The sequence below is a fragment of the Thalassophryne amazonica genome, chromosome 8, assembly GCF_902500255.1.
Source record: "Thalassophryne amazonica chromosome 8, fThaAma1.1, whole genome shotgun sequence".
NCBI classification, from domain to species: domain Eukaryota; kingdom Metazoa; phylum Chordata; class Actinopteri; order Batrachoidiformes; family Batrachoididae; genus Thalassophryne; species Thalassophryne amazonica.
In genome coordinates, this window is record NC_047110.1 from 86,673,211 (window position 1) to 86,961,568 (window position 288,358).

A 288,358-nucleotide genomic window follows, 5' to 3' on the forward strand; every position below is an offset into this window, starting at 1 on the left:
ATCAGCTGATGAGCCAAGCAAAAATGTCAAGATAGGTGCCATTTTTCAAAATGGCTGCCTTCCTCAACAATGAAAATCTAAATTTGACATTATCTCTTGAATGAAATATTGGTATATTTTAGTTATTACAGTTAGTATTTATATGTTTTAGAATTCTGAAACAAATGAACTCCATTAAAATCTTAGGTACAGTAAATGTGTAACTGATCAGTGATTCAGCAGCAAAACTCTAATACTCAGGGATGAAAAATGTCTGCTTTTTGGCAGATTTCCACTTTTTTGCCAGTTGCCTGGGTTATTTTTTAGATCAGTATTGTTCAGTAGGAAGTGTTAAGTGCTGTGCTTTTCAAACAGGCAGGTTTTGGATAGCTTTAGGGGCCTTGAAGCAAAGCTGTTGTTTTAGTTCCCTTTATCTTAATTTTCCCCCGCTAAACCCTAAGGAGCATATGTCTGTGAGTAATATTTACCTTTTTATGTTAAATTGACCTGTTATGGTCTTCTGAAACAGCTGATAGATGCACTTTATAACTTAAAAAACGGGAGCGACGCTAACGCATTAGCATGTCTATGGCATTTTTAATGTTAAAGTTAGCATTAAGCTGTTCGCATCTCAGCACATTTGTTTTCTGTATAATAATTAATGGCTCAGCATTTGTTGCTGTAAAAGAGTCAAATGCATTACAAATTGTATTTTTTTTTAAATGTATTTTTATTTATTTATTAATAATAGCAACAACAACAATAATAGTAATAATAACTAATAATGCAATTTTAGAGAAAGCGACAAAAAGAACCTGATAAAACAAAACACAACAGAAAAGATAAACAACTAAGAATGAACATAAAGAAATGTATAACGGTTTCCTGTGAACACCTAGTGACTCACACCCCCACTTCATCCCTGTATCGTGTGAAAACACTTTCTTTATATTTTGTTTTAAAGTGTAGAATGTTTGGACACTGCTTTAACTCCCCACTCACACCTTTCCACAGTCTCACCCCACAAAATTAAATGCAGAATCCTTTTTCTACAGATTTTATTAATTTAGAATTTTCCCTCTCAATTGATATCCCTCCTCTCCATCCTTGAACAATTTCTGCATGTATTTGGTAAAAAGGTTTTTTTTTTTTTTTGCTTTGTACAAGATCTATGTCTTTTAATTTTAATAATTTTGACTTTGAGAAGAGTGAGTGCATATGGTCTTGATAGCCGACATTATGAATGACCCATATTGCCCTTTGTTGAAGAATAGTTAGTGATTTTATTGAACTCATGTAGTTATTGCTCCCCAGATCTCTACACAGTAATTGAAATCCGGTAAGACAGTGGAACAGTGTAGGATGTCGAGTGATTTGTGATCCAGAACATGTTTTGCTTCTTTTTTTTTTCTTTTTTTTTAACACTGAAATACTTCTTGATAATTTGGTTTGTATATATTTGAGTGGAAAGAATTTTTTTTTCAATTTACACATAAAATTAAATGTTAATTTATGCTGAAAAAGTGCTATGTCATATGAATTTTTACACATTACTTTTAATAATTTTAGAGACACAAAAAAGTCTCTGAGGGAATCATTCCTGGCAAAATTAGGTATATGATTTAATAAATATATAACAAACCCAGTATTCACTCAGATCCATCAATAATCTTCAGAGATATGAAATTTATGCTCCAAATTTGGTGACCATCTTGATATTCATCTTGGATTTTCACTTGGTTGAACAAAAACATTTGAAGAGTACCCCATGTAAATGTTTATGACAAGTGTCATGCTTGTATCATCATTTGAAATATTTTTCCATCGTTTCCTCCACCACAGGTTTTTGTTTGTCCATGGCACATTCATTTTCTGCTGCCATGGTAATGTACAGGTGATGCACCTGACCATACCTCATTTTAAAGCCATGATTGCAGAAATGAGCACAATTATATATGCTGTACTTACAGTACACACAGTGGGCACTGGGCTGAAAATGACAGCTTATATCAGTCACACACTTGCAATGACACCTGCACTGTGCACCACTTTGCACCATGTGTAGTGCACCACTTTGCACCATGTGTAGTGCACCACTTTGCACCATGTGTAAGAAACTTTGCAGATGCAAATAAAAATCGCATCTGTTGCAAATACAAATATTATATGTTGTACATTTATTTGCACAATTTACAACATATGCACTTAAACAAAAGCCTAAATCTATCCATTTCTTCCCACCTACACTGTGATTATCAGTCTGACAAACCAAGCTCTGATTTATAGAAGAGGCAGTTTGAAGTATTTGTGGCTGACTTCACTCCGCTGGCGCAGATGCTCTTCTGCAGTGTATTTCCTGTGTGTAGATGCATGCAGCCTTTCCGAGTCCGTGTGAAATGATAAGAGATAATCGTGCCCGCAGATGTAGCTGCCCTGCAAGGAATGCCCTGTCCCTCTCAGGTTACCCCGACCCCCCCACCCGTGCTGCTTCTCACCCAGCATGACTCCTACCTTCTCCCGTCCCTCCAGTCGACATTCAACTCCTCAGGTTCTCTGATCCATCTCAGGTCAGAACGGACACAGCACTGATCTCAGACAGTGATTTGCTCAAGCTGTTTCAACTAACCAGTGAGGGATTTTAAGTTTGGATGTAATTGGTGAACAAATTATGACGCGTATTGAAGCAGAAGCCAGGCTGAGACTTCAATCTGCTCCTCCCTAAACTCAATGAGCTGACAGTTTTCAATACCAGTGTTTATAATCAGATTAATAGTTTCAGAGATCAGTGTTCAAGTACCACTTAAAGCCCTGTGAAGAGCCTTCAACCTCAGAGTGATTCTCATGTGTTTGCAATGGATAATGTCAAAGAGATACTGGTAACACCTCAGCTGCCTCACAAGGTATTAGGTCACCACCCGACTGCTGCTTATAAAATCACAAATGGCATTTAAGCGTAGATTTTTTGCAGTGCATCAATCTGATGCATTTAAATGATAAGGTTGAAAATGGATCAGATGTATTCACACTGAAGCAAAGAAACATTATGCAAACGGAGTATCCTATAGTTACCGTCACTGCACAGGCTTATTCAACTCAAATCAAAATCAAATCAATTTTATTTATATAGCGCCAAATCACAACAAACAGTTGCCCCAAGGCGCTTTATATTGTAAGGCAAAGCCATACAATAATTACGTAAAAACCCCAACAGTCAAAACGACCCCCTGTGAGCAAGAACTTGGCGACAGTGGGAAGGAAAAACTCCCTTTTAACAGGAAGAAACCTCCAGCAGAACCAGGCTCAGGGAGGGGCAGTCTTCTGCTGGGACTGGTTGGGGCTGAGGGAGAGAACCAGGAAAAAGACATGCTGTGGAGGGGAGCAGAGATCAATCACTAATGATTAAATGCAGAGTGGTGCATACAGAGCAAAAAGAGAAAGAAACACTCAGTGCATCATGGGAACCCCCCAGCAGTCTAAGTCTATAGCAGCATAACTAAGGGATGCTTCAGGGTCACCTGATCCAGCCCTAACTATAAGCTTTAGCAAAAAGGAAAGTTTTAAGCCTATTCTTAAAAGTAGAGAGGGTGTCTGTCTCCCTGATCCGAATTGGGAGCTGGTTCCAGAGGAGAGGAGCCTGAAAGCTGAAGGCTCTGCCTCCCATTCTACTCTTACAAACCCTAGGAACTACAAGTAAGCCTGCAGTCTGAGAGTGAAGCGCTCTATTGGGGTGATATGGTACTATGAGGTCCCTAAGATAAGATGGGACCTGATTATTCAAAACCTTATAAGTAAGAAGAAGAATTTTAAATTCTATTCTAGAATTAACAGGAAGCCAATGAAGAGAAGCCAATATGGGTGAAATATGCTCTCTCCTTCTAGTCCCCGTCAGTACTCTAGCTGCAGCATTTTGAATTAACTGAAGGCTTTTCAGGGAACTTTTAGGACAACCTGATAATAATTAGTTACAATAGTCCAGCCTACAGGAAATAAATGCATGAATTAGTTTTTCAGCATCACTCTGAGACAAGACCTTTCTAATTTTAGAGATATTGCGCAAATGCAAAAAAGCAGTCCTACATATTTGTTTAATATGCACATTGAATGACATATCCTGATCAAAAATGACTCCAAGATTTCTCACAGTATTACTAGAGGTCAGGGTAATGCCATCCAGAGTAAGGTGTTGTGTGGGCCGCCAGAAGAGGAGGTACTGCTGGCCCACCACCAGAGGGCGCCCTGCCTGAAGTGCGGGCTTCAGGCACGAGAGGGCGCTGCCGCCACGGACACAGCCGGGAGTGACAGCTGTTACTCATTATTTCCTGACAGCTGTCACTCATTCTTCATCATCTCACTCAATAAAACCCAGACGTCATCTCCACCTCATCGTCGAGATATCGTACTTCATTGGAGGTAATATCCTCAGCCTGTGTGGTAAATTACTAATCTATCTATTGTGAGTGTTTGCAGGAGTACCGGTCCTTAGTTTGTGGAGGCTGAGTGAGTGCAGACGGCACTCTTTTCCTCTGAAGGATCACTGCTTAACACGTATTGAGTGAGAGGTGGAGGTGGCATTCCCACCATAATTGGTGGTTCCTCCCGGTTTACAGGCTAAGGAGGAGGTCAAAGTCCCGCCCAATCTGACGGCAGTGCCGGTTGAGTACCACGATCTTGCTGACGTCTTCAGCAAGGATCTGGCACTCACCCTTCCCCCGCACAGTCCGTACGATTGTGCCATTGATTTGGTTCCAGGCGTTGAGTTCCCGTCCAGCAGGCTGTACAACCTCTCACGACCTGAGCGCGAATCAATGGAGACCTACATCCGGGACTCATTAGCTGCCGGGCTGATCCGGAACTCCACCTCCCCGATGGGGGCAGGTTTCTTTTTTGTGGGCAAGAAAGATGGCGGACTCCATCCATGCATTGATTACAGGGGGCTGAATGAGATTACGGTTCGCAACCGATACCCGTTGCCATTGTTGGATTCCGTGTTCACCCCCCTGCATGGAGCCAAAATCTTTACTAAGCTGGATCTTAGAAATGCGTATCACCTGGTTCGGATCCGGAAGGGAGACGAATGGAAGACGGCATTTAACACCCCGTTAGGTCACTTTGAGTACCTGGTCATGCCGTTCGGCCTCACCAACGCCCCCGCGACGTTCCAAGCCTTGGTTAACGACGTCTTGCGGGATTTCCTGCACCGATTCGTCTTCGTATATCTGGACGATATTCTCATCTTTTCTCCGGATCCTGAGACCCATGTCCAGCATGTACGTCAGGTCCTGCAGCGGTTGTTAGAGAACCGACTGTTTGTGAAGGGCGAGAAGTGTGAGTTTCACCGCACGTCTTTGTCCTTCCTGGGGTTTATCATCTCCTCTAACTCCGTCGCCCCTGATCCGGCCAAGGTTGCGGCGGTGAGAGATTGGCCCCAACCAACAAGCCGTAGGAAGCTGCAACAGTTCCTCGGCTTCGCTAATTTCTATAGGAGGTTCATTAAGGGCTACAGTCAGGTAGTTAGCCCCCTGACAGCCCTGACCTCTCCAAAAGTCCCCTTCACCTGGTCGGATCGGTGCGAAGCCGCGTTCAACGAGTTGAAATGACGGTTCTCTACTGTGCCAGTTTTGGTGCAGCCTGACCCTAGCCGCCAGTTCGTGGTTGAAGTGGACGCCTCTGACTCAGGGATAGGAGCCGTGCTCCCAGAGCGGAGAGACCGATAAGGTTCTTCACGCGTGTGCCTACTTTTCACGCAGGTTGACCCCGGCTGAACGGAACTATGACGTCGGCAATCGAGAACTCCTTGCGGTGAAAGAGGCTCTTGAGGAGTGGAGACACCTGTTGGAGGGAGCGTCTGTGCCGTTCACGGTTTTCACTGACCACCGGAACCTGGGGTATATCAGGACCGCCAAGCGGCTGAACCCCAGGCAAGCCTGCTGGTCACTGTTCTTCGGGCGTTTTGACTTCCGGATCACCTATCACCCCGGGACCAAGAACCAGAGGTCGGATGCCTTGTCCCGGGTACACGAAGAGGAGGTCAAAACTGCACTGTCGGATCCACCGGAGCCCATCCTGCCTGAGTCCACTATCGTGGCCACCCTCACCTGGGACGTGGAGAAGATCGTCCGGGAGGCCCTGGCACGGAGCCCGGACCCAGGAACAGGTCCGAAGAACCGTTTGTATGTCCCACCAGAGGCCAGAGCTGCAGTCTCGGACTTCTGTCACGGTTCCAAGCTCTCCTGTCATCCAGGGGTGCGAAGGACCGTGGCAGTTGTCCGGCAGCGCTTCTGGTGGGCGTCTATGGAGGCCGACGTCCGGGAGTACATCCAGGCCTGCACCACCTGTGCCAGGGGCAAGGCAGACCATAAAAGGTCCCAAGGACTTCTCCAGCCGTTACCTGTGCCTCATCACCCCTGGTCCCACATCGGCCTGGATTTCGTCACGGGCCTCCCGCCGTCCCAGGGCAACACCACCATCTTCACAATAGTGGACCGATTCTCCAAGGCAGCCCACTTCGTGGCCCTCCCGAAGCTCCCAACAGCCCAGGAGACAGCAGACCTCCTGGTCCACCACGTCGTCCGTCTGCATGGGATACTGGGGGCCACCGTGAGCCTCTCGTCCGGGTACCATCCACAGATGAACGGACAGGCAGAGCGGGCCAACCAGGAGCTGGAACAGACCCTCCACTGTGTAACATCCGCGCACCCGACGGCCTGGAGTAACCATCTGGCCTGGATCGAGTATGCACATAACAGCCAGGTGTCTTCTGCCACCGGCCTCTCCCCATTTGAGGTGTGTTTGGGGTACCAGTCCCCATTATTTCCCGTGGTGGAGGGAGAGGTCGGTGTGCCCTCGGTCCGGGCCCACCTTCGGAGGTGCCGTCGGGTGTGGCGCACCGCCCGTTCTGCCTTGTTGAAAGCCCGGATGAAGCCCAAGACCCATGCAGACCGCCGGCGGCCCCCGGACCCTGCATACCAGCCCGGGTAGGAGGTGTGGTTGTCGACGAAGGACATCCCCCTCCAAGTACAGTCACCTAAACTGATGGACAGGTTCATTGGCCCATTTCGCATCCTCAAGGTCCTCAGCCCTGCCGCAGTGAAGCTCCAGCTCCCAGCTTCACTGCGGATCCACCCGGTGTTCCACTTCTCCAAACTCAAATCGTACCACACCTCACCCCTCTGTGCTCCCGGTCCGGCGCCGCCTCCTGCCTGGATCACTGACGGGGAGCCGGCTTGGACAGTGCGCCGGCTCCTGGACATCCGTCGAATGGGCCGGGGGTTCCAATATCTGGTGGACTGGGAGGGGTATGGACCCGAAGAACGCTCCTGGGTGAAGAGGAGCTTCATCCTGGATCCGGCCCTCCTGGCCGATTTCTACCGCCGACACCCCGATAAACCTGGTTGAGGGGGGGTCCTGTTGTGTGGGCCGCCAGAAGAGGAGGTACTGCTGGCCCACCACCAGAGGGCACCCTGCCTGAAGTGCGGGCTTCAGGCACGAGAGGGCGCTGCCGCCATGGACACAGCCGGGAGTGACAGCTGTTACTCATTATTTCCTGACAGCTGTCACTCATTCTTCATCATCTCACTCCATAAAACCCAGACGTCATCTCCACCTCATCGCCGAGATATCGTACTTCATTGGAGGTAATATCCTCAGCCTGTGTGGTAAATTACTAATCTATCTATTGTGAGTGTTTGCAGGAGTACCGGTCCTTAGTTTGTGGAGGCTGAGTGAGTGCAGACGGCACTCTTTTCCTCTGAAGGATCACTGCTTAACATGTATTGAGTGAGAGGTGGAGGTGGCATTCCCACCATAATTGTTACTGGGTGTACACACACCCACACTTGACTGTCTTTGTTCTCGCCAGCAGTACCAGATCCGACAGTCGGGGACGGTGATCATCTGGGAATTCGGGACTTGGCGGCTCCAGTATTCACCAGGTTCGGTGGCGGCGGAAATTCGTGTGGTTCCGGCTCTTCTCAGGACAGACGTCTTCTATCCTCGAGCCTGCCCACACGTCACCTTTGTGGATTGACTGTAATCATATTCAGAGATTGCCTGTATGTTCGTTGTGCTCCTTCACAACATTAAATTGTTAATTTTTGGCTCATCTATTGACCGTTCATTTGCGCCCCCTGTTGTGGGTCCGTGTCACTACACTTTCACAACATAAGGATCTGGTTAGACACCATGTTTCTAAGATTTGTGGGGCCAAGTACAATAACTTCAGTTTTATCTGAGTTTAAAAGCAGGAAATTAGAGGTCATCCATGTCTTTATGTCTGTAAGACAATCCTGCAGTTTAGCTAATTGGTGTGTGTCCTCTGGCTTCATGGATAGATAAAGCTGGGTATCATCTGCGTAACAATGAAAATTTAAGCAATGCTGTCTAATAATACTGCCTAAGGGAAGCATGTATAAAGTGAATAAAATTGGTCCTAGCACAGAACCTTGTGGAACTCCATAATTAACCTTAGTCTGTGAAGAAGATTCCCCATTTACATGAACAAATTGTAATCTATTAGATAAATATGATTCAAACCACCGCAGTGCAGTGGCTTTAATACCTACGGCATGCTCTAATCTCTGTAATAAAATTTTATGGTCAACAGTATCAAAAGCAGCACTGAGGTCTAACAGAACAAGCACACAGATGAGTCCACTGTCTGGGGCCATAAGAAGATCATTTGTAACCTTCACTAATGCTGTTTCTGTACTATGATGAATTCTAAACCCTGACTGAAACTCTTCAAATAGACCATTCCTCTGCAGATGATCAGTTAGCTGTTTTACAACTACCTTTTCAAGAATTTTTGAGAGAAAAGGAAGGTTGGAGATTGTCCTATAATTAGCTAAGATAGCTGGGTCAAGTGATGGCTTTTTAAGTAATGGTTTAATTACTGCCACCTTAAAAGCCTGTGGTACATAGCCAACTAATAAAGATAGATTGATCATATTTAAGATCGAAGCATTAATTATGGTAGGGCTTCCTTGAGCAGCCTGGTAGGAATGGGGTCTAATAGACATGTTGATGGTTTGGAGGAAGTAACTAATGAAAATAACTCAGACAGAACAATCGGAGAGAAAGAGTCTAACCAAATACCGGCATCACTGAAAGCAGCCAAAGAGAACGATATGTCTTTGGGATGGTTATGAGTAATTTTTTCTCTAATAGTTAAAATTTTATTAGCAAAGAAAGTAATGAAATCATTACTAGTTAAAGTTAAAGGAATACTCAGCTCAATAGAGCTCTGACTCTTTGTCAGCCTGGCTACAGTGCTGAAAAGAAACCTGGGGTTGTTCTTATTTTCTTCAATTAGTGATGAGTAGAAAGATGTCCTAGCTTTACGGAGGGCTTTTTTATAGAGCAACAGACTCTTTTTCCAGGCTAAGTGAAGATCTTCTAAATTAGTGAGACGGCATTTCCTCTCCAACTTATGGGTTATCTGCTTTAAGCTACGAGTTTGTGAGTTATACCACGGAGTCAGGCACTTCTGATTTAAGGCTCTCTTTTTCAAAGGAGCTACAGCATCCAAAGTTGTCCTCAATGAGGATATAAAACTATTATGTAGCTACTCTGCCCTGTGTTGGTATATGGCATTGGAGAACATAAAGAAGGAATCATATCCTTAAACCTAGTTACAGCGCTTTCTGAAAGACCTCTACTGTAATGAAACTTATTCCCCACTGCTGGGTAGTCCATCAGAGTAAATGTAAATGTTATTAAGAAATGATCAGACAGAAGGGGGTTTTCAGGGAATACTGTTAAGTCTTCAATTTCCATACCATAAGTCAGAACAAGATCTAAGGTATGATTAAAGTGGTGGGTGGACTCATTTACATTTTGAGCAAAGTCAATCGAGTCTAACAATAGATTAAATGCAGTGTTGAGGCTGTCATTCTCAGCATCTGTGTGGATGTTAAAATCGCCCACTATAATTATCTGAGCTAAGCACTAAGTCAGACAAAAGGTCAGAAAATTCACAGAGAAACTCACAGTAACGACCAGGTGGACGATAGATAACAACAAATAAAAGTGTTTTTTGGGACTTCCAATTTGGATGGACAAGACAAGAGTCAAGCTTTCAAATGAATTAAAGCTCTGTCTGGGTTTTTGTTTAATTAATAAGCTGGAGTGGAAGATTGCTGCTAATCCTCCTCCTCGGCCCGTGCTACGAGCGTTCTGGCAGTTAGTGTGACTCGGGGGTGTTGACTCATTTAAACTAACATATTCATCCTGCTGTAACCAGGTTTCTGTAAGGCAGAATAAATCAATATGTTGATCAATTATTATATCATTTACTAACAGGGACTTAGAAGAGAGAGATCTAATGTTTAATAGACCACATTTAACTGTTTTAGTCTGTGGTGCAGTTGAAGGTGATATATAATTTTTTCTTTTTGAATTTTTATGCTTAAATAGATTTTTGCTGGTTATTGGTGGTCTGGGAGCAGGCACCGTCTCTACGGGGATGGAGTAATGAGGGGATGGCAGGGGGAGAGAAGCTGCAGAGAGGTGTGTAAGACTACAACTCTGCTTCCTGGTCCCAACCCTGGATAGTCACGGTTTGGAGGATTTAAGAAAATTGGCCAGATTTCTAGAAATGAGAGCTGCTCCATCCAAAGTGGGATGGATGCTGTCTCTCCTAACAAGACCAGGTTTTCCCCAGAAGCTTTGCCAATTATCTATGAAGCCCACCTCATTTTTTGGATACCACTCAGACAGCCAGCAATTCAAGGAGAACATGCGGCTAAACATGTCACTCCCGGTCCGATTGGGGAGGGGCCCAGAGAAAACTACAGAGTCCGACATTGTTTTTGCAAAGTTACACACCGATTCAATGTTAATTTTAGTGACCTCCGATTGGCGTAACCGGGTGTCATTGCTGCCGACGTGAATTACAATCTTACCAAATTTACGCTTAGCCTTAGCCAGTAGTTTCAAATTTCCTTCAATGTCTCCTGCTCTGGCCCCTGGAAGACAATTGACTATGGTTGCTGGTGTCGCTAACTTCACATTTCTCAAAATAGAGTCGCCAATAACCAGAGTTTGTTCCTCGGCGGGTGTGTCGCCGAGTGGGGAAAAACGGTTAGAAATGTGAACGGGTTGGCAGTGTACAGAGGGCTTCTGTTTAGGACTACGCTTCCTCCTCACAGTCACCCAGTCGGCCTGCTTTCCCGGCTGCTCGGGATCCTGCTGGAGGGGAACTAATGGCGGCTAAGCTACCTTGGTCCGCACCGACTACAGGGGCTTGGCTAGCTGTAGGATTTTCCAAGGTGCGGAGCCGAGTCTCCAATTCGCCCAGCCTGGCCTCCAAAGCTACGAATAAGCTACACTTATTACAAGTACCGTTACTGCTAAAGGAGGCCGAGGAATAACTAAACATTTCACACCCAGAGCAGAAAAGTGGAAGCCGCCATGCTAAACCGGCTAAGAGCTAGTAGCTGTGCTAAGATAGCGGATTCCTAAAAACACACAAAGTGAATAATGTGTAAATAATTTAGAGGTGATTCAGCAGAGGGAGTGCTTTAGTTAAGGCACGTTAAGATTACACTGTGAAACAAATCGTTATCTAGTTAACTAGATCAATCTAACTGCACAGATTAAACAGCTAACAGATACAGCAAAACACCGCTGTGCTCCGGAACAGGAAGTGATACAATGCCGCAGTGAGAGCCAACCACCAGTAGAGGCAGTAGAGGTGCACTCACACACAACTCACACAAGTTAAATTCAGTTTATTCAATTTACAGAGCTGTAGGGGCAGATAGAGGCCACATCACTTCCAAAACTAGAGCACCGCACACATAGAGCGCAAACCTCCACCAACACTCGTTTCCAATTCCACAAATTTTTACCTTTTTCAAAGTAAACGTTTTCAAGGTCAAAGTCCTGTTAGAAGTGTCTTTTCATAAGCTAAATTAGATGTGATCAAATGTCAGGAGTATGTATTTAGTTCATGCACTTGAATTTAAGCTTTTTGTGGTGTTGTCAGTTTTTTCAACTTCTACGGTTTTTGAATTCTTTTTCAGATAATTTTCACAGAACATTGGTTATCTGTGCTATGCACAATTGTTGTGAACTGGAAGATAAAGAAACAAAATAAAATTGAAACCTCCGTCCAATTTTGGTGGTGTAGATAAATCCACAACAGAAAAATGAGAGTGACTAAGACACTTTTGATTGAGATATAATGCAAAATGTACACCAAATTGGCTTTTCAATATTAAATTCAAATGTCCACAAAATCCGCAATCCAGTTCAGATCTCAATCAAACTTTGTCAGGCGATAGTGCGTGCCAGTCTGCACGTCATTTTCAAATATGAGAGTGATTGGGGCATATTTGACAAAGATATTATGTCAAACATACATTAAATGGGGTTTTCAATGTTAAATTTAATTCGCCACAAACTCTGTAATCTGGGTCAAACCCGGATCAAACTTTGCCAGTTCATAATGGAGACCATCCTACATAATACTCTCAAATATGAATGAAATTTGATCTTTTTTGACAGTTATGAATTTTTGAAGATTCATTCAATGTTAAAGACAGGGATTTTTCTAATTTTCTAAGATTTTTCCTGACTTTGGCCTTTGACCTTTGAACTTTTAAAATTGAATCATTTCTTGCCTATCAGGATATGAATCTTCAGTGAATATTTCATAACGATATATGACAAATTGTGGGGTCCAGACTGTTCACAAACAAACAGGGGCGAAAGCATAACCTCCTCCAACTTCATTGGTGGAGTAAGAGAACGCAGATGCAGAAAAATACAAATGCTAAAAACACCTGTATTAGTTCAACAACATGCATCTTGTTGCGAAAACACTTGCAGACACAGATAACACAAAAATAGAACCTGCAGCACATGCAACAGTTTAATTTGAGAACACGCCTGTTGCAAATTCACACAATGCACACAAAAACACTGATGTGTTGCAAAGCTCCACAACACAAAAGACGTATGAACAACACTGAAAGTGGTTTCTCCTTGGAGGAGTTTAATGAACAGACCGTGCAGTGCATCATGGCACTCTATCTTTAATTCTATCTGAGCGCCAGGATTATTTATTTACTGTATTCATTATCTTACCCTTAATAAATCTGTGCTGTTACATGAAAGACAGTGCAACAGCTATATTTTTTACATTTTATTATTTTATTTGCAATCCATTGATTAACGGAACTCAGTAAAAGTCATCCATGCAGAACTTGCTTTGTGTTGTTAGTGCTTTGCAATGTGTGATTTGCATACATTGTGTAAATTTGCAGCAGACGTTCTCAAATTAAATCATTTCATGTGCTGTAGGCTATATTTGTTTGTATTCTTTTTTTTTTTGGTGCCACTACCTGTTGTTGAATTGATGCAGGTGTTTTTTATTCATTATTCATTATTATTTATTTTTTTTATATTTGTAATTGGTTTCTGAATATGCTGGTGTTTTCGTAATTTCAGTGTTGTGGATTCTCTTAGCCAACATACAAAAATTTAAACGTGACACAGAAAATGTCATGTACATACTTTGCAGTACGCATCAGATTGATTATAAAATAAAGAGACTGCCACAGAATGTAAAAAGGAAATAAATAATGATCATTGAGATGATTCCTGACTTACTACCGGCAATGCAAACCAAGCTCCTGCTGCGGTTGTACAGGGACCGGATAGCCCTTAGCAAAGGACCCCGGACCCCGTACTCCCGGAGCACTCCCCACAGGGTGCGCCGAGGGACACGGTCGAACGCCTTCTCCAGATCCACAGAACACATGTGGACTGGTTGGGCAAACTCCCATGAACCCTCGAGCACCCAATGGGGCGTGTAGAGCTGGTCCAGTGTGCCGTGACCAGGACGAAAACCACACTGCTCCTCCTGAATCCGAGGTTCGACCATCGGTCGAATTCTCCTCTCCAGTACTCTGGAATAGACCTTACCGGGGAGGCTGAGGAGTGTGATCCCCCTATAGTTGGAACACACCCTCCGGTCCCCCTTCTTAAACAGAGGGACCACCACCCCAGTCTGCCAATCCAGAGGCACTGTCCCCGATCGCCACGCGATGTTGCAGAGGCGTGTCAGCCAAGTCGTCAAATCAGGACCTTCAGCGTGCACTGGGGCGGTTTGCAGCCGAGTGTGAAGCGTCCGGGATGAAAATCAGCACCTCCAAATCCGAGGCCATGGTTCTCGACCGGAAAAAGGTGCTTTGCCCTCTTCAGGTCGGTGGAGTGTCCTTGCCTCAAGTGGAGGAGTTTAAGTATCTCGGGGTCTTGTTCACGAGTGAGGGATGGATGGAGCGTGAGATCGATAGACAGATCGGTGCAGCATGTGCAGTGATGCGGTCGCTGTATCGGACCGTCGTGGTGAAGAGAGAGCTGAGTAGGGGGGCAAAGCTCTCGATTTACCGATCGATCAACGTTCCGATCCTCACCTATGGTCATGAGATTTGGCTCATGACCGAAAGAACGAGATCGCGAGTACAAGCAGCCGAGATGAGTTTCCTCTGCAGGGTGGCTGGGCTCTCCCTTAGAGATAGGGTGAGGAGCTCGGTCACTCGGGAGGAGCTCGGAGTCGAGCCGCTGCTCCTCCATGTCGAAAGGAGTCAGTTGAGGTGGCTCGGGCATCTTTTCCGGATGCCCCCTGGACGCCTCGCTGGAGAGGTGTTCCGGGCACGTCCCATTGGGAGGAGGCCCCGGGGAAGACCCAGGACACGCTGGAGGGATTACATCTCTCGGCTGGCTTGGGAACGCCTTGGGGTTCCCCCGGAGGAGCTGGAGGAGGTGTGTGTGGATCGGGAGGTCTGGGCTGCTTTGCTTGAGCTGCTGCCCCCGCGACCCGACTCCGGATAAAGCGGAAGAAAATGGATGGATGGATGGATGGAGATGATTCCAGGAAGAACAAATGCAAAATAAACCTTTGTGCATCATTTCAGTTCAACCTGTCATGAATACGCAGTCCAAAGAAACAGATGTATCAGTGAAAGCAATAAAGGAAGTTTAAAATAATAATAATAATAATAATAAAACTAAAATGCTAAAACTTTTGATTAGTGTTAAATCAATGCATGAACATAATATAGTAATAGAATGATTTAAGTACTTTGCAAATTTACAGTTTTCATTCAAATATTTGCAATGTTAATTAATTTATATTAACTCACACACTTTGTATGAGCTTAATCATGACGCCTCTACCTGTTTTACATCATCATTAGTATGGATGATTTTATGGAACTGAAAAGAAAACAGTACAATTAAGTTATCATTATTTAATTCTAGTTATCTTTAATATTTAATAATTCAGATCAGGGAGACAGACACCCTCTCTACTTTTAAGATTAGGCTTAAAACTTTCCTTTTTGCTAAAGCTTATAGTTAGGGCTGGATCAGGTGACCCTGAACCATCCCTTAGTTATGCTGCTATAGACTTAGACTGCTGGGGGGTTCCCATGATGCACTGAGTGTTTCTTTCTCTTTTTGCTCTGTATGCACCACTCTGCATTTAATCATTAGTGATTGATCTCTGCTCCCCTCCACAGCATGTCTTTTTCCTGGTTCTCTCCCTCAGCCCCAACCAGTCCCAGCAGAAGACTTCCCCTCCCTGAGCCTGGTTCTGCTGGAGGTTTCTTCCTGTTAAAAGGGAGTTTTTCCTTCCCACTGTCGCCAAGTTCTTGCTCACAGGGGGTCGTTGAGGTGCTGAGGTGGGGCAACTGATTGTTGTGATTTGGCGCTATATAACTAAAATTGATTGCTTGATTGATATTTCAGATTAGCTGAAGGACTCTCATAAATAAAGATTTTAAAAATGATGATGCTAAAAGGCATAGAATGGATTTATTAATGTAACACGAATCAATCGAGATCATTTTAAAATAATTTTTGATGCTGGAATTATTTGAGTTGCCTTAAATTGCATTTTGAGATAATACATCAAGACTTTGAGTTCATTAAAACCATGGCTGTGGAGAAAATGTTTAAGAAGGACAGAAGTGGATTTGAGAGTTGCACCAAAGTGCACACAATGTGGAAAATAGACTTTTCAAGTTTTTTTGAGTCATATTTCATTTTTGTGGGATTTGCTGCTGTGGGTCCTCAAGGGAAAAAAACCCCAATGAGATCAGAAGTGACTGTTTCGTGACAGCACATGAATATGAATATTTAATATAAATCCTGTCTTTTATGTTTATAGAGTTTCACTCTCGTCATGCTGTTTGTGTGCATGTTAGTGTGGATGAGGAATTGCACATCGAAACCCCAGTGACAGCATATAATCATGTGTGACGCAAAAATACATCAGGCAAAGCATCAGCACAGAAATTGAGGTGGACATGAGCTTTAACTCCCTCCTGACACTTAACACACACACACACACACACACACACACACACACACACACACACACACACACACACACACACACACACACACACACACACACACACACACACACACACACACACACACACACTGAAGGCACAAATATGTCTTTTTTATACGATGAACCACATAAATTAATTGCTTCAGAGAATGATTCAGTGTTTCGATATGCTGCTGATTGCTTAGAAATTGATTCATTGTTTTCAGTAGCTTAAAACACCAAATAAAACAATTACTTTTGAAACGGACTCTGTGTTTTCAAACAATGAAAGCATTAAATGACCCAATTGCTTCTGAAAATGATGCACTGATTTGGAAGGTACAAAAATATAATTGAAATAGTTGGTTCAGTCGGTGTGTTGAAATATACTTGAGAACTAAACGAACCACAAAACTGCTTCAGAAAATTATTGTCTTTGTATGCTCAAAATACAGAATTAAACAAGTATTTTTTTTAAATGCTTAAAATACTACAACCCCAATTCCAATGAAGTTGGAGCGTTGTGTAAAATGTAAATAAAAACAGAATACAATGATTTGAAAATCCTCTTCAACCTATATTCAATTGAATACATCACAAAGACAAGATATTTAATGTTCAAACTGATAAACTTTTTTACTTTTTGTAAATATTTGCTCATTTTGAAATGAATGCCTGCAACACATTTCAAAAAAATTGGAACAAGGCAACAAAAGATTGGGAAAGTTGATGAATGCTCAAAGAACACCTAATTGGAAACAGGTGAGTTTCATGATTGGGTATAAAAGGAGCATCCCCAAAAGGCTCAGTGGCTTACAAGCAAAGATGGGGTGATGATCACCATTTTGTGAACAACTACATGAAAAAATAGTCCAACAGTTTAAGAACAATGTTTCTCAATGTTCAATTGCAAGGAATTTAGGGATTCCATCATCTACAGTCCATAATATAATAAGAAGATTCAGAGTATCTGGAGAACTTTCTACACGTAAGCGGCAAGGCCGAAAACCAACATTGAATGCCCGTGACCTTCAATCCCTCAGGCGGCACTACATTAAAAACCGACATCATTGTGTAAAGGATCTTACCGCGTGGGCTCAGGAACTCTTCAAAAAACCATTGTCAGTTAACACAGTTCGTCGCTACATCTACAAGTGCAAGTTAAAACTCTACCATGCAAAGCAAAAGCCATACATCAACAACATCCAGAAACGCTGCTGCCTTCTCTGGGCCCGAGCTCATTTGAAATGGACAGACGCAAAGTGGAGAAGTGTGCTGTGGTCTGATGAGTCCACATTTCAGATTGTTTCTGGAAATCATAGACGTCGTGTGCTCAGGACAAAAGAGGAAAAAGACCATCCAGAATGTTACCAGCACAAAGTTCAAAAGCCAGCATCTGTGATGGTATGGGGTGTGTTAGTGCCCATGGCATGGGTAACTTACACATCTGTGATGGCACCATCAATGCTGAAAGGTACATCCAGGTTTTGGAGCAACACATGCTGCCATCCAAGCAACGTCTTTTTCAGGGACATCCCTGCTTATTTCAGCAAGACAATGCCAAGCCACATTCTGCACGTGTTACAACAGCATGCCTTCGTAGTAAAAGAGTGCGGGTACTAGACTGGCCTGCCTGCAGTCCAGACCTGTCGCCCATTGAAAATGTGTGGCACATTATGAAGCGCAAAATATGACGAGAGATGAGATGAGACCCCAGACTGTTGAACAACTGAAGTCGTACATCAAGCAAGAATGGGAAAGAATTCCACCTACAAAGCTTCAACACTTAGTGTCCTCAGTTCCTAAATGCTTATTGAGTGTTGTTAGAAGGAAAGGTGATGTAACACAGTGGAAAACATACCACTGTCCCAGCTTTTTTGAAACATGTTGCAGGCATCCATTTCAAAATGTGCAAATATTTGCACAAAAACAATAAAGTTTATCAGTTTGAACATTAAATATCTTGTCTTTGTGGTGTGGTTTTTGGTCTTTGATATTAATTCCTTTGACCCTGATCCTGACTTTGACCTTTGATCCCAATTCCCCAGGCCCTTCAATCAAGATTGTGATTAGTTTGGCAATCAAGATCAAATGCCAAGATTCTACTCTCGATCAAGATTTCTTTGATCCTGGTTACAGACCCAAAGAAAGATACAGGAAAATTGCATCAAAATGATTAAGATCAACCTTCAGGATCAAAGTTCAGCAATTAGGATATGAATTCAACATTTAAGTGGAGTGACTGAGATCAAAGGTAAGCAACCAGGATCAAAGCTCAATATCAAAGATTCAGCAATCAGAAACAAAGGTCAGTAATCAGGATCAAAGGTCAGGATCAAAGCACAGTGATCAAAGATAAGCCTCACAGGTTTGCAATCAGAAATAAAAGTCATGTTTCAGGATCAAAGGTCAGTATCAAAGAACAGAGATCAAACATAGGTAATCAGATGCCAGAAATTAGGATCAAAGGTCAAGACTGATGCACACTGATCAAAGAAAAGTGATCAGGGATAAAGATCATGAACAAAGGTCAGAAATCAGGATCTAAGATCAAGATTGAAGAACAGCAATCAAAGATAAGAATCACAGATTAGCAATCAGAAACAAAGGCCAGTAATCAGAAGCAAAAGTCAGGATCAAACAACAGTGATCAAACATAAGGATCACAGATTAGCAATCAGAAACATGGGTCAGCAATTAGGATCAAATTGGTTAAAGATAAGTGATCAGGAACAAAGATCAGATCACAGGTTAGCAATCATTAAAAGATCAGCAATCAGGATCACAAGTCAAGATCGAAAAACATCGCTCAGACAAGTGCTCAGGAACAAAGATCAGGATCATGGGTCAGCAATCAGAAACAATGTCAGCAATCACAGTCAGTGTTTAGGATATAAGAATGTTCGAGAACCGATCAAAAGAAAAATCCTCTCACAATGAAAAAAGATTTTTTAAATGTCAGCAGAGATATAAACAGAGGACTGTTGTTGTATGTGCTTTGTAAGTGCTCTTCCAGTTTAAAGAAAGTGAGAGATTTCAGCCCTGGAGTTTCAACCAAAGTGGGGTGTCTTAGAGTTAAAGGGGAGCAAGATGCAACCCTATTTTTAGAACAATTTCTTAAACACGCCAGGCTTTGCTGAAATACTTTCCACTCGCTCTCCAAAAAAAAAAAACACTGAAGCCTTGACTGAGCGCTCACCTTCAAAGCAGCAGATATTTAAAATAAAAATGAAGTATATATGAGGTAGATTTGGAAGATTTGACGCACATGCTGGGTTTTATAGCTGTTGCACAAATCAAACAAACCTCGATGGACTTGTCACAGACGTGCTCACGTGCACACATGCATTCTGACACACTGTGTCTTTAATGGGGAACAGTGGGCTTCCAAGAAAAACAGCGCTGTGCTTATAGAACCGTAAAGGTTGCCTAATTTCTCTCGGCTTGACAGTTCGGCAGTGACCCTGTGCACCTTCCTGAGGGGTCAGGAAGGTTTTGGAACGTGTCGAGGCTGTGGAACCCACAACCACGGGCTGCAATCTTTTCTACCTGTCACATTTACCGCTACACACTTATTTGTGACGCCTGAGTGCGCATGTGGCGCTGACTGCGGTTATAAAAATGTGCAGTCAAATACTGTGTGCACGAGCACGGCAGTGCAGGCGTGCGTGCGTTAGGCATGTACTTCCTTAACAATGGAAACTTGGTTTCTGTGCCCAACCTCAAGGAATTGACGGCCACAAAGCTGGGATCCTGCCATAGCAGTAAATTTCCAATCCCACTTTTTAAAAAATAATGAAATACTAAAGAGGCTGTCAGTTTCACTCTGTCAAGTCCCACTGTTGTATGCGGAACATCTTGGCAAAAGCAACCTCCTGACTATCAACAGGTTGGACATGAAAATCTCATAATCAAAAAGGCTGGAATAACATTTATTTAGCTTTGCTTCATTTTCTTTTACGAACCTCTTAACTATACCACTAATAGACTCAGCTCAGGTCAAGATGCATGAAGAATTGTTCCTGAAACACTACAATAATGTCAAATGGTTTCTTGTGTTGAAAAAGGAGGCTGAGTTTTATTTTATTTTATACTCACAGTACAGACTGGCAGCAGTCTGGTATTTACATTATATTGATCATAAAATCCAAATTGACAGATTTTTTTTGCTTGTCGTACTGAGACTGACACACATACACACACACACACTGCTGTGAAAAACTTTGTTTTTTAATGTCTTTTTAATTTTTTTATCTTCATTGAACAGAATAAATATAAATCCATGTTTACTCCATAACTTAACTGACTTTTGTGTTTGGCCTGTGCCCACAAACGAGGGTGAGCAGGATAAACTGTCACGCACAGACTGAATCTTAGATACAAATGAAGAAAAAGCAGGCAAAGCTTTGTTAAATGTGAAAGCTGAAGACCAGCGACATAAAGGGATCACAACATAATGTGTATTAATGTACAACAGGCCATTAATTAAAGGTAGAAACACAATAAATGAATAGGAAATTATAACTGCACAATGTCACATGGTTAATGTAGAAATTCAAATCAGAAAAAACTTTAGTTTGATCAAATCATACTTTTAATGAGGATGTAGCAAGAAATTTGGTAGGGCAGGTTGTCGGGTGGGGGCAGTGGTGGGCACAGATAACCAAAAAATTAACTTTGATAACAGATAATTGAAAAGTTATCCTTGATAAAGATAAAACGATAAACCACCCAAAAATGTATCGGAAGTTACAGATTGTCTCTGGTACATTTGTAACTACTAATAAATTGAATTTGAGTTTTAACACCATGATCGCTTCTGGTAGCATCAAAAGCTACAACAGACCCAAACAATGAGCCCACACTTCTGTCTTTGAACATCTTGCCCACTGCTGGAAACTCTTGTTTACTACACAGCTTCCAACACAGAAACACCAGAGCAGCCACAAAACACAGCTCTCTACCAATCATAATGCTCCGGTCAGGCGGAGGTCTTGGAAAATAAAGCCATGCTGACGTATGGTTTTGATTTGAATAATGCACTAATTCTGAGTTTTGTAACAAACACAGACAGATCGCAAAGGATTCTGGGTAAAATGTGCCTCTGCTAAACACTGATTGGTTCAGTCATTCATTATGTTAACCAACACGTTAATGTGTCATGTGTCGTGTGTTTACAGATAAATGTGCTTTTGTAAAATATTCCATTTTTTTATTTGTAAAAACAGGCATTTTTACGGAGCCCTGGAAGTGCCATCGCAAAATGTTTTGCATGTGGAGAGAATTTTATGATGTTTTATTTTATCATCTTTATGACCTATTTCTCACACAATATTGTCATGTGCTCTCATGAATTTGATGATGTTTTATGATGTTGTGCGCACATTTTATTATATTGTGCAATGTGCACACGTTTTATTATATTGTAAAAAACGTGCACTCAATATTGTCTTGACTCATAAATGTTGGCTATTCGCCATATTTATGTTTCAAATCCCACAAAACCTCGGAGAGGTCACTGCACTGCGAGATCTCAGTAACACTGAGAACTGCATTGAGACGCTCTGATCACGCTGCACTTTAACTGCACACAGACAATTAACCATTAACATCGCAACATGAAACTATTTTTATATTGTGCCTAAAACTCTCGTGAATATATTCTCTGGGTTTATAGACATTGTTATTGTGTTTATTTTATGTAAACATGCGAGAATCACAGGCTGTCTCTCCGTTCTTTTCAATGGGAGCTGCTGTGAGCTACAATCGCTTCCTGATCATGTCATTCTGGAGGAAAGTGAAGTTTGCTCTTTAATGTGTTATTGTTCTTTAAACACTGTTTGTCCTCTTTGTTCGAGACTAATATATATAATATGTCTGAAATTCGGTTTGCGTTTATTAAATTCCACGCAGATTAAATGTAACAGACACGGACTATTTGTTATAATTGTTTTAGCAAGTTTTCAGGGTATCATGCATGCAGTCTCTTATTAACGTGACGAAAAGCATAAAAAAATACATTTTTGTAGTAAAATATTAATTTACAACTGTCATCGTGTTGATTCTCTATATGTTGTTGACTGCAGTGACTCTCTGGCACGCAAGGGATTATGGGATACGTCAGTAGGGTGAATGAACACTACTCACCAGTAGATGGCAGTAGAGACCTTGAAAACTTGCCAAAACAAAATTCCAGATAATCCGTGTCTGCTACATTTAAGATACGTGGAATTTAATAAACATAGACACAATAACAATGTCTCTAAACCCAGAGAATATACGTGGTCTGTCCAAAAAGTAACGGACCTTTTTATTTTTTCAAAAACTATATGGATTTGAATCACGTATGATTGCATCAGCCAAGCTTGAACCTTCGTGCGCATGCGTGAGTTTTTTCACGCCTGTTGGTTGCGTCATTCGCCTGTGGGCAGGCTTTGAGTGAGCACTGGTCCAGCCCCCTCGTCGGATTTTTATTGTCAGGGAAATGGCTGAGAGACTGCCGCTTTGCTCCATGAATTTTTTTTCAGAAACTGTTAGAGACAGCCAGTTGGAAACCATTCGAAAGATTCAGATGGATTTCGGTGAAGATTCTGTCGGCATCACACAGATTAAGGAGTGTTAAAACCTTTTTAAAAACGGCCCACAGTGGCGGAGGGCGCGCCGCGCACCGAGCGGCCATCGACAGGCTGAAACGACCAGATCATTTCTAAATTAAACGCTGTGTTGATCCGGGACATCGTGTGACTACCACAGAAATGGCAAGAGAGCTGGACATAGCACTTTTGCGGCACATTCCACTGTTACAGGAGATTTTGTAATGAAAGATGTGCAGAGGATTTCGCGCGTCGGCACGGAACCGCTCATGGCGCGCAACAAAAAAAACACCTCCGTGTTGGAAGTCTCACAGGACATGTTGTGGCATGTCCAGCTGTTACACAATTTCTCGGATACTCACTCGACTGAAAAGCCATCGAAAGCCATCTGAATCTTCTGAATGAGTAAGTGGACACCTCTGACTCAGGGATAGGAGCCGTGCTATCCCAGAGCGGGGAGTCCGACAAGGTTCTCCATCCTTGTGCCTACTTTTCCCGCAGGTTGACCCCAGCTGATCGGAACTATGACGTCGGCAATCGGGAACTTCTTGCGGTGAAGGAGGCTCTTGAGGAGTGGAGACACCTGTTGGAGGGAGCATCGGTACCATTTGCGGTTTTCACGGACCATCGGAACCTGGAGTACATCCGGACCGCGAAGCATCTGAACCCCAGGCAAGCCCGCTGGTCGCTGTTCTTCGGGCGTTTTGACTTCCGGATCACCTACTGCCCCGGGACAAAGAACCAACGATCTGACGCCCTGTCCCGGGTGCATGAAGAGGAGGTCAGGACCGAGCTGTCAGACCCCCCTGAAACCATCATCCCCGAGTCCACTGTCGTGGCCACCCTTACCTGGGACGTGGAGAAGACCGTCCGGGAGGCCCTGACACAGAGCCCGGACCCGGGGACAGGTCAGAAGGACAAACTGTACGTCCCACCAGAGGCCAGGGCTGCGGTCCTTGACTTCTGTCATGATTCCAAGCTCTCCTGTCACCCAGGGGTGCGAAGGACCGTGGCAGTGGTCCGGCAGCACTTCTGGTGGGCGCCTATGGAAGCCGACGTCCGGGAGTATGTCCAGGCCTGCACCACCTGTGCCAGGGGCAAAGCTGACCACCACAAGGCCCAAGGCCTCCTCCAGCCTCTGCCTGTGCCTCGTCGCCCCTGGTCTCATATCGGCCTGGACTTTGTCACGGGCCTCCCGCCGTCCCAGGGCAACACCACCATCTTAATGATAGTGGACCGGTTCTCCAAGGCGGCCCACTTCATGGCCCTCCCGAAGCTCCCGACGGCCCAGGAGACTGCAGACCTCCTGGTCCACCACATCGTGCATCTGCATGGGATTCCAGCAGACATTGTCTCAGATCGTGGTCCTCAGTTCTCCTCCCAGGTCTGGAGGAGTTTCTGCAGGGAACTGGGGGCCACCGTCAGTCTCTCGTCTGGGTACCACCCCCAGACGAACGGGCAGGCAGAGCGGACTAACCAGGAACTGGAGCAGGCCCTCCGCTGCGTGACCTCCGTGCACCCGACGGCCTGGAGTAACCATCTGGCCTGGATCGAGTACGCTCATAACAGCCAAGTCTCGTCTGCCACCGGCCTCTCCCCATTTGAAGTGTGTTTGGGGTACTAGCCCCCATTGTTCCCGCTAGTGGAGGGAGAGGTCGGGGTGCCCTTGGTCCAGGCCCATCTAAGAAGGTGCCGTCGGGTGTGGCATACCGCCCGCTCTGCCCTGCTCAAAGCCCGGACGAGGGCCAAGAACCATGCAGACTGCCGGCATGCCCCGGCCCCTGCGTATCAGCCTGGGCAGGAGGTTTGGCTTTCCACAAAGGACATTCCCCTGCAGGTGGAATCCCAGAAGTTGAAGGACAGATACATTGGACCTTTCCCCATACTCAAGATCCTCAGTCCAGCCGCAGTGAAGCTGAAGCTGCCAGCTTCACTGCAGATCCACCCAGTTTTCCATGTGTCACGCATCAAACCTCACCACGTTTCACCCCTCTGTACCCCCGGACCGGCGCCGCCTCCTGACCGGATCATCGACGGGGAGCCGGCTTGGACCGTGCGCTGGCTCCTGGACGTCCGTCGGAAGGGCCGGGGGTTCCAGTATTTGGTGGACTGGGAGGGGTATGGACCCGAAGAACGCTCCTGGGTGAAGAGGAGCTTCATCCTGGACCCGGCCCTCCTGGCCGACTTCTACCGGCGGCACCCGGACAAGCCTGGTCGGGCGCCAGGAGGCGCCCGTTGAGGGGGGGGGGTCCTGTTGTGTGGGCCGCTGAAGAGGAGGTACTGCTGGCCCACCACCACCAGATGGCGCCCTGCTTGAAGTGCGGGCGTCATAGCAACCGAGAGTGACAGCTGTTACTCGTCATCAGCATCAGTTGTCACTCATCCACATCATCACCACCACCTTAAAGGCCGGACTGCAACTCCACCTCCTCGCCGAGAAATCAACTACCAATCAGGTAATTTTCTCTGCTGAACAAAACCTTGTGTAATAGTCTGAACTTCTTTTGCAGCCGTTTTCCTGTGGTGATTGCCTTATCTGTGGGATTGGCGTTTGGTGTGATCAGCGACGGCTTCGCTACACACCCCAACCAGAGTGCACGAGTGTGTGATTGGAGGTGGAGGTGCTCCCTCCTTACTGAATACAGACTGTGGGATTACTGAGTGTGCGACCTCACACTCATCAGGACTGTCTCTGTTCTCTGCCAGCAGTACCGGGTCTGACTGCTGAAGACAGCGGCCACCTGGGGCGCAGGGCTTGGCGGCGCCGGTGTTCTTTTCAACTCCGTTGGCAGTGGAAGCTGTGTGGGATCTGACCTCTTCTCTCGCCAGGCGTCTTCTATCGTCGAGCCTGCCCACACGTCACCTGGTGTATAATTGACAGTCCACCATATTGTTATTGTCTGTACGTCGTTGTGCGATTCACAACATTAAATTGTTACTTTTGGCTTATCCATTGTCCGTTCATTTATGCCCCCTGTTGTGGGTCCGTGTCACGACACTTTCACAACATAAATTTTTCAAAACAGTGACGCTTTTCTGAAGCAAGGAACCCTCAGTGATCACTTGATATCATGAAAAGAGTTTTTCAAACATTTTGAAGACAGTAAATCATTTTCTGAAATAATTGATCATTTGTTTGCTTGTTTTTTAAGCTTAAGTAGTCACTTTCGAAAATAGTTCAGTCCTAAAAGACTGACTCAGTTGCTTCATTTAGCATTTGGAGCATTTTGAAACAGTGAGATGTTTTATAATATACAATTATAGACTTTTGATTTCGGCGTACCTGTGATTATGCAGACCTGGTCAGGATGGGGTTCACCGAGGCCAAGGCATTATCCTGACCAGGTCTGCATAATCACGGGTACACCGAAATCAAAAGTCTATAACTGCTTTATTATATGGTAAACAAGAAAATTGTGAGTTTGTCAAACATCCTAAAACTGAAAAATCAATCTCAAGTTTCAACTCTTTATTATTGCTGTCATACTGCATCAACTGACATCCCATCAATCGACTGGAGATGCCTGTTAAGTCCGTGACAAAGAGTCATCAGGCTTGTTTTCTTCTAAAGTTCGCCATTCGCCTGTCTAGCTTCCGCATAAAATCGACTGAGTACTCCGTCAAGCATCCGTCTGTCATAAGTTTCAAAGTTGGGCGCATGTCCCTTTTCAGTGATGAACGTACTTGCGAAACAGGCTGGCTGCTGACTGTATTTCTGTGGGTGCCCTTCACCATCTTTTTCGTGTAAAATTTGTTTTAATTCAGCGGCGCTAACAGACGCAAACCTGTCTTCTGTCATCTTGTCAACAAAGTGACAGCCAAAGTAGGCATTGTATCGCATTATCTGATTGGTCGTTATCGATAGAAGGTGTCGCTCGATTAGCTAGCGCTACTTTTCACGCGAGGTGTACTCGTTTCACACGAGCGGTCTACTCGGCTCCACCAGCGGTCAAGTCGGCATGTGGTACAGCTCAGAAAGTGGCGAATGGGTCAATCAGAAGTTGGTAAAATCCCATACCATATAATAAAGCAAATAATTCCTGTGAAACGGTTCCAGAAGTAATTGTTTAATTTTTTTGTTTGGAATATTTTGCACAGAATCATTTTTAATGCAATTGTTTGGTTTCTATTTTCAGTTTTTGAAGCAGTTTATTTTCTGAATCATGTGTTTAGTTTGAGTATTTCAAAACAGGAAATCATTAAGCAAATAATAAATGAAACTCAACATTCTGCCCTTTCAAAATAATCATTTTATGAAGGACTTGTTTCATGTATTATTTTCATTGTTTTGAAACTGGAAATCATTCACCGACACAATTGTTTAATTTACTTTTATGGCATATTCAAAACAGTGAATCATTTTATTAAGCAAATGGTTCATTCTATGTTCTGACTTTTCAGTATAGTGAACCATTTTCTGAAGTAATTGTTTCATTTAATATTTTCAGTGTTTGAAAACTGTAAATTTTCTGAAATGACTGTTTCCCTTAATTGTCTGTAGAATTTCAAAACAGTGAGTAATTTTCTGAAAGAATTTATACACACACACACACACACACACACACACACACACACACACACACACACACACACACACACACACACACACACACACACACACACACACACACACACACACACACATATATATATATACACAAGAAGAAAAAAGTCTGGTTTCTGTCTTTGCTGCATGTAGAATATTTAAAGAGGGGTTAAAACCAAAATCCACTTCCCCAATGATGTCTATGTCCTTTTGCTTTGGTGAAACCATTTTATATTATTATTTATGTACTATTATATACTTTTTATATAATACTTTTTATATGTCTGTTTATTTTGGATGTGATTTAATTGAGAGATCAAATTAAAAGCACAATATGTTCAAGCTCAGTCATTATATCTCAAAGCTTCTGAACATGTAAGGATTCTGGAATTGTTCACCATCATCAACCAGATCAGTGTTCAGTGCTGTTTGGAAAGTTGTTGTTCATTCTTCAAATCAAGTCCTACAGGCTTGTACAATTTATCAAAGAGCACAGAACATGTTCTGGGGAGGACTGTTCCACTAGTTTGTTAGCTGCGTACATTATGTGTGTACTTGTATGTGCATGTACGAGGTGGTCTTGTGTCACTGTCAACTCCGTTGCTTCCTGCTGAACCAATGTCTGATTTAATCTTAGACGCTCGCTGAAGGCTCACACAGCTGAACACATACTGAATAAATAACATTTACGTGCAAGAGAGCAGGATAACATCAACGTTAGCATAAGAATAATTTCATTTATTATGGCAACCTGCTAAGAAAACAAATAAGGACAGTGATGATATGGCGCAAACTCTACAACACATAATGCAAGTGCTTTTGGGGTGTGTTCAACTCCACTTTCTATTTACACAGGTGGTATTTAGTCAAGTCTGAGAGAATGCATTGGTGCTGCACATCACCACATCCACCATACCATGGAACTGCTCCAGGCCGACAACTAATCCAGTCCCACCAGTTATAAGTAACCATCTGTCTGTCATAGCAAGGTGAAACATGGGTGCCTGGGCCTTCTCCAGCCACTGAGGTCCTCAACACTGAGGCACCTGCATGCTGCATCATGCACGGAGAAAAGTGCCAAATGGCCAAAATGACGTAGGTGATATTCCCTATGCAACAGATATTCCTCATCTGAGTCTCCCTAAGTAACCATTCATTTGACACAAAGTAATTTCAGAAGTACCCCAGGATCCACCGCAGAGACCTAGAGGTAATGGTCTTAGGCATCTCCCAGCTGCGGGGCCAATAGGTGCCACTGAGCCTCTGGGGGGAGCCAGGTTTGAGTGGGAATTGCTGAGGTCTGAACATAGAAATAAACAATTACCTCTCAGAATTCAATAATATTTTATGCTGAGAGAAGGAATGTATAATTTAAGGGGTACGTTTTATTTTAAAATTGCGGGCGCTAGGACGACTAGGAGGTGCTTCTGTGTCTCCATTTGTGGCCCCAAAAATGGAATAATTTACTGGAGGAACTTAAGCAATGTCCAGATATTAACCAGTTCAAACTTTTATCAATCAATCAATCAATCAATTTTTTTATATAGCGCCAAATCACAACAAACAGTTGCCCCAAGGCACTTTATATTGTAAGGTAAGGCCATACAATAATTATGAAAAACCCCAACGGTCAAAACGACCCCCTGTGAGCAAGCACTTGGCTACAGTGGGAAGGAAAAACTCCCTTTTAACAGGAAGAAACCTCCAGCAGAACCAGGCTCAGGGAGGGGCAGTCTTCTGCTGGGACTGGTTGGGGCTGAGGGAGAGAACCAGGAAAAAGACATGCTGTGGAGGGGAGCAGAGATCGATCACTAATGATTAAATGCAGAGTGGTGCATACAGAGAAAAAAGAGAAAGAAACAATGCATCATGGGAACCCCCCAGCAGTCTACGTCTATAGCAGCATAACTAAGGGATGGTTCAGGGTCACCTGATCCAGCCCTAACTATAAGCTTTAGCAAAAAGGAAAGTTTTAAGCCTAATCTTAAAAGTAGAGAGGGTGTCTGTCTCCCTGATCTGAATTGGGAGCTGGTTCCACAGGAGAGGAGCCTGAAAGCTGAAGGCTCTGCCTCCCATTCTACTCTTACAAACCCTAGGAACTACAAGTAAGCCTGCAGTCTGAGAGCGAAGCGCTCTATTGGGGTGATATGGTACTACGAGGTCCCTAAGATAAGATGGGACCTGATTATTCAAAACCTTATAAGTAAGAAGAAGAATTTTAAATTCTATTCTAGAATTAACAGGAAGCCAATGAAGAGAGGCCAATATGGGTGAGATATGCTCTCTCCTTCTAGTCCCCGTCAGTACTCTAGCTGCAGCATTTTGAATTAACTGAAGGCTTTTTAGGGAACTTTTAGGACAACCTGATAATAATGAATTACAATAGTCCAGCCTAGAGGAAATAAATGCATGAATTAGTTTTTCAGCATCACTCTGAGACAAGACCTTTCTGATTTTAGAGATATTGCGTAAATGCAAAAAAGCAGTCCTACATATTTGTTTAATATGCGCTTTGAATGACATATCCTGATCAAAAATGACTCCAAGATTTCTCACAGTATTACTAGAGCTCAGGGTAATGCCATCCAGAGTAAGGATCTGGTTAGACACCATGTTTCTAAGATTTGTGGGGCCAAGTACAATAACTTCAGTTTTATCTGAGTTTAAAAGCAGGAAATTAGAGGTCATCCATGTCTTTATGTCTGTAAGACAATCCTGCAGTTTAGCTAATTGGTGTGTGTCCTCTGGCTTCATGGATAGATAAAGCTGGGTATCATCTGCGTAACAATGAAAATTTAAGCAATACCGTCTAATAATACTGCCTAAGGGAAGCATGTATAAAGTGAATAAAATTGGTCCTAGCACAGAACCTTGTGGAACTCCATAATTAACTTTAGTCTGTGAAGAAGATTCCCCATTTACATGAACAAATTGTAATCTATTAGACAAATATGATTCAAACCACCGCAACGCAGTGCCTTTAATACCTATGGCATGCTCTAATCTCTGTAATAAAACTTTATGGTCAACAGTATCAAAAGCAGCACTGAGGTCTAACAGAACAAGCACAGAGATGAGTCCACTGTCCGAGGCCATAAGAAGATCATTTGTAACCTTCACTAATGCTGTTTCTGTACTATGATGAATTCTAAAACCTGACTGAAACTCTTCAAATAGACCATTCCTCTGCAGATGATCAGTTAGCTGTTTTACAACTACCCTTTCAAGAATTTTTGAGAGAAAAGGAAGGTTGGAGATTGGCCTATAATTAGCTAAGATAGCTGGGTCAAGTGATGGCTTTTTAAGTAATGGTTTAATTACTGCCACCTTAAAAGCCTGTGGTACATAGCCAACTAATAAAGATAGATTGATCATATTTAAGATCAAAGCATTAATTAATGGTAGGGCTTCCTTGAGCAGCCTGGTAGGAATCGGGTCTAATAGACATTTTGATGGTTTGGAGGAAGTAACTAATGAAAATAACTCAGACAGAACAATCGGAGAGAAAGAGTCTAATCAAATACCGGCATCACTGAAAGCAGCCAAAGAGAACGATATGTCTGGGATGGTTATGAGTAATTTTTTCTCTAATAGTTAAAATTTTATTAGCAAAGAAAGTCATGAAGTCATTACTAGTTAAAGTTAATGGAATACTCAGCTCAATAGAGCTCTGACTCTTTGTCAGCCTGGCTACAGTGCTGAAAAGAAACTTGGGGTTGTTCTTATTTTCTTCAATTAGTGATGAGTAGAAAGATGTCCTAGCTTTACGGAGGGCTTTTTTATAGAGCAACAGACTCTTTTTCCAGGCTAAGTGAAGATCTTCTAAATTAGTGAGACGCCATTTCCTCTCCAACTTACGGGTTATCTGCTTTAAGCTACGAGTTTGTGAGTTATACCACGGAGTCAGGCACTTCTGATTTAAAGCTCTCTTTTTCAGAGGAGTTACAGCATCCAAAGTTGTCTTCAATGAGGATGTAAAACTATTGACGAGATACTCTATCTCACTTACAGAGTTTAGGTAGCTACTCTGCACTGTGTTGGTATATGGCATTAGAGAACATAAAGAAGGAATCATATCCTTAAACCTAGTTACAGTGCTTTCTGAAAGACTTCTAGTGTAATGAAACTTATTCCCCACTGCTGGGTAGTCCATCAGAGTAAATGTAAATGTTATTAAGAAATGATCAGACAGAAGGGAGTTTTCAGGGAATACTGTTAAGTCTTCTATTTCCATACCATAAGTCAGAACAAGATCTAAGATATGATTAAAGTGGTGGGTGGACTCATTTACTTTTTGAGCAAAGCCAATAGAGTCTAATAATAGATTAAATGCAGTGTTGAGGCTGTCATTCTCAGCATCTGTGTGGATGTTAAAATCGCCCACTATAATTATCTTATCTGAGCTAAGCACTAAGTCAGACAAAAGGTCTGAAAATTCACAGAGAAACTCACAGTAACAACCAGGTGGACGATAGATAATAACAAATAAAACTGGTTTTTGGGACTTCCAATTTGGATGGACAAGACTAAGAGTCAAGCTTTCAAATGAATTAAAGCTCTGTCTGGGTTTTTGATTAATTAATAAGCTGGAATGGAAGATTGCTGCTAATCCTCCGCCCCGGCCCGTGCTATGAGCATTCTGACAGTTAGTGTGACTCGGGGGTGTTGACTCATTTAAACTAACATATTCATCCTGCTGTAACCAGGTTTCTGTAAGGCAGAATAAATCAATATGTTGATCAATTATTATATCATTTACCAACAGGGACTTAGAAGAGAGAGACCTAATGTTTAACAGACCACATTTAACTGTTTTAGTCTGTGGTGCAGTTGAAGGTGCTATATTATTTTTTCTTTTTGAATTTTTATGCTTAAATAGATTTTTGCTGGTTATTGGTAGTCTGGGAGCAGGCACCGTCTCTACGGGGATGGGGTAATGAGGGGATGGCAGGGGGAGAGAAGCTGCAGAGAGGTGTGTAACACTACAACTCTGCTTCCTGGTCCCAACCCTGGATAGTCACGGTTTGGAGGATTTAAGAAAATTGGCCAGATTTCTAGAAATGAGAGCTGCTCCATCCAAAGTGGGATGGATGCCGTCTCTCCTAACAAGACCAGGTTTTCCCCAGAAGCTTTGCCAATTATCTATGAAGCCCACCTCATTTTTTGGACACCACTCAGACAGCCAGCAATTCAAGGAGAACATGCGGCTAAACATGTCACTCCCGGTCTGATTGGGGAGGGGCCCAGAGAAAACTACAGAGTCCGACACTGTTTTTGCAAAGTTACACACCGATTTAATGTTAATTTTAGTGACCTCCGATTGGCGTAACCGGGTGTCATTACTGCCGACGTGAATTACAATCTTACCAAATTTACGCTTAGCCTTAGCCAGCAGTTTCAAATTTCCTTCAATGTCGCCTGCTCTGGCCCCCGGAAGACAATTGACTATGGTTGCTGGTGTCGCTAACTTCACATTTCTCAAAACAGAGTCGCCAATAACCAGAGTTTGATCCTCGGCGGGTGTGTCGTCGAGTGGGGAAAAACGGTTAGAGATGTGAACGGGTTGGCGGTGTACACGGGGCTTCTGTTTAGAACTACGCTTCCTCCTCACAGTCACCCAGTCGGCCTGCTTTCCCGGCTGCTCGGGATCTGCCAGGGGGTAACTAACGGCGGCTAAGCTACCTTGGTCCGCACCGACTACAGGGGCCTGGCTAGCTGTAGTATTTTCCACGGTGCGGAGCCGAGTCTCCAATTCGCCCAGCCTGGCCTCCAAAGCTACGAATAAGCTACACTTATTACAAGTACCGTTACTGCTAAAGGAGGCCGAGGAATAACTAAACATTTCACACCCAGAGCAGAAAAGTGCAGGAGAGACAGGAGAAGCCGCCATGCTAAATCGGCTAAGAGCTAGTAGCTATGCTAAGCTAGCGGATTCCTAAAAACACGCAAAGTGAATAATGTGTAAATAATTTAGAGGTGATTCAGCAGAAGGAGTGCTTTAGTTAAGGCACGTAAAGATTACACTGGGAAACAAATCGTAATCTAGATAACTAGATCAATCTAACTGCGCAGATTAAACAGCTAACAGATACAGCAAAACACCGCTGTGCTCCGGAACAGGAAGTGATACAATACCGCAGTGAGAGCCAACCACCAGTAGAGGCAAGCAACCATTTGTTTTATACAAACAAATGGTATTTTTTAGATATGTATTAGATTAATTTGGTTGAGTTGTGTTATATGTAGATGCTGTTGAACTGGAACCTTCGTTTTTTTGTTTTTTTTGTGAGTTGTCTGGAGAAATATTTGACTTCTTTTATCTGTAACTATGTGCTGCTGTGTTCAAATTGTGTTGGATATAAATGTCTATCAACAGGCATATATGCCTGTTTGATTGATTTTATACAGGAGGGTAGGCGTGGATAAGCATTGCTTCTACCTACACCTTTAGGCACCATGTATTTGGTTTATTTTCTTATGTTTCTTTTCGTTTTTGACTTTTCTGTTACGAGTTTGGTTATTTTTATATGAGTGAATTTCTGTTATACATGGGTGGCTAATAAATGATTATTATTATTATTATTATTATTATTATTATTATTATTATTATTATTATTATTATTATTATTATTATTATTATTATCATATGTGACTAGAATCTGGCTAGCTCAGGTCTCATTACATCATGCTACCACACTACATTCATGTAATGACAGCACCCTCTCCACTGCAGCAGTGTTCGGCACAGCTGCAATGGCAAGGACAGTAAACAACCTTCTTTCTCTGCGGCTCCGTCTCGCCAAGAGAATCTGCCGTGCTTTTTCTTCAGTCTGACCTTTGCTAAATGAACAGTCGTACTGCATGTTGCTGCTTCTGCATCTGTCCTCACTCCCCTGGTGCTGAATTCACACCTCGTGCCAGAGCTTTGGCCAATCAGAAGCCCAGTCTGAAGCATCAGACAACCACAGGATATAAATGCATGAGTATTGTAGAAGTAACAAACAAGTACAGGACAAAATGGTAAACAAATGTGCAAGCACCGGGCAAGCTCTAAGTCTGTTGTCTGCTCAAAGTTTTGAGCATGTACAAAACTATCCAATGGACTTGCTGGACATCAACTGGCAAGGAGCACATTTAACGAATGACAAAAGGACTGGTACAGAACAAGAACGAACACAAATGGATATCCAAAGTTTCATATACTATAAGTTACTTATACGTTTCCTCAATGCATCATAGTGTAACACACTTTAGGGATCAAGGTCCTTGCACAAAGAACAGTAGTGATTTTCCAGTTTAACGGGGAACCAAGCCCACCACCTTAACCGTTACTAGTGAATAAAGTGTTGGGCTTGATTCTAGTGACTAGACCATCACACCTTTAAAATACTGTACTTTCTGTGGAAGCTGTGCATCACCACAGTGACAGCAGGCTGCCACTCAGTGGTGCCTATTGGCCCTGCAGCTGGGAGATACCTAAATCCATGATCTCCAATCCATTTAGCTGCCATACTTAGTTGCAAGTGGATGTCCTTCTAAGTCCTATGCATGATCCAAGGCTTTAAAATGTAAACTGTTCCTTCAAGACTTTGGCTCGTGTAAATGTAGCGATACACCACTGAGGCTCCATGGCTGAGAATCCATCTTATTTTTTTAACACAGGATGTGATATCTAATCCAGTCTTAGTTTGTATGGATAAAGACAGGTGGGGATATGATGAGTTCTTCCAGATGGCAATGCTCTCAAATGTCACTCTTCTGTGCAGCCGGCTACTTATCTGTGTGGTGTTTAACCGCTTTACTATTTCGTCCATTTTGATTCTGTTTAACAGGATTTCTGACGTTGACACTGTATAACGTCTGTTTCACTGTTTTCAGTCTCTCTCTGTTAACAGTCCCCAGGAGTCCTCTTAGCATCGATATATCAGTCACAATATTCCACACCACATTTATAATGGGCTCCTTGGACTAACTGGAGTCAGTGACGACAACCCTCATGAGCGCACACACACGTGCACACGCACACACGCCCATTCCACATATCACAGAAATATGTCTGTTTAGGGTTTTGTTTACAAAGGATTTACATTATTGTGCATCTTTGGGCTACACTTCTGTTAAAGTCCTGTCAAGTGTGTCACACAGAAACCAGCATTTTCACAGCTGGAGCAGAACAGCGTGCGCACACACACACACACACACACACACACACACACACACACACACACACACACACACACACACACACACACACACACACACACACACACACACACACACACACCTCACTGTGGAGGTTTAGGGTTTAGTGGAGGAATGTTAATCATAATGTACAGTTTGGTAATGGAGTGGAAAATCCACAGTGGGTTCTATTTCATATGAAAGTACAATATCCCACACAATAACCACTTTTACAGTTATGAGAAAGACTGGAGCACAATAAAAATGGACCGTTGGTCTGCATGCTGTCTTTGCTCATTATTTGTGCTACATTCAAATAGATCTGTGAGTTTCAAACATGCAACATATTATCAATGCAGACAAAGTAAGTAAGTACAAGTCACAATAGTTTGGTGGGAGGGGGTGGTGGCCAAGTGGATAATGCGCTTGGTTTCAGTGCAGAAGGTTCCAGGTTCAAATCCCACCCCTGCCACATTTCTCCATGTAATTGCGTCAGGAAGGGCATCCGGCGTAAAAAACCTGTGCCAATTCAACATGCAGATCCACCTTGGATTTGCTGTAGCGATCCCGAGTGCAAACAAGGGAGCAGCCGAAGGGACTTACTTTTTACAATAGTTTTGTTGTGTGTTGGGGGGGTTTGGCTGGATGTTTTTGTGTTGTTTTCTTTTCTTTGCTCTCCAGGTGGTATGCAAACTGGTTTTTGTCTGTGGAGACGGTGCTGGCAGAAGAGTCCTTCACCCTCATCAGCATTATTACCTGCACCTGTGGAGGATGTTCACGTGCAGGCCTACTGACTCGCAGCACACCTGTGGATGATGCTCACGTGTAAACTTAAAGACTTTCAGCTGAAGCAGGTAATGAGATGGCGTTCTGCATTTAAGCCATGAGTGGTTCAAGCAAAATTGCCGGGAACTCGACCTTGTGAGATGCTGAGGACCGCGCCAGGGTTTGACACACCGTGCCTGTGAAGGAGGACGGGTGAGGGACACATGCTGTCAGCACACATCAGAGGTGATTACTGTCTGAATGATCGTAAATAGTAATTTGGTATTTTGTTACGCAGTATATTTGAACATTGATGAGAATTGTGCAGTTTGCTTCTCACTGCCATGGCGTACGGATTGATGATCCTCCACCTGTTGTGAGAAGCTGCTCATTTACATAAAGCTTAAATTCAGACCTGAATGTGTTGCTGATAGTGTGTGCCTCTGAAAGATATTTGCTGTAGCTCTGTTGACTTACCTCACCTTTTCCATCCTTCACAGAGTCAGTTTGTCGTGTCCACCTGGGGGGTGTTTGGCGGTGAATCTGACTCCAGAAGCGCCGAGGCTTTGAACCTTTTGGGCGCTGGAGAGCGCGCCGTCCTTCACTCCACCAGACAAACCACATATTTATGTTGTGCACTAATTATTGCACTAGAGGGGGAAATAAAATTGTTTTGTTTGTGGAACCGCTTTCTGGTTATTTAGCGCTGGGTTCGGTCAGACGTTGGTCCGCTCCTCAACCTGCGTCTGCACATAAGTTTAGTGGTGTTTTTTTTTTTTTTCGGTGGGTGGGGGGGGGGGGGATATTGTAATTGCTATATCTGATTAATTCACTACTATTACATAATAGTTATAACTTTATAACAGTTACAAAGATTTCATGCTGCTACAACTACACATATGTGTGTGTGTATATAACCTGGCAGAGTAACCATGTTGTAAATAATCAAATAGGCTGTAGCCAGCGTGCCATATATATATATATGACACAGCTAATAACAACGTTATACGCACATCGCGTTTTTTCTGAAGATGAAGATGCACATAATAATAATATTAATAATAATAATATATACTATTATTGTTGTTATATAACCATCCACCACAGGTAAGTAAGTTATTGCAGTAAATATACTTTTAATGCTTCTGTAGATGTCTTTGTCATTGCTGGGCATCAGTGTGCTGTTTATGGGGTCGTGTGCAGTTTGTGCCTGAGATGTCTTGGCAGCGTTCAGACTGTTAATCTCAATATGATCTGACCCCCGCCTTCAAAGCAAAACAGGAACACACTGGATTTTCCCTTTGTTTTCCTGCACACAAAATCATTGAAAGAGTTCTCATTTGTGTTTCTCTCCATTTGTGGATTCACATTTTCAAAGTTAATATTAGGAGCTCGATCAGGAGTATGGAAATGTTAGCAAGGCAAATTGCAATTCAGTAAACTTTGTACACTGTTTTTGTTTGAATACTAAAGGAAAGAACAAAGGAACTCAGAGTAAAGGGAATGGCGCCAAACCGCAACTTTTCCACCAAATTAGCATACATGCACTGTTGCATAGTGATAGCTTGCACAGAACTGAATGACTCTGCTTGTTTGATAATGCTGTCATCCTTTGCTTTGCTCAACAGCATCAATTTTATGTGTGAAACTTGCAAAAATCCCAAATTGAGTCAAAATTAACATTGTCTACAGAACAAACATTAAGTAAGAGCTCTGTAGTGATTTTTTTTTTTTAACCAGGTATTTTATATAAAATGCAGTGGGCCCATTCAAGGCACAGCCATCCTGCTTTGTGCACACTTGATCCCATCAGATTTCAGAAGTGAAGCAGGCTCTGTCTTAATTGGTACATGGCTGGGAGACAGTTTGGGAAGACCACACTATGTGTGTTTCTCCATATAGAACTAGAGTTGCATCAGGAAGGACACCGGGTGTAAAACTTGTGCCAAATCCTAATGTGGATCTGTACTCGATCTGCTGTGGTGACCGTGCACACTCAGGAGCAGCCGAAGGACACACAACAACAGCAGTAACAACAACAACAACAAGCAATGAGCACGTTCAAACACACAAATAGTAAAGTTATGACAAACATATTGACTGGAAATTGCTTTATAATATCAACACCACTTTCCCAGGGGATCTACTGGCCAGCGGCCGATTCCTAAAGCTCAACTCTACACAAAACCCAAGTGTTAAAGCTGCAGTGTGTGATTTAGGGATGTTTATTAGCAGAAATGTAATACAGCTTGGAAGGAGCCCTTCATATCTACATGGCGAGCGGCACCCCTCATGGGGGCCACTATATTCCACTGCCATGTTGATACAGTACCCCAATAGGGACATATTTACCTCAACCTTTGCATTTTTCAGTGTAGCTGGAACAGATTAATCAGTAGCCCCCCCCCCCCGTATGCTGTCTATTGGTTGCTAGTTGCAAAAACAAAGATCATGCATATTGCTTATCACAAGGGAGTGGGGCATGAATCTCCATTGCTAAACAAGTGAAAACATGAAGGGAAACAAAATCAACACAGGTGATGTGATAATGCAATCTGCAACCTCACCACTAGGTGATGCTAAACCCTACACATTGTAGCTTTAACTTCTAAAAATGACTCGTTACCTAATTTCTCTCCTCAAATATGAAGCAAGTCCCCAAAATATGAAGATATAAAAATATTGTTGCTACCATAACATAATAAACAGAGGGACACAGGCAGAAGGAGAATAAAAGCCTTCAACAGGCAGGTTGGTTTGGGAAGCAGCTAATTTAGTAAACGCCAGACAAAGTCATCTTGAGAGCCCAAAGTTCTCGAGGTTAAAGCAACACGCGCTTGGACTCACAAACACGTGTGTGCACAGGGAGTGCACACCAAGCGTTCCTCATCAGCCACATTAGCCATTCACATCCGCCCGTGGTCTCTGCCTCCTTTCTGCACCCCAGGATAAAATCTAACACCCCCAAAATAACCCGGTGAGTTATAAGAGTCAGCAGGGCTATCATCCAAGCTGCCCTTTTATTAGAAACAAAAGACAATTACCCCAGGTTTTTTTTTTTTTTGCCCCACAGTTAATTTAAGATGCCAAAATGTTGGTTTGCATCTCTTTGTAGTCTAATCTCTCAATTAATAAAGCGGGATGCCACAGACCGTGTTGTGTTACACTCTATTTGTGGGTCAGCTGTCAGATCCAACTCTGATGTTTTTGGAGATGATGGTTCTGACCATTTGTGTTTGCTCACTCACAAACAAACACATGGGGGTTGAGTGGGGGTGGGGGGTCACGGAAATACAACAGCAGCCGCTGCAGGGCTTCCCTCATGACCGGGGATTCGCACCACGCATCATATACCCGCTGGTGTGGGTTCAGATTTCCCATGCTGTTGTGCAAACCCTGCACCAGTGGCAACAGTGGAAAAATAAAAGATTCAAAAATGCCATTCTTGTGACACGGGGTGTCAGGAAGAGCTGTAACTCTCTGTGCTGACCTTTGATAAAAACCTGATCTCCACTGATCCTAACTTCTCCAAACCAAACAAACAAACAACAACAAAAAATCCAGCAAGGGCCGATGAGAGAGTGCAATGCCCTCACCTTGAATATTAATTCTTTATAGTTCAGTAATATCATGATACATACCAGTAGTTCTGCGTGGCCTTGACATTTGATCAATTCTGTCCAAAATTCATCCAGTTTCTCTGACTAACACATAACCTTTTTCACCATGTTTAATCCATATAGGCTCCAAACTGGTTTAAGTTCACCGGACATGACCTTGAATTAGACCTGTCAAAGTCACCCAAGGCCAAAAGTCATGTGACCAAAAGAAAGGTGTTTTGCAGCTTCATATAGCCCTATGGTCAGATTATCTGTAAATGAGGGTGACAAGAAACAGTTAGCATTTGTTGCTTGATGGGCGTTCCTGGGCATGGCCAACTTTAGCCATAGTTTGTAATAGACAGGGAAATCCAACACTGTCACTGTGACCTTCTCCTCTGGGCTTGACTGTTTAAGGGAACCAAAGGCTGATTGATTTGTTTTGGTAAAGGATCCCTTACACAGGACGGTGTCCTTTGACAGTCCCTTGTGCATCCAAAAAAATTCTCAGGACAAGCAAGGTATGTAAAACCACCTTTCTGTGTAAGTGCTCCAACATCCCTTGTGCATTGTTTACGTATGCACGTATGCGTTTACCAAGCATCCTCTGTACAACCACTGGCAACCGTGGAGTCTTGCACTTTAACTGAGCCTTTGTGCTTTCTCTGTGTGTTGTCTGTGCCACACTTCGGCAACCAATGGCGTTCTTTGAGCATGCATTTTTTTGGTGACACTGATATCTGCGTGTATATATATATATATATATATATATATATATATATATATATATATATATATATATATATATATATATATATATATATATATATATATATATGTATGTATGTATGTATGTATGGTGTGTGTGTGTGTGTGTAGGCATCATTTGCTTTTCCATCACTCTTTGCCTACCTATCGAAGAAGAAACATCCCCTGTCTGATTTGAATGCAGAATCGTGACCGTCATTTACCGGTAAGCATGAGCCTTGGGCTGCGCTGCTGTCCAAGCTACTGAAAGAGTTGAGCAAAAATGTCCATTGTGGGCCTGTGCTACATTATAGCACTGTTCCCTGGCACTCATCACCACGGAGATCACTCACATCTCACATGATTATTTTCTCTTTGAAAATAAAGATGAAAAAAAAAAACTTCCCGCGAAATGTTTATCCACTGTTTACTTTTTGCGGTAGCAAATGATAGGTGTATCTTTCACCAATTTCTTGGAATATCAATTCTGAATATCCCTAATAGGCTATTAGTATCAGTCTCCAAATTTGACCTTGACTTTTAATTGATTTGTCTACAAATCAAATCACTTTGTCCTTGGGTGACCCTTAATCATTCCACCAAACTTAGACTGAATCCGATGAAAACTAAGTTATTTTGTTGACACACAGGTAAACACATGGGACTGATAACAGTACACCCACGTGCATGGCATTGGCCATGAAAACAAAAAACATGTATTTTCTTACCCGAAGACCCCAGGAAGTAGCGCTCACCAGGACGTAGCCCAAAACCAGAGGGATTGTCCTTCAGATCACTGACAATGAAGGGTTGCATGGTGACGTTCTGATTATTGATTGGCCAGCTCTGACCCCGGACACTGGCACCGCCGTACCACGACACATTGGCCATGGAGAAACAGTCCTGACAGGGTGAGTATGAAAATTCACACATTAAGGAAAAAGGGCCGTGAACATATGAATGAGACACATGAAAAAAAAATGGAAAAATAAAAACAGAAAATAAAGTTTTTCTGTGGTGGACTGACTGTCCAGTAGAAGTCACTATCATCAATGTCTTGAACCAATGAATCACTTTCGGAAGCACTTGTTCATTTCGTGTTTCAAAACAGTTAATGTTAATGTTAATGTTAATGTTTCATTTAGTGTTTTGGATGTTTTGAAACAGTGTCTTCTTCTCTGAATCTCTGAAACTATTGCTTCATTAATTACTTTCATGACCCAAACCCCACACTCCTGCTTCAACTTCATTTAGTCAGGGAAATTGTGATGAGACCAAACTCTTTCCAGAGTTCACACATTTACAACTTCACATCTGGAAAATCTGTTGGACAATAAGTAGCCGCACTGGAGCACTGGGAATGCCTTGCTCAAGGGGACATCAGTGATGGCACAGAAGATGGGCCGAGTGGTTAACCACCCCGATCTCCAGTTGATGAAAGAACTGAACAATGTCAGGTCTTTAAACTCTGGGCCACCACTTCTTCCTGTTTCAGAACAGCTGAAACATTGAAATGTGGTTGCCTAAAAGGTCAGTGTAATAATGGTTTCAGTCAGAATCATTTTCTGAAGCAATTGGTTAATTTAATGTTTTGAGCATTTTGAAACATTGAAATATATCTGAAGATTTTGGTTACTTTAATATTTGCAATGTTTCAAAACAGTGAATCTTTCTATTAAGCAAGTCAGTCATTTAGCATTTTGAGCATTTGAAACAGTGAAATATTTCAGAAATAGTTGATTAATTTAAGGTTTACAGTGTTTCAAAATAGTGAATCCTTTTATGAAACAGGTAGTTCATTTTGTCCTTTGAGCATTTTGAAACAGTTAAATATTTCTGAGTTACTTAGGGTTTACAGTATTTCAAAAATAGTGAAGCCTTTTATGGAGCAAATGGTTCATTTGGTGTTTTGAACATTTTGAATCAATGAACCATTTCTGAAGTATTTGCTTCATTAAGTGTTTACATTTTTTCAAAATACTGAGTTATGCTTTAATAGCTCAGATTAAAGGTTACTTCAGGAAACTTTTCTGAAGCAGTTGGTTCATTTTTAGGCAGTTATTTAAAATGAAAAAAAGAGTTTTCTGCACACCAAGATCCATGCAAATATCTTTAATCAATAAAAGGACAAGTTTTAAGTTACAAGCCCTTCATCAGGGCAACATTCCCCATGTGCATGCATCTAAGTGTGCAGAAAACTATTTTTGATTTTACTGTTTTTGTTCTTCTGCCACCTTAGCACATGCTCTGGTCATGAGTACATTTATTTAAAAGAAAAAATATTTTCTGAAATTAATGAGGTTAAATTAGTGTTTAGATATTTTGAAACAGTGAATCCTACTAGCAAGGGGTCCATAAGTATTTCCAGCAGTTTGAAATTGTGACTCATTTATGAAATATGTTGGGGTGATTTTCCGGATTTTTCAAAAACTGATAGGAAACAAACGTCAATGACATTTATATGCGGTGACTCTACGCGTTGTATTATCTGAAACAGTACGAGGTCTGTCAATAAAGTAACGGTCCTTTTATTTTTTTCAAAAACTATATGGATTTCATTAATATGTTTTTACGTCAGACATGCTTGAACCCTCGTGTGCATGCGTGAGTTTTTCCACACCTGTCGGTTACGTCATTCGCTTGCGAGCACGCCTTGGGAAGGAGTGGTCCCGCCCCCTCGTCAGATTTTCATTGTCTGGAAATGGCGGAATGAAAAGGACTTTTTTCCCATCAGAATTTTTTTAGAAGCTGTTAGAGACTGGCAACCGGAAACCATTCGAAAAATTTATCTGGCTTTCGGTGAAAATTTTACGGGCTTCACAGAGAATAAGGACTGTTACTACAGCTTTAAGGACCCCTTTAATGATGCTCGGCGCGCCGCGCTCCGAGCAGCGATGACGTGGCACAAGCCACCGGACCATTTCTAAACGGATGGCTCTGTGGATACGAGACCATCGTGTGCTCTTTCTCTGGTTATCACAAGAGCTGGACATCAGCCATTTTCCGGCAGATTTCACTTTTAACAAGAGATTTTGTCATGGAAAGCTGCGCGGACGCTTCGCGCGTAAAGACCGATTCGCTTTGGAAGCGAGACAACGGAACACCTCCGTTTCGGTGTGTCAGAGGACAAGTTTGGACATGTCCAGCTCTCCACAATTTCTCTGATACTTACTGGAAGTATCAGAGAAAAGGGGTCCTTAAAGCTGTAGTAACAGTCCTTATTCTCTGTGAAGCCCGTAAAATTTTCACCAAAAGCCAGATAAATTTTTCGAATGGTTTCCAGGTGCCAGTTTGTAACAGCTTCTGAAAAAATTCTGATGGGAAAAAAGTCCTTTTCATTACGCCATTTCCAGACAATGAAAATCCGATGAGGGGGCGGGACCACTCCTTCCCAAGACGTGCTCACAGGCGAATGACGTAACCGACAGGCGTGGAAAAACTCACGCATGCGCACAAGGGTTCAAGCATGTCTGACGTAAAAACATATGAATGAAATCCATATAGTTTTTGAAAAAAAATAAAAAGGACCGTTACTTTATTGACAGACCTCGTATGTGTAAAAGTAAAACTGTGTTTTGTCTGTATAGTGTGGTAAGCAAAAGGACAGTATGCATCATGGCTTTCCAGAGGAGATATGAAGTTATTATTATTAATCGTATAAGGAAATATGAAGTTAGCAACATAGTAAATCTGCCATGAGACATACTGGCCCAACAACTATATAGTTAATTTAGTGTTAAATCACTTTAAAACAATGAACTATTTTCAAATTTCTCAAAACAATGATAAGTGGTTTTCTTCAAGACTTTTTGTTTGTTTGTTTGTTTGATTGATTTTCTTTTCAAAAAGCACTCAGAAAAAAAAAATCATTTTCTATAGCTCATTTTGTTAAATTAATGTTCCATGCATTTGAAAATTAATTATATCTGGACCTGTTGCTTGAATCTGGTGTTCACTGTGTTTCAAAGCTGAATCTTTTTGGAAAACAATTGGTTAATTAAGTGTTTTGAGTTGTTTGAAACAGTGATTAAATTATGAAGCATCTGGTTAAATTTTTATAGTTTCAAAAGTCATTTTCTGAAACAGTTGTTTCATATAGTATTTTCAACAATCAATTCTAATGTGAAACAATCGCTTAATTTATTGTTTCAAACATTTTGAAATTTAATTACATCAAGCATTTTACAATTCAATTCAATGTTTCAACTTTTCAAAAGCTCTAGTTTCTACCAGATGTACGTATGGCATATTTCAGGAAGGGTTTAAACCTGGAATCTATCTAGTGGCTACAAGTAAATAAATGCTGGGGATCACTGAGTGAAAGAGTGGAGATTAAAAAGAAAATTTACAGAAATTGAGAGAAGGAAGTTGATTTAGACATGAACTGCTTGACAGCGCAGAAGACAGAAAATGTTTTTAATGCTCCTGCAGGAATACACACACACACACACACACACACACGCACGCACGCACGCACACACACACACACACACACACACACACACACACACACACACACACACACACACACACACACACACACACACACACACACACACACACACACCAGGAGGTCGCTCAAAACAAGCCTGATTGACCACAAATTTTGCAGAGTAAAAATTTGGTCCCAGTCCAAGTAGAATTAAATATACTGCATCACAGTGCTAAATCAACTCTATCACAGTGTAAAATCAACTCGTAATGGAGTAGAAACACTTTGATTTGACAATAGAGTGTATTTTACTCTATTTAGACTAAGACCAAATGTTATCCCAGCAGGGTATATTTTACTCAGCAAAATTTACTGTGAATTAAAAAAAAAATTATTTGAAATCTCAGTATGTGCATTTGATCAGTTTGTTATATTTCACATTAAGTTATATGAAAGCTGACACGCACCTGGTGTCTCAGAAAGCATCATAAGGATTGAGTGACAAGTGGTTTGTCTTGCCTCCGTGCGTTTTTACGCACGGCGCGCGAAAAAAAAAGCCCGAAAACAGTTAACGGATCACAGAAGGGGCAGGGTTGTGGAAAACAACAAATAAATACGACATTAGTTTTTAAAAATGTTGTAGTACTCCGAGTGTATACAAAAAAAATAAGAAGCAAGATGCAGAAGCAGTGCGCACAGCCGTGCGCATTTAAAAAAAATCCAATGAAAAGCTGTGAAAATTAATAACACAAGATTCAGTAACATGAAGCCTTTCAAAATAACCTGAAATTTAAATATGAATTGCTCAACCATTTGCGTAAAAATGCCAGTTTTTTAAACTACAGATGCAGATAAATGCTGATTGCACAAACATCTTTAGGAATCACTTCCAAAAGTGGCAAATTTCCACACGTCGTCTTGTGCGTAAATATGTCATAGTAAATCTTAGATGAGAGAAATTGTACCTTTAGCTCCACATGGCAGTGCACCGGCGTCCATGTCATGCTGTAGCACTCCGTCTCCGTCTCCTCATCGACCTCCAGAGAGATCTTCACCTCGGCCACCGAGTCCCACGTATAGCAGAACTCCGTTTTGTTCAGCCAGCACAGGTTCCTCACAAAGGGAACCTCCGTGTCAGGATTCCCCACATTCCCGACGTCTATTTCCACGTAGGTCTTGTCATCAGTCAGGGTCTGTATGACCAGCGAGTGGGTTCTTCTCTCCCAGATCAGTCCGCTGAAAGCCCCCCTGAGGATCCAGTTCTTGTTGGGCTGGTCCACCACTTGCCAGTATATGATCCCGATGGTCATGACAAAGAACACGGCCACTCCGAGACAGGCTATTGCTCCTTTCCAGGTCTCGTTCATCTCCTTCAACCCCGTGTCCCATGTTACCTCTGGGATGGGGCTTGGGTTCCTATTTCGAGCGTGGGGCATGTTGTTTTTGAGATCAGCAAAGAATCAAAGAGGAAAAAATTGTTTCAGAAATCTCTGAGGGTTAAAAATCTCTGCAGCTGCATCATGTCATGGTTGTTTTATTTTTGTTGTTGTTGTTAGGGAAGGTAAAAACCAGCCCGCTCTGTATCTTTTACCACCACGTTTACACCGCTGGCGCTTTATGCGCAATTGTGCCACAGCCAGCAGAGACCGGTCACGTGAAGAAAGCGGCGAAACGTGGAAACCAAATTGTATGAGCTGAATAACAGACTTACCACGTCCCGCTGCCGCTTTAAAAAAAGTTGGTTTTGCAAATTGCATTGAGTGCCGTGCGCGCGTGCAGCAGCTCCGAGCCGGGCTTTGGCAGCACTGCCTGCGAATAGCTCCTAAGACGCTGAGTTGCTTGCCCTGCACTTTCTGACGTAACGCCGGGTTGTTTCTTCAGAGGAAAGGTAGAGAGAGGGAAATGGGGGATCACGAGGGTTTGGCGGAGTCTTGGAGCTGGCCGCCGGTGCGAGGAGGAGGCCACGGACAGCCTGGAAGGAAGTGACCCCGCGCATAGCTCCCGCAAAGTCCGTGCGCTCTCCGTGCGTAAAGGCAGCCTAAGTGGAGACCTGTCATCTGGTGAGTTTGGTTAAAGGTCACGGTCACCACTTGGGCATGGCACAGTGCGGACGTTTGCCACGCCTTACACTGTGAATGAGAGCTCAGTTGACATGAATGACTATTGTAACACGTGGAGTCGCGTTTTGCGCATATTTATTTAATATAATGCATCAGATTCACCAAAAACTTTCATGAGTCATCGGGGCCATTTGAGGAATGATTAAAAACTTTGGCACAAATCATGCTAGACTACACAACATGACATATCCACAGAGAAACAGAAATCTAATAATCCCCCAAATCTGAAGCTTAACATATCATTAAATATATAAAGAATTTTTTAATGTAAATATCTCAGAAAATATGTTGCTAAAGTTATTATATGTTATACTTTTAAAATAATAACTGTATCTTTAAAAAATCATACTGGCAGCCCTGCAGTGAAAACGCAAACATGAGCATTCATGAGTCATTAATTTTGTGCCACTTATCTGAGTTCCACTTGCAGTGACAACAGACTAAGCAGCTCTTCCCACACTTCCCCATCCTCGGCCAAGTCCTGTATCTTATCCCAGGCATGACCCGTTGCATCCTCTCCAGATGCCCAAACTACCTCACCTGGCTCTTTTTGATGGGAAAAAGCTGCAGCTCTAATCAGAGTCCCTCTTGGATAGTTGAGCTTCTCACAAGCCCTGATAACCAACGGGAGGAATTTCATTTCCACCACTTGTATCTGCAACCCTATTCTTTTGGCTATTAACCAAAGTTCATGACCACAGCTGAGGATAAAATTGACTGGTAAACTGAGAGCCTCGCCTTCTTCATCATGGCGGTCCAGTACAGCGCCCTTAAAAAATCAGATGCTGCCCCATGGCAGGATCTGAAGTTTAAGGCAAGCAAATTCATTCAAAGTAAGTCATGATAAACTCAGAAACAAACAATGAATTTAAGAACACCCAAAGCCATACCAGACACATTTTAGGTCAACCCAGGTTTTCTACTTCAGCTATTTTATTAATATTAAGTAGTAAAGGAATGCACATATTGTAATACTTCATGACTGCTGCCGTTAACATACCTGCAAATCATCCCAATTTTATTAGAGTAAAAACATCTGTAAAGTATAGAGCTGTTTTAAATAAAAGCATAATTATCTCTTAATTGGGCTCTTCCTTATTCTGTCTGCAACAAAACTGTGTCTTTAAAAATATTGAAACTGGTGAAATACCTCTGAAATGTACAGCATTGGGGGAAATAAAAACACGACACTACAACTGATAAATAAATATAATTCAAAATTAAAGCAACAGTATGTGGGATTTCATGTCATCTATTGGTGAAGTTGCAGGGTGCAGTATGCCATCACTGGTCGCATTTTTGTTTCCCGTCACATTGCTTCTTTGACGATAGAGATTCACAATCCTTCTCTTGGTCCATAAAAATCATAGAGGGATATGCTTTCCAAACTTAATACTCATTACTATATTGGATGATGTTGAAATTGAGGATGGCCCAGTGGTTGTTCCAGCAATAGCAAAGATTTCGTGTCTGCTACCTACAACGCGCGTGGAATGTCTCAAACCTAAACCTACTTCTAGGCATCTTATATATGCTAATCTGGAACCACCCCTAAACCCAAACAGTTCAACTGTCAACTCCACTGAGGTCCTTAGACTGGGTCTCATTAACATAAGATCACTGTCCTCAAAATCATTGTTGATCAGTGATCTAATTATTGATCATCACTTAGATATGATTGGGCTATGTGAAACCTGGCTTAAACCTACAGCTGTCCTCCCCTTAAATGAGGCCTACCCACCAGCATATACATTTAGTCATGTCCCTCGTGATGCGAAGCAAGGCGGGGGTGTTGCTCTTATTTATAAATCTAGGTTTAGCTTATTAGCTGTTGGGGGATACAAATATAACTCGTTTGAGCATCTGATTCTCAGCTCTGCTCAGGATATTACACATTGCCAAGGTCATAAGAATAAAAATCAGTCGTATTACTTTGTCACTGTATATAGGCCTCCTGGCCCATATTCTGAATTCTTGGATGAATTTGGTGCATTCATCTCTAACTTGTCAACTAGTGTAGATAACATTCTGATCATTGGTGACTTTAACATTCATATATCATTGGTGACTTTAACATTCATATAAATAAGCCTTCTGATCCCCTCTGCAAATCGTTTATGGAAACTGTGGATGCATTAGGATTTTGGCAATGCATTCGGGATTCGATGCACATTAGTGGAAATACCCTGGATCTGGTTCTCGCATGTGGCATTGCTGTCACAAATATTGACATCATGCCTCTTACATCAGTGGTGTCTGATCACTCACTTATTAAGTTTACAGTTTCGCTGCTGTGTTTAGTGGAACAACAACCTTATATATCATTACGGTGATGCATCAACTCCTCAACTAAGACTGAACTCGAAGCTAGACTGCCTGATGTCTTAGCTTCACATTTGACAAAAACCCAGTCAGTAGACAGACTTGTGGATAGTTTAAACTCAGTGCTCAAAACTACACTCGACATGATTGCACCACCTGTGTTAAAACCGTGCTCCCCCAAATCACAGTCACCTTGATTCAGTGATTATCTGCGTGACCTCAACAATAAAGCAAGAGGTCTAGAACGGAAATGGCATGTTCAAAATTAGAAGTATTTCACCTTGCGTGGCGTGATGCTATCTTAGACTATAAGCATGCATTATTGGCTACAAAGCGGACCTACTACTCTGATTTGATCAACAAAAACAATCATAACTCAAAGTTCTTGTTCGACACGGTGGCAACACTTATGCATGGACAACCACCTGTAGTTCGCTATCCTTTTACAGCACAAGATTTCCTGGATTACTTTGGGAAGAAAATAGAAGACATCAGGTTAAACATATCCCGGCATGCCTTAACCCAGCCACTACACCCTGCTATTGAGGTGAGTGCCACTACTGAGGTATTACCTAGATTTACAGAATTTGATAGTATCTCACTAGGCATGCTGACAAAACTTGTAATGTCAACAAAAAGCACAACCTGCTGATTTGATCCTATACCAACAAAACTGTTTAAGGACCTGTGGCCCACTCTTGGGCCGACTGTGCTGGAAATTATTAATCTTTCCTTAACTTCTGGATCTGTTCCTAAATGTTTCAAATCTGCAGTGATTAAACCATTACTTAAGAAACCTAATCTTGACCCTAGTGTATTGAAAAACTATCGGCCGATATCAAATCTATTATTTTTCTATAAAATTTTGGAAAAAGTGGTGTCACGGCAGCTCGTAGACTATCTTACTGAGAATAATCTCTTTGAGCCACTGCAGTCTGCTTTTAGAAAATATCATTCCACAGAGACGGCTCTCACTAAAGTGATGAATGATCTTCTGCTTACAATGGATTCGGACACCACTACAGTTCTGTTGCTGTTAGATCTCAGTGCTGCATTTGATACAGTGGATCATCATATTCTACTTGATAGGCTGGAAAATCATTTTGGGATAACTGGGAGTGCCCTTGCATGGCTGACGTCATACTTGACCAGTCGTTCTCACTGTGTTTTGTAGAGTAACACTACCTCTAACCTTAGTGACATGAAATTTGGGGTTCCACAGGGGTCTGTCTTAGGCCCCCTGCTTTTCTCCCTATATATAGCACCCTTTGGGCACATATTGCGGCGTTTTGGGATTACCGTTCACTGCTATGCAGATGATACTCAGTTATATATGCCAATAACTGCTGGTAATCTCCATCCATCCATCCATCCATTTTCTTCCGCTTTATCCGGAGTCGGGTCCCGGGGTAATCTCTGGTAATCTCGTTCACATAAAATCCTTAGAAGATTGCCTTGCAGCAGTGAGAAGTTGGATGTCTACAAACTTCCTACTTTTAAACTCTGATAACACTGAACTGATGGTTCTTGGTCCAGTGAGACATTGGCATCAATTTGACCAGTTAACACTCAGCCTCGGCTCGTGTGTCATACATGACACTGACAGTGAGGAACCTTGGGGTAATTTTTGACCCTTCATTGTCCTTTGGCCTCCACATTAGAAATATTACTAGGACTGCTTTCTTCCACCTGCGAAATATAGTGAAGATTCATCCCATCCTGTCTATGGTTGATGCTGAGACCCTGATCCATGCATTTATCTCTTCTAGATTGGACTACTGGCTTCCTGTCCCAGTGAGATCAAATTTTAAGGTTCTGCTACTAACCTATAAAATTATTCATGGACTGGCACCTCCCTACCTAGCTGACCTAATTAAACCTTACGTACCGGCCGGGGCTTTACGTTCTCAGGGTGCAGGACTACTTTGTGTCCCTAAGGTGAATAAGAAGTCTGTGGGTCACAGAGCTTTCTCTTATCGTGCCACTGTTCTGTGGAATGATCTCCCTGCGTCAATAAAACAGTCAGATTCTGTGGAGATTTTCAAGTCCAGACTTAAGACGCACTTATTTTCCCTTTCATATGGCTAGCATAATGGTACAGTTTTGTTTTACGGTTTTTACTCTTTTAATTCATTTATTAGTAATTGGAGTGGGCTGCGGCCTCAACTTTACCTAAATTCAGGGTCTTTTAGTGAAGTTTAGGGCTAGTAGCCGGCGATCACCTTAGTATTTCTTGTGTTTTTCTTGTTATTTAATGCTGGCAAATTATACAGTATTTTTTGTCTTTCTGATGCCTGATTCTGTTTTTTCTCTGTTTAAGGTGCAGCTCCATCCAGACATGGGAGTTGTATTTGTGTTGGCGATCCTCCTGTCCTGTACGCCAATAGCATTTCTTGTATATTCGTCTGTGAATTGTTCTGTAATTTATGTTTGTAGCATGGCCCAAGCAGAGGGTCAGCCCTTTGAGTCTGATCTGCTTGAGGTTTCTTCCTCAGAGGGAGCTTTTCCTTACCACTGTTGCTCTGGGGGTTGGTAAGGTTAGACTTTACCTGTGTGAAGCACTTTGAGGCAACTCTGTTGTGATTTGGCACTATATGATCCTCCATTTCACAAAAACAGTGGTTCACAAGCTTGTTAGCCTGTAGAGTGACCACTAAATATTCTACCTGCCCCCCCCTCAGTCTTCTGGCCATACTTCAAACTTCAAAAGGAGTATGTATGTCCCTTTTGGGTTACTGTATCAACATGGCTGTGCAATACAGTGGCCTTCATGAGGGGGCTACCACTATCTATGAATTCTATAAAGTTATGGGGTAAAAACAACAAGAATGGTGACAAAGTTCAGTTTCAGTTTGTACAGGGGTCCTTTTGCAACATTCTTAAGGTTTTTACCCATAAGTCCATAACATTTAGTCATAGATAATCCAAACTATACCTTTTTGGAATCTTTATGATCAGACTAATAATGTGGTATAGTTTTCAGTATAACTGGAGCATTTTTATATTTTAACCCCTGTGTAATTCTTCAATTGACCCCTATGTGGCCGCCTACTGAAAATTCAAGTGGCCCATTGTTTTTTTTCAAAAGAGCAATGTCTAAGGAGAATTTGTGCTGGATATGGTGCTTTTATCACCATCTGAAGTATTGTTTCAGTTATTTGCCGCACTCCTACAAACTGCCTGGTTTAATGTCACTGTGCAGCTTCTGCTGTGTTCATTTGAGGGCAGCAACACTGTTTAATGATCGTTTCAAGGCTAGCGTGTGAAGGTGCTGCTTAGGCTGTCAACACAGTGTACAGCTGAGTGTCAGTTTGACACACTGAGGTTCTGATGGTGCAACATGTATATTTAAATAGATGAAGAGTACCTGCAAAAAGTGTCCAACCACTGGGCTTTTATATTATGACCAAAAATAAATAAATCAAGCTTCACACAATGAAGCTTTCATCTTGAAGCTGTAACTAATATCTAACATAAGAAGTAATTTGAATTAAAATCTAACACACAAAATAGTGGGTGCCATAAATACTCATCTGGCTCCTTTCATAAAATGCAATCAAATCAGCATTTTTCTTTCAGTGCCACATGTTGGGAAACAACAGCGTTATGTGGCTGGGTTTCAATAATGTTATGTTTAGAGGTTAAAGTCTTGTGCGGTGAAGTGCGCCAAGAGCGTCGGCTGACATACTCCGCAGATCAGTTGCCCCTGTCCTGGTTTATGTGTGTCAGACCCCCTGATCCATCACATAACTCTGGCAGGAGCGGACACACTGGAAACAGCTGCAGGAACATTGATCACATTAATGCTGCAAGCACATTAATCACTAACTGAAAATGAAAGTTTGTGTGTGCAGGTATATGCACTATAAATGTTTTTCTTTGCATGCTTGCATTCTTTGAAAAATGAAACCCCCCACCCCTGTAAAAACAAAAAACAAAAACAAAATAAACAGAAAAAAAAAATTCAAGTTTACCACTGGGTTCGAGGCAGTCAGGCTCCAGGGTCAGAGGTCAGGAATATGACATCGACGGAACATCCAGGGGGAGGGGCTAAATTACACGCTATCCAGATTGCACCCAGTTACGTCCGTCTCAGTTATAAATAGGCGGAGGACTGCTGCATGGCATGCGTCCACTGCCTTTGAGAGCCAGTGTGAACATGGGACATAAAAAAAACACAGGAATCTGACCTGAACTGGTCAACACTTCTGACCACTCATTCAGCACTGATGGCAAAGGGTCAACACTTTGATTATCAGGAACCCATTGTTATTCATCTTTGTGGATTCAATTTCAAATAAATGTATTTATGCAGCAGTAAATCACAACATCTATACCATAATTCTCTACCACCCAAATCTGTGTGTCATACACGTATGTCAGTGAGTTGGTCTTTCTGAAAAACTCAAAAAACACACATAGATTTTTCAGGAAACATGCAAAATTACCTGAAGGCCTTGCATCTGTACATCTGTCTGTGCTCAGTCTTATTACTGTCAGGGTCTTCAAATTCACAGGGAACATTCTTGGGACACAGACCTTGGACAAGTTCAAAAGTGGCTAACCTTGACCTGTTTTAAGAGGTCAAAAGATCACATTTTGTTTCCGATTGTTATGCTCATACCACCGAGGGTATTTTAGTATTGCATTATATTTTGTTTTTCTTTCCAGCACATTATAAATCTGTTGCTCACAATGGAGGCACTCGGGTCATGCTAACTTTAGCAATGTGATGCAAATTAACATTGTGTTATGTGTTACTTTTAAGTTTGCATGCTGACATTAGCATCACATTGTATTACACTAGTGACCTTTCAGTACATGTGAACCATTAAATTAATTGTAAATTCCTGCATTAAGGCGATCCTTTCGCTCAGGTCCACTGCTGTGCATCAATGATGTTTAGCACACACAAGCACAATAAGTACCAGTTATGTGCACCCCTGGTTATGGTTTGTGATGTCATGCAAAATGGTCCATATTGCTACCAAAACTTATCATTCTTGTTATGACCTTGGTTTTTTAACAGAATCCCAATTCCAATGAAGTTGGGACGTTATGTAAAATGCAAATAAAAACATAAATACAATGATTTTCAAATCCTCTTCAACCGATATTCAACTGAATACACCACAAAGACAAGATATTTAATGTTCAAACTGATAAACTTTATTGTTTTTGTGAAAATATTTGCTCATTTTGAATTTTTTGTCTGGGAGCGCCGTGGCTGTGCAGATCATTTGGTTTTTCTCTGATATTTTTTTGGTCCTGCACACCTTTTTATGTGCTTTAGATGTGCGTGTCTTCATTGCATTATTAGTGGTTGTATGAAACCATTTATTGTCAAACAACTGTGTTTACTCATTTTAAATTTTAATGACAACAGAAACAAACCAAATGATCAAAAGTTTACATACCCTGGTGTTTTTGGCCTGATAACATGCGCACAAGTTGACACAAACAGGTTTGAATGGCTACAAAAGGTAACTATCCTCACCTGTGGTCTTTTTTCTTGTAATCAGTGTGTGTGTATAAAAGGGCCGTGAGTTTCTGGGCTCCTGACAGACCCTTGCATCTTTCATCCAGTGCTGCACTGGTTTCTGAGTCATAGGCAAAAGTAAAAGAATTGTCAAAGAATTGTCAAAGAAAGGGTCATTGAACTATATAAAACAGGAAAGGGATATAAAGGGAATGAGAATGCCAATCAGCAGTGTTCAAACTCTAATTAAGAAGTGGGAAATGAGGGGGGCTGTTGGAGCCAAACCACGGTCAGGTAGACCAACAAAAATTTCACCAACAACTGCCAAGAAAATTGTTTGGGATGCAAAGAAAAACCCAAAATAACTCCAAAGTGGTGTGGCTGTTCCAAGATGCACAATAAGGAGGCTCTTGAAGTAAAATGGGCTGCATGGTCAAGTCATTAGAACAAAGCCATTGCTTCTACTAATAAAATGGTCAGATTCTGTGGAGACTTTCAAGTCTCGACTTAAGATGCACCTGTTCTCCCTCTTGTATGGCTAGCATACTGGCATAGTATGATACTTTGCTTCATATCCTTTTAAAGTCATTTTATTAGCAATGGAACAGGTCTCTGCCTCAACTTTATTTAAATTTTGGGTCTGTGAGGTAAGCTTAGGGCTAGCGGCCAGCGATCACCTTAGTAATTTCTGTTTCTCTGTTGATTTACTGCTGATGAATTATAGTAGTTAGTAGTAGTATAGCAGTTTTTTCCGGCTGACTGATTCTGCTCTTTTTCTCGCTGTCTGAGGTATGAACAATGGATGAATCTGAACTGAAGGGCCTGGAGAGACTGTGAGGTGGAAGGCCTGAGGTGGGTGCTGCATGCTGCAGTCTGCATTTGAAAGTGACCCTGTCGCGGGGACAGGCCCACTGACGGCGTGGACAACCCCTTCTTGTAGTGCTGATGACTGTGTGGAGTTCTCAATTTCTTTATATTATTCTGTTGTTAGATTTTCTCTGTTCTGTTTCTTCTGCTTTGTAAAACTTTGCAAAACCTTGTAATTGTTAGAATGGCCTTAGCAGTGGGTCACCCCTTTGAGTCTGGTCTGCTTGAGGTTTCTTCCTCAATATAATAAGAGGGAGTTTTTCCTTACCACTGTCGCTTGTGTGCTTGCTTTAAGGGTTGGTAAGGTTAGACCTTACTTGTGTGAAGCACCTCAAGACAGCTTTGTTGTGATTTGGCACTGTATAAATGAAATAAATTGAACATTTTAAATTTGACCTTTGACCTTGACCTTCACTCCCAGACAAGGTAGAGACATTATCTGGTGCATGGTGAAAGTTGTTATATTCAGTCTTATGTAGCTTATACTTTACATCACTAGATGGCACTTCTAGAAAAACTGCTTATAAAATGTTCTGTTATTCAATGTTACAAAAGTCAAGGTTAAAGGTCAGTTAGTCCAAAAATTAGAGCATGGACAAGAGACAGTAAGCACAGCTAAATGAACAACTGCTGGTAGAAGGGATATTGTCTCCTTTGACACACTTCTGTCTCAACTGTATGACAAAGACATGTGGGTGGGGCTTACTCTGCATCAGTCAAATGTTAAAAAGGAGTTCCTTGTTTCTCTTTTCTGTACATGCTCATCTATGATTTATTTATACCATATGTTATGAACTGTATGTTGCAAAGGAGTCACTTCTGTCCAAAATGTGGTATGAATATGGAAAAAAACATATATAATTTGTATGTTATTTTTGAAACATGGTGCTACCACTTCAAGCAGAAAGCTAAATGAGTTTAATCAACACATTATTTATTTACACAAACACGGTGTTAGTGAGCAGAAGCTATGGGCTCATTGATTTTATTGTACGAGGGGAAAAGAACTCAAGAGTAAAGTGCTTTGTGTTATTACTGAACAGATGAAAATGTAAAAGTGAAGCTAAATGTTTACAGACACCTCACTAAATGTAAGTCAACTTTTAAGTTAATTATGCTTTTTTATAGTTTGCCTTACCTTACCGTAGACATCCTCTTAGTTGCAGTTCTGGATGTCCTACAAAGTGCAAACAAGTTGAGTGCCGGGTAGTATGAAGGCTATTCCCTGTCTTTATTGCCAAAAGCATGGTCTTTCAGTTTGAGAGCATGATTTATTAATATTGCTTTTTCTCTATGACCCTGTGTGTCCTCCTCATTCAGATATTATTGTTTTATGGTGGTTGGCATCCCGCTTAATTGTGATACACACTGCACAGCCAGTTTGTGCTCCAGAGTGTCAATCAGACAGTCTCCCATTGAAATTAGTATGTATACAGGAGCAGCTTGCCACACATGTAGACAGTGTCATCTTGTGTCCATAGATGACAATGCAATATATTTTTAAAATGGAAGTTGTTTAAAAAAATATAAGTTGCAGGACCACTTTAAAAAGTTTTAAAAAGTGTGACTCATAGTCCAGGAAATACAGTACATGTCAGCATGGAAGATGTCATATTGTGGAAACTCTCTGTTTATGTGTCCTATACAGTTAAAATACATATGGTCGACTTTCATGTTAAACATTCAAAAGTCCTACAGTTCAATGACCATGAGTCTCAAGTCAAGATTCACCTGCTTTAAATTTCAAACTTTATGCCTTAATGGGCTTACTTTAGACTTCTGTGACACAGGCCAAATGGAAAAAAAGGGTCATATTTCCACATTTGCTTGATCTATTTGACACACGCAAAGATGTGGCCTGTGTACTCTGCAAAATACCGTTGTAATATCTGGGCGAGCCCTCGCTAGCCCCGAGAGGGGTGGCAAGAAACAACTTTTTTCTTGTAGAGCAACAGAGAATTGGGTTATTTCTTACAGCCCATTTTCCTCCAGCATTGCCAATCTGTGTAGTAGCCACGAAGGCTTTTTAGTACAGAAATTTCAAATTGCAGCACACAGTTAGCCCACAGTTAGGTAAGTGCTTTCTTTTATAACGTTTAATTATAATATATTATCCTCCCTGTCAGGCCGGGCGGCTGTCAAGCAACCGTAGCGACTGGACCCGCAAAGCAGACTCCCAGACTTGGCGTAGGAGTAGGAAAAAACATGGTCTTTATTTCAGGCTTTGGTTCGGTACACAGGTGGTCAAGCAGCGGAGCAGAGGTACAATTGGGGTCAGACAAAAATGCAGTCATGATCAAGCAGGGGTCAAGGCACGAGCAAACACAGTAATCAAAGATGAGGCAAAAGGTGTGGTCAGGGAGAACAGAGCAATAATCGATACACAGCTTGGCAAAAAGTGGACTGAGAACAAAAGGCTGGGATGTGTGCAAGAAGTGACAACAAACTGGCAAATGTGTGGTGGCTGGGAGGAAATTAAATAGGCAGGTGTTAACAAGGTGCACCTTAGGAGAAGGATCTAGAAAGGGGGCGTCACTGATGAACAAAGAGTATGGATGGGGCAAGATGGTGAGGAAGGGAGTGCGCAAAGCGGAGTGATGTAATAGACAAAGATATGTGAACAGGTGCCAAGAGTGTGAGTAAATGAAAACACAAAGCAGACTGGGTCAAAGTGTGAGAGGAGGGCAAAGAGCTAGTGGAGTGACACGATAACACAGACAGAGATGCGAGAGGTATGAAAACATAGAGCAGGTGCAGGGTGTGGAGTGAAACAGAACTATGAACAGAGCTACAACTGAACATAATATTACTATGAACAAGAGTAAACTAAAAACTGAGGGTAGAAAAACATAACCAAGAACCGGGCATGAACATGAGAACTGGAAACGAAACCTAATTACTTAAGCAAAACTAAACTATGAAAACAAGGTGGTAAACAAGCTAAGAGATAAACAAACTACATGAAAACAGAAAGCAAAACCCGACATAAAGCATAACTGATAACTAAGAAAAGCAAAACAAACAAGAGATAAACAATGATCAATAACACAAATGCAATCTGGCAGAACAAAACTACTTGTAGAACGGAACTGGACGATGGCTAAAGTATGAAAAGAAACAAAGTGACAAAGCAAAATGGAACAGAATAAACACATGATAAGTAATAAAACAAGGCTGGGGCAGATGGTGATGAAAAGAAAGGAGGAAAAACGGAATTAAAGCCTCGATCAGGGCCAGGCACGACACTCCCATGACAGATAACAACATGCTAACAGCAGAGTACACCTTTCAAGCTTATGAAAGGTCAAAGGTCATGTGGTCATTTATTAGCATGATATGTAGTGTTCTTTCAGCTTCTCCCTTTTTGCTTGGGGCCACCACAGCTGATCCAAACTGAATATTGATTTGGCACATGTTTAAAGCCAGATGCCTGGACCTGCTTCACCTCCACATTACAAGGAGAATGGACACGGTGGTCTTAACCAGGTCCAGGAGGCTTATGTTTTGAAAGCATCACTTGGCCACCATGCTACCCGCTGTTAGCACGTGTTTATATTGGTGTTTCATATTAACAGGAACTGTACATTTAATCAATTCCTGAAGACAGTCATTTTAAATAAGTCTGGCCTTTCAAGCTCATGCAAGATCAAATGTAACCAAATCTTAGGGTGTTCTATCACTTCATATTAGTGTTTAATAGCAGGTATATGTGTATCTTTAACCAATTTCTCCATATAACCATTGTAAATGTGTTTGACCTTTCAAGGTCACCCAAAGTGAAAGGACATGTGACCAATAAAAGCTGGTGTAGGACTTCATAATAGTGTCTCATAGTAATTACCTCCACCAATGAAGTTGGAGGAGGTAATATTATCGTCCCTGAACAGCCTGTAGCCCACAATTTTCCATATATCATTAAGAAATTTTTACTGAAGATTCATATCTTGATAGGCAAGAAGTAGTTAAACTTTAAAGGTCATTGGTCAAAGTGCAAAGTCAGGAAAAATCTTGGAAAAATCCCTGTCTTAAACATTGAATGAATTTTCAAGAATTTATAATTGTGTCAAAAAAGATCAAATTTCTTTCACATTTGAGAGCATTATGTAGAATGGTATACTTTACTGATTGACAAAGTTTGATCCAGATCTGATCCAGATTACAGAATTTGTGACCATTTAAATTTAACATTGAAAACCCCATTTAATGTACAGTATATGCCCCAATCTGTTGTGAAAGTGTAGTGACATGGACCCACAACAGGGGGCGTAAATGAATGGACAATGAATGAGCTGAAAATAGAACACTTTACTGTTGTGAATGTGCACAACGAAATACAGACGATTATAGAATTTGTATGTAGTCAATCTACAAAGGTGACGTGTGGGCAGGCTCGAGGATAGAAGACGTCCGTCCAGAGAGGAGCCGGAACCCACACGATTTCCACCGCCACCGAACCCGGAGAATACTGGAGCCGCCAAGTCCCGAGTCCCCAGGTGGTCACCGTCTCCGGCTGTCATATCTGGTACTGCTGGCAGGAAGCAGAAACAATCAAGAGTGGGTGTGTGCACACCCAGTAACACAGTCAGATCCGTTAGATTTCTCCTTTTAAAGTGGGAAAGAACACCTCCACCTTTATTGACAGTTCAACTCCGGTTGTCTCTGTAGTGCGGTGTGACAAGTGAACGCCCTTCACTTCGTCACCACTCCGTACTCCGACAGAACAACAACAGTGAGCAGACTCCTGAAACAATATCACAGAATAGAGAAAATAATGTGCGCACGGCACAATCATGGCTGAGGTATTACCTTCTTCACTTGAAGATATCTCGGCAGCGAGGTGGAGATGTCATCTGGTTTTATGGAGTGGTTGATAGAAGACAGCTGTTGGAGATGATGATTGACAGCTGTCCTGAAGAGGCGGCAGCACCCTCTCGTGCCTGAAGCCTGCACTTCAGGCAGGGCACCCTCTGGTGGAGGCCAGCAGTACCTCCTCTTCAGCGGCCCACACAACAGGACCCCCCCCTCAACGGGCGCCTCCTGGCGCCCGACCAGGCTTGTCGGGGTGTCGAGAGTAGAAGTCGGCCAGGAGGGCCGGGTCCAGGATGAAGCTCCTTTTCACCCAGGAGTGTTCCTCAGGTCCATACCCCTCCCAGTCCACCAAATACTGGAACCCCCGGCCCTTCCGACGGACGTCCAGGAGCCGGCGGACCGTCCAAGCCGGCTCTCCATCGATGATCCGGGCAGGAGGCGGCGCCGGTCCGGGAGCACAGAGGGGTGAGGTGTGGTGTGGCTTGATCCTGGAAACATGAAAAACCGGGTGGACCCGCAGTGAAGCTCCAGCTCCCCGGACTGAGGACTTTGAGGATCTTGAATGGACCGATGTATCTGTCCTGTAGTTTGGGTGAGTCCACTTGGAGGGGGATGTCCTTCGTAGAAAGCCACACCTCCTGCCCGGGCTGGTATGCAGGGGCCGGGGAGCGCCGGCGGTCTGCATGGGCCTTAGCCCTCGTCCGGGCTTTCAGCAAGGCAGAACGGGCGGCGCACCACAACCGACGGCATCTGCGCAGATGGGCCTGGACCGAGGGCACACCGACCTCTCCCTCCACCATGGGAAACAATGGGGGCTGGTACCCCAGACACACCTCAAACGGGGAGAGGCCGGTGGCAGAGGACACCTGGCTGTTATGCGCGTACTCGATCCAGGCCAGATGGGTAACCCAGGCCGTCGGGTGCGCGGATGTTACACAACGAAGGGCTTGTTCCAGTTCCTGGTTAGCCCGCTCTGCCTGTCCATTCGTCTGTGGGTGATACCCGGACAAGAGGCTCACGGTGGCCCCAAGTTCTCTGCAGAAACTCCTCCAGACTTGAGAGGAGAACTGGGGACCACGATCCAAGACAATGTCTGTTGGTATCTCATACAGACAGACGACATGGTGGACCAGGAGGTCTGCGGTCTCCTGGGCTGTTGGGAGCTTCGGGAGGGCCATGAAGTGGGCTGCCTTGGAGAATCGGTCCACTATTATGAGGATGGTCATCATGCCCTGGGACGGTGGGAGGACTGTGACAAAATCCAGGCCGATGTGGCACCAGGGGCGATGAGGCACCGGAAGTGGTTGAAGAAGGCCTTGACTCTTGGTATGGTCCACCTTGCCCCTGGCACAGGTGGTACAGGCCTGAATATATTCCCGGACGTCGGCTTCCATAGACCCCCACCAGAAGTGCTGCCAGACCACTGCCACGGTCCTTCGCACCCCTGGATGACAGGAGAGCTTGGAACCGTGACAGAAGTCCAGGACAGCAGCTCTGGCCTCTGGTGGGACGTACAGTCGGTTCTTCGGACCGGTTCCTGGGTCTGGGCTCCGTGCCAGGGCCTCCCGGACGGTCTTCTCCACGTCCCAGGTGAGGGTGGCCACAATAGTGGACTCAGGTATGATGTTTTGACTTCGTCTTCATGTACCCGGGACAAGGCATCCGATCTCTGGTTCTTGGTCCCGGGGCGATAGGTGATCCGGAAGTCAAAACGCCCGAAGAACAATGACCAGCGGGCTTGCCTGGGGTTCAGCCGCTTGGCGGTCCTGATATAATCCAGGTTCTGATGGTCTGTGAAAACCGTGAATGGCTACCAAGCTCCCTCCAACAGGTGTCTCCACTCCTCAAGAGCCTCTTTCACCGCAAGTAGTTCCCGATTGCCCACGTCATAGTTCCGTTCAGCTGGGGTCAACCTGCGAGAAAAGTAGGCACAAGGGTGAAGAACCTTGTCGGACTCCCCGCTCAGGGATAACACGGCTCCTATCCCTGTGTCAGAGGCGTCCACTTCAACCACAAACTGGCGGCAAGGACCGGGCTGCACCAGAAATGGTGCAATCGAAAACCGGCGTTTCAACTTCCTAAACGCGGCTTTGCACTGATCCGACCAGGTGAAGGGGACTTTTGGGGAGGTCAGGGCTGTCAGGGGGCTAACTACCTGACTGTAGCCCTTAATGAACCTCCTGTAGAAATTTGCAAAGCCGAGGAACTGTTGCAGCTTCCTACGGCTTGTGGGTTGGGGCCAATCTCTCACCGCAACAGGGGGCGTAAATGAATGGACAATGAATGAGCCGAAAATAGAACACTTTACTGTTGTGAATGTGCACAACGAAATACAGACGATTACAGAATTTGTATGTAGTCAATCTACAGAGGTGACATGTGGGCAGGCTTGAGGATAGAAGACGTCCGTCCAGAGAGGAGCTGGAACCCACACGATTTCCACCGCCATGTACACGGAGAATACTGGAGCCGCCAAGTCCCGAGTCCCCAGGTGGTCACCGTCTCCGGCTGTCGTATCTGGTACAGCTGGCAGGAAGCAGAAACAATCAAGAGTGGGTGTGTGCACACCCAGTAACACAGTCAGATCCGTTAGATTTCTCCTTTTAAAGTGGGAAAGAACACCTCCACCTTTATTGACAGTTCAACTCCGGTTGTCTCTGTAGTGCGGTGTGACAAGTGAACGCCCTTCACTTCATCACCACTCTGTACTCCGACAGAACAACAACAGTGAGCAGACTCCTGAAACAATATCACAGAATAGAGAAAATAATGTGCGCACGGCACAATCACGGCTGAGGTATTACCTTCTTCGCTTGAAGATATCTTGGCAGCGAGGTGGAGATGTCATCCGGCTTTATGGAGTGGTTGATAGATGACAGCTGTTGGAGATGATGATTGACAGCTGTCCTGAAGAGGCGGCAGCACCCTCTCGTGCCTGAAGCCCGCACTTCAGGCAGTTCGCCCTCTGGTGGAGGCCAGCAGTACCTCCTCTTCAGCGGCCCACACAACACAATCACTCTCATATCACTCTCACTATCACCTGACAAAGTTGGTTCCATATCTGATCCGTATTGTGAATTTTGTGGATGTTTGAATTTAACATTGAAAATTCTATTTGATGTACATTTTGCATTATATCTCAATCAGAAGTGCCTCAGTCATCTTTTAACTGATTTTAACTTATTTTTCCACCAAAAGGAGAAGGTCAAGGGGAATTCTATGTCTCACCTGACTGTGGCAGATAGATGTTTACCTTCAAGAGGTGGGGATGGACAGGGTTTGCCTGGCTGGTTGCCATCCAGGACTCGGGCAGTTCCATTTAGATTTGGTGCATTGGCAGATGCTCTCAGACATGACCTGACCTGACATGACCTGTTGAAAACAGCATGCACTCAGTGAGTTTTTGATACTGTCATGCAGTATTGTTTTGCACCTGAAACACAATTCCAGATTTCCCTGTCACATATTTTAGTGAAACAACCGTTTGAGGAACTGTTTCAAAGTGTCAAGCCTCAAAGTGTCATCATTGTTAAGGTGCAGTGGCTTCAGATGGAAATAAAAAAGTGCTGCACCCCTTTACATGCAAAACGACCCAGTTCCAGTGACAAACTTTTCCATCTTCACGTCTGGATCTTCAATTTACCATTTCCTTTGCACTTCTCTCCAGGACATTCAATACCGACAACTTCTCTTCAGCTGCTGGAGAGATGGAGGGGGAAAAGTTTCCATATGGCCTCAGCGTGGCTCTTGTCGACCAACCGCTTTCTATCCACCTCTGCTATTAGGGCTCCCTCTCTTCTTCCTCTTTCTCACTCGTCTCTCCTTTACATTCTGTGCAGCCACACAAACAGCCTCTTTCCACTGCCCCAGACCTGACCCTTCATTCCACTTCTCTTTCTCTCTCACACTCAGTCCATTTGGTTTCGGAAAAATCTCATTTTGTTGTTGAGGCTTTGGTGAATTTTGTAAATTTAAAAAAGTTAATTACTTGAAGGTCAAACTTGCTGTCATTTGTTATAATGGCTATTTTTTGCACCTGTGTTATTATTTGCCTTGCGAATGAGTTTGTACCAAGCTGTATGATGCCAGCTCATTAACTTGCTGTGTACAGTGCATCCAGTAGTATTCACAGCACACCACTTTTCCCCACGTTTTTATATGTTAGAACCTTATTCCAAAATGGATGAAATTAATTTTTTCCCTAAAGTTTCTACACACAATACCCCATAATGATAATGTAATGAGATTTTTGCAAATTCATTAAAAATAAAAAAGCTAAGAAATCACTTGTACGTAAGTATTCACAGCCTTTGCCTTGAAGCTCAAATTGAGCTCAGGTGCATCCTGTCTCTACTAATCATCCTTGTGATGTTTCTACAGCTTAATTGGGGTCCAACTGGGGTACATGCAGTTGATTGAACATGATTTGTAAAGACGCACACACAGGCCTACATATAAGGTCCCACAGTTGACAGTGCATGTCAGAGCACAAACCAAGCATGAAGTCAAAGGGATTGTCTGCAGACCTCTGAGACAGGATTGTCTCCAGGCACAAATCTGGGGAAGCGTACAGAAGCATTTCTGCTGCTTTGAAGGTCCCAATGAGCACAGTGGCCTCCATCATCATATCCACCAGGCCTCTTCCTAGAGCTGGCTGGAGGTCTAAACTGAGCGATCAGGGGAGAAGGGCCTTAGTCAGGGAGGTGACAAAGAACCTGATGGTCACTCTGTCAGAGTTCCAGTATTCCTCTGTGGAGAGAGGAGAATCTTCCAGAAGGACCACTATCTTTGCAGCAATCCACCAATCAGGCCTGTATGGTAGAATGGCCAGACGGAAGCCACTCCTTATTAAAAGGCACATGGTAGCCCAGCTGGAGTTTGCCAAAAGGCACCTGAAGGACTCTCAGACCATGAGAAACAAAATTCTCTGGTTTGATGAGACAAAGATTGAACTCTTTGGTGTGAATGCCAGGCGTCATGTTTGGAGGAAACCCGGCACCATCCGTACAGTGATGTTGGGAAAGTGTCGTGACATGGACCCACAACAGGGGGCGTAAATGAACGGACAATGATAGAGTCAATATGAACACTTTACTGTTGTGAATGAGCACAACCACAATACAACAGATTACAGAATGTAAGACAATAGTCAATCACAAAGGTGACGTGTGGGCAGGCTCGAGGATAGAAGACGTCTGTCCTGAGAAGAACCGGAACCACACGATTTCCTCCGCCACTGAACCTGGAGAATACTGGAGCCGCAAAGTCCCGAGTCCCCAGGTGGCCACCGTCTCCGAGCGTCGGATCTGGGTACTGCTGGCGAGGAGCAGAAACAATCAAAGGTGGGTGTGTGCACACCCAGTAATAACAAATGGTGGAATTCCACCTCCACCTCTCATCCACACGTGCAGCTCCTGTCACAAAGCACTTATCTGGCGGGGTGTGAAGCGAAGCTGTCGCCGGTCACGCCAATCTCCAGACAATGCACTCCACAGGAAAAACAGCTGCAAAAATAAGTTCAGACTAAACACAGTTAGTTACACGGCTGAGAATATTACCTCTACTGGTAGATGATATCTCGGCAACGAGGTGGAGATGAAGTCCAGTTTTTATGGAGGAGAATGATGAAGTGTAGATGGGTGACAGCTGTCATGAGATGATGAGTAACAGCTGTCACCCCCGGCTGTGTCCGTGTCGGCAGCGCCCTCTCGAGCCTGAAGCCCGCACTCCAGGCAGGGCACCATCTGGTGGTGGTGGGCCAGCAGTACCTCCTCTTCTGGTGGCCCACACAACAAGTGAAGCATGATGGTGGCAGCATCATGCTGTGGGGATGTTTTCAGCAGTAGGAACTGGGAGACTAGTCAGGATTCAGGGAAAGATGAATGCAGCAATGCACAGAGACATTCTGGGTGAAAACCTGCTCCAGAGCGTTCTTGACATCAGACTGGGGTGACTGTTCAGTGTTCAGTAGGACAATGACCCTAAGCACCACAGTCAAGATATCAAAGGAGTGGCTTCAGGACAACTCTTTGAATGTCCTTGAGTGGTCCAGCCAGAGCCCAGACCTGAATCCAACTGAACATCTCTGCAGAAATCTGAAAATGGCTGTACATCGACGCTCCCCATCCAACCCGATCAAGCTTGAGAGGTGCTGCAAAGAGGAATGGACAAAATTGCCAAAAGATAGGTTCACCAAACATGTGGCATCATATTAAACAAGACTTGCAGCTATAATTGCTGCCAAAGGTACATCAACAAAGTACTGAGCAAATGGTGTGAATGCTTATATACATGTGATTTATACTTTTAATAAATTTGCAAAAATCTAAAAAAAAATTTTTTTCATGTTGTCATTATGGGGTGTTGTGAATAGAATGTTGAGGGGAAAAATGTATTCACTCCATTTTTGAATAAGTCTGTAACATAACAAAATGTGGAAAAAGTGAAGCGCTGTGAATACTTTCTGGATGCATGGTAGATGAAGGTCAGGTCATCCACAATCAAATACCTCCAGAAGGTAAGACAGGCGCTGAGAAGCCAGCTCAATGATATGAATAAGATGTGAGCCATCAATACATACGCCCTACATGTCATCAGATACCGAGTTGGGATAGTAAGTAGGCCACAGGAGGAGATAGATACCATTGACGTCAAGACACAAAAACTCCTCACAACGCAGAGGTTTCCACCCCGAGGCTCTATGAATGGAAGGATGTAGGTTGAGGATTTGTGAGTGTCAGAGTCACAAACCTGGATGAGACAAGAAACGTCCATGAATACATCACAAAGATGTCTCCACCCCCAAGATCAGCTGCTACAAGAATGCCTCAGACAGCTGAAGATAGACGGTGATAAGGAACAGGAGGAGGACATATCATGGAAGACCAGGCCCCTGTATGGGATGTACCATTGACAAATAGAGGACATGGCTGACATCAAGAAGGCCTGCCAGTGGTGAGAAACGGCCGACTTGAAGGACAACAGAGAAGCTCTGATCATGGCAGCTCAAGAACAAGTGCTAAGTACCAGATTCATAGAGGCAGGAGTCTACCACAGCCGACAGGACCCATGATGCAGGCTGTGAAAATGTGCCCCAGAGACAGTCCAGCACATAGTAGCAGGATGCAAGATGAAAGCTGGGACAGCATACACTGAGAGGCACAAGCAGGTGTCGGGAATCGTGTATAGAAACATCTGTGCTGCATACGGACTAAACATTCCCAAGTCCCAATAGGAGATGCCACCAAAGGTGGTTTGGAACGACAGGGCTAAGTCAATCAATCAATCAATCAGCATTTATTTATAAAGCGCTTTACAGCACCGACTGGTGTCCAAAGTGCTTAACATTAAAAACACAAATTTACAAAAATAAAACACATATAAAATAAAATTTTAAAACAACACATAAAAAAAAAAAGAACATAAAAATAACAGAACATGTCACCTCCCCACTAAGTGTTAAAAGCCAGTTTAAATAAATAAGTCTTTAACTTAGATTTAAAAAGTGCTAGGTCAGGAATAGTACGTAACTCAAGAGGTAGCTCATTCCACCGTCTGGGGCCAGCTACCGCGAAAGCATGATCACCCCAGCGTTTATATCTTGACCTTGGAACATCTAAGTAAAGCTGGCCAGACGCCCTTAATGTCCTACTGTAGGTGCGCAAAGTTAAAATTTCAGACAAGTAGGGAGGTGCAAGGCCATAAACAGCTTTAAAAACAAACATTAAAATTTTTAAATCAATTCTAAAACGAACTGGAATCCAGTGGAGTGAGTACAGGACGGGCGTAATATGCTCACGTCTAAAAGTGTTTGTCAAAAGATGAGCAGCAGCATTCTGCACCAACTGGAGACGTGCAGGTCGTGTGGGACTTCAAATTCCAGACAGACAAGCAGCTGCTGGCCAACCAACCTGACATAGTGATGGTTGACAAAGGAAAGAAGACCACAGCTGTGATGTGGCAATCCCAGCTGACAGCAACATGAGAAAGAAAGAGCACAAGAAAATAGAGAAGTACCAAGGGCTGAAGAAGCAACTGGAGCAGATGTGGAAGGTAAAGCCCAAAGTGGTCCCAGTGGTGGTGCTCGATTTCTGACAGAGGCCAACCTCTCTGTAGCCCATCATTATTGATGGATCGGAGGTGGAGGTGGTTTCCACCTACAAGTACCTGGGACTGCAGCTGGACAACAGGCTGAGCTGGACAGCCAACATGGACGCTGTGTACAAGAAGGGGCAGAGCAGGATGTACTTTCTTAGAAGGCTGGCTTCTTTTAGTGTCCTCTCGAACCTTCTGTACATGTTTTATCAGTCCATTGTGTCCTGTGTCCTTTTTTATGGTGTTGTGTGTTGGGGGTGGGGGGCAGTTCTAAGAAAAAGACATTACTCGGCTGAAACAGCTCATTAAGAAGGCAAGCTCTGTGGTTGGACTGGGTCTGGACTCTGTGGAGAAGGTTGTGGAGCACAGGACGCTCTCCAAGATCAGGGTGATCCTATCCAATCAGAACCACCCACTGAACCCGGTCTTCTCTCATCAGAGAAGCACCGTGAGCAACAGATTCCTCTGTGACGTGCTCCACGGAGAGAGTGAAGAACTCGTTTGTCCCTCGCACTATCAGGCTGTAATATAGCCCCTTCAGCCAGGAGCAGGAGATGTGATCCGTAATTGCTGTAAATGTCCCATGTAGAGCTTTAAACTCCTACTTTTTTACTTGAATAAACTATCTATCTATCTATCTATCTATCTATCTATCTATCTATCTATCTATCTATCTATCTATCTATCTATCTATCTATCTATCTATCTATCTATCTATCTATCTATCTATCTATCTATCTATCTATCTATCTATCCAGGTAATGAGTTCAAACAGGTGCAATTAATACAGGTAAAGAGTGCAGAATAGGAGGGCTTTTTAAAGAACCACTAACAGGTCTGTGAGAGTCAGAATTCTTGCTGGTTGGCAGGTGATTAAATACTTCCATGCAATAAAATGCAAATTAACTATTTAAAAATCTTACAATGTGATTTTCTGATTTTTTTTTTAATTCTGTTTCTGACAGTTGAAGTGTACCTACGATAAAAATTACACACCTCTCCATTCTTTGTAGGTGGTAACACTTTAAAAATTGAGAATAAATTTGACACGTGTTATTGAGTCCCAGAACTGCTAAGGCAATGTCACATTTTCCAGAGGTTGGTCTTTGGGTCTAGGGTCAGCCTGTCAGACAGTCAGTCTGTTTGTTGACCTACTACTCCCAGGGGCTTTAGTTGATTTCACCCACAGTCGGAATGTGAATGAAGGTCAACCCCGGACTTGCCCTTTTAAAGGGGGTAGTTTCAGCAAAGCTCAAGGTCACTGGGGTCAAAAGACATTTATTTATTTTTTATTTTAACCTTTTAGATTGCACCAAATGTGGCATACATATCGGTGGGTCCCAGAATTTCCAAAGAAAGGACAAATTTTCCAAAGAACAGTCTTTGGGGTTTGTCTGTCTATCTGATGTCAAACATCATAAATCTCACCAGACTAATCAAACTTGCATTCAAATAATCCCTGTGGCATGCTGATCAGATTGATAAACATTTATTTACCATCAAAAGGCTCCACGGACAGACGGGTTACTGTCACAGCTATAAATGGTAGAGTTGGACAACAGTGTGAGAGTAGACCTTTGGCTGAAGGGTGCACCGGTTCATGTTACTTCCCCCCCTCACCTTCTCCTTGGACCTGGCCTGGTCAGTTCTAGTTGGAGTCTCACTGGAGCGCTGACGCTCTGCCTGAGGAAGTGAGCAGTGCCACTTGACCCTCAGAGGCTTGTCGTCTGGTAGGTCAAAGAAGAGACGGGTCACGAACACGCAGAATTAACCTTTAACACCTACATCTCTTTTTTCCATTGACATGCATTCAGACACTAATACACTGTTAACACATCAGCAACACATAATATGTTCCATTTAATTTGCTTTTTGAAAATTGAATTTCAAAACAGCACACTTCTTAAAGATGGCACAGGTGTGTCTTTGGACTGGCAATGATGTGACAAGTTGGTGGGGGGGGCAAGATAATGTGATGCAGGTAAGTTAAGGTCATCATGTTAGAGTATATAAGGATCATTCAAATAAATTAATAAACAAATAAAAGCCTGGACTTTCAGGTGAAAGGATGGCTTGAGGTGCAAAACTTTTCTGACAGGTGTGTCAGCAAAAAACAAACAAACAAAAAAACAAAAATCTTTGTGAACAATGTTCCTCGAACACATATTAGAAGGATCTTGGCTCATTCACCTTTTATAGTTATGGATGTCATTAAAAGACTTAACAAATCTGGCTAAATTGTTTTTTGGGTTTTTTTTGGGGGGGGGGGGGGGTGCTAAAACCCTGAAAAACACACATTCAAGTGTAAACACTGAGGTTTCCAAAAAAAAAAAAAGGTTAGCATGCCAAGATCAGATGATGATCATGATGTACTCATCATTAAATGAACAAATGAGAGTAAACCCTAGTTTTCACTCAACATAAAGGTTATTCACCATACAGAGTATCAAACAAATGAGAAATGTGAAGACAAGTCCCCACAGCAGATGGATCTGCACATTGTTTTTGGGGAGCTGATGGTCAAGTGGTTAAAGTGATGTGCTTATGACAAGAAGATCCTTTCTTCAAATCCCCATTGGGGTGTAAAATTATGAAGGGCCATTGGGCGAGGTTGTTAATCCCTCTAGTTGCTCCAGGTGTGCAGCATGGCAGCACCCTGACATTGGTGTGTGCATGGGTGAATGTGAGGCATCACTGTAAAATCCTTTGGGCATGATTGATTGATTTATTTATTTATTTAACTTAGCTTGATAAATGCTGTCCTTTTGATTTGGCACAAGTTTTACACCAGATGCCCTTCCTGACATGCACATTAGTATGTGCATGTATGTATGTGCAATCTAAAAACGAATTCTGAAAAATTCCTCTTGAACCAGGAACCTTCTGAAATATTAAGAAATAAAAATATATCTTGAAAATATTATAATGAATACATTTGTTCTGTCTTGACCACCTGCTCCAACATATCCTTGAAGTGATGCTTGTTGCCTTCACGTGATATGTGAATTTCAATTGTTGGATTAGTGTGTAAGCTCCAACAGAAAAAAATATGATTCTGGGTTTTACAAACATTTTTTGACTGTTAAACTTTATTTAAAAATAGTGGATTGTAATTGCTAATTTGTCTGCTAATGGTTTTCAAAATTATCTTTAAAAATGAATATATATATATATATATATATATATATATATATATATATATATATATATATATATATATATATACACTCAACAAAAATATAAACGCAACACTTTTGGTTTTGCTCCCATTTTGTATGCGATGAACTCAAAGATCTAAAACTTTTTCCACATATACAATATCACCATTTCTCTCAAATATTGTTCACAAACCAGTCTAAATCTGTGATAGTGAGCACTTCTCCTTTGCTGAGATAATCCATCCCACCTCACAGGTGTGCCATATCAACATGCTGATTAGACACCATGATTAGTGCACAAGTGTGCCTTAGACTGCCCACAATAAAAGGCCACTCTGAAAGATGCAGTTTTATCACACAGCACAATGCCACAGATGTCGCAAGATTTGAGGGAGCGTGCAATTGGCATGCTGACAGCAGGAATGTCAACCAGAGCTGTTGCTCGTGTATTGAATGTTCATTTCTCTACCATAAGCCGTCTCCAAAGGCGTTTCAGAGAATCTGGCAGTACATCCAACCAGCCTCACAGCCGCAGACCACGTGTAACCACACCAGCCCAGGACCTCCACATCCAGCATGTTCACCTCCAAGATCGTCTGAGACCAGCCACTCAGACAGCTGCTGAAACAATCGGTTTGCATAACCAAAGAATTTCTGCACAAACTGTCAGAAACCGTCTCAGGGAAGCTCATCTGCATGCTCGTCGTCCTCATCGGGGTCTCGACCTGACTCCAGTTCGTTGTCGTAACCGATTTGAGTGGGCAAATGCTCACATTCGCTGCCGTTTGGCACGTTGGAGAGGTGTTCTCTTCACGGATGATGCGAAGGAGATGTGTTGCACTGCATGAGGCAAATGGTGGTCACACCAGATACTGACTGGTATCCCCCCCCAATAAAACAAAACTGCACCTTTCAGAGTGGCCTTTTATTGTGGGCAGTCTAAGGCACACCTGTGCACTAATCATGGTGTCTAATCAGCATCTTGATATGGCACACCTGTGAGGTGGGATGGATTATCACAGCAAAGGAGAAGTGCTCACTATCACAGATTTCGACTGGTTTGTGAACAATATTTGAGGGAAATGGTGATATTGTGTATGTGGAAAAAGTTTTAGATCTTTGAGTTCATCTCATACAAAATGGGAGCAAAACCAAAAGTGTTGCGTTTATATTTTTGTTGAGTATATATATGACATTGCTAGTCAACCAGGACATCAACCTTTAACAACAACAGCAGAGTTTCAGAGGTGCAAAGAATACTTCCAGGAAGTCTGCCCACCTCCCATCAATCCACTAAACATGGGAACCAGGTCAACACAACAGATTAACACTAACAATAACACAAAAACAGAAGGCAACAATACTTTCAAGAGACTAAAACACAGAAAAGCAGTAGGGGTAGATCACATCCCACCAGATGCTATCAAAGGTGTGGAAACATCTCTTGCATTATGGGTGCAAATAATTCTGACCAGAACTGTAGGTGCACAGTTATAACCGACAGACACTTAACATTACAGTATGTGAAAAACACATTACAGTACTTACAACAAACAAGTAAACAACCAATGACATGACTGCAGCAAGAAAAGACTCAACCACACACCATCTCAGAATGACTTCGGAGATAGTGTGACAAATACCAGGAATAACTAGTGAGACTGCATAATGATATCACTCGCACACTCGCGCACACACACACACACACACACTGGATGGCATCTTAACGGATGGAAACTTCCCTCCCTGTCGTAGTGTGGGCTGTAACCTGTAGCCAGGTCTGAACCAGCTGAACCAGGGAGTCACATGCCACTCAGAGGGCCTTCAATCATTCTTTCCCCCTGCAGCAGGCACATGGTCGTGGATGTGAGGTCAGAGGCAATGCGTTAGGAGAAGAAAACAGCACAGGGTCTCCCTCTGCTGCTGTCTCATTAGACACTAACTCACCAGTAGGAAACAACACTGACACCTTCCAAAACAGAAAATATCTATCTATCTATCTATCTATCTATCTATCTATCTATCTATCTATCTATCTATCTATCTATCTATCTATCTATCTATCTATCTATCTATCTATCTATCTATCTATCTATCTATCTATCTATCTATCTATCTATCGATCTATCTATCTATCTATCTATCTATCTATCTATCTATCTATCTATCTATCTATCTATCTATATACAGTGAGGAAAATAAGTATTTGAACACCCTGCAATTTGCAAGTTCTCCCACTTAGAAATCATGGAGGGGTCTGAAATTTTCATCTTAGGTGCATGTCCACTGTGAGAGACATAATCTAAAAAAAATAATAAATAAAAAAAAAAATCCAGAAATCACAATGTATGATTTTTTTTTTTAAAGAATTTATTTGTATGTTACTGCTGCAAATAAGTATTTCAATACCTGTGAAAATCAATGTTAATATTTGGTACAGTAGCCTTTGTTTGCAATTACAGAGGTCAAACGTTTCCTGTAGTTTTTCACCAGGTTTGCACACACTGCAGCAGGGATTTTGGTCCACTCCTCCATACAGATCTTCTACAAATCTTTCAGGTTTGGACTTTCAGCTCCCTCCAAAGATTTTCTATTGAGTTCAGGTCTGGAGACTGGCCAGACCACTCCAGGACCTTGAAATGCTTTTTATGGAGCTCCTCCTTAGTTGCCCTGGCTGTGTGTTTGGGGTCATTGTCATGCTGGAAGACCCAGCCATGACCCATCTTCAATGCTCTTACTGAAGGAAGGAGGTTGTTTGCCAAAATCTCGCATTACATTACCCCATCCATCCTCCCTTCAATACGGTGCAGTTGTCCTGTCCCCTTTGCAGAAGAGCATCCCCAGAATATGATGTTTCCACATCCATGCTTCACGGTTGGGATGGTTTTCTTGGGGTTGTTCTCATCCTCTAAACATGGTAAGTGGAGTTGATTCCAAAAAGCTCTATTCTGGTCTCATCTGACCACATGACCTTCTCCCATGCCTCCTCTGGATCATCCAGATGGTCACTGGTGAACTTCAAAGGGGCCTAGACATGTGCTGGCTTGAGCAGGGGGACCTTGCTGCCCTGCAGGATTTTAAACCATGACAGCATCATGTGTTACTAATGTAATCTTTGTGACTGTGGTCCCAGCTCTCTTCAGGTCATTGACCAGGTCCTCCTGTGTAGTTCTGAGCTTTCTCAGAATCATCCTTACCCCAAAAAGTGAGATGGAATCCCAGACCGAGGGTAGATTGACAGTCATCTTGTGTTTCTTCCACTTTCTAATAAATAATCATAACAGTTGTTGTCTTCTACCAAGCTGCTTGCCTGTTGTCCTGTAGTCCATCCCAGCCTTGTGCAGGTCTACAGTTTTGTCTCTGGTGTCCTTAGACAGCTCTTTGGTCTTGGCTATGGTGGACAGGTTGGAGTGTGATTGATTGAGTATGTGAACAGGTGTCTTTTATACAGGTAACAAGTTCAAACAGGTGCAATTAATACAGGTAAAGAGTGCAGAATAAGAGGGCTTCTTGAAGAAAAATTAACAGGTCTGTGTGAGCCAAAATTCTTGCTCATTGGTAGGGGATCAAAAACTTATTTGCAGCATCAATCAATCAATCAATCAATCAATCAATTTTTTTATATAGCGCCAAATCACAACAAACAGTTGCCCCAAGGGGCTTTATATTGTAAGGCAAGGCCATACAATAATTATGTAAAACCCCAACAGTCAAAATGACCCCCTGTGAGCAAGCACTTGGCTACAGTGGGAAGGAAAACTCCATTTTAACAGGAAGAAACCTCCAGCAGAACCAGGCTCAGGGAGGGGCAGTCTTCTGCTGGGACTGGTTGGGGCTGAGGGAGAGAACCAGGAAAAAGACATGCTGTGGAGGGGAGCAGAGATCGATCACTAATGATTAAATGCAGAGTGGTGCATACAGAGCAAAAAGAGAAAGAAACAGTGCATCATGGGAACCCCCCAGCAGTCTACGTCTATAGCAGCATAACTAAGGGATGGTTCAGGGTCACCTGATCCAGCCCTAACTATAAGCTTTAGCAAAAAGGAAAGTTTTAAGCCTAATCTTAAAAGTAGAGAGGGTGTCTGTCTCCCTGATCTGAATTGGGAGCTGGTTCCACAGGAGAGGAGCCTGAAAGCTGAAGGCTCTGCCTCCCATTCTACTCTTACAAACCCTAGGAACTACAAGTAAGCCTGCAGTCTGAGAGCGAAGCGCTCTATTGGGGTGATAGATTTAGATTAGATTAGATTAACATACAAATAAATTATTTAAAAAAATCATACATTGTGATTTCCAGATTGTTTTTTTTTTTTTTTAGATTATGTCTCTCACAGTGGGCATGTAAGACGAAAATTTCAGACCCCTCCATGAGAACTTGCAAAATCGCAGGGTGTTCAAATACTTATTTTCCTCACTGTATATGTATAGTGAGGCAAATAAATATTATATAGGTCTGTAATTTTTATTGTAGGTACACCAACTGTGAGAAACAGAATCTAAAAAAGAATTCAGAAAAATTACATTGTTTGATTTTTAAACATCCATCCATCCATCCATCCATTTTCTACCGCTTTATCCAGAGTCGGGTCGCGGGGGCAGCAGCTCAAGCAAAGCCGCCCAGACCTCCCAATCCACACACACCTCCCCCAGCTCCTCCGGGGGAACCCCAAGGCGTTCCCAAGCCAGCCGAGAGACGTAGTCCCTCCAGCGTGTCCTGGGTCTTCCCCGGGGCCTCCTCCCGATGGGACGTGCCCGGAACACCTCTCCAGCGAGGCCTCCAGGGGGCATCCGAAAAAGATGCCCGAGCCACCTCAAGTGGCTCCTTTCGACGTGGAGGAGCAGCAGGTCGACTCCAAGCTCCTCCCGAGTGACTGAGCTCCTCACCCTATCTCTAAGGGAGCGCCCAGCCACCCTGCGGAGGAAACTCATCTCGGCCGCTTGTACTTGCAATCTCGTTCTTTCGGTCATGAGCCAAATATGACCATAGGTGAGCATTGGAACGTAGCTCGATCGGTAAATCGAGAGCTTTGCCCCCCTACTCAGCTCTCACTTCACCACGACGGTCCGATACAGTGACCGCATCACTGCAGATGCTGCACTGATCCGTCTATCGATCTCACGCTCCATCCGTCCCTCACTCATGAACAAGACCCCGAGATACTTAAACTCCTCCACTTGAGGCAAGGACACTCCACTGACCTGTAGAGGGCAAAGAACCTTTTTCCGGTCGAGAACCATGGCCTCGGATTTGGAGGTGCTGACTTTCATTCCGGACGCTTCACACTCGGCTGCAAACCGCCCCAGTGCATGCTGAAGGTCCTGATTTGACGAAGCCAACAGAACCACATCGTCCGCAAACAGCAGAGACAAGATTCTGTGGTTCCCAAACCAGACCCCCTCTACACCCTGGCTGCGCCTAGAATTTCTGTCCATAAAGATAATGAACAGAACCGGTGACAAAGGGCAGCCCTGGCGGAGGCCAACTTGCACTGGAAACAGGTTTGACTTACTACCAGCAATGCGAACCAAGCTCCTGCTGCGGTCGTACAGGGACCGGATAGCCCTTAGCAAAGGACCCCGGACCCTGTACTCCCAGAGCACCTGTGGAGGGTGCTCCGGGATTAAACAATTAAACAACAATTAAACAATTTTTTAAACAATTAATTTGCATTTTATTGCATGAAATAAGTATTTGATCACCTACCAACCAGCAAGAATTCTGGCCAGGGGCAGCGCCAAGGGGGAGCTTGGGGGGGCTTAAGCCCACCAAATAATGAGCCAAGCCCCCCCCCCCCCCCCCCCCCCAGCTCCCCCAATAATTCTGCCAATAATGTGAAAAGCGACTGACATATTTGTGGACCTCAACTGCAGTTTTGCGCTGAGAATGTCTCAGTATTGCGTAACCGAGCAAAGTGATGATGCAATCATTCTAAGTGATGTGTGTGTGTGCATTGATACCACATTTTAGAGGAGCATGGGTGACTAAAACATATACCTTGGTATTTATAAAGGAATTTACTATATATTGTTCATTTCGATGGCATTTTGTGGAGCCCCTCCAACTTTTACCCCTGCCCTCCCCAACAAAAAATTTCCTGGCGCCGCCACTGATTCTGGCTCTCACAGACCTGTTAGTGTTTCTTTAAGAAGCCCTCTTATTCTGCACTCTTTACCTGTATTAACTGCACCTGTTTGAACTTGTTACCTGTATAAAAGACACCTGTTCACACCACTCAATCAATCACACTCCAACCTGTCCACCATAGCCAAGACCAAAGAGCTGTCTAAGGACACCAGGGACAAAACTGTAGACCTGCACAAGGCTGGGATGGACTACAGGACAACAGGCAAGCAGTCTGGTAGAAGACAACAACTGTCATGATTATTTATTAGAAAGTGGAGGAAACACAAGATGACTGCCAGTCTCCCTCGGTCTGGGATTCCATGCAACATCTCACTTTGTGGGGTAAGGATGATTCTGAGAAAGTTCAGAACTACACAGGAGGACCTGGTCAATGACCTGAAGAGAGCTGGGACCACAGTCACAAAGATTACATTAGTAACACATGATGCTGTCATGGTTTAAAATCCTGCAGGGCAGCAAGGTCCCCCTGCTCAAGCCAGCACATCTCTAGGCCCGTTTGAAGTTCACCAGTGACCATCTGGATGATCCAGAGGAGGCATGGGAGAAGGTCATGTGGTCAGATGAGACCAGAATAGAGCTTTTTGGAATCAACTCCACTTACCATGTTTAGAGGATGAGAACAACCCCAAGAAAACCATCAGCATGGGGATGGAAACATCATACTCTGGGGGTGCTCTTGTGCAAAGGGGACAGGACGACTACACCGTATTGAAGGGAGGATGGATAGGGCCATGTATTGTGAGATTTTGACAAACAACCTCCTTCCCTCATTAAGAGCATTGAAGATGGGTCATGGCTGGGTCTTCCAGCATGACAATGACCCCAAACACACAGCCAGGGCAACTAAGCAGGGGCTCCGTAAGAAGAATTTCAAGGTCCTGGAGTGGCCTGGCCAGTCTCCAGACCTGAACTCAATAGAAAATCTTTGGAGGGAGCTGAAAGTCCAACCTGAAAAGATTTGTAGAAGATCTGTATGAGGAGTGGACCAAAATCCCTGCTGCAGTGTGTGCAAACCTGGTGAAAAACTACAGGAACGTTTGACCTCTGTAATTGCAAACAAAGGCTACTGTACCAAATATTAACATTGATTTTCACAGGTGTTCAAATACTTATTTGCAGCAGTAACATACCATTAAATTATTAAAAAATCATACATTGTGATTTCCAGATTTTTTTTAGATTATGTCTCTCATAGTGGACATGCACCTAAGATGAAAATTTCAGACCCCTCCATGATTTCTAAGTGGGGAGAACTTGCAAAATCGCAGGGTTGTTCAAATACTTATTTTCCTCACTGTGTGTGTGTATATATATATATATATATATATATATATATATATATTATATATATATATATATTATATATATATATATATATATATATATGCCGACCGACAGTAATTTGCTTGAAACTTAGAGCAGCATTACAAAGCAGGTATCTCCGTGGTGTATCCCAGTTTGGCTTCCAAGACGTAGACTGAGACTTGATATTCAATCATGTTACCTGTCTATATTGTACCAGTACCCATTTACCGCTGGGTAGCTGTAAATGGGTACTGGCTTTGGCTGTAAAAGTAACCTGTGATGGACTGGTGTCCCATCACAGGTTACTTTTAGGTGTAGTTGAGGAGCTGGATCATGTTCTTCAGGGAAGATGTTGGATACTCCTGAAGAACTGCCAAGTCTAGAAAAGAGCGCAGTTTCTGAAATGTGATGGTGACTTGTTGTAGCCTCCTGAAGGATTCAGTTGAAGTGCCACAGAATCTGGCTAGACATCAGGATTAGTCTGCAGGAGTTTGCATACAGTCTGAATGGAAAACTTGCAAACATGAACACAACAAATGACCCAAATGAAATGTGGGCGCTCATTCATAACAAGCTCCTCAAAGCTGCCAGGGATTGAACTGGAGTCACCAGTGTTCAGAGGAGGAAGTACCTTCTCTGTGGGAACTGTCATTGTCAGTTGTCTCTGAGAGCAGTCTAAATACTATCAATACTACAGACCCTGCAGTTCTGCAGGAGTCTCTAGTGATCAGTCTCATTAGCTATACCACAGGTTATTAGACTCTCATGTTGAACAAGGCTGCTGTGGAACTGAAACCAGGATCCAGCAACTCATACCCACCAAGTTATGCTAAATCAGAGAGAACTGAGGCATTTTTACAATGGTTGCCATAATCCATTCCTTGCAACCAGCCATGTCACTGCCTGTGGTCTCACCCATGAACAGAGGTGTGCCACCTCTGAGGCAGTTATCAATCATCAATTGAAGGTGCAAGTAAAAATTCTCCCTCACCGAGATATCACTCAGTGTAGTTGGCGTGCAGACTGAGGAAACAAATGGGACACCCAATGAATACACCAAAAAAAAAAAAAGGATGGTACACCACAGAAAAGGTACTCTTGCATGCAGCCGTACTCTTGTATACCAACCATTGAAGAGCCAGATCTAAATGAGGTATATCCACCCACTGAGATCTGACCATGTCCAGGTCTGCAGACCTCAGAGAGCACTGCCATTGCAATGCAGTACTTTCCAAACTCCCTCAATCACAGTTGAAGATGGTCATCCTTGATGAGACAAACAATGTTTCAGGTGACCACCCCCATAAGCCCTCTGTAGTTAGATCATGAGCTCCACCATGCAGTGGACAACACCTCCCTTGATACTCTCCAGTGGTTTTGTCTTTTCCGGTGGTGAGGATTTAAATGGTTTTCTTCAATCTCATGCACAGTGCATGCTGTCCTCTGATGAAAAGCAGCAGTGGAGTTACTCCCATGGAGTGCGCAAACAAAAGTGCAGTGCTTCACTGGGCATTTGTTGGTGTTCAAATCCCCCAAAACTGTTGTGAAAGTGTAGTGACACGGACCCACAACAGGGAACGGAAATGAACGGTCAATAGATGAGCCAAAAATTAACAATTTAATGTTGTGAAGGAGCACAACGAACATACAGACAATCTCTGAATATGATTACAGTCAATCCACAAAGGTGACGTGTGGGCAGGCTCGAGGATAGAAGACGTCTGTCCTGAGAAGAGCCGGAACCACACGATTTCCGCCGCCACCGAACCTGGTGAATACTGGAGCCGCCAAGTCCCGAATTCCCAGGTGATCACCGTCCCCGACTGTCGGATCTGGTACTGCTGGCGAGAACAAAGACAGTCAAGTGTGGGTGTGTGTACAACCCGTAACAACAACGGTGGGAATGCCACCTCCACCTCTCACTCAATATGTAGCAGAGTACCACAGTGATTCCTCAGGGGAAAAGAGTGCAGTCCAGCACTCAATCAGCTCCCGCAGACAGAGGATAACAGGTACTCCTGCAAAGACTCACAATATACAGATTGATGTGTAAAACACAAACGGCTGAGTATATTACCTCCAATGAAGTATGATAGACTTCATTGACTGTGGGGGGGGGGGGTTCCCATGATGCACTGTTTCTTTCTCTTTTTGCTCTGTATGCATCACTCCGCATTTAATCATTAGTGATCGATCTCTGCCCCCCTCCACAGCATGTCTTTTTCCTGGTTCTTTCCCTCAGCCCCAACCAGTCTCAGCAGAAGACTGCCCCTCCCTGAGCCTGGTTCTGCTGGAGGTTTCTTCCTGTTAAGAGGGAGTTTTTCCTTCCCACTGTTGCCAAGTGCTTGCTCACAGGGGGTCGTTTTGACCGTTGGGGTTTTTCATAATTATTGTATGGCCTTGCCTTACAATATAAAGCGCCTTGGGGCAACTGTTTGTTGTGATTTGGTGCTATATAAAAAAAAAGTTGATTGATTGATTGATATCTCGGCAACGAGGTGGAGATGACGTCTGGTCTTTATGGAGTGAGATGATGTTGAGTAGATGGGTGACAGCTGTCAAGAGATAATGAGTGACAGCTGTCACCCCCGGCTGTGTCCGTGGCGGCAGCGCCCTCTCGTGCCTGAAGCCCGGACTTCAGGCAGGGCGCCCACTGGTGGTGGGCCAGCAGTACCTCCTCTTCTGGCGGCCCACACACAACAGGACCCCCCCCCTCAACGGGCGCCAGGAGGCGCCCGACCAGGCTTGTTCGGGTGACGGTGGTAGAAGTCGGCCAGGAGGGCCGGATCCAGGATGAAGCTCCTCTTAACCCAGGAGCGTTCTTCGGGTCCATACCCCTCCCAGTCCACCAAGTACTGGAACCCCCGGCCCATCCGACGGACGTCCAGGAGCCGGCGCACCGTCCAAGCCGGCTCCCCGTCGATGATCCGAGCAGGAGGCGGTGCCGGTCCGGGAGCACAGAGGGGTGAGGTGTGGTGAGGTTTGATTCGTGACACGTGAAAAACCGGATGGATCCGCAGTGAAGCCGGGAGTTCGAGCTTCACTGCGGCAGGACTGAGGACTTTGAGGATCTTGAATGGTCCGATATATCTGTCCTGAAGTTTTGGGGAGTCCACCTGGAGGGGGATGTCCTTCGTGGAAAGCCACACCTCCTGCCCGGGCTGGTAAGCAGGGGCCGGGGATCGCCGGCAGTCTGCATGGGTCTTCGCCCTCGTCCGGGCCTTCAACAAGGCAGAACGGGCGGAGCGCCACACCCGACGGCACTTTCGCAGGTGGGCCTGGACCGAGGGCACACCGACCTCTCCCTCCACCACGGGAAACAACGGGGGCTGATACCCCAAACACACCTCAAATGGGGAGAGGCGGGTGGCAGAGGACACCTGGCTGTTATGTGCATACTCGATCCAGGCCAGATGTTTACTCCAGGCCGTCGGGTTTGCGGACGTCACACAGCGTAGAGCTTGGTCCAATTCCTGATTGGCCCGTTCTGCCTGTCCATTGGTCTGCGGATGATACCCGGACGAGAGGCTCACAGTAGCCCCCAGTTCCCGGCAGAAGCTCCTCCAGACGTGTGAGGAGAACTGGGGACCACGATCTGAGACGATGTCGGTGGGTATCCCATGCAGACGGACGACGTGGTGGACCAGGAGGTCTGCTGTCTCCTGGGCTGTTGGGAGCTTCGGGAGGGCCACGAAGTGGGCCGCCTTGGAGAATCGGTCCACTATCGTGAAGATGGTGGTGTTGCCCTGGGACGGCGGGAGGCCCGTGACGAAATCCAGGCCAATGTGGGACCAGGGGCGATGAGGCACAGGTAACGGCTGGAGAAGTCCTTGGGACCTTTTATGGTCTGCCTTGCCCCTGGCACAGGTGGTGCAGGCCTGGATGTACTCCCGGATGTCGGCCTCCATAGACGCCCACAAGAAGCGCTGCCGGACAACTGCCACGGTCCTTCGCACCCCTGGATGACAGGAGAGCTTGGAACCGTGACAGAAGTCCAAGACTGCAGCTCTGGCCTCTGGTGGGACGTACAACCAGTTCTTCGGACCTGTTCCTGGGTCCGGGCTCCGTGCCAGGGCCTCCCGGACGATCTTCTCCACGTCCCAGGTGAGGGTGGCCACGATAGTGGATTCAGGCAGGATGGGCTCCGGTGGATCCGACAGTGCAGTTTTGACCTCCTCTTCGTGTACCCGGGACAAGGCATCCGACCTCTGGTTCTTGGTCCCGGGGCGATAGGTGATCCGGAAGTCAAAACGCCCGAAGAACAGTGACCAGCGGGCTTGCCAGGGATTCAGCCGCTTGGCGGTCCTGATATACTCCAGGTTCCGATGGTCAGTGAAAACCGTGAACGGCACAGATGCTCCCTCCAACAGGTGTCTCCACTCCTCAAGAGCCTCTTTCACCGCAAGGAGTTCTCGATTGCCGACGTCATAGTTCCGTTCAGCCGGGGTCAACCTGCGTGAAAAGTAGGCACACGGGTGAAGAACCTTATCAGTCTCTCCGCTCTGGGATAGCACGGCTCCTATCCCTGAGTCAGAGGCGTCCACTTCAACCACGAACTAGCGGCTGGGGTCGGGCTGCACCAAAACTGGCGCAGTAGAGAACCGTCGTTTCAACTCCTTGAACGCGGCTTCGCACCGATCCGACCAGGTGAAGGGGACTTTTGGAGAGGTCAGGGATGTCAGGGGGCTAACTACCTGACTGTAGCCCTTAATGAACCTCCTATAGAAATTAGCGAAGCCGAGGAACTGTTGCAGCTTCCTACGGCTTGTTGGTTGGGGCCAATCTCTCACCGCCGCAACCTTGGCCGGATCAGGGGCAACAGAGTTAGAGGAGATGATAAACCCCAGGAAGGACAAAGACGTGCGGTGAAACTCGAACTTCTCGCCCTTCACAAACAGTCGGTTCTCTAACAACTGCTGCAGGACCTGATGTACATGCTGGACATGGGTCTCAGGATCCGGAGAAAAGATGAGAATATTGTCCAGATATGCGAAGACGAATCGGTGCAGGAAGTCCCGCAAGACGTCGTTAACCAAGGCTTGGAATGTCGCGGGGGCGTTGGTGAGGCCGAACGGCATGACCAGGTACTCAAAGTGACCTAACGGGGTGTTAAATGCCATCTTCCATTCGTCTCCCTTCTGGATCCGAACCAGGTGATACGCATTTCTAAGATCCAGCTTAGTAAAGATTTTGGCTCCATGCAGGGGGGTGAACACGGAAGCCAACAATGGCAACGGGTATCGGTTGTGAACCGTAATCTCATTCAGCCCCCTGTAATCAATGCATGGACGGAGTCCGCCATCTTTCTTGCCCACAAAAAAGAAACCTGCCCCCATCGGGGAGGTGGAGTTCCGGATCAGCCCGGCAGCTAATGAGTCCCGGATGTAGGTCTCCATTGATTCGCGCTCAGGTCGTGAGAGGTTGTACAGCCTGCTGGACGGGAACTCAGCGCCTGGAACCAAATCAATGGCACAATCGTACGGACGGTGCGGGGGAAGGGTGAGTGCCAGATCCTTGCTGAAGACGTCAGCAAGATCGTGGTACTCAACCGGCACTGCCGTCAGATTGGGCGGGACTTTGACCTCCTCCTTAGCCTGTAAACCGGGAGGAACCGAGGATCCTAAACACACCCAATGGCAGGTTTTGCTCCACTGAACCACCACCCCAGACGGCCAATCAATCCGGGGATTGTGCTTCAACATCCAAGGGAAGCCCAAAATCACGCGGGAGGTAGAAGGAGTTACAAAAAACTCAATCTCCTCCCGATGGTTTCCAGACACCACCAGAGTTACTGGTTGTGTCTTGTGTGTGATTAAAGGGAGGAGGGTGCCATCTAGTGCCCGCACCTGCAATGGCGAAGGAAGCGCCACCAGAGGGAGCCCTACCTCCCTTGCCCATCTGCTGTCTAGCAAATTCCCTTCTGACCCCGTGTCCACCAGTGCTGGGGCTTGAAGGGTTAAATCCCCGCTCAGGATTGTAACTGGGAGTCGTGTGGCAATCTGTGTGTGTCCCACATGAATGTTTTGACCCCCCCTTAGCCCAGTCTCTGAGGGCGGTTGTTGTTGTGGCCGTTTGGGGCAGTTTTTCTGTGTGTGCTCCTTTGAGCTGCAGAGAAAACACTCCCCGCGGACCAGCCTCCTCATTTTGGCCCTGTGCGTTTCCCTAACAACGCCAGCAGGGGGAGCTGTTGCCCCACGGAGCGCTGCGGCTGTGGAGCGTGGGGAGGGCGGCCCCTTTTCGAACCCGGAAGGGAGAGGGACGGCATGTATCCGGCCACGTCCTTCGCCTCGCTCCCAACGGCGTTCCTCCAACCGATTGTCTAACCGTATAACGAGATCGATAAGCCCATCTAAATCCCGCGGTTCCTCCTTAGCTACCAGATGCTCCTTCAGGACCAATGACAGTCCGTTTATGAAGGCGGTGCGGAGCGCAACGTTATTCCAGCCGGACCTCGCAGCCGCGATGCGGAAGTCGACTGCATATTCGGCTGCACACCGGTGCCCCTGTCGCATTGACAGCAGCATTGTTGAAGCGGTCTCTCCTCTGTTAGGGTGATCAAACACTGTTCTGAACTCCCCCACAAACCCAGTGTATGCTGATAACAACCGTGAGTTCTGTTCCCACATTGCCGTAGCCCAGGCGTGTGCCTTACCCCGAAGCAGAGCAATCACATAAGCTATTTTACTAGCATCTGACGCGTACATGACGGGACGTTGTGCGAAGACGAGCGAACACTGCATGAGAAAGTCCGCGCACGTCTCCACACTACCTCCGTACGGCTCAGGAGGGCTTATGTATGCTTCAGGGGATGGTGGGAGGGGTTGTTGAACCACCACTGGAACGTTCATATCCTGCACAGGGTCGGCAGGAGGAGGAGCTGCAGCAGCGCCCTGAGCGCTCGCCGCCACCTGCGCGGAGAGAGCCTCCACCCTGCGGTTCAGGAGGATGTTTTGCTCGGTCATTTGATCCAACTGAGCCGTAAAGGCGGTGAGAATGTGCTGCAGCTCACCAATCACGCCTCCTGCAGACGCCTGCGCTCCCTGCCCTCCCATTGGTCGTTCAACAGCCGGGTGACGCCCCTCGGAGTCCATGACGCTGGCCGAGATATCCTGTTGTGAAAGTGTAGTGACACGGACCCACAACAGGGGGCGCAAATGAACGGTCAATATGTGAGTCAAAAATTAACAATTTAATGTTGTGAAGGAGCACAACGAACATACAGACAATCTCAGAATATGATTACAGTCAATCCACAAAGGTGACGTGTGGGCAGGCTCGAGGATAGAAGACGTCTGTCCTGAGAAGAGCCGGAACCACACGATTTCCGCCGCCACCGAACCTGGTGAATACTGGAGCCGCCAAGTCCCGAATTCCCAGGTGATCACCGTCCCCGACTGTCGGATTTGGTACTGCTGGCGAGAACAAAGACAGTCAAGTGTGGGTGTGTGTACAACCCATAACAACAATGGTGGGAATGCCACCTCCACCTCTCACTCAATATGTAGCAGAGTACCGCAGTGATTCCTCAGGGGAAAAGAGTGCAGTCCAGCACTCAATCAGCTCCCGCAGACAGAGGATAACAGGTACTCCTGCAAAGACTCACAATATACAGATTGATGTGTAAAACACAAACGGCTGAGTATATTACCTCCAATGAAGTACGATATCTCGGCAACGAGGTGGAGATGACGTCTGGTCTTTATGGAGTGAGATGATGTTGAGTAGATGGGTGACAGCTGTCAAGAGATAATGAGTGACAGCTGTCACCCCTGGCTGTGTCCGTGGCGGCAGCGCCCTCTCGTGCCTGAAGCCCGCACTTCAGGCAGGGCGCCCACTGGTGGTGGGCCAGCAGTACCTCCTCTTCTGGCGGCCCACACACAACAAAAACCCCAGCAAAAAAGAAGTTACAGTATCTGCAGGACCACCCACAGTTCTGAATGGAGCTTAACCTTGTGTCTAGAACATATATGGAACATTTATAAATAATGAAAAAGAAGTAAAACATGACCAAATTTATTCTTTAAAAATACATAAATTATTTTGAAACTGGTGTTTGAAAATTTATAATAGATTCTTTTTTCTTTTTTGACACAGATGAAGAAAAAAAATACTATTAAATACTACATTATTTAAATACAGGGTGGCTTATCTATCTATCTATCTATCTATCTATCTATCTATCTATCTATCTATCTATCTATCTATCTATCTATCTATCTATCTATCTATCTATCTATCTATCTATCTATCTATCTATCTATCTATCTATCTATCTATCTATCTATCTATCGTGGGCGCATTGTGGTCTTTTTTTTAAGTACGCAGCGCCCCTAGCGTTAGAAACAGGTGAAGAAATTCACTTCAATGGCATGAACCAATACGCATGCGCAGAATATTTGTTCACGGAAGTAATATGCACGTGTAGGCATTTCAAAAGTAGTCTTTGAAGAGATTTACAAAATAAATCATTAATAATTCCTAACACATCTCTTTAACGATGGCCGCAAAAAAGCTAATGTAAGTGGAAGTTTTTTCTGTACATATGTGGTTATAGTGCTTGCTAGAGAATTGCAGCTAACTGTTAGCTTATCCTCTTTCGGTCGTTCTGCTAAGTCTGAAAGATGAGCTTTACAATTTCCACACATCGTTTTCATTTAAATGTATCGTTTAATTGTCTGCTCATTATGTTAATGGGCCAAATGCTCGACCGCAGCCAACTAAACACATCCTTCTGTTAAAGTGAGGGTATATTGCGCAGTTGTTGACACTGACAGAACAAGTCCGGGCACAGAACTCTGTCCTTCACAGAGCACGAGATCTGCGCAGTACCGTACAGAAATTCCGCTGCAGCGCAAGACTTTTGGAACTGCGCAAAGCCGTGGTCCCAAAACGGAAGTATTTTTTTTTTCCAGTTAACCTGTAAACCTTGTCATAACCTTAATTTATTGTCGATTATGTAATTTGCCACGCTGCTGTTACTTGTGAGTCTGTAACATTGAAACTGGGGGTGTCATGGATCACAGATCTCACATTTCTGATCAGATCACGATTTTAAATCAAAGATCAATTAAAATGAAAAAGAAAAAAAAACGAATTTAAAGAACAAATACAATATCATTTTTAGAATAAGTTGCAACATAAACAAAATGAATACTCCATGTTGGAAAATGGTCAGGGGTTGGTTTTAACTTGGAGCCTTCCAAACTGGAAACAAGTGCACTTAACAGCTTTGCTTTCAGCCCTGTCCCTTAATCAATCGTTTGATCAGTCAGACGTTTTTCTATGTACCATTTAACAAACGGTTAATTGCAACCATGCTTTTGAGTGTTTAATTCCCTTTGTCACTTTTGTGTGTGTGTGAGCGAGAATGGTTGATCAGTTTTTCTTTTATATTTGAAAGGATAAAAAGAATGGATCAGCTATTTTCTATGGGTTGACCCATGCATCACTATTCCCAGTCATAGAAAGTCAAGTAAAAGGTGTTAATCATTTAACGTTGTCATAGGGTTGCACACTATATTGTTTAAGCATCGCAGTCGTGATGTGTACGTGTGCAGTAGTTACAACGCCAGAATTTGTGATGTGGAGTAATTAAATTTGGCACTGCAGTCTCGTTTGAGGGCTGGCGCTAAAGGGGTAAAATATGACGTATAGGATGTAATTTCTCTACTTCCGGGGGGAAAAAAACATGTCATTTTCAATCGGTTTTGGGGCAAATTACACACAAAGTGAAAATGCAAAGAAAAAGTGATAATGCAGTGGAAATGTGGACATGTGTTGCGGTTTGTTTACGAGGTCTGTGAGAAAAGTATCCGACCTTATTATTTTTTAAAAAAACCATATGGATTTGAATCACGTGTGATTACATCAGCCAAGCTTGAACCCTCGTGGGCATGCGATAGTTTTTTCACGCCTGTCGGTGACGTCATTTGCCTGTGAGCACGCCTTGTGGAAGGAGTGGTCCAGCCCCCTCGTCGGAATTCCTTTGTCTGAGATGTTGCTGAGAGACTGGCGCTGTGCTTGATCAAAAGTTTTTCAAAAACTGTGAGGCACATCCAAGTGGACACCATTCAAGAAATTAAGCTGGTTTTCAGTGAAAATTTTAACGGCTGATGAGAGATTTTGGATTGTTTCTATTGCTGTAAGGACTTCCCACGGAGCGGGACGTCGCGCAGCTCTCCGAGGCGACGTCGTCATCCTGTTTCAAGCTGAAAACCTCCAAATTTAAGCCTCTGTTGACCCAGAACGTCGTGAGAGAACAGAGAAGTTTCAGAAGAGCTCAGGATCAGCAGTTTATCCTGACATTCCACTGTTAAAGGAGATTTTTTTAATGAAAGATGTGCGGACAGATTGGCGCCTTGGCTCGCAGCTGGCGCGGTGCGCCCGCCACAGGAAACACACCTCCGTTGGAAGCCTTAAGGACAAGTTGGAACATGCCCTGCTGTTAAACAATTTCTCAGATACTCACTCAACTGAAAGCCACCAAAAGCCGCCTGGATTTTACAAATGGTTATCAACACGGAGGTGTTTTTCCTGTGGTGGGTGCGCCGAGCCGGCTGCGAGCCGACGTGCCAATCCGTCCGCACGTCTTTCATTAAAAAAATCTCCTTTAACAGTGGACTGTCCGGATAAACTGCTGATTCTGACCTCTTCTGAAAGTTCTCTGTTCTCTCACGACATCCTGGGTCAACAGAGGCTTAAATTTGGAGGTTTTCAGCTTGAAACAGGATGACGATGTCGCCTCAGAGCGCTGCGTGACGTCCCGCTCCGTGGGAAGTCCTTACAGCGATAGAAACAATCCAAAATCTCTCATCAGCCGTTAAAATTTACACCGAAAACCAGCTTAATTTCTCGGTCTCCACTCGGATGTGCCTCACAGTTCTGGAAAAAATTTTGATCAAGCACAGCGCCAGTCTCTCAGCAACTTCTCAGACAATGAAAATCCGATGAGGGGGGCTGGACCACTCCTTCCACAAGGCGTGCTCACAGGCGAATGACGTCATTGACAGGCGTGAAAAACTCACGCATGCGCACGAGGATTCAAGCTTGGCTGATGTAATCACACGTGATTCAAATCCATATAGTTTTTAAAAAAAATAAAACTGTCGGTTTCTTTTCTAATACGAGGTGTATTAGATAAGAAACCGACACTTTTATTTTTTTTTTAACTATATGGATTTGAATAACGTGCAATTACACCAATCATGCTTGAACCCTCGTGTGCATGCGTGAGTTTTTTCATGCGTGTCGGTGACGTCATTTCCCTGTGGGCAGGCCTTGAGTGAGATGTGGTCCAGCCCTCTCGGCTGAATTCCTTTGTTTCACACGCTGCTCGAGACGGCGTGCGTTGCTTTATCAAAATTTTTTCTGGACCTGTGAGGAATATCCGAGTGGACACTATTCGAGAAATTTAGCTGGTTTTCGGTGAAAAGTTTAACGGCTGATGAGAGATTATGGGGTGTTTCTGTCGCTGTAAGGACTTCCCACGGAGCGGGACGTCGTGCAGCCCTTCCAGGCGCCGTCGTCGTCCTGTTTCGACCTGAAAACATCCTAATTTAAGGCTTAATTCACCCAGGGCGTCATAAGAGAACAGAGAAGATTCAGAAGAGGCCGGCATGAGGACTTTATGCGGACATTCCACTGTTTAAGGACATTTTGTAATGAAAGACGTGCGCGCACAGATTCGCCGAGTCGTCACGGAAACGACTCGGCGAATCTGTGCACCGCGACAGGAAAAACACCTCCGTGTTGAAAACCATTTGTAAAATTCAGGCGGCTTTTGATGGCTTTCAACAAGTGAGTATCTGAGAAATTGTTTAACAGCTTGGGCGTGTTCCAACTTGCCCGTTAATGTTTCCAACGGAGGTGTTTTTCCTGTCGCGATCCCCCGCGGTTGGGTCCAGCCCGACATGCGACTCTGCCCGCACGTTCTTTCATTACAAAATGTCCGTTAACAATGGAATGTCCGAATAAACTCCTCATGCCGACTTCTTCTGAAAGTTCTCTGTTCTCTGACGACTTCCTGGGTCAACAGAGCCTGAAATGTGGAAGTTTTCAACTTGAAACGTCGAGACGCTGCCGCCTCGAAGCACAGATCGCCGTCAGGCACCGTGGGCCGTCCTTAAAGCGACACTACCAGACCAAAATCTCTCATCAGCCGTTAAAATTTTTACCGAAAACCAGCTGAATTTATAGAATGGTGTCCACTCAGTTGTGCCTTACAGCTTTTGAAAAAATTTTTTTATCAAACAAAGCAGCAGTCTCTGAGCCATTCCTAAACAATGAAAAAATGACGAGAGGGTGGGCGACTCCTCACTCAAAGACTGCCCACAGGCGAATGACGTAACCGACAGGCGTGAAAAAACTCTTGCATGCCCACAAGGGTTCAAGCATGTCTGATGTAATCACACGTGATTCAAATCCATATGGTTTTTGAAAAAAATAATAAGGTCGGATACTTTTCTAACAGACCTCGTAGACCTTGTATGACCTGGAGCACAAACATGTCAAGGCGGGTTTGCAGGTGAGAGACTGCACGTCGTCTCCCATCTGCCTCGTCTTTTCTTCTCCACTGGGAATGAAAAAAAAAACACTTTTTGCGACTGCTTTGGTGATTGCAGCCGAAAACAAAACAGTACACCATTTTTCTGTCTGAACTTATGCTGTGTATATATTGCGCAACGGCGTGGAGGTCCCCGTAAGTTGTCAAATCCCACGATACCACATAGGGTTCAAACGAGACTGCGGTGCCCTATTAAGCATGCACGTTTACATTGCCAAGAGATAAGGGTAAAATTCAGCTTTTGTTTTTCATGTCTAATCAACAAAAGATATCGAAGACATTGCTTCTTGGTAATGTGAGTGCATGACATGGACCTTCTCCCTCACTGCGCTGCACACATCAGTCAAGTTCTTAGCTGGGAAAAAAAGCAGGCGGCTGAAAACTAGGCTTTTTGAAAACGGATCTTATAGTCGATAAATCTGAAAATGCTGGATTTGTGTTTCCGTGTGGACAGGCAATGCCCAATGTCAGCTGCTCATAATTAATGACATGTTGTTGTTAACTGTGTAATTTAACATACTTTTTTTGTCTTGTTGGATCATTAAAGGGATTTATTTTCATTGTTAGCAGAAAGCTGAAGAGACGACAGATGGCCATCGTGAATGCTGATTATGTATAAATGGAGTGCTGTGACATTAATAAAATATTGCAGAAAGGAATTTTAGCTTTTAAAATAACTTAAACACTAAGTGGCGATTCTCTTCAGCTCAGGATTTGAAACGCACCCAGAGTGCTGTATTATAACATCCAAGGACTTCTTTAAAAGTGGTGTTTATTCACAAGAAATTTTGGCAATAAGGAGTGCAAGTATTTCCCAATGGTGTCTTCCAAAACAAGGGAATGTACTGTTGATACGTTTTCCGCGGGCTGTAATGATGAATTCAGCTGAAAGGACAAAACCGATCAGATTACAAGACTTTATTTACTCAGTTTGCTGCTTTGAAACATTCTAGCCTTCTGCTGCGACATTGATTAGCTCCTTATCCTTACCCTGGTTATGCGCAAGGTCATATAGAGGCCTAGCATATGTAGTACAGCATTTTCAGGTGTTTCAGTGGATTTGTGTGGACAGAGATATTTCTGGAAATGGACATATATTGCTGTGGGCAAAAAAAAAAAAAAAAAGTTTTTTTTCCCAATATCATGCAACCCTATGTTGTCATTTTTCTGTCTGTTTAGCTGTGTGCCACTTGTGGCGTGTGCAAAACAAAACAAAAAACAAAACAAAATAGGTGCCAGGTCTGTTCTATAGAGGGGAGCATTTTATGTGACACAACACACACTTGTCTGGGACGCTTCTGGGATACATCCCTCATGCCTGTCCCTCAAAATGAAATGCAACACACAACACAGCTGTAACGTGAGGAGTCACAGGTCATTGTTATGATTGTTAGGACCCAGAGTGAGTCTGACTAATGAGCACCAGTGCATGGTCTTCAATCTGACCTGCCCTGATTCTACAGTTAATAGTAAGTCCCTTCGGCTGCTCCCTTGTTTGCACTTGGGGTCGCCACAGCAAATCCAAGGTGGATCTGCTTGTTGAATTGGCACAAGTTTTACGCCGGATGCCCTTCCTGACGCAACTCCACATTACATGGAGAAATGTGGCAGGGGTGGGATTTGAACCCGGAACCTTCTGAACTGAAACCAAGCGCATTAACCACTTGGCCACCACCCCTGCTTCTACAGTTAATACAAAAGTTAAAAAAAACAAAAAACTGTAACAGTAATTTCACTCAGCTATGAGTCATGACAGTTCTTTAAAAAGCCCATTTTTCAGGTGTTGTTGGTAACAGTTTTTTCCTCTCCTCAGATTTCCTATTTACCAGCTGGGAAACCCTCAGCTGCGAATCTTCAGACCCAACTGGATCCTGACTTTAGTAAGGCCGGGGAAAGAGCAGCCTCCTGACACCGTACAGTTTCGCATCCCTATGGTGTAAGTCTCTGCGAAGTGATCTTACTCTCTGCAAACGTAAACAGTGAATGTTTTGGTGTATTTTTAGTCCTGCCATCAGCTATCAGGTCATATAGACAAGTGAAAAGTTAAAGATCGAAACAACAGGAACAGGTGAAAGAGATCTGTCCTGAAGGACCAGTGAATTGGTCCCGCTGAATTGGCACTGTGGAGTAGAGGGAGAGGCACTAACTGACATGTGACTCTTCCTTGATTTGACACAATAAATAAATAAGTAAATAAATAAAAAGTCAGTCAAGTTTGAATTATTCACTCTTGTGGGCTTTTGAAAGTGATACATGTGTAAGCAGCTAATTTTTTTTTTTTTGTAAATAAAATTCACTCTTTATCTTTTTAAATACCAGTTGATAGCTTTTAGAACATTATAAAATGGAACTTCTTATTGAGCCAGTTTTTGCAGAGTCTGAAAAATACAGTATGTCTGCATGCAGCTTGTACTTTGAGTGTGTGCTGCAGCTTGCAAATACATTATTAAGAATGCAGTCTCAATTTGGGTTTAAAAGCTAACATTGTTGAACAGTGGAAACACTGACAACATGCTCATTCAGAAGAACTTTAACTTTGCAATGAAATTTGTCTACAAGAGTCTATTCACACTTCATTTCATCCAAAATGGATGAAATTCTTTTTTCCTTCAAAATTCTACACACAATACCCCATAATAAAAAAGTGAAAAACAGGTTTTTTGAGATTTTTGCAAATTAAAAAACAAACAAACAAAAAACTCAGAAATCACGTGTACATAAGTATTCACACCCTTTGCCATGAAGCTCAAAATTGAGCTCAGGTGCATCCTGTTTCCACTGACCATCCTTGAGATGTTTCTGCAGCTTAATTGGAGTCCACCTGGGGTAAATTCATTTGATTGGACTTGATCTGGAAATCACACACCTGTCTACATATAAGGTCCCACAGTTGACTGTGCATGTCAGAACACAAACCAAGCATGAAGTCTGTAGACCTCAGAGACAGGATTGTCTTGAGGCACAAATCTGGGGAAGGATACAGAAACATTTCTGCTGCTTTGAAGGCCCCAATGAACACAGAGGCCGTCATCGTCCGTAAATGGCAGAAGTTAGGATCCACCAGGACTCTTCCTAGATTTGGCTGCCCGGCTAAACTGAGTGATTGTGGGAGAGGGGCCTCAGTCAGGGAGTTGACCAAGAACCCGGTGATCACTCTGCCAGAGCTCCAGCATTACACTGTGGAGCGAGAAGAACCTTCCAGAAGGACAACCATCTCTGTAGCAATCCACCAATCAGGCCTGTATGGTAGAGTGACCAGATGGAAGTCACTCCTTAGTAAAAGGCAGATGATAGCCTGCCTGGAGTTTACCAAAAGGTACCTGAAGGACTCTCAGACCATGAGAAACAAAATTCGCTGGTCTGATGAGACAAAGTTTGAACTCTTTGGTGTGAATGCCAGGCGTCATGTTTGGAGGAAACCAGGCACCATCTCTACAGTGAAGCATGGTGGTGGCAGCATCATGCTGTGGGGATGTTTTTCAGCAGCAGGAACTGGGAGCCTAGTCAGGATTGAGGGAAAGATGAATCCAGCAATGTACAGAGACATCCTGGATGAAAACTTGCTCCAGAGCGCTCTTGACCTCAGAATGGGGCAACGGGTCATCTTTCAGCAGGACAATGACCCTAAGCACACAGGCAAGATACCAAAGGAGTGTCTTCAGGACAACTCTGTGAATGTCCTTAAGTGGCCCAGCCAGAGCCCAGTGAGGTGCTGCAAACAAGAATGGGGAAAAAGTGGCCAAAGATAGGTACACCAAGCTTGTGACATCATATTCAAGAAGACTTGAGGCTGGAATTGCTGCCAAAGGTGCATCAACAAAGTATTGAGGAAAGGGTGTGAATACTTATGTGATTTCTTAGTTTTTTATTTTTAATGAATTTGTAAAAAACAAACAAAAAAATGAAACTTTTATCTTGTCATTATGGGGTGTTGTGAGTAGAATTTTGAGGGGGAAAAAATGAATTCATTCCAGTTTGGAATAAAGCTGTAACATAACCAAATGTGGAAAAAGTGAAGCGCTGTGAATACTTTTTGGAGTAAGTAGGTAAGACCCTTTGGCTGCTCCGTTGTTTGTTTTTTTCACTTGGGTTCACCACAGCAGGTCCAAAGTAGATCTGCATGTTGAATTGGCACACGTTTTACGTCTGATGCCCTTTCTAGCGCAGCTCCACATTATATGGAGAAATGTGGCGTGGGTGGGGTTTGAACCAGGAACCTTCTGCACTGAATTCAAGCATGCTAACCAATTGGCTACCACCTTGTATCAGAGCAGACCATGTTAGGGTGTTATTATGATGGCAGATAGTGGCCATAAAATCTCTAATTAAGATGACATAAGCAAATGCTGAAAACACAGATAATCCAAAAAAGTCATGATTAAAACCTATGCTAAGGTTAACGTTGACAAAGAAGTACCTCTCACAAATTGGAGGTAGCATCACACGGTATTGTGAAAACAGTCAATTCCAAAACAGGTAGTTGTATCAAAAAACAAATACAAAAAACATACAAATAACCAAACACCTGCATGCAGTACAGAGAACAGTTCATCACGACACTTGGCCATTCACAAATATCACTTAAAACTTCATTGTGCAAAAAAGAAGCCTCATGTTAACCGTGTCCTCAAGTGGTGTTGACTTCTCTGGGCTCAGAGACCTTTGGGTTGGACCATCACACAGTAGAAATGTGTCATGTGGTCAGGTGAATCACTATTCCAATTAGTCAGTCAGTCAACATTTATTTAAGTACTCCAGATGTTTTGTGGAAGAAAATAAACCCCATATGCTCTGGGCCAAAGATGAAAAGGACCGTCCAGACTTTTATCCACAACAAGTCTAAAAGTGAGTGTCTGTCATGGTATTGGGTGTGTAAGTGACCTTAGCAATGATAATTTACACTTCTGTGATGGCAGAGGTAATGCAGAAAATATATTAAGGTTTCAGAGCAGGGGTCTGCAACCGCTACTGTCAAAAGAGCCATTTTTATCCCGTCTAACACAAATAAAATTCTTCTAGAGCTGCGAAGCGTATTTGACCTTTAAAATGAATGAATAAAGATAACACAGATTATAAGGTTTTTCTATATATAGTTCAACTATATTTATATATATTTTTACAACCCTAAGTCAGAAAAGTGGAAGATAGGGAAAATGTGGTGTTGGTGGGTGAGGGGAATGTCTGGAAAATGATCCTGACTTTTTCTTTGACTTTTGTTTAAGTAACTGCAGACAGTATGAAAGCAACATGTTTCATGTTTTATGTGATCAGCTTTATTTTATATGTTAATATACATCCATTCCTACATTTAAGGCCAGCAACATCTGTCTGTCTGTCTGTTAAGGGTGTAACAATACGTGTATTTGTATTGAACCGTTTCGGTACTGGACATTCAGTTCGGTACAGGGCTGTACACGGGTGAGTTCGTGTTGTGTGTGTTTACCGTACGTTCTGGACTCTAGAGCACTAGGGCTGTCACGATTAGGAATTTCTGGAGGCGATTAATTGTCAGGAAAATAATTGCGATTGATGATTATATTGTCTATTTTTTTCTTTTTTTCCCTTCTTTATATTCTACTATCGTAGTATGATTTCAAAACTCTGGAAGAACGTTTGGCTTCTCTGAGTGGAGAAACTGGGAATAGTGCAACATTTTTATTCTTATCTTCATTTTACATATAGTCCCAACTTTTTCTGATTTGTGGTTTCTTTTGCATTTCTGAAATTACAGAACTGCTATAAAGAGCAGTGTGAACATTTTATTGTGTTTTAAAACTTTGTGGAGCAAACGCAAACACCAAACTCTTATAAAGAAGGAAAAAAATACCTGGACATGTGCAGGAAAACTGATATAAACTTAACAGAACAATGCAGGCTGATTAGACTCCCCATATTTTTTTTGTATAAATAAATCAGAATGCAATAAGAGGCAACTCACTTTGAAATAATTAAAACATATAGCTACAGCTTAATAACTTTGAAAAATAACAGAAATCAGCAGCTTGTATTTTTATTCTGACTCCAGTTCATTTTAGTGTGATGAAGTCATCCTTTTTTCTCATCAGTCACGTTTTGTGCTTAAACACTACATTAAGCTCAAGATTGAACAAATACATACCTTTGGAAAATAACAGCTGTTAAAGTTCAGCTTTTTGTGATCCGTGCCTCTGAACATCACTGCACAGCTTTTCTGTAATTTTTGCTCAGTTCATTTATATATTCAAATTTTTAAGGATGTTTTTATGGCTATTTGACCGTTTATTTCATCTCATGATCTCATAAATTCAGTATACGACGCGCACATGGTGTGAACAGGTCGGTGCCATCAGAACCGCACCGGTAGAGAAAGTACAGAGAGTAAAGGCAGCTCCACGGTTTGGTTTTGGTTTTTTTTTATATATATGTTGACTCGGGTTAAAATCTTCTCTCTCTGCTCCGCGCTCGCTGTCTCACGTTATGGTTCACAGCAGAACGTAACGTCTCGTGCTTCCGTTCAGGAATCTCGCTCCCTCAGTCTGCAGCGAGTTGACTCTGCGCCCGTGCACGCACGCACGCACACACACACACACACGCACACACACACACACACACACACACACGCACACACACACACACACACACAGCTCCTTCGGTAAACTGCATTTAAAAGGCTTTGAACAAGACGGCTGCTGTTTTAATCGGCCGTCTTATTCAAAATTTGAACATCCAAATGACAGCAGGACGGCTCGCTGCCTAAAACTATGAATTGAGAGAAAAATCAAAGACTTAAATAAAATAAACGACTCATCGACTACTAAATTAGTTGTTAACGATTTCAATCGTCGACGTAGTCGTGACTAGTTGAGCCAGCCCTACAAAACCGAAATGCATCCACAGCGGTGCGTGGCTTTGGAACCAGAACCTCCTCATGCTCCATGTTATTATCCAAGCCTCGCTAACCATCCGACCAAGACGAGAGGAAACAGAGTGAGTGAGGCAGCGTGCGGCTACTGCCGCACGATGACGTCAGATTCCGAGTCGTTTATGCAACTTTGTTGATACAATAAATAATTCACAGTAATCGTGATTATGAAAAATATTCGCGAATATGAAAAATAATCGCGATTGGCGAATTTTGTAATAATTGTGACTGCCCTATAGAGTGCACCTGAATATTAGCCGCACCCACCAATTTTAAAAGAAATTGTACATAAATAAGCTGCACTTGTCTATAAGTCGCGGGTCTCCACTTTGTAACATGAGATATTTACACAGAAAGATGTTAGACCAGTGGTCTCCAAACTATTCCAGAAAGGGCAGAGAGGGTGCAGGTTTTCTTTGCAGCCACTGACTTCAGCAGGTGATTTCACTGATTAACATCACTTGGAGCAGGTGGGATGAGTTCATCATTGAAATCACCTGCTGGAGTCAGTGGCTGCAAAGAAAACCTGCACCCTCTCAGCCCTTTCTGGAATAGTTTAGAGACCACTGTGTTAGACAGATTTTTTAACTTTTAATTAAATATGTACCGTAAATGCTTTTTTCCTGAAGTGTTGCACGTAAATATTGACGCACGTCATCCAGAAAGCGCGCACAATGTCCCTGCTTCACACGGAGAACTGAGTAATTTTCTTTTTCTTGAGATTTCATCACGTGTGCAGCCAGGATCACAATGGGGGGGGGGGGAGGCTCCGCTCCGCTCTGCTAACTGATCTGATGGTGCAAAGTGCCACAGAGCGACTTTTCTTCACTAAAACGCTCAAGTCCTTATATTTACACTGTGTGTGAATTCACACTGCATGAGCGCAGCTTTCAGGAAATCAGTTGACAGCATCAATTGACATACGAGGTCTGTTAGAAAAGTATCGTACCTTTTTATTTTTTGCAAAAACCTGATGGATTTAAATCACGTGTACTTACATGAGCAAACCTTGAACCTTCGTGCGCATGCGTGAACTTTTTCACGCCTGTCGATTGTGTCATTTTCTGATAAGCAGCCTTTGTGTGAGGACATGTGTAGTGCTCCCGGCATATTTTCATTGCAAGGAAAATGACGGAACGACTGGAGCAGCACTACTGAATCAAATTTTGCCAGAAACTGGGCGACAGCCAGGTGGAAACCATTTGGAAGATTCAGACGGCTTTCAGTGACTTTTCAGTCGTGTGACTATCTGAGAAATTGTGGAAGAGGTGGGTATCATTATTCGGTGTCCAGCATGTCCTGTGAGACATCAACATGAAGGTGCTTTTGCTCCGCTGTCAGCTTCGGCACGAATTTCACCGCCACTCTTTTCATGGCCAAATCTTCTGTCACAGTGGAATGTGCCGAAAAAGTGCTGATGTCCACCTCTTCCGCAATTTCTCGGATAGTCACACGACGGTCCCGCATCACCACAGCGTTCACTTTGGAAATGACCTGGTCGTTTCAGCATGTTGATGGCCGACCGGAGCGTGGCTCGCTCTCCACCGTTGTGCGGACATCTTTAAACCAGTTGTACCGCTCCTTAATCTGTGTGATGCCCATAGCATCGTCACCGAAAGCCATCTGAATCTTCTGAAGGGTTTCCACCTGGCTGTCGCCTAGTTTCTGGCGAAATTTGATGCAGTGCTGCTCCAGTCGTTCCACCATTTTCCTTGCAATGAAAATCCGCCGAGAGACTACACCCATCTTCACACAAAGGCTGCTTACTAGCAAATGACGCAATCGACAGGCATGAAAACGTTCACGCATGCGCACGAAGGTTCAGGGTTGGCTCATGCAAGCACACGTGATTCAAATCCAGCAGGTTTTTGCCAAAAATAAAAAGGTTGGATACTTTTCTAACAGACCTCGTATTTGTTGTTTATTTGAGAGCATTTTATTTAACTTATTACCAGGCAGCACTTTGCAATTATTTTATTTTCCTGTTTGTATAACGTTACAATAAATGAATGAATGAATGGATTTATTCAGCACACACACAAATCCGAAAGAACAGAAACATACCAATAATATGTATGTTATATAAACAAGCCTGTGAGTCCAAAAGGGTGTGGGCAGAAGCAAAGCTTATCAACACCCACCCCTGCTAGAATGAGTCCAACAATTATAACAGTCATAACAACATATACACAAATTCACAACACACTACATATCAACACAGACATACACTTCAATATTCAATTACATTTCAATTCATGTATAAGTATGTTATGTATAAAGTGCCAAATCACAGCAAACTTGGCCCAAGTCACTCCATATTAACCCTGCCGACCCCCAGAGCAAGCACTAGGCAACTGTGGTGAGGAAAAACTCCCTCTTAGGAAGAAACCTCAAGCAGACCAGGCTCTAGGGGGTGACCCTCTGCTTGGACCGTGCATATATACCTGTATATGTACATACATATACACACACATTATATACATATATACACTTATACACACACATATACACACTCACATATATACCTATATACATACCCACTAACACATATATATACACATACATACATTTACACCTACACATACATATACATACCCCTACACATATACACATATATATATACACGCACACATATACATACATATATACACATACATACTACATATATGCATGTACATATACATACATATTGACTGATTGATCATTTATTTTGAGTTTTACAAAATAAGCATTTCTTTGACATCTACATTTACCCACATTGGGTTGAAAAGAACAGGAGATACAAACATACACGCATACATACCCGCGCACTGAACCTGAAAAGGGGTGGGATGAAGACGAACTTATTTAATCCCACCCCCAAATACCCATACGTTATTATGACTACCGAGTGTGACAATATTCCTTTTTTATTACTATGTAATTGATATCATATATTAGTGATGAGTATCTATAATAATAATAATAATGATGATAAAAACAATTCCCACCATAATAGACAGTAATAATGACAGTAATTATTGTCAATCAAAAATTTTTTTTTTTTTATTTCTATTATTATTACTACCATTTTTTTAATTGCTATTGATATTGCTGGTGTCATTCCTTAAGCCATTTTCATATGTCAATAAATTCCCCACATTTACTCAGAAAATGACTATTTAAAAGGACTATTCTTGTGTGTGTCGATGGTAATTCTGTCTCAATATATATATATATATATATATATATATATATACGCATACATGTTTCCCTCTCTCTCTAAGTTATTACCATCATCACCATACTTCTATTTGACTAGCATTTCAACTACAGGGTCATGATGTACGAGGGCTGTCAATAAAGTATAGGTCCTTTTTATTTTTTTCAAAAACTATATGGATTTCATTCATATGTTTTTACGTCAGACATGCTTGAACCCTCGTGCGCATGCGTGAGTTTTTCCACGCCTGTCGGTGACGTCATTCGCCTGTGAGCACTCCTTGTGAGAGGAGTCGTCCAGCCCCTCGTCGGAATTCCTTTGTCTGAGAAGTTGCTGAGAGACTGGCGCTTTGTTTGATCAAAATTTTTTCTAAACCTGTGAGACACATCGAAGATGATTCTTATTGCCCGCTTTTGGATTATGCAGAGGGGATGTAGCAAACTTTTGTAATTGTAGCAAACTTTTGTAATTGTTACCCCAGATTTCTATACAATATGTTAAGTAAGGAGAGATTAAAGAACAATACAATAAATATAATGCATTATGATCCAGAAAATATTTTGCTTTGTACATAATAGAGACATTCTTGGAAACTTTTTTATGTATGTGGCTGATATGAGACTTCCAGCTTAATTTACTATCGATGGTTATCCCTAAAAATTTGACTTCTGACACTTTATCTATTTTGACACCGTCTATATTTATTGGTAAATTAGAATTGACATTATGATTTCCAAAAAACATGACTTTAGTCTTTTTTTATATTTAGGGATAATTTATTAATATTCAACCAAGTTTTCAGCTTAATTAATTCACTATTTACCACATTAATAAGTTTGCTATAATTATCACTGGAATAGAATATATTGGTATCATCTGCAAATAATAATAATTTTAATAATTGTGACACATTAAATGTCATTTATATAAAGATTAAAAAAATGTGGACCCAGTATGGATCCCTGTGGGACCCCACAAGGGATGCCCAAACACCCAGATTTAAATGCACCCATCTGCACAAACTGATGTCTCTCCGTTAAATAGCTTTGAATCCAATTCCAAGCCACTCCCCTGATACCATATCTTTCCAATTTATTGAGTAAAACTCTTTCTTTAAATCAATGAATATTCCAACTATATAGTTTTACTATCTAAGGTGTTTGTAATCTCTTCTATTGCTTCAATTATTGCAAGTGAAGTTGACCTACCAGACCTAAACCCATATTGACATTCGTTAATTATGTTATTTTTCTATAAAGGATCCTAACCTGTTGTTAAAAAGCTTTTCTAAAATTTTGGAAAATTGTGGAAGTAGAGAGACCTGTCTGTAGTTTGTGAAGATATGTTTATTTCCATTTTTGTATAGTGGAATAACTTTTGCCATCTTCATTTTGATTGGGAATGTCCCAGTTTGAAATGACAAGTTACATATATGAGTCAGGGGTTTGATATGCTTTTGATTGTTGTTTTTACTAGCTTCATATCTATGTCATAACAGTCAGTTGATTTTTTTTGTTTTTACATTTATTAACAATATCTATTATTTCGGCTTCACTAACACTGGAGAGAAACATTGTGTTTGGATTGATTTTTATGAGTGATTCCTGCTCCTTGTTACAACCATCGGGAATTTTTGCTGCCAAGTCAGGTCCAATATTAACAAAGAAGTTATTAAAACCATTAACTATGTTATACATATTATAGATGTCCTTGTTCTTATCAATAAAATAATTTGGATAAGAATTACCTCTTACCTTATTTTTGATTATAGTGTTAAGAATTTCCCAGATTCTCTTGGTGTCATTTTTATTATTATTTAATAGATTGGTATAATATAATTTCTTGCTGGCTCTGATTATATTAGTTAGTTTGTTTTTATATAATTTATATCTATGTTCAGATTCTTTTGTCCTTAGTCTAACAAATTGTCTGTATAATGTATTCTTCTTTTTACAAGCATTTTGTAGACCTTTTGTTAACCATGGACTTTTGGCGACAGTACTGTTTTTGTTGACTTGGCGTATTGGACAGTTTATCTCATATAATGAATTGAAAATGTCTAGAAATTTATTGAAGGCACAATCCACATCATTCTCCCTATACACAGTGCGCCAGTCCTGTTTTGTTAACTCATTATTGAGGTGATCTATTGCTTTTTGGGTTCTTACTCATTTAAATACAGAGTATTGGGGTTTTACCTGAAAATTACAATTGGAGTCATACACAGTGAACACAGGAAGATGGTCAGTTATGTCACAAATCAATAAACCACTTATATTTTTAGTTTCTATGTTGTTTGTGAAGATGTTATCTATTAGAGTTGCAGTATTCAATGTAATTCTGCTTGGCCTGGTGATAACTGGGTATAAGCTCATGCTGTACATTGTGTTTATAAATTCGTCAGTTGATGTGTGCCTATTGGGGTTTATTAAATCAATGTTATAATCTCCACATATAAATATTTTTTTATTTATTGATGAAAACATTCTGTCCACCCAGTTTGTAAATGTAGCCATATTTGAGCCTGGCGCCCTATATAAACAACTTATAATAATGTTTTTCTTGTTTCCATTATAAATTTCTGTTGATATACATTCTAACACATCTTTTATTATTTTTATAAATTGTTGGTTTAAACAACAAGCAAATGTAGGTTTTACATTTTGTTCCCATTCTGTACCGAAAATGAATGGAACCATGACCTCAAAACTGAGGTACGTATCGAACCATGATTTTTGTGTATCGTTACAGCCCTTCTGTCTGTCTGTCTGTCTGTCTCTGTCTGTCTGTCTGGGTAGGGCAGTTTATTCTAATTGTAAGAATTAATTAATCATTTTTACAGCCAGTTTTCTTGAGAATTGTCAGGCGATGGATACATGAACATTTCCAAGTCACTTGGGCTTTAAATGGTAATTGGACTGCATTTATATAGCGCTTTTCCATCTGCATCAGGTGCTCAAAGCGCTTTACAAATAATGCCTCACAGGCATTGACATTAAGCTTTTTAGTGTACTTGTCCATAGGACAAGTAACCCTGGCGGTTAACTTGTCCTATAGGAAAAGCTGGTTGTCCAAACAACCTGTGACTGAGATTCAAATTAAATATTTATCACATATACTTTGCTCTGACTTGTGACTTAATAAAAACCTGTCATACTTCTTTTGTTTGTAAGTACTTTAACTTTAATATTCCAACATAAGAATTGCAGCTGAAATAGAAAAATCATTACATTTCAACATTTTCTGGGACTGAGATTCAGATTAAATATTTATCACATCTACTTTGCTGTGACATATCACTTCATGAAAAATATAATGTACTGTCACTCTCCTGTGTGGGTGGTAAAATTCAATTTCCAAAAAATACATTTTATTGCATGCATAGCCTCTTGCCTTTTAATCTCTTAACCAAGACAAAGCTCATAATGTTTCTCTCCTGCGATTGTTCATAATTGGCGAAAAAATTAAAAATAATTGGTAAATGCCAATATGCATCTTCTCTCATGTGTGTTTTCTGAATTCATCACTGTTCAATGCATGATCATTTGCCAGTATGTATTTTATAAAGCAAATCAAATTCTTTTACTTCAACATTTAAAAATGACTTACTGGTCCGCAATTAAGGAAAATCCTGACAGACATGTCAGTATATTGTGTTATCCTCTTCCTTGTGCCCCAGCCACGGATAATCCTGTGTCCAGCTACTCACAAACTTCCTTTCTCTTCATACCTCTTCTTTGAAGCTTCTACACTTGCGGGGGTTGATGGTTTGCGTTTGACTGGCGCTTTTCCTGGTATCTGGCCTGGTTTCGGAGGTTTGAGAAAAGACATTCTGTTAAATATATTGTTCAAAAGGCGTGTTAATTGGGATGGGGCCCGGGGTGGGGTTTGGAGGGGTCCTGATGGCTGCGTTGGGGGGAGCTTGGGTGTCGTGGGGTCCTCGTGCTTACTGGCCCCTGGGGTTGGGCCTCGCCTCTTGTCCGGGGGCCGGCCCCACCCTCGTATGGCTCGGTGGTCCCTGCCCGTGTTTTGGATTCGGTTGCAGTGGTCCTTTGTCCCCCGTCCTTGCCGCCGCTCGCTCCCGCCTTTGGGGGCTGTTCACTCACGCACTACATACCTTCTGTCTTGCAAGAATAAATTGCATATATGCGTATTAATGTTCATAAATGGTTCTGCCAGTGTGGCACTTATCATTACTATATATGCAGACGGGGGAAAAAAAAACAAACAAAAAACCCAAAAGGCGTGTTAATCGATGCGATGTTCGTTATCTAATGTTTCTCGCCACAGCATCTCGCAAGAAGATGCTACGAACGCACACTCCATACAGTGGTCTTGCGAACACATTGATATCATGTTTTCCGATTGTCCGCTGCGTGGAGAGTGGCGGGAAAAACCGAAGACGCTTTCTCGCAAGGTACGAGACGAGACGTGATGTAAATAAGAAAACAAAAACGCGGGTATTTTGGTTCCGAGCGATGAAAATAAAGAATTTGAACGTTTTAAACCAAAAAAATGCCACTTGTCTGGTTGGACAACGATTTAGAGCTATTGCTTGTCCGGTCACATTTTGCACTTGTCCTGGACAATTGGACAAGCATTAAAGTTGATGCCTGGCCTCACATTCACCCCGATGTGAATGTGAGGCATTTACATAAATCATTCAGAAATACAAACTGTGTGGTACTGTACTGTAAATCTGTGTCAAGTAGACAGTTCACAAAAATTAAATGGCCATGCTGGAAGGAGATGAGTGAGAGAAGCCACCAAGTCAACTGAAATAATTTTTGGCTTCTATGGATGTGAGTGAAGAAACTGGGACTAGCCCAACACTTTTTTTTTTGTCTCCACCAGCGAACTTCGAGGTTATGCTTTTGCCCCTGATTGATTGATTGTGAACAGCCTTGAACCAACAGTTTTTCATATATCGTTGTGAAATTTTTACAGAGGATTCATATCCTGATTCAGAAAATCAGGAAAAATCTTGGAAAAATCCCTATCCTTTAATGTTGAACGAATAAAAAAAATTATAACGCTGCCAGAAACGATCAAATTTCTTTATATATGATAGCATTATGTAGAATGTGTCCTTTATCGACTGACAAAGATGAATCCAGATTGCAGATTTTGTGACCATTTAAATTTAACATTGAAAACCCATTTAATATACGAGGTCTGTTAGAAAAGTATCCGACCTTTTTATTTTTTTTCAAAAACCATATGGATTTGAATCACGTGTGATTGCATCAGCCAAGCTTGAACCTTTGTGCACATGCGTGAGTTTTTTCACGCCTGTCGGTTGCGTCATTCGCCTGTGAGCACGCTTTGTGTGAGCAGTGGTCCACCCCTCTCGTCGTTTTTTTATTGCGAATAAATGTCTGAACGATTTGGAGCTTTGCTGCATCAATTTTTTCCAGAAACTGTGAGAGACCTCCAGGTGGACACCATTCGGAAAATTCAGATGGCTTTCAGGGACCATTTTATGGGGATTACACAGATTAAGGAGTGTTACTGCCGGTTTAAAGACCGCCCACAGCTGCTGAGAGCACACCGCGCTCCGAGCGCCGATTGACAGGCTGAAACCCCGCTAAAACAACCAGATCATTTCCAACGTGAAGGCTTTGTTGATCCGGGACATCGTCTGACTTACACAAAAATGGCAGGAGACGTGGACATCAGTATTTTTCGGCACATTCCACTGTTACAGGAGTTTTTTTCATGGAAAGAAAACCGGACGGATGCGCCACCGTGCTGCTCATGGCGCAGCACAAAACCACCTCCGTGTTGGTCTCACAGGACGGCTTTGAGACGGCTTTCAGACGGCTGTCTGTGGGTTTTCAGTCGTGTGACTAACCGAGAAATTGTGGATGAGCCTGGACATGCCAGAACATGTCCTGTGAGGCTTCATCACGGCGTTGCTTTGCGCCATGTGGCACCGCCGCGACGCACGGCACGGTGTCCACGTCTCCTGCCATTTTTGTGTAAGTCAGACGATGTCCCGGATCAACAAAGCCTTCACGTTGGAAATGATCTGGTTGTTTCAGCGGGGTTTCAGCCTGTCGATCGGCGCTCGGAGTGCGGCTGTGGGCGGTCTTTAAACTGGCTGGAGCACTCCTTAATCTGTGTAATCCCCATAAAATTGTCCCTCAAAGCCATTTGAATTTTCCGAATGGTTACCACCTGGAGGTCTCTCACAGTTTCTGGAAAAAATTGATGCAGCAAAGCTCCAAATCGTTCAGACATTTATTCACAATAAAAATCCGACGAGAGGAGTGGACCACTGCTCACACAAAGCCTGCTCACAGGCGAGTGACGCAACCGACAGGCATGAAAAAACTCACGCATGCGCACGAAGGTTCAAGCTTGGCTGATGCAATCACACGTGAGTCAAACCCATATGGTTTTTGAAAAAGAAAAAAGAAAAAGGTTGGATACTTTTCTAACAGACCTCGTATATTTTACATAATATCTTAAACAAACATGCCCCAGTCACTCTCATATTTAAAAGTGAGGTGCAGACTGACATGCACTATCGCCTGACAAAGTTTGATCCGGTGTCGCCGACTGAACGGCCCCCTCTAAAAATTGGTCTGCCCTGCCTTCACTGTACATGCGTCTGAGACTGACTCTTGAGTCTGACACTCTACACCCAAAGCGATCAAAGGGAATAATGTGATTATTCAGATGACAAAGTAAAACCTCTTAAATCATTCTAAAGTCAGTTTTAAGCAGAAATGAGATGATAATCAGTAGGGCTGTCGGAAAAAATCGATTCACGTCTGAATCACGATTGTTATTTATTACGATTCTGAATCGATCCAAAATGTCCAAGAATCAATTTTTAAAAAGCATTTTATTAAACATTTTCTTGCTTACTTGCTGCGTGTACTGTTTGTCAGGCAATGGCTTCCGTACTGCAGCGTCCCCGCAGGGGGGGTGCTTCAAACACTCATGAGCTGTAGCTTAGCATGGCGGGCCAAGAGCTAATTCAGCCAGCACCGTCTTTGCTGAAGGCAAATGTTTGGCCGCATTTTGGATTTTATTATTTGCTGCGTAAGAAGGAGCTTGACATGACTTACGCAGCGTGCAAAATCTGCAAAATGAAAGTCAAGTACTTCGGAAACACTTCAAATCCGCAAGCCCACATGCTACGCCATCACCCGGAGCTAAAACAGGGGAGCAGCGGTCTCTGCTGACAACTGACCAGCGCTTCGCTAAACTGTCAACTCTGAACGAGCAAAGCAGATAAGTAAATTTACATCTAGAATCACTTGATTAACCTTGTAAAGCTGCATTTTCTTAAACATTTTTTAAGTAATATAACTATTTCTCAGAGCTCTTTGAATCGAAAATCGATTATGAATTGAATCATCACCCCAAGAATCGGAATGGAATTGAATCGTGAGTTGTTGTACAATTCACATCCCTAATAATCAGTGAATTGCTACTGATTTTCCAAAATGACGTAGGTGCAGCAGCACGTCAGACTCAGATGTGCTGCTGTGGCGCTCTGATCATTCCCCGTCTTTTATTATGAAATAATGCTGAATTTATGTGGAAATGATTGTTGTACAAAAGCTTCAGATATCTGTCGCTGAGAGACTGACTGGAGTGCAGTTATAAGCAGAAATGAGGTGATAATCGGTGAATCGCTGCTGATGCTCAGAAATGATGCATGTGCAGTGAAGGCAGGGTGGGCCAATTTTTAGGGGGAGCCATTCGGTCGGTGACACAGGATCTCATCCAGATTGTGAATTTTGTGGACATTTGAATTTAATATTGAAAAGCCGCCGATCTGCTCTGTGTCAGCCTGATCCCGTCAGATCTCAGAAGCTAAGCAGTGCGGGACCTGGTTAGTACTTGGATGGGAGACCTCTTTGGAACACCAGCGGCTGTGTGTGTTTCTCCAGGTAACACTGGAGTTGTGTCAGGAAGGGCATCCGGCGTAAAACTTGTGCCAAATATCAATGCGGATCTGGTTGTATCTGCTGTGGCGACCCTGAACACAAAACGGGAGCAGCCGAATGGACAACAACATGGAAAAGCCCATTTTATGTACATTTTGAATTATATCTCACTCAAAAGTTCCTCATTACTCTAATTTTTCTGTTATGGATTTACCCACACTACCAAAATTGGATGGAGGTTTCAATTTTATGCCTGTTTGTCTATCTTTGAGTTATCAGTCAGAAACCAAGTGCCAAAAAGCAGTTACAAATTATGCATAGTAGCGATAACCAATGTTCTGTGAAATTTATCTGGAAATGAATTCAGAAACTGAAAAAGTTGGAAAACAAAAAACCTGACAACACCACAAAAAACCCTTCAATTCAAGTGCATGAACTATTGAGTCCTCCCTTTCCGTTTCACACTCGGTGTCTCACATGCACTGATGTGCTCACCCTCACTCAGCAAAATGTAGCGTCCTAGTCCAAAAACAAAGTTCTTGCCTTCGTGAAGATACTCTGTGTGATCAATTGCCTGCAAAGGCGCTACAGTTATGTCACAGTGTCACTGTCTGAAATCCTTGTAGACTTTTAACTTAAAAGATGCTGCTGCACAGGAGGAGGAAAAACATTCACAGACACGGAGCCTTTAAGGTACAGGGAGCCACTGCTGAGGGGTTAAAAATCCACATACGGCTCCGGAGTTGCGGAAGGCCGACCCCTGTGTTAGAGAGACATATGCTGCCTTTAAGATGACATCTTTTCCAGGGACATGCATTGTTTACAAGATGGTGCAAAACCACATTCTGCACACGTTACAAAGGTTTGGCTGCAGAAGAAGTGGGTACAGATACTAGACTGGCCTGTCCAAAATCCTGACTTATCCCCAATAGAGAATGTATGGAGAATCTTGAAATGAGTAATAGTGACGAAGACTCCATATCGTACACCTTAAGACATGTTTGCAGGAAGAATTGGGCAACATAAAACCTGAAAAGCTTCTTCACTTGGTATTCTCAGTGCCAGAAAACATCTCTTAAGTGTTATGAGAAGGAATGGCAGCATTACATTTTTTGGAATGTGCTGCAGGCCTGAGATGCAAGGATGGATGTATGTTAACAAATTAAATTGACTACACAAAACATGAACTATATCTGGTTCCTATTGTCTGCAATGAAATCGAAGTTAAAGTAAATGTAGAAATCACAGGTTTTTCATTTCTAAATTGTCCCAACTTTTTCTGATTCTGGGTTGTCTGTAAATGGTGCTCTATATTAAACTATTGCAAACAGGACTTCCTACCACTTTAGGTTCTTTAAACCCCACCCCTACCCACTATGTTCAGAATAAAGAAATGCAAAGTTTCTTGAGACTTGTTTCTGCCTTAGCGTGAAAATTTGTCATAACAAATGACCATGACGGTAATGAACTGCAGGTCACCTGTTACGCATGAGAACATTTTATATCTTTCTTAAATAAACCAGCATGAAGTAAATGGTTCACTCATTAAATATGCTTCATATTGAAAATCACAGAACTCAGAGTGCAGTGCAAACAGGCCTTTTACCACTTTCAAGAAAGCACATAAATTGTAGGTTATGCTAGTACTATTAGAGTTATTATTATTAATCTTTGCCACAGTGGCGATTCACAAGCAAATTAGGTTCACCACATCGTGCATTCATTTGCCGTATGCAGCATAGTGAGGTCTCAGGAGAACCCTGTAGCAAGTTTGTTTATTTACTTTGTTGATAATTTTATTCTTATGATAGCTATATTGTCATGTTTTCAGTGAAAGTCCTGTGGACAGAAACCTGTTTTCATGTTACAAGTAAGGCTGTTGTATTGTGGGACTTTGTAACGTGTCTGCGTTTTTGGGTGCGTTGTCTGAATTTGTAGTAAACATTATCAAATGAAATAGTTGCATGTGTTGTGTTATTTCTGTGTCTTCTGTCTTTGCCAGGGTTTTCTCATTTGCAAGGTTATTTTTCTTTTGATACAACCTGTTCCTGTGATACAGTTATTTTATTTTTATTTTTTGTATTGGTAATTGTTTGCTGCATCATTGGAATTTGGAAGTGTTGGGTCTTTCTTTGCCGCTATATAGATGCGGTACACTTCCAGCTATTCATGTTGATATAAATGCATCACATACAAGCATCTTTATCTGTTATGATTTGTCAATTGACACACATCAGGCATTGTGGATTTGTGCATGAGCAGTGCCAACACAAAGCTCATGTTTTTTAACTTGTTGCAGATTTCACTCCCGCACTCACTTTTTTAAAACTAGGCATTAGAGTTACTTTAGTCTGTCACACTCATTTGACAATGATTGTATTTTAGTGCCATTCAGTCCTGTTTTGTAATGAACATCGTGTTTTGACTTTGTAGCTGTAATGCATTTTCACTAAAGCTGGAGTAGGTACAGTTGTCATAATGGCCACCAGGTGGTAGTATAGCCTCAATAATACGGATCTGAGGCAGTCCTCTTTAATATGTGGGAGACTCTTAACCACCTTAAGTCACATAGAGGAGCCAGCATTACTGCTCCATCAAAATCCAAAACAAAATCTTAACATTTCCTATAGCTAAAATCCAATAGATTAGCACATTTCACACAATGAACTGACTTGATTTTGAGCTTTATCACTAAGGTTAACTGCTGCTAAGGTGATGGGAAGCCCAGTGCACACCATGGGGAGAAAAATTGACGTTTGATGCAGATCATCTGAGTGTCCCTAGTGGGGTTTAGACCATAATCTGGTCATCCAGGTGCCTGGCCTCCCACTCTGATTCTTTCCTCTTCTCTGCCAAACTCCTAGGGTGCTTATGTAATTGTGTGTTTGTGTCTGTGTGCACACTTGCCATTGTGTCGATTTGTACAAATGGTGTGTCTGTAAGTGCAGTGTTTGTGTGTGCATTTGTGTATATATAAGGGTGTGTCAGGTTTTTTTTCCACGTTTTGATGCCTGGGTGAGGTTGGTGTCTGGTTAATATGCTGTGAACATTTAGTTAAAAACAAACAAACAAACTATTTAATTTTTTAAATATTTCAAATGCATAGTCAAGTCAAGTTTATTTATATAGCACATTTACAACAAGCAAAGCTGCCCTAAGTGCTTCACAGGTACAGAATAAAAAATATAAAGAATACAAAAATACAAAATACAAACATTAATAAACACAATAAAAATTGAATACAAAAGTGAAAGTCCGCCTAGGTAATGAAGGCATGTGCAAAGCGGCCTGTGCATAGCAGTCAAATGCATTATCGACTAGCTTGGAGTGATAGTGATGTAAATAACACTTCCACTCCCGGTATACCCGTCAGTGTGGGTATGTTGTCTTATTGTTGAGCAGCTGTTAATGAGAAGCATTAATGTTGGAATTCTCAGGGCAATAACACAAGGTGGCCTTTGTTTCATAGACACCTGACACATCTCTCTTGTCCCCCCTGCCCTTTTTGTTTTCTTGTTTTGTGTTTGTCTTGTTTTCTTGTCTGCATTACTCTCTGCCCCCCCCCCCCCGTGTTACCATCTCTGTTTTCTTTTGTTCACCCAAAGCGATGTTTGTAATGATTTTGTTGTACATGCCCACTCCTACTTTGGCACTCTCCCTTGTTGTTTAAGACACCTGGACTCTTTTCTCTCGTAATTCTCTTTCTGTCTGCTTGAGGCAGGTGTTTGTTTGTCTATTTGATTGTTCTCACATCTTTTGTGTCCTGTTAGTATTTCTTCTTTGCTCCAGAAGGACCATCATCAAATTTCTGGGTTTACACCCATGCACACACCTCTTGTGCTTCACCTGGCAGGGCCAGATGCCAACGCTGACATGCGCACACACACACACACACACACACACACACACACACACACACACACACACACACACACACACACACACACACACACACACACTTAGAAGACGACACAATGGAGAACAACACTGAACATTGTGTTCAGCTGATTACTCATTCATGATTATTAGCTATGAAATTGTACAGCAACTGAGGCCCATTTAACTTGAGTATACCGACCTTGTTATATACCACTTCACATTGCGTCTCCACCCTGACATCTGTACTGTGCCTGTTGGACAATTTTGTCATTACTATGGCACCTAGCATGTTTCTGTTAATTTCTTTCACTCCATAAACACATGATTCCAATGGGAAAGCCGGTCACTTTCATACCAATTAGCGACCCTTTTAGGAAGTAATTGAGTTTCCGGTAGAGGAGCCTTACAACGGTTGAATCTTCATTAACCAGTCTCTGTATAACAAAACGTGTTCTGGTGACCTGTTCTTTGATCTGTTTCTATTCTATTGTTCGACCATAATCGAATAATAAATCTAATCCTTCGCACGCCACTCTTTTACTCTCAACATCTCAACTGTCTCTTCTCTCCCTTAAGTATCAGGTTTCCACACCAAACAAAGTATGTCATTATCATCTTGATACTTAGTGTTGAGCAACCTCTGTGTGCATTGTCTACCTCGATGGGAGGGTTAAGGTAGTGAGTGGGCATATCTCGACCCAAGCCTAACAATGGGGCAGGCTTACAATGAAGACTGGCTTTCTTTTGCCTTTCATCTACCCAGAAAACAACTCTCCTGTTTCATTCTCACCACTAAGTCCCTCTGATACACATCGCTTTGATGTTGTGTGTATGTGTACTTGCGCACTGGTATGGGTTGTATGCTCAAGGACTGTTTGGTTTACCTGGGATGTTTACCTTACTCCATGTTAATAAAAGTTACCCGAGTCCATGTTAATGAAGGCATAAAACAGAGCGTGTCACTGAAAGTCCTCTGACACAATTCAGCGATCTAGACTGAGGAATTTGCTCTTACCCTACAGTCACATTGGCTACAAACGACAGCACGGACAGAGGCAAAGCAGCAACTTTCCATTCATTTTCAATCAGAGTGGGTGTTTAGCAGTGACAAGAGACAACATTTGATCAGCCATTCACTCACAGAAAATGTTCAATCAAAAAAATTTCAGTTGCTTGGACCCATGCATCTTGTTTTTTTGGTGGCCAAAAACAACACACCCAAAGCACCATATTATAACACAAAGGGACTTTAAAAAAAATGGTGTGTTTATTTACAAGCAATTTCCATGATATGGAATTCAAGTATTTCCATATGGGATATTCCAATACAAGGCCGCCTGTTAACAGTTTTTAGCCATGATGATGAATCCAACTGAAATGACAAAAAGCGTCAGATTAAAAGACTTTATTTACTCAGTTTGCTTTGGAACATTCTTGCCTTCTGCTGCTACACCGATTTTCCCAGGTAGTTATTTCTTTTTTTTCCCCACATCGTTACAAGATTCAGAGCTTTTAATCCGGTGACTGGAAAGGCTGCGCGTACATGTGAACACAGCCTGTGAAAAATGACTGTGGAGTCCAGCTTTTCTGTAAAATCCACATTGATAAATCCACTGTTCACCATGTTGATCAAAACTCAGATCGAATCCGAATAAAGGCATTTTTTTAAATAGGTAAACTTTATTCACTTAAAGTGCGCGTCCTTTCTCGTCTGTGAGTTGCAGATCTCCCCATGTTCGGGAGTGCGGGAGTTCGCTGTGTGTGGATTCACACACAGCGAAGTTGTTGTTGTCGTCTATTCAGCTGCTCCCAATTTGTTCGGGGTCGCCACAGCGGATACAGCCAGATCCACATTGGTATTTGGCCCAAGTTTTACACTGGATGCCCTTCCCGTTGCAACTCCAGTGTGTTTTAAAAAAATACATGAACACACCGCTTCGCTTTAAATACGCAATAAATCCATTTCAGATGATCACCACGGATCTGCTTTCTCTGAAAAAGGCTTTATTTTACTCTTTCTGCTGCTTTGCAAACGTTGTAGCTTCTGCTAGCTGCTATGTTGACTAGCTGTTACATTGCTAGCTGTCATCTTCTCTGTTTTTTTTTTTTTTTTTTTTGTCAAAGTTCCACAAAATGCTTCCACAGTGGAAGCGTTACAGTGCCACATATAGGCTCTGCATATGTACAGGGTTTTCAGCCGTTTTCAGTGTGTCCTTTAAAGTCCTGCAAGATATTCACATGTCGCAGTATATAACAGCATTGGCAAAAAAAAAATCGCAATGTCAATTTTTTCCAATATTGTGTAGCCTGTGTTTGTAGTGTTTTGTGAAGTGTCTTCCAAATTAAAATAACACTAACAATGAAGAAAACGGCTACAAATACGCCCCTCCCCCGGCAGCATGAGTTGTCCAGTTAAACAATATAATGTGCTGCCTTTCTGTTGGTCATGACTGGTTAAAATATGCAGAGCATCTTGGGAAATTTTCAATATCAGAAACCCTGAAATGGATGCTGTGTGTTTACTGTGTATGGAAAATGTAAATGACTCACTATTTCAGCTAATTATTTTTACTTTTTTCATACTTTTCCGATAAATTTTGCAATGGTTTTCATTTCTGAATTGACTCAATGTTATTCTTGTTTATCATACATCTATTTGCTCTGCTGTCTTTGCGGCCTCCGCTGGAAATGCTGACATAGAGATCACAGACAGACTACAGCATATCCAACAATTTGGTTTGATAACGTGGCTCCTGCAAATTCAGACCACACACGCAAAACCGTAGAAGCATTGTAAATACCCACACCTTGATGAGCGATTCACAACACAGTGGCAGGGGTTTCAGTATCTACTGTTGGCCATCCCAATTTTCAGGCTACTAATATAAAATGTGACAGTAGCGTTTAGTGGTATAAAAGATCATAGTTGATCCTTACAGGCTGCCCCTCCCTGCCACACTGTAAAGCACACATATCAGGGGTCGAAATACATTTTTTAACCTACTTGCACTGGTGCTAGTAACAAAAAAAATTACTTGCACCAAAAAAAAAGTTACTTGCACAACCAAAAGTCAGTCTTATATCAACCTTAAAACTCCTCCTCTGATGTGTCAGACTCTTCCTTTCTGGGGAGAGTTTGAGGAGAGAGCAGCAGCAGCGGCAGACATTTTTTTTTCACATGCGCACGAACAAATTGTCCGTGAAGATTATTTTATTTATGAACTACACACATGTATAATAAAACAAATGGTGACTGGTTTATAACACGATGACAGAGTTTGAGGGGAGAGAGAGTGAGTGTGAGAGAGTGAGAGTGAGAGAGCGAGGAACCGCAGCGGCAGCCAGTTTTTTTTTTTTCTTTTCTTTGTTTACATGTGCGCGTGTGAATGGGGCAGGAGGTCCTCAAACTGGAGCTCCTGCAGGTCCAGTTATTTGCTGCAGCTCCTGCAGCAAATAATGAAACTCCCCGAATTGGTGATGTCTCATGAGGATGTTGTGAATCCAGGGATGGCACTGCTGGTGACATTCGTCAGCTTTCCACAACAAATAGAGCACAGCAACTCGCTCCGTGTGTGAGAGTCATAAAACGCAGGGAAGACGAAGACAACACACTGGAAATAGTTTTTTTCCTTATTTATTCCTTTATTGGTTCATTCTACTGGTGCTTATAGTTGATAAAACTTGGATAAAGTTAACTTGCACCAGTGCTAGTGCAGTATAAAATTACGTGCACCACTTGAATAATACATGCACAAACTAGCACATGCACGTACTAATTCGACTGCTGCGTATGATCTACAGATTAATAGTAAAGATTACATAGGACTCAGACTCAGGCAGAATGAAATGCAGTTTCTCCAGGTCTTGGTGTAGTTAACTGGGACAGTTTTTTTTTTTTAAACCTGCAGCAGCAGCGTTAGAGTATTAAGAAAGTGACAATGTGCATGTTAGTGCAATGTTCACAGTTTGGTGGTGGATGTTGAACTGTTCAACAGTCTGACAGCATTTGGCCATTTGTTTTTCAGTCTGGATGTTTTTGCCCGGATGCTGCACAGACCCTTTCCAGAGAGAAGGGGTGTGAACAGACTGTGTGCAGGGTGGGTGGAGTCTCGGAGGATGCAGGTGGCTTTGTCTCTACATCTGGAGATGTAGGTGTCCCCAATGGGTGGTAAGCTGCATCTGATGGTACTCTGTGCAGACTTCATCACCCGCTGCAGCACTTTCTTCTCCGCCACCGTGCAGCCACCATACCACACAGGGAGGCAGCAGGACAGGACACTCTCCACTGCACAGCTGTAGAAGGCCCTGAGAACCTCGGTGTTCAGTCCGGCCCTTCCCAATTTCCTCAAAAAATAGAGACGTTGGTGGGCTTTCTTGATGACAGACGTGGTGTTGGTGTGCTAGGTGAGAGTGTTGGAGAGGTGGACTCCAAGATACCTGATGGAGGAGACGATCTCCACCGCTGCTCCGTTGATGTAGAGGGGGGAGGGGTGGTGGGGGCTGACCTGCGGAAGTCAAGAACTATCTCCTTGGTCTTCTGGGTGTTGAGGATGAGGTTGTTGTCTCTGCACCACAGTGTCAGGTTCTCCACTTCTTGCCTGTACGCTGTCTCCTTGGCTAATGAGCCCGATCACTGCTGTATCGTCTGCAAACTTAATAACATTATTCTTGTGCTGGGCTCTGCAGTCGAAGGTCATCATTGTGTCAGTCCTCTATACCAGTGTTTTTCAACCTTTTTTGAGCCGCGGCACCCTTTTTATATTTACAAAATCCTGCGGCACACCACCAACTAAAATAATATTATAATGCTATTACCTCTGGTTTTGCGCAAAACCCAATTATCGCAATAGAAAATCGATACAGAAAACATTGCATTTCGAAAATCCTCAAGCATTAGGATTAGGAATTTCTGGAGAAGATTAATTGTCAGACAAATAATTGCGATTGACGAATATATTGTCTATTTTTTTTTTCTTTTTTTCCCCTTCTTTATATTCTACTATTGTAGTATAATTACACAACTCTGGAAGAATGTTTGGCTTCTGTGAGTGGAGAAACTGGGAATGGTGCAACATTTTTATTTTTATCTTCATTTTACATACAGTCCCAACTTTTTCTGATTTGTGGTTGTTTCTGTTGCATTTCTGAAATTGTTTCTCCTCATCAGTCACGTTTTGTGCTTAAACACTACATTAAGCTTAAGATTGAACAAATAAATACCTTTGGAAAATAACAGCTGTTAAAGTTCAGAGTTCTCACCTGCTTTTTGTGATCTGTGCGTCTGAACATTTTTTTTTGTGGCTCTCAGTTCATTCATATATTCTCATTTTTTAAATATGTTTTTAAATATATTTGACCGTTTATTTCATCTCATGATCTCATAAATTCAGCATACGACGCGCACATGGTGTGAACAGGACGGTAACGGCAGAATCACACCTTTAGAGAAAGTTCAGAGAGAAGTAAAGGCAGCTTCACGTTTCCGTTTTGTTAACATGTTCACTCGGGTTAAAATCCTCTCTCTGCTCCGCGCTCGCTGCGCACTGAACGTGTCGCGCCTGCATTCAGGAATCTCCCTCACCCACCCCCTCCCTCGCAGTCTGCAGCCTGTTAACTCCGCGCGCGTGCACACACAGGCACAGACACACACACCGACAGTTCCGCATTTTAGACGGCTTTTGAAGAAGACGGCACTGTTTTAATCGGCCATCAGCCTCCTTGTTATTGTCCCGCCTTAAGACGAGAGCGAGGCTGCAGCACAATGACGTCAGAGTCTGAGTCGTTTTATGCTTTGTGGATAAAATAAATAATTCACGGTAATCGCGAATATGAAAAATAATCGCGAATATGAAAAATACCCACGGCACCCCTGATGATCAATCACGGCACCCTAGGGTGCCGCGGCACCCCGGTTGAGAATCACTACTCTATACAGTATTGTAATTTATAAGTGAAATATAATGACTCATTCATTTTTATTTTGGTTTTGAAAAGGCACCAGAAGCTATCTACAGATATGTAGAAATTCAGAACTTTCTCAGGGGAGTTGCAGAGTACACACATATTTCAAGTTCTGGAATGGGAGGGGGGACATGATCAGTCACAGCACCAGCGTACTAACATGATGAGATAAAAACAACATTCATGTCACTTATATGACTTATGCATTTGAAAAGAACTGCCTTTGTAGAAGAGAGAACCAGTAGCTATTGTGATGTAGCTTGTCATTTGGGCTTATAACAGTTTGATGGGTGATTCAGGTCTTTGTCCAACCCTTTCAGTCCCCTACAACTCTGCCCAAACAGTGCAGAAGGATGTAATGATTTTTGTATGGCAATATGTTGTTTCTTCTAGGTTCACAGACAATAATTCTAGTGTCATCTCAAACCTACTTAGCAATAGCAGAGCATAATTGAAGTTAATCTAGCAGGTTTATTATCTGAAACCTTTGTCCATTTACTGTGAGTTCTTTCATCTTCTCAGACAAGGAATTTTTGTGTCGTGTTTACGTATAAATCGTTGCCATTTGCTCTGGAACGATACACTTAGCCTTTGCAGTTGATATAGGTTTCCGTTCTTGCTCGGAGGGCGTCAGAAATGTAAAGGTTGTCTTGTGCAGTCAGATGTCTGGGTGATCGTCACATGTTGTCTGTATCACTATTGAATACAATACAACTTTTGTTTGATGTTTATGTTTAATTTGAGATTTACCTTTCAGCCCAAGACTTTGACTTTAGACCTTTGTCATGTACTTACTTCTTTCTTGTCTCTTAATGCCCTTTTGTTACCTTACTGTACTGTGTGTGTGTGTGTAGCTAGGACCATAAGTATTTGGGCAGATGTAAATTTGCATCTGTACACTACCATATTGGAGTTGAAATGAAACTATCATGATGTAGTGGTAGTGTAGGCTTTTGGCTTTAATTCAGACGATTTAACAAAAATAAAAAAATGACCATTTCAGAATTGGACATTTTTGTCCATTTGTAGTCCCTCCAGGGTCACAGACCATAAATAGTTGGACAAACTAGCATACCTATAAAGAGAGACTACTTTTGGTTTCTCCTGTTTTTTGCTCAGGGTTGCCATACTGGATCCAATATGGATTTGCATGTTGATTTGGCATGTTTTACACCTGTTACCCTTCCTGACACAACTCTGTATTGTATGGTAAATGGGCACAGGTGGTCTTGAACTGGGAACCTTCTGTTTTTAAAACGCACACACTTGCCACTTAATTATAATGATTAAATCATCCCCTGTCAAGCCAGTTTTTTCATTGTCAAGTCATGGAATGGATACATGAACATTTCCAGCTCACTGAAAACGTCTTGGAGTTAATTTACATCAGGGCTGCAACTAACAATATTTTTATAACAGATTAATCAAGAAAATATTTGACCGATTAATCATTTAGTTGTGAGGTACATAAAATGTGAGAGTGATCAGTGCTTTCTATAGCCCAAGATGATGCCTTCAAATGCCTTGTTTTGTCTACAGCACAAAGGTATGCAGGTTACTGCCAGACAAGATTAAAATAAGTAGTCAAATAAACCAGAAAATATTCACATTGAAGAAGCTAAAAATGTGGCCTAAAAAATGAACCCTATAATACTTGAAAATGAATTGTAAGCATAGGCCTGCTTCTCTGGATAAACTATACAACAGTTCCAATAGAAAGGTTGTCAGTCTACATCAGTGTCAGCTTTTCCAAAATTTTAACATTATAGTTTGAAGGTGAATGATGTGTAGTGCTTGGAAACACATGTGCTTGATCCAGAGTCTCTTTGATAGATGGTGTTTTCTACAACAGATGTTTGTCGCACCTAATGTATTGTTACAAAGGCTCAGGCTGCTTATGCTGTTTCCTCTGAAAAATTGGGAGTATTGCATTAGCTTGTTCTATCAAAGAAACACATGAGTTGATAGAAGATGCCATATCCGAGGCACTCATGTCAGACCACAGCGTCGCTATTAAGCACTTTGTCAGACGCATTCAGGAAGTGCTCTCTACCATGATAATTCAGTTGGCTAGATTGATTAGCAGTTAAAAGCTTTTCTTCCTCTCGTTGGAGCAATCTTTTTCCGAATGCTGCACAGTGGGCTAGCATAGGTCTGCTGGCCCAACGGATCAGTTGGTGCCAGGCCCACTTCCTGTGTAGGGTTTCACCGAGTGCGATCGATACACGCAGACAGCTAATAGGATAAGCACTGACACTCACATTTCTCTCCACTTGATGGTCCAGAGAATAAAAGCAGAGTATGGTTTGATACGGGAGTACTTTGTCTGTTACAGTAGATAATATAACAGCAAAGTTTATGGGAAGGCTTTACTTGGTGACCAGCTACATCATTGCTTTATCATTGTCAAATTAAGTAAATGTGGGCTTCCAGAATATTACAGAAATCTGCTGTGAAACCTCGTGTTGGATCTGTATTGCATTCCAGACACCTTTTGTTCTATTTTTAATACCACAAACACACACTCCATAGTCAGCCACTCCCTAACCCTGAAAAGGCTGATGTTGATTGCTTTACTCATGTTTTACTTCTTTCTCCCACCCTCCTTTATTTTAATATACATGTCATCTGTGTGTGTGCATGTCTGGACAGAATGACCAAATGTGATGTGAAGAACTACTTGGAGAATATCTACAACGTCCCAGTGGGGGCAGTCCGTACCAGGATACAGTATGGTAAGTTGTTAAATATACAGGACTCTGAGCGGCAGAAGGGAATGCACTCTCTCCAATCGTATGTCCCTGTGTCCCTGCATCTGCATGGGTGTCCAGGCTTATCTGTTTGTTTTTTCACCAAATTGGAACTGGACCACTCAAACGAGTGTATCTGAGACTGGTTCAAATTTAAGCATAATTAGGTCTCACTGAAATTGTCTTGGGACTGCCCACTTTATGTAACACCGCATGATAATATGACCGAAATGTATTGATTTTCACCAGATTTGAACTGGACGTCACAAATGAGTGCATCTCAGATGAGTTTGAATTTGCGTGTGATTGGGTTTCACTAAACCTTGTAGGGACTAGGGAAGGGTATTGAGATCCGGTTCCTTTCGGGTATCGTTAAATGATTCGATCCATCGACATCAATAACCTTTTTGCTTAACGATTCCCTTACTGTTCCTTCAGAGTGGTTGTTGTTTTTGGGGGCGTTTGACAGGAAAATGATAATTTCTCTAAATTGATTACAGACCCTGGAGCGGGTCTGTAATCACCTTTGCTGCAGCACGGCTTTGCTTTGAACCTTGAACCAATCGAAGCAGTGATTCGCAGATCGAAGCAGTGATTCGATTTGCTGCTTTGTTGATTCATTGTTTTATTTTGCTTTATCTTAATTTTTTCTCCGCTAAAATCCTAAAGAGCATGTCTGTGAGTAATATTTACCTTTTTTATGTTAAGCCGACCTGTTATGGTCTTCTGAAACAGTTGGTAGATGTATTTTATAACTTAAAAACGGGACCGATGCTAATGCGTTAGCGTGTCTATGGCATTTTCAATGTTAAATTTAGCATTAATCTGTTCGCATCTCAACATGTTTGTGTGCATGTTTTCTGTATAATAATGGCTCAGTGTTTGTTGTCGTAAAAGAGTCAAATGTATTAAAAATTGTAATATGTTTTATTTATTTTTATTTATATATTAATAATAATAATAGCAACAACAGTAATAGTAATAATAACTAATAATGCTACAGTACAATTTTATAGAAAGAGACAAAAAGAACTTGATGAAACAAGACACAACAGAAAAGATAAAACCAACTAACAATGAAAATAAATAAATACATATAGAAATACATAACTTTTTCCTGTGAACACCTAGTGACTCTTACACCTCCACTTCATCCCTGTTTTATTTAAGTTTAATGACAGTTTGTTTTGGTCAAACCATATATTCAATTTGTTAATTTCTTCAGTGATTTCCTCCAGAACTATCTGCCAAGCTAGAAAACTGCTGCATCCTAGTAAGAGCAGAATACTACTGGAATGAATTTGAATAAGGAAAGATGGGTTTTTTTTCTCACCAAAATGGATGCTGCAGTTTATTGTCTGGAGTACTCCCAGATTGCATTTCAGAGCTTCTAGAATTCAAACATTTTTGTGTGGTGTTGGGGGATAATTTTGGGTTGCATCTTTTTTTGTTGTTGTTGTTTTTCACCACTTTCATCCCTGAATATGTCAATCGTCAGTCACTTTTATGCAGATTAAAGTCACTAACTGGGACTCTTGTCTTGTTGGGAGAAAGAAACAAGAATCATCCTCCGTTCTGTTCACACAGCTCCAAACGCTGTGCGGCTCTCTGCTGAGTCAAGTTAGAATGATAGAGTCCAGTGAGAATTAATAACTTCAAAGCAAAACACCGTTTAAATCAAATGACACCTCTTTCCAAATGTTGTAATACAAACAAACTGCAGTCGATCAAAACGTTTTTTTCCTCCCAAAACAAGATGTCCTGTGCTGACGTGCAGCTAATAGGTATGGAGAGACATTCATGCCAAAATGTCTGAAAGGAAATGCTTTTGACAAAAACTACAATTTTTTTAAATTTTTATTTATGTCCAGAGATCAAGGATCCAGTGACCAATTTAAAACGTTGTTGACATAGAAAACCTGTAAAGCCTACTTTTAGTACACAGATAATTCACAAGAGGTATCGATAAGGAAATCTATAAGGAATCAGATCGATAAGTGGAATTGATAATGGTATCGATAAAATCTTATCAATACCCATCCCTAGTAGGGACTGAGCACTTTACTGAAAAGAGTATTGATACTTGTGCCCATCATTACTTGAACAAAATGTATTTGATTTTCTTGAAATTTGAATTGTACATCTTGAATAATAGGTAATGTGAGATATGTCATGCCACGTTGCTTGTTTGCATGGGGCACCAAAAAAAAAAAAAACAAACAAAAAAAAAACTAAAATAGAGGAAAAAGTCCAAGACATCGAACTGCAACGAATAGATTGTGCTGTGCAGCACGATACTAACATTCTCTCTGTGCAAGCATTTTGTCCATTTACCATTAACTATTATCATAGCACTTCTCTAGTCCTGATAACATTTTTTCAGTTTTAAACATAATGCAGTGCTAAAATACCCTCTGTTGTATAAACATTGTTTTCTTTATAATTTGCAGTTGTTTAATTTATATATATATATATATATATATATATATATATAATAAAATTTACATTAATTAATAAGATCCTATTGTCTTATGCACAATTTGTTCAGTCAATTCCCTCTATTTTGTGACATGATAATTTCACAAGGACCACAATGAAATCATTGACACATTCACCTCTGTATGGTTATATTGATGTTGCAGAATAAACTCAATCATTCAAATCACTCAAACAGTATTTTATTTACATTTTAATAGCATCTGCAAGAGGGTGTGCGTGTGTGCATACATGAGCTTTTAAAAAGAGCAGAAGTTAGTTTTGACTGCGTGTGATGCGCGTGCATGCTGATGTCTGTGAGATGTTTGTAAATCAAAAATAGCGTTTTCAGTTTTAGAAGAGTTTGTTTGTTGCTAGCTTTTACACAATATATAACAAAGATGTTATATTTGCACAAAAACGAAGCGGAGTTAGTAGCTTGCGAGACCAGCCACTGACGTCACCACGCTAACATCCGCGAGATGTCTTGTAAATCACTCCAGAGGTGTTATCAAGTTAAAAAACAGCAGTTTCAGGTATAAAAGTGTTTATTTCTAACTTGCTTTTACATAATATATGAGAAACGTTATATTTACACAGAAACAAAGCGATTTTGGAGCACCAGAGAGAGACCAGCCAGTGACGTCACTGCGCCGCTCTAATCTGATTGGCTGATTGCCCCCCTCCCCTTCAAAACAGAGGATTTGCATGAGTCATAGCATAATAATAGGAAACAATGTGACTTTTTAATCTCTTAAAATACCACTTAAAATAGGTCAAGGTTAGCCATCTTTGAACTTGTCCAAGGCCTGTGTCCCAAGAATGTGAATTTGAAGACTCTGGCTGTAATAGGACTGGACTTATGTTGAGCACAGACGGATGGATGGACTCAAAAACTTTGCAATACCTGATGGCCATATTTTGATGGAAACTTTCCTGTCTGGAACCTGTGATGGTTTTCTGACATCTGAACGAACGTGGGTGTGTATGTGCGTGTTTCTGTGTGGCAGTAAGACCCCTCCACAAAACCGTATATAAGTACTAGAGATCACAGTCGCACTGAGACACATGCTGGCAAGGAGGCGTGGTCACCATTTTCAAACCGGGTAACTCAATGGCTAGCGTGCACCAACGCTCGTAGATTCTGTCAAGAAACAGCTGGAAAATGCTGGAAAGCTGGACATGTTGGCAATGGCACAACTGGAGGAAGAAGGGAGACAGCATTTCCTTCCATAAGTAAGTAGTTTTCGTTATTGTTGATACTTTTTCCGTGGCTTTTGGGCAATAAACTGGTGGATCTTGCAGAGCATCATCCCTGTGCAATGCATGAATATGAACAGACATGAGAATTTTCCACAGGTTTGTGGATTTTTTTTCACTGTCATCTGGGCAATTTTTGAGATCGGTGTAAATCCGTTGAGAAAAATTTGAGGGTGGTGGGGGGTCGCCACCCTGTTCTTGTTGATGTCTTGATATGCCCAAGATGCAGCAGGGCCATCTGTGCGAGTTGTCGTACTTCAAGCTAAAATGCGGGATGTCATGTCATTGGTTACTTTTCTAGAACAGCAAACTTTCAGCCAGCCAGAATATCGTCAGTATTGAAAGTCAGTGAAAATACCCGGAAGTGACCATTTTGATTTTCTGAAGGCTTTGGCCTGTCGAACTGCGTTTTTAACATGGCCACGATTATCGAAAGAAAGGATGAAGATCACGTTAAAGAGATCGACAGTGGCATTAAAAACAAATTTAACTGGACGTGGTTCAAGCGGGAGGTGGAGTTGGACGGGACAAAAGCAAAACTCGGTGAAATTGTCGGCAAGGTTGAGCTCCCTGGTAAAGCTCCCTGCAGGCTATGTTCTGATTTCGTCAACTACGCATCTAGAGGGGCAAAAACCTTGGAAGAACACTGGAAGACCAAGAAACATGTCAACAAAGTGAAGATTAATCTGACTAATCCTGTCCTGCCCTAGTCCAGAAGAGCGCGTAAGAAGCACAGCCATCCCCAAAGCCCATTTCACATGTACTGGTCAGCGACCGAATATCCGATGCTCAGCTTCGTGTCCAATAATTCTATTCATGCAATTAAAATGTGTTTATGATCATAGAAAGTGTGGTGCAATTATTTATACTGTACATGTACTGAAGTGAAAATCTATATTCAGTTTATTGTTACAGCATGAAAAATCCATTGAAGGGTAAATAGTATGTAAGAATGAATGGTCACCTATCTGATCTGATGCTGTTTTGGTATAGAATTATTAGTATGGTGTGGTGGGCATAATGGTGTGCTTTTAAATAGTGTGGTTTTAGAACTAAGCTTTGTGTGTTTTGATAGGGTGATAGCATCTGAGCTTCATGCTTCTGTAAAGAAAGTAATGACCAGCTTGGGTAGCATTTAAAATATATGGTTTACCTCATTCCAGTCCAATCATGACTTTATTCAGGACATAAAATGCCTGACATTTGTAGAATTATGTCAAAATTAAAAGTTTTGAAGTAATAAACAGGAATGATTCCATGGAGTTCACGGATTCTGCATCTTTTGTCCACATATCCCCCACTGTGCCAAAAAATATTTGGGCAAAAGTTGTAGACAAAGGCTGAAAATTCATGAAATTAGGTCTCTGTAGTAGCCCCGAAATACCTCTAAAATACTCAAACCTTTTACCCTCTGGGCCCCATCAGAGGTGCTAATCCTAGACCCTGGAGTTTTTTTTTTTCTTTGCTCATTGTCATGCCTGTATGAAGTTGTACGTATACCATGTATATACGACAGATTTAGAAACCACCTGAAATGGAATTTTACTCAAAGCTGAATTAATTCAGTACAATACAAAAATGGATTTACCAGCAGGACAAGTGGTTAATGCGCTTGGTTTCAGTGCAGAAGGTTCCGGGTTCAAATCCCACCTCTGCTACATTTCTCCATGTAATGTGGAGTTGCGTCAGGAAGGGCATCCAGCATAAAACCTGTGCCAATTCAACGTGCAGATCCACCTTGGATTTGCTGTGGTGACCCCGAGTGTAAACAAGGGAGCAGCCGAAGGGGCTTACTTACTTACAAAAATGGATTTACCATGTGAAATTAATTTATGCGGTCTGTGTGCCCACTCTGGATTGTGTGTATCGCGATATTGTGCCTCGTTATGTCTGCAGAATTTGGAAGCTGGAACATATTGGATCTGTGTAAACTTTGAACACTAACTTGTTTGGATTATGACATGTTCAACTTCAACTTCTGTACCCTAATATTGTCTGGCAGTGCCTGGAATAAAATGTGACTCATGAATGATCATCCACAAAGGAATTGATTGAAGCTGGAACAGATCGGGTCCGTGTAAACTTTCAACACTAATAGTAGAGAAGCTTGAATCTTCAACTGGACTGGGTTGCTTGACGCGAGGACGTTTCGCTTCAAATCGCAGAAGCTTCCTCAGCTAAAATTCTTGCTCTGGTAGTCTGACTTCTGTCTTGGCCCTTGTAGAGAAGAACAACCAGAACCCACAAAAGCTGGAGTTTTAACCCTAACCAGACTTCTCCTACTGAGAGGCAGACTGCTGTTGGCTAGATCCTAAACAGTTGCTTTAATTAGCACCTAAAGCGATAGCATTGTGACTGCGGCCTCTTGTACTCATATACAGCACTGGGGACGCCACAGAGAAATTGCTTTACTGAAGAAGACACTGTGCACATGGGTACATAGATGTAGTCTGATGTCCCGAGCTCATCACGCACGTCCAATTTCAAGTCATACATGCACACATGGCATGCTTCTTGCTGTTTTGTATTTACCAATGAGGAATAACGGACAGCTTGATGGATTAATTAAAGGGCATATTGCTCTCCACTCAACACCATCTTTTAAAAAAGTGATATACCAGATTATGATTCATTACTTCCAACTCTTTAACTTGTGTGAGTCCTGATGTAGCTGATGAAAATAAGATACAGCATCTGAAAAATACACACAGATTCAAAGCTATTTTAGTAAAAAAAAATAAAAAAATTGACGTAACCTCAGGTGCTGCCTGAAGGTCGCTTCACCTGTGTTCACTTCATGAATTACTCCAGTACACACAGTCCATCTGGGCTGTTTTCTGTGAAATCAAGATAATTTCCTCATGTTTATGACTTAATTTCTTTGGGCATGTAGCACCAAAAAGAAAACAAAATACAATCAATATTTTCATAATTCTTTATTTAGAATAGTCAGCTCATTTGACATTTTATTTACTTGTGATGCGCACTTTAACTGCAGAGAGTCAACTCCTTCAAACGGGTAAATACGAATTTGTGTGACATCTTAGAAAGGAATTAATTTATAACCTCAGACAAGTTACATTTTTAAGCTCACGTCATCAACCTGCAGTCTGTTTCTGCAGATGACATCAGTTCTGCTGTGGCGGTTTTCTAACGTCGATGTCAGAACTAGTGCGGATGTATGTGTGTGTGTGTGTTTTTTTTTTTTATGATGGTGCCGCACAAAACGAAGGTTGTTGAGCACTGTACTGGAGAAGACACAGAGTGTATAGACGTACTTTGATGATTTGCTCCATTCAGATTCAGAAAAATAAAACTATCTGGTTGAAGCAGGATATGGCTGTATCCTGCTTAAGCCGGATTGCAAACAGTCTGAATGGGGTCGAAACCTATCAGGCTTGGCTACTTATCCTGCAATCTTTTGCTGCAGAACTCTCCAGGTGTCTCAGAACACCATGCATTTCCTCGGCACATTCACTTGCTGTTGTCTTATTATCTTTCAGCTTCAGAGTCCCATCCCTTCTAAACACAATATGTCCCAACTCCCCTCCTCCTCCCATCCTGCAATGAATAAGGATGCTCATACAGTCAAGTAGTGCTCCGTTGGGTTAAATATGGTTGTAGGACAAAATGACTTTGATTAGCATGAACATTCTGGAAGTATACAAATACTTCCAAATGGGTTTGTTTGTTTTGCAAATTAATGGAGTGACACAAAGACGGTGACGAGTGAAGCAGAGGTGCGCTCTTTAGTGTTGAGGCTAAAGGGCTTCCAATGGGACCTTTGCATGTGCAGGATAACAAGACAGAGAAGGAGAATGGGTGAGAAAGGCGCCTGGTGTGCAGAACCCATTAATGTTGTTTATTAGGTTTGTGTCATTAAAAGCTTGGGGAAAAGGAAAGCCACTCAGGATGGTGGGTGGAAGGAAAGCAGGAAAAAGGGCGATTCAGAGCCTGCGATGATCCTGAAGTGAGTCAGGGAAAGGTGTCTTTGTCTGGATCAGGGGCATCTCTCAGTAGCCACTATAAAGAAGGTAGCAGGGAGAGCAGTGATAGGGGTGCAAACTGCACTTTTTTCTATTTGTGGGCACTTGGGTATTTTGGAAGAAATTACCATGGTTACCCCTTTGGCCTGGGATTTGTAACATGATAGCTGGCTGCCAAACCGCAATCTCAAAGTGGGAGAAATTGTGCTAACGTTTGCGAGTGTTGTATAAAAGCTGTGTCTATGTTTGGAAGGGGTTGCACCGATTAAGAATGACACATTACCTTTTAAGTGTTTGTATTGTTGTTTATTGTGGGTGTGTAGGGGGGCTTACAGTCTGACCTGTTAACCTTGCAGAAAGGCTACCGCATATATCTCTCTTTCTCTCACGTGCGCTGTTACCTCGGTCTCCCACCCACATTGGGACCTCAGCAAGCCAGTGAGGGTGGGGTTTCGGGGCATTTTACAACCTTGCTTAGGGCTTTCCCTAAGCAGTGGGCTGCCTGACTAGTGATTACTACTTATACGTACCCCCCCCCCCCCCCCCCCACACACACACACACACATGACTCATTGCATGGGAACATTTCCCTTGTTTTTCATGCCATCATCCGTTCCCATGGCAATGGCCATTACTTTATGGGCTTGCTGACCAGCAGGGTTTCATTGACATTTGGATTCAAACCCTTTGATGCACTGCTAAAAATTCCTTATTGTGAGTTTTAGTGTTACTAATTAAGAAAAAAACTGATACCCCTGTGAAATGGTGTTCCATTCTGTTGAAAATACCTGTTGATTCAAAACCAAGTTCCTTTATATTTATACATACAGGAGGTGCAGCAACAAAGTGACCCTCTGCAAAGTGACCAGGGTTTCTCTGAGGGTCCAATCAGGAGCTGCAGCTCGTCCACAAAAGTGCTCACAAAATGGCTTCTGTACTATGTGAAAACATTCAGCTGGTTGAAGTCAAACTAAGCGCTAACGTTATAAAAACAAAGCAAATGATAAAAACCGTCAAGAACGACAGCAAAACGAAATATGGACGAATTGAGGTTTTCGGTGGCATTCGTTCGAATTTTTCAACAGTTTAAATATGCTGATGAAGTACCAGCTGCAGGAACGAAGCTGCATGAAGGTTAAACGATGCCCACGGAAGTCAACGAAAGTCCAGATTTCTTGTTTCATTTGGGCTTCGTTGCCCTTCGTTAAGTGCCGTGTGACCGGGCCTGAACAAAGTACAATCAGTTTGTCTAATGTGTAACACATGTTAATGTGCAAATATTCTTTGTGTTAACTGTGTGTCTGCACATGTAATATTGTGTTTCAGTCTTTCTTTTTGTGCATTCTCATAAGTTAACGTTAACCATCCAGTTGCATGTTATAATAGCCTTTGGGGAAATGACGGTTGATGAAGTCGATAGCTTGGCTGGTACAATAATAAACCAAAAATGGTGCAAAGATTTGATGAGAAACTTTGTGTTTATTCACTTATGTCATCATGTAATTTCAGGCTCCCTCCTGTGGAACCAGCTCCCAATTCAGATCAGGGAGACAGACACCCTCTCTACTTTTAAGATTAGGCTTAAAACTTTCCTTTTTGCTAAAGCTTATAGTTAGGGCTGGATCAGGTGACCCTGAACCATCCCTTAGTTATGCTGCTATAGACGTAGACTGCTGGGGGGTTCCCATGATGCACTGTTTCTTTCTCTTTTTGCTCTGTATGCACCACTCTGCATTTAATCATTAGTGATCGATCTCTGCTCCCCTCCACAGCATGTCTTTTTCCTGGTTCTCTCCCTCAGCCCCAACCAGTCCCAGCAGAAGACTGCCCCTCCCTGAGCCTGGTTCTGCTGGAGGTTTCTTCCTGTTAAAAGGGAGTTTTTTCCTTCCCACTGTAGCCAAGTGCTTGCTCACAGGGGGTCGTTTTGACCGTTGGGGTTTTACATAATTATTGTATGGCCTTGCCTTACAATATAAAGCGCCTTGGGGCAACTGTTTGTTGTGATTTGGCGCTATATAAAAAAATTGATTGAATTGATTGATGTAACTGCAATGACACGTCAGTAGAATTAGTTTATGAAAAGTATAAGAAAAGGAGGAATACTGAAAGTTTAGTTGTTAGCTCAAGCTGTTATAATTGTGTGCATGCATTCCCTTCAGTTGTGTAGGGTTTCTTCTTTCATCTCAATAATGAAAGGGAATTTGCCTCAAAATGACTTCCTGACATTCATGCTGATAATGTTAAAGATAGGCTGTGAGTTAGTAAGTGAAGAAAACCTTACTGAGGCAGCGGTTTGGTAATGTTCCCCACTGTGGCACCAGCTACATTCAGGTTTTACTTAATGCATTGTTAATGGCTTTTTTGTTTCTCTTTTTTTGGTTTTGTTTGCTTGTTTTTAAACCATTTGGCATTTCTTCGGCAGTTAGGGTGTTAAGCGATGACATTGTAGTCAGTTGCATGCCTGCTTCTTTATCCTTGATGTCACCGCTTCTCCGCTTGTTGATGACCACATTCTGGAACTTTGTTTGTATTGGCTAGGGCTGGGTGTTATGGCCTAAAATTTGTATTGCATTATAATATGGAAGCATGAACAATAACTCTGTGTGTGTGTGTGTGTGTGTGTGTGTGTGTGTGTGTGTATATATATATATATATATATATATATATATACGAGGTCTGTCCAAAAGTATCGGACATTTTTATTTTTTGCAAAAACCGTATGGATTTGAATCACGTGTGATTGCATCAGCTAAGCTTGAACCTTCGTGCGCATGCGTGACTTTTTTCACGCCTGTCGGTTGCGTTATTCGCCTGTGAGCAGGCTTTGTGTGAGCACTGGTCCACCCCTCTTGTCGTTTTTTTATTGCGAATAAATGTCTGAACGATTTGGAGCTTTGCTGCATCGGTTTTTTTCCAGAAACTGTGAGAGACCTCCAGGTGGACACTGTTCGGAAAATTAATTTGGCTTTCAGGGACGATTTTGTGGGGATTACACAGATTAAGGAGTGTTACCGGCGCTTTAAGGACGGCCCACAGCTGCTGAGAGCGCGCCGCGCTCCCAGTGCCGATCGACAGGCTGAATCAACCAGATCATTTCCAACGTGAAGGCTTTGTTGATCCGGGACGTCGTCTGACTTCCACAAAAAAAGGAAAAAGGCGTGGACATCAGCACTTTATCGGCACATTCCACTGTTAAAGGAGTTTTTTTCATGGAAAGAAAAGCGGACGGATGCGCCACCGTGCCGTTCATGGCGCGGGACAAAACCACCTTGGTGTTGGTCTCACAGGACGGCTTTGAGATGGCTTTCAGATGGCTGTCGGTGGGTTTTCAGTTGTGTGACTAACCGAGAAATTGTGGATGAGCCAGGACATGCCAGAACATGTCCTGTGAGGCTTCATCACGGTGTTGCTTTGCGCCATGCGGCTCCATTTCAGTTCAATTTCCAATTCATTTTCAGTTTCAATTCCTCCGCACGTCTGTCTCAATGTGCCGAAAAAGTGCTGATGTCCACGTCTTCCGCAATTCCTGTGCTAGTCAGAGGACGTCCCGGATAAAACACAGCATCCAGTTTGGAAATGAACGGCACATTCCACTGTTACAGGAGTTTTTGTCATGGAAAGAGGAGCGGAGGAATTCCGCGCGTCGCAGTGGAGCTCCAAATCGTTCAGACATTTATTCGCAATAAAAAAACGACGAGAGGGGTGGACCAGTGCTCACACAAAGCCTGCTCACAGGTGAATGACGCAACCGACAGGCGTGAAAAAACTCACGCATGTGCACGAAGGTTCAAGCTTGGCTGATGCAATCACATGTGATTCAAATCCATATGGTTTTTGCAAAAAATATAAAGGTCCAATACTTTTTGGACAGACCTCGTATGTATGTATGTATGTATATATGTATGTATGTATGTATATATGTATGTATATATATATATATATATATATATATATATATATATATATATATATATATAATGTTTCAGAATTGCAGTGTAGATCCTTCTTACATGGGAAATCATTGAATGGCAACTCTAACTGTATTCTGAGGACATATTTCAGATATAATGGTGGTACTTCAGAATACTTATTGTACAAAGCAAATAGTGCAACTGAAATAAATAGGAACAGTTCAAAACCTTTTTCCTCATTTTTCCAACCAAGATACATAATGCAACACCAATAATACAAAATTGGAATTTAAGTCAGAATAGTGCAAAAACAGATTATTTAAAGGATGCTGGGTCTTGTGGCTCTTTTTCTCCCTTAAACACAAAGGTGCCCAAATTATGCCTTTTGAAGGCCCACAAGTTGCTGTATCTGAATTGCAAGGTGCGTTGTGTGGAAAAATGTGAGTCATTTGGAAACACAAAAGTTAAAGTTTAGTGATACGCTCATGAATTATGAAATTTTACCGTGGTCCTACAAAGCATGATCACTGGATTTTTTTTATTTTTTTAAAGCCTGCATTGTGTCACTTTTACCAATGAATGAGTCTATCACAAAGATTAAAAATTACATGAGCATATTAAAATAAATGAATACAAATAAGAAACACCCAAAGACAGTATCACTGAATTTTAGCATCACTGCTGCCAACTCCATGGGTGTGAACAATATATTTGGGTATAAACAAATTATAATGTACATAGTTATGGTCACAACCCTCACATGTCACTGGCAGATGCCATGGGGGGCACCCACTATTTTCTTGAAGATTTGATTCCAGAGAATGAATGATGTGGACAGTGCGTCAAAGTGGTGCCTTACAGAAACCTGGTTACAGCAGGATGAATATGTTAGTTTAAATGAGTCAACACCCCCGAGTCACACTAACTGTCAGAATGCTCGTAGCACGGGCCGGGGCGGAGGATTAGCAGCAATCTTCCATTCCAGCTTATTAATTAATCAAAAACCCAGACAGAGCTTTAATTCATTTGAAAGCTTGTCTCTTAGTCTTGTCCATCCAAATTGGAAGTCCCAAAAACCAGTTTTATTTGTTATTATCTATCGTCCACCTGGTCGTTACTGTGAGTTTCTCTGTGAATTTTCAGACCTTTTGTCTGACTTAGTGCTTAGCTCAGATAAGATAATTATAGTGGGTGATTTTAACATCCACACAGATGCTGAGAATGACAGCCTCAACACTGCATTTAATCTATTATTAGACTCTATTGGCTTTGCTCAAAAAGTAAATGAGTCCACCCACCACTTTAATCATATCTTAGATCTTGTTCTGACTTATGGTATGGAATAGAAGACTTAACAGTATTCCCTGAAAACTCCCTTCTGTCTGATCATTTCTTAATAACATTTACATTTACTCTGATGGACTACCCAGCAGTGGGGAATAAGTTTCATTACACTAGAAGTCTTTCAGAAAGCGCTGTAACTAGGTTTAAGGATATGATTCCTTCTTTATGTTCTCTAATGCCATATACCAACACAGTGCAGAGTAGCTACCTAAACTCTGTAAGGGAGATAGAGTATCTCGTCAATAGTTTTACATCCTCATTGACGACAACTTTGGATGCTGTAGCTCCTCTGAAAAAGAGAGCTTTAAATCAGAAGTGTCTGACTCCGTGGTATAACTCACAAACTCGTAGCTTAAAGCAGATAACCCGTAAGTTGGAGAGGAAATGGCGTCTCACTAATTTAGAAGATCTTCACTTAGCCTGGAAAAAGAGTCTGTTGCTCTATAAAAAAGCCCTCCATAAAGCTAGGACATCTTTCTACTCATCACTAATTGAAGAAAATAAGAACAACCCCAGGTTTCTTTTCAGCACTGTAGCCAGGCTGACAAAGAGTCAGAGCTCTATTGAGCTGAGTATTCCATTAACTTTAACTAGTAATGACTTCATGACTTTCTTTGCTAACAAAATTTTAACTATTAGAGAAAAAATTACTCATAACCATCCCAAAGACGTATCGTTATCTTTGGCTGCTTTCAGTGATGCCGGTATTTGGTTAGACTCTTTCTCTCCGATTGTTCTGTCTGAGTTATTTTCATTAGTTACTTCATCCAAACCATCAACATGTTTATTAGACCCCATTCCTACCAGGCTGCTCAAGGAAGCCCTACCATTATTTAATGCTTCGATCTTAAATATGATCAATCTATCTTTGTTAGTTGGCTATGTACCACAGGCTTTTAAGGTGGCAGTAATTAAACCATTACTTAAAAAGCCATCACTTGACCCAGCTATCTTAGCTAATTATAGGCCAATCTCCAACCTTCCTTTTCTCTCAAAAAGTCTTGAAAGGTTAGTTGTAAAACAGCTAACTGATCATCTGCAGAGGAATGGTCTATTTGAAGAGTTTCAGTCAGGTTTTAGAATTCATCATAGTACAGAAACAGCATTAGTGAAGGTTACAAATGATCTTCTTATGGCCTCGGACAGTGGACTCATCTCTGTGCTTGTTCTGTTAGACCTCAGTGCTGCTTTTGATACTGTTGACCATAAAATTTTATTACAGAGATTAGAGCATGCCATAGGTATTAAAGGCACTGCGCTGCGGTGGTTTGAATGATATTGTCTAATAGATTACAATTTGTTCATGTAAATGGGGAATCTTCTTCACAGACTAAAGTTAATTATGGAGTTCCACAAGGTTCTGTGCTAGGACCAATTTTATTCACTTTATACATGCTTCCCTTAGGCAGTATTATTAGACGGTATTGCTTAAATTTCATTGTTACGCAGATGATACCCAGCTTTATCTATCCATGAAGCCAGAGGACACACACCAATTAGCTAAACTGCAGGATTGTCTTACAGACATAAAGACATGGATGACCTCTAATTTCCTGCTTTTAAACTCAGATAAAACTGAAGTTATTGTACTTGGCCCCACAAATCTTAGAAACATGGTGTCTAACCAGATCCTTACTCTGGATGGCATTACCCTGACCTCTAGTAATACTGTGAGAAATCTTGGAGTCATTTCTGATCAGGATATGTCATTCAAAGCGCATATTAAACAAATATGTAGGACTGCTTTTTTGCATTTACGCAATATCTCTAAAATCAGAAAGGTCTTGTCTCAGAGTGATGCTGAAAAACTAATTCATGCATTTATTTCCTCTAGGCTGGACTATTGTAATTCATTATTATCAGGTTGTCCTAAAAGTTCCCTAAAAAGCCTTCAGTTAATTCAAAATGCTGCAGCTAGAGTACTGACGGGGACTAGAAGGAGAGAGCATATCTCACCCATATTGGCCTCTCTTCATTGGCTTCCTGTTAATTCTAGAATAGAATTTAAAATTCTTCTTCTTACTTATAAGGTTTTGAATAATCAGGTCCCATCTTATCTTAGGGACCTCGTAGTACCATATCACCCCAATAGAGCGCTTCGCTCTCAGACTGCAGGCTTACTTGTAGTTCCTAGGGTTTGTAAGAGTAGAATGGGAGGCAGAGCCTTCAGCTTTCAGGCTCCTCTCCTGTGGAACCAGCTCCCAATTCAGATCAGGGAGACAGACACCCTCTCTACTTTTAAGATTAGGCTTAAACTTTCCTTTTTGCTAAAGCTTATAGTTAGGGCTGGATCAGGTGACCCTGAACCATCCCTTAGTTATGCTGCTATAGACGTAGACTGCTGGGGGGTTCCCATGATGCACTGTTTCTTTCTCTTTTTGCTCTGTATGCACCACTCTGCATTTAATCATTAGTGATCGATCTCTGCTCCCCTCCACAGCATGTCTTTTTCCTGGTTCTCTCCCTCAGCCCCAACCAGTCCCAGCAGAAGACTGCCCCTCCCTGAGCCTGGTTCTGCTGGAGGTTTCTTCCTGTTAAAAGGGAGATTTTCCTTCCCACTGTAGCCAAGTGCTTGCTCACAGGGGGTCGTTTTGACCATTGGGGTTTTACATAATTATTGTATGGCCTTGCCTTACAATATAAAGCGCCTTGGGGCAACTGTTTGTTGTGATTTGGCGCTATATAAAAAAAATTGATTGATTGATTGATCAATTATTATATCATTTACCAACAGGGACTTAGAAGAGAGAGACCTAATGTTTAATAGACCACATTTAACTGTTTTAGTCTGTGGTGCAGTTGAAGGTGCTATATTATTTTTTCTTTTTGAATTTTTATGCTTAAATAGATTTTTGCTGGTTATTGGTAGTCTGGGAGCAGGCACCGTCTCTACGGGGATGGGGTAATGAGGGGATGGCAGGGGGAGAGAAGCTGCAGAGAGGTGTGTAAGACTACAACTCTGCTTCCTGGTCCCAACCCTGGATAGTCACGGTTTGGAGGATTTAAGAAAATTGGCCAGATTTCTAGAAATGAGAGCTGCTCCATCCAAAGTGGGATGGATGCCGTCTCTCCTAACAAGACCAGGTTTTCCCCAGAAGCTTTGCCAATTATCTATGAAGCCCACCTCATTTTTTGGACACCACTCAGACAGCCAGCAATTCAAGGAGAACATGCGGCTAAACATGTCACTCCCGGTCCGATTGGGGAGGGGCCCAGAGAAAATGTCATTGTCAGTTTCTAATTAGTCTGTCAAATCCCTCTTGAGAAATATATAAACTTGCGTGTGTGTGTGTGTGTGTGTGTGTGTGTGTGTGTGTGTGTGTGTGCATGCATATGTGTCTATAATTTCAGTCTGCAAATTAATCATTCTTTGCTCCACAGGCTACAGAACTGTATTCTGATTGGTCAAAATGCGAGTGGGGCTCAAACACTTATCTTATTTCCCATCAGAAAGGTGTTGAGCGAGTCGCTGTGGGTGCGCCAAACTTTCCCACTTCTGATTGTGAAATTCAGCAAGTGTTTCTGTTTGGAAATGGCTTTTAAACAACCAAAGGTTGTCATGAGAACTGAAGCTTCTGCACCAAGTCGAAACCAAAGTCTGTAATACTAGGCAGGGGGAACACTGACAAGTAAAAGTCTAGTCCACAGTTATAACTGTCTCATATTTCTTAAATGTTTTTAAGAACAAACAGCAGACAGGAGGCCGGTGTGAGTGGCCTGCTGCGGCACTTACCGAGCCCGCAGACCTGGTAAGCATATCGGAGGCAATGAGAGTGAGGCCTTAGTTGATGTACCTGATCACTCTGTATTTGTGCAGCCTCATAATAAATCTGTCCATGATGAATCCATCACACTGTTGGCTGTCAGAAACAGAATTTGTGGTTGTTTTGCTTCCTGTGTGTCAACAAATGTATGACTTAGTGCTCTCTTTGTTCTTTAGGCACTAACAAGAAGAGGAACCACTTAAATCAGAGAGTCAAGCAGCCTGATTATAAAGTAGCTTATGTTCAGCTGGTAAGACATGCACATGCACACAACCACACAGTATCATTCTCATACTCCAGGGTTGTAATGCATACGTGATATGTATGCTCCAAAACATGTAGAAATGTTTGTCCACACAGAAAAGAATAGCGTAGTGAGGGTGTGCACACTTCATGCATGCTTCAACATGTGATTACACAACATTTCCTTGTGAGCTGAGGACGATATGGTGAAGTAGAAACACAAAAGAATGATAGAATATACATATACACAATGTAGTTATTTTCGTCTGTTAATTTTATTATATGTGTGACATGTTGCTGTCAGCCATTCACATTATTTTGATACTAACAAAGACTGACACGCAATAAGACTAAGAAATTGGGAGGGGCATGCAGCAAAGGTTGCCCAACCCATTTTTGCTTTTGTGTTTCTTTTCTATCTTTTCTTATACAGTGTTTTGGAACTTTTAGAAATTTAAAGATTGATATTACGCTGCGGTGTCACTGCAGAAATGTCTAATGTTCTCCTGCAGTGATACTCTCTGACGTCACATGTACCTCTTCTTTCAATGTTTTCCATTTCTTCTTGGTGGGCTCACACCTGTCCCAGCCGGTGTTTGCTTAATTATACATGAGCCGAATATACATGCTCTTACATCTGGGTGAGTTTGGTGCTATAACAGGCCGAGCAACAACTCTGTGCACCTCAGCTAATTTCTCCCAGCAGATGTTGATTAGCCATGTTTAGCACAGTCCTCCTGAGCATTCACACTACTCTGCAAAATTTGGAAAAGTCAGATTTTTCCTGATCATGTTGTACTCCCATCAATTTTGACTTGGCCTCGGCTCGGGAGAGACCAACACAACTCCGTGTCATTCTGGACAAACTTGGTGTACGCTTCATCCTCAACTCTGAATATTGCTGGGTAATTATTTCTGTGCTCACTGTCAAAATTTGATGCAAAGGTGTGTTGAGCATTTACATGCAGTGGTGGGCACAGTTCTGCTAATCCGCTAACCCCTAATTAGCAAAGCTAACCTTTTTGTTAGCGGATTAGCCTTTCAGCTAATTTTGAAAAACATCAGTGGACCACTTAGCTTCTGCTAAATTTAGTTCCACTAAGTTTCAGTCCTCTAACTTTTTTTTTTTTTTTGCTGGCATAGTGAATAAAACTTAACGGTCAAAACCATCCATATTAGTACCTACCTGTTGCGTGTTTTGCGATAGTCAGACGGCTGAGAGCTCAGTCCTCCCCCGCAGAAGAGAGTTGAGCGGGCCAGCTGGCTGGTGCTGCCTAAAAAAAAAAAAACAACAAACAGCCATTTATATTCCACATGCAAAAAGGCAGACAGCAGGCAGCAAACATGACATGCAAAGCAGTTTTCACTCATGGTTTTGCTCATAAACAATTAATTCAGGACAGTTTAACGATATTAACGGTACCTCTGTCATTTTTACAGAGAGAAAATATCACACATATGATGTATCTTTTAAAGCAATGTGCTAAATTCTGAAAGTGTGAGCATTGACCAGACATATGTGCTGAAAGGCATTATGGGAAATTCAAATGTCTCTTTCGATCACTCCCCCCCCCCATCAAAATGCTAAGAACACTGCCATCTACTGGATGGGAATCTGAACAGCGGCCCATGTTAGTTGTGAATTACTTCACAAACAGAATTTTCAGTTTTGCAAATGCCTTTTTTTTCACAAATGAAAAGAAATGACATATTTACAAATACACATTTATTTGTAAAAACCAAGACACACGACAGTAACTTCTGTTTTTTTTTTTTTTTTTTTTTTTATAAAGAATAAGCTGTGCACGCTGGTCTGCATCCTCACAGTGCTTCAACTTGAAACTGCTTATCGGTAGATGAGAGTACTAAAGTTAGTGGTTAGCTGTAACTTCCGCAAATTTTTTTGGCGGTTTATTGGTTTAGCGTTATAAAGGTAACTGTTCAGTCAGTGGATTAGCGGTTATCGAAGCTAATGTTTTGGTTAGCTGTGCCCACCACTATTTACATGCAATTTGATGAATCTGGCCCTACATTATTTTTGAGCATTGCCGCATACTCGGTGCACAAGCAATTGCTCTCTGATTCTTGTCCAGTACACTGTAGTAGTGTGGGACCTCTCCACAATAACTTTTGTTTTTACTGTATTGTATCATTTGCTAATTGTGAGGACCCTATTATTTTAGTCCATTTTGGGTAGCCTAAGAGTTCAGCTTTTATCCCTCTGCCATTTTTAGGAGGAATTTTGTGAAACTTTCTACGATTCCTTGTTGCAGTTTGGTAATACTCATATTACCATATTATTCTTGTTGGGCCCATTTTTCCAGAGTTATGGCCCTTGATTAACAAACCTAGACACTGCCAGTTTCATGAGTTGGTGCCTGGATTCTGTAATCAACTCCTCACATATTTAGGATGAATTTTGTGAAACTTGGTACAGTTCCTTGAAGTGTTATCAGAATGTAGCAAGCACTTGTATCAAAGCACCATTTGCCAGCGGGGGATATTGTGCTCTCAGAGCACTCTTGTTTGTCTTGGGAGGTTTTTGAAGGGGGACTCACTGTGATAGGGAAGTGTGCATACTTACATAATGTTCTTACTATGGAGTCCTGAGGGGACAGGCAATCTTTGAAGGTGAGCGTTCAAGCTCTCTGTGTCTCACAGAAATTTACACCCAGGTACATGTACCCACACATGCATAGGGAGAAAAACAAAAAACAAAACATGCATCGTTCCTTTATTTCATTTGAAATAATCTGCTTGTTTTTGTGAGAAAATCATATATACGTACAGACGCTCGCGGCACCTTTCTCCTGAGAAAGAAGTGTTGTAGGTTTTCACTTGCACTCCAGATGATCGTTTATGTTTGGTCACATACTGTTAGAGGAAATACTGAAATATGTTTCTTACCTGGTATAGGTCACATTTCTGTGCATTTATGGGCAAGTGTGCTGTGGCATAGGTGGAGTGTGTGCAATCATGTCAGGACTCTCTGCAAATTTGAATGGACACCCCCAGTGACTGTAATAACTTGAGGTATTCATTGTTTCTCTCATAGGGTGAGTTTGTGTGAAGAAGGCTCATTCCATGCACTTCTCATCAAGAATTTGTTGTGTTTTAGAGTTTGGAATCAAAAGACATTTCCCAGAAAGCAAAAGTGTCACTGTTTGGAAGTCCCTCTAATGTGGACATGAAAAATATGGACCTTTATTTTACTCCAGACATTTTAATCTTGTTAATATGAATCAGCCATCATGCAGACACTTGTTTATATTGCACCGACCCTGTAATTGGGACCCATCAATCTTCATGAAAATTGTCTAAACATGACACGTTGAAAGAGGATGCATAACTGAAGCAGCCATGAATCTTGTAAATGGGTGACTTCCTCTTGTCTGACACCAGCCAGCCACCGCCCCCACCACACACACACACCCCTTTGTGTGTGTGTGTGTGTGTGTGTGTGTGTGTCGACATGGATACTTTGGTGTCATCAAGCACACATATCAGTGATAGGTGTGAGGATGCAGAGCAGCGTGCACAGCTTTTTTTTTTTTACACTGTCTTCTGAAATCTTTCTCGTTTGATGCTAAATACTGGGTGGAAATGCTGAGATGCAATCGCTTGGTTTCTAAAGTATAAAACCCACATGTTGAGCCTTTTTCTCAGGCAGGTTTGTGGAAAAAAGTGCTCTCTCACTGCCTTTCCAACTTCCCTTATGTGTGCATGCACACTCTCACACAGCGCTCCAGAAATCCCTCCTTTCGTTTGCAGCGGTGGGTAGAAAACAAGATTGCTCGTAATTTACTCCACATGTGAGCGAGTGTTCCGTAGTTTGATGCTCACACTGCGGTCCCTCATCCTTTCCTCTCCCCCTCATTTCGCCTCCTCCCTGTATCTACCATAGCTGTAGTAACATGCGCTCTCAATCTCACACACACTCTCTCTTTCTGTTGGTTTGTGGTTAGGGGAGACCTCCCGTTAGCAGGGTTCCATGACGGTCATTTTCCTCTAGGTTAGGGAGGACTCCGGGTATTTGGGACTGCGGGAAGGAGATAGTGTCTGCGTGTGTGAAATATGCCGTGTGTGTGGGAAGGTGAGTGTGTATGTGAGGGGTGAACGGGGGGTGACTAAGGGCATGTTGGAGTTATGCCAGAACAGAGGTCCAGAAACCTAGTAAAATAATCTAAGAAGGGGGAGACTGTTTGTGGGTGAAACTGGGTGATGGTGGAGGAATATAACAGAAGCAGAATATTGTGAACAATACTGAGTCTGTTTGGCTGATTTTACACCTGACCACACATTAGTGGGACCAATCTGTTTGGACTTTACCATTCCCATGCATTGGTTGGAGACGAGCCTTTGGGCCCATGTCCATCCACATAGCATTTTTTTTCTTCTTTTTTCATGGGCGTCAGTTTCTTTTTTCAATTGCTCTAAATGAGAACAGAGTGCGTGTAACTGCCTCCAGAAATAGCACCACGCCCATCGTCTTTTCTCAGAAGTCTTTGCCTTTTTTGTACACCAAGCACTTTAACTTGAAAGTCCCTCAACATTTGAGAAAGGTGCTCTTCAGGCAACCAGTCCGACAGAGAAAAACTTTCACCTTCACAGAAGGATAAGTTTGTATTCGCTGTTTCTGTCTATAGTCAGCTAATATGCCACATAAAATCTATTGCAAAGGAGACACAAAAACTCATCTGTGATGGCAGATTGGACAGATGCTGTCATCCTGCTGAGGCTGAATACTTTTATCACTGAACATTATAAGCTTGTTGTTAGCTATTTATTGTTGTTGTAGAAACATATCACATGAGGAGCATGTTTTCTTTTTTAATAAAATGCTGAGTTAAGGCATTGTGATGAAGCATTTCTCTGAGCCCTCTCTGGGCTTTTGGGAGGTGGGTAAGCCCAACACAAAATTTATAACTTTACAGTCCCATCATATTTACAGCTGCTCCAGTGTTAGGACATCAGCAACAATGAAAAGCATATCGCAACAAAAGAAATGCTAAACTTGCCTCATGTAACATGACCTTTTCCACAAGGACAGTGTGTTTCATCCCACATCCGAGTGAAGGCGTTTTCCCACTGACTATTACAGGCGTTGTGCGACCATTCTCTGAAATATCTCTGTTTTAATGCTAATGCTAGTACACTTGGACAGGAGCCCCAGTTTCAAGTATGTCATATAGTTTGATCCTCTATGGAATTAAGTTGGGATACACGAATAAATCCACTTAAAGAATGGAGGTGCATTAACCAGTGACTGAAGGTGATGACTAGATGTCTTAGGTACTAGGTTTCTTTGGATGAATCTTGGTAGCATATCGAGGTGCACTTTAATTACAATCCGAAGGGGCCAACATGCACTGCGTGCGAGTTAAACCGTGCGTGCCTATGTGCGCTTGAATTACAATCACAACCCGCTCACTGGAGCCCCTATTTTCGCAGTTCATGTGCTACTCGGGTGAGGTGGCAAGCATCACACTTTGCTTACTACATAGTAGCAGGTGGCTATGGTGAACTTTAATTACAGTCCGAACAGGCCTGCGCGCTCCATGTGCGAGTTAAAGCGAGCATTAGTCCAGTTAAAATATACCTGCTGTGTACGACATGCCAGATCATTGCAGTGATCCAATGCAACTTACTATACCTTAACTAAAGCGACATGAAATATACAATGACATGGCTAAAATTCATCTCTATTACCCGTGTATAGGTAATTCAGCTAGTATATTAGACGGCTGTGTGTGTGTGTGTGTGTGTGTGTGTGTGTGTGCGCGCGCGCACACACATACGCTTTCAACCTAATGGCCCCAGTGGCCTCCCCCTTGGTGCCCTAGTCACCATAGCAAGTTTGGTGTCGATTGTGTAATTACTGTGGCTGTGCATGGCGAACACACACACATGGTCAGCTTTATATATTAGATTCAGGAAATACATTTGGAGCAAAAAGCTATATGATAACATTTATTCTTACCAGTGATAACACGTTGCTGGACATTGATGCAGATGTTGAAGCTGGTGCTGTTGTCAGAAGCCCGTGACGGGGCAGGGGAGCTTGGAGAGTCATCTCTGATGATGGCGCCCAAACCCTCCTTGCTTATGAAAGTGGATTCTTGAACAAAGTACACTTTATTATGATTTTATTACAAGCACAAAATGAAATGGTAACATATATATATATATATATATATAAAAAAATTTTTTTTTTTTAAAAACATCATTGTAATGCACTAGCTTAGTCAGATGTTCACATTCATTGCTGACATGTTGACTTTAGGTGTTTTTTTTTTTTGTTAGAAGTGAATACTTTAAAGCAGAGCATGGTGCTTGCTAGTTAGCAGTCAGTGCTAACTTACTACCTCACTGTGTCTGCACTGCATACATTAGACAACGATGTTACTTTAACAGGAGTTTAGACTCAAAATATCCTTGTTTGTTAAAGTGCGCTACCCACCAATGGGATAGGTAACGTTAAATGGTGCTTTAATGCAGACTATAGACTATAAAATCACAATAACACTTACCATCTTTGCCTCAAAAGCCATAGCTGAGTCAAGGTCACCCTGCTTGCCATTGCTTGCCAGTAGGTGTCTGTAAATGGAGTACATCTGGTCTAATTATTTCCGGCCCTTATGGTCTGACACACTCCAGCCATTGTGCTCATTGATGGTCCTGTAATCACATTGAAGATTTTTTTCAGCTTTTCTCTGCATTGCTGGACGTCCGGTGGTACCCATGAGCGGCCAAAAACTGGGAGATCTGAAATGTTTTCTCATTTCGGGTCGCTCCATCACGCTCTCTCTGAATTCTCTCCTACGCCACCAGACACAGAAACATCCGCAACTCGTCAGAGGACCGCGGTGTGGTTTTGTGCAAGTCAAAAAACCTCTTGTGAAATGAAAGAAAAGCACAGTAGCTATAATGCTACCATTACAGATACATTTTTGTAGACGGCAAGCCTTTAGTTTCAGTGATAGCTGGCCTTCTTTTTGGGGTCGCCATGGCTTGCTGATGCCAGACGGCCTTCACTCTAACCATGGAAGGCCCTGCCATCTTATCTGCGAACATAGAGCGCTACAGGGAGGGTAACATTAGCACTCTACAGCAAGCCATGGAGGAGGTGATTTAAGAACCACCTGGGCTTACAACTAATGTGGGCATGGAATCCATTAGCTTAGTAGGGAAATTAGCGCAGAAAATTCACTATGGTATAGTGCAGTGTATTTGGCAGGGAGGGAAATTTGTCAAGTTGAGACTGTCGCCTGCTTCCACAGATGTGCCCATAAAGAGCATAGAGGGAATATGTTTTGCAAACATAATACCTATTACTACATTGGATGACATTAAAATTTAGGATGGCCAACTGGCTGTTCCTGCAACATGAAATATTTTGCGTCTGCTTCTGCTACCTACAACCCGTGTGAAACTTCTTAAACCCGAACCTAATTTTGGGCATCTTATATATACAACTCTGGAACCACCCCCAAATCCCAACATTCCAGTTGTCAACCCCACTGAGGTCCTTAGTTTGGGTCACATGAACATAAGTGCATGGTCCTCAAAATCATTGATGATAAATGATCTAATTATGGAACACTGCTTAGATATGATTGGTTTATGTGAAACCTGGCTTAAACCTACTGTTGTCCTCCTCTTAAATGAAGCCTGCCCATTGGCCTACACATTTAGTCATGTCCCTCGTGAGGCAAGGGTGTTTCTCTAATTTCTAAATCTAGGTTTAGTTTACTAGATGTTGGGGGTCTAAAATATAATTCGTTTGAACATTTGACCCTTCTCTCTGCCCAGGATACTATGTATAACCAAGGTCAGAAGAATAAAAATCATCCATGTTATTTTGTCATCATATAGGCTCCTCGGCCCGTATTCTGAATTCTTAAATCAATTTGGTGAGTCTAACTTGGCAACATGTGAAGATAACATTCTGATTGTTGGTGACTTCAACATTCCTATAAATAAGCCTTCTGACCCCCTCTGCAAATCATTTATGTCAGTTCAAAGTATTCCAGAAAGGGCTGAGAGGGTGCAGGTCTTCTTTGCAGCCGCTGACTCCAGCAGGTGATTTCACTGATTAACATCACTTTGAGCAGATGGGATGAGTTAATCGGTGAAATCACCTACTGGAGTCAGTGACTACGTTTACATGCAGCCAATAACCCTTTCATAACCGGAATATTAGCAATAACCCGGTTGCGCACGGCCATGTAAACACCCGCAAAAACCCAAATATGGCCTTTTCTAACCCGAATATCAGGTCATATAAACGCGCATCGGGATATCCCCATAGAAAGGAACATTATTTTCTGTTCTGCGCATGTCCTATCCGCAAGGAATCTTGGTCTTTTGAGTATGGCAACTACTTGTATTCGGCACGCGCAACCCACTGGACACCACAGAAGCAGAGGTAAACAAGTATGGCGAAATCCAGATGCTGCAGCACAGCACCACACCTTTGGAGCGAGGAGGAAACCGAATACTTCATTAGTATCGTGAAAGACATGAATATAATGTCTTTTATTGACCGAGAAAGAGGAAGAAGAAACAGAAATGACGCATATTTGTGTCATGACGTTCTCCGTGCGTCTGGACGTTGTCCATGCGTCGCTGTTTAGATGGGGACATTCCAAATGATATCAGTGACCATGTATACAGGAGTAACTCTGTCTGCTTAAGCATGTAAATGGGTTATTCCTAATGATTCAGAAACCGGAATATTGACCTTAACCTGAATATTAACGGCATGTAAACGTAGTCAGTGGCTGCAAAGAAAACCTGCACCCTCTTGGCCCTTTCTGGAATACTTTGGACACCACTGATTTATAGACATTATGGATATACTGTATTAGGATTCCATCAATGCATTCAGGTTTCGACATACATTAGTGGAAATACCCTGGATTTGGTCCTCATTCGTGGTATCGCTCTCACAAATCTTGACATCATGCTTCTTGCTTCAGTGGTCTCAGATCACTCATTTATTAAGTTTACAGTCTCAATTCACTTTGAGTTTATTTAATTTATATAACATCAAAGCACAACAAAGCTGCCTCAAGGTGCTTCACACAAGCAAGGTCTAACCTTACCAACCCCTAGAGCAGGGGTGGCCAAGTTCGGTCCTCGAGAGCCACCTTCCTGACATTCTTAGTTGTCTCCCTGCTCCAGCACACCTGAATCCATTGAAGGGCTCATTAAAAGTCTGCTAACGAGTCTTTCATTGGATTCAGGTGTGTTGGAGCAGGGAGACAACTAAGAGTGTCAAGAATGTGGCTCTTGAGGACCAAACTTGGCCACCCCTGCCCTAGAGCAAGCACGCAGGTGACGGTGGTAAGGCAAAACTCTCTCTGATGATATTGAGGAAAACTCAGAGAACAAATGAATAGCTGCTCGTGGCCCTCCCCCCCACGACACACATACACACAATTTCAGTATCTTCATGTGTTTCTTTTAATTCTTTTACACATCTTAAACACATTTTTAAAGTATTTCTGTGTTTTTACAGAACTGTTTATGCATTCACACATTTTACAGCCTTTGTAAACATTTTAAACATTTTTAAAGAACTTTCTATTCTTTCACACATTTTACACCCTTTTCAAACATTTTAAATGTGTTTTTAATGAACTTTCTATTCTTCTATTTTTATCTTTTGTCATATTTCAAACATCATTTTTTAAACATTTAAACATCTCTGTGTGTTTTTAAACGTCTTTTGCATAACTAACACATTCTAACATAAATAATAAGGGATGGGTATTGATAAGATTTTATCAATATCGATACCATTATCGTTTCTGCTTATCGATCCGATTCCTTATCAATTCCCTTATCAATACCTCCTTTGAATTTTCTGTGTACTAAAAGTAGTCTTTACAGTTTTCTATGTCAGTAACATTTTATTGAGTCTTAAAGTAAATAAATATGAAATTGGTCACTGGTTACAAGCTTTTACAAAGTTTTACAAAGCTGAAGAAACAGAAAACAGGAAATCAAAACAACATCTGCTGCATCAGCTTCAGGCATGGCAGTTCATGGTTAGTCCGTCCAGCATCCCGTCGCCCACATAGCCATTTGTCCACTAGCCGGGCGTCAATTTGGCCCACTTTCGGGCCACTACGGGCCAGTGCAATTTATCAAATGATAGCCCACTCGGGCTACTACAAAATATGCAAAATTCTATTTATTTTACCATATTTTGCGGTGGCAAAGTCGAATTTCTTCACATCTTCGTGTCATCAAACTTCACTGAGTCTGCCATGTTTGTTATCGTCTCGCACCACGCTCCATGCTCCCGCAGAATCTCGCGCACATTGAAATGTATGCTGTCGATGCGTGGAGCATGCGTTCGGCCATTTCCGTCACCGATCTTCGGCAATGTTCGTTAGCATCTTTAAATGCATAGGACGCTGCAGGAAACGAAGACGAACAAGATGGAAATTTAACAGAAAGCTTTGAAATTCAAATTGAAATATGTTTAAACTACATCCACCCAAACCCAGACAACAACCAGGAAAGAGTTTTGCTAAAGGAATTGGCCAGAAGAGGAAGCTTAGTGATGATGAGTTAAGGGAGACATACAGGCTCTATATATATATATATATATATATATATATATATAGATAGATAGATAGATAGATAGATAGATAGCCTCCCAGCTGACTGGGTTATAGCAGTGGGTAGATGGGACTCATTAGCCATGTTAAGGCGGTCCACCTAGGGGAAGGAAAACCCTGATGTTAAACCCCCAGCCTGGGTTACTGCCCCCGTGCCTCCGAGGAAGGTTCTTTAGCCAGAGGCTAGGAGAAGGTCACTCTGATGTAAAACCTACAGCCTGGTGGTCGCCACAGCCGTCTCAGCTTGTCTGTGCCACTGTGGAGTGCCACCTTGCCTAAAGAGTGGAATTGGTGTGCGAGAGCTGATCCCCACTTTAAGCAGCGAGCGCAGGCGGGAAGGAAAGCCCTGCAGCGATGGGAAGAGGCGAAAACAGCAGGTGCATGATGGCACTGGGAGCTGCAGTCTCGATCCTGCATGCAGGCGGCTCAGGAGCTATGGTCGTTTGATTGCTGATCCGAGACAACAGCGTCATCCGGCAGGGCCCTGGCTGACCAAGCAGCCCTGTTTAGGGATAGCCCTGCTTGCTCCACATGGAGACAGACCTAGAAAAGGTGGTCTAAACATGGCTTGTCTCACTAGACCCGGTTGGCTCACCGCTGCCAACAGGCATCACTACACTAAAGAAAAACAAAGAACCTGAAAATTGCGTGCTGGAATGTACGCACAATGATGGACTCGGACAATAGCGATCGTCCTCGAAGACGCTCAGCCTTAGTCGCCAAAGAGCTAGCAAGGCTTGACATAGACATTGCTGCACTCAGCGAGGTGCACTTTGCAGAGCAAGGGTCACTCACCGAGGAAGGCACAGGCTACACACTGTTCTGGTCAGGGAAGGCTAAAGAAGATCGTCGACTCTCAGGGGTCGGGTTCATGATTAAGAGTGCCATAGCACATAGGTTACACAGTTTGCCAGTTGGACATTCTGACCGACTCATGTCACTCCGGCTCCCCATCAACAACAAGGATTTTACCGTTATTGTTAGTGTGTATGCCCCAACCATGCAGGCCGACATCGGAGTTAAGGAGGCTTTCTATAGCGATCTGCACAACCTTCTACAGCGCGTCGACACCCAGGACAAGCTCCTCATCATGGGAGATTTCAACGCCAGAGTGGGCCGCGACTCTGATGTATGGAAGGACGTGCTAGGGAAACATGGCATAGGCAACTGTAACGACAATGACCGCCTGCTGCTGGAGTTCTGCTCTGCACATGACTTGACGATCACCAACAGCCTGTTCCAACAGAAAGAGATTCCAAGCAACCTGGAGACACCCACACTCCAAACACTGGCACCTTCTGGACTACGTTCTGACGCGACAGCGTGATAGAAGAGACGTACTACATACCAGGGTGATGCCTAGCGCGGATTGCTATACGGATCATCGCTTGGTCCGTTCCAAGATTGCTTTCACTTTCAAGCCCCCTCCTAAGAAGAAAGGTCCACAGTTTAAGAAGCTACAAGTCCACAAGCTGCAAGACATAGACACAAAAATGGAGTTCCAGGCCAAACTAGAGGAGAGACTGGGTGGAGAAGAAGGCCTGCCTGACGACCCTGAACAACAGTGGATGAGATTAAAGACCATCCTTCAGGAGACGGCAGCAGAAGTAGTGGGCTTCTCAGCCATGAAAAATAAAGACTGGTTTGATGAGTCTGATGCACAGATCCAGGAACTACTAGAAAAGAAACATGCATGCCACAAGACTCTTTTAGCTAAACCTGATGACCACTCTGCCAAGACAGCTTACAGAAATGCCTGCTCCACACTGCAAAGCAAGCGCCGCATACTGCAGAACGACTGGTGGCTAGCTTTTGCGGAGAAAACACAACAACATGTCTATGCCGGAGACATGCGCTCCTTTTATGAAGCCCTTAAGACCATCCATGGGCCAGCACATCAAGTGCAAGCACCCCTGTGCTCCTCAGACGGCTCCACCCTTCTGACGGACAAGGAAATCATTATGCAGCGTTGGTCAGAACACTTTGAAAACCTCTTCAGTGACAAGCGCACTGTGCAAGAGTCATCAATCGAGAAGATTCCCCAGGTGGAGGTGAAATGGGAACTTGATGACCCCCCAACACTTGAAGAGATCCGAAAGGCCACCACGCAGCTGAATCCAGGGACGTCTCCTGGCATAGATGGCATCCCAGCAGAGGTGTACCAAAATGGAGGTGAGGTAGTCCTCGACAAGCTTCAGATTCTCTTCTCCAGTTGCTGGGAAAAGTGAAATGGTTCCACATGACCTTCGGGATGCGGTCATTGTCTCCCTGTACAAGAACAAGGGCGACAATTCCGACTGTTCTAATTACCGGGGCATCACTCTCCTCTCAATAGCAGGTAAGATTTTGGCTCGAGTGCTGCTCAACAGGCTTACCCCTACCATAGCGCATGAAAATACTCCCTAGAGTCAGTGCGGATTTCGGGCCAACAGGGGAACCACCGACATGATCTTCGTCCTGAGACAGATCCAGGAGAAGTGCAGAGAACAGAACATGGCCCTTTATGCAGCCTTCATAGACCTAACCAAGGCTTTTGACACGGTCAGTCATGAGGGTTTGTGGAAGATTCTTGCACGCCTTGGCTGACCTCCAAAGATCCTCACCATCATCCGCCAGCTGCATGAAGGCCAGATGGGACAAGTGAAGTACAACGGGACTCTGTCCAGCAGCTTCCCCATCTCAAATGGTGTCAGACAAGGTTGCATCCTCGCGTCCACTCTGTTCTCCATCTTCTTCAGCATGATGCTTCGTGAGGCCAAAGAAGACTTGACAGACGGCATCTATATCCGCTTCAGAACCGACGGAAGTCTGTTTAACTTGCAGCGCCTTCTGTCCCACACTAAGATCACAGAACAGCTAATCATGGAGCTGCTCTTCGCAGATGACTGCGCCCTCGTCGCCCATACGGAGCAAGCCTTGCAGCACATTGTCAATTGTTTTGCTGAAGCAGCAAGAGCCTTCGGCCTCACCATCAGCCTGAGAAAGACAGAAGTGCTATATCAACCGGTCCCCCATACAGCATATACCCCACCCCAAATCAACATTGAGGGTACCAGCCTGAATGCAGTAGAGCACTTCACGTATCTCAGTAGTGTTATCTCAAACGACGCATCTGTTGCCAAGGACCTAGACAGTCGCCTTGCCAAGGCCAGCAGCTCTTTTGGTCGACTCTCAAAGAAAGTCTGGCAGAATCATGCACTGTGCCTTTCCACAAAAGTGCAGGTCTATAGAGCCATTGTGGTCCCTACCCTCCTGTATGGAGCTGAAACCTGGGTTCTGTATCGCCAGCAGATCAGATTACTGGAACGCTTTCATCAGCGTTGTCTCCAAAACATCTTCGGGATCAAGTGGCAGGACTACGTCTCAAATGAGGACATCCTTACCAGAGCCAAATTGCCCAGCATGGAGTCTATTATACTCAAACAACAGCTTCGTTGGGCAGGTCACGTAGCCAGGATGGATGATACACGCATGCCGAAATTAATTCTCTTTGGCGAGCTCAAGGAAGGGAGACGAAACCAAGGGGCCCCCAAAAAGCGGTATAAGGACCAGCTGAAGAAACAGCTCTCCCTTGCAGGCATTCAGCATCAGTCATGGCAGCATCTAGCTACAGATAGACTCAGCTGGCGTTCCAGCATCAAATCCGCCAGCCTGAAGTTTGAGGCAGAAAGAAGTGAGCCCTCACACCAGAAGCGTCAAAGACAGAAAGAGCGGGCAGCAGCACAAGCCCAGCCTACTCAAGTGTTCATTTGCCCCAAGTGTAACAGGTCTTGTGCATCCCGCATCGGACTTTTCAGCCACCAGAGGGCTTGTAGAAAATAAACTAAAAAAAAAAAAAAAAAAAAAAAAAAGGAAAAAAAAAAAGGCCTTCCCACTAACCTCGCAAGCGAGGAAACTGCCAACAACAACAGGCTATATGAAAGAAACAAGAGGAAGAGAGGTTTTGTCCCGACCTGGCCACAGAAATGGCCATGGTTTGGTCATGACCAAGAGAAGAGTGAGGTTTTCTGCCAAATCTGCAGGGCCCATCTGTCGTATGCTGACAAGTAAGTAAAGTATATGCTTGGTCCTGGTAGACCCTGGCTGTTTTGAAGCTAGTTTAAAAGTCTAACCAGCTTGCCTTTGTGGAAACCCCATGGTGACAACATTAGCAAAGGAGCCAAGCATAATTTTTTAAAAATTTTTTTAGATCTATAACTCCAATCCAGACAAGGCATACTTTATAGTTTAGCCAATGCTCCTACATCTGTATTTTACATTTCTGACTGTGAGTTAGCCAACTCTGAGGGTTGCTAAAAATGCCCTCTAAATTTTATGGGAGTCACTTTATTTTTTTACACTTGAGAATGCCCTCTGATACATTTTTTTTTAACTTCATGGTCCATAGACTATTTTATGTTTTTCTTTTTTCTGGATTGGTTTATATTATATAGGCAGTTTTATTTGCAGGATTTCAGGGTGGAATATCATGAACTCTCGTGCGCAAAACCATGAGCCAGTGCTCCTACACTGTGGGCCACTAACTTCTATATTCTACTGGCCCTGTGGGCCAGTGGGGCAAATTGGTTTATGTCAAGCCCTGATGTGTGGGTGTCAGAGTAAGTTTAATACTTTCTTGACATGATTTAATGTTAATTAATTTTACTGGCTCGATATCCAGGTCAGAATGACATTTTAACACATATTTTGTGAGTTTTTTCTGAGTGTATCAGTCGTGAATCCCCTTTGAAAATGCATTAACATCCGGGAACTAGGTCAATATTTTGCCCGGTTAGGAGGTGTCATGTCGCTGTCCATGAAGGGACGTTCATGTTTAGTGGGCAGCATTGGGAGTGTGGACTCTAGTAGTCATATACAGTATAACCTCTTTGTTGGTGCCTCTGCCAAGGAATCTCAGAACGAGGCTCATCTTCCCCCCAAGCAGTGACATCACCCGCCTGACCTGCATAAATGGCGGCAGCTGATCGATGTCAAAGCCTCTCAGACCACGACTAAAACAAGGTTTTCTGTAGATGTTTTATGGTCTTTAGTGTTTCTTGAACTATTAAAAGAACACATTTTTTTGTGTTTATTCACGCTATAAATATTCTGTGGGTGTTTCTGTTCCCCTTTAAATGCAGGAATGGATATACATTGACACATGAAATAAAGAATAATACACAAAATAGGTTGGGTTCACACTGTCTGTAATGAAATAGAAGTCAAAATAAATGTAAGAATCAGGGTTTTTTTTCCCTACCCATATTTTTTTGCAACCCACATTGTCCCAAGATTTTCTGATTTGGGGTTTTAGTTTGCAAGTGAGCTTTGCTTGTTGGTGCTAGCTGCACCACTTCTGTGGCCTGAGTACTCAGAGTGCATGTTGAAAGCTCCCACAGGGTGCTGCTATAAATATATGAATGAGATTTCTGAAAGGCCTCAGTATTTCTCAATGATCCAGTGTAGTACATTCTGTTGCATAGCTCACTTTTCAAATGTATGCCATATTAATTTATATATCATTTTTACTACCCCAGGTGCAACTGCTGCATCTTTTTTTTTAATTTTTATATATATTTTATATTTTTATATGACACACAACTAAAGTCATTTCAAATGGCAACTTTCTGGCTTTAAGAAACACTATAAGAAATCAGGAAAAAAAATTGTGGCAGTCAGTAACGGTTACTTTTGTTAGATCAAGCAGAGGGAAAAAAATATGGACTCACTCAATTCTGAGGAATAAATTATGGAATCACCCTGTAAATTTTCATCCCCAAAACTAACACCTGCATCAAATCAGATCTGCTCGTTAGTCTGCATCTAAAAAGGAGTGATCACACCTTGGAGAGCCGTTGCACCAAGTGGACTGACATGAATCATGGCTCAAACATGAGAGATGTCAATTGAAACAAAGGAGAGGATTATCAAACTCTTAAGAGGGTAAATCATCACGCAATGTTGCAAAAGATGTTGGTTATTCACAGTCAGCTGTGTCTAAACTCTGGGCCAAATACAAACAACATGGGAAGGTTGTTAAAGGCAAACATACTGGTAGACCAAGGAAGACATCAAAGCGTCAAGACAGAAAACTTAAAGCAATATGTCTCAAAAATTGAAAATGCACAACAAAACAAATGAGGAACGAATGGGAGGAAACTGGAGTCAACGTCTGTGACCGAACTGTAAAAAACCGCCTAAAGGAAATGGGATTTACATACAGAAAAGCTAAATGAAAGCCATCATTAACACCTAAACAGAAAAAAAACAAGGTTACAATGGGCTAAGGAAAAGCAATCGTGGACTGTGGATGACTGGATGAAAGTCATATTCAGCGATGAATCTCGAATCTGCATTGGGCAAGGTGATGATGCTGGAACTTTTGTTTGGTGTTGTTCCAATGAGATTTATAAAGATGACTGCCTGAAGAGAACATGTAAATTTCCACAGTCATTGATGATATGGGGCTGCATGTCAGGTAAAGGCACTGGGGAGATGGCTGTCATTACATCATCAATAAATGCACAAGTTTACGTTGATATTTTGGACACTTTTCTTATCCCATCAATTGAAAGGATGTTTGGGGATGATGAAATCATTTCTCAAGATGATAATGCATCTTGCCATAGAGCAAAAACTGTGAAAACATTCCTTGCAGAAAGACACATAGGGTCAATGTCATGGCCTGCAAATAGTCCGGATCTTAATCCAATTGAAAATCTTTGGTGGAAGTTGAAGAAAATGGTCCATGACAAGGCTCCAACCTGCAAAGCTGATCTGGCAACAGCAATCAGAGAAAGTTGGAGCCAGATTGATGAACTGGCAACAGCAATCAGAGAAAGTTGGAGCCAGATTGATGAAAAGTACTGTTTGTCACTCATTAAGTCCATGCCTCAGAGACTGCAAGCTGTTATAAAAGTCAGAGGTGGTGCAACAAAATACTAGTGATGTGTTGGAGCGTTCTTTTGTTTTTCATGATTCTATAATTTTTTCCTCAGAATTGAGTGATTCCATTTTTTTTTTTTCCCTCTGCTTGGTCTAAAAAAGTAACCGTTTTACTGACTGCCACAATTTTTTTCCTGATTTCTTATAGTGTTTCTTAAAGCCAGAAAGTTGCCATTTGAAATGACTTTAGTTTTGTGTCATGTCTGTGATCTTCTTTTTTTCTACAAAATTAAACAACTGAATGAACATCCTCCGAGGCCGGTGATTCCATCATTTTTGCCAGGGGTTGTAGTTAACAACTGCAATCATTTTTTTGTGAATGTTGGCCCAGAGTTGTCTGCTGAGATTCCTGACCAATCCACAGTTCTATGTAATGAATTCATGACAAAGAATCCTTATTCAATGTTTCTCTCTGCAACCAGTGAACAAGAAGTTAAAGAGGTTGTTCTTAATTGCAAAAGTAAAAATTCTACTGACTGTCATGATAGACATGTCACTAGTTAAGAGAATTGTTGACAGTATTTTAATTCCTCTCACTTACGTTTGTAATTTATCATTCCAGTCCGGCTGTTTACCAAGTCAAATTAAAATAGCAAAAGTGGTACCACTATTCAAAAGTGGGAATAAACACAGTTTCGTTAATCACAGACCAATTTCACTGCTGCCTTAGTTTTCAAAAATCTTAGAAAAATGATTCTCTTCTTGACTTGAAAACTTTATTAATAAATATTGAATTATAAGTGAAAGTCAGTATGGCTTCAGATCTGGGAGAACCACTTCCATGGCAATAGTTGAGGCAGTAGAAGAAACAACAAGTGCTCTGGACCAAAATAAATATGCTTTTGGTATCTTTATTGATTTTAAAAAAGCTTTTGACACAATCAATCATTAAATTTTGATATGTAAACTTAAAAATTATGGAATCAGAGGAATAGCTGGGAGCTTATTATGGACAGTAAATTATCCTGGAAAGCCCACATCAGACATATAAAAACTAAAATAGCAAAGAGCCTCTCAATTATAAATAAAGTTAAACAATATCTTGATTATAATGCACTTCGTATTTTATATTGTTCATTGATTCTCCCTTGTTTCACATATTGTGTTGAAGGGAAATAGAAAAGTGTATGGGGAAATAACTGTAAATGTTCAACAACCCCATTATTTTTACTGCAAGAAAGGGCGGTGCGGATCATTTACAAAGTTGGCTTCTTAAATCATACGATCTTTTCATTCAGTCCAAATTATTAAAATTTCATGACCTGGTAAAATATTATACAGTAATTATGTTATTCAAAGCGTTTAATAATCAACTACCTAAAAACATGCAAAAATGTTTTACTTGTAAAGAGAACATTTATGATTTGAGAGGGTGTGGATATTTTATATTACCTTATGTACAAACCATTTGTACAAGTTTGTATGAGACAGTATCTGGAGTTAAAATGTGGAATGCTCTAGATTTACAGCAGAAGCTATGCCAAAATATTCATAAATTTAAGTTCTTATATAAAGATGCTGTTTGGTCGGAATATAGAGAGAGTCGAGTTTAGATGTATTGTTGTATTGCACCTTTCGGTATTAGTTTTGTGGTTGATACTTGATTCCTTACCATTTTGCTATAGGTTATGTTTCTCCATTGTGTGGTAATCTCTATATGTGTTAGTTTTTCCTTTTTGTTTTGCCTTTCAATTGTACTGATAAGGAAGTTGAAATAAGAATTTCAGTTATGTTATAATGGAAGATAGGGGTGGGATTTAATAAGTTTTCTTCTTCCCACTCCTTTTCAAGCTAAAAGTGTGTATTGACTGTACATATGTATTAGATACATGTATTTATTTTCCTCTTGTGATGATTTGCTCAGAATGAATAAATGAATTAATGAATGAAAAGTTCATGCTGTGGCTGATTCACCTTATGCCTCTGTAGTTTCTGCAGCTCTGCACATCACCCTTGTTCTTAAAAATAGGAACCACCACACTTCGCCTCCACTCCTTAGGCAACCTTTCACTTTCCAAGATTTTATTAAACAATCTGGTTAGAAACTCCACTGCCATCTCTCTAAGGCATTTCCATGCCTCCACTGGAACGTCATCTGGACCACCTGCCTTTCCACTCTTCATCCTCTTCATAACTGTCCTCACTTCTTCTTTATTAATTTCTTGTACTTCCTGACACTCTCACCACATCATTCTTCCTTTTCTCTCTCTCATTTTCTTCATTTTTCAGCTCCTCAAAATATTCTCTCCACCTTCTCAACACGCACGCCTCACTTGTCAGCACATTACCATGTCCATCATTTACCACCGTAACCTGTTGCACATCCTTTCCAGCTCTGTCCCTTTGTCTGGCCAATCGGTACAAATTCTTTTCTCCTTCCTTACTATTCAACTTTTACATTTTGCAATATGCCTTTTCCTTCGCTTTTGCCTCTTCTCTTTTCGCCTTACACCATATCTCCTTGTACTGTTGTCTACTTTCTTTATCTCTCCGACCATCCCAAAACTTTTTCGCCAACCTCTTTCTCCTTATGCTTTCCTGGACCTCTTCATTCCACCACTGAGTCTCTTTGTCTTCCTTCCATTGTAAAGATGTCACACCCAGTACTGTCCTAGCTGTTTCCCTCACCACATCTGCAGTACTTTTCCAGCTGTCTAAAATTGCTTCCCCTCCATCCAGTGCTTCTCTCACCTGCTCGCTAAATTTCACACAACAGTCTTCCTCCTTCAGCTTCCACCATCTGATCCTGAATGAGGTGGGCTTCATAGATAATTGGCAAAGCTTCTGGGGAAAACCTGGTCTTGTTAGGAGAGACGGCATCCATCCCACTTTGGATGGAGCAGCTCTCATTTCTAGAAATCTGGCCAATTTTCTTAAATCCTCCAAACCGTGACTATCCAGGGTTGGGACCAGGAAGCAGAGTTGTAGTCTTACACACCTCTCTGCAGCTTCTCTCCCCCTGCCATCCCCTCATTACCCCATCCCCGTAGAGACGGTGCCTGCTCCTAGACCACCAGTAACCAGCAAAAATCTATTTAAGCATAAAAATTCAAAAAGAAAAAATAATATAGCACCTTCAACTGTACCACAGACTAAAACAGTTAAATGTGGTCTATTAAACATTAGGTCTCTCTCTTCTAAGTCCCTGTTGGTAATGATATAATAATTGATCAACATATTGATTTATTCTGCCTTACAGAACCTGGTTACAGCAGGATGAATATGTTAGTTTAAATGAGTCAACACCCCCGAGTCACACTAACTGTCAGAATGCTCGTAGCACGGGCCGGGGTGGAGGATTAGCAGCAATCTTCCATTCCAGCTTATTAATTAATCAAAAACCCAGACAGAGCTTTAATTCATTTGAAAGCTTGACTCTTAGTCTTGTCCATCCAAATTGGAAGTCCCAAAAAACAGTTTTATTTGTTATTATCTATCGTCCACCTGGTCGAGTATGGAAATAGAAGACTTAACAGTATTCCCTGAAAACTCCCTTCTGTCTGATCATTTCTTAATAACATTTACATTTACTCTGATGGACTACCCAGCAGTGGGGAATAAGTTTCATTACACTAGAAGTCTTTCAGAAAGCGCTGTAACTAGGTTTAAGGATATGATTCCTTCTTTATGTTCTCTAATGCCATATACCAACACAGTGCAGAGTAGCCAGCTAAACTCTGTAAGTGAGATAGAGTATCTCGTCAATAGTTTTACATCCTCATTGAAGACAACTTTGGATGCTGTAGCTCCTCTGAAAAAGAGAGCTTTAAATCAGAAGTGTCTGACTCCGCGGTATAACTCACAAACTCGTAGCTTAAAGCAGATAACCCGTAAGTTGGAGAGGAAATAGCGTCTCACTAATTTAGAAGATCTTCACTTAGCCTGGAAAAAGAGTCTGTTGCTCTATAAAAAAGCCCTCCGTAAAGCTAGGACATCTTTCTACTCATCACTAATTGAAGAAAATAAGAACAACCCCAGGTTTCTTTTCAGCACTGTAGCCAGGCTGACAAAGAGTCAGAGCTCTATTGAGCTGAGTATTCCATTAACTTTAACTAGTAATGACTTCATGACTTTCTTTGCTAACAAAATTTTAACTATTAGAGAAAAAATTACTCATAACCATCCCAAAGATGTATCGTTATCTTTGGCTGCTTTCAGTGATGCCGGTATTTGGTTAGACCTCTTTCTCTCCGATTGTTCTGTCTGAGTTATTTTCATTAGTTACTTCATCCAAACCATCAACATGTTTATTAGACCCCATTCCTACCAGGCTGCTCAAGGAAGCCCTACCATTATTTAATGCTTCGATCTTAAATATGATCAATCTATCTTTGTTAGTTGGCTATGTACCACAGGCTTTTAAGGTGGCAGTAATTAAACCATTACTTAAAAAGCCATCACTTGACCCAGCTATCTTAGCTAATTATAGGCCAATCTCCAACCTTCCTTTTCTCTCAAAAATTCTTGAAAGGGTAGTTGTAAAACAGCTAACTGATCATCTGCAGAGGAATGGTCTATTTGAAGAGTTTCAGTCAGGTTTTAGAATTCATCATAGTACAGAAACAGCATTAGTGAAGGTTACAAATGATCTTCTTATGGCCTCGGACAGTGGACTCATCTGTGTGCTTGTTCTGTTAGACCTCAGTGCTGCTTTTGATACTGTTGACCATAAAATTTTATTACAGAGATTAGAGCATGCCATAGGTATTAAAGGCACTGCGCTGCGGTGGTTTGAATCATATTTGTCTAATAGATTACAATTTGTTCATGTAAATGGGGAATCTTCTTCACAGACTAAAGTTAATTATGGAGTTCCACAAGGTTCTGTGCTAGGACCAATTTTATTCACTTTATACATGCTTCCCTTAGGTAGTATTATTAGACGGTATTGCTTAAATTTTCATTGTTACGCAGATGATACCCAGCTTTATCTATCCATGAAGCCAGAGGACACACACCAATTAGCTAAACTGCAGGATTGTCTTACAGACATAAAGACATGGATGACCTCTAATTTCCTGCTTTTAAACTCAGATAAACTGAAGTTATTGTACTTGGCCCCACAATTCTTAGAAACATGGTGTCTAACCAGATCCTTACTCTGGATGGCATTACCCTGACCTCTAGTAATACTGTGAGAATCTTGGAGTCATTTTTGATCAGGATATGTCATTCAAAGCGCATATTAAACAAATATGTAGGACTGCTTTTTTGCATTTACGCAATATCTCTAAAATCAGAAAGGTCTTGTCTCAGAGTGATGCTGAAAAACTAATTCATGCATTTATTTCCTCTAGGCTGGCCTATTGTAATTCATTGTTATCAGGTTGTCCTTAAAGTTCCCTAAAAAGCCTTCAGTTAATTCAAAATGCTGCAGCTAGAGTACTGACGGAGACTAGAAGGAGAGAGCATATCTCACCCATATTGGCCTCTCTTCATTGGCTTCCTGTTAATTCTAGAATAGAATTTAAAATTCTTCTTCTTACTTATAAGGTTTTGAATAATCAGATCCCATTTTATCTTAGGGACCTCGTAGTACCATATCACCCCAATAGAGCGCTTCGCTCTCAGACTGCAGGCTTACTTGTAGTTCCTAGGGTTTGTAAGAGTAGAATGGGAGGCAGAGCCTTCAGCTTTCAGGCTCCTCTCCTGTGGAACCAGCTCCCAATTCAGATCAGGGAGACAGACACTCTCTCTACTTTTAAGATTAGGCTTAAAACTTTCCTTTTTGCTAAAGCTTATAGTTAGGGCTGGATCAGGTGACCCTGAACCATCCTTAGTTATGCTGCTATAGACGTAGACTGCTGGGGGGTTCCCATGATGCACTGTTTCTTTCTCTTTTTGCTCTGTATGCACCACTCTGCATTTAATCATTAGTGATCGATCTCTGCTCCCCTCCACAGCATGTCTTTTTCCTGGTTCTCTCCCTCAGCCCCAACCAGTCCCAGCAGAAGACTGCCCCTCCCTGAGCCTGGTTCTGCTGGAGGTTTCTTCCTGTTAAAAGGGAGTTTTTCCCTTCCCACTGTAGCCAAGTGCTTGCTCGCAGGGGGTCGTTTTGACCGTTGGGGTTTACATAATTATTGTATGGCCTTGCCTTACAATATAAAGCGCCTTGGGGCAACTGTTTGTTGTGATTTGGCGCTATATAAAAAAAATTGATTGATTGATTGATTGATTGATCCTTTGTTGAGCTCTGACTCTTCTTTGAGCTCTTCTTCTTCTTTACCTCTAGTCATCCTACCAACCACCATCCTATGCTGACCAACTACACTCTCTCCTGCCACCACCTTACAGTCTCTCATTTTAGCTTGCATCTCCTATAAAGGTAACAAGATGAAATTTAAAGGGAGACAGTATTTTGTAAACATTTCAGATGTCATACTGGAATTATTAAAGGGAGACAATATTTTGTAAAAATTTCAGATGTCATACTGGAATTATTTTCCTTCCTGCTCATATGGTGTAAAGTTTCATTGAAATGCGAAAACTGGTTTTCAGAGGAGTTGCTTTTACAAGTCTCATGGACAGGCAGGTGAACAGACAGAGTAAAATCACATCTGGTTAGGGGTGTGACAAATGAATGAAGTCTGTTTTAAAGTAAACAATACTGCTACATTGATCAATTAATATTTAGATTGATGGATCTATCGAAATCCTGCGATCGATTGATGGTCTGATTTTAACAATGTGAGTTAAAGTGAAGCTGTAATGTTGCTGCTTCCACATTTTCAAACCCTGCTAAATGTTAAAAGGTCAGCAAGAGACTCTCCTGGGTTCAGAATGGTAAAGTCAGTTTAAGTGTTTATTAAATGCCAGTTTTTAATTCCGCGCTGTCCTTTCTGGCTGATGCACCATTGCCTCATCTCTACTGCACAGTGGGCTTTAATCATAACAAACTAAATGATAAAACTGGGGATTACAACATAAAAAAAAACCTCAGATGAATTTCAGCACAAAATTTATGCTACTTTCACAGGCTAAAAACAGGTGGCAGCTAGCTTCTTCTCCGCTGTAGTTTATGCTGCTCCATATGGTGCTTCCCTCGGTGGTAAACAAAAGGTCAAAAGAGTAAACAATCAACAGTCCTGAAAACATGAAGAAGATCCTTGGTCTTTTATGGACTGGGTATTTAAAGGTAAGCAATGTTGGTTTTGGCTGATTCATATTTGTTAATATTATAATATTATAATATATTTGAAAATAAATGTCTACATTAGTTGTATCACATTGCATTGAATTGCACAGAATTATTCCATAATGAAAAGTATTGTCCCTGAATCGTATCATGGCCTTTGTATCTATATACGTATCAGATATAATTTTATAAGGTAGAGGTGCACACCCCAACATCTGGTACATTGAAGAATCTACAAAGACCGCTGCAGTTGGCAGCCTGTGGTGTGTGCTGACATTTGTCTTCTTGCTGATAAGTTTGTTAACATACTGATGAAGTCAGTTTATGCAAAGGATTCACAGATTTTTCATCAACTTTTCAGAAGAGATTAGAAAATGTGGGGTGTTTAAAAGTAAAAATTTGCTCTAATTTACTATTGTTTGACAGTTGAGACACAAATCATAAATCCACGCTTTGCAGGCCGGGCTGGCTGGGAGTCCGTCTGCATCATTATACGGTATTCTTTGTGGGTGTGGCTGCGTAAATCCCACACAAGCATCATTCAGTATAGTTTATCTGGAGACAAAAGCTCACTTCACAGAATTAGAACAGCATCGGCTTAAGACCTAAGGCAGTGAAAGTCGATGATAAATGGAAACTTTGCAGCTGAAAGAAGAGCTGGTACACAGATGGCCTAAGGTGTTGTCATGATGCCTACTATTGGTTGTCATGTTGTTAACCGCTAGTTTTATTTACACAATCACAAACCAAAGAGGTCACTGTGTTTTGTCGGTCATGATCTAGTTTCCTACCTCTGACGACAGCTGAGGTAAATCCAAACGCACCTTAGTGCTTGAGACTGAATTTAATTTCAGATTTATTTTATAACACTGTGATTCACATACACATTTAATGATGTTGTGTTGCATCTTTCATCAAACCTGAGGACGTTATGCTCAGTTAATTTCTTTACCAGGGCTACATTAACCCTAATATGAATAAATCATTCTTTTTGTTGCTCTTTTGGGACATTTGTGCTGTGTACATTAGAAGCAGAGATGCACAAACAGCACATTGATGTGCTTCATACCTTTCTAGTCCCCCCCCCCCCCAAAAAAAAAACCAACCTAATAACCACAGAACAAAACAACTGGTAGGATTGGGCCAACAGTTGTAGAATAAGTTTCCCATTGTTTCTTTCTCTTACTTATTCCACCCACACTCAATCCACAAAGAAGTAATCATTCTAAGAAAAGTACAGAAGGAGGCAAGAGAGAGGGACAGGCAGAGGGATCGAGACAGAGGGGGGAGATGGCATGGCAAACATGGTGTTGTGACACAGCTCACGGGAGGAGAGACTGACGTGATTATAAGAGGGAAGTTGTGATCATGTCTGGCTAGCTTCTGTGTTTGACTCACTAGATGGCATTGTTTTGCTGTACACCTCTCTTATTTTTGGTGTCAGCTTCATTCGTGTACTCTGTATTATTGACTATGCTTTGCTGAACAGAAGACCTTTTTGGGGTGTGTGTGTGTGTGTGTGTGTGTGTGTGTGTGTGTGTGTGTGTGTGTGTGTGTGTGTGTGTGTGTGTGTGTGTGTGTGTGTGTGTACAGTAGTGTTCAGAATAATAGTAGTGCTATGTGACTAAAAAGATTAATCCAGGTTTTGAGTATATTTCTTATTGTTACATGGGAAACAAGGTACCAGTAGTTTCAGTAGATTCTCACAAATCCAACAAGACCAAGCATTCATGATATGCACACTCTTAAGGCTATGAAATTGGGCTATTAGTGGAAAAAAAAAAAAAAAAAAAAAGTAGAAAAGGGGGTGTTCACAATAATAGTAGTGTGGCATACAGTCAGTGAGTTCGTCAATTATGTGGAACAAACAGGTGTGAATCAGGTGTCCTCTATTTAAGGGTGAAGCCAGCACCTGTTGAACATGCTTTTCTCTTTGAAAGCCTGAGGAAAATGGGACGTTCAAGACATTGATCAGAAGAACAGCGTAGTTTGATTAAAAAGTTGATTGGAGAGGGGGAAACTTATATGCAGGTGCAAAAAATTATAGGCTGTTCATCTACAGTGATCTCCAATGCTTTAAAATGGACCAAAAAAAAAAAAAAAACAGACGTGTGAAGAAAACGGAAAACAACCATCAAAATGGATAGAAGAATAAACAGAATGGCAAAGGCTGACCCATTGATCAGCTCCAGGATGATCAAAGACAGTCTGGAGTTACCTGTAAGTGCTGTGACAGTTAGAAGATGCTTGTGTGAAGCTAATTTATTTGCAAGAATCCCCCGCAAAGTCCCTCTGTTAAATAAAAGACGTGCAGAAGATGATACAATTTGTCAAAGAACACGTCAACTGGCCTAAAGAGAAATGGAGGAATATTTTGTCAACTGATGAGAGTAAAATTGTTCTTTTTGGGTCCAAGGGCCGCAGACAGTTTGTGAGACGACCCCCAAACTCTGAATTCAAGCCACAGTTCACAGTGAAGACAGTGAAGCATGGTGGTGCAAGCATCATGATATGGGCATGTTTCTCCTATTATGGTGTTGGGCCTATATATCGCATACCAGGTATCATGGATCAGTTTGGATATGTCAAAATGCTTGAAGAGGTCATGTTGCCTTATGCTGAAGAGGACATGCCCTGGAAATGGGTGTTTCAACAAGACAATGACCCCAAGCACACTAACAAACAAGCAAAATCCTGGTTCCAAACCAACAAAATTAATGCCTCGCAGATGTGAAGAAATCATGAAAAACTGTGGTTATACAACTAAATACTAGTTTAGTGATTCACAGGATTGCTAAAAAAGCAGTTTAAACATAGTAGTTTTGAGTTTGTAGCGTCAACAGCAGATGCTACTATTATTGTGAACACCCCCTTTTCTACTTTTTTTTTTTTTTTTTACTAATAGCCCAATTTCATAGCCTTAAGAGTGTGCATATCATGAATGCTTGGTCTTGTTGGATTTGTGAGAATCTACTGAATCTACTGGTACCTTGTTTCCCATGTAACAATAAGAAATATACTCAAAACCTGGATCAAGCTGTTTAGTCACATAGCACTATTATTCTGAACGCTACTGTATATGTGACAGTATATCTGGTGAGTATTTTATTATCCCCCCCCCCCCCCCCCCCCCCCCCCCGAGTGAGGTGAGTAAGACTGTAAATGAGTTTGTCTTTATTTGTCGGGCCCTGCAATAGAGTTATGGTCCGTCCAGTACTCAAAGCCTTTGCCATGAAGCTTGAAAATGGAGCACAGGTGCATCCTGTTTCCACTGATCATCTTTGAGATGCTTCTACATCTTAATTGGAGTCCATCTGGGGTAAATTCAGTTGATGGACATTATTTGGAAAGGCACACACCTGTCTACATATAAGGTCCCACAATTCACAGTGCATGTCAGAGCACAAACCAGACATGAAGTCAAAGGAATTGTCTGTAGACCTCAGACAGGATTGTCTCAAGGCACAAATCTGGGGAAGGGTACAGAAACATTTTTGCTACGTTAAAGGTCCCAATGAGCACAGTGGCCTTCATCATCTGTAAATGGAGGAAGTTCAGATCCACCAGGACTCTTCCTTCCTTAGTCAGGAAGGTGGTCAAGAGCCTGATGGTCACTTTGTCAGCTCCAGCATTCCTCTGCAGAGAGAGGAGAACCTTCCAGAAGGACACCCTTCTCTGCAGCAATAAACCAGTCAGGCCTGTATGGTAGAGCGGCCAGATGGAAGCCACTCCTTAGTAAAAGGCACATGGCAGCCCACCTTGAGTTTACCAGAAGGCACCTGAAACACTCTCAGACCATGAGAAACAAAATTCTCTGGTCTGGTCTGGTACCTGATTATTTACAGGTGTTACACCCCAGTAACCCATCATCTTGGCTTTTATATTTTTAATTAATTCATATCAAGTAAGGCTGAAACGATTAGTCGAGTAACTCGAATAATTTGATTACAAAAAATGTTGGAGACAAATTCTGTCCCTCGAAGCGCCGTTTAACATTGTATTACATATGCCAGGCCTGTGTGTGGCGCTGTAACGTCCCCAGAAAGAAAGAGAAGAAGACCAGAGAATGCTAGACTAGAGCATCCGTGTAAGAGCTAATCAATGTTGCACCAAAAGCTACAGCTTTCCAATATGACACAGAGTAAAATAAAGCCTTTTAAGAGAAAGCGGATCCACGCTGATAATCTGAAATAGACTGACTGTGGTTGGCTTTAAATACACAGTGCATTGTGCATTTAAAGCAAACTGCAATCAGTTTAAATGGCATTGGTATTAAAAACTCTGGCGCGCGTTGGCGTATGTCTAATAAATTAATGCAGTAGTCACATCTTGACAATTAACCAGCGTATGCCGAGTTACCTGGTAACTCCAGGTAACTCCATAAGGCCGAGTATACCCGGTCAATACTGCAAGGTGTGGTGCCGGTCAGAAACGGAGTAATTTAACATTATTTTATTTTTTTATTTTCACTTTTTATCTTGGTGAACTGTTTTCATTGTGTACAGAATGTTGATGAGTGGACCGGCTGTGGGAAAGGCTGCCGTGAATGAATGGAGTGCTGTCTCTTTAAATGGTGAAAGCGCCAAGTGGCTGCTTCCTGATCAGTGGATCTGATCAGGTCCGCTAATCAGACCTGATGAGGTCATCACAGACCTGAATAATGAAGCACTATGATGATTTAAACTTTTAAAGTGCCAGTCGACCGCGATCAGGTGCAATCTGAATGAAGTGCTTTGTGATCTAACGGTGTGATCTGTCAGTGTGGTGATCACCGACAGCCACGGCACTTTAAATGTTGAAACGGTACATTAATCAGGCGTGATCAGCCTGATCGATGTCAGGCCATCTGATGATTACACCACAGCGACAGCGCTTTAAAGTTTAAATCGCTTTAAAAGTTTAAATCATCACAACACGTCTGTGTGTTCAGAGCATAACACGAGCATCCTCTGAGAAACCCGAGCCACTGAGGGACTTGCTTTAAAACGCTGCATTTCCAGCCATGAATTAAAGTATCTTCAGCCTTCATTTTCAAAAATCAGGACCTTTATGTGGATTCATGTCCATCTGTGATGGTGAATTGGATTTAAATGAACAGCTCAGATTTACTCCGTGTGTGAATGAAACAGTCGTTCTGCATAAGGACCGCAGGTTTCAGCCAATCAGTGGCCAGCATTAATGGACAGATTTAGACTTATGAGTAAATTACAAGAAATGTGTGGCAACAATCACATACCTTACCTACAACTTATTTTATGTCCCGCATGTGCTGGACATGAGTCACACGCTGGCATGCGTTGAAAATTTTCAGCATGCCCAGAATTTTTTGAGGAGCTCAGCTTACTAGGATGTCTAGTAAGCTGGGATCCCAGCTTACTAGACCCACTAGGATTCCCTCTAGGATTCTTATCTTAGGGTGCTGATGCTGCAGAAGGGAAGACAGACAAAGGAACATGACATGAGATATAGTCACATAGTTATTCACGTTGGCACCAGTGATATCAGGATGAAGCACTCAGAGGTCACAAAAATGGACATAGAGAGGACTTGTGACCTTGTCAGAAAGATGTGTCGGCATCGATTAATAGTCTCTGATCCCCTCCCCTCCTGAGGTACTGATGAGGCGTTTAGCAGGCTGACATCGTTAAATAGGTGGCTGCCGCAGTTTTGTAGACAGCAAGGCTTTAGCTTTATTGATAACTGGCCTTTGTTCTGGGGCTGCCATGGCTTGCTGATGCTGGACAGCCTCCACCCTACTGGGGAAGGCGCCGCCATTTTGTCTACGAACATAGAGCTTTACAGGGAGGGTAACATTAGGAATGTACAGCAGGCCACAGAGCAGGTGATTAGAGACCCTGCAAGGCTTATGACAAATGTGGGTGTGGAGTCCATTAGCTTAGCGGGAAATTTAGTGCAGAAAATCCACTATGGTGATAGTGCAGTTTATTTGCCAGGCATCTTATTTATGCTACTCTGGAAGCACCCCTAAACCCAAACAGTTCAACTGTCAACCCCACTGAGGTCCTTAGACTGGGTCTCATTAACATAAGATCACTGTTCTCAAAATCATTGTTGATCAGTGATCTAATTATTGATCATCACTTAGATATGATTGGGCTACGTGAAACCTGGCTTAAACCTACAGCTGTCCTCCCCTTAAATGAGGCCTGCCCACCAGCATATACATTTAGTCATGTCCCTCGTGATGCGAAGCAAGGCAGAGGTGTTGTTCTTATTTATAAATCTAGGTTTAGCTTATTAGCTGTTGGGGTTACAAAGATAACTCGTTTGAGCATCTAATTCTCCGCTCTGCTCAGGATATTACACATTGCCAAGGTCAGAAGAATAAAAATCAGTCGTATTACTTTGTCACTGTATATAGGCCGCCTGGCCCATATTCTGAATTCTTAGATGAATTCGGTGCGTTCATCTCTAACTTGTCAATTAGTGTAGATAACATTCTGATCATTGGTGACTTTAACATTCATATAAATAAGCCTTCTGATCCCCTCTGCAAATTATTTATGGAAATTGTGGATGCATTAGGATTTCGGCAGTGCATTCGGGTTTCGACGTACATTAGTGGAAATTCCCTGGATCTTTTTCTCGCACGTGGTATTGCTGTCACGAATATTGACATCATGCCTCTTACATCAGTGATGTCTGATCACTCACTTATTAAGTTTACAGTTTCGCTGCCGTGTTTAGTGGAACAACAACCTTATATATCATTACGGTGATGCATCAACTCCTCAACTAAGACTGAACTTGAAGTAGACTGCCTAATGTCTTACCTTCACATTTGACAAATACCCAGTCAGTAGACAGACTTGTGGATAGTTTAAACTCAGTGCTCAAAACTACACTCGACATGATTGCACCACCTGTGTTAAATCGCGCTCCCCCAAATCACAGTCACTTTGGTTCAGTGATTATCCGCGTGACCTCAAGCATAAAGCAAGAGGTCTAGAACGGAAATGGCGTCGTTCAAAATTAGAAGTATTTCACGTTGCCTGGCGTGATGCTATCTTAGACTATAAGCATGCATTATTGGCTACAAAGTAGACTTACTACTCTGATTTGATCAACAAAAACAATCATAACTCAAAGTTCTTGTTCGACACGGTGGCAACACTTATGCATGGACATCCACCTGTAGTTCGCTCTCCTTTTACAGCACAAGATTTCCTGGATTACTTTGGGAAGAAAATAGAAGACATCAGGATAAACATATCCTTATGTTTGCCTTAACCCAGCCACTACACCCTGCTATTGATGTGGGTGCCACTACTGAGGTATTACCTAGATTTACAGAATTTGATAGTATCTCACTAGGCATGCTGGCAAATCTTGTAATGTCAACAAAAAGCACAACCTGTTCCTCTACCAACAAAACTGTTTAAGGACCTGTGGCCCACTCTTGGGCTGACTGTGCTGGAAATTATTACTCTTTCTTTAACTTCTGGATCTGTTCCTAAATGTTTCAAATCTGCAGTGATTAAACCATTACTTAAGAAACCTAATCTTGACCCTGGTGTATTGAAAAACTATCAGCCGATATCAAATCTATCATTGTTCTCTAAAATTCTGGAAAAAGTGGTGTCACGGCAGCTCGTAGAGTATCTTACTGAGAATAATCTCTTTGAGCCACTGCAGTCTGCTTTTAGAAAGTATCATTCCACAGAGACGGCTCTCACTAAAGTGGTGAATGATCTTCTGCTTACAATGGATTTGGACACCACTACGGTTCTGTTGCTGTTGGATCTCAGTGCTGCATTTGATACAGTGGATCATCATATTCTACTTGATAGGCTGGAAAATCATTTTGGGATTACTGGGAGTGCCCTTGCATGGCTGACGTCATACTTGACCAGTCGTTCTCACTGTGTTTTGTACAGTAACACTACCTCTGACCTTAGTGACATGAAATTTGGGGTTCCACAGGAGTCTGTCTTAGGCCCCCTGCTTTTCTCCCTTTATATAGCACCCCTTGGGCACATATTGCGGCATTTTGGGATTACCTTTCACTGCTATGCAGATGATGCTCAGTTATACATGCCGATAACTGTTGGTAATCTCATTTACATAAAATCCTTAGAAGATTGCCTTGCAGCAGTAAGAAGTTGGATGTCTAGAAACCTCCTACTTTTAAACTCTGATAAGACTGAAATGATGGTTCTTGGTCCAGTGAGACATCGGCATCAATTTGACCAGTTAACGCTCAGCCTTGGCTGTGTGTCATACATCACACTGACAAAGTGAGGAACCTTGGGGTAATTTTTGATCCTTCATTGTCCTTTGGCCTCCACAGAAATATTACTAGGACTGCTTTCTTCCACCTGCAAAATATAGCGAAGATTCGTCCCATCCTGTCTATGGCTGATGCTGACACCCTGATCCATGCATTTATCTCTTCTAGATTGGACTACTGCAATGTTCTATTTCCTGGTTTACCGCAGTCTAGCATTAGGGGTCTTCAATTGGTTCAAATGCTGCAGCCAGAGTTTTGACACGAAGCAGAACGTACAACCACATTACACCCATTTTGGCATCCCTTCACTGGCTTCCTGTCCCAATGAGATCATCTTTTAAGGTTCTGCTACTAACCTATAAAATTATTCATGGACTGGCACCTCCCTACCTAGCTGACCTTATTAAACCTTACGTACCGGCCCTGGCTTTAAGTTCTCATGGTGCAGGACTACTTTGTGTCCCTAAGGTGAATAAGAAGTCTGCGGGTTACAGAACTTTGTCTTATTGTGCCCGTTCTGTGGAATGATCTCCCTGCGTCAATAAAACAGTCAGATTCTGTGGAGATTTTCAAGACCAGACTTAAGACACACTTATTTTCCCTTTCATATGGCTAGCATACTGGTACAGTTTTGTTTTACACTTTTTACTCTTTTAATTCATTTATTAGTAATTGGAGTGGGCTGCAGCCTCAACTTTACCTAAATTCTGGGTCTTTTAGTGAAGTTTAGGGCTAGTGGCCGTCGATCACCTTAGTATTTCTCTGTTTTCTTGTTGTTTAATGCTGGCAAATTATACAGTATTTTTTGTCTTTCTAATGCCTGATTCTGTTTTTCCTCAGTTTAAGGTGCAGCGCCATCCAGAGATGGGAGTTGTATTCGTGTTGGCGATCCTCCTGTCCTGTGCGCCAATAGCATTTCTTGTATATTCGTCCGTGAATTGTTCTGTAATTTATGTTTGTAGCATGGCCCAAGCAGAGGGTCACCCCTTTGAGTCTGGTCTGCTTGTGGTTTCATCCTTGGAGGGAGTTTATCCTTACCACTGTTGCTCTGGGGGTTGGTAAGGTTAGACCTTACCTGTGCGAAGCGCTTTGAGGCAACTCTGTTGTGATTTGGCGCTATATAAATTAAAATAAATTGCAAAAAAATTGAAATTGTACATCAGGGAGCTTCAGCCTGTTTCAGCGTGCTTCAGCTTGCTCTTAACTTACAAAAAACCTAACCTTATTGGACTTTTGCCAGCATTTTTAATATGGTTGGCATATGCTGGCTAAATCGTCAAGCTGTGACAAGGCCTTTACTTTTTATTATTAAAAAATAATGCACATTGAAAATAAGGCACTTTTGGCTTTGGTCCAGAATGAAAACAAGGCCTCCAATGTTTTACATAATATTTTAAAATAAAATACTTGATTGTATTAAATTACAATTTGAAGAGTATCAAATAAAATAATAGCCTTTGTCAAAATCATGAAAAGTACAAAAAAGGTGCAAAACTGATCTGAGATCATAACTTCAACTCTTTTTGTTTGTTTTTTTTAAATGAGAGATGAGGATGTTTTCATTGTCTGAGGAGAAGGTAACAATAATAATTTTATTTATAATCCTTTCTGAATAAATACATGCATCCTACCCACTGATCCTGGCAAGTAGGCGCTCAGAAATGTGGACTTTCAGTCACCTCAGCTATACATGCACTTCGAGTGCGGTGCCTGATTCAGTGGGCTCACGACTGCACAGGTAAGCGATGACAGTCACTTTAACATGAACCAAGATTCTGCTCTGGTGGCATCAAGTTCACTGAGCCTGTCTGTAGTAACAGGCTGTGCCATGTTATCATGACACAAACTCATATGTACATTCTGCAGTCAATCTGCAGTTTACATGCATTTTTAGCCAACTTCCTCCTACTTCCAAAAGTATACAGGTTAGGTTATGCAGGTCAGAGAGCCCCGTCCAGAACTCCCACAAAAGACTCCAAGCTATCGTTTATGTTAAAGGGGCAATACACAGTATTAAGAACAGGGGTATGTCAACTTTGGATCAGGGTCATTTGGGTAGTTCGCTTGTCATTTTGATTTAAAAAGAGGTAATATGTATTATCAATGTGAAAATCAATGTTAATATTTGGTACAGTAGCCTTTGTTTGCAATTACAGAGGTCAAACGTTTCCTGTAGTTTTTCACCAGGTTTGCACACACTGCAGCAGGGATTTTGGTCCACTCCTCCATACAGATCTTCTCTAGATCTTTCAGGTTTGGAGTTTCAGCTCCCTCCAAAGATTTTCTATTGAGTTCAGGTCTGGAGACTGGCCAGGCCACTCAAGTACCTTGAAATGCTTCTTACGGAGCCCCTCCTTAGTTGCCCTGGCTGTGTGTTTGGGGTAATTGTCATGCTGGAAGACCCAGCCATAACCCATCTTCAATGTTCTTACTGAGGGAAGAAGATTGCCAAAATCTCACATTACATGACCCCATCCATCCTCCCTTCCAGTGGTCTCCATACTATTCCAGAAAGGGCCGAGAGGGTGCAGGTTTTCTTTGCAGCCACTGACTTCAGCAGGTGATTTTACTGATTAGCATCACTTGGAGCAGGTGGGATGAGTTCATCAGTGAACTCATCAATACGGTGCAGTTGTCCTCTCCCCTTTGTAGACGAGCACCCCCAGAGTATGATGTTTCCACCCCCATGCTTCACGGTTGGGATGGTTGTCTTGGGGTTGTTCTCATCCTCTAAATATGGTAAGTGGAGTTGATTCCAAAAAGTTCTATTTTGGTCTCATCTGACCACATGACCTTCTCCCATGCCTCCTCTGGATCATCCAGATGGTCACTGGTGAACTTCAAACGAGCCTGGACATGTGCTGGCTTGAGCAGGGGGACCTTGCTGCCCTGCAGGATTTTAACCATGACAGCATCATGTGTTACTAATGTAATCTTTGTGACTGTGGTCCCAGCTCTCTTCAGGTCATTGACCGGGTCCTCCTGTGTAGTTCTGAGCTTTCTCAGAATCGTCCTTACCCCACAAAGTGAGATCTTGCATGGAATCCCAGACTGAGGGAGATTGACAGTCATCTTGTGTTTCTTCCACTTTCTAATAAATAATCATAACAGTTGTCTTCTACCAAGCTGCTTGCCTGTTGTCCTGTTGTCCATCCCAGCCTTGTGCAGGTCTACAGATTTGTCCCTGGTGTCCTTAGACAGCTCTTTGGTCTTGGCTATGGTGGACAGGTTGGAGTGTGATTGATTGAGTGTGTGAACAGTTGTCTTTTATACAGGTAACAAGTTCAAACAGGTGCAGTTAATACAGCTAATGAGTGCAGAATAAGAGGGCTTCTTTAAGAAAAATTAACAGGTCTGTGTGAGCCAGAATTCTTGCTTTTTGGTAGGGGATCAAATACTTATTTGCAACAGTAACATACAAATAAATTATTAAAAATTCATACATTGTAATTTCCAGATTTTTTTTTTTTTTTAGATTATGTCTCTCACAGTGGCCATGCACCTAAGATGAAGTGGGAGAACTTGCAAAATCGCAGGATGTTCAAATACTTATTTTCCTCACTATATATATATATATATATATATATATATATATATATATCAAATCAAATCATTTTTATTTATATAGCGCCAAATCACAACAAACAGTTGCCCCAAGGCGCTTTGTATTGTAAGGCAAGGCCATACATTTCCTCAGGGCTGTCATGTTGGTCCAGTGGGTCAGACCCACGAAGGTCAAACATGCAGGCCTCCAAAATCCAAACAACACATTGTCCATCCTGCACATGAAACAGGCTGACTGTTAAGAATTAGCTCCCATGACTCCCACGTTCGTATACACCACAGTGTTAGAAACCTGTCTGTACTGCTGGATGCATGTCAAATTAATTCAAAAATTAAAAGAACCCTGACTCAGTTGGCTTTACACACCACCTCCAGTCAGTGCTTGTTGGCATAATTGGAGAAATTGAGGGGAAAATTAAAGGAGCCTAAAATGACTGACATCAGTCCTGTCAGTTGACAAAGGAGAAAACAATTTTCCAAATCAATGTAAGAGCCTATTATTATTATTATTATTATGCTGTGTGGAAAGGGGGGGGGGGGGTACACACCACTGTTTAGGATATTATTCTATGCTTTTTATGCCTCAAAGTTTATTATAGCTGCCCGAGCTGTCTGTCCCTCCATCAGTCCCACTGTCTGTCTGTCAGACCACATTGTGAATGTGATACAGGTCTGCTGAAATATTAGATCATATACAGTGTACTCAGACTTTCACTGTATCAGCTTCTTTGGTGAATTTGTGTCTGACCTGGTGCAACCTTTACATTTAGGTTCAGGGGCTCTAATGTTTATCGCACTGCATTTACTCTCTGTTTAATGTTAAAATGTGGTCTATGTCTTTTGAAGATGAACACCGCACAGTGGTGCAAGCAGCAATACACTTGCCCCAACAAGGTCTCTGGTTCAAGGATACATGTGTCCTATTATCCTGTTGCATGGTGGTAAACAGGAAAGAGCTCCAGAGGGTTACCTAAATGGCAGAGAAGATCACTGGGTGCCCCCTCTCACACTGGGGAACCTTCATGGCTGTTACTCTCAGGAGAGCCAACACCATCCTAAAGGACTCTTAGAAAAGTATCCCACCTTATTATTTAAAAAAAAAAACATATGGATTTGAATCACGTGTGATTGCGTCAGACAAGCTTGAACCCTCGTGCGCATGCGTGAGTTTTTTCATGCCTGTCAGTTGCGTCATTCGCCTGTGAGCAGGCTTTGAATGAGGTGTGGTCCACCCTCTCGTCGTTTTTTTTATTGCAAATAAATGTCTGAACGATTTGGAGCTTTGCTGCATCAATTTTTTTCCAGAAACTGTGAAAGACTTCCAGGTGGACACCGTTCGAAAAATTAATATGGCTTTCAGGGACGATTTTATGGGGTTAAACAGATTAAGGAGTGTTACTGCCCCTTTAAGGACTGCCCACAACTGCTGAGAGCGCGGCGCGCTCCCAGCCCCCATCGACAGGCTCAAACCCCGCTGAAACAACCAGATCATTTCCAACGTGAAGGCTTTGTTGATCCGGGACCTCGTCTGACTTTCACAAAAAGGCAGAAGATGTGGACATCAGCACTTTTTCGGTACATTCCACCATTACAGGAGTTTTTTTCATGGAAAGAAAAGCGGAGGGACGCGCCATGGAGCCATTCATTACACGGGACAAAACCACCTCGGTGTTGGTCTCACAGGACGGCTTTCAGGTGGATTTCAGACGGATTCCGGTTGCTTTCCAGTTGTGTGAATATCCGATTGTGATTGTGCATGAGCTGGACATGCCAGAACATGTCCCGTGAGGCTTCATCACGGCGTTGCTTTGCGCCGAGCGGCTGCACCGCGACACGCGGTGGAGCCGCTTCTCTTTCCATGACAGAAACTCCTGTAACAGTGAAATGTGCCCTTCATTTTTAAACTGGACGCTGTCTTGATCCAGTATGTCATCTGACTAGCACAGGAATTGTGAAAAGACGTGGACATCAGCACTTTTTCGGCACATTAAGACAGATGTGCGGAGGAGTTCCGCGTTTTTCTAATAGACCTCGTATTTACACTGAAAGGCTTGCATCTTACCTTTTGTTGTACTGGTTACTGTGAGAATAAAGAATCTGATTCTTGTGCCTCTGGGGTTGCATGAGGAAGAGCAGCCGGTTAAAAACCTGTAAGTGAGATAGAGTATCTCGTCAATAGTTTTACATCCTCATTGAAGACAACTTTGGATGCTGTAGCTCCTCTAAAAAAGAGAGCTTTAAATCAGAAGCGCCTGACTCCGTGGTATAACTCACAAACTCGTAGCTTAAAGCAGATAACCCATAAGTTGGAGAGGAAATGGCGTCTCACTAATTTAGAAGATCTTCACTTAGCCTGGAAAAAGAGTCTGTTGCTCTATAAAAAAGCCCTCCGTAAAGCTAGGACATCTTTCTACTCATCACTAATTGAAGAAAATAAGAACAACCCCAGGTTTCTTTTCAGCACTGTAGCCAGGCTGACAAAGAGTCAGAGCTCTATTGAGCTGAATATTCCATTAACTTTAACTAGTAATGACTTCATGACTTTCTTTGCTAACAAAATTTTAACTATTAGAGAAAAAATTACTCATAACCATCCCGAAGACGTATCGTTATCTTTGGCTGCTTTCAGTGATGCCGGTATTTGGTTAGACTCTTTCTCTCCGATTGTTCTGTCTGAGTTATTTTCATTAGTTACTTCATCCAAACCATCAACATGTTTATTAGACCCCATTCCTACCAGGCTGCTCAAGGAAGCCCTACCATTATTTAATGCTTCGATCTTAAATATGATCAATCTATCTTTGTTAGTTGGCTATGTACCACAGGCTTTTAAGGTGGCAGTAATTAAACCATTACTTTAAAAGCCATCACTTGATCCAGCTATCTTAGCTAATTATAGGCCAATCTCCAACCTTCCTTTTCTCTCAAAAATTCTTGAAAGGGTAGTTGTAAAACAGCTAACTGATCATCTGCAGAGGAATGGTCTATTTGAAGAGTTTCAGTCAGGTTTTAGAATTCATCATAGTACAGAAACAGCATTAGTGAAGGTTACAAATGATCTTCTTATGGCCTTGGACAGTGGACTCATCTCTGTGCTTGTTCTCTTAGACCTCAGTGCTGCTTTTGATACTGTTGACCATAAAATTTTATTACAGAGATTAGAGCATGCCATAGGTATTAAAGGCACTGCGCTGCGGTGGTTTGAATCATATTTGTCTAATAGATTACAATTTGTTCATGTAAATGGGGAATCTTCCTCACAGACTAAAGTTAATTATGGAGTTCCACAAGGTTCTGTGCTAGGACCAATTTTATTCACTTTATACATGCTTCCCTTAGGCAGTATTATTAGACGGTATTGCTTAAATTTTCATTGTTACGCAGATGATACCCAGCTTTATCTATCCATGAAGCCAGAGGACACACACCAATTAGCTAAACTGCAGGATTGTCTTACAGACATAAAGACATGGATGACCTCTAATTTCCTGCTTTTAAACTCAGATAAAACTGAAGTTATTGTACTTGGCCCCACAAATCTTAGAAACATGGTGTCTAACCAGATCCTTACTCTGGATGGCATTACCCTGACCTCTAGTAATACTGTGAGAAATCTTGGAGTCATTTTTGATCAGGATATGTCATTCAAAGCGCATATTAATTAAATATGTAGGACTGCTTTTTTGCATTTACGCAAAATCTCTAAAATCAGAAAGGTCTTGTCTCAGAGTGATGCTGAAAAACTAATTCATGCATTTATTTCCTCTAGGCTGGACTATTGTAATTCATTATTATCAGGTTGTCCTAAAAGTTCCCTAAAAAGCCTTCAGTTAATTCAAAATGCTGCAGCTAGAGTACTGACGGGGACTAGAAGGAGAGAGCATATCTCACCCATATTGGCCTCTTTTCATTGGCTTCCTGCTAATTCTAGAATAGAATTTAAAATTCTTCTTCTTACTTATAAGGTTTTGAATAATCAGGTCCCATCTTAATCTTAGGGACCTCATAGTACCATATCACCCCAATAGAGCGCTTCGCTCTCAGACTGCAGGCTTACTTGTAGTTCCTAGGGTTTGTAAGAGTAGAATGGGAGGCAGAGCCTTCAGCTTTCAGGCTCCTCTCCTGTGGAACCAGCTCCCAATTCAGATCAGGGAGACAGACACCCTCTCTACTTTTAAGATTAGGCTTAAAACTTTCCTTTTTGCTAAAGCTTATAGTTAGGGCTGGATCAGGTGACCCTGAACCATCCCTTAGTTATGCTGCTATAGACGTAGACTGCTGGGGGGTTCCCATGATGCACTGTTTCTTTCTCTTTTTGCTCTGTATGCACCACTCTGCATTTAATCATTAGTGATCGATCTCTGCTCCCCTCCACAGCATGTCTTTTTCCTGGTTCTCTCCCTCAGCCCCAACCAGTCCCAGCAGAAGACTGCCCCTCCCTGAGCCTGGTTCTGCTGGAGGTTTCTTCCTGTTAAAAGGGAGTTTTTCCTTCCCACTGTAGCCAAGTGCTTGCTCACAGGGGGTCGTTTTGACCGTTGGGGTTTTACATAATTATTGTATGGCCTTGCCTTACAATATAAAGCGCCTTGGGGCAACTGTTTGTTGTGATTTGGCACTATATAAAAAAATTGATTGATTGATTGATTGAAATCAACCTGTGACCCAGAACTTAAAAAAATGGTAGGGGACAAATTAGTTTTACAGATCTCTATCTTTATCAGTAACACGTTCACTTCTAAATTATTCAGCTGTAATCAATCATTTTTATCTGGATAAAATGCTCAGCATGTCCGTCTGTCCATTTTTGCTTGTTGGCACAGAGAATTCAGTCATAAATGGCCCATACTGAACCTTTTTGAAATCTTTATGATCAGACAAATAATATGGAATACTTTTCAATATGACTGGAGCAAGAATGGTGACAAAGGTGACTTTCAGTTTATACAGGGGTCAAAAGTTAAAGTTGTGCCAATTTCGCAAATTATTGGTTAAGATAATAGGATTAATAAATGAAATAGTTTTGATTGTGTTGAATGCTTGGTCTGCAAAGTAACGGTCAAACAAGGTCGACGTCCATTGGATTCTATGACGTGACATGTTACCCCGTAACAATAACTAAGCATGGCACATGGTGCAAACTGTTCCTTTTTAAAAGTAATACTGTGCGTAAGAGGTGTTTTTGGCTGAAGCCTGTGTGGATTTGTGGGTAGCTGTGGTGATTTTATACTTTTTCCATTACACTTTTCTTCATCTCTTTGCTGATTGATTATTTATCTCTCTGCACTTTCTCATTTCCTTTTGCATTTCCTTTTTGAAACAAGTGTGGAAACACGCACAAACATAGACATCAGCACACACGCTTGTAACCTTTCTTGATTGCTCTTAACCTCCTGACCTGTGATGACACAGCTGCCACTTTGATCAGCCAATCAGCAGACGGCGCCAACCAGGTTCTCAGTAGGGCTGCCATGAGCCTGATAAAACCCTCTAATAGGCCCCTACTGATGTATTTCCTGTTTTGTTATGCTTCTTTGTTTTGTACTTTCTCCACCAGCTGGTCCCTGCATTCCTCAGAGCTGGGGCAGGGGCATTGACTGGATGTTTATATTACTTGGAAGGATCTAAGTATTTATGTGTTTGGTACCATGGATAGATTGGGCTGCATGTGGTTGGGTGTGAAGGTGTGGGAGATGTTTTAATTTTAGGTAAATATGAGGTCGGTCATAAATGTTTTCTGGTGTATTGACCCTAGAGATGAGTAGGGGAGGGTCCATTTTGGAGATTTGGCATTAATAACACAAATGGAGGGGATTATTACATTATGGCAGCTGTTTGTGCGGAATATTGGTGGAAGTTTGAGATGTGGTTCGATAAGACTTTGATGTACATATTTTGGGACGCTGTCTAAAAACAAAGGATAATATTATTATTTAAAATCACTGGCTACGTTTACATGACGTTAATATTTGGGATAAGGTCAATATTTTGGTTTCTGAATCATTAGGAATAACCCGTTTACATGCTTAAGCAGACAGAGTTACTCCTGTATACATGGTCATTGGTATCATTTGGAATATCCCATCTAAACAGCGATGCACGTCTTCCACTGGTGCTTGATTTAGTCTGGCATTCGTGCAAATCCTGCTTTGCATAACTTTTCAGCCACCTTCTTGTAAATGTCGCTATCTCGGTACTTTCTACCGTCAATAAAAGACATTATATTCATGTCTTTCACGATACTAATGAAGTACTCCGTTTCCTCCTCGCTCCAAAAGTGTGGTGCTGTGCTGCCGCATCTGGATTTCCCCATGCTTGTTTACCTCTGCTTCTGTGGTGTCCGGTGGGTTGCGCGTGCCGCATACAAGTAGTTGCCGTACTCAAAAGACCAAGATTCCTTGCGGATAGGACATGTGCAGACCACAAAATAATGTTCCTTTCTATGGGGATATTCCGATGCGCGTTTATATGACCTGATATTTGGGTTAGAAAAGGAGTAACCCAGCGGTCATATTCAGGTTTTTAAAACCGGAATATGAGCATATTCGGGTTTTTGCGGGTGTTTACATGGCCTTGCGCAACCGGGTTATTGCTAATATTCCGGTTATGAAAGGGTTATTGGCTGCATGTAAACGTAGTCATTGTTGACACGAATTCCTAATAATTCCTAATAAATTCCTAATTTTGGAAAAGAATAATGTGAACCAATATGGCAGTTTTGGTTGATGTACTTGGTGCTGTTGTCCCGTTCAGTGCGATATCAGATGATGGATACAAATGCCTGTGTGTGGTTGGGTGTGTTATTTTGATGGTGATGATCTTTTCCTGAGAGCTCTGTTACCACAGTCCAGTGTCTCCAGTAGCAGACTGGGAGCAGACATGCCCAGACATGAATGCCAGAGAGAGAGAAAGAGGGGGGGAGGGAGAGAGAAACTTTCCCACTTACACTTTGTCTCTGGGCAGAAGTATGTGTATGTATGTCACCAGTCCCTGCCATCGATCTTAAATTATTTGAGTTGACACCAGAGTCTGTGTTTGGCCACCTGCCTCCCATCTGAGTGTGCTCTTTGTCACACCAAGCGCATAGAAAGTAAGCTGCAAATGTGCAGATACAGTAGTTTACACTTCAGTGCAACACTAAAGTTTCCATATTTTTCTAGCTGTGTGTGTGTGTCCACATTCATTGTAGTATTATATAAATATTATTCTGGAATCATAATTTAATGCAGTATTAGCACTGAAGCGAGCACTAATCCCACATCACATGCACCAAAGATGAGGGTGTGTGTTTCATTCATAGTCTTTCATAAAGGTTACATTATTACGATAGGCAACGTTTGTCTGCTCTTTCCTTCGATTGTGGTTCATGAGAGCTGTACTCGATTAAAATTGCCTTTGTATACTTATTTATCCCCCCCCACCCGCAACCCCAATGTGACTTTTTCCTGTTTGTAAGTCTAACCAGTAGTTTGTTTCTTTTGTCAAGTCCTGTTTTTACTGTTGTTTGGATGCAGATAAGCCTTTTCTTCGATATTGTTGTTGATGGGGCCAGCTGTTCTGATTGAGTGTTTCATCACAAGAAGAACTTATATACAAATGATCAATCTTTTATGAGCTTGCTTTTAAATAACGCGAAGGGCCAAAGCACGTCTTTCGGGTGTAAAGCAGCAGATCACCCATTCATTCATTCATTCATTCATTCATTCCCTGCTGCTTATCCAGGTCCAGGCCTTGGTGTCAGAAGGCTGAGCAGCTCAGTCCACAGTTTGCTGTCCTCAGTCAGGCCTTCGGATTCCTCCTGGGCGATCCCTAGGCATTCTCAAGCCAGCTTGGAGATGTAATCTCTCCATCTTGTGCTGGGTCTACCCCAGGGCCTCTTCACAGTTGAACATATCTGAAAGACCTCCCTAGGGAGACAAACAGGTGGCATCTTCAACAGATGCCCAAACTGCCTCACCTGGGTCCTTTTGATGCAAAGGAGCAGCAGGTCTATACCTGTCCCACCCAGATATTTGAACTTCACACCCTGACTCTGGGTGTACACCCACGTACATTACGGAGAAACTTCTTCTCTGTTGCTTGTATATGTGATCTTTTTCTTTTGGTCACTACCCAAATATCAGCATAGGTGGGAATAGGAATAGAAATTAGTTATGAAATTTTTCCGGGAATGACCGGAAGTCCTGGTTTTTACTCACGTGGGGAATATTTCCGGGTTATTTTTGACACCATATGCCAGAATCCATTCATTCAGTTCATTTCAGTTCCACACCCAAACAGTTGATGGCAGTAATGCACTGTGTTGGTTTGCAAGCCCCCATTAATTTCCAAAGAAGAAGAAGGGTTATTTTGGTTTGGTTTTGAAAGTATGAAGGACCAGTCTATCAATCTCACACTCCATTTTGCCCCCACTTGTAAACAAGACCAATCTATCAATCTCACACTCCATTTTGCCCCCACTTGTGAACAAGACACCCAGATACTTGAACTGTCACGCTTTAGGCAGTAATTTTCCCCTGATCCAGAGGGAACATAACACCCTTTTCTGACTGCCAACCATGGTCTCAGAATTGGAGGTGCTGATCCTCATCCCATTCACTTTGCACTCTGCCTCAAACCTGGCCGGTGCACATTGAAGGTCTGATGAGAACAACAGAACTACATCATTACAAATTTGGGTTGCAATGGCTCTGATACCCTATACTCCTATAGCACCTCTCACAAGTACACCTTTTTGCACGTTTACAAAACACACAGACACTGTCTGGGTACATTCCTGTACCCACGCCACTGTTTGTGTGTTATTAAATAACTGGTCCACTTTTCTATGACCAGGGCAACCTGCATTTCTCCTCTTGAATCCAATGTTAAACTGTGTAAATCTCCTCTCTACCACCATGGCATAGATTTGCCTAGGAAGATAAAAGAAGTGTGATTTCCCTATGATTGGAACACGTGCTGCAGTGCCCTTTTGTAAAGATGGAAACTACCACCCCAGTTTGCCGGTCCAGATTTATTGTCCCAAACTTCCATGCAACATTGCAGACAGTACATCCAGAAAATATACACAGCACTTCACTTTTTCCACATTTTATGTTACAGCCATTTTTAAAAAATGGAGGAAATTCATTTATTTCTTCATAATTCTACACACAATACCCATAGTGACAAAGTGAAAAAAGCTTTTTTAAAATGTTTGCAAATTTATTTAAAAAAAAAATGAAATCACATGTACATACAGTGCATCCAGAAAGTATTCACAGTGCTTCACCTTTTCCACAATTTTATGTTACAGCCTTAATCTGAGTTGCCACTCCCAAGCCTGGATAAATGAGGGTTCATCAGGAAGGGCTTCCGGTATAAAACAGTCCAAATTTAAAGATGCTGATAACAAATTGAATTTCCATACAGGATCGGTCGAGGCTCAAGTTAAAAACTACCGCCACCATGGCTGTTGCCCAAGAGGGTGCTGGTGGAAATTGGGCTACTGCTGGATGAAGAAGAAGAAGTTTACTGAGACAACTGGAGAAGATGAAAACTACAACCCCAATTCCAATAAAGTTGGGACATTGTGTAAAATGTAAATAAAACCAGAATACAATGATTTGCAAATCCTCTTCAACCTATATTCGATTGAATACACCACAAAGACAAAATATTTAATGTTCAAACTGATAAACTTTATTGTTTTTGTGCAAATATTTGCTTATTTTGAAATGGATGCCTGCAACACGTTTCTAAAAAGCTGGGACACTGGTATGTTTACTACTGTGTTACATCACCTTTCTTTCTAACAACACTCAATAAGCGTTTGGGAACTGAGGACATTAATTGTTGAAGCTTTGTAGGTGGAATTCTTTCCCATTCTTGCTTGATGTAAGACTTCGGTTGTTCAACAGTCCGGGGTCTCCATTGCCGTATTTTGGTACCAAAAGACGTTGCTTGCATTGCAGCATGTGTTGCTTCAAAACCTGGATGTACCTTTCAGCATTGATGGTGCCATTACACGTGTAAGTTGCCCGTGCCATGAGCACTAACACACCCCCATACCATCACAGATGTTGGCTTTTAAATTTTGCGCTGGTAACAGTCTGGATGATCTTGTTCCTCTCTTGTCCAGAGGAGACAACATCCATGATTTCCAAAAACAATTTGAAATGTGGACTCATCAGACCACAGCACACTTTTCCACTTTGTGTCTGTCCATTTCAAATGAGCTTGGGCCCAGAGAAGGAAGCGGTGTTGCTGGATGTTGTTGATGTATGGCTTTTGCTTTGCATCGTAGAGTTTTAACTTGCACTTGTAGGTGTAGCGACAAACTGTGTTTACTGACAAAGGTTTACCGAAGTGTTCCTGAGCTCACGCGGCAAGATCCTTTACACAATGATGTCTGTTTTTAATGCAGTGCCACCTGAGGGATCGAAGGTCACGGGTATTCAGTGTTGGTTTTCAGCTTTGCCGCTTATGTGTAGAAAGTTCTCTAGATTCTCTGAATCTTCTGATTATATTATGGACTGTAGATGATGGAATCCCTAAATTCTTTTCAATTGAACATTGAGAAACATTCTTAAACTGTTGGACTATTTTTTCCCGCAGTTGTTCACAAAGTGGTGATCCTTGCCCCATCTTCGCTTGTGAATGCTCCTTTTATACCCATCATGACACTCACCTGTTTCCAAACAGGTGTTCTTTGAGCATTCATCAACTTTCCCAGTCTTTTGTTGCCCTGACCAACTTCTTTGAAATGTGTTGCAGGCATCCATTTCAAAATGAACAAATATTTGCACAAAAACAAAGTTTATCAGTTAGAACATTAAACATCTTGTCTTTGTGGTGTATTCAATTGAATATAGGTTGAAGAGGATTTGCAAATCATTGTATTATGTTTTTATTTACATTTTACACAACGCCCTAATTTCATTGGTATTGGGTTTGTAAATCATATTTTGGGGGACTGCGTGGTGATTCTCCTAACGGCTTACTAGTTGTGGACATTAAAAGTTGTGAGCTGCGTATTTTCTCCAGTAATCATGCATTAAGTGGAGATAACGGGGGAAGCTCCCAGCTGCTAAAAATGTTAACGCTGTTGGCATACAAATGTGAGTTTAACCCCTTAATGCCTATTGTCGCATATATGCTACAATATTTGACTCAAATATGCAACATACCAAATTGACCAGTATGCCTGTTGTCACAAATTTGCAACATACCATTATTATTATTATAACATTATAACATAAAGTCATTACCAAAATACCAAAATTACTATTTATTTTTTGTGCAAAAGTGAAATTAATAATCTCAACATTATTTACCATCTACTTAAAGGCAAAAACACTCACAAAACATTTTTTTATATACAGCTATATAAATTCAGGCGTTAAGAGGTTAAACGTCCTCGCGTCAAGCAACCCAGTCCAGTCGAAGATTCAAGCTTCTCTACTATGGAAACCACCTGGACAACTGAGAGCCTACGCAGAAACGTTAAGGGGTTAACTCTGTCTGCAAGTCCATATCACAAGATTAATGAGTTTGAGCAACTGACAAAAATTTGTCTGAGGTGAGTGAAAATAATACGTGACGTTAGTGCTCTTCTGAGGTTTATCAGCTAAATTAGCTTTTTAGCTGCAGCTGATGTTGAATCAGTCACTGTCGAGCTGCATGTTCAAACTATTTTTATTTTTACCAAAATTACCTAAACATTTGCTGAATGAATGAATCTACCAGTACTACATGTAAGCATTACTTTTCATGCTGTTTGTCTAAAAATAGTTTTCTAATATAAGAAAAGTTTTTTTTTTTTAACTTCAAAATGTACAGTAATCAGAAATTAATCTTGAAGTAAAAGCACATTCGTAAGGATTTTAAAGTGGCCAAGAATTTGAAAACAGAGATTATCAACAGCTCCAAAGTTTGTGGCAAAACTAGGAAAAGTCATAAGTGAGTGAAGATTGAATAGGTTTGTGCTATAAATCCTCCTATTCTGTTTGAATCAATACTGTGAATCACTATTATTATTGAGTTCTTTAAATTATCATTTCTTTTACTGTGTAGTTTTCTGAACCACAATGTATGTTTTTTGGATTAAAGGCTGGTAGCACAATACACTTTGTGTAAAAAGACTGGGGTGAGAACATTGACCTGACCCAAAAAAAATAAAAAAATAAAAAAAATAAACCCCAAAAAACAAACATTGTTTTGAGATTTTGGGTAAGAGATGAGATTGGTGGGTAAATAGACCAGAAAATGCACCAGAATGCATCTGACATCCCAAATTTTTCTGGGGTAGAACTCCCAGACCCCCCACCACCCGCTCAGGGCTTCGGGCCTTTGGCCCTTGCCAAAAATTTTTAGGTTTTTTTCCCCATGGCCCATTTTCATCATAGATAAATGGACTTTCTAAACCACATGCATCAACAACATCCAGAAATGCCGCCGCATTCTCTGGGCCCGAGCTCATTTGAAATGGACAGATGCAAAGTGGAAAAGTGTGCTGTGGTCTGATGAGTCCACATTTCAAATTGTTTCTGGAAATCATGGACGTTGTGTCCTCCGGACAAAAGAAGAAAAAGACCATCCAGATTGTTACCAGTCCAAAGTTCAAAAGCCAGCATCTGTGATGGTATGGGAGTGTGTTAGTGCCCGTGGCATGGGCAACTTGCACATCTATGATGGCACCATCAGTGCTGAAAGATAAATCCACGTTTTGGAGCAACACATGCTGCCATCCAAGCAACATCTTTTTCAGGGACATCCCTGCTTATTTCAGCAAGACAATGCCAAGCCACATTCTGCACGTGTTACAACAGCATGGCTTCATAGTAAAAGAGTGCGGGTACTAGACTGGCCTGCCTGCAGTCCAGATCTGTCACCCATTGAAAATGTGTGGCACATTATGAAGCGCAAAATACGACAACGGAGACCTCGGACTGTTGAACAACTGAAGTCGTACATCAACCAAAAATGGGAAAGAATTCCACTTAAAAAGCTTCAACAATTAATGTCCTCAGTTCCCAAACGCTTATTGAGTGTTGTTAGAAGGAAAGGTGATGTAACACAGTGGTAAACATACCAGTGTCCCAGCTTTTTTGAAACGTGTTGCAGGCATCTATTTCAAAATGAGCAAATATTTGCACAAAAACAATAAAGTTTATCAGTTTGAACATTAAATATCTTGTCTTTGCTGTGTATTCAATTGAATATAGGTTGAAGAGGATTTGCAAATCATTGTATTCTGTTTATACACTCAACAAAAATATAAACGCAACACTTTGGTTTTGCCCCCATTTTGTATGAGATGAACTCAAAGATCTAAAACTTTTCCACATACACAATATCACCATTTCCCTCAAATATTGTTCACAAACCAGTCTAAATCTGTGATAGTGAGCACTTCTCCTTTGCTGAGATAATCCATCCCACCTCACAGGTGTGCCATATCAAGATGCTGATTAGACACCATGATTACTGCACAGGTGTGCCTTAGACTGTCCACAATAAAAGGCCACTCTGAAAGGTGCAGTTTTGTTTTATTGGGGGGGGGATACCAGTCAGTATCTGGTGTGACCACCGTTTGCCTCATGCAGTGCAACACATCTCCTTCGCATAGAGTTGATCAGGTTGTCAATTGTGGCCTGTGGAATGTTGGTCCATTCCTCTTCAATGGCTGTGCAAAGTTGCTGGATATTGGCAGGAACTGGTACACGCTGTCGTATATGCCAGTCCAGAGCATCCCAAACATGCTCAATAGGTGACATGTCCGGTGAGTATGCCGGCCATGCAAGAATTGGGACATTTTCAGCTTCCAAGAATTGTGTACAGATCCTTGCAACATGGGGCCGTGCATTATCCTGCTGCAACATGAGGTGATGTTCTTGGATGTATGGCACAACAATGGGCCTCAGGATCTCGTCACGGTATCTCTGTGCATTCAAAATGCCATCAATAAAATGCACCTGTGTTCTTCGTCCATAACAGACGCCTGCCCATACCATAACCCCACCGCCACCATGGGCCACTCGATCCACAACATTGACATCAGAAAACTGCTCACCCACACGACGCCACACACGCTGTCTGCCATCTGCCCTGAACAGTGTGAACCGGGATTCATCCGTGAAGAGAACACCTCTCCAACGTGCCAAACGGCAGCAAATGTGAGCATTTGCCCACTCGAGTCGGTTACGACGACGAACTGGAGTCAGGTCGAGACCCCGATGAGGACGACGAGCATGCAGATGAGCTTCACTGAGACGGTTTCTGACAGTTTGTGCAGAAATTCTTTGGTTATGCAAACCGATTGCTTCAGCAGCTGTCCGAGTGGCTGCTCTCAGACGATCTTGGAGGTGAACATGCTGGATGTGGAGGTCCTGGGCTGGTGTGGTTACACGTGGTCTGCGGTTGTGAGGTTGGTTGGATGTACTGCCAAATTCTCTGAAACGCCTTTGCAGACGGCTTATGGTAGAGAAATGAACATTCAATACACGAGCAACAGCTCTGGTTGACATTCCTGCTGTCAGCATGCTAATTGCACGCTCCCTCAAATCTTGCGACATCTGTGGCATTGTGCTGTGTGATAAAACTGCACCTTTCAGAGTGGCCTTTTATTGTGGGCAGTCTAAGGCACACCTGTGCACTAATCATGGTGTCTAATCAGCATCTTGATATGGCACACCTGTGAGGTGGGATGGATTATCTCAGCAAAGGAGAAGTGCTCACTATCACAGATTTAGACTGGGTTGTGAACAATATTTGAGGGAAATGGTGATATTGTGTATGTGGAAAAAGTTTTAGATCTTTGAGTTCATCTCATACAAAATGGGAGCAAAACCAAAAGTGTTGCGTTTATATTTTTGAGTGTATTTACATTTTACACAACATCCCAACTTCATTGGAATTGGGGTTGTAGAAGGGAGGAAGTGAGAGTTGGAACTTTGAATGTTGGCGGTATGACTGGTAAAGGGAGAGAGCTGACTGATATGATGGAGAGGAGAAAGGTAGACATATTGTGTGTGCAAGAAACTAAGAAGAAGGGAAGTAAGAGCAGGAGCATAGGTGGTGGGTTCAAGTTGTATCATGGTGAAGATAGAGAAATGGTGTCGGGATCCTTTTAAAGGAAGAGTATGTTAAGAGTGTGTTGGAGGTTAAGCGAGTGTCTGACAGGATGTGACGGAGTGTGAAGTTGGAAATTGAAATGGTGATGATGAATATCATCAGTGCATATGCCCCATAGGTGGGTTGTAAAATGAAGGTGAAAGATTTCTGGAGTGCGTTAAATGAGGTGGTGGAAAGTGTGCCCAAGCATGAGAGAGTGGTGGTAGGAGCGGACTTCAATGGGCATGTTGGCTAAGGGAACAGAGGTGATGAGTAAGTAATGGTTACCGTATTTTCTGCACCATAAGGCGCACCAGATTATAAGGCGCGCCCTCAATTAGCGGGTACTTAACCCTTACAAAAGGTGCACCGGATTATAAGGCACAGCCTCAGTTAGCAGGTACCGTATTTTCTGCTCCATAAGGCGCACCAGATTATAAGGCGCGCCCTCAATTAGTGGGTACTTAACCCTTACAAAAGGCGCACGCTAAAACATATAGTCTACAAAAAAAAAAAAAAAAGGTCACGGAAGCAAAACGGTGAGTTTATTTGAACTTTTTAACAACTTTGAACTACCGGTATTTAACAATATGGTACTCACATTATTTTTTATTATGGTTCTGTCACAAATCCATCGAAGTCCTCATCTTCTGTGTCTGAATTGAACAGCTGGTCTTCTAGCTGTGGCCACCTCGCTTTGTTTCTGCGGAAACTCCGTTTGGTCTTTTTAACTTGGCGCAGTTCATTTTCTTGTTTCCTCTCGCAGCTGCTCTGTTCCCATGAACAACTGCATAACTTATAGCCTGCAGTTTGAATTGTGCCTCGTAAGCATGTCTCTTCGCTGGCGCCATTTTCGGGGGTCCTTAGACAAACAAATGTTGTTTTGCAGGATACCTGTAGTATACGGTAACTACCGGAGGAGTGGCGGAGGTAAGCGTACGGACTCACGGACTCTTCTCTGATTGGTTTATCGCTGGCAGCGTACGTACTCTACGCTACCAGCGTACGTACTTTACGTATTACGTAATGTTCTCTGATTGGTTTATCGCTGCCAGGGTACGTACTCTACGCTGCTAGCATACGTACTTTACGTATTACGTCCTTGTGTCAGCGGGAAATGGTCCGATATTCTGATGGTCAAAGACAACGTCGGTCGTTTTTACAGATTTTGGAATTCAGTGCGCACATAAGGCGCACCGGATTATAGGGCGCATGGCCGATTTTTGTGAAAATTTAAGGCTTTTAGGTGCGCCTTATGGTGCGGAAAATACAGTAGATATGTTATCAAGGACAGGAATGTAGAAGGGCACATGGTAGTTGATTTTCTAAAAAGGATGGAAAGGGCTGTGGTCAACACCTACTGTAAGAAAAGAAGGAGCAAAGTGTGACATATAAGAGTGGACGAAGATGGGCTGCATTTTGTGTAGGAGATGCAAGCTAAAAGAAATTGGAGACTGCAGGAGAGAGTGTAGCTAGACAACATAGGATGACTTTAGAGGTGAAGAAGAAGAGAGTGAGAGCTCAACAAAGGATCAGATGGTGGAAACTGAAGGAGGAAGACTGTTGTGTGAAATTCAGTAAGCAGGTGAGAGAGGCACTGGATGGAATGGAAGTCATTTTGGACAACTGGAAAAGTACTGCAGATGTGGTGAGGGAGACATTTAGAAAGGTACTGGGTGTGACATCTGGAAAGCGGAAGGCAAGGAGACTTGGCGATGGAATGAAGATGTCCAGGAAAGCACAAGGAGAAAGCGGTTGGCGAAAAAAGATTTGGGATAGTCAGAGAGATCAAGAAAGTAGACAGGAGTACAAGGACATGGCATAAGGCAAAAAGAGAAGTGGCAAAGCTAAGGAAAAGGCATTTAGGGAGCTGTACAAGAAGTTGAATAGTAAGGAAGGTGAATAGAACTTGTACCAATTGGCCAGACAAAGCGACAGAGCTGGAAAGGTTGTGCAGCAGGTTAGAGTGTTAAAAGATGCAGATGGTAATGTGCTGATGGGCAGGGAAAGTGTGTTGAGAAGGTGGAGGAATAATTTGAGGCGCTGATGAATGAAGAAACTGAGGGAAAAGGATGTGGAGAGAGTAAATCAGGAAGTACAAGGGATAAGTAAGGATGAAGTGAGGGCAGCTATGAAAATATGAAAAGTGGAAAGGCAGTTGGTCCAGATAACATTCCAGTGGAGGCATGGAAATGCCAAGGAGAGATGGCAGTGGAGTTTCTAACCAGATTGTTTCATAAAATCTTGGAAAGTGAAAGGATGTCTGAGGAGTGGCGTGTGCTGGTTCCTATTTTTAAGAACAAGAGCAAATCACGGCTTGTTCAATGGGTTTTTCGGCAAATTACTTGCAAACAAAGTGAACATGCAAAGACGATGCAGTGAACATGCAAAGACGATGCAGTGGGAAAGTGGACATGAGTTTGAGTCTGCGTCCGTAGTCGTGTCCATAAAAATCATAGAGGGATATGCTTTCCAAACTTAATACCCATTACTATAATGGATGATGTTGAAATTGAGGATGGCCCAGTGGTTGTTCCAGCAATAGCAAAGATTTCATGTCTGCTAGCTACAACGCGCGTGGAATGTCTTAAACCTAAACCTGCTTCTAGGCATCTTATATATGCTACTCTGGAACCACCCAGTTCAACTGTCAACCCCACTGAGGTCCTTAGACTGGGTCTCATTAACATAAGATCACTGTCCTCAAAATCATTGTTGATCAATGATCTAATTATTGATCATCACTTAGATATGATTGGGCTATGTGAAACTTGTCTTAAACCTACAGCTGTCCTCCCCTTAAATGAGGCCTGCCCACCAGCATATACATTTAGTCACTTCCCTCGTGATGCGAAGCAAGGCGAGGGTGTTGCTCTTATTTAAAAATCTAGGTTTAGCTTATTAGCTGTTGGGGGTTACAAATATCACTCATTTGAGCATCTGATTCTCCGCTCTGCTCAAGATATTACACATTGCCAAGGTCAGAAAAATAAAAATCATTCATATTACTTTGTCACTGTATATAGGCCTCCTGGCCCATATTCTGAATTAGATGAATTCGGTGCGTTCATCTCTAACTTGTCAACTAGTGTCGATAACATTGTGATCATTGGTGACTTTAACATTCATATAAATAAGCCTTCTGATCCCCTCTGCAAATCATTTATGGAAATTGTGGCTGCATTAAGATTTCGGCAATGCATTTGGGATTGGACGTACATTAGTAGAAATACCCTGGATCTGGTTCTCGCACGTGGTATTGCTGTCACAAATATTGACATCATGCCTCTTACATCAGTGGTGTCTGATCACTCACTTAAGTTTACAGTTTCGCTGCCGTGTTTAGTGGAACAACAACCTTATATATCATTACGGCGATGCATCAACTCAACTAAGACTGAACTCGAAGTAGACTGCCTGATGTCTTAGCTTCACATTTGACAAATACCCAGTCAGTAGACAGACTTGTGGATAGTTTAAACTCAGTGCTCAAAACTACACTCAACATGATTGTACCACCTGTGTTAAAACTGCGCTCCCCCAAATCAGTCACCTTGGTTCAGTGATTATCTGCGTGACCTCAAACATAAAGCAAGAGGTCTAGAACGGAAATGGCGCCGTTCAAAATTAGAAGTATTTCACCTTGCGTGGCATGATGCTATCTTAGACTATATGCATGCATTATTGGCTACAAAGCAGACTTACTACTCTGATTTGATCAACAAAAACAATCATAACTCAAAGTTCTTGTTTGACATGGTGGCAACACTTTTGCATGAACAACCACCTGTAGTTCGCTCTCCTTTTACAGCACAAGATTTCCTGGATTACTTTGAGAAGAAAATAGAAGACATCAGGTTAAACATATCCCGGTATGCTTTAATCCAGCCACTACACCCTGCTATTGATGTGGGCGCCACTACTGAGTTATTACCTAGATTTACAGAATTTGACAGTATCTCACTAGGCATGCTGACAAAACTCGTACTGTCAACAAAAGCACAACCTGTTTATTTGATCCTATACCAACAAAACTGTTTAAGGACCTGTGGCCCACTCTTGGGCCGACTGTGCTGGAAATTATTACTCTTTCTTTAACTTCTGGATCTGTTCCTAAATGTTTCAAATCTGCAGTGATTAAACCATTACTTAAGAAACCTAATCTTGACCCTAGTGTATTGACAAACTATCGGCCGATATCAAATCTATCATTTTTCTCTAAAATTCTGGAAAAAGTGGTGTCACGGCAGCTCGTAGACTATCTTACTGAGAATAATCTCTTTAAGCCACTGCAGTCTGCTTTTAGAAAATATCATTCCACAGAGACGGCTCTCACTAAAGTGGTGAATGATCTTCTGCTTACAATGGATTCGGACAAAACTACGGTTCTGTTGCTGTTAGATCTCAGTGCTGCATTTGATACAGTGGATCATCATATTCTACTTGATAGGCTGGAAAATCAGTTTGGAATTACTGGGAGTGCCCATGCATGGCTGATGTCACACTTGACCAGTCGTTATCACTGTGTTTTTTACAGTAACACTACCTCTGACCTTAGTGACATGAAATTTGGAGTTCCACAGGGGTCTGTCTTAGGCCCCCTGCTTTTCTCCCATTATACAACCCCTGTCAAAAATTATGGAATCACCGGCCTCGGAGGATGTTCATTCAGTTGTTTTATTTTGTAGAAAAAAAGAAGATCACAGACATGACACAAAACTAAAGTCATTTCAAATGGCAACTTTCTGGCTTTAAGAAACACTATAAGAAATCATGAAAAAAATTTGTGGCAGTCAGTAACGGTTACTTTTTTAGACCAAGCAGAGGGAAAAAAATATGGAATCACTTAATTCTGATGAAAAAATTATGGAATCATGAAAAACAAAAGAACGTTCCAACAGTTCACTTGTATTTTGTTGCACCACCTCTGGCTTTTATAACAGCTTGCAGTCTCTGAGGCATGGACTTAATGAGTGACAAACAGTACTCTTCATCAATCTGGCTCCAACTTTCTCTGATTGCTGTTGCCAGATCAGCTTTGCAGGTTGGAGCCTTGTCATGGACCATTTTCTTCAACTTCCACCAAAGATTTTCAATTGGAGAATAAGATCCGGACTATTTGCAGGCCATGACATTGACCCTATGTGTCTTTTCGCAAGGAATGTTTTCACAGTGTTTGCTCTATGGCAAGATGCATTATCATCTTGAAAAATGATTTCATCATCCCCAAACATCCTTTCAATTGATGGGATAAGAAAGTGTCCAAAATATCAACGAAAACTTGTGCATTTATTGATGATGTAATGACAGCCATCTCCCCAGTGCCTTTACCTGACATGCAGCCCCATATCATCAATAACTGTGGAAATTTACATGTTATCTTCAGGCAGTCATCTTTATAAATCTCATTGGAACGGCACCAAACAAAAGTTCCAGCATCATCACCTTGCCCAATGCAGATTCGAGATTCATCACTGAATATGACTTTCATCCAGTCATCCACAGTCCACGATAGCTTTTCCTTAGCCCATTGTAACCTTGTTTTTTTCTGTTTAGGTGTTAATGATGGCTTTTGTTTAGCTTTTCTGTATGTAAATCCCATTTCCTTTAGGCGGTTTCTTACAGTTCGGTCACAGACGCTGACTCCAGTTTCCTCCCATTTGTTCCTCATTTGTTTTGTTGTGCATTTTCGATTTTTGAGACATATTGCTTTAAGTTTTCTGTCTTGACGCTTTGTTGTGCATTTTCGATTTTTGATTTTCTTCCTCAGAGGGAGTTTTTCCTTACCACTGTTGCTCTGGGGGTTGGTAAGGTTAGACCTTACCTGTGTGAAGTGCTTTGAGGCAACTCTGTTGTGATTTGGCGTTATATAAATGAAAATAAATTGAAATTGAAATGAGTTGTTGAGGACATTTTGCACGTGAGAGAACAGAGCTGCTCTGGTTAGCTGTGTAGGCTAACACTTACCAACACGACGTCTCCCACTCGCCTCGCCTTCCCTTCTCCATTGGGAACTAAAAAAAAAAAAAAACTTTTCGCGACTGCTTCAGTGATTGCAGCCGAAAACAAAACAGTACACCATTTTTTCTGTGTGACCTTATGCTGTGTATATATTGCACATTTGAGCGCAGGTTCCCGTAAGTGTTCAAATCCTGCAGTATCACGCAGGATTCAAACAAGACTGCTATTAGCTCGTCCACTTCATTCAACATTATCCTGGGATAAGCACTAACTTGATGGCCCTGTATAGGGCATAATTGTACTTCTTCTAGATGTTTAATTGCTGTATCATATGAGAGTGACTTTGTAAGTGCAACTCCTTTACCTGTGTGTGTGTGTGTGTGTGTGTGTGTGTGTGTGTGTGTGTGTGTGTGTGTGTGTGTGTGTGTGTGTGTGTGTGTGTGTGTGTGTGTGTGTGTGTGTGTGTGTGTGTGTGTGTGTGTGTGTGTGTGTGAGAAAGAGAGAGAGCGAGAGAGAGAGCAGGTTCCAATGACACCAGCGGACCCAGCTCATTTGGCTGGCCACCTCAAGAACAAGTAACAGTTAACATTTAAAACAATTAACATATGAAATATAAATAAAGGAGTTAGTCAGGAAACCAAGAAACAAACAAAATGATGGTTGTTCTTGTTGTTTGCCTTTCGGCTGCTCCTGTTTGAGGGGGGTCGCTTCAGCGGTCTAGCGCAGTTCTGCAATGGGATGTGGCACCTTTCACTCCGGATGCCGTTCTTGACACAACTCCAGTTTTACCTGGAGAAACACACACAGCCCCTGGTCTTTCGACGAGGTCTCCCATCAAGTACTACGCAGGGTCCACTTCACTTAGCTTCTGAGATCTGACGAGATCTCGCCTACACAGAACAGCAGACTGGCTGCAAACAAACAAAATGATGGTAAACAGTAAAATGCAATAACGGAACACAGTTGTTATATAATGTTGAATTTTTTGAGTTTATTCACACATCTGTAGTTTGCTTTGTAACCCCAGTATGCTTTAGACAACTGAACTAATACTTTGTTGGTGCCCAGATATTTATGGGCACATACAAACATACAGTGCTGCTCGACAATGGTGACAGTTATTTGGCTGCTGCTGAGTTGTGGGGGAGATGTCAGTGTAATTAGAGGGAGGGCCAGGGTCATGACCCTGAATGAACCCACAGCAGGATGTTATTGGTCTCTGGTCTGCTGTCACTGCCACTTATCTGTTTTGTACACAGAGAGATGATTTCACTTTGCTGTTTCTCTCATTCCCATGTTCTCCAACCATTATGTTTTTTAAGTACGGCTCAGCTCCTGCTCAGCTGCTATTATGGTTTCAGGCTGTTGTATATCGAGTTTGACTTTGTTTTTAAATATACAGTGCATCTGGAAAGTATTCACAGCGCTTCTCTTTTTCCACATTTTGTCATGTTACATTTTATTCCAAAATTCTTCTCCCCCCATAATTCTGCACACAATAATCCATGAAGAGGTGAAAAAGTTTTTTAACTTATTTATTTTATTTAATTTTTGCAAATTTAGTAATAAAATAATAATAAAAAACTAAGAAATCACACGTACATGAGTATTCGCAGCCTTTGCCATGAACTTTAATATTGAGCTCAGGTGCATCCTGTTTCCACTGATCATCCTTGAGATGTTTCTACAGCTTAATTGGAGTTCACCTGGGGTAAATTCAGTTAATTGGATATGATTTGGAAAGGCACACACCTGTCTACATTTAAGGTCCGACAGTTGACAGTGCATGTCAGAGCACAAACCAAGCATGAAGTCAAAGGAATTTTCTTTAGACATCTGACACAGGATTGTCTTGAGGCACAAATCTAGGGAAGGGTACACAAACATTCTGCTGCTTTGAAGGTCCCAGTGAGCACAGTGGCTTCCATCATCCGTAAATCGAAGAAATTCGTATCCACCAGGACTCTTCCTAGATCGTAGGCACAAGTGGCCATCATAGGTTTCCTTGGGAGGGTGGCTGGTGTCTCCCTTCAAGGTAGGGTGAGAAGCTTGGTCATTCATGATGAGCTCGGACTAGAGCCGCTGCTCCTTTGCATTGAGATGAGTCAGCTGAGGTGGTTTGGGCATCTGGTCGCCCCCTGGCGCCTCCTTACGGAGGGGTTCCAGGCATGTCCAGCTCGCATCTCCACTCTGGCCTTGGAACGCCTCGGCATCTCCCAGTCAGAGGTGGTTAATGTGGCCCAGGAAAGAGAAGTTTGGGGTCCCCTGCTGGAGCTGTTGCTGCCGTGACCCAATCCTGGATAAGCGGTTGAAGATGTATTTATGTAAATTTGCCAAAAAACTAAAAAAATAACTTTTTTGATGTTGTCATCATTTTTTATCACTGTTTTTGCAGTTGTTTTTGCAGACTTGTTTTTTATCAGGTACTTGCAGGAGCTGTTATTTTTTTGAACCATAATAGTTTCACTTCAACTCGCATGAATAATTTGAGTTTGCCTTCAAAATAGGGATATACCAAGCCATCGAAATTGGGCCTGATCGAAGCACATTTTTATTGATCATATCAGAAACACCAAATCATTATGTCGTTGCACGTTTTCATCTCGCATTGCTTCATCAGTATAGTGCCAATGGAGCAAAAAAGCAGTGCCCTGTCAGTGTCTGTTACTGCTTTACCACCAGTAAGTACTGTGATGCTAGTTTTAAAAGCATATTTATGCTCTCATTCACTTCAAATATGCAACAAGTCTACCGCAGGTCATCATCAGTGTACATTCTGTCTGGCTTCAAAAGCACCGTGCCAAGAGAGAGCATGCAGGGCTCTGTCGGGTTGCTGTGGTGCACATCTTAACATATTTCATTCTCCTTTGCTTCAGGTACGCAGGTTTGTTTGTGGTAAATTGCACATCTGATACACTAATTGGCCAGTCAGGTCGTTTTTCTCACCATCATGTCTGTTTTCCTCCTGCTATCAGGGACTTAACAAAGCCATAGCCAAAGGGTTGAATGGTCACAAGCTCCCCCTCCCGCAGAAAAACTTTACTTTTTAAAACATATTTTAAGACTTTTTAGCATGTAATGTTAATAACAATAAGAACAATATAAGCTAATATATCTGCCAACAATAAAAAATTTTGTATGATATAAGTAGCGCCTCAAAGCCAGTGTCTTCAACTCCTGTTCTTGATTTTCACTGATTCCACTGTCAAAGTAACAGTTTTGTCTGTGATGACAGTCTCCCCAACAGCATCACAGAGAATGTCTTCATATACACGATGGTGGGTCTGAAAACAGTATGTAGGTTATGAAATGGTAATTGCTAAATGCTAAAGTACTGTAATGAACGACTAAAGGTAGGAAGCTTCAGGCGTCAGTAATTTGTAGGGCAGAAGTATTTCTCAAATTTGTAAAGCTGTCATTATTAGGTTGTAACATTATAAATTACAACCTAATGTACTGTACTGTTGGCGTGATAAGCAGATCTATTGTTTTTGGGCATTTGGGGAGTTCAGTGGTCGTCTTTTTTTTTCTCTCCACTCTCTTTACTGGTTAATTGGTCCGTGGTCTGAAAACATTTGAGAAACGGTGATCGGGGGACTATGTGCAATGTGATTGCATAAAACATTTGTGTCCTCACAAGCTGACTACTCAACTGCACACATATTACACGTATGCCACACGTTCTGCAGTGCGAGCCGCGGCCAGCTCCCTGCAGCGCTAATCCTGTTAACCTTACCACTGTGGTCTCATCCTCTGTCATCTGCCAGGCGGTCCTACTGTGTGATCACAAAAGCTACCACCACAACATGTGCACCTCCCTGTCCCTACCACACGTGCAGACAACACACACCACTGCTCAAGATGGTTCTGTGCTTCAATGCCATCACGCTGTCTCTGCAACCACATGAGCCACAACTTTGTGTTACTGCACCGCATCGTCAACACCGCTCTCGGTCTGTGTGCAGTCCACATTTGGCTGCACACACTTTTTTTTCTTTTTTTTTTTTTAAGTTGGATGCTTTTTGAATGACTCCATCCTTAATACCTGCTGGATTTGCCCTCCTTAGAAGGAATAAGTAATTTGAGTGTCTTACGGTCAGCTTGTTCCTCATTTTAAGACCAGAAAAGTTACCAGAAAATAAAAAATTGGCATAATCCAGATCATCTTCATTATTTGATGTTCATTGCACTGTAAGTCAAACGTTTTCATCAGGTTTTGTGATGGTTTGTTCTACAGGCTCTGTTTTACAACCATACTAGCAAATGCATAGTGGGGTCAAGTAAGATTTATTCCTGAAGCACATTTAAAAGAACAGGCGTTGACCATAGTAATTCACAATGAAATACTAGAATGATAAAAGGAAAGTTGGAATCATCAATGTAAAATGGAAAAGATGTATCAAAAAACTAAATAAAACTGCAAAACAACAAAAAAAAAAAGTATAGAAAAATAAATCTCAACCCAGTCTGGTTTTCAGTGTCAATAAGTCTTCAGCAAAAAATTAAGAGGCCAAGTTGGGGCAAATGTATAGGGGTAAGCTATTCCAAGGTTTTGAGGCAGCTACCACAAAAGCACAGTTATTGTTAAAACCTAAGATGCACTGTTCTGTACTCGCTTCAGCCATACAGTAAATGACTGGCTAACTCCTTGTGTACAATGAATTATATTCATTAAGCCATGACAAAAAGAAGGCATGAGTCGTCTTTTCTAAATCATTAGATGAGGGAAAGGGCTTGACTTTAGCTGTCACTCGCAGCTGAAAGAAGCTAATCATCACAACTGAACTGATATTTACAGCAAATACGAGGTCTATTAGAAAAGTATCCGACCTTATTATTTTTTTCAAAAACCATATGGATTTGAATCACGTGTGATTACATCAGACATGCTTGAACCCTCGTGGGCATGCGAGAGTTTTTTCACACCTGTCGGTTACGTCATTCGCCTGTGGGCAGTCTTTGAGTGAGGAGTCGCCCACCCTCTCGTCGTTTTTTTTCATTGTTTAAGAATGGCTCAGAGAGTGCTGCTTTGTTTGATCAAAATTTTTTCAAAACTGTAAGGCACAACTGAGTGGACACCATTCGATAAATTCAGCTGGTTTTCGGTAAAAATTTTAACGGCTGATGAGAGATTTTGGTCTGTTAGTGTCGCCGTAAAGACGGCCCACGGTGCCTGATGGCGATCTGCACTTCGAGGCGGTAGCGTCTCGCTGTTTCAAGTTGAAAACTTCCACATTTCAGGCTCTGTTGACCCAGGAAGTCGTCAGAGAACTTTCAGAAGAAGTCGGCATGAGGAGTTTATTCAGACATTCCATTGTTAACGGACATTTTGTAATGAAAGAACGTGCGGGCAGAGTCGCATGTCGGGCCGGACCCGACCGCGGGGGGTCGCGACAGGAAAAACACCTCTGTTGGAAACCTTAACGGGCAAGTTGGAACATGCCAAAGCTGTTAAACAATTTCTCAGTTACTCACTTGTTGAAAGCCATCAAAAGCCGCCTGAATTTTACAAATGGTTTTCAACACGGAGGTGTTTTTCCTGTCGCGGCGCACACAGATTCGCCGAGTTGTCACGGAAACGACTCGGCGAATTTGCACGCACGTCTTTCATTACAAAATGTCCTTAAACAGTGGAATGTCCGCATAAAGTCCTCATGCCGGCCTCTTCTGAATCTTCTCTGTTCTCTCACGACGTCCTGGGTGAATTAAGCCTTAAATTAGGATGTTTTCAGGTCGAAACAGGCCGACGACGGCGCCTGGAAGCGCTGCACGACGCCCCGCTCCGTGGGAAGTCCTTACACCGACAGAAACACCCCATAATCTCTCATCAGCCGTTAAACTTTTCACCGAAAACCAGCTTAATTTCTCGAATAGTATCCACTCGGATATTCCTCACAGGTCCAGAAAAAAGTTTGATAAAGCAACGCGCGCCGTCTGGAGCAGCGTGTGAAACAAAGGAATTCAGCCGAGAGGGCGGGACCACATCTCACTCAAGGCCTGCCTACAGGGAAATGACGTCACCGACACGCGTGAAAAAACTCACGCATGCGCACGAGGGTTCAAGCATGATTGGTGGAATCGCACATCATTCAAATCCATATAGTTAAAAAAAAAAGGGTCGGTTTATTGTCTAATAGACCTCGTATAAGCATGTCAAAGATCACATCCAGATTTATTGCCAACGCCTTACTATAAGATGCAAAAGGAATGAGGTAAATATTGTGATACAGTGATGCAGTAGCAAATCCCAGTTTTCTTATTCAGAAACATCAGACTTTTGATATCTTTTAAGTAGTTCAACAATATCTGCAAGGAGCTGCTATTTGTGGTCTTCAGCAACAATTAGCTCTGTGTGTCATCTGTGCAAACATGGAGGGAAAAAGTCATAATTATTAAAAACAGAAAATAAAATAAGACCAAAGACAGGCCCTTGAGGAACCACACGGGTGAGTGGAGCTGGGGAGGCAGAAAAATCACCACAACCAACAGCAATCTGTGGAACTGTTATGATTGAGTCCACTTCAGAGCTGTTGGTTGTATGTCAGCACTTCATACAAGACAGAAACAGCCGTATTAAAAGCTGTGGTAGGTCCAAAAATGCAAGAATGCCAGGACCTCCTGTGTCAACAATACATCAGTAGTAAGTCCCTTCAGCTCCTCCCTTGTTTCACTCAGGGTGACTACAACAGATTTAAAGTGGATTTGTATCTTTATTTGGCACAAGTTTTATACTGGATGCCCATCCTGATGCAACTCCACATTATATAGAAAATGGGCATAGGTGACCTTGAACTGGGAACCTTTCTCACTGGAAACAGGTGCACTTAACCGCTTGTCCACCACCCCATCTACAGTACATTAATGATCATTTAAACTTTTAAAGTGCTGATTCTTGCAAGTTGTCTGTTTCAAATGGTGGAAACAGAAACTCATATTGGCTCATACTGATTATTAACAGATGGGTTACGATCAGTCGGGGCAATATTTGAGCTCATGCTGGCCCCCACACCAAAAAACAAAGCAAAAAAAAAAAAAAAAAAAAAAAATCTATTTTCACAAGTTGTCACCCGAAAGATATTTTATTTTTGCTGCTGTGCTTTCATCCTGAAAATCTGTCATTTCCTCAGAATTTCAAAATATGTTTGTAACTTGTCCTTCTTCCATTTATACTCAGCTGTTCTACAAACCTGTTTAAGGATACCGGTGACATCATGGACCCAAGATTCTGAGTTTAACTTAGAGAATTTTAAATAGAGCAGCGAAGTCCATGGTGTTAGAATGGGTAGAGCCAAAGTAATGATGTCCTCAGTATTCTGGTGAAGAGAACATCTCTTCAAGGAGAGTTGCTGAGAGTCTTTAAAAGTAGTTAGGGTTAGGAAAATTTGAAGTGGATCACAGGAACCAGGGTGAAAATGAGACCTCTGTGTCTGATGCTTTGAAAATAAGATTAATCATTGTAGCTCCTGGTGGGTAATTATTCCCCAAAACATTTATTTGTTATCAAGTTATTTCAATATTTTTAACCGAACCAGATGACTTGAGATGTTGGACCTGGTTCAGTCCTGACCAGTATGCTTCCATCATTTTATTTCAATGCCACAGATTAAAGTGGTGTTCTGTGTCCTTAGCTGTTGCATCATGTTCTTTTCATATAGGGTCCTCAGATCTACCTGTTTCCATCATTTTTAATGCATCAAGTCAAAACAGATGTGAAACTTCATATTTTACTTATTCTCTCTTGATTTCACATGCTTGCCAAGTTTGACATGTATGCATTTGTCCATTCTTTCAACAGTCTTTTTTTCCTTGTTTCTTAAGGGGAAATTTTTACACACATCAGGATTCTTTTTCCTTCTGCTCTTTTTGAGTACAGCCTCCATGCAGTTTGTCATAAATCAACAGTAAAGGTCAGTCTGATAGAATACAGTTGCTCTTTGTCTGTCTCTTTCCATGTCTTGCCCACTGGCCCCTGTTTAGCTTCTCCTTGTTCCTTCTCTTGGCCTACAGATAGACTTGTTCTGCCATATCCAAATGACCGTATACGCACAAACACCACATGGACACCCACAATTTTTGAGAAATATTTTACTGGCACACTTTCACCCATGACCTTTTTTCCCTCCAGTTATACACTCAACAAAAATATAAACGCAACACTTTTGGTTTTGCTCCCATTTTGTATGAGATGAACTCAAAGATCTAAAACTTTTTCCACATACACAATATCACCATTTCCCTCAAATATTGTTCACAAACCAGTCTAAATCTGTGATAGTGAGCACTTCTCCTTTGCTGAGATAATCCATCCCACCTCACAGGTGTGCCATACCAAGATGCTGATTAGACACCATGATTAGTGCACAGGTGTGCCTTAGACTGCCCACAATAAAAGGCCACTCTGAAAGGTGCAGTTTTATCACACAGCACAATGCCACAGATGTCGCAAGATTTGAGGGAGCGTGCAATTGGCATGCTGACAGCAGGAATGTCAACCAGAGCTGTTGCTCGTGTATTGAATGTTCATTTCTCTACCATAAGCCATCTCCAAAGGCGTTTCAGAGAATTTGGCAGTACATCCAACCAGCCTCACAACCGCAGACCACGTGTAACCACACCAGCCCAGGACCTCCACATCCAGCATGTTCACCTCCAAGATCGTCTGAGACCAGCCACTCGGACAGCTGCTGAAACAATCGGTTTGCATAACCAAAGAATTTCTGCACAAACTGTCAGAAACCGTCTCAGGGAAGCTCATCTGCATGCTCGTCATCCTCATCGGGGTCTCGACCTGACTCCAGTTCGTCGTCGTAACCGACTTGAGTGGGCAAATGCTCACATTCGCTGGCGTTGGCACGTTGGAGAGGTGTTCTCTTCATGGATGAATCCCGGTTCACACTGTCCAGGGCAGATGGCAGACAGCATGTGTGGCATCGTGTGGGTGAGCAGTTTTCTGATGTCAATGTTGTGGATCGAGTGGCCCATGGTGGCGGTGGGGTTATGGTATGGGCAGGCGTCTGTTATGGACGAAGAACACAGGTGCATTTTATTGATGGCATTTTGAATGCACAGAAATACCGTGACGAGATCCTGAGGCCCATTGTTGTGCCATACATCCAAGAACATCACCTCATGTTGCAGCAGGATAATGCATGGCCCCATGTTGCAAGGATCTGTACACAATTCTTGGAAGCTGAAAATGTCCCAGTTCTTGCATGGCCGGCATACTCACCAGACATGTCACCCATTGAGCATGTTTGGGATGCTCTGGACCGGCGTATACGACAGCGTGTACCAGTTCCTGCCAATATCCAGCAACTTCGCACAGCCATTGAAGAGGAGTGGACCAACATTCCACAGGCCACAATTGACAACCTGATCAACTCTATGCGAAGGAGATGTGTTGCACTGCATGAGGCAAATGGTGGTCACACCAGATACTGACTGGTATCCCCCCCTCCAATAAAACAAAACTGCACCTTTCAGTGTGGCCTTTTATTGTGGACAGTCTAAGGCACACCTGTGCACTAATCATGGTGTCTAATCAGCATCTTGGTATGGCACACCTGTGAGGTGGGATGGATTATCTCAGCAAAGGAGGAGTGCTCACTATCACAGATTTAGACTGGTTTGTGAACAATATTTGAGGGAAATGGTGATATTGTGTATGTGGAAAAAGTTTTAGATCTTTGAGTTCATCTCATACAAAATGGGAACAAAACCAAAAGTGTTGCGTTTATATTTTTGTTGAGTGTATTAATACCATGTATGCCCATTGAGATTAGGACTGCAACTAATGTTATTTTGGTGAAAGATTAATCTGTCCATTTGTTTATTACGTCTGCCAAGGATGTAACAAAAATCATCTGCGTTTATTTATTTATTTGTCTGTTGGTCTGTCTGTTAGCAAGATTACGTCAAAACTCCTGCACAGATTTTGTCAGAATTTTCACCACGGATAGATATTAGACCAAGGAAGACTCCCTTCAATTTTGGTAATCCGGATTCTGGATTGCTAAATTCACTTTACATAAACTTTGAAGGATTACGTCAAAATTACTTCACGGATTCTTACCAAATTTTCACCACAGATGCATTTTAGGCGATGGACGACTCCATTAAATTCCATGCCCTAATATAGATATTAGGGCATGGAAGACTTCACTGAATTTTGGAGGTGATCCAGATCTGGATTCTGGATCAGGATTTCACTTTATATAGGCTTTGAAGGATTACTTCAAAACTACTTCACGGATTCTCACCAAATTTGTATAATTTTGAAAAAACTATTGTTCATATGTTAGGGGTGTAACAGTTAACCAATACAAATAAAAAATTGATTTTAGAGTAATAGATATGACTACATTGATACACAGACCCCTGAGTCTATCTGTGAACCAGTCCATGGCTGTTTTAGTGGTATAAATTGTTAGAGTTATTATTTTGGTGCACTCCATGTCTTCAAACTCTCATCAAAGTTCAAACGGTGGTGCTGAGCTTTTGCAAGAGTTGTCACAGGAACATTAAACAGAATGCAATGTAAAAACAGAATCAGCATGTCTGATAGTGGTTGGCGGCATAACAAACAAATGTACGCCTTTGATTTTTACTATTGGTTTGGCTTGTTCTATGCTGTGCTTTCTGCTCCTTTATGTGGTGCTGCTGAACAGTAGGCAAGCAGAGCTGGTGCAAGTGTGCTGCACCACAGTAGCAAAAGCCTGATGATCCCTGGTCTTTTTTTGAAATATGTATTTGATGGAAAGCAATGACACTTTTGGCTTACTGTAATTTATGGAACTTTTTTTTTTTTATTTGAATTTATTAGACACCCATACCTGAATGTTTTCATTAAACAGATATTTGTGTCTGATTGCAACATACCGCATCAAATCATTCCTGAAAGAAATCATAGCCTATATATCTATCATTTACCCATTCACACAAACACACTGACACACTAACGTCAGGGTGCTGCCATACAAGTTGCTCACTACACACCAGGAGCAACTAGGGGATTAAGGATCTTGGGTTTTGAACCGAGGATCCTCTGGTTTGAAGCCCAACGCTTAACCACTAGCTCATCACCTCCCCGCATCTTATCACATCACATATCACATCGTTTCATCAGGGAGAAACTCACACCAATATGTGTTGATTTCATCTTTTTCAGTTGGTGTAAAATAAATTCAACTTTACTTTTTCTTCTCACTCTCATCTTCCACCACTTATCCAGGATGAGGTCATGGGGGAAACAGCTCCAGTAGGGAACCCCAAACTTGTCTTCCTTTTTAAAATTGTTTATATAACATAACTGTTATACTGCAAAAAAAATGACACATGGAACTTATACCGAATTCTAGTCTTGACTGCTCTGTTTCCATAGAGGTGCAGGATTTGAAAGTGGAGTAAATAAAAATGAGCCAACAATAATTAAAAATGTAACAGGATTAAAAATGCCCCAAAAGTGGTTGGGGGTCAGAGGGTTAAGCACTTTAGTTTTTCATTATTGTTAGTATTTTGGGACCTCAGCGTTTGAAAGGTGCTATATAAATACTTCCTAGGACACATTCATCTGTCATTAGCTGTCCTCCGTCAGCTTTATTAGGCTGACCTGTGACCTACAGTAAATGGACACTTTGAATGGCAGAACAAGACATTGAATTATCATTATAAGGGAAATGTACACACAGATGGGTAAAGTGAGACGGCTTGGTCTTGAGTCAGTGACAACATTTGTCTTCCCTTTTTAAAACCCCCACCCCACACATCATTCTCCTTTTCCGATTGAGAGGGAAACTCTTGGCGTAATGGGTTGTTCCCGTGTGTAAGAGGAGTTTGTTTGCATCCTTAGCAGCGTGGGGCCTCTTCCCAGTATTCCTGGATTGCAGTTTTATTTAATTGAGAGCATGATGGCAGCATGAGGGAAAAATATATCCAGTCCTTTAATTTGTTTTTGAGAACGAGTACTATGTAAGAGAAAGAAACCTTTGGAGACACATCATGCTTGCCTGTCTTTCTCCACATTTGTCTTTTCTGGCCAGACCTGTACATATATCACTCACTGTGCACTCTCACACACACGTAGACGGCAACACACACACACACACACACACACACACACACACACACACACACACACACACACACACACACACACACACACACACACACACACACACACACACACACACACAGAGTTTTGGCTTAGGGCTGATGGAGTCCACAGGAAGACTGGCTTTGCCTCTGTTCTCCTGTGATGTATATGTTTCAAACAAAAATAGGAATGCTTCCGCCCAGCACTTTATCTGACTGGAAATGCATCCAGCAGATGGTTGACACACAGACATAGAGGGTGTGGCTTGCTTCCAACAATAAGTCTCATTGCTTTGTTTTTGGGATCAGTGATCTCTGAGGGAGGTGTCGGCCTACAGTGTCTGGCGCTGCAGCATGTTACTGCTCACACAGCATTTGGTTCAAGTCAGACGATATGACTCACTCATTTCTCACTCCTGTTGCCCGATTTCCTCTTCCTTTTCCTGCGGGTCATTTCCTCATATTTTTTGACACCCATCTGTCTAAGTGCTGCCCGCTTTTCTGCCCCCCGCTGCCTCACTAACCACTGCAGCAAACTTCATTTGGCTTGGTGCACTGTTTGCGTTCTGGATTCTGCGTTCCTCGATGGCAGTGGGTACAGAGAGACACTGAGGGCCTTGGCAGGGCTGTTGGTTTCCAGGTTTTCCTGCTCCCTGTGCCTGGCATTCTGTTTTTCGTTCTTTCTACGTTGCTGCTCCCATGAGGAAAATCTCCTACAGTTTTCAGTACACAGTTTGCCACAGCAATCCAAAGACACATGCACAGTTTATATATATATATATATATATATATATATATATATATATATATATATATATATATATATAAAATTATGTAATCATTTTTAAATGGTTGTGTACCTTTTGCTGTAGCTGATACCAGAGTTTAGACTTCCACAGCAGTTTTGTACAGCTAAGACTTTGATGCAGTGACCCTCCTACACCCCTTTATATCAGTGCACCATTGAAAAGCTTCCGTCAGTCCAACACAAATGCAAAATGTGAATATTTGTGAGCGTGCATATGTATGCATGCAGTAAGCACGTTTCACAGCATATGAGGCCAGCTTTCTTCTGCAACTGTTATTTCAGCCAATTTTCTCTCACAGTTTGGGAATTAAACCAAGCTATTTTGTAATTATATGCACGTTTCTCTTGGTATTTTGAGAGTTGGAGACAGTGTAGCCTTCACTTCAGAGCCAGACCATTCCTTTACACCTACACACAGACCCCAAATAAAATGTCATGTTTTACACACAACGCTGTACTGACAGTTGTGTTCAGGGAAGTCGTGTGTTCATCTCGTCATTGTGGTGGTGGTTGGTCATCATAGAACGGAATTGAGATGTATATTTGCCACATGCAGTATTCACCATTATGAAATGACTGGATACTTTTCCCCCTTAAACCACGCTAATTGTTTGAACACTTAATGTTAAAACTATCCAGCTAAATGTACCTCATTACTGAGGCTCAGCATTAACGTCTGTGCATCGCCTGTCCACCAGACAAATTCAAGAAAAATTTTAATTTCATGAGGAGAAAATTTTGTCTTCTCAATCTGAAATTTTTCAGTATTATAATATTACATGCTGTGACATAGCTTGTCATTTTTTTCCCTCTGTATACCACCATAGTGGAGCTTAAGTGAAACAAACTGACTTTTATCTTAAATTTGAGGTCTTGCATTCATCATTTATGAATTATGGTCATTTTTATGCATCGTCCCTCTGAAAAGTAAGTAATGGGACAAATTAAATATGAGGATTGTTGTTGATACAAACTTTCAGTTTTACAGCCAGCTTTCTTTAGACAAGTCAGCAGATCAACACGTGAACATTTTGAAGTCACTGGACGTGTCATAAATACAAACTATGTTGTACTGTACAGTGAAATTATCTGAAGTAAGCAGTTCTGAAAAACTGATTGACTTTGCAAGGAGAACAGTGAGGGAAACCACCACAGCAGGAAAAGAAGAGGGGAAACTACATAGAGCAACTTTTGTCTGCTGCACCACCAGTCAAAGCTTGATGGTGCAGTCGAACAGAGAAGGATTTTTTTGTACAGAGAAAGATCTGAACTCAAGTCTCCCATGTGCCTTCTGGCAAACTGTAGCTGAACTTAATGTCTACTTTCAAGAAAATCCTTCTCTGTGCCACTCCCAAGTTTTAATTTTAATTGGACTCTGCCCAATGTGAGGTCCAGAAACCATCTGCACATCTCGTAAAACATCCATAGTGAAGCCAGGACCAGCAGCCCATCCTCTCAGGGTTAAAATGCCAGGTCCATCACCTTTCCTGCCCTTTATTTACTTTATTCTTGTCTTCTTCTCTGAATTTTGTGGTCCCGTTTTTTTTTTTTTTTTTTTGCTGTTTCTCTGTTTTGTACTTGTTCTGGTGATCGTTGTTGTGTTGCCCCAATGAAACAAGCACTAATTCACAGTTGACGCTTGTGAGATTCTTGTTGAAATATGGCCGAAGTCTGTTTTCTTTTGACAGGTGGCAACTGAGCACTGACCTTCTGCTAGTCAGTTTATCAGTCAAACGCCAGTAGGTGATGAGTCTAATACAGGAAGTAGAAGTTCGTTGGCATATTTTTTTCCCTTGTCCAATCTGAATTTTTACTCTTCACAGATAGTCAGACAAGCAGTCATGCGTGGCCCTGATTTGGTTATATTTGAGGATTGTAGCGGTAGATTCCTGTTGCCAGGTGTCCATGTGAGAGGCAGGCAGGGATTGGCTGTGGCTACTGCACCCGATGACCTGTTATTTTGGTGGATAAGCGAGCATTATGCATGCGCTCTGTGGTGGCTTTGCACTAACTACGGTGGGCCAGTGATGCATGAGACATGGCCAAAGATGGGTTGGTATCGAATAAATAATGGATATCATCCTTTCCCACTGAATAAATCAAGACCAGAGAAATGGAGAGAGATGAGAGATTAAATGTGGGAGAACATTGGAGAAATTGAATGCCAAAGAGAAACATTTGTGTAACAGGGAGGGAGGAGGGGAGCTGGGGGGAGGGAGAGAGCGCTATCCTGAATTATAAGTCATTTCTGGTCTCTCTCTCTCTCTCTCAAAAAAAAAAAACAATCTCATTGGATTTTTTTTATGCAATAAAAATCAATTGAATTAAGCATTTTGAAAGAGAAAGTTAAGCCTTTACATGTCTTATTCTCAGGTATTAACATTTTGGTTTCTCTCCTCATTTTGCGCCCTTTTTTTGTTGGTGTCCCCCACCACCCCGACCCTTCCTCCCTTCCTGCACAGGCTAAGGGCCAGACATTCACTTTCCCCAACATCTTCCCAGAGAAGGACATCACACCAATGGAGGGCTCCTTGGACGAGGCTCAGCAGAAGTTCATGGAGGATGAAAGGCAGAGGCAGAAACCTGACCCCAGAAGAGGAGGGGTCAGTGAATGGTTTGGACTCTGAAAGAACCCACTGACCAGGAACAACACCCCCCACCCCCCAAACATGTATGTTTGGCTGGGAGCAACATGCATGCCTTCATTTATAGTTTGACTGTTCTGATGCCACTTGTGTTTCTGGAAGAGGCCTTCAGAAGTCTTGAGTCCAGAAGAAGGAACATGTGTGATTGAGGCTGCAGACATGTGTTTGCTGTGCAAGTTTGCGAGGCGGCAGTCCAATAACCAAAGCCAGAAGAGAATCGCAGGAGGAGGAGAGTGGCTGAACTCCATCTTTTAAGAGACCAGCCCAGTGTACAGAATCTCTGTCACCTCACATGACCTCTTCTGCTGCTGCTCTGCCTCCTCCACCTTCACATTTACCCTCATTTTCTCATCTTTTTCTCTCATTTTCTCCTCCTGGTGCCCATCATCCCGATGTGTCACTCTTTGTCTCTCCTCTTTGGATTTTCTTCTCATCCTCTTTCACCTCCTCTCCTGTCTCTCTTTTTTCCCTGCTGCTCTCCTCTGTCTCTGCTGTGCTGAAGATTGGTAACATGAGGTATCCCTAGCCGCCTTGACTCTCAGCCAGTTGGACCAGACCATCTGGAACCCCCACATTTACCCTCTTTTATGAGTTTGCCTTGAATTAATTGACCACTTTAGATAAACAACAGCTGAGATGTTGTCTGAGTAAAGCAATGGCATGGATTTTGTTGGAGTGTTTTTTAGTGTTTTATGGTAGCACCTCTTGCTGTAGCTCTCAGAGAAATATTGCAGCCTGCGTTTATGTGTTAGTCCAGTATGTGGGAATTGCCAGTGAAACTGTCTGATTATAAGTGCCGCTGTTGGAATAGAACTAATAAACTATCACTCATCCAGAAGTTTTCTGCTGTCTTTTGTTCTCATTTCGTCTCTCATGGCCGCTGAATTTAACACCTGGCATGCCGAGACAGTGTTTCACTGCACAAGCTCATCTACACGTGTGCCAAAAAGTTCTGGTAGCTGGTTTGATCAAGTAACAGTCATTGTTTGAGGCCTGAGTCGTCTTACGGTAATGGGGCACATTAAGGGGAGGGGCCTCTCCTGGGCTCGCTCAGACCCTCCATTATGTTGAAAGGCCAAGGTTACAGTAAGTGTCCCTCAGCCATGACCACTAATGCTCTCTTGCTAATACAGAGGTCCAGTCCCTGACCTCAGCCAGCCAACCCGGCTATCACTAAGGAGAATGTCAATATTGATTTTGTTGGTCCATTGTCTGCTGACTGGAACCACTCAGCCCCCTGCATCGCTGTAAAGCAGTCTGGTTTGGAACAAAATAAGCCTTCTGTTACACGGCCACTGCATTTCTTCCATATGTGTCTCATTGTTTTTACTTTTCACTTTTTGGTAATGTGGCGGAGGGCGGTCACCTGACGGCCAGGAAAAGTTATTTAATCAAGAGAGGGAGACCAAATTCCTGTTCACTCACAGCCAGATCAGACCTCACAGGGAAATGAACCATTCCAGTCCTGAGGCCAGATGTGCATGCGGAAAACATGCATTTATTAAGGAAGAACATGCAATGAGAATCTGTGCGCCTCATCCAAACTTCAGATCCTCGGTACAGATGTTATATATCATGCTCTGAGCGTGACACGTTGAAATATTAAGGCCAAATCTAATGTGCAGTGCTGTTTATCCAAATGAATTTACTGTATACTCTGACAGCATCCACACATACAGATTCATGCTTTTATGTAGCTCTTTGTCAGTTGTGTTGTGAAACACTTTGCAGTACAAAAAATATACTTAGATTTTTAACTTTTGATGACTATTGATGATTGAGCTACAACAGGGGTGCCCAACCTTTTATTTTTAACCTAGATCTGCTTATAAAGTTGACAGTGTATCGAGATCTACCAAGCCATAGAATAGTCACAATTTATTGTTCGCCAATATAACACAATTTTGACAAAAGTTTTAACAGTAATAATACATTATTGATGTAAATGTACACTGTGCAAAGAATAAGCACAAGTAGGCCTAGGACTGGCCCGTAACAACAAGCAACCCAAATTATACAATGCCTAATTCAAGTTGAAAAAGTTGTTCCCTACCTTAGTGGGACCTCTGTCATTGAGAGGAGGCAGCTAGTCTCTCGTAGTCCGGACAGTAGGAGTTCCATGCCAGCTGTAAGCAGGCCGCAAGGTGGTTGTCAGTCGTGGATCTGTATTTTTACTTGATATTCATATGCGAAAAGGAAGACTCACACAAATATGTTAATCCAAAAAATGTCAAATTTTGTGCAGTTTGTCTGAGGATGGGGTACTTATCTTTCTGCATTAGATTCCAGAATTGGACACTCATGTCAGGTGTTGCTCTGGATTTGAGCTCAGTGTCATTTTTTAGTGTGACAATCTCATTCTCAATACCACAGCTATCCAGATTGAAGAGTAATGTCACTTTGGACATTACACAATCCACATCTATATTTTCCCAAAATGGAAACAGAGAAAACTGACAACAGGCTCAATGGATGCAAAGTCAGTAAAGCGGCTGTCACATTCTGACAAGCTGCTCTGAACTTGATTATCATCAGTGTGCACTCTCAAGCTCCACACAGTCTTTGCTCCAATGCTTAAGTTCTGTGTCCATGTGTGTAAAGTTCCACAGGTCATACTGTTGCAGTCTACTTGATAGCAGGTGTAACTTGCTTTTAAATGTGTTCAAGGAGCTGATCATGTCAATGATGAGTTTGTCATTGAGGTTGTGAGTCAGATCGGTAAAAGCTAAATCCAAGAGCCACTGACTGTCTTCTAGCTGTGCATATTCAGCATGGTTTGAACATTTCAGAAATTCTTTAATTTCGGGCAAAAACAGAAAACCGTTCCGTAGTTTACGTCTGTGTGCAGCAACAGATCTGTGTTTGCACATCTCCAGCTGCCCATGGAATAAACGCCTAATCGGACTCCTGGCCCGAACAGAACACGCAATCTTGTTAGTCACATACATAATGTCTTCCATATTTTTTGACTGTTATGCTGGTAGCCGATTTTTCAATTCCTTGACTTTTTGCGCAGAGGTGATTTAGCCGGGAGCTTTGCAGCGTAGCTATTGTTGCTCATTGTGAAATGTCGCTCTAAATTCAATCTTCAGTAAAACCATGTTTGTATTGCAGATAAGCCAGATGAATTTGCCAATTGAATAAATGAAAAAATAATCCTCCTCCCACTCTGAATGAAAATAAGTTTTCAATTTTTTTAGACTCCACCATTGTAGCGTTCCCTCTCTCTTCTTCTATGGTGTTTAACAGCAGCCGGTGTCCCGTCGAGATGAGGTGCGTCGCGCTACTGCGCATGCGCACATCGCTGTACCCCAGATTTGAAGACGTCACCCATCGAGATGAGGTGCGTCGCGCAATTGCACATGTGGAGATGATGCAACTCGCTCGATGTGCAACTGTGCATGCGCATTTTGTTTTTTGTCATGTTTTTTTTTCCTCTACCCACCACGGAGAAGTGCGCTTCATCTGCGGAGGTGAACAGCCAGTGGAGCAAACAACGTTTTTAAAAAATATATATAGAAACACACTGCTTCACTTTAAATGCACAAGTCCGTTTTAGACGATCAGCACAGACCCTTTCTCTGAAAAGGCTTTACTTTACTCAGCATGTGGCTTTGTAAACTTGTAGCATCGCCTGCTACATTGATTAGCGCTTACATTAGTTATGGACATGCGCTACGGTCTTCTGGGATTTTTATACATTTACTTGCCCATCAAAATAAGCGAACTTAATCAAGTAATTTTTTCAGTGCATGCTTGTGCAGTTAGGCGAGGCACCTCGTCTTGACAGCGCACCTCCGCTCGACAGAACACCGGCATCCTTATTTGGTGCATTGCTGCCACCTTCTGCATCAGTCTGTTATAGCAGTACTAAATCCTCTCATGAGCCCAGATTTTTTTATTTTCATGCGATCGACTGGAACTCAGCCCGCGATGGAGTTGATCACGATCAGCTGGTTGGACATGCTGGATATATCAGTGCTGATGATTGTTTATAGGGACAGTAGTCATAATTAGATCTAAACATTACAATTTCAACAAAGGCTAGCTCTGATTTTCCCATTTCATAAAATTAACCAAAACACAAAAACGGGCGATCAACAGACTGATTGGGGCTGCGTCTGAGGTCCTTTGGACACTACTGGACCATCATGCTGAAGAAAGCTGAGCCAGAAGGTTGATTTACGCTCCTGTCTTTATCTATAGTCATGAGCTTTGGGTAATGACCAAAAGGTAGTGAATGCAAGCGACAGAAATGGTCCTCCATCGGGATCTGGGTTTAAATTCAAGGATGGTGAGAAGCTTGAATATGTGGGAGAAAGTCTGTGGAGAGTTGCTGCTTTGCATCAAAAGCCTGCTGAGGTGATTCAGGCGTCTGGTGAGGATGCCCCCGGTCATCTCAGTAAGGAGGTCTTCCAGGCATATCCCTGGGGAGGACATTTTCCAACTGGCTTGGAAAAGCATTTGGAGACCCAGGAAGAGATGAAGGACTTGGCTGACTTCTTTTTAATGGGTTTTGTTTTTGTTTTGTTTTTTAATGCCCACAATTATGTATGTGTGTATGTAATTTCAAGCTTTGAGAACAAATAAGATGCATTGTTATTTGCAGACAGGCCAGATTTCTGACTGCAGAAAGTCTTGCATTTAAGAAAATAGCAAAACCATTTCATATTTATTTTTACTGCCTTAACCTGAAGAATTTTTGAGATTTTTCAACAATCTGCACAAGACATTACACCCTTAGCCCATCATATTGGATAAAGCACCACACCCAGTTGTAAAAAAAAGTATTGAATAAATTTTAGCCTCAGCCCAGAGAATGCCTTAGAAACGTCTAGTCTGCACAACATGATACAAGTGTCTCATATTGAATAAACTACATCCAAAAGATGAAATCTCAAGAACAGCAACAGGTGAGACGTCTCTTAGACTTGCAATCGTGAGTAGTAGGAAATAGTTGAAGAATAGAAGAATAATGGTTCTAACACTGAGAAGATGCAGCATGGTACCATGGTACTGCATATAACAGGAAATCAGTAAACAAACGATTGAATCAAACAAGTTGTATGTAAAAAAAAAAAAAAAACAGATTATTGTTGCTCCTGCAATCGTGAAAGAAGAAACAATCACAGGAGAGACTACACGGGCCCTAACTTAGTTAAAAAAAACAAAAAGAAAATATATTTGTTGTTTTCAGCAGCTGGTCTGCTCTGTGTCAGCCTGATCCCGTCAGATCTCAGAAGCTAAGCAGTGCAGGACCTGGTTAGTACTTGGATGGGAGACCTCTTTGGAACACCAGCGGCTGTGTGTGTTTCTCCAGGTGAAACTGGAGTTGCGTCAGGAAGGGCATCCGGCATAAAACCTGTGCCAAATTCCGAAGCGGATCTGGCTGGCGACCCCGAACAGAGCGGGAGGAGTCGAATGGACAACAAACAACACTTGTTCTTTCCAAATCACACGCCACAAAACAAAAACTGACTTTTCAGCAAGATTCAAAGTCTGCTGAGCGGGATGTTACAGAATCACTGCATCATGGGATGTGATTGGAGCCTTCACATGAACTTTGCTGTGCATATTACGTCGGTATGTTGCACTTGCTAAATGTATGGTTAGCTTCCAGGCTGAGATTGTTCATGCTAGAACTTCAAGGGGAGGTTTTCTGGAAATGCCACATTTTGATAAATATTATACTACAGACATGCTACAGTGTTTATGGATATGCTACTCTTGTTTTTCCACACATTACATTGTACAAGTCGTGTGCATTATGTTATGCTTACATTTATGTACAAACGTGATCTTCACACGCCTGTTTGTCATGATTATAAACCAAGCTTCCAGAATGCTTATCTGTGGAAGTGAGAGTTGGGCTTTTCTGAATATATAAATTTCCATTATAATAGTTTAAGCAGGGTTTATTTTTTTCAGGTACTGTCTGAATTATATCACATCTAGTTGTCACCTCTGTCACAACCGCGACGGTATCTGAATGCACTCGATGCTGACATTGGTGCATCCTAGAGGTGTGCATCTCTCTTTTATAAAATGATCTAGTGCATATCTAGATATATGGCAAAAAGTGGGATCTGAGCAGAGTGGGATGGGGGTTGCCTAGCAACCGTACTGTCAAAGGCAAAATAATTGAATGTTTAGGAGAGCTCACACCCCATCCTCACCTGGGTACCGTCAAGTCAGGGTGCTTGTGCATGTGCTGGTGCTGCGCTTCACCGCCTCCACGACACCACGGAACCACCTTGGGTTGTGGATGGCAACCACCCATGCAGACATCCCCATATCTCTAAAATAAACATCTGTCCGCTGCAGCCAGGTGAAATGTGGGCATCCCCATGACCTTCTCCAGCTCCTGGGGTCGTCAACACACAGGCATCTGCAAAACTCACCATGCAGGTGATACTCCTCATCTTAGGAAGCTAACGGTTAGCTTACCGTCATGCTTTGTCTCTCCGTCTCTTTTCAGCTTGTACAGTAGTGTTCAGATGTGACTAAAAAGATTAATCCAGGTTTTGAGTATATTTCTTATTGTTACATGGGAAACAAGGTACCAGTAGATTCAGTAGATTCTCACAAATCTAACAAGACCAAGCATTCATGATATGCACACTCTTAAGGCTATGAAATTGGGCTATTAGTAAAAAAAAAGTAGAAAAGGGGTGTTCACAATAATAGTAGCATCTGCTGTTGACGCTACAAACTCAAAACTATGTTCAAACTGCTTTTTAGCAATCCTGTGAATCACTAAACTAGTATTTAGTTGTATAACCACAGTTTTTCATGATTTCTTCACATCTGCGAGGCATTAATTTTGTTGGTTTGGAACCAAGATTTTGCTCATTTACTAGTGTGCTTGAGGTCATTGTCTTGTTGAAACACCCATTTCAAGGGCATGTCCTCTTCATCATAAGGCAACATGACCTCTTCAAGTATTTTGACATATCCAAACTGATCCATGATAGCTGGTATGCGATATATAGGCCCAACACCATAGTAGTAGAAACATGCCCATATCATGATGCTTGCACCACCATGTTTCACTGTCTTCACTGTGAACTGTGGCTTGAATTCAGAGTTTGGGGGTCGTCTCACAAACTGTCTGCGGCCCTTGGACCCAAAAAGAACAATTTTACTCTCATCAGTCCACAAAATATTCCTCCATTTCTCTTTAGGCCAGTTGATGTGTTCTGTGGCAAATTGTAACCTCTTCTGCACGTCTTTTATTTAACAGAGGGACTTTGCGGGGGATTCTTGCAAATAAATTAGCTTCACACAGGCGTCTTCTAACTGTCACAGCACTTACAGGTAACTCCAGACTGTCTTTGATCATCCTGGAGCTGATCATTGGGTGAGCCTTTGCCATTCTGGTTATTATTCTATCCATTTTGATGGTTGTTTTCCGTTTTCTTCCACGCGTCTCTGGGTTTTTTTGTCCATTTTAAAGCATTGGAGATCATTGTAGATGAACAGCCTATAATTTTTTGCACCTGCGTATAAGTTTTCCCCTCTCCAATCAACTTTTTAATCAAACTACGCTGTTCTTCTGAACAATGTCTTGAACGTCCCATTTTCCTCAGGCTTTCAAAGAGAAAAGCATGTTCAACGGGTGCTGGCTTCATCCTTAAATAGGGGACACCTGATTCACACCTGTTTGTTCCACAAAATTGACGAACTCACTGACTGAATGCCACATTACTATTATTGTGAACACCCCCTTTTCTACTTTTTTTTTTTCACTAATAGCCCAATTTCATAGCCTTAAGAGTGTGCATATCATGAATGCTTGGTCTTGTTGGATTTGTGAGAATCTACTGAATCTACTGGTACCTTGTTTCCATGTAACAATAAGAAATATACTCAAAACCTGGATTAATCTTTGTAGTCACATAGCACTACTATTATTCTGAACACTACTGTATCTTCTCGTCTTCATCTTCATGTTGTTGTATGAATTCCCAAAGTCTTCTGTACTTTTCAAGCGTGTCTCACCGCCAGCAGCTTTCTCTTAAAAACTCACAGAGCAGTAAACACACCGAGTCCGCCATTGTTTATGTTTATGTTCAACAGCAAGACAGGAATCACCAGGACCCTAAAGACAAAGACCTTTGTTCTCCTGCAAAGATTTCGGCATCACCAAACACATTTGTCCAGCAACCTCATGACTCCATAAGCTCTTCACAGGTTCCTCTCAATCTCAAAGGTTGAGGACCCAGAGACATGAATATCACTAGCGAGATAGGTGAATCAACACAGTCTGTCCGCCTGTTAATAGTACATTCAGCTCGATGGAGTCACTTATTTTACTTAAGATCTGATTTCCAATTCATATCAGTAAACTGTTGCACCCCTAGTGCATCCCTCACATTTTTCCTCATTGGATGTCTTGTTTTGTTTTTCATCGTCAAACATATCCCGTTAAACACAGCATTCAACAACCATAAAAACACTTTTTTTTTTAATAACTTTCTGATTATTGACTTTTTCGAGCCGCTTTACTATCACCTTGATGTCCTGAATGTTGGCTGCGTCCTTCTGCAACGAGCCAATGAAACCTTATCTCGCCTGTCCGGCCGTGCCGCCACAGCTGGCAGCCATTTCCCTGCAAGTTCTTCCTGGCTGTCAGAAGATATGGCGTGGCTTGAGCGTGGAGGGACAGAGAGGAATGCACACTTTTAATAACGTCAGATTACTAAAATCTGTACCGAACAGAAGCACCGCGTGCTCTAATGCAGCAGACATTGTGGGAGTGCGACTGAATGGGGAGCTACTGTTGCGTTTGCGTGCAAGAGCGAAAAAACTCAGGAGGTATGGAGTGAGAGGGCAGATGGAGGTGAGGGGTAAAATGAAGAGAGGGTGAAGCCGGTGAGTGAGAAAAAAAGGATGACATCACCGAGAAAATGCTGAGCTGGATTTAAGGCTACTGGATGAAAGAGGTGTCCTCCCACAATGCACCTCTTTCTCTCATGAGATGCACAGTGCAGGTTGTCTTCCCATCCCGATGCGGTTAGTTAATGGATGGAGGGTTGAATATTTTAAACAGCCTTTTACCTCCCCTCCACCTTCTTTCCTGATCGGCTGTGCATTAGTACGTGCGCACATGACCCGTTTTCTGTTACTGCACTCCACGTTTGGATGACATCATGCTGTATTCTGGGATCAGTGGTTTTGAGTGTCTTCCCTGACTTTACACTCTCCTATAGGTGGCAGAATTCCTCCCTGCTGTCTCTCAGAGGAACTCTACACCGACCATCCAGTGCAGATTTAAAGTGTCCAATAGGATTTTTAATCCAGCACGATAAACTCTCACCTGCTTGTGTGCTCATAATGAGGAGGTCAGGGTATAAGAGGGGATGGCAGTGCAAGATAAAAAGTAAAAAACAAAGACGTGGCACCATTTCTAAAGTGTTTTGCATCTCTTAGACTGTAGGTTTTAGCTTCCACTTCATTGCCAACTGTCTGTAAAATTACACATGCTGATATAGTTACACGATTATTACCTCCACCAGCCTCTTGTGCAGACACATACCCTCCCACACATTCTCACTTGTTTTCACTAAGACAACCAGGGTTGCCTGCTGAGGATTCTGACGGCCTCTTTTGGACGGGTGCCACATACATTCTTCCTTTCCCAGGTTGCCTTTGGTTCATTTGAGCTCAGCCCGTGCACTCTGTCACCCCGTAGACATGTACATTTGTGAGTCCATGTACCGTATACCCTCTTAGAAAAACATTTTCCATTTTTCCAAGAATTCATTGCACTGATGTGCATTTTCATGAAGCGGTCCCAGAAATGTAAAACAAGCCCTAATGTGGCCTCTCAGTGTCTGCACACATTCAGTTTTCTGAAGCGTGCGCCCTTAAAGTGACATGGTAATATTTTCCACAACATCTAGCCGTAAGGTTTGAGATTGCAGTCCCTGCAGCATGGTGACTTAGTGGTTAGCACTGTTGCCTGATAGCAAGAAGGTTGTGGGATTGCTTCCCGCCTGGGCCTTTCTGTGTGGAGTTTGCATGTCCTCATGTCTATGTGGGTGCCCTCCAGATGCTCCGGCTTCCTCCCACATCCAAAGACATGCAGGTTAGGTAAACTGGAAACTTTAAAATTGACCGTTGGTGTGTGAGTGTGAATGAGTTTGTTTATCTGTATGCAGCCCTGCGACAAACTGGTGTCCTGTCCAGGGTGTACCCCACCTTTCACCCTATGACTGCTGGGATAGGCTCCAGCACCCCCAGTGACCCTTAATTGGAGTACAACCCCAATTCCAATGAAGTTGGGACGTTGTGTAAAATGTAAATAAAAACAGAATACAATGATGTGCAAATCCTCTTCAACCTAAATTCAATTGAATACACCACAAAGACAAGATATTTAATGTTCAAACTGATAAACTTTATTGTTTTTGTGCAAATATTTACTCATTCTGAAATGGATGCCTGAAACACATTTCAAAAATGCTGGGACAGGGGCGACAAAAGACTGGGAGTGTTGATGAATGCTCAAAGAACACCTGTTTGGAACATTATACAGGTGAACAGGTTAAATGGAAACAGGTGAGTGTCATGATTGGGTATAAAAGGAGCAAAGATGGGGCGAGGATCACCACTTTGTGAACAACTGGGTGAAAAATAGTCCAACAGTTTAAGAACAATGTTTCTCAATGTTCAGTTACAAGGAATTTAGGGATTCCATCATCTACAGTCCATAATATAATCAGAAGATTCAGAGAATCTGGAGAACTTTCTACATGTAAGCGGCAAGGCCGAAAACCAACATTGAATGCCCGTGACCTTCGATCCCTCAGGCGGCACTGCATTAAAAACTGACATCATTGTGTCAAGGACACGCCCAGCTCTCCACAATTTCTCTTATACTCACTTGACTGGTAAGCCACTGAAAGCCGAGATAGGCATGTCCCAAATTGTCCTCTGACACTCCAAAACGGAGGTGTTCTTTGTCTCGCACCATCAGCGAATCCGTCGTGACGCGCGAAGCCTCCGCGTGGCTTTCCATGACAAAATCTCTTGTTAAAAGTGAAACCTGCTGGAAAATGGCTGATGTCCAGCTCTTGTGATAACCAGAGAAATTGCACACGATGGTCCCGGAGCCATACAGCCATCTGTTTAGAAATGAAATGGTCATTTCTGCCTGTCGATCGCAGCTCGGAGCACGGCGCGCCGTGCGCCATTGTGGGCCGTCCTTAAAGCGTTAGTAACACTCCTTAATCTCTGTGAAGCCCAAAAAATTTTCACCGAAAGCCAAATGAATTTTCCGAATGGTTTCCAGCTGCTTGTCTCTAACAGTTCTGAAAAAATTCTGATGGAGCAAAGCCCAAATCATTCCGCCATTTCCCTGACAATAAAAATCCGACGAGGGGGGTGGACCAGTGCTCACTCAAAGCCTGCCCACAGGCGAATGACGCAACCGACAGGTGTGAAAAAACTCACGCATGCGCACGAAGGTTCAAGCTTGGCTGACGTAAAAACATATGAATCAAATCCATATATTTTTTGCATAAAATAAAAAGGTCCGTTATTTTTCTAACAGACCTCGTATATATATGTACACAGACTATAGGTCATGTTCTTTTTACACTTACTTTTTATTAGATTGGGAAGGTCCTGTGACAGCTATACTGAAAAATCACATGTTCATTATGAATAATATAATAATATCAACTCCTGATACGTATATTGTATGAACTCCAATAATATTATTATAATAATGTAAATAACAAATAATAATAAAAGTACACTATAACAATGCACAAAAAGGCCCAAATTAAAGAGCTGATTAAAAAACTCAAATGTACTCACGTTTTTGTTGTAATGTTTTTAGCGCTGCTTATTGTTGGAATTTAAAAGTCCTTATAAGTAACAGCACACATTGTTACCACTTGTGCTACTGAGTTCCTGTCCATTGTTACACTCATCCCCAGTGAAACGCTGTGTTAAAAGTGAGTTCCAGATACAGAAACAAAGCCTTGACTTGTACTTCTGTGAGACTTATATATGTTTTTCTTTCCCCTTCCCTTTTCAGGAGGCTTTAAAAAAAATGAATTGATTGGACATTTGTTGCTTATACTCTGGTAGGCCCTAAGGCCCGTTGGTGCTTATGTCCACATTCCGTATTGTGAAGCAGATGAGCGCCTGTGACTCTCCCTGGATGGGATACCAGTCCAATGCAGGTTACTTCCCCAGCCAAGGCCTGTACCCTTTTACAGCTGGGTGGACTAGGACAATGCACATTAAGTGTCTTGTCCAATGACACAGACAGCTAACATAAGCGGGATTTAAATCCAGGTCTACATATTGGCAGGCTAGCTCCTTATCCCCTGAGCTACCTGCTCCACAATTTGGGTTAATGGATCTTTTTGCTTCTGTATGAACAGACATAAGGACTAAAAACAAAACAAAAAAACAATACCCTCCACATACCCTGTGAAAATCATGGTAAAACTCAACCAAACAGCCTGTCTTACTCAGGCTTCTTAAGAAGTGGGAAGCTTAATAACAGCCAAATGCTGTTTTTTCCTACATTGTGGTCCTCCACACATTATTCTCATGTTCGCCTGACACAAGATCATTTAGAATCAATTAGAAGTCGTGAAAATAGAATTTGGCACTTGGCAGCATCCATCATGTCCTGTGGTGGAAGTTTTTTTGATCTTTGCTGGCACTGAAAGTTTTATCCGTGGTGAGTGGAGAACACACTGAGCATTGCGTTGTTGTTGTTTTTTTTTTTCGCACAGTGTTTGGGAGACTCACGGACAGCTGTCTGCGTGAAAGACCCACAAAATCTCTCCCGAGAACCCATTTCAATGTATCTCCAGTCAACACGATAATGGTCCAGCAGCTGGGTGGCCACTGCCTCTGCCAGCTGTTCTGCACACACATTTTCAACACCGTACGCGAGGTGCGTTCGGACAGAGACGAGAGCTGGTTTGATATGTCGGTGTGAGACAGAGAAAGAAAGAAAGAGAGCGAAAAGTTCAAACGGGTTCGATTGTCATAAAAGGAATCAACTGGGGCCTGGCCACCCATCTGGACTACAGAGCAGCAGTATACAAACACACACACACACACACACACACACACACACACACACACACACACACACACACACACACACACACACACACACACACACACACACACACACACACACACACACACACACACACACACACACACACAGATATGCACATTTGTAAAGTCTTGTTGGATGAAATTCTTCAGCTCAAGGCTTTGCCAAGTCAATAACAGGCTGATCCCTGATGCTGAAATTCCTAGAAGTCCTGCTCTCGGCGCTTGTACCTGCTCACCGCTCCAGCTGCCATCTGATTGTGTGGCGGAATGGATGAGGATCAGCAGGTCAGTCGCCACTCTGTGTCTGCCTGCAGGTCAGTCCAACTTGAAATGCAGTTCAGAGAAGGACAAACCAGGGGAGATGGAGTGAATTCATTTCCGTAGAAAAACAAGATTTTTTGTACTTTAACAGGAGTCTGTTCACATCACGCACCATTGAATCAGGGTCATTAATCTCTTTATGGCTGCATTCATGACATGTTATGAAGTTGAAAATTATGAGCTACAAGTCAGACAGAATGATTTGAATGTAGGATCAAACTGGATTTTTCTGCTCTAAATCCTGGGTAGAAATTCAGTGGTACGGCTTATCCATCTTGACCTTATTACAACTACAATCGTGGCATCCTCCATCGCAACTGTTAAGGTGGTAATATTACAAATATTATTTGATTACTTTAAATAAATAATTTTCTTTTGTATGTGATATGTTTGTATTGTCTTTATACTAGTGAATATGTTTCCGTCCATATTGTTTTCCAGGTTAATTGAGTAAATGCATGCTTTTCAGAATTTAGATGTAGAACTCAGATGTTCCCAACATGGGTTTTGTAAGTTTGTTGTTGTCTTGAACAGACTCAGATGTGGTGTTAATGCAGCGGCTTGCTCTATGTTGTATTTGACTCCTCCCACTCGTCACACGAACTCATAATCACTGGCATGGGAGGTGGTCACTCTGACCAGTTGGCTAAAACCCGAGCTCTCCTGAGTGCCCAGAGTACCCTTTGGCTGTAGGGGAATGAGGGCTATTGTCTACCATATGCACAGCAACTTCTGTTGGCCTCTGTCACCGCCCCCCCCGAACCTCACTTTGATGCTGTTGATTTAATGGCATTGACAAATACAGCACTGGTTGCCTCGTAACCATTCACCTTCACCTAATAAGCAGAATGTGAGAGGCAGTGATGAAAGTTTTCTGGAAATTAACGGAAATCCGTGTTTTTACTCACGTTACTCAACATTTCTGGGTTATTTTTGATAAGGTAAGTCAGAATCCATTCATTCACTTCCATTCAGTTCCACGCCCAAACAGTTGGAGGTGGTAATTCGCCATGTTGGTTTGCAAGCCACCAATAAGCTCCAAAGAGGAAAAAGGGTTATATTTTTTCACCCTGCTTAGCGTGCTGCTCTTGTTGGAGCAACATCTTTGCTATTTTGGCATTGTGGGATAGCTCGTCGGACTACTTTCACCTGACGCAGCGCTGAATTTGCCAGCATGAGAAGATGCTGCTGGATGAGTGTGAGTATTGACTTATGATCATTTAGGCGTAAAAACACATGAGATACACAAGTTCTTGTGCCAAATATACTCCTGATGTTTTTGTTAAATGCGCTGTCATCGCAGGTCTGGGCACTACTTTTTGCGCAGGAATTCATCAAGCATGTCGGCCGCGGGCGCGTACTAACACAGAATATCCAGAAACTGGTTAGTTGTTTGGCTAAAACAAAAGCATCCACTTTTAGCTTGTCATAAGCTAAGCTAGTGGCGCTTGTGAGAGTATGATATTTTTTGTTATGGGTTAAGGGAGTTTATTAAGTCATATTTTGAGGACTATGTGGTGGTTCTCCTAATGGTGTTGTGAACATTAAAAGTTATGAGCTGCGGTTTTTTCTTCCCATTAATTATACATTAAGTAGAGCTAAAGGGTGAAGCTACAAAATGCTAACACCGTTAGCATACAGATGGGGGTTTAACTCAGTCTAGGAGTCATAACCACAAGATTAATGAGTTTGAGCAACAAAGCTTCTCCAAAATTTATCTGAGGTGAGTGAGTAATAAAAAAAATATATATATATATATATATATATATATATATATATATATATATAATGTGTGTGTGTGTGACATTAGTGCTCTGCTGAAATTTACCAACTAAAGATTAGCTTTTATCTGCAGGATGTTGAATCAATCATTGTCTAGCCAAGTGAATGTTTTATATTTGTAAATTGTTCAACCTATTTTTATTTTTACCAAATAAAGCTACACAATTTTTTAATTGTTACTGTGTAACTGCAAGAAATGTCTCAACTTTAAATAACTTAGAGTTTGTTTTATTTGAATTTATTTAAATTATCATGAAAACTCAGTAAGGTATGTCTTCTAGAATACGTATATTCCATTTCTAAGGTAGAACTCTACTAGTGTATACTAAGGTATATCTGAATATCTAAAAAAGGAAGAGTAGAATAGAGTAAAGTAGAGCCACTTAGGTGCCTGGTCTTGAGAAACAGGGATGGTAGGTTGAAAAGCTTTTTTATCCCATGGGAACTCTCCCTGCCCACCCAAGCGGCTCAAGAAAATGGACATATCGTAATAATATAAGACATATAATAAGAAAATATAAGTGATATTTATATAAGGGTAATAAACAACATATACAAGAAATATGGTTATTATATAATAATTATAGGAGTAAGCTTCTAAAATCTAAATATTAATACTAAAATATTAATACAGGAGAAGATTGTAGTATATGTAATATACATATGTATATGTAGTATCATGTAATCGGACAAATAAAATGGCACAGTGCTGGCTTTTCATATTTCTTGTCTCACATCAGAAACAAACATTTGCTGAATCAGTAAATGAAGCTACCAGACTTAGCAATGTATCCATTGCTTTTCGTGCTATTTTATTTGTCTAAAAATAAATGCCAGAGGTTCCTTAACAACAACATAAGTTTTAATTTACAGATGAACATCAAATATTTCTAAAGAATCCTTTTTCTTCTTAAAACTATTTTAATTGCAAGTTTTCTAATGTAAGGAAAGTTTTTTTTACTTTGAAATGTACAGTCATCAGAAGTTAAAACACATTTGTAAGGATTATAAGTAGGGTTGCCACCATTCAGAAATTAAAATGAAGGACACCCACCACGGCTCCTCAGGGCCACTACCACCACCCAAGGAGTGGTATATTTCATTTTGAAAAAGGCATTTAGTCATACTTAAAGCTTTAAGTGCTTAACATGAAACTGTTAATGATAAACTGTGCAGTCACTGAAATGGGCAGTAATAAACATAAATATTAATTAATTAAAACCGACCAATTATTTTAATCTTTAAAGTGAGGACATTTTTACTTTAAGAGGAAGAAAAAATGAAAATACTTGTTTGCCTACATTGCCTTATACCCATTGCCACTAACGCTGTCAAGCCAGGGGTTCGACACTTCCCACTCGCGTATGAACATTTTCAAACGTTTTTGCTTCTTTGGATGTCATGGAGTTTTGGGTGTAGACATGCCAGGCAACTCGTGACCAGAAAGGTGGCCACACCGAGATGTAGACATGAAAGTCTGAGGTCTATCCGCTGTACCTAGCGTCCAGTCCTGTAGAGAGGACCTGACACGAGGTACAGAGATGACATTGGCAGCCCTTAATATTTCCTGTGTTTTATTTTATTAATTATTCAGTCTTGATGAGTGTGTGTAAGACGTTTATGAAAATACGGAACAATTTACATCCCGTATTGATTCAATACCGGATGGAACAATTAATTGTCAAATAAAGGACAATTCTGTATTTTAAGGGACGAGTGTCAACTGCGAACCCTAATTATAAGGTGGCCAACAGTTTGAAAACAGAGATTATCAATAGCTCAAAATCTCTTGCCAAAACTAGGAAAACTCAGAAGTGAGTGAAGGTCGAGCAAGTTGATGCATTAATGTGCCATAAATACTCCTATTGTTCCATTTGAATTCATACTGAGAATTATTATTTTAGAGTTCTTTGAATTGTCACTTTCTTTACTGTGTACTGTGAACCACAATGTATGTTTTTTTTTTTATTTGTTTGTTTGTTTTTTTATTAAAGACCAGTAGCACAATACAAGTTATGTGAAAAAACATGGCTGGAAAAACTGACCTTTTTTTTTGGTGGGTAAATGGACCTGAAAATGCACCAGAATGCATTTGAGATTTTGAATTTTTCTGGGGTAGAACCCCTAGACAACTGCCAAAAATTCTCATTTTTTTTTTTTTTTTTTCCATGACCCACTTTCAACACTGGATGGGGAAATATCCAAATATTTATGGGCCTGTATGTGTTAATTAAAGTAGTGTTGCATATATATATATATATATATATATATATATATATATATATATATATATATATATATATATATATATATATATATATATATATATATATATATATATATATATATATATATATATATATATATTCAATTTAATCTTGCCAGACAGATCACATTTAGTGTGTGGGTGAACGTGGTGTGCGTGTGTGACCTTCATCTGTACTTCTTGATTGGCCTATATCATTTTATTTAAAGCAAACATGCAATTTCTATCAAGGAGGGCTGAAGACCAAAACAACACAGAGACAGACAAGAACAAAAGACAAGTGGGGACAGTAATAACTGAGGTGATGTAATATGTGAAACACCAAAGAGGCTGAACCCCCACCATACAACATATCAGGACAGATAAACTAACCATAACAGTGTGTTGTCTAATTCGTGAGGATCCATACACCTATTCCAGGACACCCAGAACTGAATTGTGGTGATGGCCACAGACACCGGACCATCCACATTCAGAGACCCAGATCACAGCTGAAATTTAGTCACTTCTGTGGCTGATGTGTTGGGCCACGACCCAAGTACGGAGCTTTACCATATGACGTGGACCACTCTGACATGACAGGAGTCACTCAGGTGAGTGTACATACCTTGACGGAAAGGGATCCAGGATGCAGAGCCACATGGGCAACAAGGAGAACCAGGACAGCAGAAGGGCCCAGGGGCCTGGGCGGGCACCCACCATGGTCACCGGAGCAGCCTGATGAACCATTGGGGTAGCAGCCCAGGTGCAACCCCGATGCACCCCTCCCCCCAGGCAGCTACACGCCTTTCCAGCAGGAGGCAGTAAATCATCTTTATATTAAAAGCGTGTGTGTGATTTTATTTAGTAAGTTCATTGTAAGTGCACATAATTGTAAGTATGTTAAAAATACATGGATGACACAAGAAAGTGAAAACACTTACTTCCATTTTGGTCCATTTAAAAATCAAATGACAAAATACAAGATTTCTGGCTTTATTTCAAAGAATATGTCTGATCAATTGTGACATGAATTGAATTCATCCTCCCTGGTCTAAGGTTAATTAGAATGACCTTTTGTTCAGCAGACTAATAGTATGTCCTCTGTGGCTTTTTTTCAACAAGGGTACTCAAGTCGTGCGACCTGGATTTGACTGTCTGGCTGCCATGAATGTGGCCTGGGTTCACTAGACAGTGCTTAACTTGTGTGGCCAGAGTTCATCGGGTAGATTCCAGCTTCTCTGGCCTGAGCTTGTCAGACGGGGCTCAACTAGTGTGGCCTTTGTGGATACAGGGTCTCTGGGTGAATAAGGATGTTTGTTTCCTAGGCAGCAAGTAGGCAAGGTGGTGGCATTGCTCGTGAACAGCCAAGGACTTGGTGTGTAGTGGAGGGAGCCAAAACAAACGACTGTGATTGCTTCTTATGTGCCCTCTTGACCTTTGTGTTTCTATTGCCAGGCAGAAAAAAGAAAGGGTTGAAGGAAGAGGTAGTTTAGAGAATCAAACAGCATGGGAGTATGAGGGGTTCTTAGCCAGTCTTTGAGATCAAGCAGAGGGCCATAAACCACTTGTGACAGAATAGATTTCATGAGTACTTACACATAGAAGACTGGCACAGGACCTGTTACCTGAGAAAACTGTATTTCAAAACTACATAAAAGCCTTGAGAACCAGAGATCTTGATATCATAAATTACTGTTTCTCAACCTCAGTGTGAACATACTACTGTATGTAGAGCAGGTAGGTCAGTGGGCTAAAAGCTGGACTACTAATATGGTGATTGATTCCTGGTCATGCTGCCTGTTTGTGTACTTGGACAAGACACTTCATCTGCATTGTTCCTGCTCATCCAGCTGTAAATGGCTATCTGCCTTAGCTGGGGAAGAAACCGCCAATGGTCTGGAGTCATAGAGTCCACCTTAATTACATGTACATACAGGGAGCATTCCTACTGGGCTGCAGCTGGACTTAGAGTTCAAGATTGTACTCACGTTTTCAGGCTTTGTGTACACCTGATCCCTTCAGATTTCACAAGTTAAGCAGAGTAAGTCCTGATTAGTGATGGCTGGGAGACATCTTGGGAAGATCAGGGGCTGTGCGTGTTTTTCCATGCAGAACTGGAGTTGCGTCAGGAAGGGCATCCAGTTGTGGCAAATCCCAATGCCAATCTGTAGAGGATCCACTGTGGTGACGCCGAACAATCAGGGGAAGCCACAAGACAAACCACAACATTTTCAGAATGATATACCCTCAGGTGTCTGTAGACACTTTGCTTGTTAATATTTAGTCCATGGACACTTCATGTGAAGCACATATTGCAATAGGACTGTTGCTAAGATATACAAATAATTAATGTTTATGAGTTCAATGGTACAAATGTTTCATGAGGTGGTATGGTACGTTCCATCTTTCACCTCATGAAATATTTGTACCATTGAAAGAATGAAAAAACATTCATTATTTGTTTTATATAACGGCTAAAATAGATCCTTGTCATTTAATACTTTATTAATTTCTAAACAGAAAAGACTTACATTTTGGTGTTCCACTGGTGCTTAACAGTCCAACACAAACGTTAAATTGGGGTCCAAAATTGCGACGATGTAGTCCGTGATGCTGTGCACTGACTTCGTGTACTTCCAAAAAAAAAAAAGAGTCTTTGTGTCGTTCCTCAGTCCAGCATAAAATCACATCAGAAATGTGTCCAGCATTTCATCCTAACAGCTTCTCATGCCTCCAGACGGCTTACAGCGTAGTGGATTTTTTTATTAGTGTGAGCACATGTGGTGGTTGGAGCGTGCAATAGCACATTTCATATAGCACCAAAATTGCATGATTAAAAAAAGCTATTGCACGGTCAGTGAAACACATTGGCAAATGGTATGAATAATCCATGTCATGTGACATACAACCCACCAATCAAATGACAAGGATCCACTCAGCCATTATATAATACTAATTAGAAAATGTTAATTTTAAAATTCTGGCTATACTATGTTTTGAGTGCTTCACAGTTGAGGTGTGAAATTTATTCCATTTGAATTTCATGTGGAGTGCATATTGCAGCACAAGTGATGCTCTCATATTAATCTAAAATTGCATTCAATGCAATTCAACTGTAAATTCAGTGCACTTCTATACCCAAACAGGTAACGTGTTTCCCTGCAGTCATCAGTCTACCTTAGCATCTTGGTGGCATATTATTCACCTCAAATGCCTCTTGGTTTATTTCTAATTATTAAAGATACAGTTTGAATTTTTCATTGTGAGGAAGAGAAAACTAACCCAATAGAACAAAGGAAAGTCAAAAATAAAGGGGGAAATGGGCAGAGAGTGAGAGAAAGGGAGTCTTGTCGTCTGAGAGGTGGTGTGGTTCGGGTTAGGTTGTGGTTGAAGCCTTGAGAGAGCGAGAGGGGAGAGAGGGGGAGGCACAGGGGTTGAGCAAGGCAGTGCATACCCGCAGCATTCAAATGGAGCTCCCATTGGGAGGTTTTACGCTTCAAAATGGTTTCCTGTGACGTGGATTGTGTGTTTGATTTGAGCTTTGAGGGGTTTGTGTTATTCTCGGGAGGGGAGAATCTAGCACGCTCTCATTTCCGCACTACCAACAGCCAGCAGAAAGTTGGCAAGCCGAAATGGGGATTGTAAAGACAGATTTCGCTCTCCCTCCCTGTAACAACCATATTTTTTTCTGCTTTCACTTTTTTCTGCCATGTTTTTCTGCTGATCTGACTCCAGGACCTGCTCCGCATATTGATGGATTGTTCCAGATAATTGAACCTGTTCAGGCCCATGTGTCCTTTCCTAGTTTTCCCAGGCTGCCTGATTTTTGGCTGATTACGTGTGCAAAAAAAAGTTTACACTCTTGAGCTACTAACACAAGTTAGTACTCATGCAAATGTGCACAAGTAAATATGCGCGTCTACCTAAACGCATGCACAAACAACAGCAGCAGCACGGCAAACGGCGAAGCACAAGGTGACCGAGTTAAGAACCGTATGGAAAATCAAGTAGAAGACAGGCGAAGGACAGTAAGGAGGGAGGAAACGGCTATACGCTAAGGTGGTGGGAAGCCACCTTGAAGACCGTGACGTCCAGTCATACAGACCATCAGAGTGCTCGCTGTTCTGCCAACTACTGTACTTCACAGAGCCAAGAAAATGACAAAAATCAACAGTGGATGTGTTTGTGTTGGGGGAATATCCTTGGAACTCCGCACTCTTTCCTAATCAGCACTTTTCTTTCTCTTTCCTTCGCTCCCTTTTTTCCTTTTCCTCTCACCATCCTTCGTGTCTTTGTAAAAAAAAAAAAAAATTATAGTAAATACTGTACTGTATACGCCCTATGTTCATGTTAGAGTACAATTACCGTAACAGCGTCTCTACTGTGTGTAGCACATGGAAAAGCAAACGCTACGGGCCAGTTTTTTTTCTGTGGATATGTAAATATTTCGTTTTGATCTAACGAGTGGGGTTTCCCTACTAATGTGGGGGCACAGTGGGGTCTGAAGAGGATCCACTGCCCCCCCACAGTCTCAATAACAACTTTGTCAGAAAAGAATTTGTATGGATTAAGTGCCACTGTCAAGGAGGTTATGTTTTTGTTACCATTTGTTTGTTTGTGGGCATGAAATCTCAGGACATGAAGGGATTTCAGTGAAATTTGGTAAAGAATTATGTCCTGGGTCAAGGAAGAATTGATAAAATTTTGGTGTGGTTTTCAGAGTAAGATTTTTTTTTTCTCTTTGAACCTGATTACTTTGATCTGGATCACATCTTTGAGCTTTGATTGCTGATCCTGTAATTAGGCTTGTTGATTAGTGGGGTATCTTTAGAATAAAATGCCTATCGTTAATCTTCCTTGTCTCAATTTCATCATGCTTGGCTGGTATATTGGCCCTATGGATGAGATGAAGCTTTGTAATTTTGGTTCAGATCAGTCAACATTCAAGGACAGATGTCAAGGTCAGATTTCTGGCCATATGCTATTATGTAGGAAAATGGTTAATTTTATGGAAATCAGTTGAAGATGGCTTATTGTCAGCGTAGTGGATTTGACTGTTTGAAAGTCCCTGTAACATTCCCGGTACTTACAATGTGGTTGTGACCTCGTTGTACTCTCTTAGCACTTTTGACCTCGTAGTGATTAGTGATTAGGATCAAAGCTCACCGACTGCAATCAGAACACAATGAAAACATCACCTCCACGATCAGGATCAAAGATGCGTGATTAGGCTCAACGGTCAGTGATTCAGATGACAGAAATGCATATGTAAACAGACATTATGAATATAGAGCTGATGTGTCATGGCAAAAGTACAGACTTTCTCAACTCATACTTTATTTTTAAAGCACATTTAAAATGACAGTGGTCGAGCACAGTGTTGTAATATGCCCAATAATAAGTAAATAAATAAATAAATAACTGACTGCCACTGCAGTAAAATGCAGTCCGAACGACAGCTGCTGGTCAGAAGCCGTCTTCATGATCCTCATGTTATCTGTGGCTCTCTGAGGTCTGACATGCCCCACAATCCAAGCAATACAAGTCAAGTCAATTTAATTTAGTCAAAGTCAACTGTATTGTCAGTACTGCCATATTTACAGGACACAGATGGGACAGAAATCATGTTTCTCACAGACCCTTGTGTAAAAACATGACTCATAATAACAAATATTATATATCTCCAAATCACAGCAGCCATCATCCAAAGGCATTTATACACGGCAGGTCTATACTCTGTACTATAGATTTTAATGAGACACAAAATTCTCCCCAAAGCAAGCACTTGGCAACAGGGGCAAGGATCATCTCACATTCAACAGGACTAAACATAAAGAAGAATGACACTATACGGAGAGGCCAACTGTCACAATCAGCTGAGTCAAAAGTCAAAGGTTTATCTTCCAGCCCTGATGCTTTGGTGAAATCAAATGGAATCAGAACCAAAGTTATTTGTAAAATGGTTTTGAGTCAAGCACTCAGTCATTCAAAGATAAGCAAATATTTCACCCAACAAATTTAATATATGCATACTAAAATTCAGAAGAAATAGATCAAAATCTTTTATCAATTATACAGTAGAAAAGAAGAACGTTAAGTCTGGAGTTTAACAGCAGAATTTGCTTAATATCGACAGGTAAACTATTCCACAGAGTTGGAATATGATATGCAAATGTAGCGGCTTGCTCTGCATTGTCTTTGACTCCTCCCATTCGGGACACAAACTCATCTGATCTCCAGTATAGGAGACGGACTCTCTGACCAGTCGGCTAAAACCCGGGCTCTGGCCTGAGTGACCAGAGAATCCTCACTTGCTGTCGGGCGAGTGAGGCCTATTGACGACCACATGCACAGCGACTCCTGCTGCCCTCCACCGCACAAAGGTTATACAAATTGCCAACTTCTTCACCCTACGAACATGCAGCAGGCCCACCCCCTGACACCACATGGCATAAGCCTTTCCATGAAGTACAAAATCATTTTTAACTCTAGCAGGGCCGATAACCGATATTTTTGTCTGCATTATAATGGTTAATGGTTAATGGAACTCATTTATATAGCGCTTTTCCATCTATATCAGAAACTCAAAGCGCTTTAAAGTAATGCCTTGCATACACACACACACACACACACACACACACACTGATGTCAGGGTGCTGGCATGCAAGGCGCTCACTACACACTGGGAGCAAATTGGGGATTGAAGATCTTGCCCAAGGGCCCTTAGTGATTTTCTGGCCAGATGGGGGTTTGAACTGAGGATCCTCTGGTCTCAAGCCCACTGCTTAACCACTAGACCATATTTCCTGAATCGTATCGCAGCCCATATATGCATCATTTTGTAAGGCAGAGCTGCACACTCCAACTCTCCACATGTCCTTCCAGTTTTGTTTTTTTTTTTGGGGGGGGGGGGTGCATTTTTCAGACAATAGGAATGATTTCTCCAATCACAGCCACATAAGCCTATAACTTCTTCTGGGTTGTCTGGGTGTCTTGGTGGCTTTCCTCACTCTTCTCCTTCTTGCACGGTCACTCAGTTTTTGAGAACTGTCTACTGTATGCAGCTTTACCAGAGTGCCATACTGTTTGTATTTCTTCATAATTGATATAAGTAAAGTCCAAGACATATTCATTGGCAGCTTTACCATCAGAGATCCTCATCCAAAACTACCACAAAAGACTCCAAGCTGTCATTAATTTTAAAGGGGCAATACACTGTATTAAAAACTGGGGTATGTCAACTTTTGATCAGGATCATTTGAGTAGTTTCTCTTGTTATTATAATTTAAAAAGAGCAAACACAGTTGTGTGACAATAAATGGCTTCACACAACCACTAACCATGAGTGAAAAAAAGGTTTTGTGTTATCATTCATATTCTCTGAAAAATGGCCCCCCACAAAAGTATGTAAACTTTTGTGCACAACTGTATGTGTACTCCCGACCTAAAACTACTCGATCAGATGCCGCACTCAGATCCAGTGGCATGAATGTGGAATCGGCTTCCATAGCCAGCAGCAGTGTGTTCACCACTCGAGTGACCGTGATGTCCGTGGAATGATGCACCCTGAATACCAACTGCAAAGATTCAAAAAGGCCGTTCTCAGGAAAGATTTGTCAGAAGTTGAGTAGTGACCAGTTTCTTGGGACATTTCAATAAAAATACCAGATTTGAAACTGTTTCATACTTTTCCAACACCCCTGAGCGCAAATTATTTATTTATTTATTTATTTATTTTTACAGGACATCATGAGTAAAGTGTCCCAGTGATAGCCACATCTTTGACAAACTAGTTTGTTCATGGAGCAGGAAAACAAATAGTACAGTTAGTGTCCATAACAACAACCTTTGACAAAGCCTGGTCTTGAGCCAGAGGGTACTGTTTTCATGGTGGGCACATAACACAGGTGGTTTTGGAGTGTGTGACTTACAATTACTATCCACAGAGGACATAAACTGAGTGTAAAGGTTTGCACTGGACACAAAGGGGTTGGATTTAACATCTTCAGTAGTCATGGGTGTGTTGTGGGCTTAACATAAATTCAACCAATCAGAGTGGTACTTGTCATTCCCTTTAAACCAGGTGCACAGCACTGTGGTATTACCTAGACAGGTGTGACAGGTGTGAGCGCATCTGTGCACTGGAAGTTGTTATGAGCTGGATTAAGATGCATGTGAATGTTGTATCCTTTAACATCTCTTACATTGCTGTCCTATATAGAAAGAGCCTAATGTACGAGTATGTGGTTCTTTGACTGCGTGTGGCGATGTCCGCAGCGCCAACAGGCCAAGATTAAGGAATGCGTTCCCAGCTGTATTTCTGTGTAAATCTGTTTGGCTTTTTTCCCCCCTTTTACATTTTGTAAAAGTTAGAATTCAACACTTTTAAATCTAAAAACACTGTTTATGAAACAACATAATACCGCCAAGGTATTATTAATTGTATTATTATTATTAATTGTATTATTAATTGTATTGTATTTTTTTTACATTTATAGTTTTTATATTATTTATTATTTATAATAAATTTCATGTTTAAACTGTAAAACATCAGGCCTCAATTATGTGTCTTTGTCATAAGGATTTGATGACGAAATGTTAGGAACCATTGCTATTTTTTAATGTAAATATTGGCAGATATATCAGTATTGTAAATAATTATATCCCTAATATCTGTATCATCCCTCAAAAAATCCATATCAGTTGGCCCTACTTTTTAAGCTATTTCAATCTTTTCTCTCTGCAGTACAAAATACTCCCAGATGTGTGGGTATGGCTGAAACCATGATTTTTTTGGACCATTGCATCCTTTGCTTCTGTTGATTCCTTTGCATTCTTTGTATTTCATATCTCTTTGGTTTGTTGGCTGTGTGTACGTGCCTGCTCACACCACATTCTTCTGTTTTCAGCTGATGCAGATTGAAATCAGCCAACATTTCAGATAACATCTCACATCTCCGTGTAATCCTTTGTGATGGTTGATGGCACAGGCGGAAGTGAGCAGAGATGGTTGTCAGTGACAGAGACTCATGGTCTCCCATCCCGCCCCTTTGCAAATTGGGTTGTTGATTGTAGTTTTGGTTCTCCTCTTGCACCAAAAAAGCTCAATGTGGAGCAGCGGCAGGACCCTCCAGGTCTTGTTATTGTAACAGGAGTACATTTTGGCTGCGACTGCCATTCTCAGCACGAAAAACAACATCAGCCCGCAGCTCTGGGAGCTGTGCAGGAGTCAGAGGCGGTCTGAAGGAAGACAGCAATAGAATTAAATTAAATGCACTGATGCCCTGTTAGTGTTGCACAGTGTGGTTCCGGTCCAACACTTCACACGTGGCTCTGAACTGAGTGGAGTTGCAGCTAGTGGCTCTTTCAACACCATCACGTGCAGCCAGTGAGACATCCCTGACTTTAATGGAGGGGTAGCCAAACAAAAGTGCAGCTGTTTTAGATGCATGTGTCGTCTGCCGCTCTGCACAAACACCAGCCCCGGTCCTCACGGCACACACAGAGTCCTGGGCCTCCTGAAGACAAACAAATGGAAGGAATCCTCACAGGACTCAAAACACAATCTTGAAAAGGAGAGACCACACAACAACATCACAGTGAGTTAATCCATTTGTAATGAAAAAGTTTGGTCTGTATTGTCATCATCCAGACAACAACAGCTCCATCAACAGATCCTTCAACCCACATTACCCATGTAACATACAGTGCATCCAGAAAGTATTCATAGCGCTTCATTTTCTCCATATGTTACAGTCTTATTCCAAAATGGATGTAATTAATTTTTTCCTCAAAATTCTACATGCAATACCCCATAATGACAATGTGAAAAGTTTGTTTTTCTATTTTTGCAAATTTATAAAAAACAAACAAACAAAACCTAAGAAATCCCATATCCATAAGTATTCACAGCCTTTGCCATGAAGCTCAAAATTGAGCTCAAGTGCATCTTGTTTCCACTCATCATCCTTGAGATGTTTCTACAGCTTAATTGGAGTCCACCTGGGGTAAATTCAGTTGGTTGGACATGATTTGGAAAGGCACACAACTGTCTACATATAAGGTCCCGCAGTTGACAGTGCATGTCGGAGCACAAACCAAGCATGAAGTCAAAGGAATTGTCTGTAGACCTCTGAGACAGGACTGTCTCAAGGCACAAATCTGGTGAAGGGTACAGAAACATTTCTGCTGCTTTGAAGGTCCCAATGAGCACAGTGGCCTCCATCTTACATAAATGGAAGAAGTTCAGATCCATCAAGACTCCTCCTAGAGCTGGCCACCCACTTTTAAATAAATTTGCAAATATATATAAACAAAACAAAACAAAAGTTTTTCACATTGTCCTGTGTGTACAATTTGTAGGGGAAAAAAAAGAATTTATTCCATTTTGGAATAACGCTGTAACATAAGAAAAGTGAAACACTGTGAATGTGTCATGATTTGCATTGGATCTGGGCTCATGTCCTGTTTTTGTGAGACTTTTGTCCTTGCTTTTCTGTTTATCATGATTTCAGTCACTGGTTATATGTATCTTGTCATTGTATTTTGGTCACTTGTTAAGTCTTGTTTTGGTTTTGTCCTGATTATCTCTTTTCTGTACATATTACTTTTGTCATTGGTTTTATGCTCTGTTTATCATTTATTTTCTGGGTAGTCATTAGTTGTATTTTCTGTTATACTGTTTACACTTGTTTAGTTCCGTTCTAGTTTGGTTTCTGCCTTTATTTTCTTGTTGATCACTGTCTTATGTTGGTACTCTTTTCTTGTCTTTGATATTTACTTCTTCTCTGCGTTAGGCATTTCAGTTTTTAATCACAGTTGGTTGGGATTTGATTTTCAGTCACTCTGAGTCTGCTTCTGTTAGTCACGTCCACCTGTCACTGTATTCCTGCCTCACCACTGTCTTGTCTGACCACGCCCCTTCCAGCACATTCCCTGATACCTGTGTCTTGTTTTCCTAATTACTGCACCTGTTATTTAAGCCCCTCACTTTCTCCACTTCCTGCCAGTTCATTGTGCTTTCTAGTTCATGTTTCAGGCCTTTGTTTTGCTCAGTTTTGCTCTGCTGTGTTTTTGACCGTGTTTTCCCTTTGACCTTGCTCTCGCCTCAGCCCATGACCATTGCTGCCTTGTGTTTGACCAGTGTTTTTTTTTACCCCGTCTTAGCCTGATGCCTGCCTGTCCCTCTGCCTCTCTGACTGTCTATTTGTGTACAGAATCCCTGCCTGCCTTTCTGAAATAAAGCCTTTTTACTCTCTCGCCAGTCTCTGCGAGTTTTGAATTTGCATCTATCCACCTTCTGTGCCACGAATATTCAGATCCTGACAGAATACTTTCTGGATGCACTGTAATGTGTGTGTATGTGTGCGTGCAAGTATGTTGTGCAGATGCCATCTTGAAAAGGCAGCACAGACCCACGACATGATTCATAAAAGAGTATTTCTGTAGTATTCTTTGAAATGTACTGTACATCTGTCTGTCCTCCCATCCATCCATCCATACATCCATCACTGTTATGTTTTATCTGTGTCCAACATATCTACAATGTCTGCCTATTTACTTTGTAGCTATGTTATCGCAACGTCATAATTATCAATCAACACCATTTTTATGTCATATCTTTGCTGTAACCAAGTACCTACATTTGATGTGTTTGCCCATCTGTGTCGTTATGTACAGTATGTTCTTCAATATACTTGCATTGTTTCTGTGTTGTTTCCATCTGGATTATATCTACATCTGTGTCCATATATCGTACCAATCTATGGTGTGCTTATAATTCATATCTATACATATGCTTACAATGTGACTATTTTGTACTTTTCATACTACTGACTTCATATCTGTCACTTGCCACCATTTTTTGTCACACCAGTCAATCAGTCAATAATATAGCTACATTATACCTACCTACCTATCAGTGGTGGGATTTTAAGAGGGCACTTTCATGGGCTTTTTCATGAAGGAGGATTTGCTACAGGGCTAGATTACTTTTCACTAGATGTACCTAATAAACTGACAACTGCGTGGATAGTTGTAGCCAAATACAGTAACCTTACTCACTCACTCGCTCACACACACAGAGTATCATATGTCACTGGATGACAATAACAGTAATTGTATTTAAAGATCACAGCGTAGAACCGCTATAAACTGTTTAGACGACCCTTCACAGTGTGTTGTTATTATTCTGTTAGTCTGTATAGGAGTTTGTCTGATGTAGTTGAATTGTGGAAATGCATTAAAACTCACCATTTGATCAAGCCTTTGAAGTTTGATGAAGTTGTTCAGCTGCAGCCTGCTAACAACCCATTTCTTGTTTTGAATTCAGCCTGTGAGACTAGCTGTAATTCACAGCTTAAAATACTTCAGAGTGCTTCAGCTGCAATCTTTCCTTAAATTATTTGATGTCATGCGTCATTAACTTGATATCGAATGCTGTCAATCAATAACTACGTATCATAGCTTAGTTAGTCCACAGCCGGCTTCTTGTTTTGAATTCAGCCAGAAAAATATTTCAATTCAAAGCTTCAAAGTGTACTTTAAAGTTCCGAAGAGTGCTCCGTGTTAATCTTTTCTTTGAATTATGTGATGATTGCAAGAGCACATAGATAAAATAAGACAAAAGTAGGTGTAAGTTGGACTTGGCAGTCAACAGTGTCCCAATAATTATTTTGGATATCACAGCCAAAGTGATGGTGGGTGAGTGAAACTTCTGTGGTGGGCGTGAGTGGTTTGTCCATTGTCCAATCAAATGAGATTTAAAAAAAATATGCCAGTTGGTCTGGAATGCACAGAGCTGCATCCTTGAGGGAAAGTTTGATGCTCAAATAAAAACTCAGCCTGAGGTCACACGATTGTGAAAATTTTCCGACCTTCCATAGACTTTCATATAACTGATGACCAGTGGTGGGCACAGCTAACCAAAAAGGTAGCTTCGATAACCATTAATCAAATAACTGAAAATTTATCCTTTATGATGTTAAACAGATAAACTGCTTAAAAATGTATCTTTATTACAAATAACCGATAACTATTAGTATTGATTTGGACGCGGCCACATCAGATTACACTGTGGGCTTCTGATAAACCAGTTTCACTTTAAGCGCCACAGGGGCTGCTGGGTAAATTCAAGGATATAAACACAAACAACATACGAAAAATGAATAAATAGAAAAATAAAACCTCATCATCTTTCAAAAGCAGTAAGACAGTATTAGAAGTCACAGTTAATCTCGGTATTAGATACACTGTCATTTACGAGCTAAAAGCTGCCACTTTTTTTTGCATGCTTTGAATCGTGCAGTTTAAACAACCGAAATACGTCCATTAATGCATTGATTCGCAGAGTAAAATACACGTAGTAACTATAAACTCTTACCTGTTAGTTTCAGTGGGATTCATCTGAATAAATAATCCACATAAAGTGTCCCTTTTTAAAAAAAAAAAAAAAATCCAAAATACTGTCTAAACGTGAATAAAAGTCCCTCCCTCTGTACACCCAGTTGTGCTGTGAGAGTTCCTCTCCCCCACCGAGACTTGGCATTTAAATTACAGCCACAAAGAAATAAACTAAAATAATGTTAAAATTAGTCTGTTTTGTGTCGAGTGGACAAGTCACTGTAACGTCTTAAGTGAACCTGAACTACACTACCCACAATGCTCCCTGCATCGACCGGTCCATGGAAATAGAGACCTGGAATGAACGTCACGTGACTAGCAGCGTGCCGCACAGTGGCCATTACTAAGGGTGGAGAGAGCGCCTTGACAAAGTTAAGGAACCTGTTAAACAGAAGGGAAATGAGAAGAAAAAAGGCAGCTAGTGCTTCACCATCAAGTGCACCAACTACAAAAACAAATTCTTGAATACTAAAATGAACTGTACAAGAGCCTTAATTATGTAAAAAAAAAAGAGTCTATTTTAAAGTCGTTATGTCGCAATTTAATATTGATATAGTGAGACTATAACTCAACGCCATAAGTTCTTTTCATTAAGCTGCGTTCAAATGCATACAAATATGGAAACAAAAATGTTATATATATATATGTGTGTGTGTGTGTATACTTGCAGTTGTTGTTTAATATGATATGTACATGGTGGCCACAGAATTTAACAGTGTGGTTAGAGGGGATAGAGGAGATACTTTTTACCCTGACTGAGGGTCAAAAGTCATAAATTCTGAATGGCTTTATATCTACTTGGAATAAAATGTTTGTAAAATCATATATATGTTGTTATCAATAAAAGACGAGCATAAGCACAATGGCAAGGCATACTTCAGATTTATATTTTAATACATTAGGATTTTTTTATCCAGGCATGCATGGGTTCATTAGAGCTTTTAATCAGCTTGAATACAACTTACAAGGCCTCATTTATAAAAATCCATCGAGAATTATGATGACAGAAAAAAAAAAAAAAACCATCACAGTAAATGAACAACATGGCATATTTTTCCCCCAAATTTCCACACTTTACATAAAACTTTTTTTCTACCCAGGCATGTATGGGTTCATTAGAAAGATCAATTAAAGGGCTTTAAAACAAGCCTAATGTTATTAATATCTGTTAACAAATAGCGACAGAAAGAGAAAAGCAGCACATTTTGTCATAATTTCCCCAAATTTCTGCATTTTACATTTTTACATTTTTTCAAATGCATGCATAGGTTCATTGGAAAGAGCATTCAAAGGGCTTTAAAACAAGCCTACATTTATTAAAATCCGTTAAGAAATAGCGACGCTAGTGCAAAAAAAGCAGTCAGTTTATTATTGATGATCGGCACATTTCCACCCTTAGTAATGGTGCCTTCCTGTCCTGAGCAACGCTAATAGATTGAGGCGTGCACGTCCATTCCAGGTAGGGTTGCCAACTCTCTGAAAAATAAATAAGGGACACCTCACTGGCAGGGCTGACCGGCCCATAGAAATATAGACTGGAATGGACATGCGTGCCTCTATCTATTAGCGTCACTCAGGACAGGAACGCGCCATTACTAAGGGTGGAAATGTGCAGCTCATCAATAATAAACTGGCCGCTTTTTTTGCACTAGTGTCACTATTTCTTAGTGGATTTTAATAAATGTAGGCTTGTCTCAAAGCCCAAATGCACCTATGCATGTGTGGGTTAAAAAAAAAAAACTTTTATGTAAAATGCAGAAATTTGGGGAAATTACGACAAACTCTGCTGCTTTTCTCGCTCTATTGTCGCTATTTGGTAACAGATTTTAATAAAAGTAGGCTTGTTTTAAAGCCCTTTCATTACTCTTTCTAATTAACCCATACATGTCTAGGTAGAAAAAAATGTTTTATGTAAAGTGTGGAAATTTGTGGAAAATATTCCATTCTGTTCATTTACTGTGATTTTTTTTTCCTGTCATCATAATTCTCGATGGATTTTTATAAATGAAGCCTTGTAAGTTGTATTCATGCTAATTAAAAGGTCTAACGAACCCATACATGTCTGGATAAAAAAATCCTTATGTATTAAAATATAAATCTGAAGTATGCCTTGCCATTGTGGTCATTTACCTTGCTGCTTTTTCCACTGTAATATTACTGCTAGTCTTTTAATGACAACAACATATATATGATTTTTACTAACATTTTATTACAAGTAGATATAAAGCCATTCAGAATTTATGACTTTTGACCCTCAGTCAGGGTAAAAAGTACCTCCTCCATCCCCTCCAACCACACTGTTAAAATTTAAATGCCTCCTGTGACCGCATGTACATATCATATTAAACAACAGCTGCAAGTATATATATAGACATAAATATATTTAAACATTTTTGTTTCCGCATGTGAACGCAGCTTAATGAAAAGAACTTATGGCGTTGAGTTATAGTCTCAGTATATTGACATTAAATTGCGGCATAATGACTTTAAAATAGACATTTGTTTTACATAATTACATTAAGGCTCTTGTACAGTTAATTTTAGTATTGGAGAATTTGTTTTTGTGGTTCGTGCAATTGATGGTGAAGCACTGGCTGCCTTTTTTTCTCCTCATATCGCTTCTGTTTAACAGGATCATGGTCTCTCTCCACGCCGCTAGTCACGTGACGTCCATTCCAGTCTCTATTTCCATGGACCGACCAACTGACCATTGCCTTGACCCTTCCCAGCGTGTGTGTGAAACGATTCTTAACCATTTGACTATTGACTTGACCCTGAATTTAAGTAGATGCACACATGCATTTGTTATGATATGAACATGCGGAAAACAAATTATTATTTAGCAATTTATTTTTACTGCAAAATAAATTTTCACTTACAATTTCAATATGAGCATCCTGGCCTGCTTCAAAGTATAAAAAAAAATATGTCTTTAAAAATAAATCTTTCTCTGTCGTGTTATTGTTATAAAAGTGTATAAATTAACAAAAATATATATATATAATCCAAAACAATGTAACAGTGAAAGTCTGAAAAAGTAAACAATACTTTCAATACTTATAGCTGTTGTCGCGCACCTTTTCCACCCAGCCATTTTCCTTTTCCCATTTGCCCATGTATTTTTGCTTCTTTTTTGTTTTGTTTTTTCGAGGAGGAGTAACGACGTTACAGACTTTGCTGTTCGTAGGCGTGTCTGCAGTGCCAGTGTCGGTGTCTGTGTCGGTATCAGCCATGCTGCTATGGTCGTCCGACGACCGTCGTCGGCTCATGATTCTCGTCCGGGATCTTCTTGCGAGCAGATGTCCCTCGACCAATGAGATAAGAGTGATTCTGTATCGTCAACTCGTGTCTGTCAGCTCATTGGTGAAGAGCAGGAGAGAGGCTGGGATCAAATTTACCGTAAGTTTCCATATAAAGCGCCAGTCAATTCCATTGACATTTTACAGACTTTTTGATTCTCACAGAAATCCGGGACAAATTGCGTCCCGTTTCAGGTCAATACGGAACGCACACTTTTATTTCCAAATAAAGGACGATTACGTTTTTCAAGGGACGGTTGGCAACCCTAATTCCAGGTCTATATTTCCATGGACCGGTCAATCACATTTTACACTTAATGATGACATCATCAGCAAGCGACAGGCAGCCAGTCTGCCACAAACACACAACAGACGGACTAAAATGTTTCTTTTTAGGGTTTACAAAGTTTTTGACCGTTAAACTTTGCTCTCTTTACCAGCAAAAAAAATGTTATCGGACTGAAAGTTATCTGAACTAGATTTATTGGAAGATAATTGGTCCGATGATGGTTTTAAAACATATCTGAAAAGCTAATCCGATAGCAAAAACATTAGCTTCGATAATTATCTGCTATTGGATTAGCTGAACTGTGCCCACCACTGCACGTGACCCAACCAGGAAGTAGGCTCACTAACCAAAATTAAATTAAATTAAGAAAATCAAATGAAGTGTTTCAACACATTTAAATCCATATTGATACTTACAGGCACTTGCACACTCTGATTCTGAGCAAACCATACTTATTCATTAAGTAGCATGTTGCTTGTGGGGATCCAAGGGCTCTAGATTGGGTAGTGTTTATAAAATGGATAGCTGACATTTTTCAAGGGTGGTAATAAATTATGCAAAGTTTCTATAATGACTTGGAATGGTGTGAGTCCAGAATGTTTTTAGAACCATAGAACTTAAACCTCATTGCGGTGTCTTTTTTTTTTTTTGTTTTTTGGTTACAGAGAGCTGGGTGAACAAGCAAAACTGCTGCATTGAATGACTCTGGAACACAGGTGCGCACACCGGCCAGATTGTACAGAAGCATCTTTTTTGGACTGCGTTTAAAAAAATGTGACATTTTGAATGGATGCTGTGAATTGAAAACCCACACTTTAAAGGGACCAAGTGTGGGAGGTTTGGATCAAAGCCATACCTAAACGTGCACCAACATCATGCAACATGGATCATATGTGGCTTGACGTGGATCATATGTGGCGACACGAGCCAATTGAGGCTGGATGGGGATCAAATGACAGGTCGGTCGTGGCTCACTAGAGGCTGATACCTGGCACATGTGAGGTACAGAGAGGCACATAGAGGCTTCTTCATAGGGAAACGTGTTAGATTAAAACGTGGATCATTCTTCAAATAATCACTGACACACCCATGTGTGGCTCATTATTCATGACTTTTTATTTGGCGGGACCGAGGCTTTAGGCCCCTTCAATAAGATCCTTAATCCCCAAGTTGCTACTCTGATATCTGTGTGTGTGTGTGTGTGTGTGTGTATGAGTGGATGTGACACATGATTGTAAAATGGAAACACTCTGTAGAAATGCAGTCCTTTTTAATAGAAAAAGAAACAGCCAGAGGCAGGTTGAGGTGACTCAGCTTTCCCCCAGTAGCATCTTGGACGCAGCCGTAGGTTTGAACCCCCATCAAAGTTTTACTGGCATACAGACTTTTTAACAGGAGAGGAAAACATTGTTATAGCTGCTTCCTGTATCACTGCATGTTCCCTACCAGTGAATATTACAGGAACTGGGTCATAATATAATGGTCTGGCATCAACAGAACACGCTATATAGTTTGTTACAACCTCTTTTCCATGCAGAGGGATTGTCTCCACTTTAAAAGAAATATCAGTCATCAACGTTGTCATTGTGCACTCACTTGCTCCATCTGCACTGCTGGCGCCAAACGCTCTCTTTGTGTGAGTGGATACTACAGTGCTTCCAGAAAGTATTCACAGCACTTCACTTTTTCCACATTTTGTTATGTTACAGCCTTATTCCAAAATGGATGAAATTATTTTTTTTCCCTCAAAATTCTACTCACAAGACCCCGTAATTACAATATGAAAAAGGGTTTTTGCAATTTTAGCAAATTTATTAAAAATGAAAAGTCAAGAAATCACATGTACATAAATATTCACACCTTTTGCTCAATACTTTTTTGATACACCTTTGGCAGCAATTACAGCCTCAAGTCTTCTTGAATATGATGCCACAAGCTTGGTGCACTGATCTTTGGACACTTTTGCCCATTCCTCTTTGCAACACCTCTTAAGCTCCATCAGGTTGGATGGGGTCATTTTCAGATCTCTCCAGAGATGTTCAATCAGATTCAGGTCTGGGCTCTGGCTGGGCCACTCAAGGACATTCACAGAGTTGTCCTGAAGCTGCTCCTTTGATACCTTGACTCTGTGCTTAGGGTCATTGTCCTGCTGAAATATGAACCACTGCCGCAGTCCGAGGTCAAGAACACTCCGGAGCAGGTTTTCATCCAGGATGTCTCTGTACATTGCTGCATTCATCTTCCCCTCAATCCTGACTAGTCTCCCAGTTCCTGCTGCTGAAAACATCCCTATAGCATGATGCTGCCACCACCATGCTTCAATGTAGGGATGGTGCCTGGTTTTCTCCAGACATGATGCGTGGTATTCACGTCAGAGTTCAGTCTTTGTATTGTCAGACCAGATACCTTTGTTTCTCGTGGTCTGAGAGTCCTTCAGGTGCCTTTTGCCAAACCCCAGATAGGCTGCCATGTGCCTTTAACTAAGGAGTGGTTTCTGTCTGGCCACTGTACCATACAGGCCTGATTGGTGGATGCTGCAGAGATGGTTGTCCTCCTGAAAAGTTCTCCTCTCTCCACAGAGGAATGCTGAAGCTCTGGCAAAGTGACCATCAGGTTCTTGGTCACCTCCCTGACTAAGGCCCTTCTCCTCCGATCACTCAGTTTAGACGGGCAGCCAGCTCTAGGAGGCCCAACAGGCCTGTGCTTGTTGGGACTTTCAAAGCAGCAGAAATGTTTCTGTACCCTTCCCCAGATTTGTCTACAGACAGTTCCTTTGACTTGATGCTTGGTTTGTGCTCTGACATGCACTGTCAACTGTGGGACTTCATATGTAGACAGGTGTGTGCCTGTCCAAATCATGTCTAATCAACTGAATCTACCTCAGGTGGGCATCAATTAAGCTGTAGAAACATCTCAAGGATGATGAGTGGAAACAAGATGTAGTACTTGAGCTCAATTTTGAGCTTCATGGCAAAGGCTATGAATACTTATGTATAGGGAATTTCCAAATCATGTGCAATCAATTGACTTTACCTCAGGTGGACTCCAATTAGGGCAGCACTTTGGCTTAGTGGTTAGCACTGTTGCCTCCCAGCAAGAAGGTCATGTGTTTGATTCCCACCTCTGGCCTTTCTGTGTGGAGTTTGCATGTTCTCCCCGTGTTTGTGTGGGTTCCCTCTGGATGCTCCGGCTTCCTCCCACACCCAAAGACATGCAAGTTAGGTGGATTGGTAGCTTTAAATTGTCCATAGGTGTGCGTGTGGATGTGAATGTGTTTGTTTGTCTATATGTGGCTCTGAGACAGTCTGGCGTCCTGGGTGTACCCCACCTCACGCTCTGTGACTGCTGGGATAGGCTCCAGCCCCCCACCACCCTTAATTGGAGTAAGTGGCTGAAGATGAGATAAAGCTGTAGAAACATAAACGATCAAAGATGATCAGTGGAAAGTGCACCTGAGCTCAATTTTGAGCTTCATGGCAAAGTCTGTGAACGCTTCTTTACATATGATTTTTTTACATTTTTTTTATTTTTTTAAATAAATGAGCAAAAAAACAAAACAAAAAAAACATTGTCATTATGGGGTATTGTGTGTGGAACTTTGAGGAAAAAAAATAATTGAATCCATTTTGGAACAAGGCTGTAACATAACAAAAGGTGAAACAAGTGAAGCACTGTGAATACTTCCCGGATGCACTGTATGGCTGTGCATTCTCTTTTTCTGTCACTCCATTTTGATTCTTTCACTTTCTGTATCTTTTTGTACCTGTTTAAATGCCACGGATTATTGCCAAACAAGGTGGACTGGAGGAAAGTCTTATGTAAAGGAACCAGCTCACCTTACTGTGAGGATTTTGTGTGTTTGAAGAATGCACTGTGGACAGTTTGTGTGCTGGTTGTATGACACAAAGGAGCTTTGTCAGCTTCAGCTGTATGAATCAGGTTGCAGGGCAGTTGAATGTGTGACAGTAGCAGTAAAAATAAACAGAGCTACTCCATTCTGGAAAAATCTAAGGCTATGAAAATGGCAATGATGGGAACAGATCCATGTTTAGTTTCCAAAAGTGTGTTGCCTTTGGCTAGGGAAGAAAATGGCCAAGGAGTAAAATAACATGAATATATATCTGTAATGGGATACGTGTATGCGTTGGGCTTCTATAGTGCATGGGATCTGGGAGAACAGGTGTTGCAATATATTTGACCAGGTGTAGTTCCTCTTAAAATATGGGTTTCCCTGTGTCTGTTTGTGTTGAGCCACTAAGGCGCTGTGTTCCTTCTGTGGTGAAATCTAATCTATTTCTGAGATCTGTGCAGCTGGGACACAGACTGAAGCCAATCAACAGCATCACATTCCATCCACTGACACACACACATCGTTTTTGAAAATATTTCATACCCTCACCAAAAAGTGTTTTATGTATTTTTCATGGCAGTTGCTTATAGTTTTTAATGCCTAATACAGCAATCAGTGCCAGTAGGTTTTGACTGGCAGTCATATTATATTACCATGATATATATAATATACACCAATCAGTCATAACATTGTGACCACCTGCCTAATATTGTGTAGGTCCCCTTTCTTCAACCAAAACAGCCCTGATCCATTGAGGCCTGGACGCTGCTATACCTCTGAAGGTGTGCTATATCTGGCACAAAGCAAAGGCGTTAGCAGCACATCCTTTAAATCCTGCGTGGTGGGGCCTCCATGGACCAGACTTGTTTGCCCAGCACATCCCACATGACCCTTTTGCCAGTTCATGGGTTTTCCTTCATTGGACCATTTTGTTAGGCACTGACCACCACAACATCCCACAGGAGTTGTAATTGTGGAGATGCTGTAGCCCAGAGGTGGGCAACAAGAGCCAAGACAGTGCAGCTTTTCCTTGCTACCAATCACCTCAGAAGGTGATTTCATTGATGATCAGGTGTTCATGTTCTTCCCTAAAAGTCTGCGTGTCACAGAGCTTTCTCTTATCGTGCTCCTGTTCTGTGGAATGATCTCCCTGCATCAATAAAAGTCAGATTCTGTAGAGACTTTCAAGTCCAGACTTAAGACAGTTATTTTCCCTTTCGTATGGCTAGCATACTGACATAGTATTTTACTATGCTTTTACCCTTTTAAATTCATCTTATTAGGAAACGGAGCGTGCTGCAGCCTCAAATTTATCTAAAGTCTGGGTGTTTTAGTGAAGCTTAGGGCTAGTGGCCGGCGATCACCTTTCTTTATTTCTTCTGTTTTTCTTGTTGCTTAATGCTGACAAATTATACTGTATTTGCTGTCTTTCTGATGCCTGATTCTGTTTTTTATTCGCTCTGTTTGAGGTGTGGCTCCATCCAGAGATGGGAGTGATGTCTTCTTCTGCAGCCCTCCTGTCCTGTGCACCGGCAAAATTTACTGTATATTAATTTTGTAAATTCTATTGTCTGTCATGTCTGTAGCATGACCCAAGCAGAGGGCCACCCCTTTGAGTCTGGTCTGCTTGAGGTTTCTTCCTCAAATCATCACAGGGAGTTTTTCCTTACCACTGTCACCTGTGTGCTTGCTCTCGGGGTTGGTAAGGTTAAACCTTACTTGTGTGAAGTGCCTTGAGGCAACTTTGTTGTGATTTTGCGCTATATAAATGAAATGAATTAAAATGAATTATTAAAATTCCCTGACCATAAACACCTGATTGTCAGTGAAATCACCTGCTGAGGTGATTGGTAGCAAGGAAAACCTTCACTGTCTTGGCCCTTCATGCTACATGATCGCCCACCCTTGCTGTACCGCATTTGTTTTTAATTTAGCCCTTGTCAAAGTCACTCAAATCGTTATGCACCCCATTTTTCCTGGTTCTAACACATCAAATTTGTGGGCAAGATATTAACTTTCTGCATAATTTATCCCACCCGCTGACAGGAGCCTTTGTAATGAGATAATTGTTGTTATTCCCTATACCTGTTGGTGGTCACAGTATTGTGGCTGATGGGTGTACACAACTCAGAGGATTGGTCTGCCTATATCTTCTATTATAATTCTCCCTACCATATATAGTCACGTCCAACCCACCGTAAAGGGTGGTGTCACGGCTGTACTCTTCTGCATTGTGTTGATTCCTCCCACTTCCTCCCCTCAGGACAGAAACTCACAATCTCTGACATGGGAGGAGGACGCTATAACCAGAAGGTCAAAACCCAGGTTCTGGTCCTGTGGCCAGAGAGTCCTTTTAGCTGTCGTGGAGTGAGGTTTACTGACTATTATTGCACAGTGACTCCTGATGGCCTCCATCACAGGCGCACTATTATTATTTACCTTATTTTGAAGAGATTTACAGTCAGCTGTCCTTCTGGTTGAGCTGCAATTGGCATAACCAGAGTAAAAAAGAAAAAGAAGAAGAAAAAAACAAATACATGTAAACCAGACTGGACAAACTGTGAAATAAATAATAAATATATACCTTTCAACACAACCCCATCCTGCTGATTTTCTTCTCATGAAGTGACTCACAGCAGTCATGGACAGTATTGTCCTGCTACCCTGTTCCACAAGGTTGGTATGATGGTCATTAAAGATCTGATTTCCATCATCACGTTTATGTTTCTTGATTTTTTTTCATTTGTTCCTGCTGAACTCATGAATAAAGCAGTTTGCTTCTGCAGAACAGTATCCAAGCTGCTTCAGGCTTCACACCGCTTCATAAACTTTGATATTGCCAAGTTCCACATGACTGTCAGTAAACATCTCATTGCCATCATCACATTTGTGTTTCTTGATTCTTTCAGTCAGCCAGTAAGCATAGGCATCACTAACAGCTAACAATGCTAACAGCGCTAACAGTCAGTGCTAACTGCTTCAGTGTCCCATGTCCACACCACAGCTGTCCAGTTTGATCACTAATCTGCCATCACTTTTGCTCATAGCCTTCATGTCCCAAGGCACATGACCAAGTTTCAAACCTTACCCTCACATTGGCAACAGTGGTAAGGACAAACTCTGAGCATTTTTTGATTGTAAGACAAAACTTCAAGCAGACCAGACTCAGTGGGGTGACCATCTGCTTCAGCCATATTAACAAACCAAAAAAAAAAAAAAAAAAAAAACCCAGCACAAAAAGGAATTGTCAGACATGCAGAGACAGAAGTGCTGCAGCTAGGCTATCATATACATATAGAACCTATGATCACAATAGGTGTTGACTCAAAAAACAACCAAGATTAAACAAAGTAATTTTGTTTAATCAAAATATTTTTTTAAAATGTCCAAAGTTATTTGCAGCAAGAGCAAAACAAAATGCTTTCATAAAGTGAAACAACAAATCCTGACATAAAATTTATGCTGGACACAGGTATTGGCACCCTTTGATGAATTTACAGTAAATCATCACTTTTACAGCCCATTTTCTTTAGACAAGCCAGGGGATGGATGCAGGAACATTTCCAAGTCACTGATTATGTCTTGGATGTCATTTACACCAGTTATGAAGAAATACAAACCATACGGTTCGCCATGGTAAATCTGTGTGGAAGCAAACACTTTCGTCCACGTGCGTGTGTGACTGCGTGTGAGTTACAGAAACTCCCAACATATCCCTAACCTTAAACGTGCTGACATCATACATGTAGCGGCCTAATAAATTCACCGCTGGTGATTAGCGCAGAATTGTGCTCTAAAACGGTAACTCTCAAAAACAACTTTGACATTTGATTTCATTGCAAAGGCATGTTCTTAAGCTCAGAGGATCAACTGGTTTATTTTCTATATTAAGGATAATCCCCCAGTGAAGAACTTTGAATCATTATTTTGCCCTCCTCCCCCACCAAAAAAAGTACAGCTACAGTATGTGCAGTTATTCACTGAGAAACTGTACTTATATATTTGGAAAATAATAAATCCTTCTCATACACCCTCCTCCCCCTTTGAACTGCTTGTGTGTTGTGTGTGTTTGTGTGTGTCTTGAGCTTAGCTCCTCGACCAGAAGTCTGGGAGTTTGAGGGTCCTATGCAGTATCTCAGCTGTTCCTCTGGACCACCCCTCTCTTCAGATGTTGTACCTGGAATCTGCTGGAGACAGTCTCTCAGTTTCTGGGGGTGGCCAGCCCACACCCCCAGAGCTCCCATTACCACTGGGGCTACTTTGGTGGTCTCAGCACCTGTTTGTCTGTCTGGAACTTGATGTCCCACAGCATCTTAGCTCTGCTCTTCTCAAACACCGTTAGTGATTAGTGATGTTCCCCATTTGGACTGGGGTACTTCCAGTCTGTATTTGTCACAGATGTTCTTGCACACTATCCCAGCTCATTAGTTACGCGTCTCAGTGTACACTATCCCAGCCTGCCCCCTGCTACTATGTCCTGGACTGCGAGGGCCATCTTTGCTATGCACAGAGTGCATCTGAGGTCTTGTGTGGTAGCTCTACCTCTGTGTTTATTCACACACACACACACACACACACACACACACACACACACACACACACACACACACACACACACACACACACACACACACACACACGTGTGTGTTTGTATTATCCAAGTAATGAATGTTTATGAGTTCAGTGGTATGAATATTTAATTTGGTGAAAGATGGAATCTTTCACCAAATTAAATATTCGTTCAATCCTTGTCAGATCCTTGTCATTTGAAAGAACATTCGTTATTTGTTTTATTTAATGGCTAAAATAGATGCGTGCCATTTGATATTATATCAATTTATAAACAACAGACAACAGGCCTTGAGTGAGATGTGGTCCCGCCCTCTCGGCTGAATTCCTTTGTTTCACACGCTGCTCGAGACGGCGCGCATTGCTTTATCAAAATTTTTTCTGGACCTGTGAGGAATATCCGAGTGGACACTATTCGAGAAATTAAGCTGGTTTTCTGTGAAAAGTTTAACGGCTGATGAGAGATTATGGGGTGTTTCTGTCGGTGTAAGGACTTCCCACGGAGCGGGACGTCGCGCAGCGCTTCCAGGCGCCGTCGTCGGCGTGTTTCGAGCTGAAATCATCCTAATTTAAGGCTTAATTCACCCAGGACATCGTGAGAGAACAGAGAAGATTCAGAAGAGGCCGGCATGAGGAATTTATGCGGACATTCCACTGTTTAAGGACATTTTTTAAATGAAAGACGTACGCGCAAATTCGCCGAGTCGTTTCCGTGACGACTCGGCAAATCTGTGTGCGCCGCGACAGGAAAAACACCTCCATGTTGAAAACCATTTGTAGAATTCAGGCGGCTTTTAATGGCTTTCAACAAGTGAGTAACTGAGAAATTGTTTAACAGCTTGGGCATGTTCCAACTTGCCCGTTAAGATTTCCAACGGAGGTGTTTTTCCTGCCGCGACCCCCCGCGGTCGGGTCCAGCCCGACATGCGACTCTGCCCGCACGTTCTTTCATTACAAAATGACCGTTAACAATGGAATGTCCGAATAAACTCCTCATGCCGACTTCTTCTGAAAGTTCTCTGTTCTCTGACGACTTACTGCGTCAACAGAGCCTGAAATGTGGAAGTTTTCAACTTGAAACGGCGAGACGCTGCCGCCTCGAAGCGCAGATCGCCGTCAGGCGCCGTGGACCGTCCTTACAGCGACACTACCAGACCAAAATCTCTCATCAGCCGTTAAAAGTTTTACCGAAAACCAGCTGAATTTATTGAATGGTGTCCACTCAGTTGTGCCTTACAGTTTGAAAAAATTTTTTATCAAACAAAGCAACAGTCTCTGAGCCATTCCTAAACAATGAAAAAAATCGACGAGCGGGTGGACGACTCCTCACTCAAAGACTGCCCACAGGCGAATGACGTAACCGACAGGCGTGAAAAAACTCCCGCATGCCCACGAGGGTTCAAGCATGTCTGATGTAATCACACGTGATTCAAATCCATATGGTTTTTGAAAAAAATAATAAGGTCAGATACTTTTCTAATAGACCTCGTATATATATATATATATATATATATATATATATATATATATATATATATATATATATATATATATATGACATAAAGCTATGGATGTTTTGGAGTGTGGTCACAGCTGCCAACTGTTAACAGAGTGGTAGCTCATTTATAAACATTTTAGTACAAATATGAGACCATGATGTCATGGTTATTGCACAACTGGAGACTCCTGAGCAAAAAACAACAGGAATGGGAAGTTCAAACACAGCCTTTGTTTGCTACTAAGCAGGACTGGTGGCAGAAACACAGTTCACTGTAGTGGTCCGTTATGGGAACAACCACTGTCGGTAACACATGTTGGTTCAGTAAATACTCAGTCAGTTCAAAAAGCAACAGTGTCAGCAACAGGAACAGGAGAATTCAATAATGTCAGTCGAGCTAACATTAACTGGGACACATGTAACAAATCTTTGCTCCGGCATTTTAGGTGACTGAAATTTTAGCGTTGTTTAAATTGTATGTTAACACCTTTTGGACTTATTAACGGGTATTGATAACTAGGTTCTCGCTATTTTTTTTGTTTCTTTTTTACTGGGCTCTAAATCTCCTTGACGTTTACATGGGTGTTGTGTAGTAGACGAGCGGTACTGGTCGCTCTGGCCAACACTAGCCGGTCAGTGTCACACAGCACATAAGTGCTCCCCAAAATTGTGTATTCTTTAAAAGTCGACTTGAGCAAAGTCGAGAAGACATCAAAGGCTAAATGGTCCACTGCCGTATGCAGTGTTTTCATTGAACACCAGTAAGTTTTTCATTTATATAGCTTTTCTGATTACTCAAAGACCTTCAGCCAAAGGAACATTAAAAGATCTATTGTCTTAAAACTAGGCAAGAAATAATTTAAAGTAAGTTACTATTACTTGAAAGTTCATCCATTCGTTTTCACTACTGAAGTGATTTTCATAAAACCTGCCAGAGGAGTGGGTCATGGCCAATAAAGAACACATTACATTTTAAGGTGGATCTGGATGAGAGTTTAATTCTTTGCATTTTCATTTTTTGATTACTTGAAAACTGCTGAATTGATTTGAACTATACTCTTTGAAGGGATGGTGCAAGTAAGTAAGTAGTTGCTCACGGTGTGTAGTGAGCGCCTTATATGGCAGGCATTGTTCTAAAGCGCTTTGAACATCTGATGCAGATGGAAAAGTGCTAAATAAATGCAGTCCATTTACCATTTAAGTCAAGTGTAGTCGCATGCAGTGGTGCAGTGAGTCACCGCATTCACCACATTAAAGAACTGGGCCAAAAAAAAAACAAAAAACCTTTAACTTTTGGAGAAGATCCAAAATCTGTCTGATTTCTAGCATCATATCAAAAACATGAGATTTTATTGAAATTTGGTGCAGAGGCAGGTTGCGGGTCAAGGAAGGATTAAATAAATTTTGAGCCAAATGTAAAGCAGATGGAGAGCAGGTGAGATAGGAGTTGCAGTACCAGTGTATTGATCAAGCTTTGATTCGAGGTGTGTGTTTCAGGTTACCTGCCTGAGTCCTTGGACAGGACATTTAATGTGCATCCTCCTAGTCCCCCCAGCTGTAAATGGGAACTAGTTTTGGCTGGGAAAGTAACCTGTGGTGGACTGATCTCCCCTATAGGGGGAGTTGTTGAGCCTCATGTGCTTCATTCTGGGGATAAGAACCCACTCGATGGGCCTCAGGGCTGGTATAGGACGTATTTCTACTTCCGATAGAGACCCAGTATCATTCTTAAACGACCATATTTCCTCGATTCAATGCTTGGCCTTGAATAGAGGCCTGCCTCATTTAATGGCCGGATCAAAACTGCCTTAAATAACCGCCAGGCATTATGTGCATTAAAAAGGCTTACATTTGGTCTAGTCACTGTTTTTGTTCTAAGTCCGCTGCAGAGTGGTAGCTTAAAATCCTAAAGTCTGATTTATGCTTCTACAACTTTGTAGCTTCGTTGCCATGCAATGACGTTGTGACCCTTTTGAAGTTCTTCATTGCATTATTGGATGTTGTAATGTAATTTAGCACCAGAATAGTAGGGGGTGTGACATGGAGAACAAGACTGTATTAACTATATATGCAGTCTATGGTTCTTGGTCTTTTTTCCCCCCTTTCTGGACAAATTTGTCCCTCAATGAGCTCCACTTCTTTATCCAATCATCAACCTGCAAACCAACATTATTGTGCAGTTTTCCTCCATGAATTGTTGGTCATTTGAGTGTCTTTGTAGTTTTTCGACTCCGTGTTGTAAAGTTGGTCATATTTGCGGACTTTCCTGACAAATGTTCCGTTATTTGATCCATGATCAAAATGTAATCGGTGTGTGCACTGCAAAAACTTTTAAAATTTGATGGGAAAGGAAGGAGTGCAACTGGAAAAGTGACAAATCACTTTCGACATGTACATTCAGTTTTTGGTAGCTGCACATCAGGTTATGGAGAGGGGCTCAGAGAGGGTACGCAGCAATGCAGAGGGCTCTGCTCTAAAGTGGTTGTGTTTGGTTCGCCATGCTCACGGATATAGTGCATCCGGATTGAATTCACAGCTCTGCACTTTTTCCCCACATTTTGTTATATTACAACCTTAGAGGTGACCAAGAACCTGATGGTCACTCTGAAAGAGCTCCAACATTCCTCTGTGGAGGGAGGAGAACCTTCTAGAATGACAACCATCTCTGCAGCAATCCACCAGTCAGGCCTGTATGGTAGAGTGGCCAGACGGAAGCCACTCCTTAGTAAAAGGCACATGGCAGCCCACCTGGAGTTTGCCAAAAGGCACCTGAAAGACTCTCAGACCACAAGAAACAAGATTGTCTAATCTCATGAGATAAAGACTGAAGTCTTTGGTGTGAATGCCAGGCATCTTGCTTGGAGCAAACCAGGCACCATCCCTACAGTGAAGCATGGTGGTGGCAGCATCATGCTGTGGGGATGTTTTTCAGCAACAGGAACTGGGAGACTAGTCGGGATTGCGGGGAAGATGAATACAGTAATGTACAGGGACATCCTGGATGAAAACCTGCTCCAGAATGCTCTTGACCTCAGACTGGGGTGATGGTTCATTTTTCAGCAATACAATGTACAATGTCTCAAAGGAGTGGCTTCAGGACAACTCTGTGAATGTCCTTGAGTGGCCCAGAAACAGCCCAAATCTAAATCTGATTTAACATCTCTGGAGAGATCTGAAAATGGCTGTACACAATGCTCCGCATCCAACCTGATGGATCTTGAGAGGTGCTGCAAAGGGGAATGGACAAAACTTCCCAAAGATAGATGTAGCAAGTTTGTGGCATCATATTCAAGAAGACTTGAGGCTGTAATTGCTGCTAAAGGTGCATCAACAAAGTATTGAGCAAAGGGTGTGAATATTTACATACATATGATTTCTTACTTTTTTATTTTGACTAAATTTGCAAAATTTTTTAAAAAGAAACCTTTTTTCATCTTGACATTATGGGGTGTTATGAGTTGAATTTTGAGAGGAAAAAAATTAATTTACTCCATTTTGGAATAAGGCTGTAACATAACAAATTGTGGAAAAATTGAAGTGCTGTAAATACTTTCCGGATGCACAGTATGTGTGAAATTTAACACCATATAATAAGTAGCATTTCTTTAATAATCGCCGGACTTGAATAAAGGCCTGCCTCATTTCGGCGCTGGGTCTGAGCGCAGTTTGAAAAAAGTAAATACCAAGGCATTTAATCAAGGAAATATGTAATTTATTTTATGTCTTTTCGTCATTTATGGGTGATTCTTAGACTACGGGCACTTATGTCCTTTGATCATATTATATGAAAAACAGAACAAAGGGGAAATTTCACACTTTTTTTAGTTATCTTTACAATGAAAGTGTGTTAAGAAATTTGTTCTAGTAGTCTATGATGACTTTTTCACCTTTTTTCGGCATCATTATATGCAAATATTGCTGTTTTGTGCTTGTCCCACACCCAGACTTTTGATCTTCAATGATAAAAATGAATGGTAAAGAAACATTTTTTCTAATGTTTTAAAATATCTCTGAATAAAATATCAGTAAACTAATCAAAACATAATTGGGGTATTCAATGTCATACAACTGTTGTGATTTATTTTTTAAACAAAATGTAGTTGTCCCACACTATTGCCGTAATTTCCACCACAACATTGTAATGTCCCTTTAAACAGTTTGTATGAGATTGTTTGGGTAGTTTCTATGGAGATAAACAGTGACATAAGAGCACATGTATATAGTGCCAAATCACAACAAACAGTTGCCCCAACGCGCTTTATATTGTAAGGCAATGGTGTGGTTGAAATTACCTTTACTAGGCCAATAGTGCCCGTAGTTAAAGAATCACCCTTATGTGCTATTTTTACTTGAGAAAAATAGTGCCTCACCTGTATTTCATTTGGTAAAGCACATGCATATAGATGGACGTTCTGCAAAGGACTCTTGGTCGTTATAGTCCATGGGTCAAGCAGGTTTTCATCCCACTTAAAAGACTAAACAACATACAATCCACCCTCAGTGTACCATGGCCAACACAAATCTATGATGGCCATCCCAGGGTGGTAGCTGTTGCCAAGTAGGGGTCAATGAAGAATTATACACGAGTCAAAATTTAGAAATGCTCCAACCATTTTGAAAAGTATACCACCTTATTGGTCTCATCAGAAATATTTCAAAAAGGTATATCTATGACTGAATATTATGGCACTATTGAGTAAAAACGGCAAAAATGGTGTAAAAGTTCATTTTGGTTTGTGCAGGGGTCAAAAGTTAAAGTTACTTCAATTTTGGTAAAAGATCATACAAAATAATTACCATCATCTGACGTGCTTAGTTATGTTATGGGGTACATATGTCACATGTCATACAATCCTGTGGACGTCGACCTTGTTTTACCTTCGCTTTGGCGACTAAGCGTTCAACACAGTTCAAACTTTTTCATGTATTAATCCTTTCAGCTCAGCCAATAATTTGCAACCAAAACCATGAGAGATTCAAAAGCTTCAAGACTTGCAAGTTATTTTCTGTGGCATTGTCAATATGAAAAACCTCTTAAACTGACTATTAAGAAAGAATGCAGTTTTAAATAAATGTTGATTTTAATGCACCATGAAATTTACTGTAGAACTAAAGTCATGATAGATACAAACACTTTATATACAGTATCTCCTTCTACTCACGTTGGACAGCATGCAATCCGACCAGTCACTATTTATAGACTGTCAGAGCTCCTACTCTGACAGTCAGATTGTCCTCTGTACATGCGTGTGTGTGTGTGTGTGTGTGTGTGTGTGCGCGCGCACACATGAGTGAGTTAATGTGAGTTGTGGGAAGCCCTGGCAGAGAGGAGCTCAGTGTTTGGGAAGTTGCCATTAAGACACAAAGCAGAGATATCCGAGGTGGGCTAATGACCTTACATGGATCCATGTTTGGCAGAACTCTTAAAAATGTACAGTGGACATGTGCACACAAACGCACACAGCTCCTCAAGCACAACTTTGACAGGGTTTATAGTGGAGTTGAAGGGGGGAGGTGGGCATGCTTGATTTCAGTTTTAGTCATCGTGTCCTCATTTTAACTCTCGATGCACAGACCTCCTCTCAACAGGCTTCCACTTTTCAGGGAAAATATAAATTTACACAGAGAACATTTTAATGAATGAAGTGCAACACTTTCCAAGTTGGAACATTGCACTGAATTTAGAGATTAAGAAAGCATGTGGCACACGGTTCATGTGTTAAATACATTGTTGGCCTCGTATTCCTTAATAGTTCCATGTGTCACACACATACTATTCTTGATTAATGATATGCCATTAGATCAGGGTGGCCAAGTTCGGTCCTCGAGAACCACCTTCCTGACACTCTTAGTTGTCTCCCTGCTCCAACACACCTGAATCCAATGGAAGGCTCGTTAGCAGACTTTTAATGAGCCTTTCATTGGATTCAGGTGTATTGGAGCAGGGAGACAACTAAAGCCCCGTTTACACATAGACGGTAAGAGCTCCCGGAAGCCTCCCGGAAGAGTTTTTGGCCGTCTTAAGGATCACACGCCGTTGTTAACGCCGGCACTAGCATGGCATGGCTTTTTTCCGGCTTTACTGGGAATCGTCGAAAAAATTATTCAACATGTCGAATAATTCCGTGAGCGCTCCCGGAGAATTCGCGTGACGACGGAGACAATGCGAACAACGGCGTTTGATACTTTTTAATCGCCGTTTCATCCTGTCCCTTCCTGTAGTGGCGCAGTTTACACCTCTGTAATTGGCGGTGGCATTGTATCCCTAATCAACGGTGTGTAAAACGGCGATAGAGCCCACATCGGCGTCCTCAAGGGTGTTTTAACTGGCGACAGAGGCAGACAAAATGGCGGCGCTAGCAGACAGTACGCCGTTCTAAACACCACCTCCCGGTTAACGGTGTTCCAAACAGCCGATAGGCGGCGGTCAATATAAAAACGCTAGCGTGCTGCATGCAGGCCTCTCACTCGCGGCCAGCTCCAGATATTTTTGCAGAGAAGCTCCAGTATGCCTCCTCAGAAAATTGGCAGCGGCAAGGACTTACCAAGAGGTCTGGTTCAGAAGCAGAGGGTAGCCATGTGGTGGAGACGGAGCAACACGTTGAGGAAGGGAAAAAGGAAAGAGAAGAAAAGGCTGAGTATCTCCCTCCCCCTGCAGTGACAGAGGCATGTATTCCTGCTGCTTCAGCCTATTATACTCTGGGGGCAGTGCCTATATGCAAAAGTTCCTGGAGTAACGCAGGATTTGCCTGGATAAATCCAGCGATACACAGGGCATTATCGGCGGCAGCAGAACACCGCCGTTCTCACGCGCATCTTAACCTGCGATTGTAAAGGATAGAACTGGGTATTAATCCCCGTTGCCTGACGTGTGCCGGATGCTACGGCGTCAAAACGCCGCTCTATTCAGCGGATTTAGCTGCGTTTTATCCACGTACTTGCGGCTATTACGGTGGTCAAAACCCCGGCGAAATGCTCCGCCCCTTTCCACCGCGAAAACAGCCGGAACTACCGCGAACTTCGGTCTACGTTCTACCCACCGACAAAACCGTCTATGTGTAAACCATGCTTAAGAGTGTCAGGAAGGTAGCTCTCAAGGACCGAATTTGGTGTGGATTGGACTGTATGTTTAATACTGCATCACAGATCTGAGTAAAGGTTCAAGAAAGTTTTTGGTCTGCTTATTGAATGTATCTGTTGTATAATACGTCAGTATATGTTTACTGTACTTATTTGGAATTTTTCAATTTCAATTTATTTTCATTTATATAGCGCCAAATCACAACACAGCTGCCTGAAGGAGCTTCACACAAGTAAGGTCTAACCTTACTAACTCCCAGAGCAACAGTGGTAAAGAAAAACTCCCTCTGAGGAAGAAACCTCAAGCAGACCAGACTCAAAGGGGTGACCTTCTGCTTGGGCCATGCTACAGACACAAATTACAGAACAATTCACAAATCGAATATACAAGAAATGCTGTTAGTGCACAGGACAGGGGGGTCTTCAGTACAAATACCACACCCGTCTCTGGATGGAGCTGCACCTTAAACAGAGAGAAAAAACAGAATCAGGCATCAGAAAGACAAAAAATACAGTATCATTTGTCTGCAATAATCAACAAGAAAAACAAGATACTAAAGTGATCGCCGGCAACTAGCCCTAAGCTTCACTAAAACACCCAGAATTTAGGTAAAGTTGAGGTCGGCTAAAATGTGGCTGATGTTTCCTCACAGTGCAAGTGATACTTCTCTTCTCAGTTTCCCTAAATAACTGCTCATTTGACACAAAGTCATTCCAGCGGTACTCAAGAATTGTCCAAAGACATCAAGCACCAAAAACATGCAGTCGTCACCTTAGGTCACTGGCTAGAGTCCAAGTTTCACAACCACACAATAAGGCAGGAAGCTCCAGGCCCCTAAAGGTTTAGAGTTTGTTCTCTTGCAAAGGTATCAGACACCTCTGTCTAGTGACCTTATGTCTTTCCAGGCATCCCTCTTAAAGGTCAAGAAGGTCATCAATGTCACTGCTGAAATAAGTCAATGACTCTACAAGTTTAACACTTGTAGAGCCCAGACGTGCCAATTCCTCACTCAGCTTCTAAAGAGCTGCAGTCAGGGTATCCATGGATTCCTAAAAGATCTCAGCATCTTCCATGAAGTCAAGGTCAGTAAATGATTCCTCACCAACAAAGATTGCACTGCTATAGTCAATAAATAGATAGTATGTAACAACACATAAATACAATGACAAGGCAAGCAAAACTCCAGATGGAATGACTAGGAAGTGATGGAGGCTCACTGCTAGCCAGTAAAAATGAGTTTTTGACAGATTCAATGTGTGGATGGATGTGTGGATGGAAATGGTAGATCAAATTGCCTGTGACAAGCCATTTTGTAATCCAGGGATCAAACCAGAGATAGCTGGGTCACCTTTCTGCCTCGACCGTCTTGGGTGATCTGAGAGACCTAATAGGAGCTAAGGAGGTTTGAGATGTTGGATGGCGCTAGTAGTTTGTAAGTAAACTGGAGAATCTTGAATTGAATTCTGAACAGCAGTGGAGGGTGGTGTAATACAGAGCTAATGTGATTTTTAGGCTAACTTCAAATGGTCGAGGGTAGACAGGTTGATATTAGGATGTAAAGAGTTGCAGGAATGACTTTTCCTCGACCTCTGGTTGAGAAGAATTAGTTTTTTATTGGTCCTCTTGATCAGGAAACCAATATAATATGGGGGTGTGTTAGTGCCCATGGCATGGGCAGCTTACACATCTGTGATGGCACCATCAATGCTGAAAGGTACGTGCAGGTTTTGAAGCAACACATGCTGCCATCCAAGCAACGACTTTTTCAGGGACATCCCTGCTTGTTTCAGCAAGATAATGCCAAGCCACATTCTGCACGTGTTACAACAGCGTGGCTTTGTAGTAAAAGAGTGCGGGTACTAGACTGGCCAGCCTGCAGTCCAGACCTGTTGCCCATTGAAAATGTACGGCACATTATGAAGCGCAGAATATGACAATGGAGACTCCAGACTGTTGAACAATTGAAGTCGTACATCAAACAAGAATGAGAAAGAATTCCACCTACAAAGCTTCAACAATTAGTGTCCTCAGTTCCCAAACACTTATTGAGTGTTGTTAGAAGGAAAGGTGATGTAACACAGTGGTAAACATACCACTGTCCCAACTTTTTTGAAACGTGTTGCAGGCATCCATTTCAAAATGAGCAAATATTTGCACAAAAACAATAAAGTTGATTAGTTTGAACATTAAATATCTTGTCTTTGTGGTGTATTCAGTTGAATATAGGTTGAAGAGGATTTGCAAATCATTGTAAATGGTAAATGGACTGCATTCACATTCACCCTGATGTCAGGGTGCTGTCATACAAGGTGCTCACTACACACCGGGAGCAATAGGGGATTAAAGGCCTTGCCCAAGGGCCCTTAGTGATTTTCCAGTCAGGCGGGGATTTGAACCCATGATCTTCTGGACTCAAGCCCAAACCGAAAGCCATCTGAAAGCCGTCCTGTGAGACCAACACGGAGGTGCTTTTGTCCCGTGCCATTCGCAGCTCTGTGGCGCATCCCTCCGCTTCTCTTTCCATGAAAAAAACTCCTGCAACAGTGGAATGTGCCGAAAAAGTCTTGATGTCTATGTCTTCTGCCATTTTTGTGGAAGTCAGACGACGTCCCGGATCAACAAAGCCTACATGTTGGAAATGATCTGGTTGTTTCAGAGGGGTGTCAGCCTGTCGATCGGCGTTCGGAGTGCGCCGCGCTCTCAGCCGCTGTGGGCGGTCTTTAAACCGGCTGGAGCACTCCTTAATCTGTGTAATCCCCATAAAATCGTCCCTGAAAGCCATCTGAATTTTCAGAATGGTGTCCACCTGGAGGTCTCTCACAGTTTCTGGAAAAATTTGATGCAGCAAAGCTCCAAATCATTCAGACCTTTATTCGCAATAAAAATCCCACGAGAGGGGTGGACCACTGCTCATGGAAAGCCGCGTGTGCCATTGTGGGCCGTCCTTAAAGCGGTAGTAACACTCCTTATTCTCTGTGAAGCCTGTAAAATTTTCACCGAAAGCCAGATAAATTTTTTGAATGGTTTCCAGCTACCTGTCTCTAACAGTTTCTGAAAAAATTCTGATGGAAAAAAGCCCAAATCATTCCGCCATTTCCTCGCAATGAAACAACGACGAGAGGGGTGGACCAGTGCTCACTCAAAGCCTGCCCACAGGCGAATGATGCAACCGACAGGCGTGGAAAAACTCACGCATGCGCACGAAGGTTCAAGCTTGGCTGACGTAAAAACATATGAATCAAATCCATATAGTTTTTGAAAAAAATAAAAAGGTCCGGTACTTTTCTCACAGATCTCGTATGTGTGTGTATATATATATATATATATATGAGGGTAGACTGAAAAGTTCTAAGGCTCACCAAGAAGGAGAAATGCCATTTCAATAAAACTTGGCACGCATTAAGTTCAACTCTTCTGATGACTAACTGTTATTTTCTTCCAGGTTGTGAGGTAGTTTGTGTTTCATAGCCAAGTTTGAAAGTTCATGGTAGAGGGAAACGGCAAAAATGGACAAAATCTGGCATCGCGGTGTGATTAAGTACCTGCATAAGAAGGGGTTGCTACATTAGGGGATGAAGCTCCCTCCGTATCTACAGTACAGAAGTGGGCAGCTGAATTTAAGAGGGGCAGAGAGAGCCTTGAAGATGACCCAAGGTCTGGGCAGCCTGCAACCGCCACAACCCAGAAGAACATTGACCTTGTTCATGAAATGGTGATGGACGACAGACGATCGACGATTAATCAGCTAGCAGATGCTGTGGGAATATCCCATGAGAGAATTGAACACATTCTGCATGAAGAACTTGGAATATCAAAGGTGTCAAAATGGTGGGTGCCACGTCTTCTGATGCCTGATCAGAAACGCACCAGGCTAGTCATGTCGAAGGCAAACTTGGCGCAATTTGAAGAGGATCCAGCCAATTACATGGAATGTTTTCTTACCTAGGATGAGTGTTGGGTTCACCACTTTGAACCAGAGACAAAAAAACAATCAATGCAGTGGAAACACCCAAGGTCACCACCTCCAAAGAAGGCCAAGGTTGTTTCGTCTGCGGCGAAGGTCATGGTTTCAGTTTTCTGGGATGCCAAGGGTATTGTGTTCGTGGACTATCTTGAAAAGGGACAAACCATAAATGGACAGTACTATTCTAACCTACTGAGACAGTTACGCGAGGCTATCAAAAAGAAGCGACCAGGAAAGCTGATGAAAGGGGTGCCGTTCCATCAAGACAATGCCCCAGCTCACAAGTCAACAGTGGCCATGGCCACTATCCACAAGTGTGGATTCGAACCGGTAGATCACCCACCATACTCCCCTGACTTGGTACCCTCGGACTTTCATCTGTTTCCAAACCTGAAAAAAAACTTGGCTGGGAAGCACTATCGGAGCAATGATGAGGTGATGGCTGCCGTTGAGGACTATTTTGACTCTCAAGATGAAAGCTTCTATGCCAAGGGAATCGAAGCACTCAAGCACCGCTGGAAGAAGTGTGTGGAGTTACAGGGAGACTATGTAGAAAAATAACCCTGAATTTGTTCAATTCGACAACTGCATCATAGTCAGCCTTAGAACTTTTCAGCCTACCCTTGTGTGTGTGTGTGTGTGTGTGTGTGTGTGTGTGTGTGTGTGTGTATATATATATATATATATATATATATATATATATATATATATATATATATATATATATATATATACGAGGGCTGTCAATAAAGTAACGGTCCTTTTTATTTTTTTCAAAAACTATATGGATTTCATTCATATGTTTTTACGTCAGACATGCTTGAACCCTTGTGCGCATGCGTGAGTTTTTCCACGCCTGTCGGTGACGTCATTCGCCTGTGAGCACTCCTTGTGGGAGGAGTCGTCCAGCCCCTCGTCGGAATTCCTTTGTCTGAGAAGTTGCTGAGAGACTGGCGCGTTGTTTGATCAAAATTTTTTCTAAACCTGTGAGACACATCGAAGTGGACACGGTTCGAAAAATTAAGCTGGTTTTCAGTGAAAATTTTAACAGCTGATGAGAGATTTTGAGGTGATTCTGTCGCTTTAAGGACTTTTCACGGTGCGAGACGTCGTGCAGCGCTCTCAGGCAGCGTCATCAGCCTGTTCAAGCTGAAAACCTCCACATTTCAGGCTCTATTGATCCAGGACGTCGTGAGAGAACAGAGACGTTTCAGAAGAAGTCGGTTTCAGCATTTTATCCGGATATTCCACTGTTAAAGGAGATTTTTTAATGAAAGACGTGCGGACGGATCCGCGCGTCGGGACGCAGCCGACGCGGTGCGGCGGCACAGGAAAAACACCTCCGTGTTGATAACCATTTGTAAAATCCAGGCGGCTTTTGATGGCTTTCAGTGGAGTGAGTATATGAGAAATTGTTTAACAGCTGGACATGTTCCAACTTGTCCTTAAGGCTTTCAACAGAAGTGTTTTTCCTGTGGCGGAGCGTCGCGGCGGCTGCGTCCCGACGCATGGACCCGTCCGCACGTCTTTCATTAAAAAAATCTCCTTTAACAGTGGAATATCCGGATAAAATGCTGAAACCGACTTCTTCTGAAACTTCTCTGTTCTCTCACGACGTCCTGGATCAATAGAGCCTGAAATGTGGAGGTTTTCAGCTTGAACAGGCTGATGACGCCGCCTGAGAGCGCTGCGCGACGTCTCGCACCGTGAAAAGTCCTTAAAGCGACAGAATCACCTCAAAATCTCTCATCAGCCGTTAAAATTTTCACTGAAAACCAGCTTAATTTTTCGAACCGTGTCCACTTCGATGTGTCTCACAGGGTTTAGAAAAAAGTTTGATCAAACAACGCGCCAGTCTCTCAGCAACTTCTCAGACAAAGGAATTCCGACGAGGGGCTGGACGACTCCTCCCACAAGGCGTGCTCACAGGCGAATGACGTCACCGACAGGCGTGGAAAAACTCACGCATGCGCACGAGGGTTCAAGCATGTCTGACGTAAAAACATATGAATGAAATCCATATAGTTTTTGAAAAAAATAAAAAGGACCGTAACTTTATTGACAGCCCTCGTATATATATATATATATATATAATGCCTGTATGTATAATTTTGACCCTGTGTGCATGAGAGAAGATCCAAAATAAATTCAAACTTGTGCACCTGATTCTTGTTTTTAAAGTCATGAATAATGTATGCTGTACAATCTTTCCACCCTGGCAAAAGAACAGTTCGAAGACATCATTAAAAATCCAAAAACGACCATGACATTCATGTTCATGATGACTGCATGAAAATGTCTGAACACACCTGTAGATGTATGAAATATGGAGAAGAGTTGCAGGAGAATTATCTGTTTGGAGCAATATCATGTATTATTATTGATGATTATGAGCAGTGTGCGTTCTGCCAAAAACTATCCACCAGCTTGTTTTTGCTGCTGACCTATGGTACAGTCTGCTCCAGGGAATTAGTTCTGCCTCTTTCATCTTTCATCAATTATGTTCAAGCCTCTGTTGAACACTCATTTTTATTTCGTTACCAAATGCTGTTTCATGAGGTGGGTTGCAAGTGCTGTTAAAGATTGCTTGCTGCCCCTGTTTTTTTTATGCATTTTGTTTTATCCTCTTTATCTGCTTTGTGCAGCACTGTGATCAGTCATGGCTGTTTAAATGTGCAATACATATGCATTTAACTTTGACTTTTTTTGTAAAGCTGATATTTTTACCTAACTCAAGTATTGAAGTTAAAAAGTTTAAGCCACCCAGGCACATATTTTCGTTGTTGTTGTTGGTAGTTTTTATTTATTTATTTATTAAAATTCTACCTAAGGCCATTACTTATCAGTTGATTCATAGATTTACTCAAAATGACATGTAAAATATGCCATCTTAAAATTGTGACTCAGACGACCTCACAACCTGCAATAGACTGGTATCCTGTCCAGGGTGCACTCTGCCTCTTAACCAGTGTCTGCTGGGATTGGCGCCAGCTCTCCCGTGACCCTTAACTGGAATAAGTTGGCATAGAAAATGAATGAATGAATTAACATTTTCATTTATATTATTATTTTTATTATTATACAACCTAAAATTGGAAAAGTTGGGATGATATAGAAAATACAACAACAGCAGCAACAACAAGAAACTTTACCAAACTTTATGGCCCAAGCAGAGGGTCAATGGCCCAAGCAGAGGGTCACCCCTTTAAGTCTGGTCTGCTTGAGGTTTCTTCCTCAGAAGGAGTTTTTCCTTACCACTGCTGCTCTGGGGGTTGGTAAGGTTAGACCTTACTTGTGTGAAGTGCCTTGAGGCAACTCTGGTGTGATTTGGCACTTTATAAATGAAAATAAAGTGAAATACCACTGACCTACTATCACTGTCCTGTGAAAGGTGTGGGAAAATGCCTCTTATCAAGAAGGACATGGATGTATTTCACACACCATATAAAAATACCGCATTTTATTTGAATCCCTCTTATCAAGCATACAAGTATGAACCATCTTTTTCTCTGTCGATGACCCATGGTCTCAGATGTACAGTCATGAAATGACATGAATGAGAAGCAGTGCGCTCTTATCATGTACACATCTACTGGCGGCATGTCCAGCCGGCCCTATGCGCGTGTCCTGCCCAACACGCATGTCCTGTGGACAGCATGCCGCAGGACAGACACTGCATCATGTGGAACAGAGCTCACGTGGGTGGCATGACATTCAGATCGCCTGCTGCATGTTATGATCTGACGGTCTGGATCACCTGGGGTAGCCTGTCAATGTGTGCACCGTGCGCGCTCGCTGCAGTCCATTTCAACAACGATATATGTTTTTATGTATGTTTCACGGGAGGACAGTAAGCAGACACGCATGTGTGTGTCACAGTGGACAGTTGTTAGTTCATGTCCGTCCAAACACAGCACGTGTTCTCCAGCCATGACATCCAGAACTACAGATCTCCACAGCCGCTCCTGTGGGCGGACACGTCCCATCAGTTCAGCGCACACACCAACGTGTCACTGTGTCTGTTTGCAAAGCCACACTCATGGGGCACTTAGATAAATTTCACATCCAGCTCAACAGTGACCATCTGCTGACTGTTGTGTTAACAGTGCGACAGGCCACACATTTTCTAAGTGTCATCCGAGCGGTGCTAGATGTTCTTGTGTGTCAGCTGTAATATGGCCGACATCTGCCGCGAGAGGGTTCGATGGGTTCGCACAGCGCACACTCAGTCTTTCAGCCGCTGGTGTGCTCAAATAGTTGTAGTGACAGGCGTGCGAGGCGTAAGAAGCAGCTACGATTTTTACGATTTTACACGTATTGCATACGATTCCTGCTTCATGCACACTTCACAATAATAGGATTCGTCCCATCCTGTCTATGGCTCATGCTGAGACCCTGATCCATGCGTTCATCTCTTATAGATTGGACTACTGCAATGTTATATTTTCTGGTTTACCGCAGTCTAGCATTAGGGCTCTCCAATTGGTTCAGAATGCTGCAGCCAGACTTTTGACATGAAGCAGAAAGTTCGACCACATTACACCCATTTTGGCGTCTCTTCACTGGCTCCCTGTCCCAGTGACATCAGATTTTAAGGTTCTGCTACTTACCTATAAAATTATTCAAGGACTGGCACCTCCCTACCTAGCTGACCTAATTAAACCTTACGTACCAGCCCGGGCTTTACGTTCTCAGGGTGCAGGACTACTTTATGTCCCTAGGGTGAATAAGAAGTCTGCGGGTCACAGAGCTTTCTCTTATTGTGCCCCTGTTCTGTGGAATGGTCTCCCTGCGTCAATAAAACAATCAGATTCTGTGGAGACTTTCAAGCCCACACTTAGGATGCACTTATTTTCCCTTTCATATGGCTAGCATACTGGTAAAATTTTGTTTTACACTTTAATTCATGTTATTAGTAATTTGAGCGGGCCGCGACTTCAACTTTACCTAAATTCAGGGTCTTTTAGTGAAGCTTAGGGCTAGCGGCCAGCGATCACCTTAGTATTTCTTCTGTTTTTCTTGTTGTTTAATGCTGGCAAATTATACAGTATTTTTTGTCTTTCTGATGCCTGATTCTGTTTTTTCTCTGTTTAAGGTGCAGCTCCATCCAGAGATGGGAGTTGTGTTTGTGTTGGCGATCCTCCTGTCCTGTGTGCCAACAGCAATTCTTGTATATTCGTCCATGAATTGTTCTGTGAATTATTTCTGTAATTTATGTTTGTAGCATGGCCCAAGCAGAGGGTCACCCCTTTGAGTCTGGTCTGCTTGAGGTTTCTTCCTCAGAGGGAGTTTTTACTTACCACTGTTGCTCTGGGGGTTGGTAAGGTTAGACCTTACCTGTGTGAAGCGCCTTGAGGCAACTCTGTTGTGATTTGGCACTATAAAACAATAAATAACAATAAATTGAAAATTCATGCGCAATTTGACCAAATTCACACTATGTGTGAAGGGGCCCTAATCCCTGAAGTACATTGCTTCTGGCATGCAATTGAACACTGTGTGTGTGTGTGTGTGTGTGGTGTGTGTGTGTGTGTGTGTGTGTGTGTGTGTGTGTGTGTGTGTGTGTGTGTGTGTGTGTGTGTGTGTGTGTGTGTGTGTGCGTGTGGAAAATGTAAGATGTCATTATAAAGTGCTTTGAGCATCTCTGTCAGATGGAAAAAAAACCTTATAAAAGTGTTCATTTAAATATACGTGGCTGTATGTGATTTGTGTATGGCACGGTGACTCAGTGGTTAGCGCTGCTGCTTGATAGCAGGAAGGTCACAGGATCCCTTCCTGCCTGGTCCTTTCTGTGTGGAGTTTGCACGTTCTCCCCATGTTGGGGTGGGTTTCCTCTGGGTATTCTTCCTCCCACTTCCAGAGACGTGCAGGTTAGCTGAATTGGAAACTTTACATGGACTGTAGCTGTGAGTGAGAGTGTGAATGTGTTGTCTGTCTCTGTGTGGCCCTGTGATCGACTGGCGGCTTGTCCAGGGTGAACCCCGCCTTTCACCCTGTGACCTGGTGACTCCAGCACCCCAGTGAGCCATAATTGGAATGTATGGGCTTTGTCAGTGAAAGTCAAAGCCTGTTTATGGCCACACTGTTGTTGCCAGTCTGAAACACTTTGTAGTGCATGTTAATGTGCTCAAACTGCATGATTTTCTTCATGAAAAATGATTTACTTATCAGGTGTATCTTCAGCAGAGGTGCTCCAGAGGTTACAGGCTCACTTTGGACTCAGCTGCATCCTATTTTCCCTTTTCCCTCATTACACACGTTCTCCAGGATGCCACCTTTGACATCAAATTGCTTGTTATGCGGGATGTACATTTGTCTGCTCGTGAGACATTCAGGTTTAAATGTGAGGCCGGATGTGTTTTTATCCTGTGCTTTTTTTATGTTTTTAAGGAGCTGTGTTGTTTGCTCCAGTCTGTTGTTTGATTTTCCAGGTTTCTATTGTGAGGCGAGGCAGTGAGTTCTCCAGAAGGATGTGTTTACTTGAACTTGGCTCTTGGTTGTCACGTAACTTAAGGAGTGAAAGTTGTGAAATGTGGCACCGCTGCCAAAAGTAAGTGTTCATTTTCATGACTTCTTTTGATCTTGGTTTAAAGTGTTTGCCTGTGTGATATTGAGAGCTTTCCTGTGATTGACAGTAACCAGAGCACAACATAATGCCAAAATAACACAAAACCACTCAATTTAGGCAAAGTAGCATGGCAAGACATCACTAGAATACATCAAAGCAAACAATGCTGATTTTGTCAAGTTTGTGGCACATGTTGTTCATACAATTCACATAAATTAGCATTAACTGCAAATGAGTCCTTAGACTTTCAGCAGTTATTCGTTTTTGTATTGTGTTACTATTAATTCAATTTCAGTTTTTTCATTTATATAGTGCCAAATCACAGCAAAGCTGCATCAAGGCACTTCAAGTGTATGGTCTAACCCCTAGAGCAAGCACACAGGTGACAGTGGCAAGGAAAAAGTCCCTCTGATGATGCTAAGGAAGGAACCTCAAGCAGATCAGTCTTCCTAAATGGATAGGAAGCAGTATGCCAGTATGCTAGCCATACAAGAGGGAGAACAGATGTCTTAAATTTGAACTTGAATGTCTCCACAGAATCTGATTGTTTTATCTCTGTTGGGAGATTATTCCACAAAACAGGGGCACAATAAGAGAAGGCTTTATAGCCCACAGACTTTTTATTCACCCAAGGGAGATAAAGAAGTCCTGCGCCCTGAGAACGCAGAGCCCGGGCCAGCACGTAGGTTTTAATTAAGTCAGTTAATGTGCTAGTCTGTGAATGATTTTATACGTCAGTAACAGAACGTTAAAAATATGATCTCACAGAGACGGTAAGCCAGTCAAGAGATGCCATCATGGGTGTAATGTGGTCAACTTTCTGCTTCCTGTCAAAAGTGTGGCAGCAGCATTTTGAACCAGTTGGAGGCCCCTAATGCTGGACTGCGGTAAACCAGAAAATAGAACATTGCAATAATCCAGTCTAGAAAAGACAAATGCAGGGATCAGTGTCTCTTCATCAGCCATAGAGAGGATGGGACAGATCTTCGCTGTGTTTCGCAGGTGAAAGAAAGAAGTTCCTGTAATATATAATGTGTAGGTCAAAGGACAGTGTAGGATTAAAAATTACCCCAAGATTCCTCACTTTGTCAGTGTGATGTACGAGTATGACACACAAGCCCAGCTTAAGCGTTAGCTGCTCAAACATATGCAGATGTCTCACTAGACCAAGAACCATCATTTCGGTCTTGTCCGAGTTTAAATGTAAGAAATTGCTGGAAATCCAGCTTTTTACTGATGCAAGGCGATCTTCTAAGGACTTTATGTGTACGAGATTACCAGCAGCTATCAACATGTACAACTGAGTGTCATCAGTGTAGCAATGAAAAGTAATCCCATAATGGCACAGTACGTGCCCAAGGTGTGCTATATAAAGGAAGGTAAGCAGGGGGCCAAAGAAGGACTCCTGTGGAACCCCATATTTCACGTCACCAAGGTTAGAGATAGTGTTGTTGTACAAAACACAATGAGAGTGACTAGTTGTATAAGATGTCAACCATGCAAGGACATTTCCAGTAATCCCAAAATGATTCTCCAGTTTATCCACTGTATCAAATGCAGCGCTAAGATCTAACAGCACCAGAACCGCAGTGGTGTCCGAATCCGTTGCAGGCAGAAGATCAGTTACCATTTTAGTGAGAGTTGTCTCTGTGGAATGGTGCATTCTAAATGCAGATTGCAGTGGCTAAGAGATTATTCTCAGTAAGGTGGTCCATGAGCTGCTGCAAAACCATTTTTTTCCAGAATTTTAGAACTAAATGATAGGTTTGATATCGGCCTATAGTTTTTCAAGTTTTTCAGACTAGGTCAGTATTAGGTTTCTCAAGTAATGGTTTAATCACTGCAGATTTGAAACATTTAGGGACAGAACCTGAGGTTAATGACAGATTAATCATTTCCAGCACAGTCGGCCCAAGAGTGGGCCACACGTCCTTAAACAGTTTTGTTGGTATTGGGTTGAACAGACAGGTTGTGCTTTTAGCAGACGTTACAAGTTTTGTCAGCACACCCATTGAAATAATATCAAATTTGTTAAATCTAGGTGATGTATCATTGATGGCACCCATTCTCACACCCTCAGATCTTCCCCCTCCATTCACTCGACTGTCCCCATACCTGTCTCACCACTATGGGGTGCATGGCATTCTGCCGCTCTGCTCCTCAACTCTGTAACCCATTACCACTTGTCCTTAGAAATATAAGCTCTCTCCCTTCAAATTCAAACTCAAAACCCATCTGTTTAAGATTGCTTTTTCTATCTGACCAATTACACTGCCTAATTTAATCTGTGTTTTTTTTTAATGTATTTTTTAAAAAATATTGTTGGTTTACTTGTTTTATTCCTGTCCAGTGTCCTTGAGTGCTGAGAAAGGAGCCTATAAATAAAATGCATTATTATGATTGTGATTATGATGATGATGTTGATGATCGATCATTATCATCAAACCACTTTTTAAATGTATTAATTTCTGTTGTGATATCTCTCAAAAGCAGCTGTAAATTTTCCCCAGTGGAAAAAATGTTTGTGTCATCAGTCAACAGAATAAATTTTAAAGTTTTGGAAACTTGACATATGTCATTTATGTATACAAAGAACAGTTTTGGAACCAAGATTGATCCCTGAGGTACACCACAAGTGATATTGAAACATGATGATTTATATTCACCTACCTGTACAAACTGATGCCTGTTTGTTAAATAGCTTTTGAGTCAGTTTAGCACAGTTTCCCTGATGCCATAACTTTCCTTTTTTTTCCCAATTAATATATTGTGGTTAATGGTGGCAAATACTTTTTTTTTTAATCTATGAAGATTCACTGAATACATTTTCTTTTTTATGCTGTCTGTGACTTCCTTGATGAGTTCAATCAGAGCAAGTGAACTTGAGCTGTTGGTTCTGGATCCATATTGACTATCTGCTCTCAAACTGTGTTTTTCAACAAAGTTGTTGAGTCAAGCAGTGAAGAGTTTCTCTAATATCTTGGAGAACTGCAAAAGTAGTGTGTTGGGAGGAACGGGGATCTGCAGCAGCTAAACCTGCGCTGCACCCCGGAGAGGGAAGGGAGTGGCATGAGCGGGGGCTGGGATGGGGTGGGGGATGGGGACAGGAACACAAAGGAGGGGGTAGGGGGTGAGAGCATGCGTATCAGTCTCTGTCCATGTGTGAGTGGCAAATCAGTTAAGTTTCTGTCAGTTTCTGTCCGTGTGTGCTGGAGTTGCAGAAAGATAAGAAAGCAGCCAAATGGTTCACCAAGGCCGTAGAAATTGTTCTGGAGGAAAACAACGGGGCAATTTGTCCTTCAGAGGCTGATAAGCCTGCCATGTTTATGGTTGTGCAGTGAAAACACATTTGCAGCTCTCATGAACAACCAGATCCAATTTATGAGTATTCCCCGGTCTCCGACATCTTCCTTTGCAAGGCTTGCATTTGCTCTGAGATGTTATCCAACTCGCGTCTGAGTTCAAGGGTTAACGCAGTCTGAGAATGTATCGCCTTGCCCAACTCATTAATCATGATGGACAGGTGAGGGGTTGTGGTTCTGGTGGCAGCCGTCTTGCCAATTCTCCGGTAGGTCAGGGCAGCACATAAACCAATAAGTACTAGCCCTCCTACAATAAAACCAAATATAAATAAATCTTCGACGTCCTCCACAGAGAATGGTGCCAAGGATGTGACACGCCATTTCTCCCAGGCGCCGAGAACATAGCCCGCAGGGTAGGATCCATCTGGGCATGCAGGGTCCCCAAGCCCTGATTTTCTTGTTGAAAAAATGGTGTCAATAGCGTTCAGAGACCACCTGATCAATTCTGTGGTTAATCCAATATAGTTTGAAGAATTCACAGTCCAGTGAAGTAGGGACTTTGAAGGTTGGAGCAGAGATAGTGGAGAGAGGAGGAGATGCAACTTCCCTCGCCAGAGTCCCAAGCAGAATTGAAGGATCAAAAAGTGACGTTGCGATGAACGTTTGGCTGCCACAAGCCAGTTATCCCTGAGGTAACTTTTCTGACACCTCTTGCTTAAAACACAAAAGTCAGAAGGATCGTGAGGCCCCGCTTTCACGGTCTGTATTCAAACTAAAAATCAAGATCAAGTGAGTTTTTGTACTGCTGCTCCATGGGAGGTTTCTGTCCTCCCTGAGCTCACCTTAGGACACCTGCGTTACCATTTGACAGGTGTTCTGGCCCAGTCAAACTCCACACCTGCCACTGTCCCCAGAGCTGGTCACACCCAGTGTAGCCGGGCGATCGACACCAGAAGCTAGAGCCTGCTAGGGGCTCGCCTCCCCACCTCACCGGGTGTAGTGACCCCCCCCCCCCCCCCATGAAAACATATTTTTGCAGCGATAGAGTTTGCTATCAAGATTTCCTGAAGTAATTGATCCATAAGCTGAAATCTGTAAACTACTTAAACTGAAAGAAAATATATATCATGAATGATATTCACATTTTGAGAGACCTGCATTCACGTTTTATGAGATATTTTATTTTATTTTGTTTGCAGCAAAATTATTAACTGTTCGTGGATATTCATGGTTTGCATAAATTTTCATTAATGATTTACAGATAATTCATGATTTGCAGCAGATTCACATTTTGGGGGTCTACACAGGCTCAACTACAGTTTTATGCAAAGGTTTGGGCACCTCTGATAATTTTCATAATTTTCCTTTATAAATCATTGGTTGTCTGGATCAGAGATTTCAGTTAAATATATCATATAGCAGACAACACACTGATATTTGAGAAGTGAAATTAAGTTTCTCGTATTTACAGAAAGTGTGCAATAATTATATAAACAAAATTAGGCAGGTGCATAAATTTGGGTGCCCTTGTCATTTTATTGATTTGAATACATTTAGCACTAATTATTGGAACACAAAATTGGTTTGGTAAGATCATTGACCCTTGACCTCCTTACAAAGGTGAATCCAGTCATGAGAAAGGGTATTTACGGTGGTCATTTGAAAATGCTTTCCCTCTTTGCATCTCTTCTAATGAGCGGCAACATGGGAGCCTCTAAACAACTCTCAAATGACAAAGATGGTTCAACATCATGGTTTAGGGGAAGGATACAAAAAGCTATCTCAGATATTTCAGCTGTCCACTGTGAGGAACATGGTGAGGAAATGGAAGACCACAGGCACAGTACTAGTTAAGGCCCGAAGAGGCAGGCCAACAAAAGTCTCAGATAAGCTGAAGCGAAGGATGGTGAGAACAGTCATGGTCAACCCATAGACCTGCTCCAAAGACCTAAAACATGAGCTTCCTGCAGATACTGTCTCTGTGCATCGTTCAACTATACAGCACACTTTGCACAAAGAGATGCTGTATGATGCTGTAATGCAGAGGAAGCCTTTTCTGCATACATGCCACAAACAGAGTTGCTTGAGGTATGCTGAAGCACATTTGGACAAGCCAGCTTCATTTTGGAATAAGGTGGTGTGGACTGATGAAACTAAAATTGAATTATTTGGACAGAACAAGGGGCGGTATGCATGGCTGAAAAAGAATACAACATTCCAAGAAAAGTGCTTGCTACCTACAGTAATTTGGAGGTGGTTCCATCATGCTGTGTGGCTGTGTGGCCAGTGCAGGTACTGGGAATATTGTTAAAGTTGAAGGTCACATGGATTCCAGTCAGTATCAGCAGATTCTTGAGAACAATGTTGATGAATAAGTAACAAAGTTGAAGTTGTGCCGGGGCTGGATCTTTCAACAAGACAACGGCCCTAAACACTACTCAAAATCTACTAAGGCATTCATGCAGAAGAACAAGTATAATGTTCTGGAATGGCCATCTCAGTCCCTAGACCTGAATATTATTGAAAATCTGTGGTGTGATTTTAAGTTTTAATTTTAAATGTTATGGGCTTCAATGAGATTACGGAGTGTTACTGTCGCTTTAAGGACGACCCAGAGCGACTGGTGGTGCGCCGTGCTCCGAAGCCGCCATCGACAGGCTAAGTGACCATTTCATTTCTAAACGGATGGCTGTATGGATCCGTGACCATCGTGTGCAATTTCTCTGGTTATCACAAGAGCTGGACATCAACCATTTTCCGGCAGATTTCACTTTTAACAAGAGATTTTGTCATGGAAAGCCGAGCGGAGGCTTTGCGCGTCACGATGGATTCGCTACTGGAGCGAGACAAAACCACCTCCGTTTTGGTCTCACAGGACGGCTTTGAGATGGTGTTCAGACAGCTGTCGGTGGTTTTTCCATCGAGTGATTATCTGAGAAATTGTGGATGTGCCTGGACATGCCAGAACATGTCCTGTGAGGCTTCATCGTGGCGTTGCTTTACGCCATGCGGCACTGCCGCGACGCGCGAAGCCTCCGCTCCTCTTTCCATGACAAAAACTCCTGTAACAGTGGAATGTGCCATTCATTTCCAAACTGGACGCTGTGTTTTATCCGGGATGTCATCTGGCTAGCACAGGAATTGTGAAAAGACGTGAACATCAGCACTTTTTTGGCACATTGAGACAGACGTGCGGAGGAATTCCGCGCGTCGCGGCAGTGCCGCATGGCACAAAGCAACACCGTGATGAAGCCTCACAGGACATGTTCTGGCATGTGAAACGAAATGAAATGAAATGGTCGCTCAGCCTGTCGATGGCAGCTTCAGAGCGCGGCGCACCACCAGTCGCTCTTGGCCGTCCTTAAAGCGACAGTAACACTCCGTAATCTCCTTGAAGCCCATAAAATTTTCACCAAAAACCATCTGATTTTCTCGAAAGGTGTCCACTTTGATGTCCCTCACAGTTTCTGAAAAAATGTGATCAAGCAAAGCGGCAGTCTCTGAGCCATTCCTCAACAATGAAAAAAAACGACGAGAGGGGTGGACCACTCCTCACTCAAAGCCTGCTCACAGGCGAATGACGCAACCGACAGGCGTGAAAAAACTGACGCATGCACATGAAGGTTCAAGCTTGGCTGATGCAATCACACGTGATTCAAATTCATATGGTTTTTGAAAAAAAATAATAAGGTCGGATACTTTTCTAATAGACCTTGTATATTTTGATTGATTTGTATCCTTGACTCTTTTACATTTCACATCATAAATTACAAACACTGGCAAGTGCTCACTGATGTCACTTGCTAGCAGCTCTCTGTTATTTTCTATGACATTTGTGAATCTATTGTTAGTTAATGTTGCACAATGTGTTGTTATTCTACTGGGTCTGGTGATGTTTGGATACAAAACCAAGCTGTACATTAAATTTATGGACTCCTCAGTTGTTTTATGTTGCTTTGCCTTAAGCAGGTCTATATTGAAGTCTCCACAGATAAAAATATTCTTTTGACTCTTATTTGTAAATGTTTCTCTGTCCACTCCTAAAATATGTTCATATTTGAAGCAGGTGATCTATACACACACACTTTACAACGTTTGTCTTTTTTTCCATAGATATTTCCACAGTAACACTCTTCAGCACATCATCCACCACTGCTGTCATGTTTTCCACCATACTGCAATTAAAGTTTTGCTCAACATACGATGCCACACCCCCAACAACTTTGTCGACTCTGTTCCTTTGGTACTTTTGTATCCACACAGTTCAAAGTTCACTCCTTCACCAGGATGAATTCGGGTTTCTGGTATTGCAATTACATTAAATGGAGTTTTGAAATTGTCTATGCTGTGATTACTGGCTATCTGATTGGCCATTCAGCTGCATTTCAGTTCAGACATCTGTCAAAAATAGACGTGCTGCACAGTGATACGTTCTGCTACTGAAATGTACAGCTGTGGAACTGGTGGAAAAGAAAGTATTCAGTGTAATGAATGAAGTGTTCATGTAATAAATCTGTAAATTATTAAATACTTAGTTGGAACTCTGCTTTGTCAGTTTTTGAGCCACCCTGCCGCACCCTGCACCCACAATATTTTCTCACCACGCTTACCTTACCTGTACCCGCCTGACCTGTGGGTCAACCCACGAGTGGCCATAGGTTACAGGTTGACCTGCGCACAACTAGCATGCACAGACCCTACGCTGACTTGTAGCCTTAAGATGTACCTCCCAATTTGATATGGATGCAGATGCCAATGTTCAGCATGTCTTCCTTCTGATACAGCTTTGAAACATTGTTACCTCCGCCAAGGAGGTTATGTTTTCGGTCGCGTTTGTTTGTCTGTCTGTCAGCAAGATAACTCAAAACGTTTTGAACGGATTTTGATGAAATTTTGTGGAATGGTTGGAAATGACAAGAGGAACAAGTGATTAAATTTTAGTGGTGATCCGGATCCGGATCCCGATGCTAACGCGTTAGCATGTCTATGGCATTTTCAATGTTAAAAGTTAGCATTAAGCAGTTGCAGCTGTCATCACGTTCGGGTGCATTTGTTTTCAAATTGTAATATTTCTTAAATTTATTTTTGTTTATATATTAATAATCTAATGATTATTATATACAATTTTAGAGAAAGAGACAAAAAGAAATAGATCACTGTGCCAAGGAGGGAATCTCTTTACGGTCAGTGACCCTATGACCTTGTTTAGAGAAGTGTTTCATAAATGTTAAAAAATTCATATATTTGCAGTTTAGTTGAATAATAAATTGAATTTTGTCTCTTCTTTGTTTTTGTCTATAAGCACATGCAATATCAATATCAGTGCTCAGATGACAGTAGCTTCTGGGAAAGGTGCAAGTTGCAATAAACTGTGATGCCAAGCGCTAAGGATACATGCTATCCAGTCACAGCAGATGAAACTTTTTTTACTACTGAGCAAACATCATTGTTAGACTTTTTTAGGTTCAATGATTCCACGGCGTGTAGATGTTATGGCGTCAGTGACCCCATGGCCTTGGCGGAGGTTTGCACTCTCTGAGTGCTTCTAGTCAAACATTGTTTCAAGTTTGCCATCATTAATTTGCAGAACGACGTTTTGGTATTGTCCTCAGACATGCGTTCTATGCACTCACTAATTCCAGGTGTATTTTCTGATGTACGAGGGCTGTCAATAAAGTAACGGTCCTTTTTATTTTTTTCAAAAACTATATGGATTTCATTCATATGTTTTTACGTCAGACATGCTTGAACCCTCGTGCGCATGCGTGAGTTTTTCCACGCCTGTCGGTGACGTCATTCGCCTGTGAGCCCTCCTTGTGGGAGGAGTCGTCCAGCCCCTCGTCGGAATTCCTTTGTCTGAGAAGTTGCTGAGAGACTGGCGCGTTGTTTGATCAAAATTTTTTCTAAACCTGTGAGACACATCGAAGTGGACACGGTTCGAAAAATTAAGCTGGTTTTCAGTGAAAATTTTAACGGCTGATGAGAGATTTTGAGGTGAGACTGTCGCTTTAAGGACTTTTCACGGTGCGAGACGTCGCGCAGCGCTCTCAGGCGGCATCATCAGCCTGTTCAAGCTGAAAACCTCCACATTTCAGGCTCTATTGATCCAGGACGTCGTGAGAGAACAGAGAAGTTTCAGAAGAAGTCGGTTTCAGCATTTTATCCGGATATTCCACTGTTAAAGGAGATTTTTTTAATGAAAGACGTGCGGACGGGTCCGCGCGTCGGGACGCAGCCGCCGCGACGCTCCGCCACAGGAAAAACACCTCTGTTGAAAGCCTTAAGGACAAGTTGGAACATGTCCTGCCTGTTAAAGAATTTCTCATATACTCACTCCACTGAAAGCCATCAAAAGCCGCCTGGATTTTACAAATGGTTATCAACACGGAGGTGTTTTTCCTGTGCCGCCGCACCGCATCGGCTGCGTCCCGACGCGCGGATCCGTCCGCACGTCTTTCATTAAAAAAAATCTCCTTTAACAGTGGAATATCCGGATAAAATGCTGAAACCGACTTCTTCTGAAACTTCTCTGTTCTCTCACGATGTCCTGGATCAATAGAGCCTGAAATGTGGAGGTTTTCAGCTTGAACAGGCTGATGACGGCGCCTGAGAGCGCTGCGCGACGTCTCGCACCGTGAAAAGTCCTTAAAGCGACAGAATCACCTCAAAATCTCTCATCAGCTGTTAAAATTTTCACTGAAAACCAGCTTAATTTTCGAACCGTGTCCACTTCGATGTGTCTCACAGGTTTAGAAAAAATTTTGATCAAACAACGCGCCAGTCTCTTCAGCAACTTCTCAGACAAAGGAATTCCGACGAGGGGCTGGACGACTCCTCCCACAAGGAGTGCTCACAGGCGAATGACGTCACCGACAGGCGTGGAAAACTCATGCACGCGCACGAGGGTTCAAGCATGTCTGACATAAAAACATATGAATGAAATCCATATATTTTGAAAAAAATAAAAAGGACCGTTACTTTATTGACAGACCTCGTATATTCCATACTGTATTTGGGATACAAATTCTGGATCAATGTGCCAAACAGAGGTGATGCACAGGTTTTGACATTTTGTGCCTAGCGACGGAATAGTACATCTGTTCATTCTGAACCATCAAAGTATAATGTTCTGTGGTTCAGTGTAGGCACTATACGGAGAATACACAGTATTAAACTAATGCAGAACCAAACTTCACACGTGCATATTCTTTCAGGACACCTCTGAGTTAGTCACACTCAACATGCAAGAAGAAATTAAACATCCTCAGGAGCTAGATGTGATCTACCTGCTTATTTTAAATCATTGTTATGGGAAATCTTTGTGTTCTCAGTGAGCTGTGAGTGGTGGATTGGACAAGGACAGCATTGTTCAGCGGTTACAAGGTATGTGAGTGCTCACTCAAAAATCATCCGTCACTTTTCTATTTTTGCCACAGTCACAAACTCCCTGATGCATTCTCTCTGTCACTTGTAAACTCCGCCATTCTTTCTCTCATCCATTTATATGTACATGCACTGCCCTTAAAAGAGCCGTGTTACTCTTATAACACCATGAATATGCTGACATCATCACCCAGATGTGTCAGTCACCGGAGCTTAACAGAAAAACCTGTTTATTGCTCCCCCTGTACTGAACACGTCCCGAACCGTGACGTACAAACCATGTGTGAGGTCAACCGTGACTTCTGTGTACTTTTCACCCCTAGTTGTGGAATAGGGTTTTGAGTTTGCCATCAATAATTTGCAGTTCTAACAAACAGTACTGCCATTCCCTAGCAACATATCCACTTGTTAGTTCTGGTTTCATTTTCCATTTGTGTTGTATATTTCTTACCATATCTGTGATATGAACTCTGGAACAATGTTTCAAACACAGGTGATGCAAAACTTTGGAAATGCTCTGTCAAGTTGCCCATCACTAATTTGCACTATTGAAAAAGTTTTGGTATTGTCCCCAGCCACATTAGACCTACTCGTTAATTCTGGTTTTACTTTCCTATTCTGTTGCATATTTTGTACTGTATTTTAGAGCCCGACTGATATATTTGTTATCGATCATTATTAGTCTTTCGTGAACATATCAGTATCAATGTTATTTTTGCAGACATAAAAACTTGTATTTTACATAATCAACAATGCCGAAAATACAAATTGACTCATGGAAATGTTGTATTTACATAGTTTGTGTAGCAGAGGGCAATCCAACTGTAATGTGTACAATGTTGTCAAGCATGGCCAGGACCCCCATCCCCCCTTGCTCACATTAGCTAAAAGAAACAGAGGCAAAGCCACCAGCTGCCAGTCATTTACAGTCAGATTGATTGATTGATTGAATTTATTTGTATAAACATGTACAATACATCTAATTACAGGGTAACACAATAAAGAGAAATTCACTTGTTTCAATTGTGGCCCAGAGATATCACAGACTCAAATAGCAAGAGAGATGGATTATGAATGTATATAATACATTCAAAATTAATATAAAAATATGATTATTTGCACATTATATTTACACATTTTAAATTATATATTTCCACATTTTGTACAAATGTTAAAAAGTTGTAAATTAAGATAAAAATGAGTCATTCTGTAATTTTTTTGAAACAGGTTGTTGTGTGGGCTGCCAGAAGAGGAGGTACTGCTGGCCCACCACCAGTGGGCGCCCTGCCTGAAGTGCGGGCTTCAGGTACGAGAGGGCGCTGCCGCCACGGACACAGCCGGGGGTGACAGCTGTCACTCATTATCTCTTGACAGCTGTCACCCATCTACTCTACAGCATCTCACTCCATAAAGAGCAGACGTCATCTCCACCTCGTTGCCGAGATATCGTACTTCTATGGAGGTAACTGTCTCTGCCTGTATTAATTGATTCTAAGAGCTATTGTTTTGCAGCTGTCAACCAGAGGACCGGCGTGGGTCGCGACTGTTTCGTCCTACGTCCGTCAGATAAGTGGTTAAACAGACGCTGCACGAGTGTGTGTTAGAGGTGGAGGTGGCATTCCCACCGTGGTGTTACGGGTGTACACACACCCACACTTGACTGTCTTTGTTCTTCGCCAGCAGTACCAGATCCGACAGTCGGGGACGGTGATCACCATTCCCAAAGGATGGCCTGCAGCCCCCTGGTTAGCCATGAAGGCACTGCAGGTTGGTCAAAAGATGTAAATAAAAATAATTTTTACAAAGTTTGATTTTCACTTCTGTAATAAAGTTTTAAATTGCCTAAAAATATTTGATCATTTTTAAAATGTAATCAGAAGTAAATAGACAATAAAACAAAGCCATGGGATTATGCTACTCTTCAGCACTGTGACAGACTAGCGTCCTGTCTAGGGTGCACCGTGCCTCACGTCCTATGACTGCTGGGATAGGCTCCAGCCCCCGCCCCCAGTGACCCTTAAATGGAGTAAGCGGGTATAGAAAATGGATGGATGGATGGATGCTACTCTTCATTTTACTGATGTAGTTTATCATGACAATCTCCTTGTGATTAACGGTTTGGGGGTTCTTAAGTTTGGGAATAGCTCTTTTAAATTTTATGGGCTTGATCTTCCACCCGACGCAGAGCAGCGCACAGTCCAACACAACTGTCATTGCTTATGTCCACTCGAAGCACCTGTCACTTTTATGACCAGCATCCATGTGTTCTAAACCGCAATACCAGTAGCGTTCATCTGGGTCTGTTAATCTAAACATGAGGTGAGATTGCATGCAGAGCTTAGATGTGTGTGTGTGGTGTGTGTGTGTGTGTGTGTGTGTGTGTGTGTGTGTGTGTGTGTGTGTGTGTGTGTGAAGTTTGGGATACTTTAAAAAACACAATAATGGACAAATTTTAATTTTCTGTTGGTTATCCCTGGAAGGCCCCTATAATTGATGGTATCTGGATGTCATTGGTATCAGGTCTCTCCAGAGTATCCTTGGATACAGCTTGCATTGTATCATTACTAATTAACATATTTTCTGGAGTAAGTTGTACCAGAGTATAAATGTAACTTTATTTCTATATGTGAAAGACCCTTTTTAACATAGCGATTCCCTGGGATATCTTGAATTCCAAAAATAATCGAGATGAACTTGAATGATGGACAACATGCTGGATGCTATTTGATGTAGTTGAACAGTCGGGGACGGTGATCACCTGGGAATTCGGGACTTGGCGGCTCCAGTATTCACCAGGTTCGGTGGCGGCGGAAATCGTGTGGTTCCGGCTCTTCTCAGGACAGACGTCTTCTATCCTCGAGCCTGCCCACACGTCACCTTTGTGGATTGACTGTTATCAGATTCTGAGATTGTCTGTGTATTCGTTGTGCACCTTCACAACATTAAATTGTTACTTTTTGGCTCATCTATTGACC

At 42.1% G+C, this 288,358-nt stretch overlaps 2 protein-coding genes and 1 long non-coding RNA gene across 3 annotated transcripts in view; 1 reads left to right on the forward strand and 2 right to left on the reverse strand.

Annotated features, from left to right (window-relative positions):
* Positions 1–47,261, reverse strand: part of si:ch211-236l14.4 (SITS-binding protein) — a 73,451-nt gene extending 26,190 nt beyond the window's left edge. The window contains exons 1-2 of the mRNA XM_034176883.1: positions 46,153–47,261; positions 41,484–41,658 (exon numbers count right to left, since the gene is read on the reverse strand). Of these exons, the coding sequence (XP_034032774.1) occupies positions 41,484–41,658; positions 46,153–46,623 (646 nt within the window). The 5' untranslated portion in view covers positions 46,624–47,261. The remainder of the gene's footprint in view (positions 1–41,483; positions 41,659–46,152) is intronic.
* A 40,598-nt stretch (positions 47,262–87,859) lies between these two features.
* Positions 87,860–213,568, forward strand: mrpl23 (mitochondrial ribosomal protein L23). The gene is made up of 5 exons (XM_034176885.1): positions 87,860–88,000; positions 93,859–93,981; positions 122,548–122,630; positions 139,562–139,635; positions 212,548–213,568. Exons 1-5 carry the CDS (start codon positions 87,981–87,983, stop codon positions 212,710–212,712), a joined length of 465 nt encoding a protein of 154 aa, XP_034032776.1. The 5' UTR covers positions 87,860–87,980; the 3' UTR covers positions 212,713–213,568.
* A 39,875-nt stretch (positions 213,569–253,443) lies between these two features.
* Positions 253,444–258,888, reverse strand: LOC117516402. The gene is made up of 3 exons (XR_004562390.1): positions 258,823–258,888; positions 255,048–255,053; positions 253,444–253,457 (listed from the first exon to the last, which is right to left on the reverse strand). It is a non-coding gene; the product is annotated as an uncharacterized LOC117516402 (long non-coding RNA).
* Between the last annotated feature and the right edge of the window lie 29,470 nt (positions 258,889–288,358).

Excerpts from the sequence above, each read along its gene's own strand:
- mrpl23 (XM_034176885.1), top strand. The coding sequence starts at position 87,981 with ATGGCCGCAAAAAAGCTAAT. Across the intron at positions 88,001-93,858 it reads ATGGCCGCAAAAAAGCTAAT|ATTTCCTATTTACCAGCTGG; the intron begins GTAAGTGGAAGT and ends TCCTCTCCTCAG. Across the intron at positions 122,631-139,561 it reads CCGTACCAGGATACAGTATG|GCACTAACAAGAAGAGGAAC; the intron begins GTAAGTTGTTAA and ends TTTGTTCTTTAG.